Source organism: Balaenoptera ricei, chromosome 1, assembly GCF_028023285.1.
Source record: "Balaenoptera ricei isolate mBalRic1 chromosome 1, mBalRic1.hap2, whole genome shotgun sequence".
NCBI classification, from domain to species: Eukaryota; Metazoa; Chordata; class Mammalia; order Artiodactyla; family Balaenopteridae; genus Balaenoptera; species Balaenoptera ricei.
This window is the reverse complement of record NC_082639.1, coordinates 65763797-65980980: the sequence shown is the minus strand read 5'-3', so window position 1 is coordinate 65980980 and position 217184 is coordinate 65763797. Positions and strand designations below refer to the sequence as shown.

Below are 217184 nucleotides of genomic sequence, written 5' to 3'. Positions count from 1 at the left end.
GTCTCATTTGTTTATTTTTGCTTTTATTTTCATTACTCCAGGAGGAGGGTCAAAAAAGATCTTGCTGTGGTTTATGTCAGAGTGTTCTTCCTGTGTTTTCCTCTAAGAGTTTTATAGTGTCCAGTCTTACATTTAGGTCTTTAATCCATTTGGAGCTTATTTTTGTGTATGGTGTTAGGTAGTGTTCTAATTTCATTCTTTTACATGTAGCTGTCCAGTTTTCCCAGCACCACTTATTGAAGAGGCTGTCTTTCTCCATTGTATGTTCTCCCTCCTTTGTCATAAATTAGGTGACCATATATGCGTGGGTCTATCTCTGGACTTTCTATCCTGTACCATTGATCTATATTTCTGTTTTTGTGCCAGTACCATACTGTCTTGATTACTGTAGCTTTGTAGTATAGTTTGAAGTCTGAGAGCCTGTTCCTCCAGCTCCATTTTTCTTTCTCAAGATTACTTTGGCTATTCGGGGTCTTCTGTGTTTCCATATGGATTGTACATTTCTTGTTCTAATTCTGTGAAGAATGCCATTGGTAGTTTGATAGGGATTGCACTGAGGCTGCAGATTGCTTTGGGTAGTATAGTCATTTTCACAATATTGATTCTTCCAAGAGCATGGTATATTTCCCCATCTGTTTATGCCTTCTTTGATTTCTTTCATCAGTGTTTTATAGTTTTCTGAGTACAAGTCTTTCACCTCCTTAGGTAGGTTTATTCCTAGGTATTTTATTCTTTTTGTTGCGATGGTAAATGGGATTGTTTCCTTAATTTCTCTTTCTGATTTTTTGTTCCTAGTGTATAGGAATGCCAGAGATTTCTGTGCATTGATTTTGTATCCTGCAACCTCACCAAATTCATTGATTAGTTCTAGTAGTTTTCTGGTGGCATCTTTAGGATTTTCTATGTATAGTATCATGTCATCTGCAAATAGTGACAGTTTTACTTCTTCTTTTCCAATTTGTATTCCTTTTCTTTCTTTTTCTTCTATGATTGCCATGGCTAGGACTTCCAAAACTATGTTGAATAAGAGTGGCGAGAGTGGACATCCTTGTCTTTTTCCTGATCTTAGTGGAAATGCTTTCAGTTTTTCACCATTGAGTATGATGTTTGCTGTGGGTTTGTCATACATGGCCTTTATTATGTTGAGGTAGTTTCCCTCTATGCCCATTTTCTGGAGAGTTTTTATCATAAATGGGTGTTGAATTTTGTCAAAAGCTTTTTCTGCATCTATTGAGGTGATCATATGGGTTTTATTCCTTAATTTGTTGATATGGTGTATCACATTGACTGTGTACATTGAAGAATCCTTGCATCCCTGGAATAAATCCCACTTGATCATGGTGTATGATCCTTTTAATATGTTGTTGGATTCTGTTTGCTAGTATTTTGTTCAGGATTTTTGCACCTATGTTCATCAGTGATATTGGTCTATAATGTTCTTTTTTTGTGATACCTTTTTCTGGTTTTGGTATCAGGGTGACGGTGACTTCATATAAAGAATTTGGGAGTGTTCCTCCCTCTGCAATTTTTTTGAAGTTTGAGAAGGATCAGTGTTAGCTCTTCTCTAAATGTTTGATAGAATTCGCCTGTGAAGCCATCTGTTCCTGGACTTTTGTTTGTTGGAAGATTTTTAATTACAGTCTCAATTTCATTACTTGTGATAGGTCTGTTTATATTTTCTAATTCTTCCTGGTTCAGTCTTGGAAAATTGTAAACTTCCAAGAATTTGTCCATTTCTTCGTGGTTGCCCATTTTATTAGCATATAGTTGTTTTAGTAGTCTCTTATAATCCTTTGTATTTCTGTGGTGTTTTTTGTGATTTCTCCTTTTTCATTTCCAATTTTATTGATTTGTGTCCACTCCCTTCTTTTCTTGGTGAGTCTGGCTAAGGGTTTATCAATTTTGTTTATCTTCTCAAAGAACCAGTTTTAGTTTTATTGATCTTTGCTGTTGTTTTGTTTCTATTTCATTTATTTCTGTTCTGATCTTTATGATTACTTTCCTTCTACTGACTTTGGGTTTTCTTTGTTCTTTTTCTCTGGTTGCTTTAGGTGCAGGGTTAGATTGTTTATTTGAGATTTTCCTTGTTTCTTGAGGTGAGATTGAATTGCTATAAATTTCCCTCTTAGCACTGCTTTTGCTGCATCTCATAGGTTTTGGGGCGTCATGTTTTCGTTGTCATTTGTTTCTATGTTTTGTTATTTCTTCTTTGATTTCTTCAGTGATCGCTTGGTTACTTAGTAGAGCACCATTTAGCCTCCATGTACTTGTGTTTTTCTCAGTTTTTTTCCTGTAACTGATTTCCAATCTCATAGCGTTGTGGTCAGAAAAGATGCTTGATACGATTTCAATTTTCTTAAATTTCCTAGGCTTGATTTTGACCTAAGATGTGATCTATCCTGGAGAATATTCCATGTGCACTTGAGAAGAAAGTGTATTCTGCCACTTTCAGGTGGAATGTTCTATAAATATTAAATCTATCTGGCCTATGGTGTCATTTAAAGCTTGTGTTTCCTTATTTATTTTCTGTTTGGATGATCTGTCCATTGGTGTAAGTGGGGTGTTCAAGTCCCCTACTATTATTGTGTTACTGCCGATTTCCCCTTTCATGGTTGTTAATATTTGCCTTATGTATTGAGGTGCTCCTATGTTGGGTGGGTAAATATTTACAATTGTTATATCTTCTTCTTGGATTGATCCCTTGATCATTATGTAGTGTCCTTCCTTATCTCTTGTAACAGTCTTTATTTTAAAGTCTATTTTATCTGATACGAGTATTGCTACTCCAGCTTTCTTTTGATTTCCATTTGCATGGAATATCTTTTTCCACCCCTTCACTTTCAGTCTTTATGTGTCCCTAGGTCTGAAGTGGGTCTCTTGTAGACAGCATATATATGGGTCTTGTTTTTGTATCCATTCAGCGAGGCTGTGTCTTTTGCTTGGGGGCATTTAATCCATTTATATTCAAGGTTATTATCGACATGTATGTTCCTATCACCACTTTCTTAATTGTTCTGGGTTTGTTTTTGTGGGTCTTTTTCGTCTCCTGTGTTTCCCACCTAGAATAAGTTTCTTTAGCATTTGTTGTAAAGCTGCTTTGGTGGTGCTGAATTCTCTTAGCTTTTGCTTGTCTGAAAAGCTTTTGATTTCTCAGATCAAATGAGATCCTTGCTGGGTACAGTAACCTTGGTTGTAGGTTTTTCTCTTTCATTACTTTAAGTATATCCTGCCACTCCCTTCTGGACTGCAGAGTTTCTGCTGAAAAATCAGCTGATAACATTATGGGGATTCCTTTGTATGTTATTTTTTGTTTTTCCCTTACTGCTTTTAATATTTTTTCTTTGAATTTAATTTTTGTTAGTTTGATTAATATGTGTCGTGGATGTTTCTCCTAGGGTTTATCCTGTATGGGACTCTTTGGGCTCCCTGGACTTGGGTGACTATTTCCTTTCCCATGTTGGGGAAGTTTTATACTATAGTCTCTTCAAATATTTTCTCAGACCATTTCTTTTTCTCTTCTTCTTCTGGGACCCTATACTTTGAATGTTGGTGTTTAGTGTTGCCCAGAAGTCTCTGAGATTGCCTTCAATTCTTTTTTTTTTTTTAATAAATTTATTTATTTATTTATTTATTTATTTTTGGTTGTGTTGGGTCTTCGTTTCTGTGCGAGGGCTTTCTCTAGTCGCAGCGAGCGGGGGCCACTCTTCATCGCGGTGCGCGGGCCTCTCACTATCGCAGCCTCTCCTGTTGCGGAGCACAGGCTCCAGACGCGCAGGCTCAGTAGTTGTGGCTCACGGGCCCAGTTGCTCCGTGGCATGTGGGATCTTCCCAGACCAGGGCTCGAACCCGTGTCCCCTGCATTGGCAGGCGGATTCTCAACCACTGCACCACCAGGGAAGCCCTGCCTTCAATTCTTTTCATTCTTTTTTCTTTATTCTGTTTCTCGGCAGTTATTTCCACCATTTCATCTTTTAGCTCACTTATTCATTCTTCTGCCTCAGTTATTCTCTTATTGATTCCTTCTAGTGTATTTTTCATTTCAGTTATTTTGTTCATCTCTGTTTGTTTGTTCTTTAGTTCTTCTAGATCTTTGTTAAACATTTCTTGTATTGTCTCAATCCGTGCCTCCATTCTATTTCTGAGACTTTGGATCATCTTTACTATCATCACTCTGAATTCTTTTTCAGGTAGATTGCCTATTTCTTCTTCATTTATTTGGTCTTGTAGGATTTTACCTTGCTCCTTCATCTGTGACATATTTTTTTGTCACCCCCCCCCTTTTTTTTTATGAGTGGGACTGTGTTCCTCTCTTACTGGTTGTTTGGCCTGAGGCTTCCAACAGTGGAGCTTGTAGGCTATTGGGTAGAGCTGGGTCTTGGTGCTGAGATGAAGACCTCCAGGAGACTTCACTCCAATGAATATTCCCTGGGGTCTGAGGTTCTCTGTTAGTCCAGTGGTTTGGACTCGGAGCTCCCACTGCAGGAGCTTCGGCCGGACCCCCGGCCCGTGAATCTAGATTCTGCAAGCTGTGCAGGGCGGCAAAAAAAAAAAAAAAAAAATAGGAGAATAACAAAGTAAAGAAATAAAATTAGACTAGGAAACTAACAGATATGTTAGAAAGAATACACAAATAAAAATATAGATGAAACAACAACCAGAAGGTAAAACAGAACCACAGTAGTTAAACAGAGGAGGAGAAAAAAAAAAAAAAAAGGTGGAAAAGGCCTTGGCTGTGGAGGGCGGGGCCTAAGCAGGGGCGGGGTTTGGGAGGTGGGCACAGCCTATGCTTAGGACTAATGGTATTATCTTAATGAGGGATTTTCACTGGCTCTATTATGTTTCAATTTTTTACAACCTTTATATTTGGTATTCTTAAGAAATCAACAAAAATAGTTCAATTAAAAATGTGTTTTTTGAATTAGGGAAAAGAAGAAAAAGAAAGTAGAGGAAAACAAAAGAATTCTTAGTTTTTAGAAAGATGACACTATTTATTAGGTCTTCATGCTAAAAGAGAGTTTGGATTTTATAAAATACAATATTAGTGGAAGTATATTACAGTAAACCTAAAGTTATAACTTACCTTTACTAAAGAGACATCATTCATGTTATGTAAAGAAAAAAATGCAAAAGGAAAAAGAAAATACTTAAATACCTTTAAAATTGCTAATAAATACATCCAAGATTGTTAAATTTAACAGAAAGTTGGCTGAAGCCTTAACTACAAAATAATGATAAAACAATCTTAACATATTGCTGCTTTATTTTACTGAGACAAGGATGCCATAATAAGCTTGAAGTACTTTTTAAAAAATTAATTAATTAATTAATTTTTGGCTACATTGGGTCTTCGTTGCTGTGTGCGGGTTTTCTCTAGCTGCAGTGAGCAGGGGCTACTCTTCGTTGCGGTGCATGGCCTTCTCATTGCGGTGGCTTCCCGTTGCAGAGCATGGGCTCTAGGCACGTGGGCTTCAGTAGTTGTGGCACACAGGCTCAGTAGTTGTGGCTTGCGGGCTCTAGAGAGCAGGCTCAGTAGTTGTGGTGCATGGGCTTAGTTGCTCCGTGGCATGTGGGATCTTCCCGGACCAGGGCTCAAACCCATGTCCCCTGCATTGGGAGGCAGATTCTTAACCACTGTGCCACCAGGGAAGCCCCAGCTTGAAGTACTTTTAATGTCCCCATTGTATATATTCTGCCTAATATATAGAGGAATAATCTCTACATAACTTACAATTCTAAAACAAAGTTTCCAAATTTCATTTAATATTGTATGACGTCTTTTCTCTCTCAGAATTAATACAGTGCCTATTAGCAGGCTTCTTAACCTATCTAAGCCTTAGTTTCCTCAACTACAACATAGGGAAAATATTCTATGAAGATTAAGTGAGAACGTGCAGTCCTCATGCAGAACATGAGAACAATAGTACGTGAACTTTTTCACTGTATCATTATCTCTTTGTTATATGATGGCCTAAAAAGAATAATCAGTCTGATTATTAATACTATTTTGTCTAATGTATAGACTGTGCTTTTAGCGCTTGATAAACATACATACTAGCTTGAGTTGAATTCTTAGAAAGTTAAAAATATTATATCTTAGCTCTCCCATGTGCCATTTCTGTCCAATATGTCTTTCTCAAAGGTCACCAGTTACATATAATATCCCAAGTTTCTGACCTATGCTGATGACAGATCTCCATCTATTGTGATGTCATCCAGTACTTGATGGTAATATTTCACATGATATTTTCTTCTGGCTACAGTTTAAAGAGCACTTCCTGTTTGTAGGGTCAAGCCTACCACATTATCAAAATATGTAACTCAAGGATTACAGTATGACTTCCTGTGATTTTATTTCTATATCGTTGCCTTAAGTAGCAATGAGTAAATCTTCTAAATTATGTCGAAAGACTTCTTGTCCACGAAGCAATATATTCTGCAATCTCATTGATAAAATTGTTAAAAGACCATCCTTGCAGTTTTTGGGTCAGTGGGGATATCACTGTTATGAACCCAGGATTTACAGAACACTGGCAACAATTCTGAGGTACAGCGACTTGGATGGGTTTGACATACTACTCACAGATTATATTGCATTTGTCGAAAAATCAGGATACTGTTTTGAACTAAATTTTAATCTTGAATTTAGTGAAATATGTGTGAATACAATTCTGTACTGGGTTTTCGCCAGAAAAGGTAATCCTGACTTTGTGGAATTGCTCCTCAAGAGGACAAAAGACTATATTCAAGACAGAAGTTGTAACCTGGCACTGATATGGAGGTAATAATCTCATATGTTTTCAACATAAAAGGAGAAAATTTCTCTTTAGGAGGTTATACTACTTCTTTTTTTCTAAAATGTATATGCATAGTGACTACATATGGATAAAGAATCCTGACTTGATTGCTCATTCATTTGTTCATTCCTTCATTATTTATTCAATAAAACTTTACCTTTATGTAAAGTATTATGTACCAATAAATTACTAGTGGTTTGCTCTATAAAGCTTATATGTAAGTGTTCAAGGTAATGCAATGTTACACAACCTAGATTTCTGTAACTAGTCAAAGACATTGTTTTTTGTAATACTGTGATCTCTTCTTTTTGAGAATACTGAGAATGTTTACCTATAAACTGTCTAAATTGACTTTCAAAGTATAATTCAGGATATACACACATATTCACTTAATAATACTTGTTAAACATAATAATTCCCTATTTTTATGTTAAACATTATAAATTTGACTCCAAATTCTCCAGAATTGAACACAGCGAAAGCCAAATACCTGATTCAATCTGTTATAGAACCAAATTTTCACATTGTCTGAACATGTCAATCTAGCTAATGAATACTACTGAGGATCTTAGAATAAAATGTCCAATATGACCTCGTTGTAGTCTGTAATACAGATTTTAAAGTTACTTAGTTTGCACTAACTGCAATGTACTTTTTGGTTTTAGGTATTAGTTTGATTAGAACAGATGTGCATTTATCCATTCATTCAACAAAGTACTTATCACCTTACTATGCATGAGGCACTGTACTAGGCATGATGATAGAACCATGTATTCAGTGAAAAACGAGACAGATAAGATCAGTTTAAGATTAAACCAATTTAGATTCTGCCTGAAGCAGAGCTGTTTTCTTGATTGTGTATCACTGTGGTGAAGGAGAACCACTGGATTACTTTCCTTAATGATAACCCAAGTACAAAAACTGAGAGCTGAAGTCTTCAGTATCAAAAAATAAAACCCAAAATAGTACTTTTTGGTTGTTTTACGACCGTTATATTTGTAACTATAGCAGAGATCAGCAGCTTCTATCACTGAGTGTCACTAGCTGGGTTAAGTAGTGCCTATGTGTATCCCTGGCAGGCCCATGGGAAAGAAAAATGAAGTAAAACAAAGGAAGAGAGCATAAGTTAAAAAAAAGATTAATGAGGGGCAAGAAGGGAAAACTGAAAGGAAAGAAAGGAAAATGAAAGAAAAACACACAGTGGGACATGATAGAGTGCCATTAACAACTGTCTTAATAAACTGTTATAAGATTAACAGATTTTGACTTAGATGCATCCACAAGGTAAAACACATTACAGGCCAATTCTACGTACCACAATATCTTTAGGATCTTTCAGATTCACAGAATTTTAAATTCAGACGGAACCTAAGAATTCATTAGCAAACCTCCCCTAACCCCTCTTCCTGGGTAGCAACTCCCAGAGTGCATCTCTGGTTGGTGCTCATCTGGTCTCTGCTTGAATAACTCTAGTAGTAGTGAGTTAACTATTTCCTGAGGTAAACCATTCCTTTGCCAGGGACCCTTCTCTTTCCTAGCCACTCATTTTCCCTCAAAGATTTTACCCAGTCCCATGACTTTAAATATTATGATATGCCAATGACTCCCAAATCTTTATCTCCAGCCATGACCTCTCCTCTGAGCTCCAGACTCCTCCTATATGAGGCTGTCTGCTCAACATCTCCACAGAGCATCTCAAATTTAACAGAATCAAAACAGAATACTGATCTTACTCACACTCTACCTGCCAACTTGCTCCTTCCCCTGAATTCTGCCCTTGATTAATGGCCTCTGTTGCTCAGGCCAAAAATCTAGGATTTATGCTTGCTTCTTCTCTTTCTTTCACAACACATCGGCAAATCTTTTTGATTTTATCTCTAAAATATGTAACAATTAGTTATACTTTTCATCTCCTCTGTTTCTAACCTAGGTGAAGCCACCATCGCCTCTTGCTTAGACAACTCCAACAGACTCCTAAAAAGTCTTCCAGCTTCCACTCTTCCCTCTTACAATCCATTCTTGACTCAGAAGCCTGAGTGACCTCATAAAAATGTAAAATAGGTCATACCACCCATGCTTAAAATCAACCAAAGTTTTCCTACTACAGGTGAAATAAAATTCAAACCCAATACCCATTTTTTAAAACTCCCATATGATCTGTCCCCAAATCCAATCTCCTGAATTCTAATCTCATGTCATTCTCCCCCTTGAACACTATATTCCAACCACACATTGGTTGTCCACTGTCTACTCTTGCTAAAAGTGAGCTCCATGAAAGGAGGAACTTTGACTACTGCTTCAACATTGAATCCTCATGTCTAGAACTATGCAGATACATAGCAAGTGGTTAATGAAGATTGTGTTGGATGAAAAAGTGAATTTTTATACAGCTTTATTAGATTCTTCTTCCTCATAGTGCACTGAATTGTCTCCATTTCTCCAACTCTGCCCCCAGAGATATAGAGTACAAAGTCTACTCATTCTCTGTACTGTATGAAAACCTCTCAAATATTTGAACATAGCTATTATGTTCCCATAATGAATACCTTAAGTCTCCTATTATCTGTTGTTCTTTATTTCCATAGCAGCATCATTCTTTGGTCACCTCCCCCTGTATACACTCCAGTTTGATAATTTCCCTAATCCAATAATGAAGTGTCTAAATAGGTCCCTGGAGGAGAAGAAACAGAATTAATGAGAGAAAGGAACTTAAGTTTTTTCATTTTTGCAATAAACCTGCAAAAATAAATGCCACAGTATGGCAGACTGTAAGTGGATAAAGAGAGATGACATCATTCAGTTAAAATAACAATAATCATTTACTAAGCATTTTCTAAGTACCAGGCACTGTGTTATTTGCTGAGGATACAAAAACAAAGTAGAAACATTTCCTGACTTTGGAGAGCTCACAGACTAGTACGTAAGCAATAAAAAATTATAATTATACTGTAAGTTCAAAAATAGAAGCATATAGAGGTAGAAAGTACGGAGGACATCTTCAACACTATTGGGGAGGAGCAGGTATCTGAGAAGGCACTTTAGAAGAGGTGATGTCTTAAATTTATTTTTAAAATGTAGAAAGGAGTTTTCCCTGTCCTTCCCTTGAAGAAATGTAATCTAGGCAGAGAGAGGCTGACTAAAGCCAAGAGAGATACAAACATGTTGTATCCAGTGACTACAGGCAATTCAGCAATTGCTAGAGAGTGAGATGGAAATCAGGTAATAGTGACAGATAAGGCCTAAAAGAGAACACTTGAAGGACCTTTGTAGGCCATACTAAGGAATTTGAAATTTATACCACGGGTGATGCCCAATCAGTGAAGGTCTTTTCAGACTCGGAGTATGAAAATATTCATCAGCTCCCGTCTGAAGACTGGACTGTGGGAAGGGAGGGTGCAGCTAGAATTAGGGAGACTAGTTAGTAGACTGCTCAAACACTCCAGGTAAAATGGCAGCTCCAGAATTTCTGTAGAGGAAGGGTTGAGGGAAGCAATCTGATTGAAAAGAGGGAGGTGGTTAGAGGAGGTGCTTGAAACTGAATTTGCATAGCATGCCCAGTGTGCTAACTAAGATTACATGTGTACTTATAATAGTTTTGGGGGAAGAACTAATCTGCTCTACCACCATCTCCCCCAATCCCTAGGTAAATTATAATGAGGACTTAAACTAAAAACAATAGCAATAGGGAAAAGAAGAGATATTACTAAATAGAATAACCAGGCATTACAGTAGGTGATTAGAAGTAGAAAATGAAAGAGAAGAGTTAATCTTCAGATTTCTAAATTTTGAGACTTGTTGATGATTGTATTAGCTTCCTTTTGCTGCTGTAACAAAGCTGCCACAAACTTAGTGGCTTAAAATAATATAAATTTATTATTTTATAGTTCTGAAGGTCAGAAGTCCAAAATGAGGCTACAAGGGCTAAAATCAAGATGTCACAGGGTGGGTTCCTTCTGGAGGCTCTAAGGGAGAGCCTTAGAGGGCTCTAGCTAGATGCTCTAGCTGCCTTTGCCAGCTTCTAGAGCTGCCTACATTCCTTGGTTCATGGTCTCTTCCTCCATCTTCAAAGCCAACACTGTAGTCCTATCTCCTTCAATGGCTCTGCTTCTATCATTCTCTGACACCTCTTATAAGGACTCTTGTGATTATACTGGGCCCACCTGGATAATCTCGCACCTCAAGATCCTTATCCTAATTACATCTGCAAAATCCTTTTTGCCATATTGAGAGGCCATTTCAGTCTACCACAATGGTCATGCCACAAATCTATCAAAATTAATACAAGAGACTACAAAGTCAGTTTTGGACGCATGTGTTTGCATTGCCTAAGGGATATCCAGGTAAAGATGTGCAGTAGGTGGCTATTATGTAGTGTCATCCTTGATGTCTCTTTTATATTGCACATCTTAGTCTGTCAGGACATCTGTTGAGTCTACCTTTAAACAATATACAGAATTTGATCATCTCCACTGTTATCACCCAAGCTAAGTGATTTCTCTCCTTCTATCCCATAACAAATTCTCAATAAAGGTGAGATTGTGCTGCTATTTTTACTCAGAATCTCCAATGGTTCTTCCATTCCATTTAGGGTAAAAGATGAAGTTCTTAGAGTGATCTGCAAGGCTTTACACGATGTGACATCCCATTACCTCTGTCCTCATTTCCTACTATCCCTCACCCTTTTCACACTTTTAGCCACACAGGCTCCCTTACTCTTCCTTCACCACCCCAGGCACACTCTCCTGCCTTAGGGTTCTTAAATGTCCAAATGGCTAACTTCTTCATCTCCTTCTTCTTTATCCAATGTCACATTTCAGTAGAGCCCTCTCCTATCATCCTATTTAAAGTTGGAAAATGCCAAAAGTTCAGGACCAGACACTTTCATGAATATCAAACATTCAAAGAAGCCTTAATCCTTCTCAAACCATCCAAAAAATTGAAAAGGAAGGAATGCTCCCAAACTCATTCTATGAGGCCAGCATTAGCCTGATACCAAAAGCAGATAAAGGCACTTTGAAAAAAATAATTAAATAAAATAAAATTACAGGCCAATATCCCTGATGAACATAGATGCAAACATCCTATACAAAAGAATAACAAACTGAATTCAACAATACATTAAAAGGATATACACCATGATCAAGTAGAATTTATTCCAGGGATGTAAGAATGGTTCGATATGTGTAAATCAATCAACCTGATACACCACATTAACAAAACAAAGAATAACACCATATAATCATCTCAATAGAGGCAGAAAAAACATTTGACAAAATTCAACATCCATTTATGATATAAACTCTCAACAAAGTGGGTATAGAGGGAACATACCTCAACATAATGAAAGCTATATATGATAAACTCATTGTTAACATATTATTCAATGGTGAAAACCTGAAAGCTTTTCCTCTAAGATCAGGAACAAGAAAAGGATGCCCACTATCACCACTTTTATTCAACATAGTATTGGAAGTCCTAGCTACAGCAAATCAAACAAGAAAAAGAGACAAAATTGGAAAAATTGGAAAGAAAAAAGTAAAACCGTCACTACTTGCAGGTGACATGATACTATATAGAGAAAACCCTAAAGGGTCCACCAAAAATTTATTAGAACTAATAAACGAATTCAGTAAAGTTGCAGGATACAAAATCAATAAAGAAATCTATTGCATTTCTAAATGTTAGTAACTATCAGAAAGAGAAATTAAGAAAACAATCCCATTTATAATCGTATCAAAAGAATAAAACATCTCGCAATAAATTTAACCAAGGAGGTGAAAGACCTGTACTCTGAAAACTATAAGATATTGGGATTTCCCTGGTGGTGCAGTGGTTAAGAATCTGCCTGCCAATGCAGGGGACACGGGTTCGAGCCCTGGTTCGGGAAGATCCCACATGCTGCAGAGCAACTAAGCCTGTGCGCCACAACTACTGAGCCTGCGTTCTAGAGCCTGCGAGTCACAACTACTGAGCCTGCAAGCCACAACTACTGAAGCCCGAGCACCTAGAGCCCATGCTCCACAACAAGAGAAGCCACTGCAGTGAGAAGTCCGCACACTGCAATGAAGAGTAGCCCCCTCTCGCTGCAACTAGAGAAAGCCTGTGTGCAGCAACAAAGACCAAATGCAGCCAAAATAAATAAATAAATAAATAAATAAATAAATAAATAAACTTACCAAAAAAAACCCCTATAAGATATTGATGATAGAAATTGAAGATATTGATGAAAGAAATGGAAAGATATACCATGCTCATGGATTCAAAGAATTAACAGTTAAAATGTCCAAACTACCCAAAGCAATCTACAGATTCAGTGCAATCCCTATCAGAATAACAATGGTATTTTTCATGAAACTGAAACCAATAATCCTAAAATTTGTATGGAATCTTGAAAGACCATGAACAGCCAAAGCAATCTTGATAAAGAAGAACAAAGCTGGAGGTATCATGCTCCCTGATTTCAAACTATACTACAAAGCTATAGCCATCAAAAATGTATAGTACTGGCATAAAAACAGGCACATAGATCAATGGAACAGAATAGAGAGTCCAAAAATAAACCCATGCTTATATGGTTAATCAATCTACAACAAAGGAGGCAAGAATATACAACGGGGAAAAGACAACATCTTCAATAAATGGTGTTGGGAAAACTGGACAGCTACACACAAGAGAACCAACCTGGACCACTTTCTTACACCATATACAAAAATACACTCAAAATGGTTACAGACCTAAATATAAGACCTGAAACCATAAAACTTTTAGATGAAAACATAGGCAGTATGCAATTTTACATCAGTCTTAGTAATATTTTTTTGGATATGTATCCTCAGGCAAGGGCAACAAAAGCAAAAATAAACGAATGGGACTACATCAAACTAAAAAGCTTTTGGATAGCAAAGGAAACCATCAACAAAATGAAAAGGCAACCTACTGAGTGGGGAGAGTTACGTGCAAACAATATATCCAACCAGTGGTTAATATCTAAAACATATAAAGAACTCATACAACTCAATATTATAAAAATCAAATTTAAAGAGGTTCAGGGAACCTGAATAGGTATTTTTTTCCCAAGGAAGACATACAGATGGGCTATAGATATGTGAAAAGATGCTCGACATCACTAATCATCAGAGAATTGCAAATTAAAACCATAATGAGGGCTTCCCTGGTGGCGCAGAGATTGAGAATCCGCCTGCCAATGCAAGGGACATGGGTTTGAGCCCTGGTCCAGGAAGATCCCACATGCCATGGAGCAACTAAGCCCCTGCGCCACAACTACTGAGCCTGCGCTCTAGAGTCCACAAGTCACAACTACTGAGCATGTGTGCCACAACTACTGAAGCCCACATGCCTAGAGCCTGCGCTCCACAACAAGAGAATCCACCGCAATGAGAAGCCTGCGCACCACAACCAAGAGTAGCCCCCGCTCACCACAACTAGAGAAAGCCCGTGTACAGCAACAAAGACCCAACTCAGCCATAAATAAATAGATAAATAAATAAATAGATAAATAACTATATTTATAAAACCACAATGAGATATCACCTCCCCCCGTCAGAATGCCTATTACCAAAAAGACAACCAATAACTGTTAGTGAAGATGTAGAGAAAAGGGAACCCTTGTGCACTGTTGGTGGGAATGTAAATTGGTGCAGCCACTATGGAAAACAGTATGTAGTTTCCTCAAAAAAATTAAAAATAGAGTTACCATATGATCCAGCAATTCCACTTCTGGGTATTTATGTGAAGAAAATGAAAATACTAATTAAAAAAGATACATGCACCCCTACGTTCCTTGCAGCATTATTTACAATAGCCAAGATATGGAAGCAACCTAAGTGTCCATCAATAGATGAATGGATAAAGAAGTAGTGTCTGTGCATATATACATATATACATATATACATATATACAATGTATTATTACTCAGCCATACAAAAGAATAAAATCTTGCTATTTGTGACAACATGGACAGATTTAGAGGGCAGTATGCTAAGTGAAATAAGTCAGATAGAGAAAAACAAATACTGTATGATTTCACTTACATGTGGAATCTAAAAAACAAAACAAATGAACAAACAAAACAAAAAGGAAACCGACTCATAGATACAAACTGTTGGTTTCACGGCAGGGGTGGTATGGAATTGGGAAAAATAGGTGAAGGAGATTAAGAGGTACAAACTTCTAGTTATAAAATAAATAGGTAATGGGGATGTAATTTACAGCATAGGGAATATAGTCAATAATATTGTAATAACTTTGTACAGTGATAGATGATTAATTGTGGTGATCAATTCATATTGTGTATAAATATCAAACCACTATGTTATACACCTGAAACCAATATAATATTGCATGTCAACTGCATTTAAATTAAATAAATAAATAAAATAAAATTGAGAAATGCCCTCACTGCACCTTCCCAGAACTTCCATACTTCTTATCCTGCACTACTTTTTCTTTTTCCCACAATACTTATCAAACCTTCTAACATATTATAAAATTGGCTTGTTTGCTATGTTCATTCTGTTATGTATTGTCTGTTATCCCTCACTACTATATTAGCAAGAAAGTGGCATCTTTGTTTTGTTCACTCATATATCCCAAGTACCCAAAAGGGTGCCTGACATACAGTATGCATTCAGTAAGTATTTGTTGAATAAATTAATAGACAGTAGTTATCATGTTATGGTCATAGATGAAATTGCCTGAGAACAATTAATCAGATGAAAATTAGTCAAAAGGCCACATCTACTTTACTTAGATGTTGAGGGCAGAGGAAGAGGAATCAGTGAAAGAGGGTTGAGAATGAATAGTCAAAGAGGTAGATGCATAACTTGAAGAGAATGGTCCCACAGAGTCATGGGAAAACATCTCAAGAAAGTCAACTGTGTCAAATATCAAAGACAAAATGATTATGAAGAAAGGTCTATTAAATTGGCAGCTGGAAACCACAAGAGAAATGCTAGGAAAATTTTTAGAAATAATTATTATAGCTACAAAACGGAATCATTCCCTGCATGTCTATATGGAAATATTATGTCCCATTTCATAAGTGCATATATGACAGGTTTTCAGATACAGGGGGTTCAGTTCATTAACCTCACATTTAAAAATTGATTCTTGCTTTGCTTGCCTCATTCCATCCATATAAGTACTGTAATAATTAACTGTCAGGACAGATTAAGCAAATTTTGGTTTACAATAACATGGTCTTTAAACATGAGGATTAATTATATGTCATTTGGGTACAGACTAGACTTTTGAATCTCATTGTAAACCTATTTGAGTTTTAGTTATGTTTTCAACATTTTTGGTTCAAAATATCTTCTACAGTAATGTCAATCTTAATATCTTAAAATCAACTAATATCTCTACATCTTAACAAGGGCCACTTACAGTATTTTTTGTCCCCTAAGTCCCTTGAATTCCCATACTTATAAGTCTCTTAAGGCAAATATCTTCTTAAGAGTTAGCAAGATGAATAAATTAGATTGCTTTTGAAAATGTTAAATGATTGTGCTTCACTAAAATTCTGATTAGGCCCGAAAGCTACAGAGTAACTTTAAAATTAATAATATTTTTCAGGATAATGGTAAAAAAAAAAATCAATTAACATATATTTGAGTATGTACTATGGGCCAAGCATTGTTCTAGGCATTTAGGGATATAAAAGTGTATTAAACAGACAAAGAGTATTGCCCTGTAGAACTTAAAATTTTATAGTTTATCTTGCCCACCCATTGATTTTGAAGATAAGAAAATGAAAGATTAGAGACATTAAGCAAGTTGTCCAAAATGATAAGAGCTTAATGGAGCTAGGTACAAAGTGCCATAGAGTTTATTAGACAGGGTCTTATACGATGAGCAAGACTTGTTCCAGAATTGAAAATGGAAGGGAAGAACATACACAAATCAAAGAAATGTAAAAGAGTTGAATGCAGTGGTGGTTTGGGAAAGTGAATACCAACAATCAGGAGAGGGAATATAGAAGTAGTTTAGAAGTTCAATTTTGGATATGTGTTGGAAGTATTTGTGAAAAAGATGACATGTTCAGGACAATATTGATCTGGAGATGACTCTAGGAGAGAGTGTATATATATTTTATACAGAATTAGAAGGATATATATAGTGCCACTGGTAGAGTGATGACAAAAATCCCACTTCTTAATTTCTAAAACACTATTCTGCACTGCACCACACTATTTTTTTTTTTTAATCACAAAATCTTGGCATTTCAGAGCTCAGTGAAGCTTTGGAGATAAACTAGTTGGTCTAGTAATTTTCAAACTGTACTTTTTGGAGCTCCTGACAAGAGAATCACCATATGGGAGGTCTCTAGGACCCCAAATACACTTCAACCAGAGAACTTATCTAATACAAAAGATGTATTTTATATAGCTAGTTCTTGCATAACAATATTCCAGTGTTGGTTTATGTTTGTAAATGAAACATTCTTTCCAATCTTTTTATTGCCAAACACCTACTATGACCTTCAAGTCTTAGATCCAGAATAACCTACAGGCAATGACTAACCCAGGTAGAGTTAGGTGCCCCTCCTTGGTGCTTCTACAGTTCCCCAAGCATGTCTCTATTGTAGCAATTATCACCTTGTATTGTATTTATTGAATTACTTGTTTGTTTCCCTTACTAGACTATAATAAGCATCTTGAGATCAAGGACTACATCTTTCATCTTTGCATATCTAGTACTCAGTACACCCTGGACAAGCCAGTGTTAAATAAATTAGTTAATGAATGGATGAGCAAATGAATACATAAATGCATGAGGAAATGGAGACTCAAAGAAGCTGACTTACTAGTTAGGAGAACTAAAACCTAGAACCTAGAACCTTTAAATCTCTATTGTTTTTAGCACTATACCATGTTGCCTCCCATCTTATTTGAAATCTTAAAGTTCTTTTTGAATAATGCTTTTCTTGCTAGGCATAATTGTCCGAAACTAATATTTATAGTTTGTATGCTGTTCTGCAGAATATATTAGTATTTTATTAGACCAATCAAGAGAATTCCAGAGACAAGGACCATAAATAAAATTTCCCTTTCTTTAGTCCTAAAAGCCATGTCTACTTGGCCAAATCAAAGCTTGATAATTAATACAAAATTCCCTGTGGCTGATTCTACCATGTCCTATCTACATATAGTGATCAATTCAATAGCAAACTTAAATGTCTATTAAATGAAACAATTGCAAGAACTATACACAATTAGAAAAAAATAACATTTTCATTTCTGTCATAAGGGAGGAGAAATTTTCAAGTCCAGCCATCATATAGCACTCCAGGAAAAACAAGATTTCAGAGAACTCTCAAAACTCTACTGAAGAAGGCAAATTAAATTCTGTCCTTGAGGGACCTGATATGACCCTCATCATAATTTACATTTCTTCAACCTGAAAATATCAACTCTGATTTTATTAAAGTGAAAAAATAGAATTAAGGTAGTTGCACTTATTCCTTTTCAGTCTAATTTTCAAACTCAATTCAATCTCAAGCTTGATACATGATCAAGAACAACAGAAACAAAAGGGTCACAGAATTCTGTTCTATTAATAAAGCGAAATAAAAAAGTCTGTCCCTCTTTTCCATTTTAGATTTTCCAGAGCTATATCAGTTTTATAATATTAGTTCTAATCACTATGGATTTCTCAAATGAGAAACAGAATTGCTATTACTAAAACTAAACACTTTCCACACATTGTAAATCTTTTTGTTTGTTTGTTTTTACAAGTGTAAAGGGGATTTAAGTGTGTAGTACAGTTTTCTTATTTTTTGACCTTCAGGTTGGCCTAGATTCTGAGTGGAAAACTCTTTTTAAGACATACTATATATAAAGGAGAAGTTACATTAATGTTATTTAAGATATTTACTATTTAAGATAATACTATTATTTTCCCTTTACTGTTAAGACAAAGTTTTTACCACATTCCTTAATTCTATATTCAATGAGGTTTTTCTTGTTTGTCTGATTCACAGAACTTTCACACCAGTATACTGTCGAAGCCCATTAAGTGGCATCACACCTCTACTTTATGTAGCTCAGACGAGACAATCCAATATCTTAAAAATACTCCTGCAATATGGAATCGTAGAAAGAGAAAAAAACCCTATCAACATTGTGTTAACAATATTGCTCTACCCCTCAAGAGTGAGAATAATGGTTGATCATGAACTGGTAGACATCCAGGAAGATGCCAAAACATGTTTAGTGCTTTGTTCCAGAGTGTTTTCTGTCATTTCAACCAGGGAAATAGAGGTAAGCAAAATATTGTACTTTGGGTGTGGGTTCACATGTTGATCAATTTTAAGATAAAATTGTGAGGCAAGAATAAAGTTAATTTTTAATCTATCAATCCAGTGAATCACTGAGTATATGCTTATAAATTAAAAATAGGCAAAATTCTAATTATCTTGAATATTAGCTCTTTTATTTCATAATTTTATGTCTTCTAAATATGAAATAACTTTTTAAGTTAGTATAGCTTATTTTAGTAGTTATTAAGTAGATGTATATTATTATTACATTCTAATTACATAATAACCTGTTTATTAGGATTTCTATGTCTCTTAAAAACAGAACAGGGCTTCCCTGGTGGCTCAGTGGTTAAGAATCTGCCTGCCAATGCAGGGAACACAGGTTTGAGCCTGGGTCGGGGAAGATCCCATATGCCGCAGAGCAACTAAGCCTGTGCGCCACAACTACCGAGTCCGCGAGCCGCAACTACTGAGCCCACAAGCCTAGAGCCTGTGCTCCACAACAAGAGAAGCCACCGCGATAAGAAGCCCATGCACTGCAACGAAGAGTAGCCCCCACTCACCACAACTAGAGAAAGCCCGCGCACAGCAACAAAGACCCAACGCAGCCAAAAATAAATAAATTTAATAAATTTAAAAACAAAAAAAAACCCAGAACAAATTAAACTTTTAACAGACTTCTTTTCCAATAGAATATTGTAAAATGAAAGTTACATTTCTCCCCACTATAATCACATACCAAGAAACACATTTTCCTTTTCAAAATTCCTGAACAATTTTAAGCATGAAAATATAAAGGCTTTAAATATTTGCTCAATTGAAAATATCTATCCCTCAGAAATGTGAAGAGTTTCTCCTTGATAAGGTTTAAAAAAAAAATCAACCACATGAAGGGCATGTTTATCCTGTCAAAATGAACTGTAAGTTTCAGCATCAAATTGTATAGTGTCTATTAGTATCAAGAAATAAGTCTAAAATAGACAACTGATGGGAACATACTGTACAGCACAGGGAACTCTACTTTATACACTGTAGTGTCCTAAATGGAGGGGATATATGTATATGTATATGTATGACTGTTTCATTTTGCTGTGCAGTAGAAGCTAACACAACATTGTAAAGCAACTATACTCCAATAAAAATTAATTAAAAAAAAAGAAATAAGTCTGCATAATGTAAAGAAAGCTACCCCTATAAATTTAAACCAGTCAAAGTGCCAAGGAATCTAGCAGTTCCCCTTATCTTTAAAGGTGTGACTTCAGAAATAAACTCCTAAGAAATATAGTTCTGCTGGGTCTTCAATTTTTTTTTTTTTTTTTGGCTGTGTTGGGTCTTCGTTTCTGTGCGAGGGCTTTCTCTAGTTGCGGCAAGCGGGGGCCACTCTTCATCGCGGTGCGCAGGCCTCTCACTATCGCAGGCTCTCTTGTTGCGGAGCACAGGCTCCAGACACGCAGGCTCAGTAGTTGTGGCTCACGGGCCTAGTGGCTCCACGGCATGTGGGATCTTCCCAGACCAGGGCTCGAACCCGTGTCCCCTGCATTGGCAGGCAGATTCTCAACCGCTGCGCCACCAGGGAAGCCCGGGTCTTCAATTTTTTAGGCCTTAACAATGCATATCAATCAACCATGCCTGGGCCAACTGTAAGGAGAGCAAATTCGTCAAATTATTTTGGCAACCAATTTTTTTATTTTAAAAAAAATTTTATTTTATTTATCTATTTTTGTCTGCATTGGGTCTTCGTTGCCGCGCATGGGCTTTCTCTAGTTGTGGCGAGAGGGGGCTACTCTTGGTTGTGGTCCGTGGACTTCCCATTGCGGTGGCTTCTCTTGTTGCGGAGCATGGGCTCTAGGTGCTCGGGCTTCAGTAGTTGCGGCTCACAGGCTCAGTTGTTGTGACTCACAGGTTCTAGAGCGCAGGCTCAGTAGTTGTGGCACACGGGCTTAGTTGCTCTGCGGCAAGTGGGATCTTCCCGGACCAGGGCTCGAAACTGTGTCCCCTGCATTGGCAGGCAGATTCTTAACCACTGTGCCACGAGGGAAGCCCTGGCAACCAATTTTTGTTGCTGTTTTTTGTTGTTTTTGTTTTTATGGCTGCACCACACGGCATGTGGAATCTTAGTTTAGTTCGCTGACCAGGGATTGAACCCGCGCCACCTGTACTGGAAGTGTGGAGTCTTAACAACTGGACTGCCAGAGAAGTCCTTGGCAACTAATTTTTAAAACAAAAAAATAAAAAAATTTTTTTGCTTCTCTATATATACAATGGAATACTACTCAGCCATAAAAAGAAAAGAAATTGAGTTATTTGTAGTGAGGTGGATGGACTTAGAGACTGTCATATAGAGTGAAGTAAGTCAGAAAGAGAAAAACAAATACCATATGTTAACACATATATATGGAATCTAAAAAAAAAAAAAAAGGTTCTGAAGAACCTAGGGACAGGACAGGAATAAAGATGCAGACATAGAGAATGGACTTGAGGACACAAGGAGGGGGAAGGGTAAGCTGGGACGAAGTGAGAGAGTGGCATGGACATATATACACAACCAAATGTAAAATAGCTAGCTAGTGGGAAGCAGCTGCATAGCACAGGGAGATCAGCTTGGTGCTTTGTGTCCACCTAGAGGGGTGGGGATAGGGAGGGTGGGAGGGAGACACGAGAGGGAGGAGATGGGGGTATGTACGTATATGTATAGCTGATTCACTTTGTTATACAGCAGAAACAGACACACCATTGTAAAGCAATTATACTCCAATAAAAATGTTAAAATTTTTTTTGCTTCTTTAGTAATTTGCTTGTCCTTGTCCAGTGTTAGTCCTGCACAATTTTTATAGGACATATTGATTCTCAACCAGCTCCATGAATGCTATTGCTGAGGTACACTCATAATAGAAGAGTATTAGGATAGAATGAGTTGATCAAAATCACCTGAGTGGCAAAGAAGTTAAAGCTGGATTCCAATCAATTTCAGCTTAATAAGTGAAGTAGCATTGAGCAATAAGGTGAAAAATGGCATAAAAACCAGCTTAAAGAACTTTAAATAACCCTGCTTTTCATTTCCACATTTGCCAGTTTTATTGTAAATATACATTTAGATATCTTTACTTCTAGACCACAGTTCTGTGATTGCAGAGGCTATGTCTATTTTGCGTAGCCTAGCAATTATCCCAAGCACCAAGGTCAATGCTGAGTATATATGAGATATTCTTTAAATAATTGTTTACTGAACAATGAAAAATTATATATCATTTAAGTTAAAGTGTCATGTAGTCTGTAGAGGGTAGGTTCTTCTGGAGAAGTACCTCTATAATACAGCAATGTCTTTTACTTCTAAATCAGCCTAATAACATTTGGCTTCTAGAACCAAATCTTTAAAAGAGTAGCTTAACTAAAACATAAAAAGTTATCTTCATGTGTATGGGCCTCTTGTTAGGTCTTCTCATGATTCAGCAGTATATAGTTTTACTCTACAATGGTTGGAATCACCTGGTGGAACTTTCAGGATTTATGTTGTCTTTGCCCAACCCCCCATCAACTAAATCAGAAATTCTAGAGTAGAACCTCAGCATTAATATTTTCTAAAGTCTCCTAGATAATTCCAGTCAAACTGGTCAAATTGGCAACACTACTCTAGAAGAAGCTAATAAACCATAAGTGTATGATCTGTCTAAAATTAAAAACATACAGATTCACTGTTGTAAGAAATAATGTTTTGTGTCCTTAGACACATTAAACCTTATATATGATTGTGAGAATAAAATGGGAGTAAAAATTCTTGCCTCAAGTGAAAATGTTTTAGAAAAAACATTATAAGGGTTAAATAAATTTAAGATACATTTTGTGAATTCAAATAAAAAAATTAAAATGTTTATAATTTGAACTAATCCAATTATTAATATTACAAAATTAACTATTTCTCTTTTCTTTAGACGCAGCTAAGTTTAGGAAGACGTCCAATTATTTCAAATTGGTTGGACTACATTCCTTCAACAAGATACAAAGATCCATGTGAACTATTACATCTTTGCAGAATAACCATCAGGGCTCAACTATTGACCAACAATATGCTCCCAAATGGAATATTTTCACTTCTAATTCCTGTTCGTCTACAGAACTACCTGAATTTAGAAAGCTAATGCACGTCTTTCTGCATTCTTTAAGGACGCTCACTGTTGTATGGTTTAGAAGTTAATAAACTATTAACTTCACACAAATTTTTACTGCATTGAACATTACATTAGAAAATATATTTTCACATGACACCCTAAATGAATCACCTTTAAATTAACATATGGCTCTACCCATTAACTTTCTATAGTGTAACAAATTATATGCATTTTAAAAATATTTTAGATTTATGCTTTTATTCTGTTTTTAAAAGTTGTTTTTGGCCTTAGAGCATTCTTACTTGTGGAAAATCTGGTCATATTAATGTTCTGAACTCTGAAGCTCTTATTTTTAGTATGTCCTAAGTTAGGTAAATATTATTTTATATTTTATATCCATAATAACAAACGTTTACTGAGTTATTTTGAAAATAAAACACTGTGTTTGGTAGTAGGGAATAATTAATGAAATTAAGAGGTGATCCCTTCCTTGAGAGAAGAATTTATAATTCTGTAGCATCCATGGTCACAAATAATACAAGGTAAAGAATTAGTCAACCAAAGTGTTGGGAATAGGATGACAGAAATAGATTATATTTGGACATAATTAGCCTTAAGTTACAACTTGGAGCTTGGGTATTTTGGTATGTGATACCCCTAAATACTAGCCCAGCAGTATTTTTTTTTTCCAGCAGTATTTTTTTAATGAGATATAATTGTGTAAAACAAAATAAGTTTCAGGTATATAACAGAACGATTCAATAAATTTATATACTGTGAAATAATCACCACAATAAGTCTAGTTAACACCCATCATCACACATAGTTACAAGTTTTTTTTCTTGTGATGAGAACTCCAGATCTACTCTTACCGACTTTCAAATACATAATACAATTATTAACTATAGTCACCATGCTGTACATTACATGCTCAGGATTTATTTATAACTGAAAGTTTGTACCTTTTGATCACCTTCACCCATTTCATCTACCCCCAAATTATATGCATTTTAATACAAAAAAGAAACAATTTTGACCCAACATCACATCAAAATGAAACTATTATCAGTTAAATCTGCATATCCTTTGGTTACAAAGAAACTTGTTTTCTTAAAAAAATTAGAATGTATTCTACAACAATTTTTTAGCTCTTTGCTTTTTGAATATCTAGGGTATTAGACTGTTCTCTATATAACTATGTGGTCAAACTGTTGCAACACAAAGATGAGAACTGGAAGATAATTCTCCATGGGTTTCTCATGTTTCCACCTGTCTTATGAGCAGAGGAACTGTCTTACTCTTGACTATCTTTTTAAGGATGTTTGTATAGTGAGCAGCCTTAGAAGATAGAGATAGTGACTCCCTCTGAGCAGAGGGCAGTTTTGCTCAATATCTAATATAATAAAGGCAATGTCTTCCTCTGGGGAAGTGTTCAAGGAGGTTTGCTTGAAGCTCATTTTAAAAGCCTGGAGTTTCCCAAGCTTGGGATTCTTCAGCTATAACACCAATCCACTGTGTGCACATCTACCTGGACAACTACACATCTTAGAGGATGGGGGTACGTGGAACCAACACAAACAAGAAGCTCATGCTGCATGCTGTGTCACTAGTAATAAAGTTCTTTGTTTCTGACCCAGTCTTTTGTCTTCTGACAGAAAACAGTATGGTAAGCTAAACTGCTAGTTTGCAAGTAAGGTAAAAATCTTAGACACTTCACAGTCCTTGACAATGAGAATCTGTTCCCCACCTCATCACTGCATTTAGATCCATTTCAGTAGATTATGGTAGACAGTATCCATCCTCACTATCTGCAATCTGGGGACTATCAAAATTTTGACAATTCATAAGAAAAGGGTATCTATAGTAAGACAAAACAATTGTGTGATTTAAGTTTCTAAAGAACAGAATAGAAATAGCCAAGTAACAATATAACTAGATCACTTGCTCTTCCTCTCCTTCCACGTTCGTTCCCTTAACTGCATTACAGGGTTGGATTATAGAAATGCTTCCTTATTACACTTAAACTACATTTAAATATGATTGAGCATATTTTAAGCCCATAACTAAGTATATAGGAAGTTCAAACAACACACAATGTATTAATATTTGAATATTTTACCAGTAGCATATGATAATTATTTTAGTTGGAAATATGTGTTAACATGAAGAAAGTTAAAAAAAAAACAAAAACCTTAATCTAGCTTATAAAGAATAACTAGATTGCTGATCCAGATGAAGTGATTCTTCTGGGCAAATACTTAAGCAAATCTTTTTACATTTATTCCCTAATTTCCATCCACTCGAACAGAGCTTCATGAATTTTATCTAGTCATCACTTCTACTGAACATGGCTCATACCTATGCTAGAGAGTGGGCAACAAGCAGCACCTAAATTTCTGGAACTTCTTTCTTCTTTTTTTGGGGGGGGGGGGGCGCCATGTCACACGGTTTGTGGGATTTTAGTTCCCGGACCAGGGATCAAACCCGGGAACCTGGCAGTGAGAATGCCGAGTCCTAACCACTGGACCGTCAGGGAATTCTTTGAAACTTCCTTCTACTGGAATTCTTATTATTTCCATATTTCTCAACATGGTTGATGGCATCACCACCTAGAGTCATATTTAACTCTTCCCTTCTGTATTAATTTGCTAGGGCTGCCATAACAAAGTACAAAAATTAGGTGGCTAAAACAACAGTAATTTATTGTCTCACAGTTCTGGATCCCAGAAGTCTAAAACTGAGGTGTTAGCAGAACCACACACCCTCTGAAAACTGTAGGGGAATCCTTCCTAATTTCTGGTGGTTTTCCAGCAATCTTTGGCATTCTTTGGCTTGTAGATGTATCACTCCAATCCTCTATCTTCACATGGCATTCTCCCTGAGTCTCTGTGTCTTCACATGGCAATCTTCTTATAAGGACACCAGTCATATTGGATCAGGGGCCCACCCTCCTCCAGTATGACCTCATCTTAACTAATTATCAATACATTTGAAATGATCCTATTTCCAAATAAGGTCACATACTGAAGTACAGGGGGTTAGGACTTAACGAATCTTTTTCAAGGTGACACAATTCAATCCATAACACCTTCCCCTCACTAAAAAATCGGATAAGTCATGAATCGCTAAATCTGGTTAATCAACACTAAATCTCCTTAATATCTTTCAAATCAATGTCTTCTCTCCTCCACCAGCCACTCCACCCTCTCCATTTTCCTCCTTTACACACACACACACAAACCTGTTCCATTCTCACTGTTTCTACCCTTAATCATCAATTCTCTTCTGCACTACCGAGTTTCTTAAACTATCTCATCTCCTTGGTTTCAACCACACATCCCAAAACCATTTATGCTACCACCCAGATGATCTTTCTAAAATGGAAATCTTATCATGCTATTCCTCTACTACCACCACCACCATCCTCTTCCACTCTCTAGCAACAGACCTTAAAACTCTACAGTCATCTAAAGGAGAAACTGATAATAAAGCACTTCATCTTTTTGCCACTCTCTCATATGCACTCTATCCCCCAGCTAAACCAAACTGCTTACTGTTTCACATCTCTTTGCTTTTACATATGCTGATCCTTATCTAAAATGTTCTTCCCTTCCTGAACACTTGACATATTTTACTACCTTTTAAACTCCCTTGACGCACAAAGAACTGTAAACAGTTTTTGTGCTACTACCCTTCTTATGTTCCTATATTATCGTACTTATCACATGGTGTTCCAACGCTACTACATGCGTTTTTTTCTTAACTACACCTGAAAAGTCTACCTCAAGGTCAGACATCTTTTGTGCGCCTAGCACCTAGTACATTGTCTGTTCTATAATAAATATTATTGAATTATATTTTTGGTAGTTTTTTTACCAAACTCTGAAACTTTTGCTTGAAGGGAAAGATTTAAAAATGTGCTACCAGAGAGGTTAAACTAAAAAGCAGCTAAAAAATAATTTAGGAAAAAGAAAGATTTTTAAAAATCGCTGCTTGCTAAAGAATGATCAGAATAGCTTTAAAATATTTTAAATGCATTACTCACCACATATCTATTAGAATGGCTAAAAAAAAATTTTTAAACTGACAATACACCAAGTACTAAAGAACATGTGGGACAACTGGACCTCTCATACACGGCTGACAGGAATGTAAAATGGTATAAGCCCTCTGGAAAAGAGTCTGCAGGCTTCTCATGAAGTTAAATATACACTTACAATATGACAGGGCCATTCCACTCCTATTTAACCTAGATAAATTAAAACTTAACACTCACACAAAAATCTGTACACAAATGTTTGTAACAGCTTTATTCATAATCGCCAAAAACTAGAAACCTAAATGTCCTTCAGTGAGTGAATGGATAAACTGTGGTACATACAAACAATGGAATACCAGGCAGCAATAAAAAGGCACAACCAAATGGATAAATTCTAAAGTACATTATGCTCAGTAAAAGAAGCCAGTCTCAAAAGGTTACATGCTATATGACTGGTAAAAACAAAACTATAGGGAAGGAATGCTTAACCATACTCAGTGATTGCTGGGTTAAAGTTAGGAGTCAGGGAAGAATTTGGCTACAAAGGGACAGTACTAAGGGAATCATCTGGCGGTGACAGAACTGTTGTGCATCTTGAGTGTGGTAGTACCATGAATCCATAAATGTGCCAAAATTCATAAAATTGTAGACCAAAAAAGATTTAATTTTACTGTTATGCAAATTTAAAAATAAACAAATGTATTACTTCCTAGGCATGAGGATAAGCTGCTCTTTTCCTCTACTCCCCTATACCTTACCCCTAGACTTGAAGAAGATTACTTTACATGAGGAGAAAGGTGGAACAGACTAAAAGAATGACTTTGAGGTGGAAATTCAAGGAGTTTCCTAAAACATTATGGACATTTATCTTAAAAGACTGAATTATAAGATAATGATCTATAATTTTAGAGAAAGGCAAAGGCGAAGAGGTACTGAAGAGTAGAGCAAATAGACCTGAAAATTAAAGAATGGATTGTCTTCCTAGCATTCACCTCCATCCTATAGTACCATGACTTTATAATTATATCTGCATTTGATTTGCTTTTTCATATGTTTCGGCAACACACAAAATGATTGAAGAAAAAGTATTTAATTTTAAGAAGATATAAACCCATTTTTATTTCAGTATTCCAAATCTAAAATAAAAGGATTAATCAGTTGGCTGCAGTTTTTGCATCAAAAGCTGCAGAATGATGATGAAGAATTTCTTAAAAGTCTGGTGGAATTTAATATTGGGGTTAAATGTAAAGGGAAATTAATACATTTGAGTAAATGATATTCAGCATATTTAATACTTCACACCTGTCTCTGCTTGCCTGTTTTTCTTCCACAGCCTGCTCCCCTTCTCCCTGTTATTGCTTCCTCCCTTTTCTTCCCTGCCCTCCCAAACAATGTGCCATTCCCTTTTCCTCCTCAGTACCTTCTAGAAATTTGCCACAAACCTAAATTATCTGCTTTTAGGAATGACTGCATAAAATATAATTCATTTCAAAGGCTGTGAATTGAAATGTGACTAATGGTCAAATTCAAATACTGTGGTGCTCTATTTCTAAAACATGAGAATAGGAAATAGAAGTAGTCTAATAAGACATTTAGTATATATCTAACGTAATTAACACTAATTTACAATTATTTTTCAAAAAAATTATGTGTCATTCAAATTATAACTTTTTCAATATATCTGGCTACTAATGTGTACTTAGAATGCTGAATAAAGTCAAAAATATTAGTATTATATTTTATAAAATAAAATACGTATATATTAACAAAAAATAGGGCCCTAATCAGCCTGTGAACAATTTTTTGTAATAGTAATTCACAGTAATACAAGTAACTATGAATCTTGCAGCTTACTGAATGTATACCCTGAGTTCCAGATACTTAAGTTTCCAAGAGTAATTTCCCTATCTTAGGCCTTTGGGCTGAGATTATGTGAATAAGTCTTCTACTGAGCTGGAACTATAGAAATAAGGTGTTTGAGAAGACAACAGCTCTTTGCAGTTACTGAACAACTGATGGTCTTCCATTTTCTTTTGTCCATTTATAAAACCAGAATAACCTTTGGGTTAACTCTAAAAGGTGGTGTGAGCCACATGCCTGTGGAAACACAATTTATAAAATGCTCCCTTGTGAACCAACAATTAAGGCAAACATATCAATATTACCTTTCTGCTGCCTTGTTTACTCACCTAAAAAAGATGGTCAAAAATGAAAATTTGGAAAAGGGAAAAGAGAAGAAGTTGGTGAGTAGAAAATGGAACACCTGGCTATTTGGTAACTACTCCTTGCAGAAACACTCTCTGCGTTACAAAATATCTATTTGCTGAATTTCACCCTTTAGAACTATACTGAATGCCAAAAAGAATACTTTAAAATTCTCAGTATCATTCTAACAAACTTCAGAAGCATCCAGTGTTGGAATTTGGGGGTATTAATTAAGAAATCATTGAGTCATAATAAGAATGTAAAAGAAATATTGCTTCTGAATAACAGTGTAAAAGAAAACCTCGCCTAAGTTTTCAGACCTGCAAAGAAAGATTTTTTTTAGCTAAACTATTTATGATAACATTTTAAACCATAACTTGTCAATATAAATAAACTTAACATGAAGTTTCATAAATGAGAAAAAAGTGTCACGTTAGACTTTTTTCTAACATAAAAATCAGTTCTTTAAATAGTTCTCATTTTTTAAGTTATATAACAAATATTTTCTTATATAGAACATATAGATGATAATTCTGAGGTTAATATAATGTAATTTTCAATTAAAATACAAAATTTAGCAAATATTACTTTCTTTTGCTCTTGGGAAAAATGAATTCTAGGTTCCTCATATTAAGACATATTATTTCATTAGTATAAGATGTGAGTTGTTATTATTCTTCACTGTTTCCTGAAACTTGTTCAGCCCTGGGAAAATCTGCTTCATACTTCTTTTTGAGATTACTTAAATATGTTCGTAAACTGTCTGGATCCAATTGAGAGTTTCGAGCAGTTTGAATGAGCCTAGTAGCTAGATGGTACACAGCTCTCTGTCTTTCCATCTCAGGGGTACTCCTTTGGCTTTGCTGTTATTGAAAAAATATAGATAAAAATTAAAATATGAATAGTATGATTTTTATTTTGGCAATATCCTATCTCCTTTCATAGAAATAAGAACTCAATGGTTAACCAATCCCTTCGGATAAGTCAGCCCCATCCAACTAGCAAATCATGTACCAGAAGAAATAAATATTATTTTGGAGAATAAAATTTCTCATGAGTATTTACTACTTTATGACAGATCCTTAATCCTTGAAAACCACTTCACAATGAAAAAAAAAAAATCTGCTAAACGGACAAATATCTCAACACAACACCAAAGAGTAATAGAAAATCCACAGAGTTATGTTCTACAAACACTTTCTCATCAAAAAGGTATGGGAAAATAGCACTCTGCTCATTGCTATGCAGTTTTCATAATTTTAAATGTCACTTAGAGTACTACTCTGTATCTCCTACTTTAATTCCCCAGCAGATAAACTAGTGGACAGAATGGGCCATCAGTAAACTGCTTGTCCCTCAGAACAGTTCATATACAGGATTGCTAGAGCCTAAAAGAAAATACTGCCTGAGGGGTAAATTCCATTTTTAAAATAAGCAACATAAATTGCTAGTTGAAATTATGTCTTAATTATACTTACAAACTATACTTAAGGATACCCAAGAAATAATGTTTAAAATGGGAATCTTCTAATACTTTGGAAGACCTTTAGATATTCAGTCCTTGAATACTTCCCTTCAGGGTTGGGAGTATAGCTAGAAAATTCTTCATTCATTTCTTTGCCTGAGCTAGATAGAGGAAGCAGCATTTTCAATCTTAACTATTTATGTAAAGACTTAGTTTCCATTCACTAAGGGAAATACAATCCCTTCAACTCCTCAATAGCCAAGAATTCCAGATATTTCTCTACTTTCACTATAGGAAAAATGAATACAACTCCGTGAGGTAGAATAAGATTATCATATATTGATCCATCCATCTATTTGATACACTGATTGATCAACTATCAGTTTATTATTTAAATGACAGTTATTGAATATCTATTATTATCTATATTCCAGACCCTATAACTTGCATTCATGACTACGGGGGCATACAAAAATGTCATCCTGACATGATAATGAAAGTCAAAAAGCTCAGTCTTACAGTGAAACAGACATGTTTACAAGCAACTGATTAATCATGAAAAGTCCCATAAGAGGGATATAAAATGTTCAGAGGACAGAAAGTTCACTTCCAGCTTGTGTCAAGAAAAGCTTAAATAGGATGGAGTATTTGAAATGAATCTTGATGGATAGAAGAGCCTAGAAGGGAGGGCATTCCAGATGGAAGAAACAGAGAGAGCAAACACATTAAAAAGTATGGTACACAATCAGGTCAAAATGATGAAATGACAAGTAATTCAATGTGGCAGAAATGTACGTTATAGTTAAATTGAGTAATGTTATATAACACTGAGGTAGTAAACAAAGGGAGATCATAAAGCAGTAGTTAACAAACTTTAGTTTGCTTAAAAATCATCTGAAGACTGGTTAAAAACGTAAATCCTTGAGCCACAGGAGACCCTTGAAAATCTGGGATGGTACCCAGTATCCCAGGTGATTCTAATGTAGGTAATCCTCAGATTACATTTTAAGAAATAATCATAGAAGACTTTCAACATTAGGCTAAGGAGTTCAACTTTTATTTGGTAAGAAACAACTGAAAATTTCCGAGCAGGAAACAACATAAGAACTATGCATTAGAAGAAAATCTGGTAGAAGTATGTAGGATGGGTTGGAAAAGAGAGAGAACCTACTGCTTAGTCCTAATGAGAGGTAATTAAGAAGAAGGATTCATAGCTCTGATGGGTCACTGGGAGATCTGAAAGTGAAGAGATGAGAAGATTTTTCAAAAGATGATAAATTTAATTTTGAACCTACTGAAGAGTGAAAGCATAAATTAAGATTTCAAGAAGAAATATGAATAAAAATATATAGATTCAGAGTCAAAAAGAAATGAAAATGGAGGCTGAGGAAAGGTGAGATCACCAAGAGTATAGAATTTTAAACAAAGAAACAATGGTAAAATCTTAGGAATACTTCTATTAGGTAGGTGGAATAATATAAAGCACTAGTGAAGAAAGGAAAGAAGTGATAATCAAAGAGGTAGGAGAATGAGAACATCCAGGAGAGGACAATTCCACAGTAGTCAAGACAGGGAAGAATTATGAAAAGGGAAAGAAGGGTAGTGCCAAACGCCATAGAGGGAACAGGGAAGATGAGAAGTGAAAAAAAGGCCATACGATTTTATGAATAGTTAGTATTTAAGAGGAAACTTTCTGTAGAGTGATGACAAGATCCAGTTTGCAAGTGGAAAATGGAAGAAGCAAGTATAGATTACTCTTGCGAAACTGGCAGTCAAAGGAAGAGAAATATAGTTGAGAAGGTAAAAGAAAAAAAAGGATTTATTGCGAAAAACCTAACCATATTCATAGGAAAAAAAAAGCCACTGAAAAAAACACTAAGGATGCAAAGAGAAGAAAAGAAACTGATGAAGAAACTGATCTTAATCGAGATGGAAAGAAGGTAGAAAAGTTAACCTTAAAAAGGTTGAAAGGTAATCTCTTCCTCTGAGATAGGAAGGAAGAGAAATAGGTGAAAAACGAAATTCCAAAATAGAATTCTGAAGGAGGAAAAGGTTCAAGGACTCATCAGGATGACCTCAAGTCTCTCAAAAAGTATAGGAGGTAAATTTTTTTGTAGAGAGTAAGGTTATTGAGGGCTCAGGAAGAGTAGAAACATTTTGAAAGAGTTACTATAAGAAACCGCATAGATTAATGGGAGAGAAGAAAAAACTATTCAGTAAAATATTCAATCAAAGTTAGTATACACTAATTTGCAGTGGCTAAAATTAGCCTGAATATATTTTGAGCAGCATCAGGAAATCCAAAACCTAGAAGGCTACTGCAGAGGTTGCCCATAATTGGAATTTGGCAAGAGGAATTCTGAAGAACTAGGTAATGAGAGGTTCTTTAGAAGTGAAGCACTGCCAAAATTACTGGCGAAGGAATTCCAATGGAGTAGTTAGGCAAGTAAAGTCATAAAAGCAGTCTAGGAGGTCAAAAGACTGAGGAATGCAAAAGAAAAATTGAAGGCAGGTTAAGAAAGAGTGAAAGACACAGGAAACTGTTAATACTGAAGAAAATTTCATACTGCACATAGCTTAGTTTACTGAACACACTGGATTCTTAAAACAATATAAGGCAACCTGATGTAAAAAAATTAAAAAAGATTTCCAAATTTTCAGTTAACAGATGTGAATTCAGTGTTGGATCTACTGCTTCCTAGCAAATCACTTAAGCTCTATGAACCTCAGCTGTAAAAATGCACATAAAAATAATACCTTTATTATTTATCTTTTATTAGACCTAACTGCTTCATGAAGAGTTATGAGGCTTATATATGATAATGGATAGAAGAGCTCTGAAAACTATTTAAAAAGACATGAAAATGTTGTGCATAGTGATTTTTATTTTTAATGCTTACTTTATAGAGATTTCTTTTCTTATCATAAAGTCAGTGTAGCAACAAGTAGGAACTGAACTGTTTAACTTTTGTCTCCTATCTTATTAGTAGGTATGCTGGGAAAAGTTATAATAGATCAAACCAAAAAAGTTTTGAGAAGTAAAAAGGATTTTCTTTATCTAGGAATTAGGTTTTTGTTTTAAATATTTTAATTATTAATTATGTATATGTAGCCCCAAGGCCATAATAAAAATGTACACTAAAAGTATTTTCTTGAATTTGAAAAACAATTCTTATTGCTAAAGAGTTTCTTACCAAAATTTGTCTGGTTATTTGACTTGTGATTTCTTTGGCATCCATGACAATTGATGATGGGAGTGATGACACCTCTGCAGCTTTTAATCCTAAAATTATCAAGAATGGGGCTTCAATATTATTATTGCTGGTTTTGTTAAGTTTGTTTTAATCAGTATTAATCTTTTCTTCACAGATTTAAATTTCTTTTCTTAGGTATTTATGAACTACTTAATTCTCAAAATTAAGTTTCCCTAAGTTCTGGATGACAACTTACCAATTATGAGATTTAATTACTTGCTAAGACATGTAAGACAAATTAGAATATCAATTACCTCTGAAGATACCTCTGAGATAGCAGAAAACATGATAGGGAAAGGAAAAGAGGTAATAAAAAAATCAAATAGTAGTAATAACATTGAAATTCCAACTACAAATTCAGTTGGTTTATAGGTCAAAGGACATACGGGTTTTTCAGTGTAGAAGAAAGTGTAGTCAGAGATAAGCTTACAGCTGAATATTCATCTATCTAGCAGATCAACAAGGGAGGAATTTCTCCGAAGACATAATGGTAGGTGACTACTCTTCATGCAAATTCAAATACCAACTAGTATTCTCATGTTCCCAGATTTTTATTGTGTAAATGCCTTATAGGCTTTCTACTATGTGCTAATAGTTTATTTATTGCTTTAGAGGCAACAGAAGCAACACTAACATTTATTTAGAAGTTACTAATTGCTAGGCACTATGCTAGGCAGTTTGTATTTGACAATTCATTTAATCTTCACAAATCCACATATATCACCATTTAATAGATGAAAATGAGGCTTATAAAGATTAAACATCTGATACAAATTAAGTTATCCATTTGATTTTCCCATTTCAAATAGCAAAACAAAGATGCTATTTTTACCCTCACAAAGGTCACATTCATAGCTAAAATAATTTTTGGAACTTTATATGTAAAATTCAACTGAAAATTCCCTCAATCTGTTCAACTTTACATGTCACAAAATGATTTAGATAGAAAATATCTAACCAAGTTTATGAACACACATAATTTAGTAATACATTCCATTTTAAGACTTAAGATTTAGTTATCAAGTTCCCTGAATCTGAAGAAAACAGAAGGATGATGCTACTGAAAGAGTGTCTAATAAATACATAATTTTCAATTCATTATATAACTTGCACATATAAACTAATTACATTTTTCTAAGGATAGAAACTACTTCTGGGACTTTCATGTATTGTAATTCTACATAGTTACTGTTAATATGTTTTAAAATAAGCTTAATATATATAAAATGTGAGTTTGACATAGAAAATACAGTCTTAGATCATATAAGCACTCAAAAGAATGAGAAGGAAAGTTGCTTAGACTGACAGTCAAGTAAAGAGAAGAAAGTTTGTCTTATGGGAATATGTAGTGTTTCAGTGTATATATATAATTTCTATATGCAATACCATAATTTTTTTCTTCTGTAAATCCCTTAGAAAGTTTGTAGGTATATAAGATTGCTTCTTTATTTCTTGAGGTGTTCTTTACATGTTGAACTTCAAAATGCACGTTTTCTACATTAGGATATAGAACATCTATATGGCATAGTTCCAGGAAATGTGTAGCAAACAGTGTAAATGCCTAGAATAAACAACAATGAATATCAGTATTTTTAAATGAACTAGAAAATTTTATTTTAACTATTTAAACATAAATTTTTAGTTTAACCTTCTAAGTAGCTTAGCAGAAATGCAGAAATGAAACTGATGAACTTTGAGGCTAACATGGTCAATTCATCTTAAAATATTTTGAAATTTTATATTCAATGAAGAAAAAATATTTATTATGATTACACACACACGTATGTTACGTTATGGGAAAGAGAACAAATGCCAAAATCCTAAAAAAAAAAAAACCCTGAAGATAGTGAAAGGATGAAGTTTACCAGAAATAAAGCTATTAACTGAGGTAATCACTTATTAGAGAAGTAATCCACAAATGATATCATAACATTTCCCTCAACTTTTAAAAACCTTTACTTTAAAACTAGCTTCCTTCCATATAAGTAGTTTTGGGAAAGTGAAATCAATGGATTGTCTTAGGTATTTGAAATTGCAAAGGTTTTTGCTTTTATATTTGCATTGTGTTTGGGATAGGTACTTAAGGGGAAAAAAGGTTGAGGACACCGCTTAGTACAATGATTCTTAAACTTTAGTAATCCCCTGGGGAGCTTGTTAAAGATGCAAATTCTTAGTGCTTATCCCCCTCACATTCTCACAATCAGCAGTGTAATTTAGGGCCCCAGGAAACTGCATTTTCCCTAAGTACTTTAGGTGATTTTGATGAAGGTGGTTCAAGTGACTTTTGACCAGCACAGTGGCTTCCTGCCCAGAGTTACTGAAGCAGAAGGAGATATGACTCTAACTCGTTATGTTTTAAGATACAAGTGAGAAACTAAATAGGTGATTAGTGGAAATTTTAAATATTAAGACATTAAAAAGAAAATATCTGACTGGCAAATGGCTATCAACTATGGAAAGGGGGTCAGAGGAAGGAATGGTTTTGTATATGACAGAAAAGTAATAAATCTCAAAAACTACTAAACAAATCAAAATGTGGTATAAAACAAACCAAATTTATAAAGCAACAGGAAAATAATTAGAAACCCAGTAAACTATCAGTATTTAGAAGCTAGAGACCATCCATGTTCATAATAACAATAATGTCCTCAAATTTTATATATCAAATCAATCTATTCTAGTAACTCTGTAAACTCTATTTCGGGTTAATTCGATTTAACAAATAATTATTCAGGACCTTTATATTGCAAGGATTGTGCTAGACACTAATGATACTAGGTTAGAAATTAGGCTCCTTAAAAGTAAGTAGCAATAATTATATTTTTACTATCAAGCCAGCTGCTTCAGGATGGTGGGGAACATGATAAGACAAGTGAATTCCATGAACAGGGGCCCACTGCTGCATTGCATTTGTTATGAAGTGAGTTCCTTAATCAGAAGCAATTCTGCAATTCTGTGTGGAATACTGTGATGGTGGATAAAGCATTCTGTTAAGTTCATGGGTGGTAGTTTTTGCAGAAGCCACATATGCAGGGAAGGCAACTCTATCCACAGTAAGTATCTAGTCCAGTAAGAACAAGTTGCTGCCCTTTTCGTGATGGAAGTGGTCCAACATAATCAACCTGCCACCAGGCAGCTGGCTAATCATCTTGGGGAACGGTGCTGTATCAGAGGCTCAGTGTTGGTCACTGCTGCTGGCAGACTGGGCACTCAGGGATGGCTGTGGCCAGGTTGGCCATGGTGAGTGGAAATCTATGTTGCTGAGCCCATATATAACCTCCATCCATGCTACCATGGCCACTTTGTTCATGAGCCCCTTGGGTGACGGCAGGGGTGGCTGAGGAAAGAGGCCGACTGATATCCACAGAACAGGTCATCCTATCCACTTATTAAAATCCTCCTCTCCTGAGGCGACTCTTTGGTAAGTATTCACATGGGACACAAATATATTTACATTTTTTTTGCTTATTCAGAGAGATTTATCCACATCCCTCTTCCTCAAACATCCTTGTTACCAATTTTCCAAAAATGTTCCAAGTCTCAGCCAGACCACTGGCCACATCACACAACCGGCCATTTCTCCTCACAAGCAAAATAACAACCAGGTACAGTGCTTCAAGTTCTGCCCAATCAGACAATTTTCCTTCACCAATGTCCTTCAGGGACTAGAAAGGGACTACAGTGCTAGAGCTGTCCACTTTTGGGTGGCACCTGAATATCATACAAAACGATCTGTAAACAAGGTAAGTCTTCTCTTCCCGTCAACTCTCTACGAGGCCACAGGTACAAGGTGAAAGAAAGTAGTGTAGTAGGAGTGGGGACCATGAGTACTTGGGCCATGTCTTCATGTAACTTACTTGTGCCTTCAGGGACTTCTCAGGCCCAATCACGTATATACCCCTTCCATTTGATGATGGAGTGCTGCTGTGCGTGCCCAACGCTATGGCTGGTGGATCAGATAACACCCAGCTCATGATGGGCAGCTCAGGTAACATGGTAACTTGGTGGCCCATGGTTAATCATTGTGTCTCTACTAAGGCACAGTAGCAGGGTATGAGATGTTTCTCAAAAGGACAGTAGTTATCTACAGAGGATGGCAGGGCTTTGGGCTTTGCTCCAAAATCCTAATGCCCTGTGCTACAATTCACCTACAGAGGGCCTGCCAAAGGGGCCAAACAGCATCTCTTATCTGTCACTGATACTTCAAACTCTATTGGATCTGCTTGATCATATGGCTTAAGTAGCAGAGCAGCTTGCAAGGCTGAACCTGTTGCAGAGCCTTCTCCTGCTCTGAGCCCCATGCAAAACTAGCAGTATTCAGGTCACTTGGTAAATGGGCTGGAGTAACACATCCAAATGAGAAATAGGTTGCTTCTAAAATCCAAAGAGGCCAACAATGTATTTTGCCTCTTTTTAGCTGTAGGAGGGGCCAGGTGTAACAACTTATATTTCACCTTAGAAGGGATAACTCAACATGCCCCATGTCACTGGACTCCTGGAAATTTCACTGAGGTAGAAGGCCCCTATACTTTTTCCCTTTTTTACATTTTTAAAAAATTGAAGTTAGTTAATTTACAATAGTAAATAGTTAATTTACTATATTGTGTTAGTTTTAATTGTACAGCAAAGTGACTGAGTTATACACGTATGTATATTCTTTTCCAGATTGTTTTCTATTATAGGTTATTATAAGATATTGAGTATACTTCCCTGTGCTATGCAGGAGGTCCTTGTTGTTTACCTATTTTATATACAGTAGCATATATATGTTAATCCCAAACTCCTGATTTATGTCTCTCCCAACCCCTGCTATCCCTTTGGTAACCCTAAGTTTGTTTTCTGTCTGTGAGTCTATTTCTGTTTTGTAAATAAGTTCATTTGTATCATTTTTTTTTTAGATTCCACATATAAGTGATATCATATGATACTTGTCTTTCTCTGACTTACTTCACTGAATATGATAATCTCTAGGTCCATCCATGTTGCTGCAAATGGCATTATTTCATTCTTTTTTATGGTTGAGTAGTCCACTGTGTGTGTATATATATATATACCACATCTTCTCTATCCATTCACCTGTCTATGGACATTTAGGTTACTGCCATGCCTTGGCTATTGTATATAGTGCTGCTATGAATACTGGGGTGCATGTATCTTTTCAAATTATAGTTTTCTCTGGATATATGCCCAGGAGTGGGATTTGGTGGATCATACAGTAGCTCTATTTTTAGTTTTTTAAGGAACCTCCATACTGTTCTCCAGAGTGGCCACACCAATTTATATTCCCACCAACAGTGTAGGAGAGTTCCTTTTTCTCCACACCCTCTCTAGCATTTATTATTTGTAGACTTTTTAATGATGGCCATTCTGACTGGTGAGAGGTAATATCTCATTGTAGTTTTGATTTGCATTTTTCTAATAATTGGCAATACTGAGCATCTTTTCATGTGCCTGTTGGCCATCTATATGTCTTCTTTGGGGAAGTGTCTATTTAGATCTTCTGCCGTTTTTTGATTGCATTGTTTGTTTTTTTGATATTAAGCTGTATGAGCTATTTGTATATTTTGGAAATTAAGCCCTTGTATGTAGCGTCATTTGCAAATATTTTCTCCCATTCTGCAGATTGTCTTTTTGTTTTGTTTATAGTTTCCTTTGCTGTGCAAAAGTTTTTAAATTTAATTAGGTCCCATTTGTTTATTTTTGGTTTTATTTCTATTACTCTAGGAGACAGATCCAAAAAGATATTGCTGCAATTTATGTCAGAGAGTATTCTGCCTATATTTTCCTCTAGGAGTTTTATAGCCTTACATTTATGTCTTTAACCCATTTTGAGTTTATTTTTGTGTATGATGTTAGAGAATGGTCCAATTTCATTCTTTTACATGTAGCTGTCCAATTTTCCCAGTACCACTTATTGAAGAGACTGTCTTTTCTCCATTATATATTCTTGTCTCCTTTGTCATAGATTACTTGACCATAGGTGCGTGGGTTTATTTCTGGGCTTTCTATCCTGTTCCACTGATTGGTTTTTGTGCCAGTACCATACTGTTTTAATTACTGTAGCTTTGTAGTATAGTCCAAAGTCAGGGAGGTTGATTCCTCCAGCTTCGTTCTCCTTTCTCAAGATTGCTTTGGCTATTTGGGATCTTTTGTGTTTCCATACAAATTAAAAAATTCTTTGTTCTAGTTATGTAAAAAATGCTATTGGTAATTTGATAGGGATTGCACTGAATCTGTAGATTGCCTTGGAGTACAGTCATTTTAACAATATTGATTCATCCAATCCAAGAACAGGGTATATCTTTCCATCTGTTTGTGTTGTCTTCAATTTCTTTCATCATCTTCTAACAGTTTTCAGAGTACAGGTATTTAGGCCCCTGTACTCTTGTTGGATTTATCTCCCCTTTCTGACACACAGATGTCTTACCAATAAGTCTAGAGTAGTTGCTACTTTGTTCTTACTAGGTCCAATCAGCATAATGTTATCAATGTAATGGACCAGTGTGATATCCTGTCAAAAGGAAAGTAATCAAGATCCTTACAAACTAGATTATGACGGAGTTGGAGAGCTGATATACCCCTGAAGTTGGACAGTGAAGGGGTACTGCTGACCTTGCCAGCTGAAAGCAAACTGCTTCTGGTGATCTTTATTGACAGGTATGGAGAAAAATGCATTGGCTAGATCAATTAGCCACATACCAGGTAACACGGGATATGTTAATATGCTCAAGCAATGAAACCTCATCTGGTACAAATAGCTGCAATTGCAGTCACCACCTGGTTAAGGTTACAATTATTCATTGTCATTCTCCAAGGTCCATCTGTCCTCTGCACAGGCAAAATAGATGAGTTAAATGGGAATGTGATGGGAATCACCACCCCTGCAACTTTCAAGTCCTTGATGGTGGCACTAATGTCTCCAGTCTCTCTAGGAATGGGGTACTGCTTTGGGTTACTATTTTCCTACATAGAAACAGTTCTAGTGGCTTCCATTTGCTCTCTCCTACCATAATAGTCCTCACTCCACAGGTCAGGGAACCAATGTGGGGATTTTACCAGCTGCTGAATACACATATCCCAATTATACATTCCAGAACTGGGAAAATAATCACAAGATGGGTTGCATACCCATCGGGCTCACTGTAAGATAGATCTGAGCTATAACTCCATTAATCATCTGACTTCCATAAGCCCTACCCTGACTGGTAAACCACAGTGATGTTTTGGGTCTCTGTAATTAGAGTCAGTTCAGAGCCAGTGTCTAGTAGCCCTCAAAAAGCCTGATTATTTCCTCTTTCCCCAATGCACAGTTACAATGGTAAAAGGCTGTAGGTCCCTTTGGAGAAGGCTGGGAGAAAAATTAACAGAATACATTTTTGGAGTGTACCAGAGTCCCTCCTCCAGGGGACCTGGCTTCCCCTTCATTTAAGAACTTCTAGATCTGTAAACTGGCTCAGATCTAGAAATTGGCTGAGGGGCCCTGACTCTCTTTTTTATGGTTCAGGCTAGACTTTTGTTCACCTGACCTAAAACTTTTCCACTTATATAGATCACGTAAGAATTTAATAAGCTTCCTTTCTATTTCACTTCTAGGGACACCACAATCAACTAGTCAATGCCATATGACTGCCCAAGTCAAGACTATTCTGATTGCTGCTTGGACTCTGCTGTCTGTTTTGGTAACCACGCCTGTCTTGCCTTTGGTAGTAGAGTACCATCCGTTGGTACATCCTGCCACGGCAAGATCCAATTACTCCCACTGTATTTAGGTTTCCCAATTCAGTGACTGCAGTTTCCACTGTAAGATCTGGCCTACAGAGAAGAGTGATCACAGAGCTCTTTAAGGATGTTGGGGCTCTCCTCACAAATTTACTTCTCACAACCACAGTGAAAGGTATGTCTTCTGGACCCTTGCAGGGTAGGTGAGTAGGTCTTAAATGACAAATCCATAAAATTCCAATCTCCCTAAGCCTCTGAATCTTTTCCTTTACATTAAACCAAGGCAGATACAGCATTTGCAAGTCGCTCACTATGGGCTACCTTTTGGTTCATGCTTCAACTAATGAACCAAACATCCTGAGCTGCAACATGAAATTCAAGACCTCTGCTTAATGAGTACATATCAATAAATTTGACCTTATCCAACTTCATGTTCCTTCCATCATTATCCCACATCCTTAATATTCAGTTCCATACATGTTCCCCAGATTTCTATCTGTATTTATTAGAAAACTCAAGTAGTTCTTTTGAAGTGTAGTGTACCTCATCATGGGCCACACTTCATACCTCACCTTTACGGGCCTGCTGGGATCTGAATCTATTTATAGTTTAGAAGCAAAGAAGGATAGTAAGGGTGGATCCTGAGGAGAATTAGCATTGTCTTACATGGCAACTGCCTTAGGGGAAGTCATTACAGTTTCTTCAGACAAAGCAGACTTAACCCCCTCATATGGGCTGGAGATGCTACTCACACTGAGGGTAGAGAAGCCTCTTCCACTGGCAAAGAAGACGCATTAGAACTTAGAGGTTCAATGTCCCCAGCTTTATTAGAGTCTTCCCACATGTCTCCATTCCAACCTTCAGGATCCCATTCCTTCCCAATCAATGTTTTGACTTTAAAAATAGAATCGCTAGTAAGTGGCTGGGAGTTCAACTTGCATTGTAATTCAGCCAGTCAAAGAATGAGATTCTGGGTTTGATTCTCAGTAACCTCAGGCTATAGAAGATAAGAGTCTCCTTCAGGACACACATAGAAGCTTTCAGGTCATTTAGGCACGGATTTACTCAGGAATTTGAATTCCTGAACTCATCTTTTCTTTCCCCACTTTGTTCAGCAAATTAGAAGCAACCAGCCAATCTCATTATATTTGTTAGTTTGCCAAAAACGTTTGAAAGTATCATACACACGGTTACCCAGCTCCTTGCTTCTTATAAGTGGTTGATTAAAAATATCCAATGGTGTGCCTTTCCTGGTGACGCAGTAGTTAAGAATCCACCTGCCAATGCAGAGGACACGGGTTTGAGCCCTGGTCCAGGAAGATCCCACATGCCATGGAGCAACTAAGCCCGTGCACCACAACTACTGAGCCTGTGCTCTAGAGCCCGTGAGCCACAACTACCAAGCCTGTGTGCCACAACTACTGAAGCCCGCGCGCCTAGAGCCTGTGCTCCGCAACAAGAGAAGCCACCACAATAAGAAGCCCGCACACCACAGTGAAGAGTAGCCCCCACTTGCCGCAACTAGAGAAAGCCTGTGTGCAGCAACAAAGACCCAACGCAGCCAAAAATAAATAAATTAATAAATTAATTACTAAAAAAATTTAAAAAGAAGAATATCCAATGGTGATATTTTGCATATTTCTATTGCTAGATCACACTATGGACTACCAGTGCTTTCTTTACGACTGGAAATAGAGTCATTAGTATCTTTAAATCTAATTAGCTTAGAAAATCGATTCCAGAACTAACTCAAAACATTCATCCTTAAAATTTTGTTCCCCTAGAACCACTCTTGATATTAAAATCTGTATTAGTCAGGGTTCTCCAGAGAAACCAAATTAACAGGATATATTTGTGTGTGTGTGTACGTGGGTGTGTGTCTGTGTCTCTGTCTGCCTGTAGAGAGAAAGAGAAAGATTTATTATAAGGAATTGGCTCACATGATTATGGAGACTGACAAGTCCCCAAATCTGCAATCATCAAGCTGCAGACCCAGGAAAGCTAATGATGTAGTTTCCACTCCAAGTCTAAAGGCCTGAGAACCAGGAGGGTCAACGGTGTAGTTCTAGTCTAAATGTTAGCATACTCAAGACCCAGAAAGAGCTGATGTTTCAGTTCCAGACTAAAGGCAGGAAAGAACCGATGTTCAAGACTGAAGGTAGTCAGGCAGGAGTTTCCTCCTACTCCAAGGGGTCAATCTTTTCGTTCTATTCAGGTCTTCAACTGGGCCCCACTCAAAAGTGACTGGCTAAGGCTCACCCACATTAGAAAGGGAAATCTGCTTTACTCATTCTACCAATTCAAATTCTAATCTCATTCAGAAACACCCTCACAGATACACCCAGAAAATGTTTGACCAAATGTCTGGGTACTCCATAGACTAGTCAAGCTGACATATAAAATTAAGCATCACTATTAATAATTAGCTTTTAATCCCATTAAGTAATATATGCATCTTATTTATATGAGAAATTCTTATCGACTGAAATAGATTCAGAATTACAAAGACTAATGTTACCTAGTAACATTAGTTCTGATTCATCACATACCCTTCTTTAAGTATAAAATAAGATTTTTCTTAAAAAAGAACAAAAAAAGAAAAAAACATGAAAAATAAAAATACAAAAAAAAAGAAAAAAGAAAAAAACAAAAAAAGATTTTTTCCCATTCTATATATAATAAATCACTATGGACTCTAAGGTATAGAACCTCATCTTAGGGATATTTTAAGGTACTTTAAATATAGAAAAATATTTTTATTTAAGTTTTTTCATACCAGTGTATATTTTGAGTGATTATCTAAAAAGATATTTTACAAGTTACCTTAATAGTAGAGCAAAAATCATAGTTTGTTTAACAGAGTTGATTTATGAAAAAACATTTCCTTTAAAGAAATGAAATCTCAGGTAAGCAAATTTTCCATAAAGTGATTTCAGATACATAGTTTACTTCATGTTGTGACATCACAGTCAATGTTATTACACATAGAGTCAATTATTGAAATGTTTTCATGTTTTGCTATTTAATTTGATTAAATTAAAGCCAAGTGACTAGTTTTGACATTATTTTTATTTCTTGATTTCCTCCTTTCCTTTTGTACATCATGACTATCATATTAACTGTTCTTGCTTCCATCAGAAATGAAGAAAATATAAATGCTATGGTATGTTTTTGTTAACTAAAATTGTTTAATGAGCTATTTTGTAGGTGCCTGTAAAATCCAATTGTGATGAATTTATAAAGGATACATCAAAAAAGGACTCAACACATTATTTACAATAGCCAAGGTATGGAAGCAACCTAAGTGTTCATCAACAGATATATGGAGGGCTTCCCTGGTGGCGCAGTGGTTAAGAATCCACCTGCCAATGCAGGAGACACGGGTTCAAGCCCTGGTCTGAGAAGATCCCACATGCCGTGGAGCAACTAAGCTCGTGCACCACAACTACTAAGCCTGCACGCTAGAGCCTGGGGGCCACAACTACTGAAGCCCGTGCACCTAGAGCCTGTGCTCCCAACAAGAGAAGCCACCGCAATGAGAAGCCCATGCACCGCAACCAAGAGTAGCCCCCGCTCACTGCAAGCAGAGAAAAGCCCACGTGCAGCAACAAAGACCCAACGCAGCCAAAAACAAAATAAATAAAATAAATAAATTTATAAAAACAGATATATGGATAAAGAACATGTGGTATATATATATATATATACATATATATATATCACACACAGTGGAATACCACTCAGCCATTAATAAGAATGAAAATTTTTTTAATTGAAGTATAGTTGATTTACAATGTTTCAGATGTACAGCAAAAGAATATATATATATTCTTTTTCAGATTCTTTTCCATTATAGGTTATTGCAAGATATTAAATATAGTTCCCCACGCTACAGTAGGTCCTTGTTGTTTATCTATTTTGTATACAGTAGTATCTGTTAATCCCTAGTTTACCCCGCCCCACTTTTCCTTGGTAACCTTAAGTTTGTTTTCCATGTCTGAAAAAAGAATGAAATTTTGCTATGTGTAGCAACATGGATGGACTTGGAGGGCATTATGCTAAGTGAAATAAGTCAGACAGAGAAAGACAAATACTGTATGGTATCACTTATATGTAGAATCTAAAACTACAACACAAAGTGAATAAAACAAAAAGAAACAGACTCACAGATATAGAGACCAAACTAGTGGCTACCAGTGGGGAGAGGGAAGGAGGCAGAGGCAATATATGGGTAGGGGAAAAAAAAAAGGGTTATTATGGGATTATATGAAATTATCTGGGTGAAACTTTTGAAAATTGTAAGGTACTGTACAATTTTAAAAATCTTTCATTCAATAAAAGAAATTTTTAAAAAGAGCCCAAAATTAATGTACTTAAAATAAATAGAGAAGAATACCTTTAAGCTCAGCAGATATTCACAAACAGCGTAACAAATGCCAATACCTTCTTCTGTATTAGTACCTCTGCCAAGTTCATCAATTAATATGAGTGATTTGTCATTAGCATTATGTAGAATATATGCTATCTGAAAATATAATTTCAGTATTACTCATTGTGACCAAACAGCTGTCACTATTATAGGAAAAAATGAGGAAAAATCCAGTCTCATTATTAGTTCATTTGAAATACATTTTTACAGAGAAATCCTGCTGAGCAGAAACTAACACATTGCTTTTCTTTTTAAAAATCTCATTACTAGTAATTCCAATAGAATAAATGTATTAACGGAATACATTTTTGGAGTGTACGTAAACAGTCATATGCATATGTGTATGAGACAACAGGGTAAATAAACATTATCTAAAATATTGATGTTTCAGATACAGTGAAATAAACCAATGAATTAAATGTTTAAATAAAGCACAAAGATGGTCATTTTCTTCTCTACAAATGATTAATCAATTGTTGTCATAAAATGCTCGGAACTATCTCTCAAATTTATTTTAACATCTCTATAGCCAGTAAAAATGAAAAGAAAAATTTAGGGAAAAGCATCCAAGTCCATTGATTACCAATTAAAGAAACTTAAACCCATGCCCAATAAAGATGTATATCATGACACGATAGTAACCTTCATGGCCATTTTACCTTTCCATAGGACTAAGCTTCTTGAGAGCTAGGACCACTTAAAAATATACCTCAAGCACTTAGTCTATTGCTATATTCTCCCATAGATATTCAACACATACTAAATAATTAAATAAATGTCATATATTGTGGGCAAATAACTTTATTCTCCCACTATCTAAAGAAAAAAAGTTATCTGTATAGTGATCCAATAACTCCTACCTACTAAAGATAGCCCAAGAGCTATACTGAATTCTTTTAGCCCTTCAAGCTTACTTGACATTTGCTCAGATCAAAAATAGGTGATGATACGTACTTTGTTAGAGGAAGTGAAAATTCTACAAGAGCACAGAAGAGGATGATTTTTAAAAGCCTTTTAACACAGTGATCCTTTATTTTAAAATCAAGCCTATCAGGAACAATAGATACTATGCAAAATGTTCCTGAATAGGTCATTGTTTTCTGAAGTCTTTTATATATTCCACACAAAAACATGAATGTGCATTTTTATCATTCAATAATACTAGCTTTTTCTTTAAAGCTGTATTTTTCATTAAAACATTTGCTTCCATTTCCACATAAGACAGAAATTAGGAAGCTGTCTTTGACTGCCCTCTGGCTCTTGTAGAGGAGTATAAACACATCTGCATGCTTTAGTATAAGAATATTTTCTTATGTTATAATCGACCAGTAATAGGAGAATTCAATATGCTTTTAACAGAAGAAAAGTTGAGCTTGGGTACCTCTTTCATTTCCTTCATAAATGTTGATGAATTTGTTTCAATATCATCATCAGTACTTATTCTTGTAAAAATCTGTTCAGCAATTCTAAAGGAAGCATATTCTGCTGGAACATATGATCCTATAAAATATAAGGTCAAAGTAAACTGCGATGTTTTTATAAAACGTAAGTACTACTAATATTTTGCACTTTCCACCAACTCAGATTATTTACTAGCCTGTCTAAGAATTAATGTGGTGGAAAGATCACTTGGTATGGAAGTAGAAGATGTGGCCCCAGCACTGTCATTTACTGTACAACCTTGGACAGCACTTAATTCTTCCAGCTTCATCTTCCTCACATAAAAAATGGAAATACTTACCCTACCTATTGTACAAAGTTATTTGGAAGTTGAAAATAGATAATATATATTCAAGTACATTAGAAAGATTTGTTATAAACTCGATAAAAATTTTAAATAATATATTTAGATGGTAAAGAATACTCAAAATATGAAAATCTGAAGGAAATGGTTATGAAGCTCAAGTTGATAAAATTATAGAAAGATATATTAGGAAATATCTGTTATTAGAAGAGTACAGAAATACCCACAATTAGAATGAATGCAAAACATTTAATTTTTTTAATAAGGTAAATTTTCATCCACAAGACTGTTTCTGTCTGAGAAATTATCAGGCTAACTAATCTAAAATATTCATCTTTTGAAAACAAATCAATCTGATTAATGTACCTAACTCTATACAAAAGGCATTCTAAAACCATAGGAAGATAAAAATATACAAATAGTTGAATGGGAAAAGTATGAAGTATACAGAACTCTGTACAGACAAAATGGTGAAATAATGGGAGCGAAGAAACAAAGCCAGATTAGTCCAGGATTTAAAACAAAGGCAGGGCTTCCCTGGTGGCGCAGTGGTTGAGAATCTGCCTGCCAATGCAGGGGACGCGGGTTCGAGCCCTGGTCTGGGAAGATCCCACATGCCGCGGAGCAACTGGGCCCGTGAGCCACAATTACTGAGCCTGCGCGTCTGGAGCCTGTGCTCCGCAACAAGAGAAACTGCGATAATGAGAGGCCCGCGCACCACGGTGAAGAGTGGCCCCCACTTGCCACAACTAGAGAAAGCCCTCACACAGAAACGAGGACCCAACACAGCCAGAAATAAATAAATAAATAAATAATTAAAAAAATATTAAAACAAACAAACAAACAAAAAAACAAAGGCAAAGGTGAAGAATAGGATCTACCTCTGAATAATAAGGACTAACAGGAAGAGAAAGCAAAAGTCAGGATAATACTAATAAAAATAAAAGTAATAATAATAACAGTAGCAATTATAATGATCGCACGTCAGAAAGCAGATATCTTAAATACAGCTTTCTCATAGGACTGCCAAAAGGATTAAATGGGAAAATAAATACGAAAGTACCAAGTATAGAATATAGCGTATATGGTATATGTTAATATTTTCCCTTCTCTCTTATCTCCACCAAAAAGGCTCTCAACTTATCATCATATCCAAGAAACCTACTGGCTGGTATTTTGCTTCTAATCTGGCTCTCCTCTAACCGTACATTAACCAGAGTGAGCTATCTAAAACTCAAATCCAATTATGCCATTCTCCTGCTTAAATTTCAATAGCTCCCTATAGATTTCTGGATAAAGTTCTATCTCCTCCATTAAGTACCTAAGGCCCTTCACAATCTGACTCCTGCCCATCTCTCCAGCTTTAAGCCTGCCATTTCTCACAGCCACTCTTTGTTCTACAAAGCAAAAGAACCACTAAGCCTCTGGATTCCTTGTGGTTCCTTGGGAACATCATACTGTTTTTTGCTTCTGTGCTTTGGAACATTCTCTTACCTCTATCTGGAAAGTCTCCTTCTTTCTCATACTCTCCCCTTAAGTCCATAACATCTTATATATATTATCTCGCTTAATCTTTACAACAGTTCTTAGACGTAGGTACTATTATAATTTTTATTTACAGATAGAAAAACTAAGGAGGTTAAATAATTTGCCTAAGATCATACAGCCAGTAACTAGACAAGCTAGGTCTAGCTCCAAAGCCTATATTCTTAACTTCGGTGCCTTTCAAGTCCTAGTGTTTCCTTTATGATCAGATCATATATTATATATACTTTTAGGTATTTCAGAGGCTGAAGATGGACAGTGACAAGAGAAGTAGAGTAATAGTAATTTTCTTCAAATATTTGAGAGGCTATTCTCAGGAGATACTAGATGATTCTGAAATGCACAGAAGATAAGAATTAGGACTAATGAGTAGAAGTTATAGGAAGTCAAATTTCAATTCAGTATAATGAATGTTTTAAAAATTACAGCTATCCAACAATTAGATAGCCTGTTTTTTTAAAGGACAGAACTCCTTATAACAATTCAAACAGAAGTAAGATTATCATGTAACATATGAATCAGTATTCTTATAAGGGGAGGAAAGTTATCTAAGATGGCCTTTTAAACTATAAACTCAATAAAATATTTACTCTTTATTCATTCATTCGTTCATCTCTAATTTTCTTTCCCAGTAGTAAGGGTAAATTTGCACTGTATGATCAATATTGCTATTGCTGTATTTCTCTTACAATCCATTACACTAGACCAAGGTTTTTCAACCACATCTTGGGCTGGATAAATCTTTCTTGTGTATGTGTGTGGACTGGGGTGGGGGTGTGGGGTGGATGAAATGGAGAAGGTGGCTGTCCTGTGAATTGCAGGATATTTAGCAGCATCTCTGGATTTTATACTCCCCTCAGTTGTTACAATTAAAAATGTCTCCAGACATTGCCAAATTCCAGGGGGTGAGGGGAACCAAAATCATCCCCGGTTGAGAACCACTTCATTAGGACCAATCATCTCATCTCTGATTCATATAGTCCTCAAGGAACCCAGTTTTCAGAGATAAGTGGTGAGTATGCCTCTATGACAAGAAATATGTAACAATGTTGGGCCAGTGACAGCCATTTACATGTGTGTGTATACACACATGTGTGTAATATATCAGTTGCTGTGGCCAAGTTATTGGTACCCCTTAAATTAAGTAAGGGAAATGTTTCTGTGCCTAATGTTATAATTTTGGGAAAATCTTACATGGGTTATTAGAAGCAGCAGTTTATTCTACTTATTTCACTTTTCCTCCCAACAAACTTTTTGAATCTCAGATAATTATATGATTCAGTTTAGCAGTAGTTGATACAACATTAATAGCTATTGTAAGGAAATTTTTCTTTTGTTATATCCCACAAAATTTTCAGTACAATGTAATCCAAATTAGATGGAGCTTAATAAATACCAAATAGTAAAACTTACGGTATATATATATATATATATATATTAGACACTATTATACTTTTAGGTAAGAAAATCTACTCCAAACTATTCTTGGGTTAATCAAGCACCTAGATCTAAAATACTGGGCACAGGCGGAGTCAAGATGGTGGACTAGGAGGATGCAGAATTCGTGTCTCCGCACAACTAGGGCACCTACCAGGCACCAGTGGGGGACCACGGACACCTAAGGGGATGGGAGGAACCCCCAGCGACCAGGTAGGACGTGGGGCGTGTAGGGAGTGAAGGGGGAGGAGAAGTGGAGGTGGGATGGGACTGGCGCCCCTGAGGGGCGGCTGGGGGAGGGGAAGGGATCCCACACCTGAAGCGGGAAATTGGGGGACCACTGGGAGGGCAGAGGATCAAAAGGGAGCGTGGCCAGGTTTCCCCTGCCCACTTGGGCCCCCAGGAACCTGCTGAGATCCAAGGCCTGATCCTCTGCCCACCTAGGCCCCCTCCAGCCTGGCGGGTCCTGAGGGAGTGGGAGGGAGGGAAGGGGGAGCAAAAGTAAAGGCCGGACCTCCAAGACTGGCACCCCTGAGGGGTGGCTGGGGGAGGAGAGGAATTCCTACACCCAGTGGGACCCACCCACGGTTAGGGGTCCAGCAGGGACAGGGGAAACTCTGGGGGAGACGGTGGGGGGGGCATGCAGTGGAGGAAGGGAAAGTGGCCAGTGCTTTCCCTGTCCACTTAGGCACCGGGGAGCCTGTTGGGCTCCCAGGCCTAATCCTCTGCCCTCGGAGGCTCCCTCCTGACGTGCAGAGCCCAAGCCCCGCCCCTACACTCCCACCCAGGGCCCTACCTCTACACTCGGAGACCCCCTCCAATGCACTGGGCCTAAACCCCACCCACACACCCTCACTCAAGGTCCTACCTCCAAAGGAACCCCACACTCCAGAGGCCTTCCCTTCCACCTGCTGCCTCTCCCCTTCTGCACAGGTCCTAAGCAGAGGCTCCGCCTCACGCTTGAATGTCACCCTACCTAGGCCCCACCGCCAAGGCCTTTTCTGGCTGCATGGGTCCTGAGCCTAGGCCCTGGCCCATGCTCAAACGTCACCCTCCCACCCGCCTAGGTGCTGCCCTGCCCTAAACCCCACCCCTTCCTAAGATCTACCCCCCCAAACTCCACCCACAAAGCCAAGACTTTTTTTTTTTCCCCTCTTTTAGACTGGGGTTCTGTTTTACCTTGTTGATTCATTGTTGTTGATTCATTTATATTTTTATTTTTCCTAATAAATATTTTATTTTTCTAATTTTCTTTTATTCTTTATACTTTGTTATTGTTCTTTCCTTTTGGCTTGTTCCCCACCGCGGCCCTCCGTTTTTTTTTTTTTTTTTTTCTGCTGTCGTTTTATTTTACTTTGTTGCAGTTGTTTCAATTATATTTTTATTTTTCCTAATATATTTTTTATCTTTCTAACTTTATTTTGTTTATTATTCTTTGATATTGTACTGCTCCTTTTTTTTTTGTTTTTCTGCGCCATGCAGCTTGCGGAATCTTGGTTCCCAGGCTGGAGGTCAGGCCCGAGCTCCTGTGGTGGGAGCTCCAAGTCCAAATCACTGGACTAACAGAGAACCTCAGACCCCAGGGAATATCAATTGGAGTGAGGCCTCCTGTAGGTCCTCATCTCAGCACCAAGACCCAGCTCTATCCAACTGCCTGCAAAATCCAGTGCTGGATGCCTCAGGCCAAAAAACCAGTAAGACAGGAATACAGCACAACTCATCAAAAAAAAAATAATGAAATGACAAAAAAGTGTGTTACAGACGAAGGAGCAAAGTAAAAACCTAAAAGACCAAATAAATGAAGCCGAAATACGCAAACTACCTGAAAAAGAATCCAGAGTAATGATGGTAAAGATGATCCAAACTCTCGGAAACAGAATGGAGAAAATACAAGAACATTTAAAAAGGATCTGGAAGAACTAAAGAGCAAACAAACAGTGACGAAAAACACAATAACTGAAATTAAAAACACTCTAGAAGGAATCAATAGCAGAATAACTGAGGCAGAAGTACAGATAGGTGAGCTAGAAGATAAAACGGTGGAAATAATTGCCAGGGAGCAGAATAAAGAAAAAGAATGAGAAGAATTCAGGACAGGCTCAGAGGCCTCTGGGACAACATTAAACATGGGAACATTCAAATTACAGGGGTCCCAGAAGAAGAAGACAAAAAGAAAGGGTCTGAGAAAATATCTGAAGAGATTACAGTCGACAATTTCCTTAACATGGGAAAGGAAATAGCCACCCAAGTCCAGGAAGTGCAGAGAGTCCCATACAGGATAAACCCAAAGAGAAACACGCCAAGACACATATTAATCAAACTATCAAAAATTAAATATAAAGAAAAAAATATTAAAAGCAGCAAGGGAAAAGCAACAAATAATATACAAGGGATTCCCCATCAGGTTAACAGCTGATCTTTCAGCAGAAACTCTGCAAGCCAGAAGGGAATGGCAGGATGTATTTAAAGTGATGAAAGGGAAAAACCTACAACCAAGATTTCTCTACCCAGCAAGGATCTCATTCAGATTCAAAGGAGAAATTAAAACCTTTACAGACAAGGGATTTCCTTGGTGGTGCAATGGCTAAGAATCCGCCTGCCAATGCAGGGGACATGGGTTTGAGCCCTGGTCTGGGAAGATCCCACATGTCGTGGATCAACTAAGCCAGTGTGCTACAACTACTGAGCCTGAACTCTAGAGCCCATGAGCCACAACCACTGAACCCACGTGCCACAACTACTGAAGCCCACGTGCCTAGAGCTTGTGCTTCACAACAGGAGAAGCCGCCACAATAAGAAGCCACGCACCACAATGAAGAGTAGCCCCCGCTCACTATAACTAGAGAAAGCCTATGTGCAGCAATGAAGATCCAACACAGCCAAAAAAAAAAAAAAATCTTTAAAAAAAAAACCTCTATAGACAAGCAAAAGATAAGAGAATTCAGCACCACCAAACCAGCTTTACAACAAATGCTAAAGGAACTTCTCTTGGCAGGAAACACAAGAGAAGGAAAAGACCTACAAAAACAAAGCCAAAACAATTAAGAAAATGGTAATAGGAACATACATATCAATAATTACCTTAAATGTAAATGGATTAAATGCTCCAACCAAAAGATACAGATTGGCTGAATGGATACAAAAACAAGACCTGTATATATGTTCTCTACAAGAGACCCACTTCAGATCTAGGGACACATACAGACTGAAAGTGAGGGGATGGGAAAAAGATATTCCATGCAAATGGAAAACAAAAGAAAGCTGGAGTAGCAATTCTCATATCAGAAAAATAGACTTTAAAATAAAGACTATTACAAGAGACAAAGAAAGACACTACATAACGATCAAGGGATCAATCCAAGAAGGATATATAACAACTGTAGATATTAACCCACCCAACATAGGAGCACCTCAATACATAAGGCAAATGCTAACAGCTATAAAAGGGGAAATCAACAGTAACACAATAATAGTAGGTGACTTTAACACCCCACTTACACCAATCAACAGATCATCCAAACAGAAAATAAATAAGGAAACACAAGCTTTAAATGACACATTAAACAAGATGGACTTAACTGATATTTATAGGACATTCCATCCGAAATCAATAGAATACACTTTCTTCTCAAGTGCTCATGGAACATTCTCCAGGATAGACCATATCTTGGGTCACAAATCAAGCCTTGGTAAATTTAAGAAAATTGAAATCATATCAAGCATCTTTTCTGACCACAACACTATGAGACTAGATACCAATTATGGGGAAAAAATTTAAAAAAATACAAACACATGGAGGCTAAGCAATACGCTACTAAACAACCAAGAGATCACTGAAGAAATCAAAGAGGAAATCAAAAAATACCTGGAAACAAATGACAATGAAAACACGACGACCCAAAACCTATGGGATGCAGCAAAAGTGGTTCTAAGAGGGAAGTTTACAGCAATACAATCCTACCTCAAGAAACAAGAAAAATCTCAAATAAACAAGCTAAGCTTACACCTAAAGCAATTAGAGAAAGAAGAACAAAAAACCCCCAAAGTTAGCAGAAGGAAAGAAATCATAAAGATCATATCAGAAATAAATGAAAAAGAAATGAAGGAAACAATAGCAAAGATCAATAAAACTAAAAGCTGGTTCTTTGAGAAGATAACAAAAATTGATAAAGCATTAGCCAGACTCATCAGGAAAAAAAGGGAGAAGACAAATAAACAGAATTAGAAATGAAAAAGGAGAAGTAACAACTGAAACTGCAGAAATACAAAGGATCATGAGAGACTACTACAAGCAACTATATGTTAATAAATGGGACAACCTGGAAGAAATGGACAAATTCTTACAAAAGTACAACCTTTCAAGACTGAACCAGAAAGAAATAGAAAACATGAACAGACCAATCACAAGCACTGAAATTGAAACTGTGATTAAAAATCTTCCAACAAACAAAAGCCCAGGACCAGATGGCTTCACAGGAGAATTCTATCAAACATTTAGAGAAGAGCTAACACCTATCCTTCTCAAACTCTCCCAAAATATAGCAGAGGGAGGAACACTCCTAAACTCATTCTATGAGGCCACCATCACCCTGATGAAGATGTCACAAAGAGAGAAAACTACAGGCCAATATCACTGAGGAACACAGATGCAAAAATCCTCAACAAAATACTAGCAAACAGAATCCAACAGCACATTAAAAGGATCATACACCATGATCAAGTGGGGTTTATCCCAGGAATGCAAGGATTCTTCAATATATGCAAATCAATCAATGTGATACACCATATTAAGAAACTGAAGTATAAAAACCATATGATAATCTCAATAGATGCAGGAAAAGCTTTTGACAACATTCAGCACCCATTTACGATAAAAACTCTCCAGAAAGTGGGCATAGAGGGAACCTACCTCAACATAATAAAAGCCATATGACAAACCTACAGCCAACATCATTCTCAATGGTGAAAAACTGAAAGCATTTCCTCTAAGATCAGGAACAAGACAAGGTTGCCCACTCTCACCACTATTATTCAACATAGTTTTGGAAGTTTTAGCCATGGCAGTCAGAGAAGAAAAAAAATGAAATGAATCCAAGTAGGAAAAGAAGAAGTAAAACTGTCACTGTTTACAGATGACACGATACTATACATAGAAAATCCTAAAGATGCCACAAGAAAACTACTAGAGCTAATCAATGAATTTGGGAAACTAGCAGGATACAAAATTAATGCACAGAAATCTCTTGCATTCCTATACACTAACAACAAAAAATCAGAAAGAGAAATCAAGGAACACTCCCATTTACCATTGCAACAAAAACATAAAATACCTAGGAATAAACATACCTAAGGAGGCAAAAGACCTGTATGCAGAAAACTATAAGACACTGATGAAAGAAATCAAAGATGATACAAACAGATGGAAAGATATACCATGTTCTTGGATTGGAAGAATCAATATTGTGAAAGTGACTATATTACCCAAAGCAGCTACAGATTCAATGTAATCCCCATTAAATTACCAATGGTATTTTTCATAGAACTAGAACAAAAAATTTGACAATTTGTATGGAAACACAAAAGACCTCGAATAGCCAAAGCAATCTTGAGAAAGAAAAACGGAACTGGAGGAATCAGGCTCCCTGACTTCAGACTATACTACAAAGCTATAGTAATCAAGACAGTATGGTACTGGCACAAAAACAGAAATATAGATCAATGGAACAGGACAGAAAGCCCAGAGATAAACCCACGCACATATAGTCACCTTATCTTTGACAAAGGAGGCAAGAATATACAATGTAGAAAAGACAGCCTCTTCAATAAGTAGACCTGGGAAAAGTGGACAGCTACATGTAAAAGAATGAAATTAGAACACTCCTTAACACCATACACAAAAATAAACTTCAAATGGATTAAATATTTGCAAACGAAGCAACTGACAAAGGATTAATTTCCAGAATATACAAGCAGCTCATGCAGCTCAATATCAAAAAAATGAACAACCCAATCCAAAATGGGCAGAAGACCTAAACAGACATTTCTCCAAAGAAGATATACAGATTGCCAACAAACACATGAAAGGATGCTCAACATCACTAATCATTAGAGAAATGCAAATCAAAACTACAGTGAGGTATTACCTCACACCGGTCAGAATGGCCATCATCAAAAAATGTACAAACAATAAATGCTGGAGAGGGTGTGGAGAAAAGGGAACCCTCCTACACTGTTGGTGGGCATGTAAATTGATACAGCCACTATGGAGAACAGTAAGGAGCTTCCTTAAAAAACTTAAAATAGAACTACCAAATGACCCAGCAATCCCACTACTGGGCACATACCCTGAGAAAACCATAATTCAAAAAGAGTCATGTACCACAATGTTCATTGCAGCTCTATTTACAATAGCCAGGACATGGAAGCAACCTAAGTGTCCATCCACAGATGAATGGATAAAGAAGATGTGGCACATATATACAATGGAATATTACTCAGCCATAAAAAGAAACAAAATTGAGTTATTTGTAGTGAGGTGGATGGACCTAGAGTCTGTCATGCAGAGTGAAGTAATTCAGAAAGAGAAAAACAAATACCGTATGCTAACACACATATATGGAATCTAAAGGAAAAAAAATGGTTATGATGAACCTGGGGGCAGGACAGGAATAAAGATGCAGACGTAGAGAATGGACTTGAGGACACGGGGAGGGGGAAGGGTAAGCTGGGACAAAGTGAGAGAGTAGCACTGACATATACACACTAACAAATGTAAAATAGATTGCTAGTGGGAAGCAGCTGCATAGCACAGGGAGATCAGCTTGGTGCTTTGTGACCACCCAGAAGGGGGGATTGGGAGGGTGCGAGGGAGATGCAAGAGGGAGTGGATATGGAGATATACGTGTGCATATAGCTGATTCACTTTGTTATACAGCAGAAACTAACACAACATTGTAAAGCAATTATACTCCAATAAAGATGTTAAAAAAAATAAAAATAAAACACTGGGCAAGAAATGCTTTAAATGGGGAGCAGAATTGATAACTATAAAGTAAATCCACAACTTACCAATCTGGGCCATAATCTGACAAAGAGCAATCTGTTTCAAATATGTGGATTTCCCACTCATATTTGGTCCAGTTATGATAAAAAAATTACTCCCTTCTGTAATATAGGTATTGTTGGCAACAGGTTTTTCCACAGATATTTTTTCAAGAATGGGGTGCCATCCATGTTTGATTGCTAAAGTATCAGTAAACTCTGGCCGAACTAAAGAGAAAAATGTTTTTGAAAGATTAATATATTTATACTTAAAGATTCTGTGGTATGTACATACTGTTTATATTTTAGTGATTTTACCTGGCTCAATTTGGAACAATATCATTAAGATATTATTTTATCTCTAATTCTTCTAAATTATAATTGACACAGTCTAATCACATCACAACTTTTATTCATTTCCAGAAAAATCTAAGACTTAGCTCCCTGTCATTGTGCTGGGCTCCAAAAGAGTTCATAACTTTTTCAGATTTGCATAATTAAAACGAATCAACCAGCCTCTGATAACACTTTTAAAATAACAATTAATTTACAAGTGCTCTAAAATTGCACATTTACTTAATCCTTGCCTTAAGCATTATTTCAAATTTGGTTTTACTCTATTTTCAGACCTCATTTGGAAAGCTAAGTATGTCAAATAAAAACATAATTCTATGTCCAAAGTTATAGAAATTTTGTCTAAAAAGAAATCTCAGAGGGTAGAGAAAACAGACACAAAAGATTTTGTTAATTTATAACAAGAAACAATGATCAGGTCTCTATAGATAATTTCTGAGGTGGAGGGTGGGAGGACAAGTAAAAATTAAAATGCAACATGCTTCTAGATGAAACACATGGATAAACTTGAAAGCATTCATTATAAAAGTGAGGCTGATTAGAAAACAATTTTTTACTATTTTTAAATCATTTTTAACATCAAAAATTCACTATTTATAAGTTTTGAGTTTCAGAATGGTCCCTCTCAAAATGGAGCAACATCAAATATCTTAATAGTTAAGAAAACTATTAAAATAGCTGATCTCTAATGTAAGGTTTTAACCCCAAAAGAGACATAAAAGATTGAAAAGTTTTGGCCTATATAATACCAATTGAAAAATTTAACATTTCCATAAGAAATACAGAAATATCAAAGATGAAAAAAAATCTTTGTAAAATACCTTTTCCCATCATACAGTCTTTCTTATTTGGGGAAACTTTAAAGTTTCTTGCAGTTTTTTTTTTTCTTTCTGATTTCTCAATTTCTCAGTAAATACTTTTCTGACTTTTAAACGAAAATTTAAGGATATTTTCACTTCCTCTATCTTGAGTCTTAGTCTAGGACCATAAGCAAGACACTGTATTTCAGGTAACAAAAAAAAAAAAATGTAAACCATTCATAATTGTTATATAAAATTGCTTGAATGGAATACAAATTTCAGTACGCAACATATTTATCCCAAAGAAAATAACTTACCATAGTCAGAAAGAGTGCAGGCATGAGCAAATGACAGTAGCATATCCAGCATTGACACAGTGTCAGACAGTTTATGTAAGCAATGAATATGTTCATAAATCTCACTAAGCAGTTTGCACACTATCCTGAAAACACATGTTTGGTAAGACAAGTAGTGCCTTTTACAGAGGGACATACAATGCAATTGTAAAACAATATTAAATTCATTGTCTGAGGTAAAATAACATTCACATTTGAGTTGTACACTACAGGTAAAGTCTATTGTTCTATTGCCTCATTTTAGAGATGAGGAAATTGAAGCTTATACTCAAGGTCACAGTTACTGAGTAGCAAAGAATCCATCTTCTAGTGTGTTAACACCAAGTTTTTAAAATAACTGCTTTTATTAAATATTAATAAAATAAATTTTTATTAATAGAAATACTTTATATAGGTCAAAGCAAGCCCTCACTATACTTCAACAGATCCCATCTGCTAATAATTTTGTTCTTGCAATGTTAAATTCAACACAAAAGCTATTATGTATTTTCTCTCACCCATTCTCTCTCGCCCTCTCTCTCTCTTCTCACACACACACACACACACACACACACACACACACACACACATCCTAACAACATAATTATTTAAGCTTTTATGTGGCAGTTATCATATTGTGACATAATATAAAAGTTTTTCCCTTACATGGAGAAATATGTTCCCCAGCTTACTATATCTTATAATCTTTTTGGTTTATGCTCTGAAATTGTTTTGAAAGCCCAACATTTATCTTTATCATCTCAGCTTACCAACATCCTAGTTCTTATTTCTAGACACATTGCTACCGTTTCATGAACAGCAAAAGACTGGCATTATTGTGATATTGTTATGTCAGTACTAAGGCATGAAAATTTGAGGGCTTACATACTAAAGAAAAAGAATAAACCTAATGAAACTTATCTGGGCCCAAGATAAGCCCAGATGTGCCAAGTTCTACATCATGGTGGAATATATACTACAAAAGTATCAGTGGTACTACAGGTATTTCAAGCTCATGTCATTATGACATTTCTTAAAACTTTATAAAAAGAATGAATGAAGTACTGCTGAAATGTAGAAATTTGGTTGGGTATCAAACTTTTTCTATAACACAGTATAATGCGTTTGTTTGGTCTGGTTTCGTTTGGTTTTGTAATTAAGATTTGCCCTGAATGTTCTGTGAGGCTCAGTGATCCCAGTCACAATGACAGACTTTAAAGTTTTAAATGGTTTTCCAGAAAATGGTCTTTCCTTGCTAACATTTGTAACTACAATTTTCCACAACCAGACAAAAAGTCAATTAATGAAACTTATAGTACCTCAAATTAAACCAATTTAATTCAGTATTCAAAAATTTCAAGTGCTCTTACATGTAAGTCATGTGATAGATTTCTCTCAAAGACTCTTGGCATCTTTCATTCATTTTAATTAAATCTGCTGATGTAAAGCTGTAAGAATTTTTCACTTTAGAAATCTGCTAGGAGATTAAAAAACAAAGGTCAAGATACATATATACTCTTATGAAATAAAACATACAGATTTAAAACAATGTAAGTATAGGTACTTAGGTTAATCACTTTAATTTTTCAGGTAATAATCTCACAAAAAAAGTCCCAAATAATGTTTGTGAAAGAGAAAAGGAAAATCACTTCTAAAGTTAAAGCAGAATTTTTTAACCTGGTCCATCTGACATGACTATTTTTACAGGTCTTAAAGGAGCCATGTAGAAATGTTAAAACACTACATCTTATTACCAAGTAATAATATGCATGGTAGATAGTAATCCTCACTCCCTCTCTGATCCCTCCCTGTCTTAGCCCTTGACCCATATCCAAACCTCACTCAATCTCTAACCCATTACTAACTCTCAGCCCATTCTTTACTTCATCCATCCCTCATTACTTGGTAATACAATACATATTTTAAAGACCCGAAAGTTGAATGGTTTGTTTTTGTCAAAAGGTACTCCCTGGGGGCAGAGAAAACAAAGATTAGAGTGGGTTAGACTTTCCCAAACTGGTATATTGTGGAGGAGTTAACATGTATATAGAAAAAAATATCACCCTGGCCCAAAGGTTTGGCAATACTGGATTTTAAAAAATCAAGCAAATTTCTCTACTTTAGGACTTTTATTAAACCTTTAATAGGCAGATGTGCATTGAGAAGAGATAGTACAGTACTTTCCAAACTTCTTTGATCAAAACTTCCTTTTGGACTTTCTTTCTTCATTTTCCTTTTTTTACCCATACCAAGCTCCCAGAACTGTGGGAAACACTGTGTTTGGTATTTCTCTAAAAAAAAATCTTCTCATTCGCTTTTCGATTAGTAAAGCTATTAGGTGGGTGGGTAGGAGTAAGAGAAGCAATACACAAAACATTCAGAAATTCGTCATGTAATACTCAAGAAGTGCCTGAAAATATGTAAATGCAATTCTGTAAAATCAGAAACAATAATTTCCTAACCAAAACTCTAGAATGAACCTTAATAAACTCTGAAGGAAGCTGATCATTGGGTAGGGTTGTACAATCTGTAGTCATCTGAATGAAAAATCCTCGAACGGAGCTAAAACTTGTCCTTAAAGGAAGACTATATTTTTCTGCAAGCTGCGATATCATTCCTAGTGACCAGAAACAAGAAAAACAAAAACAAAGAAATTTTAGTGAGAAAAATTACTCTTCGTGTTTAAAAAAATCATATAACTTTTTCTTGTTATTTTATATGTAAGTGGGAAGGTCTTGTTACCTTTTTTTTTTTTTGAAGTATAGTTGTTTTACAACATTGCATTTGTTTCATGTGTGCAACATAGTGATCCAGTGGGATTTTTTGCACATTATATTCCATTATAGGTTATTACAAGATATTGAATATAATTCCCTGTGTTATATAGTAAATCCTTATCACTTATCTATTTTATGTATAGTAGTTTGTATCTGTTAATTCCATACTCCTAATTTGTCCCTCCCTCCCTCTCCCCTGTGGTAACCATGAGTTTGTTTCCTATGTCAGTGAGTCTGTTCCCGTTTTGTATATAGATTCATTTGTATTATTTTTAATTTTTTTCAACTTTGAAGGCAGGAAAGATTTTTTTAATGACATTTAATACAAGAGACCCATTGTCTACTCCTGGATATCTCTGTGTCTCCTAAGAGAAGACACTTGTGAGTCCAATTAAAACTCAGCTTAAGCCACTAACTTGTGGTCACAACTGTGTCATTCATCTGTGTTTGCCCCACCACGGTGTCGAGCCCACTGCTCTGTTCAGTGCTGGTAGGTGTTCTATCAATGTTTGCCAATTTAATAAATGACTGAATAAATGAAAAAGTGAATGAGAAAAACTTAAGAGCCTTAGCCAGGTTCTCCTTCTGATCATTTAGATGGTGCTTACTTCCAAATTAACTGAGAAGGACCTGGTGCTAGAATAAAAATAAACAGCTTACTAAAAAGTAAAAAAGTTTAAACAAGTTAAAAAAGTAAGAAGTAAAAAAATAGTTTTTTTTTTTAAAAAGGCCAATAAAAACAAAACCAAAAAATCAAATAAATGATAGAAGGTTCCACTTTTAGCTAGGATATTAAAAAGTCACAAAAAACCATCAGTGCCACTGTAACCATGAGAAAACAATAAATTTAGAAATTTTCTGTCATAAAAGTTATTGAAAGAGATCTGGACACAAGTCTAAATGAACGGAATTCCAGAGAGAGACAAGCCCTAGATCACTGGGCATGAGTAAGTGGAAGGCAGCTGCTGTTGGTAAAGAAACTGCTGGGATGAGGAGGAATGAGCCACGCTTCAACCAGCCAGGCCTGGCTGCTTGGCAGATTGGAAAACAGAGAGAGAGCCAGCTCTCGCTGTAACCCATTCTCCCTCCCGATATTTTTTTAAATTAATTTTTATTGTAGTACAGTTGCTTTACAATGTTGTGTAAGTTTCTACCGTACAGCAAAATGAATCAGCTATACATATACATATATCCCCTTTTTTGGATTTCCTTCCCATTTAGGTCACCACAGTGCATTAAGTAGAGTTCCCTGTGCTACACAGTATGTTCTCATTAATTATCTATTTTACATATAGTATCAATAGTGTATATGTGTCAATCCCAATCTCCCAATCATCCCACCACCCCCACTTTCCCTCTTGGTATCCATACGTTTGTTCTCCACATCAGGGTCTCAATTTCTGCTTTGCAAATAAAATCATCTATACCATTTTTCTAGATTCTACGTATATGCGTTAATATACGATATTTGTTTCTCTCTTTCTGACTTACTCCACTCTAGGTCCATCCACGTCTCCACAAATGACCCAATTTTGTTCCTTTTTATGGTTGAGTAATATTCCATTGTATATATGTACCACACCTTCTTTATCCATTCCTCTGTTGATGGACATTTCTGTTGCTTCCATGTCCTTGCTATTGTAGTGCTGCAGTGAACACTGGGGTGCATGTGTCTTTTTGAATTATTGTTTTCTCTGGGTATATGCCCTGTAGTGGGATTGCTGGGTCATATGGTAGCTCTATTTTTAGTTTTTTAAGGAACAGCCATACTGTTTTCCATAGTGGCTGTATCAATTTACATTCCCACCAACAGTGCAAGAGGGTTCCCTTTTCTCCACATCCTCTCCAGCATTTATTGTATATAGATTTTTTTGGTGATGGCCATTCTGACCCATGTGAGGTGATCTCATTGTAGGTTTGATTCACATTTCTCTAATAATTAGTGACACTGAGCATCTTTTCATGTGCCTCTTGGCCATCTGTATGTCTTCCTGGAGAAATGTGTTTAGGTCTTCTGCCCATTTTTTGTTTGGGTTGTTTGTTTCTTTGATATTGAGCTGCATGAGCTGCTTGTATATTTTGGAGATTAATCCTTTGTCAGTTACTTCATTTGCAAATATTTTCTCCCATTCTGAGGGTTGTCTTTTCGTCTTGTTTATGGTTTCCTTTGCTATGCAAAGGCTTTTAAGTTTCATTAGGTCCCATTTGTTTATTTTTGTTTTTATTTTCATTACTCTAGGAAGTGAGTCAAAAAAGATCTTGCTGTGATTTACGTCAAAGAGTGTTCTGCCTATGTTTTCCTGTAAGAGTTTTATAGTGTCTGGACTTACATTTAGGTCTTTAATCCATTTTGAGTTCAATGATTAACTCTTATCAATTCTTCCTTCAACCTCTGCATCTCTCTCTTCTCATATACACCCTAAATAATGCTTTGTTAACTTGTAATAACTTATAATAGTTCCTCTTTCCATTGCTCCACTCAAATTCACTCAACATATCTCCTTGATCAATTTCATCCCATAGAGCAAAAACATCTCAGTGCCTCTTCATTCTCCTTGGGAAAAATCTCCAATCTGGCCTTCGAAAACTAAATTCTGATCCCCAGTCTACATTTCTGACCTTATCTCTTAGTAGTTCTGTAAGGAAATGCCCTATACCATCCTAACAAATTTCCTCACTCATCCCTTAAGGTTTCCTCAGGCCATTGTGCTTCAGTTTGTACCACTGCCAGAGGGCAGAATTCCTTTTTAGGCTATTCTACTAAAAATATTCCCATCCGTTATGCCTCCACACTCAGTCACACTCTGACCCCTCTAACCTACTATTTTTTTCTTCATGTATCTTAAATCCATGTGAAATTATGTACTATATATGATTGATATACTTTATATATCAATATGGATATATATATATATATATATATATATATATATATATATACACACACACATATACACATACATATGTGTGTATGTTTCTTTATTATCTGTCTCTACTACTATTATAGCTCCATGAGGACAGAGACTTTGTTCTTATTCACTATGTATTCCCAGTACCTAGGACAGTGTCTATATTAACTAGGAGATTAGTAAATTCACAAAATGAATTACTGTACTAGCTGAAATGCTACCTCTTCTAGACAAAAATGATATCTCTTCCTCCAATGAAACCCTTTAGCACTGATAGCCAGTATTTTTCATGCAATTTATACTCAACATTGTACAAAGGTAAACTACTCTCCTAGCCTTCATGTAACCCTATATTTAAATTTGAAGGAACTCTAAATTTAAGTTTGTAGAAAAGAAGGGACACATTATAACACTTTGAGATCTTTTTTTTTTTAAAGGCTCCTTAAATGATAATATCTGTTAACATTATCTGTTATTTGTTTTAGTAACAAAAAATAAATTTAAAATATGCATCATTAATATAATCAGCAAAAAAGCACAACATGTCCTAAAAAAATTTGTTTTATTTCTAAAAAACAGAAAAAATATGTTCAAGTAATTAAATTACCTGCTATGTCATCTACAATCTCTGTATATGTTCTTCTGGCTATGTCAAGAAATTCATTTATGTTAGACCTCACTGCATAGCACTTCTGAGTCCTCATGTTCAGGCATCCTTTCATGTATCTTGCATCATCATTAATTACTGTTTTAATCTTGTCAAGTATGATTACAAACCTAAAAAAGAACATTATAGGCAATAAGTCAAACAGTTATGTTAATTGATAATTTGAATAACAGTTAATGATAGCAAATAACATATTTTCTTAAAATTACTGTTGAAAATTATCTTGCAAATAAATAAGCAATATATATAAAATTACATAAATTAGGACTGTGACTACATCAATTGTAAACTATTTCGTCAGTCATAACTACTCTCCTAAAATAACATGAGACCACCAAGAACAATTCTACAACTGCTAATAAACAGATCTCCCAAATTACACATACTAACTGTGTCTGTGAATATAAAATATATCCTTGAAGCACTTTATAAAAATTCTGGCTTCATGCTCACTGACTCAATAAACATTTACTTATACCATGTAGCAATCACTGTGTTAGGTGCAGGGATTCAAAGAAGGATTAACATATGGTCCTTGCCCTCAGCTGGTGCAAGGGAGATTAAGCATATTATGAGACAGTATAACAGGAACCTTTCAATTATCAGTGTCTAAGTGCAGTGATCATGCAGACCAGGAGTCTGGTAACACCTATTTTCCGAACCTTTTATTTTACAGTATTCTGTTCTGTATTTATCTGTAATAATTCGGTTTTATTAACCTCATTTTCTGATCTCACATAAGGTGTGAATCTTGAATCAATGAAATAACAGTTTTTAAGTATCACAAGTCTTTTTGTTCAAGAACCAAGGTGCCACTGCTAAAAGCAATACTAAAAGTAAACTGTAATTAGATCTTATTCAGTATTCATATAGACTATTTTTTGGTTACATTAAGTCCTTCATGATTTAACACAAAAGAATAATATATTTTTATATTTGCAAGTGTTTCCTTGGAGAATAGTTAAAAGAAAAAAAGAAATATTAAAATTTTGTATGATTTCAATTTTTAATGCTATTCTAATTGTCCATTAACACAAACCCTCAATGTGCTGTTACCCTATTTATTGGTATTTATAAAATGTAATATATAAATAAATTTTTAATGAACAGTTTAAAATTTCTGTTAACCAAAGCTCAAGTAATTGTTCTATAGAATACAATTAGAGTTCTTAAAATCAGTTATGATCAGGAAGAAAGAAATAATCTGCTGTTTTATTAACAGTTGAATGACAAAGACCTCTTATCTTCCAAGGAACCATAGTAAGCTCTTAATAAAGGTGTGTTACAGTTCTTCAGAGTAATCTATTAAAGAATAAAGAAAAAGATAGTTAAGGATAATAAATTATGACATTATTCAAACAAAGCATTTTAGACTTGTTTAGTACTTTACATTTTACCAAGTATTTTCTTGCTTCATCTTCTCATTTATATACTCATAACAGAAATTTTAGGTATGTAGGTGAAGACAGGTTGTATCTGGCCCATTTTTCAGATAAAGAGCACATGGCTAAACAGTGGCATCCACTGCTTTACTATTATGACTTTTATTTTTCTTGCCGCCCAACTAATATTAACATTAAACTACTTATTAATGTAGTTTAACTAGTTTAATTAACTACTTATTAATGCAGTTAAACAGTTATCATTGTACATTCAGAGTACTCTACATATAACTCCAAAATTTGGTTTAAATGTATTAATACATTAAACTAAAAAAGTGTTTTGTATATTTGTAAATAGAGCAACTTCTCCATTCTTATATGGCAAAAGTAGGGATTTTATTTTGCTTAATGGAAACTATGAATGATCACTATTCGAATAAACAGAAAAGAGAGAAAACATAGGTAACCTGACTTTTACCTCCTATTTTAGTTTTGTTATGAGGCAATGGCAATAACTTTTTTGCTTATTAATAGAAAAATAATATTTACATGCCAATAAAAACTAGAAATGCATAAGAGCATAAAGAAAAACATTTAAATCACTCATTATTCTACCACCTTTCCAAAGATAAATATTATAAGTATTATGATATATTTCCTGTCCCTTTTTCAAATCAAAAAATTTATATCATTACATGCTCCTTTTCTCCCCCATTTATTTAAAAGTAGATAAGAAAAATCACCATTCTGTAACCATCAGAGTTACTTCAGGTAAGAGTCATTAATAAATAACAAAATCAATGGGTGAAAGTTTGACAAGAAACAGTATATTTACACAGTCTCACGGTATCTCTCCACAGATTACTTATAACTTTATAGTGAAGTAATTAATCAAAGTTATTATCACCAAGAAGGGAAAGAAAAATGACATCATGTGCCTCCTGATGTAATACACTGAGAAAGATACAACATTGCTCATAGAGTATTATTGCCAAATATGTGCAAGCAGTATTTAATCATGAGGAAACAATCACACAAACTGAGGAATATCTTATTAAACAACTGACCCGGCGCCTGTGGCCGCTGGTTTCCCTGCACATTTGGCACCGCCAGGGCTCTTGTGATCCAAGCAGTCATACCACCTCTGCAACTGGTCCTCACAGGGGAAGACCAAGAGCTCCAAGGCAGCCTCAGGACCAGACTCCTGTGGGTGGACCACATGCAGAGGTGGGGATAAAACCAAAGCTGAACCCCAGGGACAGGGTGACTAAGGAAGAAGATCGAAAATCTTTCCATCAGCTATACAAGCTGCAGATCAAATACCCACTAGGAAGACCCTGTTTTTATAGAATATCTGAGTAGACAATGAGTGTTCCCACAAATGAAAACGGTCTAGCTCTGGCAGCTGTGGACTTTCGGGGCAAGCACATGCAGGAACTGGGCCAGATCAGAGTCTGAGTGGTCCCCACAGGGCACACAGCAGGTCCAGAGACCAGCCCAGAGGCAGAGGAGGGCCTCTTGGGGAGGCAGAGGTGAGCTGTGGCTCATGGCATGTAAGGACACTTACAGTGGAGACTCCAGGGAAACATAATTATTACTATTAATTTTATTACGTTTTGATTCATTCTGTTGTTGGCTCTAGCTTTATTTTCTTTCTGCTTGTTTGTTGTTTAGTTTTGTTTTTATTTAAATTCAGTCTTCTGGGATCTCCATAGTTTATAAAATATTTTTATTTTTTTATAAATTTCTATTTTTACTTTGCTTTTATGTTGTTCTGTGTTCTTTTCCCTTATTTTTTTCCTTCCTCTTTTTCTTTAATATATTTTTCTCTTTTTTCTTTTTTTCTTTTTTTTTATATTTCCATTTCTACTTTGCTTTTCTGTTGCCTGTGTTTTTTCCCTTTTTATTTTATTTTATTTTATTATTTTTAAATTATTTTTATCAGTTCTGTTTCCTTGCATTATTCGTTTGGCACACTGGTTTGGTTTGGTTTTTAGGTTATGTGTTTATGTTAGTTTTAATCCTAATTGTTTGATTTCATTTTTGAGTTCTTGTATTTCTCTGGTTGTTCTCTTGATTTTTGTTTTATTTGGCTCTGTTTTGCTTCTTACACGTGTCTGTGTGTTTCCTTGTTTCTGTTTTTGTTTTTACAATTTCTCCAGGGTTCTGTTTGCCTTCTTTTTCTTTCTTTAATATACTTTCTATTTTTAAAAATATATTTCTACTTCTACATTGTTTTTCTGTTGTTCTGTCTTTTTTCCCCTTTCTCTTTTTCTTTTTTTTTTATACCATTTTTGTCGGTTTGTTTTGTTTCTTTGCTTCATTCTTCAGTTAGAATTCTGCTTTGGTTTTGCTTTTTGGTTTTGGGTTTTTGTCAGCTTTCCTCTTAACTGATTTCATTCTTGGGTTCTTCTGTTTGTCTGGTTGTTCTCCTGCTATTTGATTTATTTGGTTCTGTTTTTGTTTCTTTTCTGTGTGTGTGGCATGTTTCCTTGCTTCTGTTTCCATTTGTTTGATTTTACTTTTTACCATTTGTCTGGGGTTTTGTTAGTCTTTTTTTTTTTTAATCCCCTTTATTGCCAGGACAAGCGACTTGCGGGGTCTTGGTTCCTCGACCAGAAGATGGGCCTGAGGCTCTGGAATGGCAGCACCGAATCCAGGATGCTGGACTACCAGATAATTCCTGGTCCCAGGGAAGATTAACTGCCAAGAGCTCTCACTGAGGCCTCTATCTGAATCCAAGACCCAGGTCCACCCAACTGCCAGCAGCTCCCAGCACTGGACACGTCATACCAAACAACAAACAAGACAGGAACACAAACCCACCCATCAGCACACAGACTACCTAAAGTCATACTAAGCTAACAAACACCCCAAAACAAATCACCTGACACAGCCCTGCTCATCAGAGGGAAAAGACTCAGCTCCACCCACCAGAATGCAAGCACCAGTCCCTCCCATCAGGATACCTACACAAGACACTGGACCAACACCACCACCAGGGGCAGAGAACAGAAGTAAGAGGAACTGTGATCCTGCAGCCTAGGGAAAAGAGACCTCAAATACTGTATATTAGACAAAATAAGAAGACAGAGAAATATCTTACCGGCAAAGGAGCAAGATTAAAACACACAAGACCAAATAAATGAAGAGGAAATAGGCAAACTAACTGAAAAAGAATTCAGAGTAATGATAGTAAAGATGATCCAAAATCTTGGAAATACAACACAGAAAATACAAGAAACGTTTAACAAGGACCTGGAAGAACTAAAGAGCAAACAAACATTAATGAACAACACAATAACTGAAATAAAAAACACTCTAGAAGGAATCAATAGCAGAATAACTGAGGCAGAAGAACGGATTAGAGAGCTGGAAGATAAAATGGTGGAAGTAAATGTCGCAGAGCAGAGTAAAGAAAAAAGAATGAAAAGAATGGAGGACAGTCTCCGAAACCTCTGGGACAACATTAAGCACACCAACATTCAAATTATAGGCGTCCCAGAAGAAGAAGAAGAAGAAAAAAATGGAGCTGAAAATATTTGAAAAGATTATAGTTGAAAAATTCCCCAACATGGGAAAGGAAATAGCCACCCAAGTCCAGGAAGCACAGAGAGTCCCATACAGGATAAACCCAAGGAGAAACATGCCAAGACACATATTAATCGAGCTAACAAAAATTAAACACAAAGAAAAAATATTAAAAGCAACAAGGGAAAAGCAACAAAAAGCATACAAGGGAATCCCCATAAGATTAACAGCTGATATTTCAGCAGAAACTGTACAGGCCAGAAGGGAGTGGGAAGATATATTTAAAGTGATGAAAGGGAAAAACCTACAACCAAGATTACTCTACCCAGCAAGGATCACATTCAGATTCGACAGAGAAATCAAAAGCTTTACAGACAAGCAAAAGCTAAGAGAATTCAGCACTACCCAACCAGCTTTACAACAAATGCTAAAGGAACTTCTCTAGGCAGGAAACACAAGAGGAGGAAACGACTTACAAAAACAAACCGAAAATAATTAAGATAATGTAATAGGAACATACATTTCAATAATTATCTTAAACGTAAATGGATTAAATGCCCAACCAAGGGACCCAGACTGGCTGAACGGATACAAAAACGAGACCCATATATATGCTGTCTACAAGAGACCACTTCAGAACAAGGGACACATACAGACTGAAAGTAAGGGGATGGAAAAAGATATTCCATGCAAATGGAAAACAAAAGAAAGCTGGAGTAGCAATAGTCATATCAGACAAAATAAAATTAAAATAAAGACTATTACAAGAGACAAGGAAGGACACTACATAATGATCAAGGGATCAATCCAAGAAGAAGATATAACAATTGTAAATATGTATGCACCCAACATAGGAGCACCTCGATACGTAAGGCAAACGCAAACAGCCATAAACGGGGAAATCAACAGTAACACAACAATAGTAGATGACTTTAACACCCCACTTACACCAAGCAACAGATCATCCAAACAGAAAATAAATAAGGAAACACAAGCTTTAATTGACACATTAAACAAGATGGACTTAATTGATATTTATAGGATATTCCATCCAAAAACAATAGAATACACTTTCTTCTCAAGTGCTCATGGAACATTCTCCAGGATAGACCATATCTTGGGTCACAAATCAAGCCTTGGTAAATTTAAGAAAACTGAAATCATATCAAGTATCTTTTCCAAGCACAACGCTATGAAACTAGATATCAATTACAGGAAAAAAAATCTGTAAAAAATATAAACACATGGAGGCTAAGCAATACGCTACTAAACAACCAAGAGATCACTGAAGAAATCAAAGAGGAAATCAAAAAATACATGGAAACAAATGACAATGAAAACACCATGACCCAAAACCTATGGGATGCAGCAAAAGCTGTTCTAAGAGGGAATTTTATAGCAACACAATCCTACCTTAAGAAACAAGAAAAATCTCAAACAAACAACCTAACCTTACACCTAAAGCAATTAGAGAAAGAGGAACAAAACAACTCAAAGTTAGCAGATGGAAAGAAATCATAAAGACCAGATAAGATATAAATAAAAAGAAATGAAGGAAACAATAGCAAAGATCAATAAAAGTAAAAGCTGGTTCTTTGAGAAGATAAACAAAATTGATAAACCATTAGCCAGACTCATCAGAAAAAAAAGGGAGAAGACTCAAATCAACAGAATTAGAAATGAAAAAGGACAAGCAACTACTGACACTGCAGAAATACAAAGGATCCTGAGAGAGTACTACAAGCAACTATATGCCAATAAAAGGGACAACCTGGAAGAAATGGACAAATTCTTACAAAAGTATGGTTATACTTTTTCAGGATTGAACCAGGAAGAAATAGAAAACATGAACAGACCAATCACAAGCACTGAAATTGAAACTGTGATTAACAATCTTCCAACAAGCAGAAGTCCAGGGCCAAATGGCTTCAAAGGTGAATTCTATCAAACATTTAGAGAAGAGATAACACCTATCCTTCTCAAACTCTCCCAAAATATAGCAGAGGGAGGAACACTCCTAAACTCATTCTATGAGGCCACCATCACCCTGATACGAAAACCAGACAAAGATATCACAAAGAGAGAAAACTACAGGCCAATATCACTGAGGAACACAGATGCAAAAATCCTCAACAAAATACTAGCAAACAGAATCCAACAGCACATTAAAAGGATCATACACCATGATCAAGTGGGGTTTATCCCAGGAATGCAAGGATTCTTCAATATATGCAAATCAATCAATGTGATACACCATATTAAGAAACTGAAGTATATAAACCATGATAATCTCAATAGATGCAGAAAAAGCTTCTGACAACATTCAACACCCATTTACAACAAAAACTCTCCAAAAAGTGGGCATAGAGGGAACCTACCTCAACATAATAAAAGCCATATGACAAACCTACAGCCAACATCATTCTCAATGGTGAAAAACTGAAAGCATTTCCTCTAAGATCAGGAACAAGACAAGGTTGCCCACTCTCACCACTATTATTCAACATAGTTTTGGAAGTTATAGCCACGGCAGTCAGAGAAGAAAAAGAAATGAAATGAATCCAAGTAGGAAAAGAAGAAGTGAAACTGTCACTGTTTACAGATGACATGATATTATACATAGAAAATCCTAAAGATGCCACCAGAAAACTACTAGAGCTAATCAATGAATTTGGGAAACTAGCAGGATACAAAATTAATGCACAGAAATCTCTTGCATTACTATACACTAACAACAAAAAATCAGAAAGAGAAATCAAGGAAACACTCCCATTTACCATTGCAACAAAAACATAAAATACCGAGGAATAAACTTACCTAAGGAGGCCAAAGACTTGTATATAGAAAACTATAAGACACTGATGAAAGAAATCAAAGACAATACAGACAGACGGAAAGATATACCATGTTCTTGGATTGGAAGAATCAACATTGTGAAAGTGACTATATTACCCAAAGCATCTACAGATTCAGTGCAATCCTTATCAAATTACCAATGGTATTTTTCACAGAACTAGAACAAAAAATTTGACAATTTGTATGGAAACACAAAAGACCTCGAAAAGCAACCTTGAGAAATAAAAATGGAACTGGAGGAATCAGGCTCCCTGACTTCAGATATACTACAAAGCTATAGTAATCAAGACAGTATGGTACTGGCACAAAACAGAAATATAGATCAATGGAACAGGACAGAAAGCCCAGAGATAAACCCACGCACATATAGTCACCTTATCTTTGACAAAGGAGGCAAGAATATACAATGTAGAAAAGACAGCCTCTTCAATAAGTGGAGCTAGGAAAAGTGGACAGCTACATGTAAAAGAATGAAATTAGAACACTCCATAACACCATACACAAAAATAAACTCAAAATGGATTAAAGACCTAAATGTAAGGCCAGATACTATAAAACTCTGAGAGGAAAACATAGGCAGAACACTCTATGACATAAATCACAGCAAGATCTTTTTTGACCCACCTCCTGGAATAATGGAAATAAAATCAAAAGTAAACAAATGGGACCTAATTAAAGTTCAAGCTTTTGCACAGCAAAGGAAACCATAACAAGATAAAAAGACAACCATCAGAATGGGAGAAAATATTTTCAAATGAAGCAACTGACAAAGGATTAATCTCCAAAATACACAAGCAGCTCTGTAGCTCAATATCAAAAAAACAAACAACCTAATCCAAAAATGAGCAGAAGACTAAATAGAAATTTCTCCAAAGAAGACATACAGATTGCCAAGAAACACATGAAAAGATGCTCAACATCACTAATCATTAGAGAAATGCAAACAACCACAATGAGGTATCTCCTCACACTGGTCACAATGGTCATCATCAAAAAATGTACCAACAATAAATGCTGGAGTGGGTGTGGAGAAAAGGGTTTCCTCCTACACTGTTGGTGGGAATGTAAATTGATACATCCACTATGGAGGACAATATGGAGGTTCCTTAGAAAAGTAAAAATAGAATTACCATATGACCCAGCAATCTCACTACTGGGCATATACCCTGAGAAAACCATAATTCAAAAAGATACATGTACCACAATGTTCACTGCAGCATTGTTTACAATTGCCAGGACATGGAAGCAAGCTAAATGTCCATCAACACATGAATGGATAAAGAAGATGTGGCACATACATACAACGGAGTATTACTCAGCCATAAAAAGGAGCGAAATTGAGTTATGTGTACTGAGGTGGATGGACCTAGAGTGTCATACAGAGTGAAGTAAGTTAGTAAGAAAAAAAGAAATATCGTATGCTAACACACATATATGGGATCTAAATAAACGGTACTGATGAAACTAGAGGCAGGGCAGGAATAAAGGTGCAGATGTAGAGAATGGACTTGAGGACAGAGAGGGGGAAGGGGAAGCTGGGACGAAGTGAGAGAGTAGCACTGACATATATTCATTACCAAATGTATAATGGATGGCTAGTGGGAAGCTGCTGCATAGCACAGGGAGATCAGCTTGATGCTTTGTGACCACCTCGAGGGGTGAGATAGGCAGAGTGGGAGGGAGGCGCAAGAGGGAGGGGATATGGGGAAATATGTATACTTGTAGCTGATACACTTTGTTGCACAACAGAAGCTAACACAACACTGGAAACCAATTATATTCCAATAAAGATATTAAAAAAAAAAACTGACCCTATACTCTTCAAGATGTCAGTATCACAAAAGGCAAAGAAAAGCTGAGAAACTTTTCACTTTAAAAAAGTGTAAAGAAACCATGACATTAAATACAATGCATGGTCCTTGACTGGATCATGTACCAGGAAAAAAAAAATACCATAAAAACAGTATTAGGACAACTGGAAAAATGTGAATATAGGCTATATATAATATACAGTTGATCCTTGAACAACACGGGTTTGAACTGTGAGGGTCCAGTTATGGGTGGATTTTTTTCAATAGTACAATAAATACCACAGTACTACATGATCTGCGGTTAGTTGAATCTGCAGATATGGAACTGCAGATACAGAGGAACTGCGGATGTGGAAGAACTGAATATTCAAAGGGCCAACAATAAGTTATATGCAGAATTTCCACTGCACGCAGGGTTGGTGTCCCTGACCCCCATGTTGTTCAAGGGTCAACTTAATAGTATTTTACCAATGTTAAATATCCTGAATTTTTAAATCATATTGTGGTTATGCAAGAGAACATCTTTGTTCTTAGGAGATATGCACTTTAGCATTTAGGTACTGCAACTTATTCTCAAATGGTTCAGTAAGGTAATAATAAGGACAATAATATGTGTGTGTGCTGTGTGTGGAAAGTGAGAGAATATGGGAATTCATTATACTATTCTCGCAACTTACCGTATGAAATTTTTTCAAAACAAAAAGTTTAAAAAAGCTGATGCTAAACATGTTTAAACAACATATACACATAAAAATTACCTTTAAAGGATCCACGAGTTCCAAGGTATGTTTTAGGTATATTAAATTTGTTATCTTTGATTCAGCTGCATTAACCTATTAAGATAAAAATCCAAATGTGGACACCATAAATATTTAACACATTAATGGGTTTTCCTCTTGAACATTCTACACTTACATTTCCCATACATTTTTATTTATCAACCTAGGCAGGATAACAGCCTAGACAATGGTTACAAATTACTGACCCATCATGATAAGCCTAATGCACTAGTCTCCTGTAAGTCTGACAGTGAGAAGAGTTCACCTCACTGTATCCAACTTTCATTTCTATATAAAACCCTTTGTGTCCAGCTTAACCTACAGTAGCAATAGGAGATACAATACTGACCAGCACTAAGAGACTAAGATTAATTTTAAATGGCAGAAAAGACACTGATAAATGGATGATACTTGAAAAACTGAATCCAAACCTCCCAGATAGTTATAGAACATGAATTTCCCTCATCGGTTCCTGTTTACGCAAGTAAAACAATTTTCATAATTCCAGCGGTCCAAATTATTTATAGTTTTTCAAAATAAAGCAACATCAACATTCTAAATTTTATAAATAAATTTTTAAAAAATCAAATCATACCATCTCCAAAGCCAAACAGTGGTACTAAACCTGGGGAAATGAGGAATGTTTGTGAATGGACTAATTTACCAATACTGACAAGGAGTTTTAGGATATTACAATTATGATATAATGTGCTTGATATAGAGCTGTTTTGTTATTTTTATTGAAATAGTTGATTTACAATGTTGTATTAGTGTCAAGTGTACAGCAAAGTGGTTCAGTTTTACATATATATAAATATATCAAGAATATATAAAGATTAAATAATATGTAATACATATTCTTTTTTTACATTCTCTTCCATTATAGGTTATTACAAGATATTGAGTACACTTCCGTGTGCTATATAGTAGGCCCTTGCTGGTTTTCTATTTTATATATAGTAATGTGTATATTTTAATCCCAAACTCCTAATTTATCCCTCCCCCTCTCCCACTTAGTAACCACAAGTTTGTTTTCTACGTTTGTGAGTCCATTTCTGTTTTGTAAATAAGTTCGTTGTGTCATTCTTTGGATTCCACATAAGCGATATCATATGGTATTTTTCTTTCTCTGTCTCGCTTACTTCACTTATCTTGATAATCTCTAGGTCCATCCATGTTGTTGCAAACGGCGTAATTTCATTCTTTTTTATGGCTATTATTCCATTGTGTGTGTGTGTGTGTCTGTGTGGGTATACATGACATCTTCTTTATCCATTCATCTGTCAATGGACACTTAGGTTGCTTCCATGCCTTGGCTACTGTTTTTTTTTTTTCTTTAATAAATTTATTTATTTATTTTTGGCTGCACTGGGTCTTCGTTGCTGCACGTGGTCTCTCCCTAGCTGCAGCGAGTAGGGGTTACTCTTTGTTGCGGTGCATGGGCTTCTCATTGTGGTGGCTTATCTTGTTGCAAAGCACGGGCTCTAGGTGCGCGGGCTTCAGTAGTTGTGGCTTGCAGGCTCTAGAGCGCAGGCTCAGTAGTTGTGGTGCACGGGCTTAGTTGCTCTGTGGCATGTGGGATCTTCCCGGACCAGGGCTCAAACCCATGTCCTCTGCACTGGCAGGCGGATTCTTAACCACTGCACCACCAGGGAAGTCCCTTGGTGCATGTATCTTTTTGAATTGTTTTTCTCCAGATATATGCCTAGTAGTAGGATTGCAGGATCATATGGTAGCTCTATTTTTAGTTTTTTAAGGAACCACCATACTGTTCTCCATAGTGGCTGTACCAATTTACATTCCCACCAACTGTGTAGGAGGGTTCCCTTTCCTCCACACCCTCTCCAGCATTTATTATTTATAGACTTTTTAATCATGGCCATTCTGACTGGTGTGAGGTGATACCTCACTGAAGTTTTCATTTCCATTTCTCTAGTAATTAGCAATGTTCATGTGCTTTTTGGCCATCTGTATGTCTTCTTAGAGAAAATGCCTTTTTAGATCTTCTGCCCATTTTTTAAAAAAATATTTATTTAGCCTCTGTTGGGTGTTAGTTGCGGCATGCAGGATATTTCGTTGCAGCATGCAGGTTCTTCATCGCAGTGCGCAGGCTTCTCTCTAGTTGTGGCATGCGGGCTCCAGAGCATGTGGGCTCTGTAGTTGTGGCACATGGGCTCCAGAGAGCATGGGCTCTGTAGTTGCGGCACATGGGCTCTCTAGTTGTGGCGTGCAAGCTTAGTTGCCCTGCAGCATGTGGGACCTTAGTTCCCTGACCAGGGATCGAACCGGCATCCCCTGCATTGAAAGGTGAATTCTTAACCACTGGACCACCAGGGAAGTCTCATTCTGCCCATTTTTTGATTGGGCTGTCTGTTTTTTGATATTGAGCTGTATGAGCTGTTTGTATATTTTGGAGATTAATCCCTTGTCAGTCGCATCATTTGCAAATATTTTTCTCCCATTCTGTAAGTTGTCTTTTTTCTTTTTTTATGGTTCCCTTTACTGCACAAAAACTTTTAAATTTAATTAGGTCCCATTTATTTATTTTTGGTTTTACTTCCATTACTCTAGGAGATGGATCCAAAAAGATACTGCTGTGATTTATGTCAAAGTGTGTTCTGCCTATGTTTTCCTCTAAGAGTTTTATAGTACCTGGTCTTACATTTAGGTCTTTAATCCATTTTGAGTTTATTTTCTGTATGGTGTTAGAGAATGTTCTAATTTCATTCTTTTACATGTAGGTGTCCAGTTTTCCCAGCACCACTTATTGAAGAGACTGTCTTTTGTGCATTACATATTCCTGCCTCCTCTGTCATAGATTAATTGACCATAAGTGCGTGGGTTTATCTCTGGGCTTTCTGTCCTGTTCCATTGATCTATATATCTCTGTTTTTGTACCAGTACCACACTGTTTTGATTACTGTAGCTTTGTAGTACAGTCCGAAGTCAGGGGACCTGATTCCTCCACCTCCACTTTTCTTTCTCAAGATTGCTTTGGCTATTCAGGGTTTTTTGTGTTTCCATACAAAATTTTAAAAATTTTGTTCTAGTTCTGTGAAAAATGCCATTGGTAATATGATAGGGATTGCACTGAATCTGTAGATTGCCTTGGGTAGTATAGTCATTTTGACAATACTGATTTTTCCAATCCAAGAACATGGATATCTTTCCATCTGTTTGTGTCATCTTCAGTTTCTTTCATCAGTGTCTCATAGTTTTTGGAGTATAGGTCCGTTGCCTCCTTAGAAAGGTTTATTCCTGGTATTTTATCCTTTCTGATGTGATGGTAAATAGGACTGTTTTCTTAATTTCTCTTTCTGAACTTTCATTGTTAGTGTATAGAAATGCAACAGATTTCTGTGTACTACTTCTGTATCCTACAACTTTAACAAATTCATTGATGAGCTCTAGTATCTTCAGGATTTACTATGTCTGCTATCATGTCATCTGCAAACAGTGAGAGTTTTACTTCTTCTTTTCCAATTTGGATTCCTTTTTTTCTCTGATTGCCATGGATAGGACTTCCAAAATGATGTTGAATAGAAGTGGCGAGAGTTGACATCCTTGTCTTGTTCCTGATCTTAGAGGAAATGCTTTCAGCTTTTCACCAATGAGTATGATGTTAGCTGTGGATTTGTCATATATGGCCTTTATAATATGTTGAGGTAGGTTCTCTCTATGCCCACTTTCTGGAGAGTTTTTATCATAAATGGATGTTGAATTTTATCAAAAGCTTTTTCTGCATCTATTGAGATGATCACATGGTTTTTATTCTTCATTTTGTTAATGTGGTGTCTCATACTGATTGATTTGTGGATATTGAAAAATCCTTGCATCCCTGGGATAAATCCCACTTGAATATGGTGTATGATCCTTTTAGTGTATTGTTGGATTTGGTTTGCTAGAAATTTGTTGAGGATTTTTGCATCTATGTTCATCAGTGATACTGACCTGTAATTTTTTCTTTATGGTATCGTTGTCTGGTTTTGATATCAGGGTGATGGTGGCTTTATAGAATGAGTTTGGAAGTGTTCCTTCCTCTGAAATTTTTTGGAATAGTTTCAGAAGGACAGGTGTTAACTCTTCTCTAAATGTTTGACAGAATTCCCCTGTGAAGCCATCTGGTCCTGGACTTTTGTTTGAGGGGAGTTTTTTAACCTCAGATTCAATTTCAGTACTTGTAACTGGTTTGTTCATGTTTTCTACTTCTTGCTGGTACAGTCTTGGAAGATTGTATCTTTCTAAAAATGTGTCCATTTCTTCTAGGTTGTCCATTTTATTGGCATATAATTGCTTGTAGTAATCTCTTATGGCCCTTTTTATTTCTGTGGTGTCAGTTGTAACTTCTTTTTCATTTCTAATTTTATTGATTTGAGCCCTCTCGCTTTTTTTCTTGATGAGTCTGGCTAAAGATTTATCAATTTTGTTTATCTTTTCAAAGAACCGGCTTTTAGTTTTGTTGATCTTTTCTGTTTTTTTAGTCTCTATTTCATTTATTTCTGCTCTGATCTTTATGATTTCTTTCCTTCCATTAACTTCGGGTTTTGTTTGTTCTTCTTTCTCTAGTTGCTTTAGGTGTAACATTAGGTTGTTTATTTGAGATTTTTCTTGTTTCCTGAGGTAAGCTTGTATTGCTATGAGCAATTTCTCTTTGAAGCCTCCTAACCTATATCCCCATTGCACAATACCCGGACTTTTCCAAGACTATATGGATCAATTTAGAAGAAATACTCAAATGAATGTTGTTAGCCCCAAAACAAGTTATCTCATGCTCTCTTATAATGAATCACTGAAACTAAATGGAAGATTAAAAATAAATAAAATTCACCAAACATAAGACAATTATCATCACTATTACCAAAGAAGAACATCTTCCAAAAATAGCCAAGATACTCTTGAAGAAGAACAGCATGGAAAGACTAATGAATATCAACTTATAATAGAGTAATTAAGAAACTGTGGTATCAGCACAAGGGCAGACAGAGAGACCAATGGTATAGAATAGAGTCTAGAAAGAAAATCATATATGGGCACTTGATTTATGACAAAGGTTGACTGTGGAGCAGTAGGCAAAGGAAAGTCTTCTCCATAAATGGTACCAATACGATCATGAATCTGTACAACAAAAAATTAAATATGGCCCCTTCTTCACACCACATACAAATATCAATTCCAGGTGGACTGTAGATCTAAACATAAAACAATAAAGCATCTGGAATATAACAAAGAAGAATACTCTCATTACCTTGGATATTCTAACCAAACTTCTATAAGTTCCATAATTGATGATTTGGCACACATTAATCACAGGTTCAAACTAATGGCCAAGTTGTTTACATCTCCCCCATGGTCTGGTTTTTGTGGGCACACAAAAATCACATTACAAATACTCCAACCACAAATCCCACCATATGTGTTTTGCTTCTTACCAAATAGGGGACGTTTTCACCTAACAAGTTCCTACTACTGCAGTAATTTAGGGTTTTGCAATATTTTTCCCCCAGTCCTCCACCTCCTGAGTAATCCTGGTACCTCCCCATGTGATTCTGCATGACGTACTTCTTTCTCTCAGGAATTGCAAGTAATAAGAATATCCTTTGGACTTCCCTGGTGGTGCAGTGGTTAAGAACCCGCCTGCCAACACAGAGGACATGGGTTCAAGCCCTGGTCCAGGAAGATTCCACATGCCGCGGAGCAACTAAGTCCATGTGCCACAACTACTGAGCCTGTGCTCCACAACAAGAGAAGCCACCGCAATGAGAAGCCCACGCACCACAACAAAGAGTAGCCCCCGCTCACCGCAACTAGAGAAAGCCCGCGCACAGCAACAAAGAGGCAATGCAGCCAAAAATAAATAAATAAATAAATTTAGATTAAAAAAAATATATATATATAGCCTTTAAATGGCATTAGCTGGGCTTCCGTGGTGGCGCAGTGGTTGAGAATCTGCCTGCCAATGCAGGGGACACGGGTTCGAGCCCTGGTCTGGGAAGATCCCACATGCCGCGGAGCAACTAGGCCCGTGAGCCACAGCTACTGAGCCTGCGTGTCTGGAGCTTGTGCTCCGCAACAAGAGAGGCCACGATAGTGAGAGGCCCGTGCACCGCAATGAAGAGTGGCCTCCACTTGCCGCGACTAGAGAAAGCCCTTGCACAGAAACAAAGACCCAACACAACCAAAAATAAATAAATAAATAAATAAATAAATAATAAAAATAAAGGAATTCCTTTAAAAACAAAATGGCATTAGCCTCTCCATGTCATCACTCAGTGATCTCCATAAATTAAAATCCCATGGGTACAATCAAGACACTGGGGTAGGTAAAGACTTCTTAAGCAGGATACCACAAACACTAACTATAAAGGAAAGAAATAAACTAGACTACATTTAAATTAAAGACTTCTAGTAAGTCAGACAGAGACAAATACCACATGATCTCACTTGTACATGGATCTAAAAACAAACAAAAACCAAACTCATAAATACAGGGAACAGATTGGTGGTTGCCAGAGTTAGGATGTGGGGGAGAGGCAAAATGGGAGAAGAAGGTCAAAAGGTACAAACTTCCAGCTATAAAATAAATAAGTCGTGGGGATGTAATATATGGCATGGTGACTATAGTTAATGACACTGTATTGCATATTTGAAAGTTACTAAGAGTGTAGGTCTTAAAGTCCTCATCATGAGAAAAAAATTTAGAACTATGCATGGGGATGGATGTTAACTAGACTTACTGTGGTGACTGTTTCATAATATATACAAAATAATGAATCATAAAAAAAGAATTTCTATTCATCAAAAGACACCACTGATGCAGGATAGGTTCTCCAAAATCCAATTTTTAGAAACCAAATAATTTATTTGAAAAGTAATTCCAGGAAGTATAGGCAAGAGAGTGGGGAAGTAAGAAGGCAAGGGAAGAACATCAATATAGGATGTAATGATGATCCGGTTACCAGTGTATGGTACCGTGGCTCAATCCTGCTGGAGACCTCTCAGAGATGGTGTAAAGTAAGCTTCAGAAACTACTTCCAGAGGTAAGGAAAATGGGGCATTTATTCACCAACTTCAGTTCAGTATTCGTCAAGACCTATCAGTGGGTCAGCAACTCCCTGATTACTCTCTAGTCTCTCCTGTGGCCAGAGAAAGTCCTCAGGCAGAAAGTTTCTGCTTGCTTGCAGTGAGAAGCCTTCCATACACGAAAGTGAATACCAAGGAGATGCGGGTGGCACACCAACAATGTCTACTCCACAATACTGAGCAAAAAAAGCCAATTACAAAGTGGGAGAAGATATTCGCAACACAGAAGCAATGAAGGGCTTATATAAACAGCTCTACAAATCAAAAAAGATGATAACTCAATAGAAAAATGGGCAAGACCTTCACAAAAGAAGATAGTCAAATGGTCAATATACATATGAAAGGGTGTTCAACCTCATTAACAGGAAAATGCAAATTAAAACCACAATGAAATACTACTATCTACCAACCACTATGGCTAGATTTTTAAACTGACAATATCAGGTTTTGGATAAGAGCAATGGGACTTCTCATACCCTCCTGATGGGACTGTAAATTAGTACAATCATTTTGAAAAACATTTTGGCAAACATCATGTTTGCCAAAAGTTCAACTAAAGTTGAAGATACACCTCAAGACTCAGAAGTTCTATTCCTATGTACCCAATAAAAATATGTTCAAAATTTTATTAAGAAGCAGGTATAAAATGATTAAGCAGTATTATTTCTAATTGCCAAAACCTGCCAACAACTCAGAAGTCCAACAACAGTGAACTGAATAATGGCATACTCATACAGTGGAATACTATATAGCAATGGAAATAAATAAGCTATAGCTACATGCAACATGACTAAATCTTACAAACACAATGTTGGATAGAAGAAGCCAGATATAAAAAATACACGCTGAATGATTCCTTATATTTAAAGTTTTTAAAAGAACAGGTAAAACTAAGTTATAAAGGAAAACAAAAAAGTAATTTATAATAAAAAGTGGTTTCTTTTTGGAGGGAGGTAGAGAATAATGAACAGGAAGGAACAGAAGGGGAGTTCTGAAGTACTGGCAATATCTGTTCCTTAACTGAGTGGTCATCACATGGGTGTTCACTGTTGTAATGCCTGAATACATTTCTGGCTGTAACAATTGGGTATAACAATTGGATTCTACTGGCATCTAGTGGGTAGAAGCTATGAATACTGCTAAACATTTTAGAACGCACAGAACAGTAAAAGAATTATCCATCCCAACATGTCAATAGTGCCAAGTTTGAGAAATCCTGCTGTGGAGGAGTTGTCTTACTATATTTACACAGGTACTCTCTTAACCTCTTATATCACTAGTGATTTCCTGTTTCTTCTTTCTCTGTCTCTCCTTCCAATCTCTTCCTACCTTAATGGCTTTGAAAAAGTAAACTGCAATGAATCTTACAGCTGCAAGGTACTAAGTGTTGCCCATACCACATGAGCAGAGAGGCAGACCCTTCCCTAGGTGAGTACTCCAGATGAGTATCCAGCCCTGAATGACACCTTAACTGCAGTTTGTAAGACCCTAAGCAGAGAACCAAGCTAAGATATGCATAGACTCCTAACTGACAGAAACTGTGAGATAATAAATATGTGTAGTTTTAAGCTGCTATAGTTGAGGTCATTTGTTATGCAGCAATAGAACACTAATACAGTCTCTTTACAGCTTGCTTCTTAAAGCCAAGAAGAGAAAGAGTTTCTTTGTGGAGAACTGGGAGACAATTCTCTACTGGCCTTTTGCATTTTTGCACATCTTATGAGCAAAGGCACTGACTGCCTTTGTTCTGGACAGACTTTTCCAGGATGTTTATATAGTGAATAGCCTTGAAAGATATAGTGTCTCCTTCTAGAGCAAAGGGCAGGTTTGCTTACAGTCTCAGAAGATAAAGATGGTGCCTCCCTGCATAATAGCAGGCAAATATGCTTACTGCCCATTATAAAAGATTCAGGTTCCCTAAGATCAGCAATTCTCTCTTGTAAAACTGTATGTGCAGGTATCACCTAGCCCTCTTCACATCGCCCTGTGGGAAATGGAGCTTAGGGAATCAGGGCAAGAAAATGTTGATACTCTGGATACTGCTATTGTGAGTATAAAGTCCTTTCTCTCTGATCTAGGAGTCTGTGTCTTCTGTCAGCATTTATGAAACTGTGGCAGGCTAACTTGTTAGCTTGCAAGTAGGGTAGAATATCAGATCCCTTACAGTTCCTGAAAATACTATGCTGTAATTGCTTTTTTTTAACCAAAATCTCAAAATGAATTATAAATTCCTTTGGATTAGAGATTTACTTCTTACTGTATCCCTAGCACTCATTACAATGCTTGGTAAAATAACTTGTTGAATTAATTAAAGAAGGAGCCATGTACTACATACTCTATATGGCAGTCTGAAATCAGTGGAAAAAAATTAAAAGTTATTCAAAACAAAGCAAAGAAACTTGGGTAAAAACTCGAAAAAAAATCTTTGATATCAAAGTTTTCAAATGTTGCAGGAAGTATTTTGGATGTTTATAATGGAAAATACAAACATTCTTAATGCAATACATTAAATTGTAAGGTTATAAATACTGCATAAAAAGAAAAGACATTTGGATTAATTAAAATAATAAATTTAAGTTTTATTCTCAATGAATACTTATGATCAGAAAATATGCATTTTCTAAAATCAATATTCTTAAAGAGAAAATATGAGAATTCATCTTAGGCAAACAATTCCATACTGGAAATTTTCAGAGAACGTTTAGTTCATTCAGAAGTTTAAGCCAATCATAAAATTCAGCCAAAAGAACATTTAGTTCATCCACAAGCTTAAGCAAATAATGCAATTTAACCAGCACAAGTCTGAACTAATTTAGTAAATATCATGTTTAATTAAGATATATATACATGCTTATATTAAACGAAGGAAAAGCCTCATTTAAAATATATCTCCAGATGGTTAAGGAAACAGCAACTGAGAAACAGTATAAGGAATACTGAAATTCATGAATTATGTATAAAGTCAATATATTGCTTAAGTTTCCTTAAAAGTTAGTATATCTCATCTGAAAAGTATTTTTTTTACTTTATTTTTTTCCTTTTTTTGAAATGTTTTATTGGAGTATAGTTGATTTACAATGTTGTGTTAGTTTCAGGTGTGGAAAGTACTTTTTAAAAAGCCTCCACAAACGACAGATGTGCTGGTTAAGGAAAAAATGTACAACTATGACTGATTCCCCCAAAACTAAAAAGGGTGGGAAGTAACACTGGCCCATAAAAACCTTATGGAGCTAGTTACAGATTGCCTTTTCTAGACTGGAAAAAAGGATTCCAGATTCTCAGTTTACAGAATTACCTTACACTTAGCCCACTGGGCTTTTCTAAAATCTGACAGTCAAACTGATTACAGAAGCTGGTTATTTAATCACAGATATTTCCCAGAGAGTTAGTTGGCTAAATTGATATTCCTTTCTTAATATAACCAGAAACAGTCTAATGCAAAAACATGTACAGCTGACCCTTGAACAACACAGGTTTGAACTGCATGGGTCCACTTAAATGCAGATTTTTTTCAATAAATACACATATGTACTGGAGATGTATTTTCTCTTCCTTATGATTTTCTTAATAACGTTTTCTTTTCTCTAGCTTACTTTATTGTACGAATACAGTATAAAAACATATAACATACAAAATATGTATTAATCAGCTGTTTATGTTATCAGTAAGGACTCCAGTCAACAGTAGGCTATCAATAGTTAAGTTTGGGGGAGGCCAAAAATTATATGAGGATTTTCAATTTGCAGGGGGTCAGCACCCCTAAACCTCATGTTGTTCAAGGGTCAATGGTATATTATTAATTCTTATAGCCAGCGAAACTAAACCATGAATATGTATGACTGTGTAATACTACACATTACACAAGGTGACAACAAAGAGACTGCTCTCGGGTATAATCTGATAATTAATTCTTTCCTATAATAAAATGTTACCTGAATCTAATGATGAGGAAACATCAGACAAACCCAAATTGAGAGAAAATACATACCCGTAATTTTCAAGTGTCAAGGTCATGATTGAAGACTAAATAGACACAAAAACTAAAGGCAATGCTTGATTCTTAACTGAATCCTTTTTCTACGAGGACATTATTGGCGAGACTTCCCTGGTGGTCTAGTGGTAAAGAATCCGCCTTACAATGCAGGGGACGCAGGTTCAATCCCTGGTCAGGGAACTAAGATCCCACATGCCGTGGGGCAACTAAGCCCGTGCGCGCCTCAACTAGAGAGCCTGCATGCTGCAAACTACAGAGCCCACACGCTCTGGAACCTGCGTGCCATAACTACAGAGCCCACGTGCCCTGGAGCCTGCACAACAAAACTAGAGAGAAGCCTGCATGCCGCAACAAAAGATCCCGCATGCCTCAACGAAGATCCCTCATGCCACAACTAAGACCCGATGCAGCCAAAAATAAATAAAATAAATACATCTTAAAAAAAAATAATAAAGGATATTATTGACAAAATTGGAAAAACCTGAATGGGGTGTGAGGATTTAATGTTATTAAATGGTATTATCATCGTTAATTTCCTTATTTTGAAGGTGTACTGTGGTTGAATAGGAGAATATCCTTGTTGTAAGAAATACTAACGTATTTGAGAGTGACAGAGCATCATGTCAGCAACTAACTCTTAAAATTTTCGGGAAAATAAGTTCTTTGTAATGTACTTGCAAATTTTCTGAAGATTTGAGATTTTATTTAATTTTTATTTTCACTTCCTAAAGATGCTGAAACCAAAAGGTCTTACATGCTTCCAGAGAATGGAGGGGGAACATATGTCAGTCATATCCAAAATTCAGGAGTCTCAATGGTTTCAACTTCTCAGTAGGAACATTATAAGCTACAAGACAGTGGGGAAATGCCTCCTAAATTCTGAAGGAAAATTACTTCCTGACGAATTCTATTTTCAGCAAAACTATCAATCAATCATGAGGAAATGATAAAACATTTCAGACATATAAAGTCTCACTCTTTCTCAAAAAGTTACTAAAAAATGTGCTCCATGAAAAGAAGAGAGTAAGTCAAAACAGAGGAAGACTTGGGATATAAATAACAAGAGATCCAGGACTTCCCTGATGGCCCAGTGGTTAAGAATCTGCCCTCCAATGCAGGGGACGTGAGTTGGATCCCTGGTCGGGGAACTAAGATCCCACATGCTGAGAGGCAACTAAGCCCACGCGCTGCAACTACTGACCATGTGGGCCACAACTAGAGAGAAGCCCATGTGCTGCAACAAGGAGCCTGCGCGCCACAGCGGAGGATCCTGCGTGCCACAACTAAGACCCAATGCAGCCAAAAATAAAATAAATAAACAAATATTAAAAAAAAAAGAGAGATCCAACACAGGAAAGACAAACAGTGATGTTGAAGAGAAATCTGGGGTCATAGCTGTATACTAGCGAAAGAGATGTAACCAATCCAGATTGGAAAAAGTTTGGAACCCGTGGGAGAGACATCTTCCAGAGGTTGAAACTGACTGAGTACCTGAAGTGAATGAATGAATACTGAGAGGATATTTAGAATACACTGAAAGGATATTTAGATAATTGGTGAAAACATCTATGCTTGAATTAGTGAAAGTACAAGGTAAACCACACAAAAAGTTATTAATTCTAGGGGAAAAATGTAAAAAGTTGTGCATGCTCAGTTCTGTGTAGCATGGATAGTCATAATCATTTTGATCTAACTAAAATTATGTTATAACCTTACTGGGTGAGGGGAAGTAGGGAAGTGTCCATGTTTATAGAAGGAAAAGGAAAGAAAGCTAAATAGTCTTCCTTCTGGAAGGGAATTAACATGTAATATCAAAGGATATATCAAGAAAATGAAAAGACAACCCAATAAATGGTAGAAAATATTTGTAAATCATATATACAATAAGGGACTTATATCCAGAATATATAAAGAACTCTTACAACTCAATAATAAAAATACAATCCAATCAAAAATTAGCAAAGGATATGAGTAAACATTTCTCCAAGGAAGATATACAAATGGCCAATAAGCACAAGAAAAGGTGCTCAACATCATTAGTCATATCAGCGAAATGCAAATAAAAACCACAAGAGACTACTTCATACCCACTAGGATGACTAGAATCAAAAAGTCAGATAATAACAAATGTTGACAAGGATGTGGAGAAATTGGGACCCTCATAGACTGCTGGTGGAAATGTAGAACGATAGTCACTTTGGAAAACAGTCTGGCAGTTCCTCAAACAATTAAACGTAGAGTTACCATATGACCCAGCAATTCCACTCTAGGTATAGATCCAAGATAAACAAAAACTTACATCCACACAAAAACTTGTATATAAATATTCATAGCAGCATTATTAATAATCAAAAGTGCAAACAACTCAAATGTTCATCAACTGATGAACAGATAAACAAAATGTGCTATATCTATACAATGGAATATTACTTATCAATAAAAAGAATCAAATATTGATGTATGCTACAATATGAATTAACCTGAAACATTATCCTAAGTGAAAAAAGCCAAACGTAAGAGACTACATATTGTGTGATTCTATTTATATGAAATGTCAAGAATAGGCAAATCTAAAGGAACAGATAGATTAGAAATGCCAAGAACTGGGGGGAAGAGGATTGGGAGGAATGGAAAGTGATTGCTAACGGGTACAGCGTTGTTTTTTGGGGTGATGAATACGTTCTAAAATTGACTATAGTGTTTGTTGTACAACTATGAATATACAAAACATGGTTAAATTGTATACTTCAAATGGGTGAAGTGTATGCTTTGTGAATTCTACCTTGATAAAGCTGTTATGTTTTAAAAAATAAACTGTGATATATGTAGAAATAAAATATATGACAATAGCTCAGTGGGAGGAATGGGGGGAATGGCAGCATACTACCATAAGGTTTTCTTTTTCAGGTTTATTGAGGTATAACTGACATATAAAATTATAAGATATTTAAAGTGTACATTGTGTTGATTTGATGTACATATACATTGCAAAAGGATCCCCCCATCTAGTTAATTAACACATCCATCACCTCACATATTTATCTTTCTTTTTGTATGTGAGAACATTTAAGATTTACTCTCTTGGCAAATTTCAATTATACAATAGTGTTATCAACTATAGTCACCATGTTTTACATTTGATCTGCAGATCTTATTCATCTTATAGTTGAAAGTTTGTACCCTTTTACCCACCTCTTCCTATTTCCCTGATCTGCAAGCCCTGGCAACAACTTTTCTACTCTCTCTTTCTGTGAGTTTGCTTTTTTTTTTTTTTTTTTTAGATTTCTCATACACGAAACCATGCAGTATTTATCTTTTTCTGTCTGGCTTATTTCACTTAGCATAATGCCCTCAATGCTACCCTTGTTGCCACAAACGGAAGTATTTCCTTCTTTCTCACGACTGCATAATATTCCAGTGTGTGTCTGTCTGTATCTTGGCTATTGTGAATAATGCTGCAATGAACATGGGAGTGCAGATATCTCTTCAGCATCCTGCTTCTATTTCATTTGGATATATACTTAGAAGTGGGATTGCTAGATCATATGGTAGTTCTATTTTTTTAATTTTTTGAGGAACTGCTATACGCTTTTCCATAAATTTAGCTGCACTAATTTACATTCCATCAATAATGCACAAGGGTTCCTTTTTCTCCACATCCTCACCAACACTTGCTATCTTATATCCTTTTGATGACAGGCATTCTAAAAAAGTGAGAGGTGATATCTCATTGTGGTTTTGATTTGCATTATCCTGATGATTAGTGATGCTGAACACCTTTTCACGCACCTGCTAGTCATTCATATGTCTTCTTTGGAAAAATATCTATTTGGTTCCTCTGACCATTTTTTTTTTTTTTTTTTTTTTTTTTTTTTTAAATTTTATTTATTTATTTATGGCTGCGTTGGGTCTTCGTTTCTGTGCGAGGGCTTTCTCCAGTTGCGGCGAGCGGGGGCCACTCTTCATCGCGGTGCGCGGGCCTCTCACTGTCGCGGCCTCTCCCGTTGCGGAGCACAGGCTCCAGACGCGCAGGCTCAGCAGTTGTGGCTCACGGGCCTAGTCGCTCCGTGGCATGTGGGATCTTCCCGGACCAGGGCTCGAACCCGTGTCCCCTGCATCGGCAGGCAGATTCTCAACCACTGCGCCACCAGGGAAGCCCCTCTGACCATTTTTTAATCAGATTGTTTGTTTTTTTGCTAATGAGTTATATGAGTTCTTTATATATTTTGAATATTAACTCCTTATCAGATATATGATTTGCAAATATTTTCTCCAATTCTGGAGTTACATTTTCATTTTATTGGTTATTTCTTTTGCTGTGCAGAAGTTTTTTAGTTGGATGTACTCCCAACTTGTGTTATTTTTGCTTTTGTTGCCACTACTCTATGGTTCTTATACCATATGTGAAGTGATGTAATATTATTTGAAGGTAGACTGAATTCAGCTAAAGATGTATTCTATAAACCTGAAAGCAACCATTACAATAACAAAACAATGAGTTCTATCCAATAAATCAACAGAGGAGTAAAATGGGATCATAAAAAATATTCAGTTAATCCAAAGGAAGGGAGAAGAAAAGGAGAAGAAAGCAAATAGAAAAAAGGTACCATGATGGCAGATTTAAATCAAAACATATCAATAATCTCATTAAGTATAAATGAAATAAACACCCTAATTAAAAGTAAGGTATTCTGGGAATTCCCTGGTGGTTCAGTGGTTAGGCCTCTGCACTTTCACTGCTGAGGGTGTAGGTTCAAATCCCTGGTCAGGGAACTAAGATCCCACAAGCTGCGTGGTCAAAAAAAATATAAAAAAAGAAGAAGAAGAAACAGGTAACCTGAATAGCATCATATCTATTAAATATTTAAGACGTTGAATTTAGAGTCAAAAACATTCCTACAAAGAAAATTCCAAGTTTTAATGGCTTCATTTGTGAATTCTACCAAACATTTAAGGAAGAAATAGTACCAGTTCTACACAAACACTATGAGAAAACTGAAGAGGAAGGAATGCTTCTAACCTCATTGTATGAAACCAACTAATTTTGTTCCAGACATCAGTTGGTCTAGGTTACCTCTCATTTGCATATATTGAATTTTAAGGTGTTTCAATTATTTAAGGAAACTTCCAATTATCTGCCTGCCCAACATCCAAAACTTTTCCATATAATGTTTTTATTGTAAATGAACCTTAAGAGTATTATCTCTACAATATGGAAAGGCTTCTTAAACATAGATAAGACTTCAATGGATTTGCAAAGTAATCAAATTTTAAATCAAATTTTACTGATGTACAAGACGTCTTTCCTTTTTAAGCACACGAGCAAAAATATACAGGTGATCCCTGAACAACATGGGTTTGAACGGTGCAGGTCCACTCATAGGTGGATTTTATTCAAAAAATACAGTATGACACAATCCAGTCGCAGAACCCTTGTATGCAGAGGGCTGACTGTAAAGTTACACACCTGCGTGGGTTTTCAACTGTATGGGGGGCGGGGAGGGGGCACTTCAACCCCTGCATTGTTCAACAGTCAACTGTACATGTATTTCATTAAAGTAAATATTTTTCAATTCACCTTAAATGGAAGAATGAAAACCATCTATTACTTTCTTTATAGAATGTGCCTATAGGCACTAAGTATTTACTTATTAATTATTTTTTTAATAGATCTTTATTGGAATATAATTGCTTCACAATACTATTAGTTTCTGTTGTACAATAACGTGAATCAGCCATATACATACATATATCCCCATATCCCCTCCCTTTTGAGCCTCCCTCCCACCCTCCCTATCCCACCTCTCTAAGTCATGGCAAAGCACCAAGCTGATCTCCCTGTGCTATGCTGCTGCTTCCCACTAGCTAACTATTTTACATTTGGTAGTGTATATATGTCGATGCTTCTCTCACTTTGTCCCAGCTTACCCTTGCCCACCATGTTCTCAAGTCCATTCTCTATGTCTACATCTTAATTCCTACCCTGCCACTAGGTTCATCAGTACCACTTTTTTTTTTTAGATTCCACATATATGTGTTAGCATACAGTATTTGTTTCTCTCCTTCTGACTTACTTCACTCTGTATGACAGACTCCAGGTCCATCCACCTCACTACAAATAACTCAATTTTGTTTCTTTTTATGGCTGAGTAATATTCCATTGTATATATGGCATTAAGTATTTAAATTTGTAAAATATCCAAAGACTTTGTTTCATTCTTAAAAGTTAAGCATATTTGAAAACTAATCAAACTTCACATAATGATCACCTTTTAAAGGACCTTTGGAACTAAAACAATTTTTCTCTAGTTTATTAAGCAAATTATTATAATCTAAGGTTTTTGAAAACTATATCCAAATTCTTTAAGTAAATATTTGATTAATGAAAATACACCAATTCCTCACCTAAGAAACTTTTAATTTTTAGTATATCATATATGATAATACATTGAGGAAAAAAGTTTCCTTTAAAAAGGCATAATACTCCAGATATTAATAATGAAGTACTTTTCCAAAAGATTTTCATATTTTCCAATTGTTACATCATATTAAGACAAGTTATATTACATAAGGTATAACAATATAACATAATTTATACATAAACATACCGTGTCTTGCTTTGGAATTTGGACTAAAACAGAAAGAAGCTGCTCTGTATCAAGAAATCTTGCTATAACTGAAACAAACAAACAGAAACTATGAGCAGTTAAACTTTATGTTACAGTTTTAAAATAGACACTATGTAAAATATTATCCTCAAGTAATAAAACAGAAGTTTTACCTGCAAATATTACTTGTTTGAATTATCTTCATCTATCTTACATTTACCAGGAGTAAAATAATAAATTCTAGTGGTCTTTTCCTAATTTTGATTACTCAGAACTTGTCTTCAAATTTTGCCACTGTTGATCACCCCTTCCTTCTTGAAACTCTACTTCTCTGACTTTTATATGTTGCTTATCATAATTTTCTTCCAACCTTTTTGACTTCTAAATTTTCTACATGATACTTAAAAGATCAGAGAAGATTAGTTTGAAAGCATAGTTCAACCACTAACCATATAACCTTTCAAAAGTTACATAACTTCTCTGAACTTTAGTTGTTCTCATATTTTAAATGTGGATAATAACATCTTCCTCCTAAGGTTGTAGTGAGGATTAAGTGCAATAATATGTGTAAAGTACCTTGCACATACCAGAGCTCAAAACTGTTATTTTATTCTTCTCAACTCATTTTCCAGCTTCAAGTACACTATAAAAGTATATGTATAGATAATTGGAATCTATCCCTTTTAAATGTCCCCAGGTGTTTTTTTCTTTACCTTAAACTATTGTAACTATTTCTTAATGACTCATGGTTATTATCATCATTGTTATGTGTGATCTCAAAAGTTTTTGTGTAAACTTATTGATACTTTCATGAAGTGGCCCCAAACTGTTATCCTTTAAAAAAAAGAACTAAATACAAAAATTTTATGTCACTTCTTTCTTGTTCAAACTTTTGATGTTCTTCAGTTTGCCTACCTCTAGAGCTGTGCTCCTTTCTAAATTACCACTTCTATGGTAATTATGTTAAAACTGTGGTTAAAAAATTAGAGTAAATAGGCTGAGTATACTATTATACTTGTTATACTATTATATTATACTACCGTGACATTTTACATGTGAGTCCACTAGTCAGACTCTCTTAAGCCCTCACATAGATGGGCCTTTCTCTTTTTCAGTCTCTTCTTTCTTCCTCTCCCCAAATCTACTGTAACAAACAAACAATGTTTCTAAAATAAGGATTTGACCATATATATTACTCTCTTGGTTTAGAATCATCACCGCCCTATTGATTTCAGGATAAAATCCAAATTTCTTAGCATTATATAAAGGCTCTTCATAAACCAGCCCCAATTCTCATTTCCTGCCATTCCCCAAGGCTTCAAGTCATAAATAACTACTGGCCATGCCTTAAATACAGCAAGTTCTTTTATAACAATGTAAGTATAACTGCAGAAGCTTATGTTAACTCTACCTTCCTCAACTTCCCAGAAAAACAAGTGTACCCTAGAAAGTAATGACTGCTCAAGATCACAGTCAGCAGCACCCATACCAGATCTTTATCCCAGCCACTGCATCCAAAAAACATTTTTGTTTACCGCTATGCACATCAACATACCTTGCCCAGGCATGTTCCCTTTGTCTTGAGTATCATTTCTAGAATTCTCCTGTTGTCAAAATCCTACTCATTCCCTTAAGACAGAGCTAAAATATTATCTCTGTGAATCCTGGATTCTATATTTATCCCAGCTCCTTCCTCTATGTTTCCACAAAATATTAAATTATTATTGTGTTTTTCACACTGTATCATATTTTTTTATTTAGAGTTCTGTGTCTCTAACATGAATGTAAGATCCCTGAGGACAAAAACTTATAACTTAATCTTCATGTTTTCATCCCTATTGTAGAATGCCTACAAGAAAGTACGTACTGTACTTTTTATGAGGTTCACATTCTCATATTTTAATAAACTATAAAAATTACCCTTGTTCTGTATTCCTGCTCCCCTATTTTATTACATGTTAAGATAAATTATAAACTGTCAAGATAAAGAAAACATAGAAATATTTAACATTTGTAGATGCCAATTTAAAACTTTCTGTAAAGTTTCAAATAAAATCCAAGTTTTTCATTAAAATCTCATCATATAGAACATTATAATCTTTGGAACAACAGAATACAATTTTCAACATGTTCAATAATAAATCAATAGCTTAACAAATATGAACACCCATTATGTCCTAGACTCATATGGGAATCATCCAACAAAACATTCACTTACAATACAGTAAGATAAGTGCCATAACAAGATACTATAGACAACATATAGAAAAGATACCTAATATAGACTTGGGGAGTCAGAGAGGCTTCTAGAAGAAGTGACATCTAAACTAGGATGGTAAATTATGAACTGAAGTTGGCTAAAGAGTAGTTTGGGAGAAGAGGTTGCAGAGAAGAAAGAGAAAAGATTCTAGACAAATATTACAGAGTGCAAAAGCCAGAACATGATATGCACAAAACAAGACACACAGATCAATGGAACAGAAATAAACCCATGCACATATGATCAATTAATCTATGACAAAGGAGGCAAGAACATACAATGGGGATAAGACAGTCTCTTCAATAAATGGTGCTGGGAAAACTGGACAGCTACATGCAAAAGAATGAAATTAGAATATTTTCTCACACCATATACAAAAATAAACGCAAAATAGATTAAACACCTAAATGTAAGACCTGACACCATAGAACTCCTAGAATATAACACAGACAGAACACTCTTTGACATGAATGGTCAATATTTTTTTGGATCTGTTTCCTAAGGCAAAGGAAATAAAAACAAAAATAAACAAATAAGACCTAATGAAACTTAAAAGCTTTTGCACAGCAAAGGAAACCACTGACAAAATGAAAAGACAGTCTACTGAATGGGAGAAAATATTTGCAAATGATATACCCGATAAGGGGTTAATATCCAAAATATATAAACAGCTCAAATAACTCAATATCAAAAAAACAAATAATCCAATTAAAAAATAGGCAGAAGACCTGAATAGACATTTTTCCAAAGAAGACATACAGGTGGCCAACAGGCACACGAAAAGATGCTCAACACTGCTAATCATCAGAGAAACGCAAATCAAAACCATAATGAGATATCACATGACACCTGTCAGAATGACTGTCATCCAAAAGACCACAAATAACAAATGTTGACAAGGTTGTCGAGAAGAGGGAACCTTCATACACTGATGGTGGGAATGTAAACTGGTGCAGTCACTGTGGAAAACAATATGGAGGTTTCTCAAAAAACTAAAAATAGAACTACCATATGACCCAGCAATTCTACTCCTTGGTACATATCTGAAAAAAACAAAAACACTAATTCGAAAAGATACATGCACCCCAATGTTCACAGCAGCATTACTGACAATTGCCAAGATATGGAAGCAACTTAAGTGTCCATCAACAGATGAGTGAATAAAGAAGATATGGTATATGTGTGTGTACATATATATGGAATACTACTCAGCCATAAAAAAAGGATGAAATTTTGCCATTTGCAAAAACATGGACGGGTCTTGGAGGGTATTATGCTTAGTGAAATAAGTCAGGCAGAGAAAGACAAACACTTATACATGGAATCTAAAAAATAAAACAAACAAAAGTATAGCAAAACAGAAACAGACTCACAGATACAGAGAACCAACTAGTGGTTAACAATGGGGAGAGGGTAGGGAGGAGGGGCAAGAGAGGGGTAGGGGATTAAGCGGTACAAATTACTATGTATAAAATAAGTAAGCTACAAGGATATATTATACAGCATAAGGAATATAGTCATTATTTTGTAATAACTTTAAATGGAGTATAATCTATACAAATTTTGAATCATTATGTTGTACAACTGACACTAATATTGTAAATCAACTATACACCAATGGAAATAAATTAAATTAAAAAAAATTTTAAAGCCAGAACATGAGACAGGATATGTTCAAGTAACTAAAAGAAGTTCAATTATACTAGAAGGCAGAATGAAAAGTGACGAGTAACAAGAGATGCTGTGGGAGTTGATAAAGAAATAGCCATCCAGAAGAGTTCGGATTTTATCCTAAAAGTAATGAGAAAAGAATGAAGGATTTTATGCAAGTGGATATGTGGTAGCCCCACAGAGATGTCCACATCTTAATCCCTGGAACCTTTGAACATGTTATCTGGTAAATGGGACTTTGAAGATGGGTTTAAGTTAAGCATCCTGAAATGGAGAGATTATTCTGGATTATTTGTTAGTCCCAAAGTAATCACAAGGGTCCTTATAAGAGGGAGGCAGGGGAATTCCCTGGCGGTCCAGTGGTTAGGGCTCTGTGCTCTCACAGTCTGGGGCCCAGGTTCTATCCCTGGTCAGGGAACTAAGATCCCACAGCCACGTGGCCAAAAAAGGAAAAAAAAAAAAAAAAGAGGGAGGTAGGAGGATCAGTCAAAGAGAGAAGATATAAGGACAAAAGCAGAGGTCAGAAAGTAGAGAAGAAACTATTCTGCTGGCTTTGAAGATGGAGGAAGGGCCATGAGCCAAGGAATGTAGATCGCCTCTAGAAACTGGAAAGGGCAAGGAAACAGTTTTGCCCCTAGAGCCTCCAGAAGAAACGGTGGACCTGCTAACACATTGATTTTAGCCCAGCAAAACTGATTTCTGACTTCCAGAACTGTAAGATAATAAATTCATGTTGGTTTAAGCCACTAAATTTGTGGTACTTTATTACATCAACAACAAGAAACTAATGAAGAGTAATATGCTCAGATTTATATTTTCAGAAGATCTCTCTGGCTCTCATATAGAGAAGAGACTGTAAAGAACAAGACTGGAGGAGGAAGCCAAACAGAAGGCTGCTGCAATAAATCAGACTATAGATAAATGGTACCCCAGGCTGGAGTGGCAGCACTGGGAATAGAAGCTAAACATGCAAGAGATACACAGAAAAGAGACTTTGCAGAATTTGATGATTAATTTCAAGGAAGGGAAGTGTCAAGAATGACTTCCAGGTATCTGGTTTGGTAAACAGCTTGGATGTAGAGCTATTCTCTGAAATCAGAAGGGATTGATTTAGAAGGGAAGATGGCACAGTTTGGACACATTAAATGTGAGGTGATTAAGGAACATCTAATAAGTGCTCAGTAGGCAATAAGATATATGGGGCTGAAGGTCTATAGAGATATCTGGGCATGAGATGTAAATTTGGAAGTTATGAATACGTGAATGATAATTATAAGACCAAGAAGGTGGGTAAATCATATAATAAGAATATACAGGGTAAAAAGACAACCTAGGACATACCTTTGAAGAGCCATAGCATTTAGGGAACGAGCAAAGGAAAACAAGCCTAAAAAGAAGACTCAGAAGTCATTCTCACTTCCATTTGAAAGAAAGGACTCTGGGGTTTTTACTCTGTTACCTGATCAATGACAGAGCTTTCTGAAGACATTCCAAGACAGTATACAGTCCTGTAGTCTATTTGGAAATAGTAAAGATAACAGTACAAGGGAGATACCACATTGGTTTTGACTGGATAGTCATAAACTCGTTAAAGAAATGAGTGACAGAGCTTAAAAAACAGGAAACTCCAAAGAAATAGGAAGAAAACAAGGAAACTGTACAATCACAGAAGCAAAGAAAGGCAGTAATTCAATAAGGAGAGATTTTTGGCAGCACCAAAGAAGTTGGATTTCAAATAGGAGAACTAGTATGTGTCCATTAAATTTAAAAACAATGAGACTATGGGTGAATGTTTTAGGCTGGGTGCTCCAGAAGCAGACGCTGAGATGAGGATTCATGTGCAAGTAATGTATTAAGAATTTGGTTCCACGAGAAACCAATAAAGAAGACAAGAAGGACAGGAAAGAGAAAAAAAGCCAAGCAAAAGTATAATTTCAGGCAAAGTCCTATGGAAGGTAACTTCAACCAATCCTGTAGAAGGCTTGTGGACTTTAAGTTACATTCATGGTTTTTGCCAAAACAGTGTGAGACAGCTGGGCTTTGATACTCCCACAACATTCAGTCATTTAAGGTCCGCAAGGCAGTTTTGGCACTCCGTGCCTGAGAGCAAAGCCCTCTAATAGCCTGAGGGCAGGCCTCTAAAGAGAGTCCAGGTACAGGCCATTAGAAGCAAAAGCACACATAGCAGGGAAAAGGGGCACACAGAAAGGTAAAAGAGACCCAAGAAGATCTGCACAGAGAACCAACAATATCTGCTATAGTGACCTTGACAAGAGCAGTCTCAGTGCAGGAGTGGGCACAGACACAAGACTGACTGATTAAGACGTAGTGATGAAGAGAAGACAGTATGGGCAGAAAATTTGTTTTTCAACAAGATGTTTAATGGAAGAAGAGAGATAAGGTGTTGCTGTGAACAAGGCTGACCAGTTAAAAACTGGCCTTTTTGTACCTTTCCCAAAGCCTCACAAAATACACAGGAATATATAGAAAAAAATGAATATACAAAACAACATTGGAAATGCAGAGTCACAGTCAGTATAATGTCAGAATTTTGAAGAAATTATACTAATTAAAAGGTATTTAGAATTGGACTTAGGAAAACCTAAAGGCTGTAAATGCCTTCTAGATTTTCAGGTACCACTTCCGTTTAGACCTCCAGAGCAACAGGAGGGGAGGTTGGGGAAGTGAGGTTATGGAAGACAGATCAAGTTGCTAGAAACCAGGAATTGGACTCGGATCAGTGCATATAAACTGCCCCTCCACCTACAGATTTAAGAAGAAAATTGCACTGCCATGCTAGTGAACAGATGCCAAGGGCAATTCTCTTACCTCATGTTATGAGTTGGATTGTATCCCCCAAAAAGAAACCTTGAAATCCTAAACCCCAGTATTTGAATGTGATATTACTTGGAAATTGGATCTTTGCTGATGTCATCAAGTTAAGATAAGGTCATTAGGATGAGCCTTAATCCAACAGGACTGGTATTTTTTTAAGAAGACAATGTATTTTGTTAAAAAATTTGTATTTGTAAAAGTAGATGATATTCATTTACCTGACTGAAGTCCAAAAAAGAGCTCCTCATCTTGAAGCAGTTCTTGAACACAATCTAACCTCATGTTAATGGTTTCAACATCAATTAGAGGTTCTAATATATTAGAACGAAGTCTTCTACTTCCTCCAGGAGTCTTAGTGTAATTTAGAACACCAAAGAGTGTGTGATTGTTCCTTTAAAAACACAAGTTAGGAAAATTTCATTAAGTATACAAAGGAAAATCCAATAAAACTATAATTTAACTTTTAAAATAATCCTATAATCTACGGTAGTGATTCTCAAACTTTAATATGCATACAAATCACATGAGGATTCTGATTCAGTAGGTCTGGGATGACGCTTGAGAATCTACGTTTCAAATACACTCTCAGGTATGCTGTCAGTCAGTGAAGCACACTTTGATTAACAAGGATCGACAGAATCTTCTTGCATTTAGTTAATGGCTTTTTTCATAGATCAGTTACAATACTCAGACTAATATAAAATATTCTAGTCCATGGCATTCCATCAATAATAGCAAGATATCAACAACACATCCTTAAGGGGAGAGAGAACTTTTACACAGATAAAATGAGTATTTAATATAAGCACTCTGTTTTAACTTAAGAAGTTAGAGAATTATAAGTAAAAGAGAAAGAAAGAAAATAATAGCAGGTACAGAAACTGTTAAAAACAAACAAACAAACAAACAGGACTGTACAGAGAATGACCAGGAGGGTTGATTTAGTTAGGTTGGTTGAGAAAGACCTGTATGTATATTCGGCAGTTGAGTTAAGAAGGCATCCATGCCAAGATGATGATGAGATGGGAATAATGATGACAATTGATGGTGAGTATAGCTAACATATACTGAACACAAAGTATGTGCCAGGCCTTATTCTAAGCACTTTACATATATTAACTTATTTAATTCTAACAACCATGGTATGAGATAGATGCTATTATTAACATTTTATAAGGGAAGAAACTGAAACACAAAGAAATTAAGTAACTTGCCCAAGGTTTCCAAATAAGTGAACAAGAAAAGAGTTACCGTTTAAAAGGGCAAAACAGAACAGCAATTTAAGCCGAGGTAGTCTTTCTGGCTCCAGAACCAGAAAGAAGACCAAAGTTGGTGGACCACTGCAAGTGAGGGAGATGAATGAAGAAGTTGAAAGAGACCAGAACACAGAAGTCCTTGTAGGCCACGGTAAAGAGTCTGAATTATATTCTAAATATAATAGGAGCTCTGGAAGATTTTAAGCAGGAAAGTTCCAAGATCTAATTTCTGGTTTAAAAGGATCACACTCTGGCCATTAGGTTGAGAATAGACTAATTGTAGGAGGGGAAGAAAGCAGAAAGACAAGTTAGGGGCTATTACACTATACAGTAGTCCAGGCTAAAATGAGGGAGGTATGGGTTAGGGTTGTAGCACCGGAAATGCTAAGAAGTGATCCAGAATATGTATGTACTCTAAAGGTTGAGTCAGGAGGATTTACTGACATATTGAATCTGGGTTAAGAGAGGAAAGGAAATAAAAATGACTCAAGTCATCAGACTGCCAAATTTTTGGTATATCAATTTAAACAAATTTTTAGGGAACTATTCAAATCAAGTCCTGGCTGGGAGTGGGGGTCATCATAGGTAAGTCACAGGCACAATTCTGAGAATTTGTCTTCTGCAGGAACAAAGAAGTGGGGAGCATACCTAAATCTGCCATTTGCTATAGAAATCAATGGGTGAAACAGTATGCTGAACAAGTAACAAATCCATAGAAGCATTAGAGCTATTCAGACAGTTCAGTAGATAGCATGCCCATCTTTTAACCTAATATTCTTTGGTTCAAGTCTGTGAAAAGACCTCAATTTCTCCTTTCAACTATAATATGAACTCTTGGAGGTCAAATATCCTATCATTTAATATATAGCAGGAACTCAAGCAATGTTTGACAATGATAATGGTAAACAATGATTAACTATGAAATGTGACAAAGTAAAACTGAGTACGAAACCCTCTGTAATAATTGCCAGCCTCAGTTATTGACTGTCTATGTTACCCCATGTCATTTTAATTTAGAAAGTCAATGACAGAGTACTTTATCCAGATATTATTTTATCCCTTTTTTCCTAGCAATAGAAAAAATATTATTTATTCACTAAGCTGAAAAGGAATAATTACAATTAATTATAAACTCCTTTAAAACGTTATAATTTTAGACCATCATTATTCAGTGGAACTACAAAGGTGTTGAGGTCACGACACTGACGATGACAAATAGTATACACAGTACTATTCTTACCTTTACTAAAAGTAGAACCAACAGTACCTAGATAGATCTAAACTGTTCTTGATGATTAAAGTAAATAATAAACAAGATTAGATATTATAGGTTTCTAAGTTTGTAACTGTAAATGATGTCTGGAGATTTCACATAATTAAAAGTGAAGCCAGGATAAGAGCACACAAAGTGACAGAAATACTTAAACACTATGGCTCTGAAATTGGCACTGAGCACCTTAAGGTTTCAATTGTATAAAGTACTCTTTATTCTATTCAGTACTCTTAATACTAAAATTTATGATTATTTTAAGTTTATCCCTTTCATTGATATCCGAAGTTACATTTAAGTACTGAAAGCTGAGATTTTACTCCAAGCTTACTTACTCCCAACTTGTACTTTACCAAAGTAAATAGCTTATGGTTTCTTTGCACATACCATATTGCTATATTGAAAATCATGCTTTCAAGACTTAGTTATTCACTGTCTTACTACCTTTTCTACTTCTTAATCTGGATAACTTCTTTTTAAAAAATTATTTATTTATTTATTTATTTATTTTTGGCTGCACTGGGTCTTCGTTGCTGCGCGTGGGCTTTTCTCTAGTTGCGGCGAGCGGGGGCTACTCTTCGTTGTGGTGCACGGGCTTCTCGTTGCAGTGGCTTCTCTTGTTGTGGAGCATGGGCTCTAGGAGCGTGGGCTTCAGTAGTTGTGGCTCATGGGCTCTAGAGCGCAGGCTCAGTAGTTGTGGCGCACGGGCTTAGTTGCTCCGCGGCACGTGGGATCTTCCCGGGCCAGCGCTCAAATCTGTGTCCCCTGCATTGGCAGGCAGATTCTTAACCACTGCGCCACCAGGGATGCCCATGGATAATTTCTATTTATACTTCAAAATTCATATCAGGAAAAAAAAAAAACCCCTCATGTCAGGTATTATCTTCTCTAGAAAGCCTTTTCTAATTACTCCCCTTTTACTCCTTAACTAAGCCCAGTTAACTTTCTTTCTCTGCTATGATCCCATCATTTTTTTATGCAAACTTTCATGTCACTATACAGTCGTCCCTCAGTACCTGTAGGGGATTGATTCTAAGACCTCTAGCGGATACCAAAATCCGAGGATGCTTAAGTCCCTTATATAAAGTGGCCTACTACAGTGGGCCCTCCATATCCACAGGTTCCATATCTGTGGATTCAACCAACTGTGGGTCCCTCGGCTACGGAGGGCCTGATGTACTTAGTACATGTTAATGATACTATGATACTATGCATCTCCTTCTTTAGACTGTAATTCCTCAAGGAGAAAAACCATTACTCACTAATTCTTTGTACCAAATTGAACCTATATTAAACTATATAGGTTTATGCCTACTATAAGCACCACCACAGGTTGATTACATTATCTTCTAATAACATTTTGATTCTAGTTTAGGTATCCCAACCACTATGAAATCTTATAAACACTGTGTGTTTGTGTGTGTGTGTGCACACACATGGGCAATCTCCCATTCTTGCTCTTATTCATGCTTACCATCAATATTCCTCTAACTAAAGCTAACAATAAACCAATAAAACCAGCAATCTAGTCATACACAAAGACCAAGTTGATTCAACTATTTTCACCTTCTCAAATGATTATGCAGCCCCTTGAATTTCCTGTATTTAATGCTTTTAAAACTTGTTATTTTAACTTTGTAGTATTCTGCACACAACTTTTTTTATTATGGTAAAACACAAAACACAAATTTTAGCATTTTAACCATATTAAGCACACAAGTCAATGTCATTAGGTACACTTGCAATATTGTGCAACTTACCATCATTCATTTCTCATCATCCCAAACAGAAACTCTGAATCCGTTAAACAATAACTCTACCATTCCCCACTTCCCCCAGCCCCTGGTAACCTGTCTACTTTCTGTCTCTATAAATTTGCCTATTCTAGGTACTTCATATAAATGTAACCATAAAATATTCTCCTTTTGTGTCTGGCATATTTCACTTAACATAATGTTTTCAAGGTTCATACAACTCGTGGCATGTATCAGAATTTCATTCCTTTTTAAGGCCGAATGATATTCCATTGTATGTATACACCTTATCTGTATACATCTTATTTTATCAGTCCCTCATTGATGGACATCTGGTTTGTTTCCACATTTTGGCTACTGTGAATAATGCTGCTACGAATATTTGTGTGCAAGTATCTGTTTGAGTCCCCATTCTCAATTCTTTTAGGTATATACCAAGAAGTAGAATGTCTGGATCATATGGTAATGCTATGTTTAACTTTCTGAGGAACCACCATGTGGTTTTCCAAAGTGACTGCACCATTGTACATTCCCACCATAAATGGATTAGGATTCTAATTTCTCCATATCCTCACCAACAATTATTTTCCATTTACTTAATAATAACCATCCTAATGGGTGTGAAATGGTAATTCTGGTTTTGATTTGCATTTCCCTAATGACTAGTGACGTTGAGCAACTTAAGTGCTTATTGAACCTCTGTATATCTTCTTTGGAGAAATGTCTGTTCAAGTCTTCTACCTAGTTTTGAAATGGGTTGTTACTTTTTTTTTCTTGTTTAGTACAAATATATTTTTAAAACCTGATTTTGGTGAAACATCTGAGCAGTTCACCAACAATGGTATAAGGATTAAAAATATGTTTATTCAGTATTTCTCCATCGAACAATTTAAAGAAATGTAAAATAACTATTCATAGAAAAATATGACATAATATACTGATTCATTTTCTAAGAAAAAAATGGATGATCTTACCTAGAGTCTTGATTATTAATTAGTAATTCAAGGTTTTGGGTTGATGATGAATCTATCATAGCTGTCTGTTCACTACCCTGGAAACAAATCTTCAGTGATTTTGGTGCATAAACTGAATTTTGAATAAATTCAACATATTTTAATAAAGCTGCAACAGCTGCAAGGCAGTAATACCTGTAAAGTGACCAAAGATACATCACTATAAATCTCTGGAATAAAAAAAAGTATTGCTATAAAAGAAAACATTTATTTCACTTTAATATTAGCAAAATTACAAATATTTGCATAGCATTGTTTAAAATCAAAGGGAAAAAGCACACCAACTGTTCCTGATTTTTGATAACTAGTTAAATTACCTCTAAAACATAAAAGTTGATAAAAAGAGACAATTTTCTAAAGTCTGAGACTTAAGGGATATTAGACTCCCAATAGGTCACATGTTAGAAGTCAACATTCAATGGTAATTTGTGTCAATTTTTGATGTACCATTCTAAGTACACGTTCAAATAATGTTGAAAAAGTCTGAGAGTTGTAAAGGTACAGTCTGGAGGTCCCAATGTATAGGAAAGCATGTTTTGATCTCGGTGAGAGTAGTCGTCATGATTAACTGAGTGAACAAGTGGTCCAACCTGGCTCAAAGTAAGTATCTGTTCAGCATGTTATAAGAAATATCCATTCCAAAAAAATCATTCCCCATCTCATTCTGAAGGAGTAAAGGTATGAAGTAACAGGAACACAGCTTTAACTGTGTTTCACTTCTGTACCGTCACATTTCTAGTTTGCTGTAGCTACTTGAGCTTTTCAATTCAAAGTAAAGTGAGCAGGAACCATTAAGGCAGTAGATTATGACTAATTTGGAGAAATTCCATAAAGTTTAGTTAGCAAGATATGCCTTGTATATAAATTTTAGTTAACTGTTTTACTATTTCCATAATTACTGAGTGTTTTATAAGCCAGGCACTTTTCTAGGTGGTAGGGAATATAGCAAAGAACAAAACACACAAAAGACCCTTCCGTCCTGGAATACACACCAGAGATTTACTACTTGCCCTAAATTTTAACTTACTTGGATTGAACCTCCATTAGGACAGTGTTGAATTCTGTTATGCATAATTGTTCAATGTACTCTAGTCCTTTTGTTTCATTGAAGTATTTCCTTTGGACAGTAGTGAAATTAACATTCTGAAAAGAATTTTTAATTTCAAAATAAATTTTAAGTTTCATGCACTTGCCCAAAACTGCTTTCTTAAATACATGCTCATACATGGGTAGATGACTTAAATATGGAATAAAGTTTATTTTTCATTATTTATTATTTTCTGGAGTTAAATAAGAAGTTTTCTTAGTTATTTACAAAAAGAATGATGGCCTGTCTTGCTAAGTGAATTATAGCAGTCTGTAGCTCTTATTAAGCCATATTTACATGAAATTTAAGTACAATAAAAAATAAACATGAGAGTCTCTGACTTCTACTAATTTTATTCTACAGCAACAACAGCAACAAAGGTTTTACATTCAGCCTCATATACACTATCGTAATTTAGAGAGGGTAAATCTTTGTAATACACTAGTTGAGGAAGCCAAAAATACCAGTTCCAGCTATCAAATCTATGAAATGCTATCTACATAAGGTGAATTTAATTTATAGAATAAAGAAAAGCAGATAATGGAACTTTTTTTAAAAGAGAAAAAAAAAAGCATGCAGCTGCAGAGTAAAAGGTCTGCCTGCTTTGAATAAAAGTAATAGGTAAGAAAGGTATTAATAATATAATAACAATGGACCGTGAAAGAGCTGCAAGGCTGAAAAAAAAAGTCATAAGCAGGTAGGGAATTTGTTATGTGCCAAGATTGTTTGAAGAGTTATCTCATTTAATCTTCCCAATAACCCTATGATGTAAGTCTTGTATCAATATTAAGTACAATTTTCCTCTAAGTCAAATTCTGAGAAGTCAAGTAACTTTTCTAATATACAATTGATATGTTCCAGAGCTGAGACTTGAATTTGGATTTCTTTGACTAAGAAGTCCATGTTCCTTACACTTCATATTGCTTCTTATTTAACTGAGGTCTTTTTATGGTAAGTGTGATGATAATGATAACAATAACATTGATTTTCCCCTCCGTTTATAATGCTTTTATACCAAATACTTCTATGGCTCTCTCTCTCACTCCTATCAGGACTTTGCCCAAATGTAACCTTATCAGTGAGACCATTTCTGATTACCTTATATAAAATATCAATTCTCTAGGAGGTAGATACTATTATTGTCCCTATTTTACTGACGAATAAAAACTGAAGCTCAGAGAGGTTAACTTAACTTGCACACAGTCATTTAGAATCAGGATTTGAAACCACAACAGTCTAGCTCCTCTATTCTTTTTTTTTTTTTTTAATTTATTTATTTATGTATTTATTTATTTTGGGCTGCGATGGGTCTTCGTTGCCGCCCATGGGCTTCCCCTAGTTGTGGCGAGCCGGGGCTACTCTTCGTTGTGGTGCGCCGGCTTCTCACTGCAGTGGCTTCTCTTATTGTGGAGCACGGGCAGTAGGCACGTGGGCTTCAGTAGTTGTGGCACGCGGGCTTCAGTAGTTGTGGCATGCGGGCTCAGCAGTTTCGGCGTGCAGGCTCTAGAGCACAGGTTCAGTAGTTGTGGCGCACGGGCTTAGCTGCTCCATGGCATGTGGGATGTTCCCGGACCAGGGCTCGAACCTGTGTCTCCTGCATTGGCAGGCGGATTCTTAACCACTGCGCCACCAGGGAAGTCCCTGGCTCCTTTATTTTTAAGCACTATGCTATATTGCCTTACATCTCAAGCGTAGTAAATGTAGGTTGTTTTCGCCTTTGGAGGATTCATCTATCCCACATTCTATGTTGTTCTGTCCATGTGGGACTGTCAATTACAGTACTCTGTGCCCCACAGCAAAAAGCAAATGCCCTGGGATTAATCAATCATAGTGCTTTTACCCCCATAAACAGTGATTAATCTAACATGTGGGAACATGAACAAAGCAGGAACAGTCAGGGTCCTTCTCTCGAATTCATATGTGGACACTGGAAGAAAGAAGTTATTTTTTACTCTCAGTTGGCTAAGCTGAGTTGACATTAGCCTGGAGCCATGAGCAATCATTTTATTAAACCTCACAGAGAGATGGCAGTGGAGATGAGACTAAGGATAGGATCTATCCAACCATTTGGCTTCCCAGTTACATAAGCCAACAAATTTCCTTTTTCACTTAAGCTACTTTAAGTTGAATTTCTGTTATTCACAACCAAAGGACTTAGAATGCTTAATCAATACAAAATAATGAAGGTATATGGAAAGGTATACATAAACAAGGGTGATGAAAAGAAGTCTAAGTCATGAATGAAAGAGATAAAGAGTCCTGTCTAATAGAGACAATAGGTTTACAATAGGAACCATTTCTGGCAATGAGTAAAAGACAGCTGAGCTACATTGGATCTCTAAGAGCACAAGAAATGTTATATGACTGTAGATGCTGAATATATTAAGAACTATAAAGAACTCATTGGACCATAATCTCAACTTGGTTTCAAATGTGTTAAAGATAAGTCTACAGACACAACGAAATATAATATTCTGAATATAATTTGCACTCCTCAAGAACTATTCTAACTGCAATGCTCTCTACTTGGTTCAGAACCACAGCCTCCATTCCACAAAGCAGGGAGATGTGCTAAAGGGAAGAGATAAACCACATGGTAGAAAGGCCCTTACTGAGAGGGAGAGCATTGGCTGGATAAGGTTCCAGAGCACTTCCCTATCACAGTCCCACAGATGGTGAGACAGTACGTGTTGCCAGGGGAAGCTGTAACAATTCTATAGTATAAATCAAATTCTCCAAAAGAAAAAGTACTTGCTGATAGTTGCTATCCCCTAGAAGAATAAGAACTTCACTTTCAACTAGTCTGGCAGCGCAATAACTACTTTCCAGGAAGCTATACCTAAGGAAATCCATGCTTTCTCTAAGTGTCTGCTTCCTGTATACTCTGGGAAACATCCTTATTACCTAAAAGATTTTTCCTTTTTTTCAAAGTATATCAAGGGTACCAAATCAAATAAGTGAATTCCTTGTCATTTTTATTGTATGTATTAATAGTCCCTAAGCTTAGGACTTGTACTTAGTGAGTACTTTAGGGTATATAAAGATACCCGAATTATTGTTCTTTAGGATGATATTATAAAATGGATTTTAAATAAGTAAGACAATCTTGAATGTTACTACTGAGAATAAAAATCACTTACCTTGAAATTTTCTGTGATGAGAGTAAACAACTTGGTTGAGTTCCCCACAACACAAGCAGTATTTGACATTATTATTTCCAAAGGTGATAAAATTTTGAGTTTAGTGATCACCTAAAATTGTTTGAATAAATAATTTCTTAAATGTAAGCTTGGGATTCTCTAAAACCAAAAAAGTTTCGTATTTTTCTGAGAGATAAAATTAAGGCAGAGACATACAAAGTCATAACTGTTCTAATTATATGTTTCAATTAAATATACTTCTAATGGTAATATGTCAAATATACATCCTATAAAATTATAAATACAAAATATTTTCATAAACATAGGCTATATTTTACTCACAATAGTTTGTATCAGCTCTAAGCCCCCAAATAATTTGAATGTATCAAATATGTATTCCTAAAAAAAAATTTTTTTTAATAAATTCATCTACTCGGTATTTTATTCATCTCCATGAAAAACATAAACATTCAATAGTGTAACTATGGTGATTCAATCAATATGGCCACACGGGTACAGCTTAGAAGTTGAAAAGTACAGAAACACAGATGAGAAACATCTGCTTTATGACTGATGCTTTTCACAGTCTAAGGTGCATTTCTTAGAACTATACTAGACACAGAAATACTTTATCAATATTCTGAACATTCCCGTTTTTTAAAAAAAACTTTTATCCTATTCTTTTTAAATTGCATTGAAATGTGAAATACCCAGATATGCAGTACTAATATCATTTAGGTTGTTAGGTATATTAAAAAATTACTTATTAGGTAGGGAAAGGAAGTCTACATACTGGGAACCATCAAGGGGAATTAGGGAAATTAAGAACAATAAAACATTAAAAATAACATAGTATTTAATATGTTTTAATAATAGTAATGGGGTCAAATAACTTTTTTGAATATAGATTAGGAGTAGACTACCTCTACCTGATAAGTCACACAAATTCCCATGACAACAGGCCAGTGGCCCAAGTTAATGATGAGTGATAGGAAGTGAAGGCAAGAAGTTGAGAGACTTAAATTATGACTGGTCTAAGACACCAGTTTCCCTTATCTCTGGAAAATAAAATTCAAATACAGTTCAGTGGAAACAACCCTTTGGAGATAGCATTATTACATATGCTATCTTTGGAATGAGTCCAAGATTTATTAATTTGAAGATATTAATTTCAGAAATTAATATTAATAGTAATTTGGAATATTTAAGTAACAGCAAAACATGTTATTTTAGAACAAAATAATATTAAAAAATTAAAATCAGATGTAAAACTTTATTTTAATTCAGAGTAACCTACATTGGTGCAATAATGAATAACCATTATTCTACCAAAAAGTAAGCCAATTAAGAAAGCACTGACTTGAAAATCTGCAAAGTGCCCTCTAGATGAACCATTTTCTAGGAGTATAAATATTTACCTTTGCATATGTTGTGTTGTCTGCAAACTGAGATAATATAATTTGTGGGCTTTTTAAATCAATACTTGCCATTCCTATTTCACCTCTGGCAAGTCCTCTCCCTTCTACAACAGCTACAATAACTGATGGAGAGTGTGCAGAAACTGCAGATGAGGATGTAGCTATTAAAAAAAAATTTTAAAGAAAATGTATAAACATTAACAATACTTTCTAGTTCTTTCTCATAAAATCTCAAAGCACCAAGTCTAGGACACAGCTATTACTATCCAAGAAAAAAAATCTCATTTTGCTCATCAAAATATATCTTTCCATATATCCAGACCAAATAAAAATGTTACTTCTCTATTTTGCCAAAACTTAACTTCACATTTAGAAATAATAAACTTATACATTGCCTTATTTTGCATTTTATTGGAATGAAGTCATAAAGAAACACTAAATTTGGGATCAGAAAACATATTATTTATCTTACCTTGTCATTTGAGAGCTATATGAAGTTGAGCAAATTATTTCATAATAAATAATCATATGTCACAAAATATAATGTTAATAGCTGCCCTACCTAACTCAAGAGGTAGCTGAAATGCTCAAATGGGATAATAATATATATCAATGTATTTTATAAAGTATAAAACATTATATGACTATAAACTCCACTTATGAGATATCTGTGTAATGTTGGATATTTTATTAATGTGCCAAGAATGTTCCAAGTTCTTTACTTGAATTAACTTTACTTCTCATGATTCTATCAACAGACATCATTATTTTCTCCATTTGCTTTTCAGGAGACTGAAGCATGAATGGAACTGGTAGAATTTGTATACCGGCAGCCTGGTTCCAGACCTGGTGCTCTTAACCACTACATATATTAGTGATTTTGAGATCTATGCCTGACAAACCATAAATATTCAGGTAAGTAGTTTAACCTTTCTAAATTTACCATTTCTTTATCTGTAAAGTGGAAATACCAAACCTTTTTAACAAAGTTGTTATATAAGAATTAAACATAATATAGAAGGGTTTTATAAAGTATATGAAATTATAAGGCATTATTCATGGATAAAAAAAGTCAGACTACTAAACATACCTAAAATTTTATTTTCAAAGTAAAATTGTCTTTTATCCCCTTTTCAACCTTTCAATATACCTTTTCTCCCCTCCTTACCCTCCCTAATCTAGAATCCTTTTTTCTTTTCTATTCTTCTGTTATAACACCTACAAAATTATTTTTACATTTATGCTTAGTCAGTAGTCAACTTAAGAGTTCATTTAAAAATCTATTGTGTCTAGATCTCAGAATCTTTTTCACCATTAAAGCCTTGTTATACATGGTGATTGAGTTTATATTAGATCTATAGAAGTCAATTTAAGTTCTGCAATCGAATATGACCTTTCCATTCTTAACTGGAAACTTAATAACAAGTTTCAGTACCTGGAAATTCAGTACACACAGAAGACATCTCCCTTAAACTTTAAAAGAACATTTATGCTGTTATCTCTCTGTTATAATACTAAAATAAGCATCATAGTACATAAAGCTTTTTTCTGGGTCTCTTATTATTTCCCTAAATTGGCTCCTTATAAGTCAAATTACTGGAAGAAGGAAAACCATCACTTTTAAAGGATCTCACATATATTGCCACATTTCTTTTCAGGATTGTACCAACTTTTAATTCCATCAGCAGTATATGAGAAAAACCAATCTTACTGAATCCTTACCGTTACTAACTTCTGCAATGTATTATTATTGTTGTTGCTATTATTATTATTAGCTAGTTTAATGGACTGGTGCTTTAAATGTGTATTTTTAAAAATTACTATCAAAATTGAACATCACTTAATATATCCATTTGTTTTCTATATTTTGAGATGTTTACATCCTTTTTGCACAATTTTTACTAGGTCTTAATGTTTTTCAATCTGTTTTTATGAGAATTTTGTAAATCAATGACGACAACTTATAGTTGCTACCAATCTTGCTTTTTTTGATATCACAAAGATTTCTATTTTTGTATAGAAAGTCTTTTCCTTTATAATTTCTTCCATTACTTTTCTGCTACGGAACTCCTCCTTCACTGAGACATTTGATATTCATTACTATTTTCTTCTAACTTTTTGAGTTGTTTAGTTCATTTTGATCTCTCATTTGGGCAGAACTTTGAGCAGTACATTTGGTTCTCCACCTTGTCTGGCTTGTCTGGAATGAAAGATAACCAGAAGTACAGATTTAGACTCATTCATAAGCAGTTGCTAATGGTTTAGCTGGATGGTCAGGGACTGGGAAGGAACAGAACTGGAAGACAGTGACAAGGAAAGCTGGGGAAGAGGTATGTGGATGGATCTCTTAGAACGGGCATAGACTTTGAAAATATTTGTCTCATGTGAATGCTCACCAAAGGGCATCCACTGTAAAGGAGACTCTTGATAATAGTGGACAAAATGATACACCCTATGATGTCAATTAGCCTCTTTTCCCAGCCACCACAGTGTTTCCTTAATAGACCCATGAACAAGTCGGCCATGGTGGCAAGAATGGAAACTATGCATCGGCTCAACAATGTGAACTTCCTCTTACAAAGGCTGACTTGGTTAACCCTACTGCTGAGTGCCTAACTGGCCAACAGCAGAGATCAACATAAATGCCCCATACAGTACCATTCCCCAGAGGGACAACATACCACCTGATGGTAGGTTGATTACACTGGATTTCTTCCATCAAGGAGGGGGCAGATATTTGGCCCCACTGGAATAAACACATATTCTAGATACAGATTTGCCTTCCTTGCCCACAGTGCCTCTGCCAGCATCATGATCTATGAACTTACAGAGTGCCTTATCCACCATCATGGCATTTCACACAGTATTGCATCTGATCAAGGAACTCACTTCACAGCAAAAGAAAAAAATGCATCAATGGACTCTGGCCCATTGAAACAACTGGTTTTACCACATATCCCATCACACAGAAATGCCTGGCTTAGCTGAAAGGCAGAATGACTTACTGAAGACTTAATGCCAATTAGGAGACAATACCCTAAAAGAATGGGGTGCTGTCTTACAGGATGCAGTTTATACTTTGAATCATAGATGCTGTATTCCTCATAACCACAATACACAGGTCCAAGAATCAAGGGGAGGAAATAGGAGTGGCTACTCTCACTTCACTATTATCCCTATCAACCCACCCAAAGAATTTTTGCTTCCCATTCTGGCAACTTTGAGCTCTGCTGGTTTGGAGATCTTAGTCTCCACAAGGTTATTGGTTCCACCAAGTGACACAACAATGATTCCACTGAATTGGAAGATGAGATTGCCATCTGTCCATTTTAGGCTCCTTATTTATGCTACTGAACCAATAGGCAAAAAAAAGGGGGGGCTATCTATGGATGGGGTGGCTGCTCCTAACTGCCAAGGGGGTATCATGTTGCTATACACAATGGAGGCAAAGTGGACTATATATGGAGCCCAGGGTTTCTCTAAGGCAGCGGTCCCCAACCTCTTTTGGCACCAGGGACTGGTTTCGTGGAAGACAATTTTTCCATGGATGGGGGAGGGGGTAGGTTCAGGCAGTAATGCCAGCGATGGGGGGGACGGTTCAGGCGGTAGTGCAAGCAATGGGGAGTGATGCGGAGCGGCAGATGAAGCTTCGCTCGCTCACCTGCCGCTCACCTCCTGCTGTGCGGCCCGGTTCCTAACAGGGCATGGACGGGTACTGGTCCACGGCCCGGGAGATGGGAACCCCTGCTCTAAGGCACCCCTCAGTATTTCCAACAGTAAATGTTAATGGAAAACTACAGCAACCAAAAAGAGGCAGAATGACCAAGGACTCAGACCCTTCAGGAATGAAGGTCTGGGTCATTCCACCCTTATTGCTGCAGGTAAGGGAAATATGGAATGGGTAGTGGAAGAAGGAAGCCATAGATATCAACTATAACCTCATGACCAATTACAGAAATATAAACTGCAGTAGCTTTGGATATTTTCTCTATGCTTTGTTATATGCATGTTTATTTGTATAAACTAACCATTTTTCTCTCTCTTTTCACTTTTAAAAAATTTATGCACAAGTTATTGGAGGTTAACTTTACAACTTAGTCTTTAAGTAACACAATATTCAGTGGGACCACGACTGAATTTGAGATCATTAATATGCAATGACTGTTGGGACTATGAATCTTCTCATTTTGGGAAAGAGTGAGAACCCCCTCACTTGCAAGTACAGATGTATACATACTGTTAGGTAGAAACACAGAGTTGTTTTGTTGCTGTAAAGGAATCCAAAAGTGTGTAGAATGACATATATGGACATTGAATAGCCAAAGGAGTTATGCCAGTTATCAATTTAGTGTTACTCGGCTCCAAATTCACACTTCAATGTAAGCTCTGCGACAGTGGACAGAATTGCTGTATTTCTCCTTTAGTGTGCATAATGTATACTCCAATAAAGATGTTTAAAAAAAAAAAAGTGTGCATAATGTTAAGTTTTCTCAATTGAGGGCACTGGAGGGACCTTGCATGATGAAGGGCTCTCCTGCAGCTTCCACTGGGTCAGCAGTGTAGGTATGAGGACATCTGGTGGTGATGTGCCCAGCTACATACCCAGAATGTGCTGTCCTTTGGCAATCACACAGCCGCAACATGGCATGGTAACAATCATCTTACAGCCCTCTCAACAGAGATATCCTGCATTCCAGGCCTCCTGCCCATACTAATTCCTTCGGCTCTTTCACTCTCTCCTCAGTCTGTCTCCCAAAGTCCTCTTGATGCCACCACCCTCCCAACAGGGAGATTGTGTGCTCCAGGCCTCCAACCCACACCAGAGCCCACTCCCATTGCACAGCCATGTTCTAGCCACCAGCTACAGTTCACCCACCCTGCCTGCTTCCTGTTTGTCTGGCCTGGCAAATCTGCAGTCACTACTGAAACTGCCATTCAGTATTCACCTTCTCCAAAGAGGTCAGTACCCCAGCGTTGGAAATGGGACCCAGAAGGGGGCCACTTCCAAGTAGGACCTCTTGGGAGTCCTATATCCTATAGTTACTCTTTTATGACAGTTTAATAATTCTTTATATTAAATCTTCCCTGTTTAAATTATTGTATGGTTCTACTTCAGATTGGATCTTCACTGCAACAGTCTCTGTCTTCATGGAGTTTATAGTCCAGCAAAGAAGATGGACAATTTAAAAAAGACAATCAACCTCATTTATAACCAGGAAAATGCAAATTCAGACTATAGTTAGGTAGTATTTTACAACTGCTAGACTGGTAAATATTAAGGAGTCTGACAGTACCAAATGCTGGATAGGATACAGATCAACAAGAACTGTCATATATTGCTAGTAAGAGTGTATGTTGGTAGAACCACTCATAAAAACAATTTGTCATTATTTTGTAAATGTATACATTCATATATCTTTGAACCAAGAGATGCTTACACATGTAGACCTATTTCGCCCATTTTCCCCTCAAGAAAACCTACATTTAGATAAATTCTAAAATTTAAGTATTAAAAAATCATTCAACAGTATTATCAGGATCAACTTTTAGATTTAAGCAAACGTACAGAAGGGCTTTCTCTTTCTTGTGCTTTTTTGGTCAAAATGATAAAATAATGTAGACCTGCATTTTTTAACAAACAATATCACAAACTATGTAGCCTTATTAACCCAGCCTCAAATTGTAGATATGGCTAAATTGATGTATTTATCGTTCAGTCTTCCATATTAGTTACAAATAACTTCATATTAACTTAACTACCCTAATATATAATTTAATATTAAGTTAATTTAAACTTTTAACTTTAAAAGTTTCTAAAGATCAATTCGACCAATATTCCACTCACTTTACCTGAATGTCCCATTTGCAGTGTCCAACTTTTATAACCTGGTCTCTGGGGATTTCCAGCAGATAATGGAGTTTTTAGTATTTGAGGATAATTACTATCTTGCGCAGAGGAAGAGCTTGTACCGGGAGTAAAATGTGATGCAAGTGTGTTTTCCGCATAAGATCTTTTGTTTGTAAAGTATGAACCTAAATTCAAAAAAAATTAAATATCAGTTCTTAAAGATTCCGAAATATGCCATGTTGTACTAATTCCTATAATCTCTATAAAACTTCATCTGATAATGATTTTTTAGTGTAACAAATTATGACAAGTTTAACAACATTACTGATAAATAATCTTGTACTAAAATATAATGAAAAGTGCTTGCTAATATGGCTTTTTCTTATACAAGTTGACTGAGACTTTTCTTGCTAAAATCACAAACTATCTTCTAATCTTCAAATACACCAGATATATTTACTTTGTATAGTAATTATAATACATCTTTTCCTTTGTTGACCTCTTCACTGAAACTCTCTCCTCCCAGGTAACTGGTGTAAAGAGAGTTTTAGGCTCACTTTGATTCAGTTCCTTGTTTAGTTAGTTACCTGTTGACATAAGACATTACCTATTTTATAGGGTTGTCATAAAATATGAAAGAATGTGCATAACAGCCTAGCATGTGTCTTGGCACATACGAGGTTTTTTGGTTTGTTTTTTAATTGAAGTATAGTTGATTTACAATGTTGTGGGCACACAGAAGTTCTTAAAAGTATATATTGGGTTTCTTTTCTCCTCTTCCCCTTGACTTCCATGACAACTCTCTATCTTGATTCTCCTTAAACCACTTCTTTTTAGTTTCCTTTGCCAGGTCCTTTTTCCCTCTGTCTGCCTCTTAACTGTTGGCTTCCCAAGGTTCCATATGTTTTCACTTTCTCTCACAAATCAAAATTATACATTTTCTCTGGGCATCTCATCTATTATTTTGGTTTCTATTAATATGTATTTCCGGGCAATTCTCAAACCTTCATATATAGCCCTAACTCTTCTCCAACACTATAAACCATGGGGTGGCAAACTCCCTGTGTAAAATTGGGACAAAAGAAAAATCTACCTTGCAGAATTATCGTTAGGATCAGAGATACAAAATGCCAAGTAAGAAGCTAGAACAGAGTAGTGCTCATTAATTAGTGGATATTATTACTGTTGAAAATAAATGGGTGAAAAAGCATCTCACGAAGGGGGGTTATATTGACAACGTAAACATGTATGTTGCCTTGGAGGAACTGCAAGTAGGTCAATTAGATTAGAAAGTAGGGTAATTATTAAGAAATGATAAGAGATAAGACTGCAAAGATTGAAAACAGATCCCAAATGGCCTTGGATGTCCTAATAAAGAGTATGATTTAAAAAAAAAAAAAAGAGTATGATTTTTTTAACTGCAAAAACAGAGTCACTGATTGAAGTGCCAAGGGACATAAGATTTTCATTTTCCGGGACCTCCCTGGTGGCTCAGTGGTTAAGGATCCGCCTGCCAAGGCAGGGGACACAGGTTCAAGCCCTGGTCTGGGAAGATCCCACATGCCACAGAGCAGTTAAGCCCGTGTGCCACAACTACTGAGCCTGCGCTCTAGAGCCCATGAGCCGCAACTACTGAGCCCACATACTACAACTACTGAAGCTTGCGCGCCTAGAGCCCATGTTCCACAAGAGAAGCCACCGCAAGGAGAAGCCCGCACACCTCAACGAAGAGTAGCCCCTGCTCGCCACAACTAGAGAAAAGCCGGTGCGCAGCAACCAAGACCCAACGCAGCCAAAAATTAATTAATTAATTAATTAATTTAAAAAAAGAGAATTAAAAAAAGATTTTCATTTTCCATATAACTCTAGTGACACTGTAAGTAAGCTTGAAAGAAAGAATACTTAGGAGTATGAGGCAATAATTCAGACATAAAATCATAAAGGCCTGTAATGGCACAGATAGAAAAGGACAATTATTTAAAAGATAAAGTTAGATAGAATTGAACTATTTGGATGTTATGAGTGAGGGAATACTCGAATTATTGGTCTCCTAGGTTTAAGATTTAGAAAACCCAATGACTGCGATAAGAGAAACAGGTCGAGGAGCTGCAGAGAGATGAATTAAATTAATCATATAGTGAGTCTGAGGATTTCCACTGGTTCCTCACCAGAAGCTTCAGAAGACAGTCTGAAATAGGAATCTGGAGCATAGATGAGATCTGGGCTGTGGTGATAGTCACATCCAGACAGAAGTGGCCTAGGAAAAAACCTCTAAGGACAAACCAATAATTTGGGAACTAACAAAGGTAAGCACAGTTCTCTGGAAGGCAGGAGAAAAACAGGGGAGAGTGGAATCAACAAAAGCAAATTAAGACGGTTTCAGAGAAGACCGGTCAAGAGCATTAAACACAGTGGAAAGGTCACACAAGATGAACTGAAAAGTGACCACTGAATTTGGCATTTGTTACCTTATCATTGACTTGCAATGTTGTCTGGAAAAACGGTGATGGTTTTGCCATGGAGAGTGACTGAATATAGAATAAACGAGTTGAACTCTCCTTGAAAGACATTTTTCATACTAAACATATTATTCACCTCAATTAGATAAAATGTTAAATCTAGTCTGTTTTCACGGCATCCTAGAAGGACTTGGAGAGTTAAGTTCAGGAGCCAAGAGGTTCACCACTTCTATCACCAAACTCGTGCACAAATTCAGGCATCTGTCATCAGGGGCGGAGAGCTGGGACATCACACCGGATGTTAATGCAACCCGCCTCAGAACCGAGCCACCCGCCATCACAGCCTTGTAATAAAACCAATTTGAAGAAGAGTCCAGCCCTTTAGTCACTCAGAAACACTAAATTCCCGGAGCATCCCATTCTCATCTTCCAAACAAACCCCAACTGATACTTCTCTGTGGTAACCACCAACCACAGCTCCCTGAGCCTCCGGGAATTCACACAACCGCTCCTTGCCTTGAGCTGGCCGCGCGCTGGGCGGGTGCCGAGGGAGGCTGCTGCTGTCGCTCCGGTCGGCCGCCGCTCCAGACGTGCCTGGAGGGGAGGACGAAGAGGCGGTCTGGGCTGAAGGGCATCTCTGAGGAGTCTCCTGGAGTCCAAAATTGTAGCGGGGACCCTGGGACCGAGCCTCTACCGAGGAGGGGGAAACCGCAGGGACAGAAGTTGAGGCTGGTGGGATCTCAGGCCTCAGCATGCTCATAAACCCTCTCAGAACACCCCTCGGCAGGGCCCAAGGGCAGAAGCTACGCCGGGAAAAGTGCGAGCATGGCGCGCAGGCGCACGAAGCTGCATGGCGCAGGCGCAGAGCCCCAGCGTGCCGCAACCGCCCACCTTCCCCCCCACCTCCACCCCATCCACACCGAGGGAATGTACTCCCAGGCTTTCCGGTCCCGTCACCTCCCACAGGTTTTGGTCGAGCTAAATGTAAGGTACAGACCTCCTCAGCTGAACGGAATTCAGGGCCCATCAATCCAACTTGGTAGACCCATTATTCGCACTGCACCCTATTTCCTTATCACAAGGTGTTCGGGGCTAACATTCCGCACATACCTCCAAATACACTGGTTTCTTTTTAATTACAGAAACTGTCTTATCACTGTGCACGCAGTGCCTGTGATAGTGGAAACAAATTTAATGCTCACACAGTAGTACAAACCATTTAACATTGGTTTCGTGGCTAAAGAGCCACTAACCCCTTACAGCTTAAATATTCACAGGGCTGTTATCACTGCAAGACTGCCCCTCACCCAGTAAGCATATGGCTGTGTGCACAGTATAGAAGGAACCAGGTTAAGAGGTATCTCTTGGACAGTTTCCTCTCTCAATTTCTAGTACTGGGTCTTCACACATAGGTATGAACTATTTAAAAGCAGACTACACAAACTCAAACTAGCTTTACAACAAATGACCTTTGGGAAATTTTGTGCCTGCTTACTTTTCTTGAATACACAGTAATAGCAACTTCGTAGAGATGCCAGGATTGAAAACAGAATACTCTGGATACTATTAGAAGAAATGCATTACTCAATTCATGCAATTGTTAAGTACATCAATAAATCAGGTATTCATAGAACAGTTCATCCACATGCAATGACTGCAGTCCTCAAAACTCCCAACTTCCAATGACAGCACTTAAATAAAATTATGTTCCATCCAATGACTTCCAAACCTTCAGAAACAAAATACTGGCAATGCAACTCAAACTCTTCAAATTAATAAACTGTCAAAAAACAATGCTAGATTTCAATCTCACATTGGTCAATGTGTTCAGAATCATCACTTTACACATGTAAGATGATTCTCTCTTACACAGGGTATTGCAAAGACGCTTGAGCAAATTTCAACTTCCATCAAGAAAAATGTTCATTAAAATACTTTATTTTCACTAAGAACATAAAACTCTTATAAGAGTTATAATCTCTTGTAAGAGATTAGCTGTGGTCTCATCTTTCTGAAAACACAGGTAACAAAAAAATACTGTGGCAACTATCAACTTGTGTTTCCTTACTCGGCAGGGAAAAAAGCCAACAATCCCCCTTGGCATTCCGACATAAAATATTAGAAAGTGAGAATATAGTCCAGATTGCAATCCTATTCCAAGGTGGTGAATTGTCATTTACTTAAATCACTTTGTAACCAGCTCAGTAACCACAAACATATGAAATATTCCCAAATTTCAGCCATTTATTTTTTTTCACCTTTTAATTCCTATGGGGTTCATCAATTCTTTATCAGTTAACATTCTCATTGACAAAGACCAATTTATATTAACTATAGTTATATATAACATATCAAGGGAGTACATGGGAAAATCATAACATAAGACTTCATCAGCTAAATAGAGTTCAACTCAGTTTGCTGTTATGGAGACAAACAAGATAAACACATTGAAGCATAAACAAAATATTACGCTCAGAATAACAGCATTCCAGAAGAAAACGGAAAGCTGAAGATACAATAAAGGTCTCTAATTTACAGTATGTATAATTATATAATTTATTAAAATCAACACAATTCATGTACAAAATATTAACATGGCAGCCATTACGTTTGTTAAGCACTTCAAATACTGAAATGTTAAAACAGTAAAACTACACTAAGCAACTTCTGCATCAAGGGATCTAATCTAGCTCACTAGTTCAGGCTGAACATTCACTCTCCGAAGTATTTCTTCAGGCATGCAAAAAACAGGGCTAACAGGTTTAATCTGTTCTTCTCCCAAAAGTGACAATCCAGCAATTCCAAATAGAGTATGAAAAGGATCTACCTATTAAAAAAATAAGAATTTATAGAGTATTACAAAATGAAAACTTCTAAAACCCTGCTTCTGAACAATGATTATACTGGAGCCTATTGTATTCCCTTTATTTGAACATACGCTTAAAGTTTTCTGAAATAATGATGGTTTCAAATTGTATTTTTAAACACAGAACCTGGTCCACACACTCATTTCTTGGCAATAAGTGACCAGAAATTTCTGTAAACTTGTTTTAGATCTTTCATATATTCTTAAATGACAATTATTTAAAAAGCATCCCTTCAAAGCAACACTTGGAAATACCATCCTTTCCCCCCACCCCCCTATTCCTAATTCTGGAAACTTAGAACCCTTAGAACACAAAGCAACACTGAAAATTTTAACTGTTAAATAAACAGTCACAAATATACTTGCCATATCTCCTGGCCTGTCCGCAAATCCTCCCGTTTCTTCATCTTGACATGCTAAAATGAAACTGCGCAGTTTCTCTCTGTCAATCCAATGAAGCCTTCCAATTATCTTTAGGGAAGCCAACACCCACCAAGAATAGCATACATCTGGTAACTAGGAGGAAAAAGCCACAAGTTGCCTCAATTGTACTTTCTGGTCCAAATATTGGGGGTGGGAAGGGAATCAAGGGATATACGGACAATGCAGTGTTTGAAACACTGAAATCCATAAATACAATTGCTTAGAATTAAAGATAATCACTGGAAAAGAGAAGACCAAACACTCCATTCCATAGAAAACCATGCTGAATGTTTCAGCTTCAGTACTCAGTGATAACCATCCATCTACCTTATTTTCTATTTGCAGTGAATACCTAAATAAGCCCCTTAATCCAAGAATCTGGTGGTAAGGCTCCTGAGATCTATGGTACTGTATGTTCCACTGCCCTAGGTAGAGCACTTTCAGTAAGTGCTGTCCAAGCAGGTACACAACCTGCTTCCAAAAAAAAAAAAAAAAAAAAAAAAAATCACCCCGGCTCCTCAAATCATGGTAACTTAAGAAATGCAGAAGTTCCCACCTTAGACTGAATTTCAACAAGATCCCTAGGTGATTCACAGGCACATTAAAAGCTGTCCTACATTTTAAGTGCAATCCTCACCCCCAACGATCTTCTACTTATTGAAAAGCTGCCCAGGTTTTTCATTGGATCTTAACTAGAAACCACTTGTGGTTATTTCCCTACCTATTAACTTATTCAGAAATACTGAGCAAGCAAAATTAAACAAAAATACAATGACCCAGATAAAAGCATCACCATGCTCTATCATATTTTAGGTCAGGGGCTCAGCAGGCTACAGCCATTGAGTCAAATCTAGACCACAAGAATAGCTTTTAGTATGTGTAAATGATTTTTAAATATAATAGTTTTGCGACAGGAAAATTATGAAATTTGTATGTGTAACAAGACCATAGGTCAAAGCTAAAAATATTTACTACCTGGTCGTTACAGACCCAATTCAGAGTGTGTGAGAGCTAAACAAAATTGGCTTTTTCTTTAAAAATTAACAAAGATTTTAAATAAAAATGTTGTAATCCAATTTTTTAAAAAAATCTTTCATTTGGCAAATCCATTGTCCTTTCCCACCCATAAGTGGGCATGGAGATTTCTGTACAAGATGCATGTGTTAATAGAAGCCTTTGACTCCCAGATATACATAACGCAAAGTAGTTAAGGTGAAAAGCTCATTATCAATTTACAAGAGTAATACTGAGATATACAAGACAAAAAAAGTCCTCACTCAAGGTTATAAAACTTAAAAAGTTCATCTTATGAAACGACAGATACCTTCTCTGGCCTTCCATTGAGTCCACCTGATGGAAGCTGTCGTTCACAAAGCCACCAACCAAGTAAATCAGAATTTACTCGATGCAACTGACTAGTAATAGCCAGGAATCCTGTGCAACAATAGATCTAAAATTACAGACATAAAGTACATGTGTAGAATAGTTTTTCAACAATAACATGGTGATAAAAACTACTTAAATTATTAAAGCTCCATTTTCTATCTAAAAATTTGCTGACAGTAAGAATTGCAAACAAGAACACAATTATTTGAACAAAACCAACCACACTACTAGGATGCAACTGCAATGCAAGACTACTGTCACAATTTCTTCATGGCTAAAAGCAAGCTTTATTTGACAACCATTTACATATACATATACAACATCCTCTGGCACAAGCAAACAGTTGTTGGGGATAGGTAGGGAATGTTTTCATCTGGTTAAAAACTAATTGAAAATCAAAATATATTTTTGGTAATTACAAAACTACTTATGTTTACCTGGGTCGGAGGATTTCACCAACAGGGGACTGTATACAAAGTAAACTACTGTAAAAATGCCTTCCTTAATCAGCAATTAATTCTTATGTAACATCCCACATTATATTACATTCAGTCAAATTAACTTGCTATTTTCCCAATTACACGGGTTATCCCTTCAAAACTGACCCTACGTTTTAATCTAGATTGATAAATTACCTGCCCAGCATGGGATTCAGAACCTGGCCTGCAACCAAATCCACCATCAAAGTTCATACATGATAAAACAAATTCGATTGCCTTTTCCACATTAATAGCATCCAGCTTCCCCTGTAAACAAAATATACGTATTAAATTCCAGAATAATCATGTAAGTTTAATCATTCCAATACAACATTTAAAACTTACCAATAGAGCCAAAGTTGCCACCGCACAAAAAGAGAATCTTGTATCGATTTCTCCTAAAAATAAAGGGATCAAACCAAAACATTACGTGTTATCAGAGGCTTCTGATCATATTATGTAGTAAAAGTTAATTAAAAACAACCTCTGCACAACTATCATGGTTAAATTTCCAAGACTTCAGGCTTAACATGTACTTCTAGTCACCAGGAGGAAAGCTAAATCTTTAAAAAGTGATCCATAATCACTTACTTTATTTCGAAGGAAACTAAGAACTAGAAAACTGCTTTGTCAAAAATACAAGCAAATAAATTGCTTTCAAAGCCCCAGAAAGGTAACAGAAAGAAAAAGACTAGTCAATTTCTTAGAATGATAATAAACTTACCCTATTATATAAAAGTAGATTTTCACATCCCATGAAGCAGCTGGTCTCTCCTGCCTGCACTGTATTCAGCCCTAAAGCAGAGATTATCTACATTTATCAAGTCAAATACTACTCCCTCCCTCCACTCAAATATTCAGTAAGTTTGTAAAGTTTTTTGAATATTTTCCCCTTGCCAGAAAGTTCTAAAAAAACTTTACAAAGCCACCAAATATTGGGGAAAAAAGTTTCACCTACCTTATCTTTTAGACTGGCCCCCTCTGTTCCAGTACTCCTGTATGCTGATATAACTAGCACAGTGCATGCTGGAACTTCCAGCAGACCATTAACTCCAGTTAGACCAGCTGCTTAGTGGGACCTGAAAAGATGAAAAACTTAAAAATCTCCTGATAAGTTATTAGCAAAGCCCCCAATTCGTTGAACTTTAAAATTTGCAACGAAGCTTATTACTACAATAAACACCAAAGCAGAACATTTTTGGATTGGCATTTTGGGTGCCATGGATTAAAGGGACATTACCCCAAATATCTCCAGCAAAAGAACCATCTTCTTTCTGTAGACTCTGAACATATTCCACAACTTTATTTACATCAATAACATTAATACTATCATAGAGAGTAAGAATCTGTAACAAAAACAAACCATGGTAAGTAAATACCTCTTCAACACTGGTAAGTTTGTTCTAACAATGTTCTTCCTCAACTACCTTTTAAGTTGTCAAGCAAGCATGTCCTTTTGTTTATGTACATTGTGAACTTTTCTCAAATGTGCACTTCTACTATGCAGTCAAATTATAGATGTTACCAACAAACACAAACCTTTAACCACAAAGCATTATTTTTCCATTTATAAATTGTTAACTTAGCGCTCTAAGACTCATATATACTAACTTACATAGACTTTAAACCCTTATTTGTGGATCTTCACTAATATCAAAATCAAATTTAACTCCAAGGAGGGAATTCCCTGATGGTCCAGTGGTTAGGACTTGGCGCTTTCACTGCCATGGGCCTGGGTTCAATCTCTGGTCAAGGAACTAGGATCCCGCAAGCCACAGTTCATCCAGAAATGTAAAAATAAGTAAAAATAAATAAATTTTAAACTCCACGGAAAACAGCAGAGTTGTGAAATGACAGAGTATAAACGGGGCACCACAGGCAGCTTGGTATTTCCAGATATTAGATGAACAGCAAGATGAGACTAGAAGGGAGGAAATGGCCAGGCCATGGAGAGAAGCAAATGCCATGCAGAAGTTTGATGAATACACGAAACAGATGAAGGAGGCTTCTACGCATGCGGTAAACAGGCTTCGAGCAGTTTACATAATCCATTATGCTATTTGCTGTTCTCTGAATAATGTTCCACGTGACAATCTTCAGAACATATTGTTTTCTATTATCAGACAAGACTTATGTAACGTAATCTATTGGGATAGGATAGGTCATGCTGTCTAATAAACAAAATAGATTTCAGTGGCTTAACTTCACAGGATTTTTCTTGCTCAAAACCAACCAACCTAACTCCACTGAGTGATTTTCAAATATTTACATATACTTAAGATAAACATAATTACCATCCAAGGTCTCAGTGTAATTTTATAATTTACATCAACTTTGGATTCAGCTAATACATGCCACCACATCATTGACCTTGTAGAACATATACTTCATTTGAAAAGATGAGTAACTTTTTAACATAGATACTGATTTTGTCACGTTCCTGATACCTAGTTTCAATTTCCCCACTCTCACGGAAGAGAATACATCACCAAGACTGCTGAATTTTTATTAATATTTACCTGGACAGCACTAAGAGTGTACAAAAGATGAGGATCATGTCCAATACTAGCACTTATTCCACCACACTCGTGTTGACAAGACTTAATAAATGTCAGAATTTCTTCTCTATTCATGCGATGTAGCTGTCCCATGAGATCCATAACAGTCAGACCCCAATAGATGCCACTCATTCTCAAATATTCAGACATACAGTATTCCTAAAATACAGAATTACTTTAATGCGTCAGTTTGAATTGATGCCAGGTTAAAGATACTGAACACATGAAGCCAAATAGTCATGGTGTTACATGGCCCTAACTCCATAGCTACAAGGTTATGGGAATTCATCAATACTAGATTATTTCCCAACATGGTAAATTTCAGCTCTTTGTATCCCACAGGAGAAAATATTCACTTCCAATTAAGTTGTTCATTTAATTTTTTCTAAGATTTTCCCACAGAGGAAAACTGGGAACACCATTCTTCAAGGTTAAACTTATTCAAGGTCTCAGCGTAATTCTAGAGCTTAAGTGTTATCTCACATCACCGTAAACTCAGGTAATACATGCCAACACATCATTGACCTTGAAAGCATTACCTCAACTACAAAAGTAAATCTATTCCATGCCTCAAAATTCTTACAAATCGGGGCAGGAAGGGAAATCTACTTTGTCTGCCAAGGCCACTAAATAAGTGTTGGTAAGGACCGTGGTTAATTCCACTGCCCCTCAACCACAGATACCAGTGCTTGGCACACAGAAGTTGGATACGATTTTTAAGAAACATGGGCCATACTAACCTGCTTATTCAGAATGGCCAACACCTTTAAAAATAAACTTTTCAACATAAAAGTATACATACGTAATCATCTTTCTTTGAGCCATAGGATGCTATATAATCTGCATGCTTCTCCACTAATAGGGTGTCGGGTGCATCTGACTTGATAATAACATCCTTCTGCGGTGTGCCCTTTCACACAAAAAGTGATTTCATGAATTTTTATCTTTTCACGTTTGACCCCAGAGCATATATTCCATACACATTTGAATTCTGATTGCATCTTGCCATATAAAAACTTTCAATTTTAAAAGTATCTGACTAAAAAAGAACTAAACCCCTCATAAAGATGCAGGCATTTTTCAGGTCTCAGTGTAATTCTAGAGCTAAAGCAGAAATAATCAACTTTAGATTCAGAATACATGCCAGCTCATCATCGACCCAAAAAATTACCTCCATCTTCATCTCTCTTTGCTTATCTTTCACTTAAAGAGTTAAGTAAAATAAACATACACTATCAAACCTTATGAATTTAAGACAACATATGGCTTACATGTGGCAAAAAGTTGAAGCATTAAAATAAAAATCTTGCTAACCCATAATTTGCAGTTAAGTTCTTTAATGAGATTTTATTAATCCTAGAAACTCAGGTTTCAAAGCACCTTCCAGGTACCCCAAAAGTTATTTATCAAGCAAGCAGTCCCTTTAGCCTAATCTTCTCCAGCTTTAAGCCCCCAGGTGATGAGGATGCTGCTCTAGTTCTTATTTTTTAAGTAGGTCATGATCACTACCAATAAGAACAAAGCAATTAATTTCCTTCACATCCCATTCATATTTACTAGGTCAAGCCCATACTATTAATAATTATAAAGATTCTGAACCATATATTCATGGCCAAATGGAAGGAAATATATATGTACATGTATATATATAGAAGGAAAAGAGAACTACCCGGCTTTTTTGAGAGATTAAGAAACCGGGTCGTTGACCCCTGAGGCCCGCCGGATAGGAGGAAGTCTGGCCGCATGTGCAGCCGCGAGATCTGCAGAAAACGCTAAGTAATACTTCACCCTGTCTCTGAGTCCTCAAAAAACCTTCCAAGGCCTATGTCTTAACTCAACCATTCTCTAATACTTAGAAAACAACCCACTGGGGCCTGAACTGCTTAAACATTAGCCTATGTAGTCTCCTCCCGACTCATCTACATAGCAACCCAATACACGTCCACACTCACCATGTCTGAGAGCGAAAAGAGAACTAGGCTCGTCGCTGGGCGGATTTAGGCAGCAAGCGCCTGCGCAGAGGCGTCCTTCAGGTCCCCCCCACCCCACCCCGCGCCCGACATAGCTGTCCACACTCCCGCCTGAAGGAAGGAGCAGTTCTGTGGCTGCCCTAGGACCCCACCGACTGCTCATAGCTGTCCTCGCTGCCTGCGCCGAAAGTCTCTGGCGCCAATTTTCTCGTCTCGTAAGGTCCGCGGTTTTGTCTACAAGGGTTTTAAGTAATGTGTAAATACCTGAATAACTTTTAAGAAATCGTTTATTCTTGAGACTCTTTGATCTTTGAAGATCTGCAATGGCTGGTAATTAATAGAGTTGCACGTAGTTAAGTGTTCAATAAATGTTTTTGAGTGAATGTTAATGAAGTGTTCACATTCCCCTCCTGTTTGCCTTGGCCATTACGGCCGACTCCCTCACCTACTCCCCCCACTTCTTTAGGAAGTACTAATATCTGAAATATTTGGAACTGAATTTTCAACGAAGAAACATCCATGTGCCTTTTATGAGCTTTCCACAGAAATCGGATTTACTAGGTGTGTTAACACAGATGTTTTCAATTGTGCTTTCTTTAGGACTGTCATACTTCAGCATTTTTGAGCACCCATTAGAAAATAATGGCACCACACATCCTTGCATTCAGTAACGACTTAGAGAAGGGTTCCTGACACAGTGACATATGTGGGTTATCAGTAATTGAGAGAATGTTGGATCTACTGTGATGATAGATTTCATTATTTCGCCCTGTAGTTCTGTTGATATTCGTATTTCTAGCTTGAGGCCACTTTATTAAATGCATATAAGTTTAGACTTATCTATTTCTGCTGAGTTGAGCCTTTTATCATTACGTGATGATTATGTCTAGCCCTAATAATTTTTATTTTAAAAAGTCTGCCTTGTTAAATAGTGTCAAAGAAAAATTAATCCGTTGCTCCAAGAAAGAAATGGAAATTTTTTTCCGAGCCAAATTTGAGGATTATAACCTGGGAAGACCATCTCAGAAAGCTTCTGAGGACTGTGCCGCGGGTTACAAGTGAAGGTACAGTTAGTTATATGTTTTTTGAGGCAAAGGGCTGTACATCAAATGACATATTATTGACAGTTTACATAATCCAGATCTCAGTGTCATCGTGGTAGGTCGTATGACCCCTTACAAGATCAGGAAGGAATGTTATCTTTTAAGGAGCTGTCTTGTGGATGCTGGGAGAATGTTGCTCTTTATGGTTGAGCAGGTATTCCTGCTGATGGGGGAGGTTTGGTGATGCATAATGCAGATACACAGTGCACAGTGGGGGCAGAGCGGAGGCCAAAGGACAGAGAAGAATATCTTTATGTTTAAAATTTTCTTGTCTTGCCTTAAAATATGAATTTTATTTCGCAATAGTAATGTAATTTCCCCAGCTTTCTTTTGCCTCGAAATGAGATGGGAGAGGAGTGTTGTAGAGTGAGAAAAACCAAGGCAGAGAGGGAGACGTCATGTCTCCTGGGAAAAGTAATACTCAAAATAAGAATAAGACAAGCATCCGATCCAAAATACAACATTCAGGTCGAGGCAATAACTGCTGAAGTAATGAAAAGTAAGCCTCTCTTCCTACTTTATGAATTCATTCATCAAATATGTATTGGATGCGTAGAATGTGCCAAATATTATTTCTTCTAGGTTTTGGGGGCACAATGGTGAGCAAAATGGAAATATGTATAGGGAGTATCTGTTCTAGCAATTCTTGGAATTACATTCAGCAATTCTATTTCTAGCTATTTATCCTACAAATATACTCCCTTGGCTATGAAGTGACATGTGCCAGAATATTCATAGCAGCAGTCTTTGTAATAGCAAAAAATAACAAATATTTTAACCATCAAAAGGTGAAATAAACTATGGTGTATTCATTAATGCAGCCATTAAAAAGAATGAGGAAACTCTGCAAACATTGTTGTGGAAAGATTTACAAAACATGTTAAGTGAAAACAAAAACAGAATGTACCAAACGATGTACTGATGTGCCATATGCTACTACTATCTGTGTGGGAAACAAAGGGAAAAAAATATATGGATATATTTGGGAATGCACAGAACCAAAGCAGTTACCTACTGGAGGAGAAATGGGTGGCTGTGGACAGGATTTAAGGAAAGCTTCTCACTGAGTACTCTGATACTTTTGAAACTTGGTATGTTTTACCTCTTCAAAAAATAAAAATATCTCCCCTCCAAAGAAAAGTAGCTATATATATATATATATATATATATAAAAGACAAGTTCATCTCTGCCTCTAGACCTCCGCTGTCCAATATAGCCACATGGAGCACTTGAAATGTGACCACTCTGATTTGAGATGTGTTGTAAGTATAAAATACACACCCCATTTCAAAGACTTAGTAAGAAAAATAGAAATATCTCATTAATAATTTTAAAGTATTGATTGCCGAAATATTTTGGATATATTGGGTTAAATAAAGTATTTTCTTAAACTTAATTTCATCTGTTACTTTTTACTTTTTTAATGTGACTATTAGAAAATCTTAAATTACACGTGTAGGTCACCTTATGTTTCCATTGGACAATGCTGCTCTAGTCTATGAGCTTTATGAGAGCTGTAGTGTCTGTTTTGTTCACCATTTCATGTGTTACACATATCATTTTGTAAATAAAAGGATTCCTCTTTACCTACAATTTTGTTCAAAGACCATATTGTGACTGACTACAACTATGAACATAGTTTCATTAGCATTCAATATCTAAACTGTTTCTACTCTGGTTTAACATCTTTATGTCATGGAATAGCATTTCAAGGGGACAACAGTATCATATTTTACCTAAGATGCCACTGACTATAAGACACATCACAATTGCAAAGACATCAAAGGTAGAAAAAAATAGCCAATGGCTATTAACATAAAACTTACCCAGATTTCTGAGATGTTAAATAAGAAAAAATATGCATTTTGGAATCAATGAAGCATAGTAACTGAGTGATTTTTTTAAATGAAGTATATCTTATTTACAATGTTTCAAATGTACAGCAAAGTGTTTCAGTTTTATATATATATTATTTTTCAGATTCTTTTCAATTATAGGTGATTACAAGATACTGACTATAGTTCCCTATGCTATACAGTAGGTCCTTTTTGTTTACCTATTTCATATATAGTAGTGTGTATCTGTTAATGCTGAACTCCTAATTTATCTCCACCCGCCTCTGCCCGCTATCCCTTTGGTAACCATAAGTTTGTTTTCTATGTCTAGTTCTGTTTTATAAATAAGTTCATTTGTATCATCTTTTTAGATTCCACATATAAGTGATATCATATGATATTTGTCTTTGACTCACTTCACTCAATCTGGCAATCTCTAGGTCTGTCCATGTTGCTGCAAATGGCATTATTTCATTCTTTTTTATGGCTGAGTAATATTCCATTGTGTACACACACACACACACACACACACACACACATATACATTTTCTTGATCCATTCATCTGTCAATAGACATTTAGGTTGCTTCCATGTCTTCACTATGAGTCATTTATTTCTGAAATAGCAAATGTAGAAGCATAGTATTGCATGCTCCATGCTGCATATTACACTTGTAAAATTATATTACCTTCTATATATTTTATGGCATCCCTGATTTTTTTTTATTCCTCCATTTTTGGATTCACTTCAAGCAAATGAAATCTTGTCTAAAGTCTTAGAATTGCAGGCCTTCTTAACTAAGTAGTTCCAATAATAAAAGGAACTCTGATAAGAAAGATGCAGGTATACAAGGACTAGAATTCTGGAGCGATTTAAGAGAAACTTTTTAAACTAAGTTGTAGATGAAAAACATTTTAAAATGTAAAATCCTGTCCAAGGGACTTCTCTGGTGGTCCAGTGGCTAAAACTCCGTGCTCCCAGTGCAGGAGACCTGGGTTCGATCCCTGATCAGGGAACTAGATCCCGTATGCCACACCTAAAAGATCCCACATGCGGCAACAAAGATCCCGCGTGCCACGTCTAAGACCCCCTGCAGCCAAATAAATAAATAAAATGTAAAATCCTGTCCTTTAATTATGAACTATAAAAAAGAGCTTGATGCTTAAAAAAAGAAAAGATACATTGAGACATCTAGGTTTTAAGATTTAAATTGGTTGCTAGAAATTGGTTTTAATATATTATTGGTTCCCTCCTTTTTTAATGAGTTAAATAAAATTTTTGACATGTATTCACTTTATATTTATATGCGTCATGATTTTACCATTTTGAAAATTATACATTTCCTTAGATACACAAGTACGCTCAACAGATAGAGCTAAGTAATGGCACCTCAAGATCTACCCAAGCCAAGGCAGGTCTTTTCTTGCCTCTCACAGCCACTCCACAGCCTTAACTTTTTTGGCCTCTATTTATGTAGGTTTTGCCCTCCTTATTGATTTTTTTTTTCACACCTCCTTACCGATTTTATTTATTTATTTTTTTATTTATGGCTGTGTTGGGTCTTCGTTTCTGTGCGAGGGCTTTCTCTAGTTGCGGCAAGTGGGGGCCGCTCTTCATCGCGGTGCGCGGGCCTCTCATTATCATGGCCTCTCATTGCGGAGCACGGGCTCCAGATGCGCAGGCTCAGCAATTGTGGTTCACGGGCCCAGTTGCTTCGCGGCATGTGGGATCTTCCCAGACCAGGGCTCGAACCCGTGTCCCCTGCATTGGCAGGCAGATTCTCAACCACTGCACCACCAGGGAAGCCCCCTCCTTACTGATTCTGTGTCTTGTTTTTGTTTCTGCTTCAGGCACAGTTCATAATTTAATCTCATTGGTGGCAATGATTGAGACTATGTTTTTATGACCCACTTGGTGATCTCTGTCTGCTATAGAAGTCTATTCTCTCATGGGTGAGAAATGACAGAGAATCTGGTTTATTCACTCTTGTCTATGTGTGAGAGCTCTAATCAGTTAAGAATTTAAAGCCCACTGGAAAGAAAAACAGCTTTGAGATCTGGACTGGTGAGTTTATTTTTGGCCTGTGACTGAAGTTGTTGTAGATCTGAAACTTTTAAGTTCTCAGTGTGTCTGTTTGTCTATAATTGAGGAAGGCTTTGACCTCTTATTGCACATCTATGAAACACTTTCCCACTTCTGAACAGTGTAAACTAATAAATCAGATTATGCCTCAGATTAAGGAACTCTGTTCTGATTAGTTTATAGAGATAAATAGGCACTTATATAAATGGGTTAGTCCCCAAATTAACAGAAAAATTGTAAAAATTAACTTCTAATACTTTGAATGAGCTAGACTTTAAAGGAAAACAATCATTCTGATAAAAACTACTAGCTCAAAAAACATTTTTAAAACTTCAAGTTCACATAGTAAGATGAATCTTTGGACAAATTAGAGAGGTTTGTAATTTGGGTTAAAGAAAAAAACAGCTATGTGTCTTTTTCTCTAATCAGTATAATATAAGTATAGTACTATATGTTTAAGTGCAGTTTATTTTTAAATGAAGAGACTAATTAGTCTGGATATCCTAAACTTTTTATAATGATTTATTGGTCAAATTAGCTAACTTAATACCTAAATGAAGTTTGAGATTTTTGAAAATGTAATTTTGGGTTCCACCATATTGAATCATAAGTCTAACAAAATTTGTTTATTCCAACAGTAATTATGTTTTGAATTATGTCAGATTATAGATAATTTCCATGATCTTTAGGAAATGTAAAACCTTCGACTGATATTGAATTAATTAATGAATAATCAAATATGCCTGGATTGTTTCTTGGATAGAATATTAAATCATTGATTATCGAACATAATTTTAAGCTTATATACTTTTGTTTCTTACTTTGATATGCTATGGAATAAGTTACATTTGGGTCAAGTTAATGAATATGTTTCTTTTTGCCACTTCAAGGTGTAAAGGGATATGCATAGCTGTATAAAGTTGTGTTAATGTTCATGAGGTTTGCTAAAATGTTCGTGTGTGAAAAACAGTTCTCAATGACCTGCTTCCCAGCTTTCTCTGAAGTAGAAGTTAGTTTCTACAATTAAGTCATAATAATAATGATTATTATATCACTAGAGTTGGACCAATAGTGATAGAGAAATACAACTATGTATGTGTTTTTATTTTTCAAGAGAAAATGAGTAGTTTCGTTCCAAGTATCAGCTTGTTCTAGAATATGAAAAAGCATTGTGAAGGACAAAACTTTAGGAAAGTGAATTTTATTTGCCTTGGTGTGTAATATCTGAATCTGAAAAAAACTGGAAGGTGCTAAAATTTTGGCAAAGTTCACTCAGTTTTATGGGGCTTGCTTACTTGGTTTACTGATTGACCCCTTCACCAAAGGTAAAAGGTTACTCTTTACCGTCTGCCTACATAGCAGAGATTTTGTCTTACAGAATAAATTTTCTGTGTTCTATGTGTTGAAATTTTAATACCCTTATTTTAAAAAAAAGGAACAAAGTTTCCTCATTTGAGAAACAAAGTTCCGTATAATCATGTTATATTTTTCTGTTTATTTTTATTTATTGTCCCTTTAATTAAATAGGTAAACAAGTGTTCTTTCTCAGGTACCTATAATCCTATCTTAAGTGATCAGATCATCTCTGACATCTCTTGATTTTGCCTTCTCGAGGTTAAATCTTGAATTTAGAAAAATAAAAATTTCAGGATATATTTTACATCTAAATGTATCTTTGAAATTTCCTGGAGGAGAGGGATTGGGAGGCTGGAAAATAAAAAATCTATTCTTTCACCTCATAAAAAGAAAGATATTAGAAATAATTGTTTATTTCATGTGCCCCATATTTCTTATTTACCAACACTATACTATGGGAGCTTTATAGAAAAATTTGGTAAATATTTCAGATCGACAGCCTTCCATAGCTTAAATTTGTATAGGTAAAATGTTATTAATATAAATATGTCCAAAATTGTATACTTTATGAGAAGGCCCTGGAGATATGTCAATTCTCTTTGTTTCCCTCAGGGGAAATAATGGTTAAATTCTTATGAAATAATTATGCACTATGCTGTAATAGAGATTTGAACTCACTTCCATTCTGATATTATTGGGTATCTATACAACTTTCAGTCTTGGTCATTACAATGGACTGAATGTTTCTGTCCCAGCACAAATTCATATGTTGAAATCCGAATCCCCAGTGTGATGGTATTAGTAAGTGGGGCCTTCAGGAGGTAATTAGGTCATAAGGGTACAGTCCTCATGAATGAGATTAGTGCCCTTATAAAAGGGACCCCAGAGAGCTCTCTCACCCTATTTCTGCCATGTTAGGATAAAAGAAGAAGTTTGCAACACAGAAAAGAGGGCAGGGATCTTGATCTTAGACTTCCTAGCCTCTAGAACCGTGAGAAATACATTGTTGTTTAAACCACTCAGTCTATGGTGTCAACTGAAAAAAAATGTACAACAGAAAAACTGCAAGTTGAGTTTATTCAGTATCTCACTGAGGACTATAGCCCAGGAGACAGACTCTCAAATAGCTCTGAGAAACTGTTCTGAAGAGGTGACGGTGGAGGTCAGTATACATGTGATTGTGGTGAAAGGGGTATGTGCAACCCAGCACACATCTCTGTAGAAGGTTACTGCTAGTCATGAAGAACAGATATCTTAGTTAATGGTTTTAGTGCTTTTCTAAGTATGGGAAGATGCAAGAATCCAGGTTCATAAAAAATTTCTCCTGAAAATACCTATTTTTCTGAAGGTCTGTTCTGTCAGTTTTCCCAGAGCATAGAATGCCTCATTCTGCCCTGAATTCCTTTCAGGCTGTGTTGAAGGTCAGTGACTGCAGGGGCTAATAGCTTAATTCTTAACAGAACTGGATGGCAAGTAACATTCTTTAGTTGGCAATGGTATTGTAGCAGCCTGAACTAAAACGGTTATCTACAGATAGTTTCTGTTTTACTCTGATGCTAGCTTGAGGGCTCTGCCTATAGGTCTACAGGCCAAAGTTTGTGCATTCAGGAAGGGACAGTCTCAGAGCCTCATGGGAAGAATCAGGTGCTTTGAACTGTCAATAGAGACATCAAAGAATGGTTTTGTGGGTACACATTTCCAAACTGACATAGCTTAGACAAATTTCACACCATACCAGTGGACTGAGTCAGGATTTCTAGAACTCTTTTGTCTAGAAGCAGACAGTTTTGTTTTTTTTTTTTTAATCAATTTTGGTTCATCTTTTTATTATTTTATTTATTTACTTTTAAAATTTATTTAAATTTATTTTCTTTTGGCTGCGTTGGGTCTTTGTTGCTGCGCGTGGGCTTTCTCTAGTTGCGGCCAGCGGGGGCTACTCTTCGTTGCAGTGCGCGGTCTTCTCACTGCGGTGGCTTCTCTTGTTGCGGAGCACAGGCTTTAGGCGCGCGGGCTTCAGTAGTTGTGGCACGTCGTTTCTAGAGCGCAGGCTCAGTAGTTGTGGTGCACAGGCTTAGTTGCTCCGTGGCATGTGGGATCTTCCCGGACCAGGGCTCGAACCTGTGTCCCCTGCATTGGCAGGCGGATTCTTAACCACTAGAAGCAGACAGCTTCTTGAAAGTAGTTTACTGATCCAAGATCTAACAGAGCAATTACAGAGAACTGAAAGGACCAATGAGGGAAATTTAATCATGGTTATGATTACTTTTTGGAATATTGTTTATGCAGTTGTTATGTTCTATTTTTATGGATATGTAAGACAGCCCTTTTTAATTCTTAGGCTATCTCTAGTCTTCAAATTTAGTAGATTCTGCTTTTGTAAACTGGAATTTTAAAATGGTATCTGATTCTCACTGTGTGCCCAGAATTTAGAAACATTTACTGTCTCCTTACATTTCATGGCAATATCAAAAGGAATCTTTACTCCTGTTTACCAGGATATAATTGAACAAATTGATTGTGTAACCAAAGCCATACCTGGAGTGTCATAATTGAGACCAATTCACATTTACTCATGTATGACAAACCCATTATTAAAAAACAAGTTGACTTTATATGTAGAGTCAATGTCTACAAAGCTGCCACAGTAAAACTGGAATGGTACCTGGCTTACGAGGTTCCAGTCTTACAGATGGTAAGGAAGGTCCCTTCTCTAGTAAATTTTAGCAATGCTGAGGAATTTACCTAAAGTGTTAGGTACTACTGGAGAAATCTGGTAGAGAGTTTCTTGAGCTTGGTTCCAGAGGCTTTTAGAAGTCCAATTTCAGTGTCCTTATGAAAACTTTCATACAGAGGTTAATCCTGCAGCTTTAGTAATTGTTCAGTATTGTACATCTCTGGATTTGCAAAGTAAATCTGAGGAGGCCTACATAGTTAACGACCTTACTGTACAAAGGTAATCAGGCCAAACCTAATGAAACCTGTCTTTTTGTATCAAGAGTAATCTTGGCAGATTATTTATGCTCACATGAAAAGAGACTGTCAAAACACATTGTCAAAGACTTGGAAATGTATAAAAGAAATTATTGAGTGTCCTTTTAGTGGACTGCTAGGTATTATCTCATGGATCCTCTGAAGAGGTATATTACCTGTGATTGTCTATTGGCTGGCTAAACTGTTTTACAACTCTGTTAAAAGTTAAATTGTAGAAAATGGAGAGTAATGAAAATGAGCCATGAACTACAAGTGGTTTCTCCTGTATAGAAAAGATGACCCCCGGGACTTCCCAGGCTGTCCAGTGGTTAAGACTCTGTGCTCCCAATGCAGAGGGCACGGGTTCGGTCCCTGGTCAGGGAAATAAGATCCTGCATGCCACGCAGTGTGGCCTAAAAAAAAAAAGAGAAGATGACCCCCTCTTTAGGTTTTTTGCCCTACCAGTTTTACACCTATTAGCAAATTCTTTTAAGCGTTTCTAACTGCCGATATGTCTGTTCTTCAAATTCTCCCTTCTACTAGTTTTAACATCTTGTTAGTTCTCTCATTCATTCGTTAAATGAAACCTTTTAAAAAAAAAAAAACCTGTTGCCTATAGAGTTCAGTCTTTAATCTCCAAAGAACTTTTGTATTATCTGGTTACAGGGTATATATTCAAATCAATGGATGTCATTCTAGAAGCCAATGTAAACAGCCTTTTTTTTAATTCAGAGGAGTCTTGGAATAAACTCTTCTCCCTATATGCAAATTGATGACTCTGGTAGATTCCTTAAACATTCAATAAATTTGCCATAAACATACCAGATCTTTTATAAAATTATGTCTTTTCCAGGAACCATCAAGTCACAGATGTAGGCAACTAACAATCATGTTTGTAGTCTGACTCTACCTATCCTCCTGGCTGTAATGGCCCTTGCCAGTCAGCTTTTATAAGTGGCGGGAAATCTAATATATAAGTATTAGGTCTTATTCTATCGTGGGATCAAAGAAGCAGAGGAAGAAGCTAGGCTATAGAGCAAGAAAGAATGAAACATGACAGGGAAAGTAGAGTTGAGAGAGAAATGTACTATTTCATGGGTTCTTAAAGACTATTTGGGTTCTAGATCCTTCCTAAAACTGACTCCGTTCCAGCCTTCAGATCCATGAGGCACTTCAGTATACTTAAAATACATTTGTCCATATTTTGCTTAAGTAGCTTAAGTTCATTTGTGTTACTTGTGACTAAAAGCTCTTAATTAATAGTTATATAATTGCTTAATACTTATCAAGAGTACTTTAATATTCTCATTATGTGGCTTTGGAATACAGTTACATGTCTAGCAGCTTTATATTTACAATATGTAGGTGAATTTTTGAACTTGTGTAAATTCAAATTTGCACTTGGAATGTATATATTCCATTTAACTTGTAATTTCTATGTAATATCCAATTTATTTAGAAATCTCCTACCAATCTTGAGCTGTGCCATTAAAACACAGTTTCATAATTGAGCATGAAAAAGCCATTTAAACTTTCTTGGTAAAAGATTAGATTTTTATTTTCATAATTTAGTGAGGTGTAAGAGGAAATGGATTTTGTTTTTGTCCCCAGTCCCTGGGTGAGCCTGTAAGTGAAAGTGGGGTCTGGCTGCTCGCTGCTCAAAAGCTAATAAAGAGGCAAGGTTGGTGGAAAAGGAAGTTTGCTTTATTTTGGATGCTGGCAACGGGGGGCGGGGGCAGGGGAGGAAGGGCAGATGCCTGTCCAAAGGCTAACTCCCCCCAAGCCTGACAGTCAGGAGGCAAGACCTTTTATACAGAGGGAGGGGGCTACATGCAGAAATGGCATAGTCAGCTCTGACAGTCATCTTGAAATTGGTCATGTGGTGGTCTGACCAGTGTCATCTTGATTGTTTTAAGTACAGTTAATCTTCAGTTCCAGGGTCAGTTTGTTCCCATTTCCTTGAGGCCAGTTCTCAGAATTGTAGCAGCTTATGTCATGGCTATAGTTTGGTCATCATGTAGTTAACTTCTTCCACCTGGTGGGGTTCGCAGTCTCTATAAGACAGCTCACAGGATACGGCTCAGAATATTATCTGTAGCCCTTGAAGAGGAGCTAAAGGTCCTTGACTTTGCTTACTGACTAAACTATTATTTTGTCCTGTTTGACTTTTCTTTGCTTCTGTATTTTCTCACTTCTCTGATTAAACTTATTCTTTGGCTAAAGTTTTTCCACAGACAAAAGGCAGGTAAAGGACATGGGGTTGGGGGGCAAGGACCATAGATAGGGTCCTGCTCCGTTTCAAGCTCATCAAGTCCTTGGAATTTCCTGAGCAACAGGAGTATCTTTTATTATTTAAAAAAAAAAAATTTTAGGGACTTCCCTGGTGGCGCAGTGGTTAAGAATCCACCTGCCAATGCAGGGGACACAGGTTCAAGCCCTGGTCCGGGAAGATCCCACATGCCGTGGAGCAGCTAAGCCCGTGCACCACAACTACTGAGCCTGCGCTCTAGAGCCTGCAAGCCACAACTACTGAGCCCACGCACCACAACTGCTGAAGCCCACGCACCTAGAAGCCTGTGCTCCACAACAAGAGAAGACACTACAATAAGAAGCCGGAGCACCACAGCGAAGAGTAGCCCCCGCTTGCCACAACGAGAGAAAGCCCGCGTGCAGCAACAAAGACCCAATGCAGCCAAAAAATAAATGAATAAATAAATAATAAAATAAAATAAATTTTAAAAATTTTATTTACTTATTTGGCTGCACCAGGTCTTAGTTGAGGCACACAGGATCTTCATTGCAGCATGCGGGATCTTTAGTTGCAGCGTGTGGGATTTTTTTTTGTGGCATGTGGGATCTAGTTCCTTGACCAGGAATCGAACCCAGGCCGGCACTGGGAGCGTGGAGTCTTAACTGCTGGACAACCAGGGAAGTCCCTCTTTTATTAATCATAATGAGCCCCTTTCAAAAGATCATAGTAGAGTTTGTGCTAATGAGGTGACTTAGGGTGGAGCCCCTAAAGAGGTTCAGGATGGGGCCAATCACCAGAAAGACCAACTAATTAGAGGGTAGTGTTGTGGTCTAAACTGCCCCCCCACCCCCGCCCCAAATTCATGTGTTGAAGCCCTAACCATTCCCATGTGACCATGTTTGAAGCTAGGGACTTAAGAGAAGTAACTGAATTAAATGATGTCATAAGGGTATGGCTCTAATCTAATAAAACTGGTGTCCTTGTAAGAAGAAGAGACACCAGAGCTCACTCTCTCCCTATGCATGTGCACAGACAAGAGGCCATGTGAGAACACAGTGAGAATGTAGCTGTCTACGAGGCAGGATGAGAGGCCTCACCAGAAACCAACCCAGATGGTACCTTGATCTTGGACTTCTAGCCTCCAGAACTATGAGAAAATAAGTTTCTGTTGTTTAAGCCACTCAGTTTGTGGCATTTTGTTATGGCAACCTTAGCTGACTAATGCAGGTGGGAACTTCAACCCCACCTTGACATCTGGGGAGGAGAGGGAGGCTGTAAATTCTCTACAGAAACTTGAACGATGAGATTCAGGAGTTTCCAAATTAGTGAACACACTGAGGTACTGGGAGGGTGGTACATTGGGAGAAGTTATGAAAGCTCAGTGTCTCTCCTTATACCTTGCCCTTTGCATCTCCTCCTTTGTAATAAACCGTAAATGTGTTTTACCTGAGTTCTGTGAGCCATTCTAGCAAATTATCAAACCCAAGGGCAAGGTCACGGGAATACCCGAATTTGTATCCAACGTGGTCAGAAGTGTGGGTAGCCTGGGGATCCAGGACTTATAGTGGTGTTTCTGAAGTGAGATACCACTTCAGACGGAGCGGGCGGAGCCCTTACACCTGTGGAGTGTGACGCTAACTATTCTGAGTTACTGTCAGAATAGAATTGAACTACGGATTCCCAATTGGTATCAGAAATGGAAAATCATAAGTGATGTCAGAAACACCATTTAGTATAATGTATTTTAGCAGTATTTGATGTTTAGAATTGCAAAGAAATAGTAAATTCACATTTGGTTCTTTCATTATTTCATACTGATATTTTCTGAAGTATCTAATAATGCAATCTAATGAACAAATGGACAGGTAACTATGCAGTTCTAAATCAAAACATGAATATTTTTCCCATCACAGTAAATAAATCAAGTACACACTATTGCATGAAGTAGTAAGACGTCTTGAAAAGAATACAGATACACAAATTGAACAGATACACAACACTGAACAATTTTAGTTAAGTTTATTTTTAGAATGTATATGCACGGAATGAGACTGTACAGTAGACCAAAGGTTAACCAGAGACCAATAGAGTCATATAAAAATAATTTAAGGGAAATTTTATTGACTTATTTTAAATAAGGCAAGTGAAATGTGGGCTCGGAATTAAACAAGATTTTCAAGTAACTTCTGGTCATTGTATAAAGGGAGAATATGAACATCGAATTTTTGGTTATTACTGTACAAAATGGAAAACAAATGCTTTCCAAATTGCAGTAAAATTAACTCCTCTAATACAAATACCACTAAGTCTACAAAGTCACTGGCAAGTTATTTAAATCCTAGAATATTTTCTCAATGTAAATTTTGGAAAATTCTGAATACTTTTATAAACCCTCCTTCCTGTCATTGGAAAAACATTGAAATTCCAAGAAACTTCTGTTACTTTAATTACAAGAGGTCAAAACAACAAGCCAAATGTATCTTTCTAGGTTAATGTGATTCAGGTACAGTGGAACTAAAGGACAACACATAATTTTAATAAAACCAAATCTATTATAGAAAAGGCAAGTCATAAAGCTAAACAAAAATAGAAAACTACTATTAGAATCAGTTGCATAGGTTTAGTATAAGAGTACTTATTTTAAAATTTTTACTGGAAAAAACCTTAAAGCCCGCCCCTTCTCTTTCCTGGAGTTTAAGTAGTAGATCATGTTCTAATTACTCAACAATTACTAACATGGTGATCTGGTTAATTTTTATACCTGCCAATGTGTTCACGGGCTATAATAATCCTTTGAATTTGTGCTGTACCTTCATAAATCTGCAAAAAAAAAAAAAAAAAAATACATGTAGGTCAAATATCTTCCATATGTAAACACCCAGTATTTCGGACAGTACTCTAAGCTCCACTGCAATACCAAACTTAATCAAACCATATATAGGGTCTGTAGTCTACAGTGATTCTGAAACTTGATTTTCTGAAACCCATGAAAATACATAAATTCTCTAAAGATTAGTTTAAATTATTATAAAAACTCATTTACCAAAATTTTGGAGGACAGTCTTAAAACATCAAAGAAAAGGATATTAACATTTCAAAAAGTGTTTGGGAAATCTAAAGTTTAATGTTGCTAAAATATTTAACCAACTCTTTTGAACTGTTTTTAGCCAGTTGTTGCCTTCAGTCATTTTCTGTTCTTACTCTTAAAACTGATTTTTATCTCTTGTTGCCTAAGGAACACAGTTGCTAAAGAAAAAGATGCTGGAAGGATTTGTTTTTGTTCATTTAGGTAGCCCTAGTAGCCAGCCCTCACTTCCAGTTTAAACTTCTAACCATTTATTAGTTCAGATGGCAGAGAACAGTTAAAACGTAATAATTACAAGCTCCAGGGAAGGAGAGTATTACCAGATAAACCCATAACTTTGGATAAGGCACAAATTCTGGTTCTCAGTTTTTTCAAGTCTAAATTGAGGGGCTGCACTGTCTAAATTTCTTTCTCTAACATTCTATGATTCTACCTCTGGATTTCAAATGACTGGATTTGTCAAATAATTTGCTGGGGGTTGAGGAAAGCAAGGGAAGAGATATTGAGAATCATGGCTTATAATTACTTAAACTACATGTGGACATGAGCATTTATATCTTATTCACTAAATTACTCCTGTCTCTAAGTTTTTCTAACCATCAATTTAATTTATAAGACGGAGTCATCTATATCACTTTCTCCTCATGTTGTTTTTTTATCTCCCAAATCTGACTTCAAGAGTTGTCAGGTAAGACTCAAAATAAAATAATTTAATTAATTTAAATGATACACATACTTTTAGGAGAGCAAAGAGTGGGTTACAATTAGCTACGATGTTAAGAATCAAAGAAGGCTGATCCAGACATCCTGTACATGTCTGCACCATTTACTTTGTTAGCCTGTTCTCTCTCAAGGAATACACTTCAATGTAACATTCTTCCTTGTGTTAATTAGTTCCAAAAATTTAGGCTCACAGCCATTTATTATAATGATTTATTATTACCTGTGACATAAAAATCTATAAACAATCAGAAATCTACTATGTCATTTATGAATATTATGTTCCTTAAAAATCAATAAAAATCATTTTAAATATTACCTGATAGATCTTGGCATCCCTCATTAGTTTTTCTACAGGATATTCTGTATTATATCCATTGCCTCCGAAAATCTGAACAGCATCAGTAGCTACCTGATTTGCAATATCTCCAGCCCATGCCTTTGCAATAGAGGCAAAATAGGTATTTCGGCGACCAGAATCAACCTCCCAAGCTGCTCTCTGGTAACTTAATCTAGCTAGTTCAACTTTCATTGCCATGTCAGCCAGCAAAAATGATATTCCTTGGTGCTAGAATTAAACAGAAAAAAGTTTAAGGATATTTATTGACTAAAAGTTTTTTCCCTGGAACTTTTTTTTTTTAACTTTTAAAACTAATTTTAGACTTAAAAAGTTACACTCTGCTTCCTCCAGTGGTAACATATTACAAAACCATAGTATAATAAACATTGGTAAAATATTATCAGCTAAACTATATACTTTATTCAAATTTGGCCTAGTTTTCCTCCAATGTCTTTTTCTGTTGAAAGATTCCATCCAGGATTCCAACTGAATTAAATTGCTATTTCTTCCTAGTCTTTCCTTCTCTTTCATGACCATGGTGCACTTTTGAATAATACTGATTGGTTATTTTTTTGTAGAATGTCCCTCAATTTGGGTTTGCCTGATGTTTTCTCAGGAGTGGAATGAGGTTATAATTTTTGACAAAAATACCACAAAAATTATATGGATCCTTCAGAGTATCTCCTGGGACTTTTTAAAGAAAATTGCCATAGATAGTGAACAATAATGTAGCACTGTATCAGGTGCTGATGGGAAAGTGACAAAGACAAAAGATGTTTGTTATACTCTATAGGTTCATAATTAAATAGGAGACTTAGACAAATACTTTCAAGAGGAGACAGTAAGTTTTCTATGAGTTATATGGCCAAGATATGTTATAAGACGGAAATATGTTCACCATACCTTGATATGTGAAAATTTCAAATATGTAGTATGCTTACAGCTTTGGAAAAATATATTCATGACCCCAAAAGAGCAGAACACACATTCTGTTAAAGAGCACATGGAACATTCTGCAGGATAGATAACATGTTAGGCCACAAAAAAAGTCTCATAAATGTAACAGGGTTGAAATCATGTCAAACATCTTTTTTGACCACAATGGTAGAGACTATAAATCAACTACAAAAACAAAAAAAATCCTGCAAAAAACACAAACATGTGGAATCTAAACAACATGCTACTAAAAAACCCAATGGTTCACTGAAGAAATCAAAGAGGAAATTAAAAAATACCTGGAGACAAATGAAAATGGAAACACAATGTTCTAAAATCTATGGGACATAACACAGGCAGTTCTAAGAAGTTTATAGCAATACAGGCCTTCCTCAAGAAACAAGAAAAATCTCAAATAGACAATTAACCTTACACATAAAGGAACTAGAAAAAGAAAAATAAGTCCAAAGTTAATAGAACAAAGGAAATAATACAGCTCAGAGTGGAAATAAATGAAATCAAGACAAAAAAATACAAAAGAGATCAACGAAACTAAGAGCTGATTCTTTGAAAAGAAACAAAATTGATAAATCTTTAGCCAGACTCATCAAAAACAGAGAGGACCCAAACAAATAAAATCAGAAACAAAAGAGGACAAGATGCATCCAACATCACAGACACACAAAATACCATGAGAGATTACTACAAAAATTACATGCCAACAAATTAGACAACCTAGAAGAAACGGGTAAATTCATTTAGACATATAACCTAAGAAGACTAAATAAGGAAGAAATAGAAATTTGAACAGACCAATTACTAGTAATGAAATTGAATCAGTAATGAAAAACTCCCAAGAAACGAAAGTCCAGGACCAGACAGCTTCACAGGTGAATTCTACCAGACATTTAACAAAGACTTAACACCTATCCTTCTCAAAGTATTCCAAAAAATTGAGAAGCTCCCAAACTCACTCTACAAAGACAGCATTACTCTGATACCAAAACCAAATCACTACCAAAAAAAAAAAAGTAAAAATTACAGGCCAATATCCCAGATGAATATAGATGCTAAAATCCTCAACAAATAATAGCAAACCAAATTCATTAATATCTTAAAAAGATCATACACCATGAGATCAAGAGGGATTTATCCCAGGGATGCAAGGATGGTTCAATATCCGCAACTCAGTCAACGTGATACACCACATTAACGAAATGAAGGATAAAAAAACTATAAACATTTCAATAGATGCAGAAAAAGCTTTTGACAAAATTCAACACCCATTTATGATAAAAACACTCAACCAAGTGTGTGTAGAGGGAACACACCTCAACATAATTAAGGACATAAATGACAAAAACCACAGCTAACATCATACTCAATGGCAAAAAGCTGAAAGTATTTCCTCTAAGATCAGGAACAAGACAAAGATGCCCATTCCCACCACTTTTATTCGACATAGAATTGGAAGTCCTAGCCACAACAATCAGACAAGAAAAACAGGTAAAAAGCATCCACACTAGAAAGGAAGAAGTAAAACTGTCACTGTTTGCAGATGATGATATAGAAAACCCTAAAGACTCCACAAAAAAACTATTAGAATGCTGTAGCATTTTTATTCACTAATAATGATCTGTCAGAAAGAGAAAAGAAAACGATTCCATTTACAATTGCATCAAAAAGAATACCTAGGAATAAAAGTAATCAAGGAGGTAAAAGACCTGTACTCTGAAAACTGTGAGACATTGATTAAAGAAATAGAAGATGATACAAATAGAAAGAGAGTCCATGCTAATGGATTGGAAGAATTAATATTGTTAAAATATCCATACTATCCAAAGCAATCTACAGATTCATAGCAATATGAATATCAAAATACCAACAGAATTTTTCACAGAACTAGAACAAATAATCCTATAATTTGTATGGAACCAAAAAGACCCTGAATAACCAAAGCAATCTTGAGAAAGAACAAAGCTGGAGTTATCATGCTTCCTGATTTCAAATTATACTACAAAGCTATAGAAATCAAAACAGGATGATACTGGCACAAAAACAGACACAGAGATCAATGGAACAGAATAGAAAGCCCAGAAATAAATGCACACTTACATGATCAATTAATCTTCAACAAAGAAGGTAAGAATATACAATGGGGAAAAGACAGCCAATTTAAAAAATGGTCAGCTACATGCAAAAACAAAACTGGACCATTTCTTTACACCATATACAAAAATAAACTCAAAATGGATTAAAGAATTAAAAGTAAGACCAGAAACCATAGAACTCCTAGAAGAAAACAGAGGCAGTATGCTTTTTTACATTGGTCTTATCAATATTTTTTGGATCTGTCTCCTCAGGCAAAGGCAACAAAAACAAAAATAAACAAATGGGAGTAGATAAAAGTAAAAACTAAAAAGCTTTTGCACAGTGAAGGAAATCATCAACAGAATGAAAAAGCAACCTACTGAATGGGAGAAGATATTTGCAAATGATATATTTGATAAGAGTTAATATCCAAATTACATTAAAAAATGCAACTTATCAAAAAAAGAAATCCAATAAAAAATGGGCAGAGGACCTGATTATTTTTCCAAAAACACAAAGATGGCCAATAAACACATGAAAAGATGCTCAAAGTCACTAATCATCAGGAAAATGCAAATCAAAACCACAATGAAATATTGCCTCACACCTGTCAGAAAGGCTGTTATCAAAAAGACAACCAATAACAAGTGTTGGTGACAATGTGGAGAAAATGAAACCCTCGTGTACTGCTGGTGGGAATGTAAATTGGTGCAGCCACTATGGAAAACAGTATATAGGTTCCTCAAAAAATTAAAAATAGTACTATCATATGATCCAGCAATTCCACTTCTGGGTTTACCTGAAGAAAACAAAAACACTAATTCAAAAAGATATATGCACTCCCATGTTATATAAATAAATAAGTCATAGGGATGTTATATACAGCATAAGGAATATAGTCAATACTACAGTAATTCAGTATGTTGAAAGATGGTTACTAGACTTATAGTGGTGATCATTTCTTAATGTGTTTGGCTGTCAAATCACTATGTTGTACACCTGAAACCAATATAATATTGTATGTCAACTATACATCAATTTAAAAAAAACACAAACACATGCACTATATATATATATATATATTTTTTTTTTTTTTTGGAAAAAGGGAATATAGAGCAAAATGAAAAAATTCACAGTAATTTTCTCTGGACAACGGGATTATGAATAAGTTTTTTTACTTATATTGTATCACATAAATTATTCTACAATGGACATGGAATGGAACATACACTTTAATATACATTAAAAGAAGTCCTAAAGGCATTCAAAAACAAGAATACTAAGATTATTAGAAAGGTGCTTCGTGTAGTATGCAACACCAAAATGGGTTTTGAAGACCATTAGGTTATTAAAAAAAACCCCACACATTCTATGACTGTGTACAAACTAACAGGAACTAGAGGTCACAAAAAATAAAAAACTGAGGTGTTCAATTTCATATATTTACTCTATTTAGTACTTTAGAACGTGGCAAGTTGCTTGAGACAGGTGTGGTAATTAAGTCTTAGAGGAGGCAATATTAACCAATGTGAATAATTCCTATGTAGGATAAGGAAAGTAATATCTTCCCTTATTACTATCTTCCTGAATTGTGTCCATTCTTCTAAGTCAATGATTCTTTCAGTTTCTGTTTTTGGTTTCATTTTTGAATAGGTAATACAACCACCAGTTCAAAGTTCAAATTTTATTCTTACTTGTATCATCCCTGCCCTTCCCCACCCCATTTAATTCCCCCTCCTGGAGGTAATCAGGTTAAGTCTGTTTTTCATTCTCTCAGAGATATTATATACACATGTAAGCAAATACATCTATTGTCTATCCCTCATTTTTTTCCCAGCCCCCCCCATTGTCTCTCCCTTTTTTATACATATGGTAGCCTACCATGTTGATGGGTTTTCATTTTGCTTTTCTTACTTATCAATAAATCTAAGCACTCTATATATCAATACATAGAGAACTTCTTTATTCCTTTTTACAGCTGCAGGGTATTCCACTGTATGGATGATCAAAATTTTGGCTGTTTCTAGTATTAGGCTGTTTCCACACAATGCTGAAATAAACAACCTATAAATATGTCATGTGGCACATAATGGGAGTATATCTGAAAGATAAATATTATATGAAATATAGCTGTAGGATAACCATTGCAATGTGGGCCCAAAGGTAGGTACTTTAGATATATATTGCCAAAATGTGGTTCATAAAAGTTACACCAATTTATATTCCCATTGGCATTATGCAGAATCACTCATTTCACTACAGCCTCGGCAACCTGGTATAACATGCCCATGCTTCTCTTGAAAGATTTTGATTTAAAAATCTAGTTAACCCAGTTAACTGGGTTCTAGTTAAACCCAGTTAATGTTTTTAATTAATACTCCCAGAGTCTCATTCAGTTGCATTTCAGCCCGTGCTTTCAGAAACTCTGTTCTAAATCCAGCTCAGATTCCCTGTAATGCATCTAGCCCAGACAGCCTCTCTCCTTTTGGTTCTGTAACCCTGTCTGTAGCATTCATTTTGGGACTTAATGTTATATTGCTCTATATTATTTCTTAATATTTGTTTTCTGATATGTATCTTATCTCCAAAGTCAAAGGCTCCTGAGAGCAGAGGCTATATCAAACTTCTTTTATATCTCTGGAAATAGCACATGTAGAGTGTGAAAAGAGGACAGACTCTTTAATAAGTGACTACTTGGGTTCAAACCTTTTTTTTCTTTTTTTCTTTTTTTCAACATCTTTACTGGAATATAATTGCCTCACAATGGTGTGTTAGTTTCTGCTTTATAAGAAAGAGAATTAGCTATACATATACATATGTCCCCATATCTCCTCATTCTTGTATCTCCCTCCTCCCTCACCACCCCTCTAGGTGGTCACAAAGCACCAAGCTGATCTCCCTGTGCTATGCAGCTGCTTCCCACGAGCTATCTATTTTACATTTGGTAGTATATATTAGTCCATGCCACTCTCTCACTTCCTCCCAGCTTACCCTTCCTCCCACCCCGTGTCCTCAAGTCCATTCTCTACACCTGCGTCTTTATTCCTGACCTGCCCCTAGGTTCTTCAGAACCTTTTTTTTTAAGATTCCATATATATGTGTTAGCATACAGTATTTGTTTTTCTCTTTCTGACTTACTTCACTCTGTATGACAGATTCTAGGTTCATCCACCTCACTACAAATAACTCAATTTCGTTTCTTTTTATGGCTGAGTAATATTCCATTGTATATATGTGCCACATCTTCTTTATCCATTCGTCTTGTCGATGGACACTTAGGTTGCTTCCATGTCCTGGCTATTGTACATAAAGCTGCAATGAACATTGTGGTACATGACTCTTTTTGAATTATGGTTTTCTCAGGGTATATGCCCAGTAGTGGCATTGCTGGGTTGTATGGTAGTTGTATTTTTAGTTTTTTTTTTTTTTAGTTTTTTTAAAAATTTATATATTTACTTATTTATTTTTGGCTGTGTTGGGTCTTCGTTTCTGTGTGAGGGCTATCTTTGGTTGTGGCGAGCGGGGGCCGCTCTTCATCGCGGTCACGGGCCTCTCACTGTCGCGGCCTCTCTTGTTGTGGAGCACAGGCTCCAGACGCGCAGGCTCAGTAGTTGTGGCTCACGGGCCCAGCTGCTCCGCGGCATGTGGGATCTTCCCAGACCAGGGCTCGAACCCGTGTCCCCTGCATTGGCAGGCAGATTCTCAACCACTGCGCCACCAGGGAAGCCCCTATTTTTAGTTTTTTAAGGAACCTCCATATTATTCTCCATAGTGGCTGTATCAATTTACATTCCCACCAACAGTGCAAGAGGGTTCCCTTTTCTCCAAACCCTCTCCAGCATTTATTGTTTGTAGATTTTTTGATGATGGCCATTCTGACCGGTGTGAGGTGATACCTCATTGTAGTTTTGATTTGCATTTCTCTAATGATTAGTGATGTTGAGCATCCTTCCATGTGTTTGTTGGCAATCTGTATATTTTCTTTGGAGAAATGTCTATTTAGGTCTTCTGCCCATTTATGGATTGGGTTGTTTACTTTTTTGATATTGAGCTGCATGAGCTGCTTGTATATTTTGGAGATTAATTCTTTGTCAGTTGCTTCATTTGCAAATATTTTCTCCCATTCTGAGGGTTGTCTTTTCATCTTGTTTATGGTTTCCTTTGCTGTGCAAACGCATTTAAGTTCCATTAGGTCCCATTTGTGTATTTTTGTTTTTATTTCCATTTCTCTAGGAGGTGGGTCTAAAAGGATCTTGCTGTGATTTATGTCACAGAGTGTTCTGCCTATGTTTTCCTCTAAGAGTTTTATAGTGTCTGGATTTACATTTAGATCTTTAATCCATTTTGAGTTTATTTTTGTGTATGGTGTTAGGGTGTGTTCTAATTTCATTCTTTTACATGTAGCTGTCCAGTTTTCGCAGCACCACGTATTGAAGAGGCTGTCTTTTCTCCATTGTCTATTCTTGCCTCCTTGGTCAAAGATAATGTGACCATATGTGCGTGGGTTTATCTCTGGGCATTCTATCCTGTTCCACTGATCTATATTTCCATTTTTGTGCCAGTACCATAGTGTCTTGATTACTGTTGCCTTGTAGTATAGGCTGAAGTCAGGGAGCCTGATTCGTCCAGCTTCGCTTTTCTTTCTCAAGATTGCGTTGGCTATTCGGGGTCTTTTGTGTTTCCATACAAATGGTGAAATTTTTTGTTCTAGTTCTGTGAAGAATGCCATTGGTAGTTTGATAGGGATTGCACTGAATCTGTAGATTGCTTTGGGTAGTAGAGTCATTTTCACAATGTTGATTCTTCCAATCCAAGAACATGGTATATCTCTCCATCTATTTGTATCATCTCAAATTTCTTTCATCAGTGTCTTATAGTTTTCTGTATACAGGTCTTTTGTCTCCTTAGGTAGGTTTATTCCTAGGTATGTTATTCTTTTTGTTGCAATGGTAAATGGGAGTGTTTCCTTAATTTCTCTTTCAGATTTTGCATCATTAGTGTATAGGAATTCAAGAGATTTCGTGCATTAATTTTGTATCCTGCTACTTTACCAAATTCATTGATTAGCTCTAGGAGTTTTCTGGTAGCATCTTCAGGATTCTCTATGTATAGTATCATGTCATCTGCAAACAGTGACAGCTTTACTTTTTCTTTTTGGATTTGGATTCCTTTCATTTCTTTTTCTTCTCTGATTGCTGTGGCTAAAACTTCCAAAACTATGTTGAATAATAGCAGTGAGAGTCGGCAACCTTGTCTTGTTCCTGATCTTAGTGGAAATGGTTTCAGTTTTTCACCATTGAGAACGATGTTGACGGTGGGTTTGTCATATATAGCCTTTATTATGTTGAGGTAAGTTCCCTCTATGCCTACTTTCTGGAGGGTTTTTAACATAAATGGGTGTTGAATTTTGTCAAAAGCTTTTTCTGCATCTATTGAGAGGATCATATGGTTTTTATCCTTCAGTCAGTTAATATGGTATATCACATTGATTGATTTGCATATATTAAAGAATCCTTGCATTCCTGGGATAAACCACACTTGATCATGCTGTATGATCCTTTTAATTTGCTGTTGGATTCTGTTTGCTAGTATTTTGTTGAGGATTTTTGCACCTATGTTCATGGGTGATATTGGCCATTAGTTTTCTTTCTTTGTGACATCTTTGTCTGGTTTTGGTATCAGCGTGATGATGGCCTTGTAGAATGAGTTTGGGAGTGTTCCTCCCTCTGCTATATTTTGGAAGAGTTTGAGAAGGATAGGTGTTAGCTCTTCTCTAAATGTTTGACACAACTTGCCTGTGAATCCATCTGGCCCTGGGCTTTGGTTGTTGGAAGGTTTTTAATCACAGTTTCAATTTTAGTGCTTGTGACTGGTCTGTTTATATTTTCTATTTCTTCCTGGTTCAGTCTCGGAAGGTTGTGCTTTTCTAAGAATGTGTCCATTTCTTCCAGGTTGTCCATTTTATTGGCATACAGTTGCTTGTAGTAATCTCCCATGATCCTTTGTATTTCTGCAGTGTTGTTACTTCTCCTTTCTCATTTCTAATTCTACTGAGTCTTCCCCCTTATTTTCTTCATGAGTCTGGCTAATGGCTTATCAATTTTGTTTATCTTCACCAAGAACCAGCTTTTAGTTTTATTGATCTTTGCTATTGTTTCCTTCATTTGTTTTTCATTTATTTCTGATCTGATCTTTATGATATCTTTCCTTCTGCTAACTTTGGGGGTTTTTTGTTCTTCTTTCTCTAATTGTTTTAGGTGTAAGGTTACGCTGTTTGAGATGTTTCTTGTTTCTTGAGGTAGGAGTGTATTGCTACAAATTTCCCTCTTAGAACTGCTTTTGCTGCTTCCCATAGGTTTTGGTTCGTCATGTTTTCATTGTCATTTGTTTCTAGGTATTTTTTGATTTCCTCTTTGATTTCTTCAGTGATTTCTTGGTTATTAGGTAGTGTATTGTTTAGCCTCCATGTATTTGTATTTTTTACAATTTTCTCTCATGATTGATATCTAGTCTCATAGCGTTGTGGTAGGAAAAGATACCTGATATGATTTCAATTTTCTTAAATTTACCAAGGCTTGATTTGTCACCCAAGATATGATCTATCCTGGAGAATGTTCCATGAGCATGTGAGAAGAAAGTGTATACTGTTGTTTTTGGATGGAATGTCTTATAAATATCAATTAAGTCCATCTTGTTAAATGTATCATTTAAAGCTTGTGTTTTCTTATTTACTTTCATTTTGGATGATCTGTCCATTGGTGAAAGTGGCGTGTTCAAGTCCCCTACTATTACTGTGTTACTGTCAATTTCCCCTTTTATGGCTGTTAGCATTTGCCTTATGTACTGAGATGCTTCTATGTTGGGTGCATAAATATTTACAATTGTTATACCTTCTTCTTGGATTGATCCCTTGATCATTATGTAGTGTCTTTGTCTCTTGTAATAGTCTTCATTTTAAAGTCTATTTTGTCTGATATGAGAATTGCTACTCCAGCTTTCTTTTGATTTCCATTTGCATGGAATATCTTTTTCCATCCCCTCACTTTCAGTCCATATGTATCCCTAGGTCTGAAGTGGGTCTCTTGTAGACAGCATATATATGGGTCTTGTTTTTGTATCCATTCAGCCAGTCTATTTATTTTGGTTGGAGCATTTAATCCATTTACATTTAAGGTAATTATAGATATGTATGTTCCTTTTACCATATTCTTAATTGTGTTGGGTTTGTTATTGTAGGTCTTTTCCTTATATTGTGTCTCCTGCCTAGAGAAGTTCCTTTAGCATTTGTTGTAAAGCTGGTTTGGTGGTGCTGAATTTTCTTAGCTTTTGTTTGTGTATAAAGGTTTTAATTTCTTGTCAAATCTGAATGAGATCCTCGCTGGGTAGAGTAATCTTGGTTGTAGGGTTTTCCCTTTCATCACTTTAAATATGTCCTGCCACTCCCTTCTGGCTTGCAGAGTTTCTGCTGAAAGATCAGCTGTTAACCTTATGGGGATTCCCTTGTATTTTATTTGTTGCTTTTCCCTTGCTGCTTTTAATATTTTTTCTTTGTATTTGATTTTTTTTTTTTTGTATTTGATCGCTTGATTAATATGTGTCTTGGTGTGTTTCTCCTTGGATTTTCCTGTATGGGACTCTCTGCGCTTCCTGGACTTGATTAACTATTTCCTTTCCCATATTAGGGAAGTTTTCAACTATAATCTCTTCAAATATTTTCTCAATCCCGTTCTTTTTCTCTTCTTCTTCTGGGACCCCTATAATTCGAATGCTGGTGCACTTAATGTTGTCCCAGAGGTCTCTGAGACTGTCCTCAATTCTTTTCATTCTTTTTTCTTTATTCTGCTCTGCAGTAGTTATTTCCACTATTTTATCTTCCAGGTCACTTATCTGTTTTTCTGCCTCAGTTATTGTGCTATTGATTCCTTCTAGAGAATTTTTAGTTTCATTTATTGTGTTGTTCATCGTTTGTTTGCTCTTTAGTTCTTCTAGGTCCTTGTTAAACGTTTTATTTTCTCCATTCTATTTCCAAGATTTTGGATCATCTCTACTATCATTACTCTGAATTCTTTTGCAGGTAGACTGCCTATTTCCTCTTCATTTGTTTGGTCTGGTGGGTTTTTACCTTGCTCCTTCATCTGCTGTGTGTTTCTCTGTCTTCTCATTTTGCTTAATTTACTGTTTGGGGTCTCCTTTTCCCAGGCTGCTGGTTCATAGTTCCTGTTGTTTGTGGTGTCTGCCCCCAGTGGCTAAGTCTGGTTCAGTGGGTTGTGTAGGCTTCCTGGTGGAGGGGACTGGTGCCTGTGTTCTGGAAGATGAGGCTGGACCTTGTCTTTCTGGTGGGCAGGACCGCATCTGGTAGTGCGTTTTGGGGTGTCTGTGACCTTATGATTTTAGGCAGCCTCTTTGCTAATGGGTGGGGTTGTGTTCCTGTCTTGTTAGTTGTTTGGCATAGGGTGTCCAGCACTGCAGCTTGCTGGTCATTGAGTGGAGCTGGGTCTTAGCATTGAGACAGACATCTCTGTGAGAGCTTTTGCCATTTAATATTACATGGAGCTGAGAGGTCTCTGGTGGACCAATGTCCTGATCTCGGCTCTCCCACCTCAGAGGCACAGGCCTGACACCTGGCCAGAGCACCAAGACCCTGTCAGCCACATGGCTCAGAAGAAAAGGAGAAAAAAAGAAAGAAAAAATAAAATAAAATAAAACAAAATAAAGTTATTAAAATAAAAAACTAAAAAATTAAAAATAAAATTAAAAAGTAATTTAAAAAAAAGAAAGAGAGCAACCAAACCAAAAAAACAAATCCACTAATGATAACAAGCGCTAAAAACTATACTTAAAAAAAAAAAAAAAAATACGGAGCGACAGAACCCTAGGACAAATGGTAAAAGCAAAGCCATACAGACAAAATCACACACAGAAGCATACACATACACACTCACAAAAAGAGAAAAAGTAAAAAAATATATATCATTGCTCCCAAAGTCTACCGCCTCAATTTGGGATGATTCATTGTCTATTCAGGTATTCCACAGATGCAGGGTACATCAAGTTGATTGTTGAGGTTTAATCCGCTGCTCCAGAGGCTGCTGGGAGAGATTTCCCTTTCTCTTTTTTGTTCACACAGCTCCTGGGGTTCAGCTTTGGATTTGGCCCCGCCTCTGTGTGTAGGTCACCTGAGAGCATCTGTTCTTCGCTCAGACAGGAGGGGGTTAAGGTAGCAGCTGATTAGGGGGGCTCTGGCTCACTCAGGCTCGGGGGAGGGAGGCGTACGGAATGAGGGGCGAGCCTGCATCGGCAGAGGCCGGCATGACATTGCAACAGCATGAGGCGTGCCGTGTGTTCTCCCGGGGAAGTTGTCCCTGGATCACGAGACCCTGGCAGTGGCTGGCTGCACAGGCTCCCGGGAGGGGAGGTGTGGATAGTAACCTGTGCTTGCACACAGGGTTCTTGGTGGCTGCAGCAGCAGCCTTAGCGTTTCATGCCCATCTTGGTGTCTGCACTGATAGCCACGGCTCGCGCCCGTCTCTGGAGCTCGTTTAGGCAGTGCTCTGAATCCCCTTTCCTCGCGCACCCCGAAACAATGGTCTCTTGCCTCTTAGGCAGGTCCAGACTTTTTCCCAGACTCCCTCCCGGCTAGCTGTGGCGCACTAGCCCCCTTCAGGCTGTGTTCATGCTGCCAACCCCAGTCCTCTCCCTGGGATCTGACCTCCAAAGCCAGAGCCTCAGCTCCCAGCCCACACCCATCCCGGCGGGTGAGCAGACAAGCCTCTCAGGCTGGTGGGTGCTGGTTGGCACCGATCCTCTGTGCGGGAATCTCTCTGCTTTGTCCTCTGCACTCCTGTTGCTGTGCTCTCCTCCATGGCTCCAAAGCTTCCCCCACCACCACCCCCGTCTCCGCTAGTGATGGGGCTTCCTAGTGTATGGAAACCTTTCCTCCTTCACAGCTCCCTCCCAGAGGTGCAGGTCCCGTCCCTATTCTTTTGTCTCTGTTTTTTCTTTTTTCTTTTGCCCCACCCAGGTATGTGGGGGGTTTCTTGCCTTTTGGGAAGTCTGAGATCTTCTGCAAGCGTTCAGGAGGTGTTCTGTAGGAGCTGTTCCACATGTAGATGTATTTCTGATGTATTTGTGGGGAGGAAGGCAATCTCCACGTCTCACTCCTCCACCATCTTGAAGGTCCTCCCTGGATTCAAATCTTGATTTCATCATTTACTGATGTTCTTACATACAATAAATGAGACTACCGGTACTTACTCTATAGTATTGTGTGGATTAAATGAATTAATACATGTAGAGCACTTAGTATAGTGCCTAGAACAAAGAAAGCAGCTATTTATTAATATTTTAATATAGTAGTAGTTCAATTACTACTATTTGTTGAGAAGTTCACACTGCAAAACATATCATAAGTGCTAGAAGTATAAAGGTTTCCAAAACAGAAATTTACTACTTGTATGGATATTACATTCTAGTGAGGCAGTAAAGAAAGACAATAAACAAACACATACATGGTATAATGTTGGGCAGTGCTAAGAGCTACGAAGAAAAAAAGTGGGAATACTATATAGAATGTTGGAGGTGTTATTTTACACAGGGTAATCAAGGGTACATTCTTTAGTGAAATGAATGAGCAAGTGGATATCTAGGGGGAAGAGTAAAGTTAAAAACAACAACAAAAGGTCACTGTGGCTGACAGAAGACCATTTTAAGGACTCTGGATTTTAATCTGAGTGTGATGAGAAGATATGAAAGAATTTTGAGCATAAAATGGTTAAGTAACAGGGAGATATATTTCTTTCTGAGTATATCTTATTTCAGTCTTAAGTCCCAAATAACATTTCCCCTCAGCCATTTTCCCCTCAAGAAAAGTTATTGCTAACTAGCAATAATAATCAATAAAAATGGGAGTTATTCTCAACAGATTTTTTCACAGCATCCCAAACCACTCCAACTTCACCTGGATGGAGGGTTTTGACTAGACAAAGGAGGAGTAGGCAGTTATTGCCATTAAGAGATTCTACCATCCAGTAATTTGTTATCAATGTTCCTAGTTTTACTCATTAGTTTAAAAAAAGTACGATTATCTGTTTTTGGCAGCTTTCTTTAGCCACATCAAGTTAAGCACTGTGAGGATAAGTAGTGACATAGGGTTCTCTTAAAGAGAGAAGTGATAATAACAACAATAATAAACATGGTAGTGAATAGGAGAGCTGTGATTAGAGTACTACACTCTATAATGTCTCTTAAAACAAAACCAAAAAAAATCTAGTGTTTCTTTTTGGAAATAACAGACCAAAGTTATATATAAATCAGCCCTTTAGTATTACCTTTGTTTAGCCTAGAAAAGTAGTAAGCAAAAACAAAGACTTTTCTACACTTAACAGTAAGAGCCATGAGGAAAAAATATCAACTTCAGAGTCTGTAAGAAGTGAAACATAAAAGATTCCATATTGAGTTGAAAATAGCCAGAAGAGTTATCATCAGATACTTGGTGGGGAGGACCTGGAAATTATGTTATCTGTTTACAATTAAACTAAACTAATATTTAGTAATAAATATACATTCCACTAATCTGTATACATATAGTTCTGGCAACATAAATGAGCTAATGTAGAGTCTCTTTTTGGCCACAAACACAAAGAAATACTTGATTTAAAAACAGCTCTTAGAATGCTGAAACCTCTGGACTACCTGATAAAAGTACAAAAACCAATCCCCTGGATGCTTCCACAATTCACTGAAGGAAAATAATACCTGCTGCAGGTAAACTTACAAGCAAAATTTAAGAGAGGAAATAACTGGTCATGACAGAGAGAGCACATACAACAGACCAAAAAAACATCACCCTAATAACTTGAGATAACAGAAAAAAAATCAGAAAGTGACTATAACTTAAGTATTATATAATTAAGGAGATAAAAGGAGAATGAGAAACTATGTTAAAAAACCAGGCTACCATAAAAGGGTGGAGATGAAAAAGAACCAAACATAAATTCTAGAAATGAAAAAAGTCATTAAATGGATTAAGTAGCAGATTAGACAAAGGGTAAAAAAAACTGAAAAGCAAATCTGAGAAAATTATCTAGAATACAGCAAAGATAAATCACGAAATTGAGGTTAAGAGATACAGAGCAGTACTAATCCAAGTTTGATCTGTGGAGCACTGCCAGTCCACAGATTGTTACTGGACTAGTTTGTGATACAGAAAGTGAGAGTAAGCATTTGCAATAATTTGGTATTACTGTGACATTGTTATATTTTACAAGAATAATGGTTCACAATTGATTGGAAATTAAAAACAATCTTTCAGCACAGATAGTTTGAGAACCACTGACAAACAGAGGTAGAAATAGGGAGTGTTCACTGTACAACCCATAGTTAACAGAAGGAGTTACAGGAGAGAATATAGACAATGGGGGAGCATCAACACTTGAAAAGATAACAGTAAAAATTTCCTGGGAATTCCCTGATGGTCCAGTGGTTAGGACTCTGAGCTTTCACTGCCCCAAGGGCCCAGGTTCAATCCCTGGTTGGGGAACTAAGATCCTGTAGGCCATGTGGTACAGCCAAAACAAAATAATAATAAAAAAATAATAAATAGTACTAAAATTATTTGATACTCAAGAAGACATGAGAAGTAATATGAATTAAGAGCATGAAATGGAATCCTGGACCTATGACTTCTAAATTGTGTGTCCATGGACAAATTATTTATTCTCTCTGAGTTGCAGTTTCCTGATCTTTAATGGAAATTATAGTACTACCAAAACAAGAGTGTAATGGGGGAAATACATAATATATTTAAAATGTGTAGCACAGTGTCAGGTACACCACAGGCACTCAAATATTAGCTGTTCTTTTTCTTCTTAATTAACAGAATCCCCAAAGTGGACAATAGCTAGTAGCAGAGTCTAAAGAAAATCTATTCTTAAAACCCACCCTGGGGACTTCCCTGGTAGCACAGTGGTTAAGACTCCATGCTCCCAATACAGGGGGCCTGGGTTGGATCCCTGGTCTGGGATCCCACATGCATGCCACAACTAAGAGTCCGCATGCCACAACTAAGGAGCCCACCTGCTGCAACTAAGGAGCCCACCTGCCACAATGAAGACCCAGCACAACCAAATAAATAAATAAATAAATATTTTAAATAAATAAATAAATAAATTAATTAATTAAAACCCACCCTGACAGTTCACATTATCTTCTTGCTACCAAAGCAGAACTAAATTATTTTGTACTTAAAAGATAATTTTCAAATATTTAGATGAAAATGAATGTCTTTACATTTGAACAAAGCAAGTACAGTATTAAAATTACCTCTACAAGCAGCTTTCCAAAAGTTTTCCTCTCCAGGGCATACTTGGTAGCTTCATCCAAAGCTCTTTGTGCTAGTCCCACAGCACCAGCTGCTACCTAGTATTTTAACATTTTACAAAACAAAAGTGTCTTTAAAACACACGTATAATGGCTATTTGCCTAAAGTCTAAGTTAAGGATTATACAAAGAGAAGCTGACCTATACCTTAAGGCAATAAAGGGTGGGGGAGATAACAAGCATTTAAATTTATATTATTTATGAATTAAAGGTTAATGGAAGGCATTTGTAAGGCACAGGATCATAGCCTAGAGACAAGTCATTCTTTCTGTTTAACAAGGGAAAGCTTCTCAGGGGGAATACTCCTAATGAGTGAGGGAAGAGGAATAAGTACACATCAGCAGGAATGATTAAGTGTGAAATGCTTCTTTGTAAATCGAACAACTATACTAATTTTGTATTTACTAAAATAACTTCTGTAACAGCAAGAGTGTTGAAGAATTCTAAAACAAACAAAAAACAATATCCCTCCATCCTTATAAAAGAAGCAGATATTAAAAAAGAAATACAGACCAAGAACACAGTGTTAAAATAAAACTACTCAATGTAATAAATGAAAAATCCTATAAAGGTTATTAAGTCATATTACTTACTAGAGGTCTGGTTTTATCAAAAGCTCCCATTGCAATTTTGAAACCAGCTCCCTCACCAATTAAAACATTTTCCTTAGGTACTCTCACATCTTCAAAGACAATTCCTCTTGTATCTGAACATCGCTGGCCCATATTTAATTCCTAATAAGGAAAACAATACATATTAAGGAACATTTTTTGAGCTAGCATGTATTCTTGCCTTAACCACTGTTTTATGACTTTTCTGCAATTGTCTTAAACAGAGGTGGACAAACTATGGCCTGCAATGCCCGTTTTGTAAAGATAGCTTTATTGGACTACAGTTGTTACTGAGTCCAAGCTCGCTCTGCTCGCCGCATGACAGGCCAATGAATTGGAGACGAGGTGTTGGTGGGAATGTAAATTGGTGCAGCCACTACAGAAAACAGTATGGAGGTTCCTCAAAAAACAAAAAACAGGGTTACCATATGATCCAGCAATTCCACTCCTGGGCATATACCCAGACAAAACTATAATTCGAAAAGATACATGTACCCCTATGTAAATAGCAGCACTATTCACAATAGCCAAGACATGGAAACAACCTAAATGTCCATTGACAGATGAATGGATAAAGATGTGTGTGTGTGTGTGTGTGTGTGTATTTTATACACACACACACACACACACGAATATTACTCAGCCATAAAAAAGAATGAAATAATGCCATTTTCAGTAACATGGATGGACCTAGAGATTATCATTCTAAGTGAAGTAAGTCAGAAACAGAAAGGCAAATACAATATGATATCACTTATATGTGGAATCTAAAATATATGACAAATGAACATATCTATGAAACAGAAACAGATTCACAGACATAGAGAACAAACTTGTGGTTGCCAAGGAGGGGGTGGAGGTGGGCGAGGGAAGGATTGGGAGTTTGGGATTACCAGATGCAAACTCATATATATGTATATGATGGATAAACAACAAGGTCCTACTGTATAGCACAGGGAACTATATTCAATATCCTGTGATAAAACATAATGGAAAAGAATATGAAAAAGAATATATATATGTATAACTGAATCACCTTTCTGTACAGCAGAAATTAACACATTATAAATCAACTACACTTCAATAAAATATATATATATGAAAAAAGAAATTGCCAAGGTAGCTATATCCCCTCAACATTTCATTTAAAAAATTTTCAAACCAACAGAAGAATTGCAAGAGTAGTAAAATGAATACCTCATCTTTACCTAGATTTGCCAATTTTGGCACATTTCCTTTATTTCTGTGTTTTGTGGGTGTGTATAACTATTAGCATTATTTGCTGAATTATTTGAGAGGAAGTTGCAGATATTGTGACCCATCTTAACAATTTAATCTCATTTTTAATAAGCAGTGTGAGAAGCAGGGGCAATGGGAACATAGAGCTGTAAACAAATTCTTTAATTTACTTGATTTAATATTAATAATCTGCTTCCAGGCTTGAAAAAATAGTGACAGTAATATATAGTTTGACTGAGAAAAAAACAACATCTCTTTGTCTTTATAAATTGATAAACTCTAATACGTTAGACCCTCACTCAGACATAATGAGAAAACACTGTTTACGAAAACAGTTTTACTGTATCCTGTTTCCCAGACTCATCCCAAACACCAGAACATTTAAAACCAAAACGCTTCCTGGACTCATCTCAAGCCATATAATTTCTAAAACACAAAACATTTTGAAAAACATCGGATTTCACAAATTTGTAAAATTCTGATAATTTCAAAAATGACTTAAGGAGATTTAAATATATACAATATAACTATCTATCTCTCTCACTAGAAAATTAGATCCTCAAGGGCAGGATCTAATTTTTTCTGTTTTGATCCATACAGCATCCTCAATACCTTGAATAATGCCTAGCATACAGTATGAACTCAATAATAAATATTTATTGAATTAGAGATTTGTTTGAAAGTGAGAAAATGGGAAAAAGGAAAGTGAGACTAGACATATCAAGATAAAATCAGAAGTCGGTTTACTATGTAATAAAATATAATCTGTCAGGACCTTTATGTTTTCTAGAGATGGCCATAAATTTGGCCCTGAGTTTTCTAGCAACCATCCCTAAAAAGGAAACATGAATAAAACATAAATAAAAACAAACCAATTGCTTGGAAGAAGCACAACCATTCTTAGTACTTCTATTTTGTTATACACAATAATCTCATTATAGTTTTATTTGTAAAGTGCAGTCTATCTTTAATATCTATCTTAAAAGAAAGTATAGAATAATACAGTGTAGGAAACTGCACTGGGCAAGTTTCTAGGACACGTTAGCACTGATCTCAACTCTGTCTCTTAAGTATGTAACCTTGAGTAAATCATTTCACTTGGATTTCAGATTCAGTGTTCAGCAAACAGACCATAAAAAATGTGCAGGGTATCTTCCACTTTTAACATTCTACAGCCTAAAAGGGAAAGTACTCCTCTTACATACATTAGCAACATGCTTCCATTTTAAAGAGGCTTTGGTTCAAAAGAGAGATTCTCATGGCTTTTAATAAAACATACAAATACATATGACTGGTTTAGAAGTTTGCATAACTTGGTCAACTCAAAGTAGCCTTTCCAGTTCAGGTTATGCCACCCTTAGTCTAATATCTGACAAGATAATCTGAATCTTTACCCATTTGGAAGAAAATTCATGTAACTCTTTTTTTTTTTTTAATAAATTTATTTATTTTATTTATTTATTTTTGGCTGCGTTGGGTCTTTGTTGCTGTGCGCGGGCTTTCTCTAGTTGTGGCGAGCGGGGGCTACTCCGTTGCAGTGCGCGGGCTTCTCATTGCGGTGGCTTCTCTTGTTGCGGAGCACGGGCTCTAGGCACGTGTGCTTCAGTAGTTGTGGCACATGGGCTCAGTAGTTGTGGCTTACGGGCTCTAGAGCGCAGGCTCAGTAGTTGTGGCGCACGGGCTTAGTTGCTCCACGGCATGTGGGATCTTCCCGGACCAGGGCTCGAACCCGTGTCCCCTGCATTGGCAGGCAGATTCTTAACCACTGCGCCACCAGGGAAGCCCCATGTAACTCTTAATTAACTTCCATAATCCCTCCTTTGCCTTAGATATAGACATCATTTAGTCATTAATAGGTTTTCTTTTTTACAAATTCACTTTGAAAAAAAAGTTTTACATTTGTAAAACTGCATCTCCTCTTCCTTTTCTCAGAGTTATAATCTTAAATCATGCTTCCTAGCTCTCACTAGGACTACTTTAATGACTTCATTTCTTTCCTTCTTGATTTACTAAATTTTAAACTTTTCTCTTTAATCTACTTTAAATGCTACTGCTAAATTATATCCACGCATTCAGATTACCATGCTTTTGTTTCTTTTTTTTTTTAATATATTATTTTTTATTTTGGGCTGTGTTGGGTCTTCGTTGCTGCACGCAGACTTTCTCTAGTTGCAGCGAGCGGGGGCTACTCTTCGTTGTGGTGCATAGGCTTCTCATTGCAGTGGCTTCTCTTGTTGCGCAGCATGGGCTCTAGGCGCACCGGCTTAAGTAGGTGCAGCACGTGGGCTCAGTAGTTGCGGCACGTGGGCCCTAGAGCACGTGGGCTCAGTAGTTCTGGCGCATGGGCTCTAGAGCGCAGACTCAGTAGTTGTGGCACACGGGCTTAGTTGCTCCGCGGCACGTGGGATCTTCGTGGACCAGGGATTGAACCCATGTCTCCTGCATTGGCAGGTGGATTCTTAAGCACTGCATCACCAGGGAAGTCCCCCATATTACTATCGTTTTCAAATATGTTAAATTACCTTTTCCTGTTCAAATAAAATTTTTCTTGCCTTCCCACATTCAAGGCTCTTTGCCATTTCTACACTTTCTCAGGAACAGATTTTTCTCTTAGTGTTGTATGAACTTGGGTAATCAACTTATGTCACATTGTTTTAATCCATAAAATGGGCATAATGTCACTTATCCTACACGAAAGGTTGCTGTGAGCAAAGAAAAAGAATGGGAAAGTGTTTTGAAATATCTAAAACTCTATTATTGGGCAGGCCATACAAATGATAGTTTGATTTCTGCTTCATTATCCCTCACAGCTGTTATTGGCATTCTCCATAGACTGGCACCAAGAATGGCTACTCTTTCAAATAATTACTTGACATGACTATTCTCAACTTAAAAATCTTTAGCAAGGACTATTTCATCCAATAATATCAAAAGCAGATTTACTTTTATTGCAACTTAATACAACCAAAATGTTTTCAATAAAGGAAACTGAAATTAGTAATTTTGAAATTTATAGTTAAAATAATATTGGAGGCCTTAATCACTGATAAATACACACTTTACCTTTCTTCCAACCTGTACTCCTGGGGTGTCTGCTTCCACAATAAATCCAGTAAAGGCTTTACTAGCAGGAGCCTTAGGATCCAGATCAGAACGAGCCAATAAAAAATACCTAATACACATACACATACATGATGATAGATAATGGTATCAGCAGATAACATATGGTGACTCCCATCTCAGTTAATCCTCCCCAAAATCCCAATTATTATTACCCCCATTTTATAGATGAAGAAATGAAGAATAAGAGAGGTTTAAAAGCTCACCCAGGTCACATACTTACAACATGGCAGAGCTAGTATTTCACCCCACATTTACTTCTTAACTAATATGGTATCTAACTTTTTATTTTGTAGTTTGATTGACAAGTAAAAATTCCTTGTATCAAGATAACGTAAAATAAAGTATGTGTGTGTTGGAACTGTCACTTTTCCTTTCCCAAAACTAGTTTAAGTATTTAAGGGACAAGTTATCTGGAAAAGATGGGTAAATGGGGCTGCCTGTGAAAAGAAATGAGATAGTGACCCCTATGTTCTGACTACTGTCCTCTTCATGCAGCAAAATCAGAGTTTCTGTTACAGCTGAATTATTATGAATATCTCCTGGGTTTTCTCTCCAGAAGAATTCTTCCCAGGAAGATTTAAAAATAAAACATGAGGAAAAAAGGCAAAACATCCAAATATCCATGTAACCTATGTTCTAAATAGCCTGGTAAAGGAGAATTTTTTTTAAATTTCTTAAACAACTATTTTATTTTCTATGCTTAAAACTAACAAACTATCATCTACTCTACAGTTTTACTTAATAGTTTAAAAAATAGTAAAAATTGTTTTCTAGTTTCATATATTACCTACTTTGTCTTACTACATGATGCGCTGTACTTAATTCTTAAAATTGTGAAAGCTTCTACTTGCATTGCTGGATTTCCCTCAACCTGTTACATTTTAACCGTTTCTTCACTTTTTTATTACTTGCTGATATTATGATAACTTACTTAAAGATAATGATATAGCACTCCATAATACTGGACACTCATAAAGTGATTGATATATTTAAAATAAACAGTAAACTCACTCTCAGGAATAATGCTTTTCTTGCCAAAAAATAGCACCGAAGAGCACACATATATACTGAATCAGAATTTTTGCAGACAAGGAAAGATAGCCCATTTTTAGTTCATTATACCAATCACCAGAAGGTCCTTCTTCTGTAAGTTTCTATTTATATACTTGTAGTGATGAGTAAATACATTTTTCCCATGACCACTTAACACACACTAGATAGAACTGTTGTTGAAATTCTTGTCTTTATGTTGAGCTATACTCTACATTTTTCTCACTTTCACATTTATTCTAAACTGACTTTCTGAAGCAAACATACAAGCCTACTCTTCCATGTATGAGACATTATTTAAAAATTTTTTAAATTCTTCCTATACAACCAAATCTAATTCCTTTACTCTTCATAGGACATGTTTGCTGTGCTCACCCTAATGAAGGACATTTACTTGCTTCTGAATTTATTTCATTTTGTCAATGCATGTCTTAAAAAGTGTTGCCCAGAACTGTTACCATTTTTTTCCTGCTTGTTTGATGTTATACTTCTATTACTTCAGCAAGAAATTACACTCGCTTCTTAAAGGCAGATACATCACACTGTTGATTCCTATAGAACCTTTCTTCATCTTTTTTCCACAAATAATGCTATTAAATGTTTTCCTTCAACATTTTATAGTAATACAAGGGATTTTATGACCCTTTGTTGAAATTCATGTCATTACTTTTGGACCTATATATTTGGACCTGTTAGATTTTATTAAAGTAAAATTCTGTCCTCTCTAAACTTATTGCTCAGAAGCAGAGAAATGTGCTATACCAGTGGCTTTCCTTTTTCCTCAGAGTCTTAGGGGAATGGTTCCAAGGAGGTCCTGGTACGGGCTAGGGAGAGTGGGGATAGTAAGCCAAGTAGAGGGAACTCTAGCTTTCCTAATCAGATTCAACCAGAGCAGGTGTTATTGTTTTATTTTATTTTACAAATTAAACTTCTGATACAATTTGAAGAAATAGTTCAGGACTTAAGACTAGTTTGTGAAAATCACTGAACTATTTATAATCCTTTATGGACCCTCCAGTTCCATGAATAAAACTTGTCTTAATTGTGGTGGTTTAATAAAAAAGGAAGGAGAGAGGGGGAAATTCTGAATATAAAGCATTTAAGAATCAATATAGAGAGGTTTTAAATAACATACCAATTAGCTTTTCCTCCATTGGTTATCCACATCTTCTGACCATTAATAATATACTCATCTCCTTTTTTTTCTGCTTTGGTCTTTATAGCAGCTACATCAGAGCCTGCTCCAGGTTCTGTTACACAGTAGGCCTTGAATATACGGAAACAAGAGAAAATAATTACCTGTTAATTATTAAATTATGAACATTTAGAACCCGGAGGGTATTTTATTTTTTAAGTCAGTATATTAAATACTTTAAAATACTTAACAATAAAATGTTCTTACAGAATCAAACTGCTCAAATGTAAAAACATTTAATATGTAATTTAAAACTAGATGTAGGATACCAATAAACCATATCAAAAATTACAGTGTTAGGTATCTTCAACCAAGTTAAGTAAATTTCACACAAACTCATTCATCCAAACATTTATTTAGTAGTATCTACCATTTACCAGGTTATGAAGGAGGAGATGGAAAAGCCAGAGATGAAAGACATCCTATCTTCAAGATTTTTACAATGTAGCAGTGGAGATGAATATTATATTGTAATTATATATCTAAATATTAAAGTCACACACAATGGGCTTAAGATACTATCTTAGCTTTAGGGTGTCAGAAAGCTTCCCAGAGGTGATGCTTAAATTAAGTCTCAAAAAGGAAAAGGAATTCTTAGGGGGTAAGGAAAAGGGGGAATGTGTATTCCAGGAAGAAGTAATACATATGGAATGATACCAAGATAAGAAGCAGGGTTACCCAGTGTTTGTGATACAAAAGTACCGGATTCTGTAACATCTATACTCTGTGCATGTAAGGGAATGGTAGAAATTAGTCTGGAAAGAAAGGAAGGGAACAGATGACAAAGAACACTTTATATTACACTAAGAAGTTGAAATTTTATCTGGTGGAAAAAGGGGAGCCTCTTAAGGCTCTTCAACAGATGTGTGACAAGATGTAAGCAGAATGGATAAAGGGAGTGGTGGAAGGCAAGCAATGGGTAGCTGAAGTTCATTCAAGTTTACTGAGTGACAGGTACTGGGAATACAAGGCCTAGACACAAGTTCCTTACCCTTAAGGTACTTATAGTCCAAAGAGAGAAACCTTAACAGTTAATTTTAATTCCAAGTATTAAGGGTACATAGGGACATTAGAAATGACTACTTAGACCTGTAGGGGGTGGGAGGTGATGAGTGGTAAGGAAGATGAAGAATAATAAGTAATACTCGTTGAAGGAGGTAAGTCTTGAAGGACAAATAAGTGAAGCAAGCAGGATCTAGGCATGGAAGAATGAAACAGCAGTTGTACAAGGCAAAGTACTAGCAGTTCAGTACTGGAATGTAAACTATGAAACTGAAAGCCATGAAAAGAGGCTAAAAAGGCAGGCAGGGACCTGGTCCTGGAGGCTGAGGTGTATGCCATGCTAAGGAGAGCAGACTTTCATGCATTCAACAAAAGTTTATCAAACACTTGCTATTGTGCCACAAAACCTGGGCTTCAGGGAAATCCAGAGCAGCCTAGTGTGCAAAAGTGAGGAATATATATGCATTTTTCTGAGGATGTCAGATTCTAAAACGGGTACACAAACTAAAAAAATATATATTAGATACCACTGCTATTGATGAAATGGAAACACAATGTTTTTGTAAATGCAGGAAAGTGATAGATTTACATTTTAGATAGTTTATTATTACAGAAGTATAAAGGACAGATTTAAGGGAAGATAATAATAACTTTTTACTATCTTCCAGGTGCTGTTCTAAGTACTTGACTCATTTAAACCTCACAATAATCCTTATGACACAGGTGCTAGGTATCTACATTTTATAAATAAGGAAACTGAGACAGTGAGGTTAAGTAATTTTCCCAAGTTCACAGATCTAGTAAGTGGCATAAATACCTACATAAGACTGGAGTTAGGGACACAAATTATGCAAGAAAGAAAGCTTAAACTAAGAAGCAAGATAAGGCAAGAAAATACGATGAAGTTTAGAATTGTGGTGTGAAATCCACAGGACACAATGACTAAACAGGATGTTGGGGAGCTAAAGAGGATGTTATGATGACTCAATTTTTTAGTTCAGGAAGCTTCCAATTAGGGATAATCTTGAAGAGAAGCAGTACTATAGAGTGGGAAGAAAATAATTTGGTTTGGGACACATTTTGCTTAAGATATTCGAGTCTAGCTAGGAAGAAATGTCTAATAGATAAGTTCATATAGGAGGGTAAAGGTCAGGGGAGAGATAAGGGCTGGAACTGGAGACTTAATAGACTACTCAGTGAATATACCAAAACTTAACACGAGATGGGGAGACTGATTTGACAATTTAAGTCAAGAGTAAGCTTTATGTAAATCAACAGTGCTAATGCTATAAGCTATATTTACAAAAGAATAGTATCTACCTCTTCCTATCTTTGTGTTCCTTACACAATTCTTGGATGACACCTTTGGTCCAGAAGACCTTAATTAAGAAGAAAATACAGATTTATGGGAAAGAGACCTGGAAAATCTCAAAGAGACGCATCTTTATTGCAACCCTCTGGATCTGTGAGAGAGAACAGGGCCCAGAAGGATCAGCTCTGGACTTGCTCCAACTCGAGGCTTTCAGCAACTCCCTTCTCTTCAAGCTCCCCACTGAGCCCAACATTTTAATCTTTCAGTCTTTCTCCCTCCTTCATCGTCCTCTGTTTATTCACCTTTTCCATTCCCTTGTCTCATTTTCTCATTCTTTCTGATTGCCCTGCTCTCTCACACTCACATCCCCTCGCAGATCACCTTTCTGTCGGAGACTATACCGATGGCCTATTTCCAAGAGCAGCAGGTTTGAATCAGCTCTAGTTTAAAATGAAGGTGGGGGGTGGGGGCAAGGCCAGGAGGGGATATTAAAAAAAAAAAAAGCATCTAAAATAAGAGTGATGGAACCATGCTCCTCTGTACTCATCAGACCATCCTAGAGTACTATATTTAGCTCTATAATAATATTTTTGAGTCAGTGATTACTAAGAAGGCGGTGGGACTTTACTGTGTTGTATGAAGAAAAGATGAAAAAATTGAGGCTAATTTGCTTAGAAAAGGTAAGATCCACATGACAGCCCTATTAAAATACCTGAAGGGCTATAGAGCCAAGGGAGAGAATTTGAATTGATAGGAGAAAACTAGTGTGAAATTATTCAAACTTATTGAACACCTATTATGGTATCAGGTGGTGAAATTATAAAAGGAAATGACACAATCCTTTCCCTCAGGAGCATGCAATCTAGAAGAGCTTTCTAACAGTCAGGGACACTCCCAAATGGAGCTGCTTCAGGAAGTTGAGACTCCTAGACATGAAAACATGAGCTAGATGGCCTTTTCACAGGTGTGCTATAGAGGAGATTCAGGTGTCATGTAGGTTAACTGCATTACTCTTCTACCTAGATGCTCAAAGATGTTTTCAGCATCACAACAAAAAAAGTATTATACAAATGAACTGTCCAGAAAAGATAACTCTTTACCAAAATTTTATTTTAAGTAACTTTGGGAATCCTTTTCCTCTGAAATATGCTATTAGACATTCCTCTGTTTTATAATAAGGCATAGTTTTTATTTTTTTAAACTTTTTCATAAATTTATTTTATTTTTACTTATTTTTGGCTGTGTTGGGTCTTTGTTGCTGCACGCGGGCTTTCTCTAGTTGCCGCGAGCGGGGGCTACTCTTCACTGCAGTGCGCGGGCTTCTCATTGCGGTGGCTTCTCTTGTTGCGGAGCACAGGCTCTAGGCACGAGGGCTTCAGTAGTTGTGGCTTGCAGGCTCAGTAGTTGTGGCACATGGGCTTAATTGTTCCACAGCATGTGGGATCTTCCCGGACCACGGCTCAAACTCCTGTCCCCTGCGTTGGCAGGTGGATTCTTAACCAATGTGCCACCAGTGAAGCCCAGGGCATAGTTTTTAGAACTTATGAAGTGTATGAGTTTGTGTGTTTCTATGCAAAATGGCTGGTTCTTCAGAGTTGTTCTTGTCTTATTTGTTTCCTAGTAAGTAAAATTAATTTTATAATGCTCTTTCAGCAGAAGCCACTTTTGTTTCCAGTGCAACTTGTTCTCTTAAGTCAAGCAAATTAGTAAAATTCTTTTATGCATAATTATTTATTTATGAAGAATTTATTATTTACTTAATTTGCAAAATTCTATGAATTCTATAATTCTATGAATAATACATTTTGGGTAAGGATCTAAGGGTCTACCAGATTGTTAACTTATGAGCAGGAACTCAGTTCTGGTGGGGTTTTTTTTGATTTATTTTTTTGGGGGGGCACGCTGCGTTGGGTCTTCATTGCTGTGCACGGGCTTCCTCCAGTTGCAGTGAGCGGGGGCTACTCTTTGTTGCGGTGTGCAGGCTTCTCATTGCGGTGGCTTCTCTTTCTTGCAGAGCACAGGCCCTAGGCACATGGGCTGCAGTAGCTGTGGCACGCGGGCTCAGCAGTTGTGGCACACAGGCTTAGCTGCTCTGCGGCATGCGGGATCTTCCCGGACCAGGGCTCAAACCCGTGTCCCCTGCATTGGCAGGCAGATTCTTAACCACCGTGCTACCAGGGAAGTCCCAGGAGCCCAGTTTTATTCACTGTTTTATTCCAAGTCCACCTGGTACACAGTATTCAAATATTTAAAAGAATGAGTAGAACATTATACTTTTCTTTATTAGTGATGATACCACCACCTTATCTTTGTATAGTTTACTAAACAATTTTGTATTCATTCTCTACTAATTTTTTCTTTTTTGCCTTACACTCTAAAGTGACTGGAGGTAGTTCATATAATGCATGTTTTTTAAAAAATCAGGAATGAAGTGAAAATAAAGATAAACCGGAAAGAATAATATACTACAATACATGCTTCGAGGTTCAAATAATTACTAATGGAGGACTATAAAATTGGCTCTGTGCTTCCTACTTACCAAAACAATAAAAATACTATACTGTAGTTACAAGTGTAAACTGCCCATAAGCTGAAGTCTGGCATATAGCAGGGAATTCAGATATTGAGTAGATGAATGGATGAATGAATGGCAGTTAAAGAAAAACAAAGTATCCCCTGGCCATTAGGTATGAAAGAAATTTCTCTACTATATTTTTGCAAAAGGGACACTATGTGAAGATATTCTTATAAAAACATAAGCATTTTGTTTTATCTTTACTATATCCTTTTTAGATGTTATACAACCAAAATAGGTGTGTATAACAATACAGAAGAAAATACAGGAGAGACTTTGAGGCTAAGTAACTATATAAGATCATATTGCTATTATATGGCTTGAAGCCAGGTCTTGGGACCCCAAGTTCAGTGTTCAGTTACATTTCAGCTACTTCTCAGTTCTACTGGAAACGCATGGTTTTATGACAAGAGTTTTCTTTACCATTGTTACGCTTTTTCGGACACTTCTGAGTTCTTAGACCATGTTTGGACAAGTAAGTTTACTGAATGTCTTGCCCATAACAAGCTTGTCCTAGTAGTCTAATACTTGTTTCTGGTTGTCTAATACTGCATATATTTTAGGTATATACTTTTTAAAAGATTTAATCCAATCTTTGAAAAAGAAATATGGTTTCTAACTTATTATTGATATTTTAATACTATATGTGTAATATATATGCAATAATACAATTAGTTTTGATTTTTAGAAAATGTTTTTGCACTAAGTGGTATTAAAAAATAATTATAGTATCACCCTGATTTATTTCTGTACTCACTTTCCTCAGCAAGAGTATAACTGATCACATGATCTGGTAACAGATTAAGTCTTACGAGCATGCATTAACACTGTAACTGTAAATTAAATCCAAAAACTTATCATCTTTTTCTGTATCAATTTTTACCATGACATTATTATTATTATTATTATTTATTTATTTATTTTTATTGGCTGTGTCAGGTCTTAGTTGTGGTATGTGGGATCTTCGTTCAGGCATGCGGGATCTTTCATTGTGGCACACGGGCTTCTCTCTTGTGGCGTGAAGGTTTTCTCTTCTCTAGTTGTGGGGCACAGGCCCCAGGACGTCTGGGCTCTGTCGTTGAGGCACGTGGGTTCCAGAGCACACGGGCTCTGTAGTTTGCAGAATGCAGGCTCTCTAGTTGAGGCACACGAGCTCAGTAGTTATGTCGCACGGGCTCAGTTGCCCTGCGGCACGTGGGATCTTAGTTCCCTGACCAGGGATCGAACCCACGTCCCCTGCATTGTAAGGTGGATTCTTTACCACTGGACCACCAGGGAAGTCCCCTACCATGACATTATTTTTTTTTTTCATAAATTATTTTATCTATTTATTTATTTTTGGCTGCGTTGGGTCTTCGCTGCTACGTGCGGGCTTTTCTCTAGTTGCGTCAAGGAGGGGCTACTTTTCGTTGCGGTGCATGGGCTTCTCATCGTGGTGGCTTCTCTTGCTGTGGAGCACGGGCTCTAGGCACATGGGCTTCAGTAGTTGTGGTGCACGGGCCCAGTAGTTGGCTCGTGGGCTCTAGAGCGCAGGTTCAGTAGTTGTGGTGCACGGGCTTAGTTGTACCGCAGCATGTGGAATCTTCCCGGACCAGGGCTAGAACCCATGTCCCCTGCATTGGCAGGTGGATTCCTAACCACTGCGCCACCAGGGAAGTCCAACATTATTTTTAAAAGCAAAAATCTAAGGAATTTAAATATTCAACAATAGGGAATAGTGAAATAATTTATACTACATCAATTAAATAGCATATTATGTAGTCATAAATATCACAGTATTTAAAAAGAAGTAGAGCATAAGAAAATGCTCGTTATGTTAAAAAGGATGTAAAACTGCATATATAATATGACCTTAATAGTGAAAAATACATCTATATGTATTAAAAATCTAATAGAGTATACAGTAAGACAGTTATACCATTTAACTTCATATCTGAGGGATTACAGATGTTTTTGTTCTTCTTCATACCTTTCTAAATCTTCTATACTATTTTTACAATCCGAAAGTTTTTTAAATATTAATTCTAAAAAGTTTAAATAAAACACATTATATGTAGTATAATTTTATAAATATTATTGAGAGTTAACTGACTCTCAGTAGAAATTAATCAATATTTTTCATTAATATACCTATTGACTATTTTCATTTTCACCCTTGGCTTCATATTTTGAGTACATCAATTGCACTAGATACATATTTGAGTAATATTATGTACTAGAAGGGGGAAAATATACAGTAAACCTTTATTAATTCAGAAGTTAGAATAATTTAGGCACTAGAGTGAATGCATTTTTACATATACTTAAGATATTAATAACAAAACTGCCAAAGAAATGTTTAAAATACTTGAACTGGGGGTCTGGGCAAGATGGCGGAAGAGTAAGACCCGGAGATCACCTTCCTTCCCACAGATACATTAGAAATATATCTACACGTGGAACTGCTCCTACAGAACACCCACTGAACGCTGGCAAAAGACGTCAGACCTCCCAAAAGGTAAGAAACTCCCCACGTACTTGGGTAGGACAAAAGAAAAAAGAAATAACAGAGACAAAAGAATAGGGACGGGACCTGCACCAGTGGGAGTGAGCTGTGAAGGAGGAAAGGTTTCCACACACTAGGAAGCCTGTTCGCGGGCGGAGACTGCAGGTGGCAGAGGGGGGAAGCTTCGGAGCCACGGAGGAGAGCATAGCAACAGGGGTGCGGAGGGCAAAGCGGAGAGATTCCTGCACAGAGGATCAGTGCCGAGCAGCACTCACCAGCCCGAGAGGCTTGTCTGCTCACCCGCTGGGGTGGGCGGGGGCTGGGAGCTGAGGCTCGGGCTTTGGTCGGTCGGATCCCAGGGAGAGGACTGGGGTTGGCGGCGTGAACACAGCCTGAAGGGGTTAGCGCACCACAGCTAGCCGGGAGGGAGTCCGGGAAAAAGTCTGCAGCTGCCGAACAGGCAAGAGACTTTTTCTTGCCTCTGTTTCGCGGTGTGCAAGGAGAGGGGATTCAGAGCGCCGCCTAAACAAGCTCCAGAAGCAGGCGCGAGCCGTGGCTATCAGCGCGGACCCCAGAGATGGGCATGAGATGCTAAGGCTGCTGCTGCCGCCACCAAGAAGCCTGTGTGCGAGCACAGGTCACTCTCCACACCGCCCCTCCCGGGAGCCTGAGCAGCCAGCCACTGCCAGGGTCACGTGATCCAGGGACAACTTCCCCGGGAGAACGCACGGCGCGCCTCAGGCTGGTGCAACGTCATGCTGGCCTCTGCCGCCGCAGGCTCGCCCCGCGTCCGTACCCCTCCCTCCCCCCGGCCTGAGTGAGCCAGAGCCCCCAAGCAGCTGCTCCTTTAACCCCGTCCTGTCTGGGCGGGGAACAGACGCCCTCAGGCGACCTGCATGCAGAGGCAGGTCCAAATCCAAAGCTGAACCCCAGGAGCTGTGCGAACAAAGAAGAGAAAGGGAAATCTCTCCCAGCAGCCTCAGAAGCAGCGGAGTAAAACTCCACAAACAACTTGATGTACCTGCATCTGTTGAATACCTGAATAGACAACGAATCATCCCAAATTCAGGAGGTGGACTTTGGGAGCAGGATATATTAATTTCTCCCCTTTTCCTTTGTTTGTGAGTGTATATGTGTATGCTTCTGGGTGAGATTTTGTCTGTATAGCTTTGCTTTCACCATTTGTCCTAGGGTTCGGTCTGTCCGTTTCCTTTTTTTTTTTTTTTAACTAAAAAAATTTTTTTTTCTTGATAAATTTTTTCATAATAATTTTTTCCTTATTTTTTATTTTAAAAAATTAAAATAATTTTTTTCTTAATAATTTTTTTCTTATTTTTTTATTGTAAAAAATTTAAAATTTTTTGTTCTTAATAAATTTTTTCTTAATTTTTTTCTTACTTTTTATTATAAAAAATTAATAAATTTATTTTTAAAAATTAAAAAAAAATTTTTCTTAATAAATTTTTTCTTAATAATTTTTTTCTTATTTTTTATTATAATAGCTTTATTTTATTTTATTTTATCCTCTTTCTTTCTTTCTATTTTTTCTCCCTTTTAACCTGAGCCATGTGGATGAAAGGCTCTTGGTGCTCCAGCCAGGCATCAGGGCTGTGCCTCTGAGGTGGGAGAGCCAACTTCAGGACACTGGTCCACAAGAGACCTCCCAGCTCCACGTAATACCAAATGGCGAAAATCTCTCAGAGATCTCCATCTCAACATCAAGACCCAGCTTCACTCAACGACCAGCAAGCTACACTACAGTGCTGGACACCCTATGCCAAACAACTATCAAGACAGGAACACAGCCCCATCCATTAGCAGAGAGCCTGCCTAAAATCACAATAAGGCCACAGACACCCCAAATCACACCACCAGACGTGGATGTGCCCACCAGAAAGACAAGATCCAGCCTCATCCACCAGAACACAGGCACTAGTCCCCTCCACCAGGAAGCCTACACAACACACTGAAACAACCTTAGCCACTGGGGACAGATACCAAAAACAATGGGAACTACGAACCTGCAGCCTGTGAAAAGGAGACCCCAAACACAGTAAGATAAGCAAAATGAGAAGACAGAAAAACACACAGGAGATGAAGGAGCAGGGTCAAAACACACCAGACCTAACAAATGAAGGGGAAATAGGTAGTCTACCTGAAAAAGAATTCAGAGTAATGATAGTAAAGATGATCCAAAATCTTGGAAATAGAATAGACAAAATGCAAGAAACATTTAACAAGGACGTAGAAGAACTAAAGAGGAACCAAGCAACGATGAACAACACAATAAATGAAATTAAAAATACTCTAGATGGGATCAATAGCAGAATAACTGAGGCAGAACAATGGGTAAGTGACCTGGAAGATAAAATAGTGGAAATAACTACTGCAGAGCAGAATAAAGAAAAAAGAATGAAAAGAACTGAGGACAGTCTCAGAGACCTCTGGGACAACATTAAACGCACCAACATTCGAATTATAGAGGTCCCAGAAGAAGAAGAGAAAAAGAAAGGGACTGAGAAAATATTTGAAGAGATTATAGTTGAAAACTTCCCTAATATGGGAAAGGAAATAGTTAATCAAGTCCTGGAAGCACAGAGAGTCTCATACAGGATAAATCCAAGGAGAAACACACCAAGACACATATTAATCAACCCATCAAAAATTAAATATAAAGAAAACATATTAAAAGCAGCAAGGGAAAAACAACAAATAACACACAAGGGAATCCCCATAAGGTTAAGAGCTGATCTTTCAGCAGAAACTCTGCAAGCCAGAAGGGAGTGGCAGGATATACTTAAAGTGATGAAGGAGAAAAACCTACAACCAAGATTACTCTACCCAGCAAGGATCTCATTCAGATTCGATGGAGAAATTAAAACCTTTACAGACAAGCAAAAGCTGAGAGAGTTCAGCACCACCAAACCAGCTTTATAATAAATGCTAAAGGAACTTCTCTATGCAAGAAACACAAGAGAAGGAAAACACCTACAATAACAAACCCAAAACATTTAAGAAAATGGGAATAGGAACATACATATCGATAATTACCTTAAATGTAAATGGATTAAATGCTCCCACCAAAAGACACAGACTGGCTGAATGGATACAAAAACAAGACCCGTATATATGCTGTCTACAAGAGACCCACTTCAGACCTAGGGACACATACAGACTAAAATACTTGAACTACTTTTAAAGACTCTGATATTTTAGAAATACCTAGTTATAAACAGTAAGATAATTACAAATATTCATATCAGTGTATAAGTTAGGTTCTCCAAAGCATCTCTATGCTACAATTTTTTAGCCTATTTCTAATATTATATACATTATAAGAAAAGAATCTGGATGTTTCACACAATTCTTAGACAATATTGAGAATTAGCCTACTAAGTAACTCTCACCTGTTGAAACAAATTGACAACTAAGTAGGAAATACATATAAATGTCTTCATTAGTTTACCTGAAATTTAGGTACCTGAAATAAATAAAAAACATTTATTTTCAAATACTACTTTGTACTCTTTCAGACCAATTCTCACAGTTAGCTCAAAATGATAACAACTTACTATATTTTGGTATCATAATCACACCTAGACTGAAATCTGTTTGACTAATAGCCAAAAGAAAGAAAAATCCTATGTAAAGTCACTTTCAGAATAGAACTGCAGCATGCATGTGTGTAAAATGTATAAGAATATCTTTCATAAAAAAATCCAATTTAGGGACTTCCCTGGCAGTCCAGTGGTTAAGACTCTGCGCTTCCACTGCAAGGGGCACAGATTTGATCCCCGGTTGGGGAACTAAGATCCTGCATGCTGCACGGCATGGCCAAAATAAATTCCAATTTAAAAATCTGTTGAGTAGTTCTCAGAAAATTAAATAAAATCTATAAATATCCTCCTGAAGTCACTCAGTCATTCAACAAACAAACTTATCTTTTCAGTCATATTAATTTCTTATTAGTTCAAGAAACTACTAGTTCAAACACCTACTGTCATGTATTCCATCTGAACTTCCTGACACAACCGCTCAGTTCTAGAGCTCCGGAGTGCTCCATTAAGTAGCTATTATTCTCCTGGAAATAAGCTAGAGGATTGTTGTGGTACTTTTCTGGCATCCCAGAAACATTAATAATTAGGTATCTTTCTTCTGGAAATAAGCAAGAGGATTATTTTATGACACTTTCTGGCATCCCAGAAACATCATTGTACCTAAATATGTTGCTTTTGCCTTAATGTGCTGTAGCCCAGTGTATACGTACAGACTGAAAAGGAAAAAGAGCACACTTATTCACTTCTTTAAATGTGAAATAAAGCAGCAGCTACACATACTCACACACATCATTGGCTCCTCAGTCAGTCTCCCCAAATATTTCTTTTGTTGTTGATCATTTCCAGCAATAATAACAGGCATTTGCTATCAACCAAAGAAAAGTGATATTAAAAAAGCAAGATATTTTAAAATTAGGTATGTAAATTGAAATACTTAATTCAAAACATGAGAACTATTTTCCCCCAAGGGTAAGTCCAAAGAATTGGCCTTTATTCTACCTCTAAGTTAGAGAGCTAAAACCACGAGGATATAAATCTATTAATCCAAGTATTTTCATAAAACAAAGTTATATAGGACTTGTTGGTAACATAATATATAAAAATCTACTGTAGTAAGATGCACAAGTAGAGAATTAAATTTACGGACTTCCCTGGTGGCACAGTGGTTAAGAATCCGCCTGCCAATGCAGGGGACACGGGTTTGAGCCCTGGTCCAGGAAGATCTGACATGCCGCGGAGCAACTAAGCCCGTGTGCCACAACTACTGACTCTGTGCTCTAGAGCCCGCGAGTCACAACTACTGAGCCCGTGCACCACAACTACTGAAGCCCACGCGCCTAGAGCCCGTGCTCTGCAACAAGAGAAGCCACACAATGAGAAGCCCACGCACTGCAACGAAGAGTAGCCCCCACTCGCCGCAACTAGAGAAAGCCTGCATGCAGCAACGAAGACCCAATGCAGCCAAAAATAAACAAACAAACAAAAAAGAATTAAATTTACAATAAATGACACGGTATATATGATCAGGTGTCCTAAGAATTACTCATTAAATTTCAGCATTGCCAGCAGTGGCAGCAAGCCATCCCAATCCTTCTCCTGAATGCCCTTACCTAAGAATTGCCACTGAAGCCACAGCCAAAGTGTACAGTTTCCCCACAGAGACAGCTAGGACTCTGAGTACTAAAGACAACAGCCAGAATGATCAACTCATGGAAAAGAACTCCAGGCTTCACTGCAGAACCTTGTGTTCCTTTTTAAAGAAAACTGTGTTCCACCAGCTAACCTAACTTAGCAGTACTATTTCATTAACAACAGCTCAGTTAAGCAATTCATTTTCTAGGTAACTTACCCCCAGAGAATTTCCTTCAATAGCAGTCTGAACCCCTGTACATCCATAAGCCATTTCTTCAGTAATTAGACAGCTATCAAAAGTTCCAAGTCCAAGACCTCCTACAGTATCAAAATGTTTTAAGAGCCCATTATAACATATAGCACACCTCAACAGAAATAAGGGTGAACTATTTAAATTACTTCCAATATAACCTAATTGATTTTAACAGCAAATTTACAAATACAGTATCTATAACACTAGAAACTAAAAGTTTTCTGGCTAGTACAGTAACAAAGTATACTTCTCTAAAATAAGTTTTAAAATTTCAAAAAATTCTCTTACTATTTGTAATCTGGACCTGTCTTCCTGTTTCAGCTTGATTTTGTAAAAACTTGATTCAACTCTGCTAAAATTTTAACCTTTTGACTGACGAAAGGAGTGAAAGGAAAGTCTCAATAAAATGTAAAATCAAAGGTAGAATTAAAATGCAACAAATCAACTAACTGTAGAGAGAGAAGTTACCAAGGATTAGGATCAAGTTAACATCGGAATCAGTTATAAAGAAGGAAGAATGCCTCTAAGTGTTGAGTACAAGGCTTCTAAAAGCTGACAAATACTGAAGTCTGAACAGGGGCACAAAGGTAGAAACCCATTTAATGGCAACAAATATCTGAAAGAATGACTGAATAGAATTTCAAAATTCTTCTTGTACATAGGCATTCTAGGATTAAAAATGTAAAGAAAGCTTACCACAACTTTCTGGAATGTGTGTATTCAATAAACCAAGTTCCCAGGCTCTTTTAATTAGTGGGACAGGATACTGAAAGAAAAAAATAATAATAAAGATAAAAGCCAGTTATATTTAAAATCTGTTTATATTTAAAATCTTGTAAAATATGTCAAAGATTTTTCTCTCCTTAAAATGCATAAACCTACCTCGCCAGTCTTATCATATTCCGCAGCAACTGGGATTATTTCCTCCCTGGCAAATTTACGAGCAGTAGCTTGAAATTCTTTCTGCTGTTCAGTGAACGCTAAGGGAAAGTTATTTAGAAAACATTAAAATAGGACAATGAGTTGAGGGAAATGAAGTAAGTATGTGGAAATTTATATTTATAATGGAGACTTTAAACCTTGATAACAAGAAAGTCAGACTACAGTGTGCCTTCAGACTAATCAAGATTTCACTGTGCTATATGAATAAATCTATATCAATACTCATGCCAAAAAGGTAGGTAAGATTTCTAGCTTTTACAAATGAGTAACAGATATAAACTTGAGTTTTCCTCTTCCAAGTGTTAAGATAAAAACAATTTTTCTTACTTATTATTAGTTCCAAAGCAGACTCATCAAACGTTGACTAACACTGAAATAAAACTAATACATATGACAATGCCCTGATCTCAAGAATCAATCTAATTAGGGAGGTAAGACATGACCAGTGACCATAAACCAATAAAACTTGTTCCAAAATATCATATAATACTAATATCATAATTTCAATTTTACTCCTCCTTTAGACTCAGATAATTTAAGTTTATAAATTAGCACAAAGCAACTGGCAAAAGTGGTGGGAAAGCTTCTCAAATTAATGAAGTGAATACGGAGACTGGACCGAGGACAGAAGGCAATTACCACCATACTTTTTAAAATCCATACTATCGAAGGATAGGTAAAATTTTTAAAAGATATAGGGTATTTCAGGCAAGAAGAATGAGAAAAAAGGCAGAAAGGCAAGAATGAGCAAGAATGTTTAGGAGTATAGTAATCATTTCTATAGGGATGTATGAAATAAAATGTAAAAGACATTAGAAATTCGGTGTTGAATCTCTCATTGTATAAATAAGGAAACAAAAGCCCAGACTAAGGAAACGATAGCCCCAGAGTCTTACAATGAATTAGCAATAAAACTATACTTAGCGTTTCAGTCTAGTGTTCTCTACATCACAACTTCACTTCTAAAATTGGGGCCAATTCGTATCAAAATTGTGAGTGGGTAAAGGGGAGGGAAGGCAAGGATCTATTACGTATTATTTGGGAACCTACTTTGATCCAGTTACTATGTGCTAGGACTTCACATATGTCATATAATTTAATCTTCAAATAAATCCTGTGTTGTAGATATTATCCCCAGTTTATAGCTAAACAACCAGGTGCAACTGGTCATAGGTGTTATCCTTATTCCTTTTCTTGAGCTCCACAATCTCCCTCCTAAACACTTATATCTATCTCATCTTCTGTCAGTCGGCAAACCACCATAGATTTCTCCTGCTAGTCTCTTATTATTGAGTATGAATCTGTACATGACAAACTGAAACTAAAGAGCAACCATACCAAACCTATGCTAACATCTCAATAAGAAAATAAGATCCAGTGTCCCAAACTGCTATCCTCATGCTGTTTCAAAATTTTCACTTAATTCTGTTAAAAAAAAAAAAAACTTTATAAAGATGCTAACAATCTTAAAAAATAAAATAAAAACCAAAAATGATAACCCTAGGGAGTTTTGAGTTTGTTATTTCTACCTGGGTGTGAGTTAATTATCTCAGCTGCCTTTTAACTATTTTCTGAGACCAAGTGAACTGAGAAAATGGGTTTTTAACTAGAGGAAAGGTAATAATTTTGAAGCAAGAAGCACTATAGGGGGCAAAGGATGCTGAAGAAAGGGATTATTTTTCAAATTTTTTGCCTGGGTGGGGTCTTCATTTTAGAGAGAAAGGGGAAGCAAAATCTTATTCCTTTTCCCTCCGACACCACATGGCTCCCTGATCCCAAAACTAAGAACCACATCTACTAGCACCAAACTGCACTTCAGATATATTATGGACAAAACAGGCTCAGCTTATTAGCAGGCACCTAGCACTTTGTATCTAATAAGTGTTTAAGAAGTATTTGTTGCATTCATTTCTAAGTTGAAGACTAGTCATATGTAGCAGTGAATTTGTTATTTATTTGGGGATATATACTTAAGAAAAATGGCAGAAATACATATGTATGCTGCTAATACAGATTTATGTATAGGGTATTATGCTGGAGAAGAAAACAAGATCAGGAAGAATGGGTATGACTAACTGAACAATCTGTGGATGGTGATTGGTTCTATTCACTGACAGACATTACTGAGTTTGTTTACAAACATATTCCAGATAAATACATATAAAAAGCTGCATACATACAACAAACAAAAGTTTAAAATAAAAACACAGAACATATACCAAAACTAAATCCTGATCCAGGTTCACGGTGTTGGACAGCTTTCGTATGTTGTGATCTCCAGTCAAAGCGAGAAAGACTTCTCAGTACCTGCAAAGACCAATTTTATTACAATAAATTTGATAAATTAAACATGAGTCAAATAGAATACTGACAAGTGAGTAGAACAGCTTCTTTGACCATATTCAAGAACACAGTTTAAGTCATTACTTAAATGCCCTCAACCATAATTTGACTTCTGTATTAAGCCAATTATCAGATATTGAACACCTATCATAAAGGAAATTCTTTTTTAAAAAAATGCAATGTGGAGAGATTGGCTCAAGATGGTGGAGTAGAAGGATGTGCACTCACTCCCTCTTGCGAGAGCACCGGAATCACAACTAACTGCTGAACAATCATCAACAGAAAGACACTGGAACTCACCAAAAAAGATACCCCACTACCAAAGACAAAGGAGAAGCCGCAATAAGATGGGAGGAGGGGTGCAAGCACAATAAAATCAAATCCCATAACCACTGGGTGGGTGACTCACAAATTGGAGAACAATTATACCACAGAAGTCCACCCACTGGAGTGAAGGTTTTGAGCCCCAGGTCAGGCTTCTCAACCTGGGGGTCCAGCAACAAGCAGAGGAATTCCCAGAGAATCAGACTTTGAAGGCTAGCGGGATTTTATTGCAGGATTTCAATAGGACTGGGTGAAACAGAGACTCCACTCTTGGAGGGCACAAAGTAGTGTGCACATCAGGACCCAGGGAAGGAGCAGTGATCCCACAGGAGACTGAACCAGACCTACCTGCTAGTGTTGGAGGGTCTCCTGCAGACGTGGGGGGTGGCTGTGGCTCAGCACAGGGACAAGGACACTGGCAGCAGTTCTGGGAAGTACTCCTTGGTGTGAGCCGTCCTGGAGTTGCCATTAGCCCCACCAAAGAGCCAGGTAGGTGCCAGTGCTGAGTCGCCTCAGGCCAAACAACCAACAGGGAGGGAACTCAGCCACACCCATCAGCAGACAAGTGGAATAAAGTTTTACTGAGCTCTGCCCATCAGAGCAACAACCAGCTCTACCCACCACCAGTCCCTCCCATCAGAAAGCTGGCATAAGCCTCTTAGATAGCCTCATCCACCAGAGGGCAGACAGCAAAAGCAAGAAGAACTACAATTCTGTAGCCTGTGGAACGAAAACCACATTCACAGAAAGACAAAATGCAAAGGCATAAGACTATGTACCAGATGGAAGAACAAGCCAAAACCCCAAAAAAACAACTAAATGAAGTGGAGATAGGCAACCTTCCAGAAAAAGAATTCAGAATAATGATAGTGAAAATGATCCAGGACCTCGGAAAAAGAATGGCGGCAAAGATCAAGAAGATGCAAGAAATATTTAACAAACACCTAGAAGAATTAAAGAACAAACACCTAGAAGAATTAAAGAACAAACAGAGATGAACAATACAATAACTGAAATGAAAAATACACTAGAAGGAATCAATAGCAGAATAACTGAGGCAGAAGAATGGATAAGTGACCTAGAAGACAGAATGGTGGAATTCACTGCAGCAGAAAGAATTTAAAAAAAGAATGAGAAGAAATGAAGACAGCCTAAGAGACCTCTGGGAAAACATTAAACGCAACAACATTCACATTATAGGGGTCCCAGAAGAAGAGAGAGAAAGGACCCGAGAAAATATTTGAAGAGATTATAGTCGAAAACTTCCCTAACATGGGACAGGAAATAGCCACCCAAGTCCAGGAAGCCACCCGAGTCCAGGAAATAGCCACCTAAGTCCAGGAAGCATCCAAGTCCCAGGCAGGATAAACCCAAGCAGAAACACGCCGAGACACACAGTAATCAAACTGACAAAAATTAAAGACAAAGAAAAATTATTGAAAGGAACAAGGGAAAAACGACAAACAATATACAAAGGAACTCCCATAAGCTTAACAGCTGATTTCTTAGCAGAAACTCTACAAGCCAAAAGGGAGTGGCACGATATATTTAAAGTGATGAAAGGGAAGCACCTATAACCAAGATTACTCTACCTAGCAAGGATCTCATTCAGATTCAACGGTGAAATCAAAAGCTTTACAGACAAGCAAAAGCTAAGAGAATTCAGCACCACCAAACCAGCTCTACAACAAATGCTAAAGGAACTTCTCTAAGTGGAAAACACAGAAAAGAAAAGGTCCTACAAAAACAAACACAAAACAATTAAGAAAATGGCAATAGGAACATACATTTCGATAATCACCTTAAATGTGAATGGATTTAATGCTCCAACCAAAAGACACAGGCTCGTTGAATGGATACAAAAACAAGGCCCATGTATATGCTGTCTGCAAGAGGCCCACTTCAGAACTAGGGAGGCATACAGACTGAAAGTGAGGGGATGGAGAAAGATATTCCATGCAAATGGGAATCAAAAGAAAGCTGGAGTAGCAACACTCGTATCAGATAAAATGGACTTTAAAATAAAGAATGTTACAAGAGACAAGGAAGGACACTACATAATGATCAAGGGATCAATCCAAGACGAAGATATAACAATTATAAATATATATGGACCCAACATAGGAGCACGTCAATACATAAAGCAAATGCTAACAGCTATAAAAGAGGAAATCGACAGTAACACAATAATAGTGGGGACTTCAACACCTCACTTACACCAATGGACAGATCATCCAGAAAATTAATAAGGAAACACAGACTTAAAAGACACAATAGATCAGATAAATTTAATTGATATTTATAGGACCATCTGAAAACAGCAGATTACACTTTCTTCTCAAGTGCACATGGAACACTCTCCAGGACAGATCACAACTTGGGTCACAAATTAAGCCCCGGTAAATTTAAGAAAACTGAAATCATATCAAGCATCTTTTCCGACCACAACGCTATGAGATTAGAAATAAATTACATGGGAAAAAAAAGTAAAAAACACAAACACATGGAGGCTAAACAATACATTACTAAATAACCAAGAGATCACTGAAGAAATCAAAGAGGAAATCAAAAAATACCTAGAGACAAATGACAATGAACACAGGACGAACCAAAACCTATGGGATGCAGCAAAAGCAGTTCTAAGAGGGAAGTTTATAGCAATGCAATCCTACCTCAAGAAACAAGAAAAATTTCAAATAAACAATCTAACTTTACACCTAAAGAAACTAGAGAAAGAAGAACAAACAAAACCCAAAGTTAGTAGAAGGAAAGAAATCATAAAGATCAGAGCAGAAACAAATGAAATAGAAACAAAGAAAACAATAGCAAAGATCAATAAAACGAAAAGCTGGCTCTTTGAGAAGACAAACAAAATTGATAAACCTTTAGCCAGACTCATCAAGAAAAAGAGCGAGAGGACTCAAATCAATAAAATTAGAAATGAAAAAGGAGAAGTTACAACAGACACTGCAGTAATACAAAGCATCCTAAGAGACTACTGCAAGCAACTCTATGCCAATAAAATGGACAACCTGGAAGAAATGGACAAATTCTTAGAAAGGTATACCCTTCCAAGATTGAACCAGGAAGAAACAGAAAATATGAACAGATCAATCACAAGTAATGAAATTGAAACTGTGATTAAAAATCTTCCAACAAACAAACATCCAGGACCAGATGGTTTCACAGACGAATTCTAGCAAACATTTAGAGACGAGCTAACAACCATCCCTCTCAAACACTTCCAAAAAACTGCAGAGGAAGGAACACTCCCAAACTCATTCTACGAGGCCACCATCACCCTGATACCAAAACCAGACAAAGATACTACAGAAAAAGAAAATTGCAGACCAATATCACTGATGAATATAGATGCAAAAATCCTCAACAAAATACTAGCAAACAGAATCCAAGAACACATTAAAAGAGTCATACACCATGATCAAGTGGGATTTATCCCAGGGATGCAAAGATTCTTCAATATACACAAATCAATCAATGTGATACACCATATTAACAAACTGAAGAATAAAAACCATATGATCATCTCCATAGATGCAGAAAAAGCTTTTGACAAAATTCAACACCCATTTATGACAAAAACTCTCCAGAAAGTGGGCACAGAGGGAAACTACCTCAACATAATAAAGGCCATATATGACAAACCCACAGCAAACATCATTCTCAATGGTGAAAAACTGAAAGCATTTCCTCAAAGATCAGGAAAAAGACAAAAGACAAAGATATCCACTCTCTCCACTCTTATTCAACATAGTTTTGGAAGTCCTAGCCACAGCAAGCAGAGAAGAAAAAGAAATAAAAGGAATACAAATCAAAAAAGAAGAAGTAAAACTGTCACTGTTTGCAGATGACATGATACTATAAATAGATAATCCTTAAAATGCCACCAGAAAACTACTAGAGCTAATCAATGAATTCAGTAAATTTGCAGGATACAAAATTAATGCACAGAAATCTCTTGCATTCCTATATACTAACAACAAAAGATCAGAAAGAGAAATTAAGGAAAGAATCCCATTAACCACTGCAACAAAAAGAATAAAATACCTAAGAATAAACCTACCTAAGGAGGTAAAAGACCTGTACTCGGAAAACTATAAGACACTGATGAAAGAAATCAAAGATGATGCAAACAGATGGAGAGGTATACCGTGTTCTTAGACTGGAAGAATCAATATTGTGAAAATAACTCTACTACCCAAAGCAATCTACAGATTCAATGCAATCCCTATCAAATTACCAATGGCATTTTTTACAGAACTAGAACAAAAATCTTAAAATTTGTATGGAGACACAAAAGACCCCGAATAGCCTAAGTAATCTTGAGGGAAAAAAAACGGAGCTGGAGGAATCAGACTCCCTGACTTCAGACTATACTACAAAGCTCCAGTAATCAAGACAATATGGTACTGGCACAAAAACAGAAATATAGGTCAATGGAACAGGACAGAAAGCCCAGAGATAAACCCACACAAATATGGTCAACTAATCTATGACAAAGGAGGCAAGGATATACAATGGAGAAAAGACAGTCTCTTCAGTAAGTGGTGCTGGGAAAACTGGACAGCTACATGTAGAAGAATGAAATTAGAATGCTCCCTAACACCCTACAGAAAAATAAATTCAAAATGGATTAAAGACCTAAATGTAAGACTGGACACTATAAAACTCTTAGAGGAAAACACAGGAAGAACACTCTGACATAAATCACAGCAAGATCTTTTTTGACCCTCCTCCTAGAGTAATGGAAATAAAAACGAAAATAAACAAATGGGACCTAATGGAACTTAAAAGCTTTTGCACAGCAAAGGAAACCATAAACAAGACGAAAAGACAACCCTCAGAATGGGAGAAAATATTTGCAAATGAATCAACAGGCAAAGGATTAATCTGCAAAATATATAAACAGCTCATGCAGCTCAATATTAAAAAAACAAACAACCCAATCCAAATATGGGCAGAAGACCTAAATAGACATTTCTCCAAAGAAGACATACACATGGCCAAGAGGCACATGAAAAGCTGCTCAATATCACTAATTATTAGAGAAATGCAAATCAAAACTACAATGAGGTATCACCTCACACCCGTTAGAATGGCACAGCCGTTAGAATGGGAATCATTAGAAAATCTACAAAAAACAAATGCTGGAGAGGGTGTGGAGAAAAGAGAACCCTCTTGCACTCCTGGGGGAATGCAAATTGATACAGCCACTATGGAGAGCAGTATGGAGGTTCCTTAAAAAAACTAAAAATAGAATTACCATATGACCCAGCAATCCCACTGCTGGGCACACAGCCAGAGAAAACAATAATTCAAAAAGATACATGCACCCCAATGTTCACTGCAGCACTATTTACAATAGCCAGGTCATGGAAGCAACCTAAATGCCCACTGACAGACGAATGGATAAAGATGTGGTACATATATACAATGGAATATTACTCGGCCATAAAAAGGAACGAAATTGGGTCATTTGTAGAGACATGGATGGACCTAGACACTGTCATACAGAGTGAAGTAAGTCAGAAAGAGAAAAACAAATATCGTATATTAACACATGTATGTAGAACCTAGAAAAATGGTACAGATGAACCTGTTTGCAAGGCAGAAAGAGACACAGATGTAGAGAACAAACGTATGGACACCAAGGCGGGAACGTTGTGGGGGGTGGGTGGGATGAATTGGGAGATTGGGATTGACATGTATACACTAATATGTATGAAATAGATAACTAATAAGAACCTGCTGTATAAAAAATAAATAAATAAAATTAAATTTTAAAAAAATGCAATGCAACTAAAACTGATCAGTAGTATTTGCACTACTAACATGGAGTGTTTCCAAGACAAATACCAATCAGGAGTAGTGGTAGACTTAGAACCACTATTCGAGAAATCTCACCTACAAGTTCTAGAACATTTGTGATTGGGGAGTTGGAATGGGGGGGGGGGTGGGACAACAATAGGATGGTACCATACATTAGGATGGTACCATACATTCAAGAGTTGCCTAGTCCATCAACTTTGATACCCTGTCTCTGGTGAGCCTCCGAGGAATGCCTCTGGGAATCTTCCCCTTGGAGGATCCCATTTTCTAAGATACCTCACTTTATTTAACAAAACAAATTAGCCTAAAACAATTTTCTATATTTTCTGCTGTTGTCTGTAAGTATTCTTAGAATATTCTAAGCCAAGGGTAAGCACACTATGGTACCCACCAGTTTTGTAAATAAAATTCTGTTGGAACACAGCCATACCATATTGTCTATTGCTGCTTTCACAGCAGAGTTGTGAAACCATATGGTCCACAAAGCCAAAAATATTTACTGTCTCTTTACAAAACAGTTTGTCAACCCTATTTTAAACCATTAATATACTACTTGTCTTAATACCTGAAATATATGCATATTTCTTCAAAAAGATATATAAAAAATATAAGCAGATATTATTCCTTTGCAATCCATTTTTATACTCACAACAGTTCAATGTACACAAAAAGTAACCACTTGCATTTATTAAAGTTATCAAACTGGAAATCATACTGGAACTCCTAAGTAAATGTTTAAGGACAGCCAAAATTACACAATTTACACTTCAAGAAATTTGATGGAACTAAATTCTAGTAAGCTAGACATTGAAAGAAAAGAGAAACTCAACAGTATACTAAAAGATCAAGAACTGAACTTGCTTATGTTTTTCAAAATCTGTGTAAAGAAAGTGTCCACTTTGTAGATGACAACTTAAACTTGTAAACAGAATTATCTACATTTAAAGTGACAATGAAGACTGTCAAATATCTTAATTTTTTATTTATTTATTTATTTATTTATTTATTTATGGCTGTGTTGGGTCTTCGTTTCTGTGCGAGGGCTTTCTCTAGTTGTGGCAAGCGGGGGCCACTCTTCATCGCGGTGCACGGGCCTCTCACTATCGCGGCCTCTCTTGTTGTGGAGCACAGGCTCCAGACGCACAGGCTCAGTAATTGTGGCTCACGGGCCCAGCTGCTCTGCGGCATGTGGGATCTTCCCAGACCAGGGCTCGAACCCGTGTCCCCTGCATTGGCAGGCAGATTCTCAACCACTGCGCCACCAGGGAAGCCCAAAATATCTTAATTTAAATAACCCTTTCAAAGTGATAACATACTTTATAGTACAATTTTGAAAAAATAGAGTACAAAAATTCACATCTCCTTTGCAATTTTCATTGATTTTTTTTTTTGGAAGTAAAACATGGTTTCTCTGATACTCATTGTCCAGTCATCATAGACCAAACCTATTCTTCTTTAGTCACATTCAACGTATGAATGCACTGAATCTTTCGGTCAACCCTAAGATTAAGGAACTATTTTTATTCTTATTTTGCATATGAAGAAACTGAGGCTCAGAAAGGTCAAGTAAAATTGGCCAAGGTCACTCTACTTACTATTAGGAACCAGGATTATTATTCTAACATTTACTATCATGAACTCATGCCATCAACCACCTTGCTATACTGCTCTTTCAATTTAAGTATCCTAATTGGTTATTAGATTCCATAAAGGAAAAAAAAAAAAAAAACCCCACAAAAATAAGACCAAAAACCTTGACTCTTCTAAATGTGTGTTTAGACAGCACTGCACAAAATTAGACCTCACAATACAGGTAAAATGGTCTGCTGAGAGGCTTTAAATAGGGAATTATTAGTATATCTAAAATAATTTACAAAAAGTTTACATATGATTTTTCAGGAAAACATGTTATGTAAAACAAAGTACAAAGGTAGCTACAGCCAGGGAACAATGCCCAAAGCCCTGTTAATTAACTTTTCAAACCTGGAAATAAGGCTAATCTTATTGGGTAATTGCTGAGATGATTAAAATAAGATAATATCTTGGAAGCCTAATGCTATATAAATATTGGTTACTACTTTGAGCTCTCTGCTCAGAACACTGGAATTCCAAACCTCCAAAAGGCAGCAACTTTAATCAAGCATTAACTCTGCAATAACAGCACAGATATAATAAAAGACTTTTGCATATTTCTTAGGAATTAGAGTCTTAGTTTTATGGGAGTGTCAAAGAAGAGATACAGGGGTAAAAGTTTTCTGGATCAGGTTTTTCTATTTCCTTTTTTTGAGAGATCGAGAAATAAATCCCTCTTTTTTTCTGGTGTCAGTTTAAAATCATTTTTTAAATCCCCCAATCTCTGCCTTCAGAGTCCATTAACCTGCATAACAATGACAAATATTGGGCAAAAATCCATTAGAATTACTCTAAATTCTAAATCTGCTACTATTTTGGTACAGGGCATAACGTTCTTAATTATAAATGACATTTAAATGGTAGTCTTGTGTGACTATATAAATAATAAAGTTAGCAAAATATATTTAGTGACTGAGACAATTTAAAATCTGTGAGACAACACTAGAATATACAAACAAGCTTCAAAGAAAATTCTGCCGTATGATTTACTTTCCTCTTTTTTTTAAGTACACAACGTGGAAGCGTCTCCCTCCATATTACGAAACCAAAAGCATATTAAACTTATTAAGTATCCTAATGAGCAGCTGCTCCATTTTCCTCTTCCCCGTGACTTCGCAGGCTGCACTTTGTAGTACAAGGGTCCCCAACCCCCGGGTCCGCAGGATACCGGGCCGCAGCCTGTTAGGAACCAGGACGCACAACAGGAGGTACGTGGTGGGCTAGCGAGCGAATCTTCACCTGGGCTCTGCATCGCTCGCATTACCGCCTGAACCATCCCCCCCCATCACTCGCATTACTGCGTGAACCACCTCCCCACCCCCATGGAAAAAATTTGTCTTCCATGAAACCGGTCCCTTGTGCGAAAAAAAGCCAGTAGAGAGTTTTCCCCAAGACATACTAGTTTAGCAAAAACTAGTTAGTTAGTTCAGGGCTGTAATTCTGAGGCACCGGCCAATTCAGAGATGGGTTTACTTCGAGATAGGATGGGATTCCTCCGGAAAACCTTTGGAAGGTTCTCGGGCCAGAGAAAGAAAAGCGATATTCTGAAAAGTGGACGCCGCCTATATCGGGGGCAGTTGCTGAAGGGACAGAGGAAAGTGAAAACGCAGGAAGCATTCTGTCCCACAACGAGAGGAGGGGGTGGGCGTGAAAGTCAGGGTCCGGAATCCAGGCTATTGCCAGAGGTGGGGTAAGGAGGGCTAAGGCGCCCCGAAGCGGACTCCTTTCTTATCACCGCTTCCCACACACGCCCCCGCCACACCTATTTCCGGTCCAGGTCCCCCTCGCCAAACACCACAACCTCCATTTCCCACCCGCGCCGAGCCCTGCTCTTCCTCTCACCCCGCAGCTTCGCCTAAACAGCGCAGCCATGTCGACTCTCCGTCCGGCTACTCAGTCTCTAACCAACCAGCTTATGCCAAGACCACTGACGCGCAGGACGCTGGACCCGTCTTGCCCCGCCCATGTTCTGGCACCGACCACCCTCCAGGGTGTGGGCGGGGCCCAGGGGGCGGGGCCTCCAAAGTACGGCACTGGAAGTGAAATGAAAGGCGGAAGTGGGGCTTCTTGTGCGGTTGGCGGAATGCTCCCTCGCTAGGTGACCTCGCCTGCGCCTTCCGTGCCATCTTGGCGGCCTTGGTGCCTGAAGAGTCGCGAGGGGTGGTCCCTGAAAAGGCTTCGCTTCCCGCTGGTCCTTTGAGTTTAGACGATGCGCCCTCTTGGGGGGAAGCTGAGGCGGACAGCGGTGCAGAGAAGAAACCGGGAGGGCGGCAATGGCGTGGGAGGCGGGGACTGGGCGGGCTGCTGGGCCCAAGCGGGGAACTGGCGGGGCACCGGGCTGGCGGAGAATCTGGGTGAGAGGGCGCGGTGAGGGGCGTGGCGAAAAGACGTCGTCCTGGCTTTCGACCTTGATTTTAACCCGGAGAAACCTATCAAACCCAAATCATTTCTGCCTTGACGATTCAAAGTATGCTTTACTCTCAAACGCTGGACGCAAAGCTAAACGATGTTCTGTGCTGAAGAAAGTTTAAACAAAGGGAATTTAATCTACGAAGTAAATTTGATCTACCGGCATATTCCCAAGGCTACTTATTACTGTACACGTGTGTAGAAATAAGGGTGCAAGGTGAGCCTATCTAAAGCTTCTGCCTCAGCGAATGAATGTTGGAAGTGAATGTCTGCCTGAAGAATTATATTTAAAGTCACCCTTCCCAGTTAGACCCTGAGTTCTGAGATAACTGTGGTGTTTCAAAGACGGGGGATTTGTAAAGCTGTCAAGGTTTGGTGGCTCTTTGTGAAAGCTAGTAAAAGCCCAGTGCAAGTCGGGAGTATAAATGTTTCCCGTAATTCCCAGGACTTTTCATTTTTATTGTACCATCCTAATTTAGGCCCTCAGCACTCACCCCTAAATCTTGTTACTAACTTAACTTTTCTTGCCTAGTAGAGGCTGACCATAATCTAATTCTAAGTCAATTGTTTACCTTCTATATCCTGTTATTGTACTCCCTTACAAGAACCTTCCACTTTGTCTTCTGGAAATTTATGATGTATTTATTGCAGACTGAGTACAAGACAGAACGTTAATTAAGAGCTAAATTAAAAGTACCAGGGAAATTCGGTAAAGGGAGAACGCAGTTTGTCCTGGAATCAGCAAGGAAGCTCTCGAAGAGGTAGGTAAAACACAAAATGGACTGTTAAAGATGGGTAGGATTTGACTTCTTTTTTCCAATTTCTTATTGTGAGCATTTTAAACACGGAAAAGATGAACAAAAAATACAAAATCACACATATGCCCATCACTAAATTTTAAAATTGTTATTATATGTCACGTTTTATTTATATGTTTGTATGTACATATATGTGTGTGTGTGTGTTTGTGTTTGCTGTTTTTTTTTGTTTTTGTGAGAACCATAAGCTGTAGACATTAAGGCACTTCACCTCTGAATATTTTTGCTATATATCTCCTATGAGGACATTGCCCTACATAACCACAAAACGTTTATCACGTGGGAGAAAATTAATGGTTATTCTCTAAGTTAATATCCAGTTAATATTTAGATTTCCCTGGTTGTCTGCAAAATGACTTTTGTATGCTGTTTGTTTTTGAACTAAGATCATATCAGTGATTGCCTATTGCAGTTAGGTTTCAACTTTCTTTGATTTCTTTTAACCGAAAACTTGTAATCCAGTAATTTTGATTTTTTCCGTAAGAAAACAAGCCAGTTGTCTTGAAGAATGGCCTAATTCTGAGTTGTCTGCTTGTATTTATTTTTGCTTCTAGATCTTGTATTTCCTATAAACTGCTAGTTATGAGAGGCTCGAGTAGTTAAGATTAAACACATCTGGCAAGGATACTTCTTGTCATACTGTGTAATTCATGTTGTATCACATTAGGAGGTGTTTAATGTCAGGTTTGTCCCATTATTTGTGATGGTAAGTTTGATTGTTTGATTAAGGTGCCGACCAATTAAGGTCATCTCTTTCCATGGTAAAGGTATATTTTTCCCTTTGTAATTAAGAAGCAATCTATAGGGTGATGTTATTGAACCCAAGTTCATGTGCCCAAGACACAGTGAGGCCAAACAAACTAAAACATCATCATAGTTTGGAACAGAGAAAGGTTCATTGCAGGGCTGAGCAAGGAAAATGGGTGGCTCGTGCTCAAAAGGCCTGAACTCCCCAGTGGTTTTTGGGGAAGAGTTTTTATAGGCAAAGTTTGAGGGGAGGTCTGCACTATGTGTGATCTTCCTCTGATTGGTTGGTGGTGAGGTAACGGTGGTGTTCCAGGAATCTCAATCATCAGCCTTTTGGTTTCAGCCAGTCTGGGGTCCATGTGCTTGTGCTAAGCCTGAGATTACCATCTTCCACCTGGGCGAGGGCACTTAGTTCCCCTAGAAGAATTCAGAGTTTGTATCAGATTGCTAGGTATATCCCTTGAGCAGGAACCAGGACCCTGCTCCATCTCTGCAGTGTTTCTTGACTGCCTTTCTTTTGTTTCTGCATTCTCTCACTCTTCTAATTAATAACTGTTTGAATCTGCCCTTTGGAATTCAGGGAAGGGCTAGGAGCTGAAACCTTTTTCTTACAAAGAGGAAATGGGGGACATGGAAAGGCATGGAAAGAGTCCTGCTCAGTTTCAGTGATATGTGGCATTATGCTAAACAATCTTTCTACTAAATTTTGCCCCTTGGTAGACATGGAATTGAAACAGGAGGGAAGGGGCAGAGCACAACCTTTAAAAGAATGACATAGCCCAAGGACATGACATAAACTGATTAGAACCAAATAGGTCCAAGATGGCAGACTAGTCAACTTCCACTAGACCTTGAGCCTCAGTATAACACATCAGCTCATTGTAACACATCAGCAAGCTAAATTACACACCCACAGGCACCATGAGAGTTCCAAGGCCAACTATAAAAGTCAAAAAGTGGGCAGTGGCCCAGTTCCTGGAAATCCCCACCCCTTCCCCAAAATAGCTGGAATACTCCTCCCACTCATTAGCCTATGAAACTACCCACCCCTATAAAAACAGACAACCCCATACCCTGAGGACCACTCTCGCCTTCTGAGATGGCCCACACTCTGTCTGTGGAGTGTGGTTCTCTCTAGATAAATCCACTTCTTAGTTATTGCTTTGTCTGTCACTGAATTCCTCTCTGTGATGAGACATCAAGAACCTGAGCTTCATTAAGTCCTGAGACCAGGTGTGTGATCTCAATTAAAAGACTGTGGGTTCAAGTCCCAATCTGGGTTTTGGCTGGGTTTAAGTCCTGGCACATGGGTTCAAGTTCCATTCTGGGTTTTGGCTGGGTTCGAGTCCCAGCACGTGGGTTCAAGTCCCAATCTGGGTTGCATGGTTCCAGAAACAGCTCTTAATAAATACCTTTATATTAATTGGGCACTGTTCCACAAACCTTTTACTACATTTTTAGGTACAACATTTCAAATATCTCTCCCCAATGTTCCTTTGTTCCCTGCCATCTCCCCCTAACTCATGGGAATATGACATAAATGACAAGCCACTCTTTAGGTTAGTGGTTCTTAACCTGGGGCCCTTGAATAAGCTGAAGGTAGACCAGAGATTCCTTTGGAGTTGAGGGGAAAATTTTTATATTCCTTCATACATTTCTGAGGAAAAGATACACAGTAAGAAAGTAAGAGTATATAAGTTCAGGTGCTGATAATTTGGTAGATGTGATGGAGGGAATAGTTGGAGATTTTCTGCTGATTGTTTCTATTTCCCAATGAAATGGGAAGTAAGATTATCAACAGAGAGTGAGGAAATATTGGAAATTTGAGGAAAGAATGAAAAATTATTTTGTAAGTATGTTACCCCAAAACTGGGTTCGCCTTTTGGTGGGTGTTGAGCCAAAAGACACAACCAAGCCAAAGCTCAGGAGAAGGAAGGATTTATTACCTGCAGCAAGTAGGGGAACACCAGGGATCTTTCCCAAAGCAGTGTCTCCCCAAACAGCAAAATTGGGGAATTTTTAAGCTAAGAGTACATGCATATACATGAAGGGGATTGGGTGGTCGACAGAGTCCAAGCTTTCGTTGGTTAAAGTCACAGGAGTGAGAAAAGGTCAACATCATCATCCCTTAGGTTCCAGTTGATCTGTTGTTGAGCTCTTCAGGCTAATCTTTACCACTGAAACAGAACTCGGAGTCTTTACAACTGATATATTGTCTTTGCTATGGTTACTTCTCTTGCCCAATAAGTCATTTGCTTCTGCATTCTTTTGTTCCCTTAAGATCATTAATTACTGAGATCTGTTCAAGGATAAGTATTGTAATCAGGCTTAGGTCACAAAATGGCTTAGGCCAAAAATGGCTTCTCTTATGTCAAGAAAGCCATGCCTGGTTCTCTTTCTCCAGGGATCCCCTACTCTATCTCTTACAAGTATAGACTATTTTCTTTCTTTCTTTCTTTTTTAATATTTGTTTATTTGTCCTTAGTTGCGGCAGGCAGTCTCCTTAGTTGTGGCATGTGGACTCTTAGTTGTGACATGCATGTGGGATCTAGTTCCCTGACCAGGGATCAAACCTAGGCCCCCTGTGTTGGGAGCGTGGAGTCTTAACCACTGCGCCACCAGGGAAGTCCCTAGACTATTTTCTTTTTTCTCAAACTTCCTGGGAGTGAGATTGTGAAGGTATGAGGGACCCTGCAGAAGTACTAGTTCCAATGCATTGGCATATCTAGTGAGTTTGAAAAATTAATGGAACTAGAATATTGGAAAGAATGAGCCAAAAAGAAAGTAGTAGTCAGGTGGAAGAATGCAAGAAAATAAAGACAAGCTCTAGGGCATCATCATGGGAATAAGCAGTTGAAGCAGACTGGAGAACAATATTATTGTGGGGAAGGAAGTCAAAGACTGAGAGGCCAGGTTAATGGAAGGATCATTTCTGTGGATATTGACGTTACTAAGAATCATGACCATAGTTTGAGATAAAGTGACTTTGAGTCAAGTTCAAAACTCTTGATAGCATCCATATTTTTCTCTCAGTTAAATAGGGGGAAAAATGATGATAGAATTGTAGTTATAAGCTGATAAGTTTGGTACAAAACAACAGCATTAACCTTTTTGGGACCTGATTTTTTTTCTTCCATTCCTTTTTCAAATAGTACTCTAGTTCTGTCTTCTCTAGCATTAGTAATAGAGCCAGGAATACTACATTACATTATTATGAAAAATGATTCATAGAAAATGAATTTATGAAACCTAAATTTACACCTCAAGGAGCTGGAAAAAGAACAAATGAAGCCCAAAATCAGTAGAAGGAAGGAAATAACAAAAATGAGTGGAAAAATAAGTGAAATGAAGACTAAAAAGACAACAGAAGAGGTCAGTAAAACTCAGAACTGGTTCTCTGAAAAGATAAACAAGATTGGCAAATCTTTAGCTAGACTTACCAAGAAAAAAACAGGACTCAACTAAATAAAATCATAAATGAAAGAACCATAAACAAGACGAAAAGACAGCCCTCAGAATGGGAGAAAATATTTGCAAATGAAGCAACTGACAACGTATTAATCTCCAAAATGTACAAGCAGCTCATGCAGCTCAAAATCAAAAAAAAAAAACAACCCAATTCAAAAATGGGCAGAAGACCTAAATAGACATTTCTCCAAAGAAGATATACAGATTGCCAACAAACACATGAAAAGATGCTCAACATCACTAATCATTAGAGAAATGCAAATCAAGACTACAATGAGATATCAGCTCACACCAGTCAGAATGGCCATCATCAAAAAATCTACAAACAATAAATGCTGGAGAGGGTGTGGAGAAAAGGGAACCCTCCTACACTGTTGGTGGGCATGTAAATTGATACAGCCACTATGGAGAACAGTATGGGGGTTCCTTATAAAACTAAAAATAGAACTACTAAATGACCCAGGAATCCCACTACTGGGCATATACCCTGAGAAAACCCTAATTCTAAAAGAGTCATGCACCACAATGTTCATTGCAGCTCTATTTACAATAGCCAGGACATGGAAGCAACCTCGGTATCCATCAACAGATGAATGGATAAAGAAGATGTGGCACATATATACAATGGAATATTACTCAGCCATAAAGAGAAACGAAATTGAGTTATTTGTAGTGAGGTGGATGGACCTAGAGTCTGTCATACAGAGTGAAGTAAGTCAGAAAGAGAAAAGCAAATACCGTATGCTAACACATATATATGGAATCTAAAAAAAAAAAAGGTTCTGAAGAACCTAGGGGCAGGACAGGAATAAAGATGCAGACGTAGAGAATGGACTTGAGGACATGGGGGGGGGGAAGGGGAAGCTGGGACAAAGTGAGAGAGTGGCATTGACGTATATACACTACCAAATGTAAAATAGATAGCTAGTGGGAAGCAGCCACATAGCACAGGGAGATCAGCTCCGTGCTTTGTGACCACCTAGAAGGGTAGATACAGAGGGTGGGAGGGAGACACAAGAGGGAGGGAATATGGGGATATATGTATACATATAGCTGATTCACTTTGTTATACATCGAAAGCTAACACAACACTGTAAAGCAATTATACTCCCATAAAGATGTTAAAAAAAATAAGACCACACTATATGCTGCCTAAAAGAGGCTCACTTCAGCTTTAAGGACACATGTACATTGAAAGTGAAGGGATGGAATAAGATATTCTATGCAAATGGAAACCAAAAGAAAGCAGGGATAGCCATACTTATATCAGACAAAATAATTTTAAACCAAAGACTGTAATGAGACAAATAAGGTCATTATATAATGATAAAGTGGTCAATTCATCAAGAGGATATATCATTTGTAAATATTTATGCGTACGACATAGGAGCACCCAAAAATATAAAGCAAATAAAACTTCTGAATCGAGAAATAGACAGCAATATAATAATAGCTGGATAATTCAATACTCCACTTTCAACAATGGATAGATCATCCAGGCAGAAAATCAATAAGAAAGCATTCAACTTAAACTACATGTTAGATCAGATGGAATTAACAGACTTAATAGACTTTTACAGAACGTCGTATACAACAGCAAGAATATACATTCTTCTCAGGTGCACATGGAACATTCTCCAGGGTTGATCACAAACTGGGCCACAAAAGTTTTGATAAATTTAAGAAGATTAAAATATCAAGCATCTTTTCCAACTATTACAATGGTATAAAACTAGAAATTAATCACAAGAAGAAAACTGGAAAATTCACAAATATGTGGATATTAAATAACATGCTACTGAACAACCAATGGGTCAAAGAAGAAATTAAAAGGGAAAAAAATACCTGGATATAAATGACAATGGAAACACAACATACCAAAACTTATGGAATGCAACATAAGCAGTTGTAAGAGGGAAGTTCAGAGCAATAAATACCTACATTAAGAAAAAATGAAGATCTCAAATAACCTGTCTTTACACCTCAAGGGAAAGAAAATGAAAAACCTAAGCCTGAAGTCAGAAAAGGGAAGAAAAAAACCAAGACCAGAGTGAAAATAAATGAAATATATACTAAAAAGACAATTTTAAAAACTGAGAGAGAGGACTCAAATAAAATTATAAATGAAAGAAGAGGAGACATTACAACTGATACCACAGAAATTCATGGGATCATAAGAAATAACTGTGAACAATTATATGCCAATAATTTGGACAACCTAGAAGACATGGATATATTTCTAGAAACATGCAACCTGCCAAGACTGAATCATGAAGACATAGAAAATCTGAACAGACCATTTACTTGTAAGGAGACTGCATCAGTATCAAAAGCCTCCTAACAAAATTCCAGGACCACATGGCTTCACTGGTGAATTCTAAAAAACATTTAAAAGAGAATTAGTACCTATTTTTCTCAAACTCTCCCAAAAGATAAAGAGGAGGGGACACTTCCATGATCATTTTACAAATCCAGCATTACCTTGATACCAAAACCAGGCAAGGAGTCTACAAGAAGAGAAAATTACAGGCCAATATCCCTGATTAACATAGGTGCAAAAATCCTCAACAAAATATTAGCAAACTGAATTCAACAGTATGCTAAAAGGCTCATGCACTGTGATCAAGCAGGATTTATCCGTGATATGTATGAATGGTTCACCATCTGTAAATCAATCAATGTAATATGCCACATAGCAAAATGAAAGATAAAAATCATGTGATTATTTCAATAGGTGCAGAAAATGCATTTGACTAAATTCGACATCCTTTCATGATAAAATCTCTCAACAAACTGTGTATAAAGGGAATGTACCTCATCATAAAGGCCTTGTTTACCTTTCTAAAATGAAAATCTGATTATATCTCATTTTAACACATTCCCTGGCTTATTATTTATAGGATAAAGTTAAAACTTCATTGCATAATAGAAAAGAACTTTTACTTCCTTGCCCCGTGCAATTTCTCCACCTCATTTCCCTCATATTTCTCTGCTATGCTATGCTTTTTCTCATGAACTGATCCCTTGGTACATAATACTCTGCCTCTTGGATCTCCATCTGATTTTTATTTGTCCTATGAGAGGCAGCTCAAATGTCACCTTTGGTGAAATTCCTGAAGCTATCTGTCAAATCAAGTAATTTCTCTTGTGTGTTCTTTGTAAAAACCTCTTTTATAATATAATGTTAATAAAGGGTTAGGCCCTACATGGCCCAGTCTCTACAGAGTTGTATACACATAGCATAAAAATAAAAGTATTAAATAAAAAGAATTGTAATCTTTTACTGTCTCTCCAGGAAAACTATAGACATTCAATTTATAATCCATGGTTGTGGTCTATTAAATCCCTTTATCTTTGTTCTATTTTTTTAAATTATTTTATTTATTTATTTATTTATGGCTATGTTGGGTCTTTGTTTCTGTGCTAGGGCTTTCTCTAGTTGCGGTGAGCAGGGGCCACTCTTCATCACGGTGCTCGGGCCTCTCACTGTCGCGGCCTCTCTTGTTGCGGAGCACAGGCTCCAGACGCGCAGGCTCAGTAATTGTGGCTCACGGGCCCAGTTGCTCCGCGGCATGTGGGATCTTCCCAGGCCAGGGCTCGAACCCGCGTCCCCTGCATTGGCAGGTGGACTCTCAACCACTGCGCCACCAGGGAAGCCCTATCTTTGTTCTATTGATTTATTATCTTCCATTCCAAAACCACAACCAAATCTCTCTCTATCCCTTCCTTTATTCTTCATTTCTTATTGAGGAGAAAACCCACAACAGCAGCTCTTGCTTTTCTCACTTTTTCATCTTCTTTCCTCTCCTCTTTTCGACACTACCTTCCTCTCTTCCATTCCCTTTCTTCCCCTACCCTTCTCTCTCTCTCTCTCTTTTTTTTTCTTTGTGGCTTCACTGAGATATAATTCGTACACGCTAAAATTCACTTTTAAAGTGCACAGTGTAATGGTTTTCTAGTATACTCACAGGATTATGTGACGGTCACAACCACCTAAGGTTAGAGCATTTCAACATCCCCGAAAGAAACCCCATGCCCATTAGCAGTCATTCCACATTCCCACCTTCTCCCATTTACTTTCTCATTCCAAAGATTTCCCTAATCTAGAGATTTCATATAAATGGAATCAGGGGATATGTGGTCTTTTGTGACTGGTTTCTTTCACTTAGCATCATGTTTTCAAGGTTTATCCACGTTGCATGTGTCAGTACTTCATTGCTCTTTATGGCTGAATAATATTCCATTGTGTGGATGTATATCACATTTTACTTATACATTCATCAGTTGATGGACATTTGGGTTGTTTCCACTCTTTTGGCTATTAGGAATAATGCTGCTATGAACATTTATGTACACATGTATGTACACATGTGGCTGTATGTGTTTATTTCTCTTGGGTGTATACCTAGGAGTGGAATTGTTGGATCATATGGTAACTCTATGTTTGGCATCTGATGAGCTGTCAAACTGTTGTCCAAAGAAGCTGCATCATTTTACATTCCCACCAACAACATATGAAGGTTCCAATTTCTTTATATCATCCTCAACATTTATTATCTGTCCTTTTGATTACAGCCATTCTAGGGGATGTGAAATGGTATTTCACTGTGGTTTTGATTTGCATCTCCCTGGTGACTAAGGTTATCCAGCACCTGTTCATGTGCTTACTGATCATTTGTATATCTTCTTTGGAGAAATGGCAACTCAAATCCTTTGCTCAGTTTAAAATTTGATTATCTTTTTATTATTGATTTGAAAGAATTTCTTTATATATAAGTCCAACGTTAGATATATTATTTACAAATATTTTCTCCCATTCTGTGGGCTATTTTTTCTCTTTTTTGATGGGTGTCTTTTGAATAAAAATGTTTTTAATTTTAGTGAAGTCCAACTTATCTGTTTGTCACTTGTGTTTTTGTTATATCTAAGAAGGTTTTGCCTAACCCAAGGTCATTAAAGTTTAATGTTTTCTTCTAAGAGTTTTATAGCTTCACTTCTTACATTTAGGTCTATGACCCATTTTGAGTTAATTTTTGTGTGCAGTGTGAAATAGGAGTCCAACTTCATTCTTTTGCATGTGGATTTCCAGTTGTAACTGTCTCATATTGCATATCTAATCTAAAGCCAAGGAAAAGTGTTTGCAATTTTTAAACATTTGAATCTATGGTATTTGATATTGTTTGAAAGGTCTTGCATTCTGGAAACAATTGTTTGATGGCTTAATTGAAGATCTTTTACTTTTTGTGAAATTTCATTTTCATTTTTAGTCTTTTTCTCAAAACTTTCTAATTTCCATGACTAACATAATTATTCTTTTATCATCTCTCCACATAAATTTTATTTGTGTATGAGCAAAAATCCAAGCTCATTTATGACCAGCCAAAGTTACAAGCTCAGATCCTGTTATAAATCGTTAAAAACATATTTGTTGGACAATTGATTCTGATTCTAAGTGGTTGATTTCATAGATTTTTTTTTTGAGAGGAAATTTTTTTCCAAATTCTTTATGTAATTACTGAAATTATGCCCTAAAATGGTCTACTTTATTATTTATAGATTTTATTACACAAAGAACAGCTTTAAAATTTTTCTCTGCTGCAACAAATTTCAATTGCCAGTTATGGTGATATTTGCAATATACCTTCTTCCAGTCTGTTTTTTCTTTATGATTCCAGTAATATTACTAGTTTCTTTATCTCTGTTTGATTCTACATTGTATTATGCCTTCATACAAAATTTAAAATGTGTCCATTCTTATGTTTTTAAATTATAAAGTAACTTAATTACAGTATAATTTTAAAATTGTAAGTATTTCAATTTATTTACCAATTATAATTTATTTAGGTATCACTATAACTTGTGCTGTCTGCATAATATAATCAGATAGACACATTATGATATTATGTTGGCACCTAGAAAAAACTTATTGAACCAAATCAATCCATTGATACTGACTAAATGGGTAGTCTATATATATTATATATATATTATATATATATATATATATATATATATATATATATATATATATATATCATAAATATGGAGAGAAGGAGAGAGACTGATTCACTCTAAGGAATTGTATAAGGAATTGGCTCATTTGATTATGGAGGCTGTTAAGTACCAAGATCTGCAGTTTGCAAGCTGGAGACCCAGGAGAGCTGATGGTATAGTTCCAGTCCGAGTGGAAAGCCCTGAGAACTAGGTGAGTTGATGGTGTAAATTCCAGTCTAAGTCTGAGGCCAATGTCCCAGCTTAAACAGTCAGGTAGAAGGAATTTTATTCAACCTTTTTGATCTAGTCAGGTCTTTAGTGGGTTGGATAAAGCCCACATTCAGGAGGGCAATCTATTTTACTTAATTTACCAATTCAAATGTTAATCTCATCTAGAAACACCCTCACAGACACAACCAGAATAATGTTTCACCAAATGTTTGATCCATGGCCCAGTCAAGTTGATACATAAAATTAACCATCACAATTGGTGATATATTTATATATGAAACCGAGCAGAACCCTATGGGGTTCCTGGGCACAAGAACTTTTCTGTGTCCCCTTCCCTGAGTTCCAAAGGGCAGGTTCACACAGTTACTAGTCAGGTAAGGGAGGGGATGTGGAAACAAGGGAGGAACAGTCAAGAAGCAATAGTGTGGCCTTGGGGCAGGGTCCTGGTTCCTCCTCAAGAATTATACATAATATCTTTGAGCTCTTCTGCAGAACTAAAACCCCCACCAAATGGAAGGTGATCCAGAAAGGTTACAGTTCAATAACCTCAAGAACCACAGATCATGGGACCACCTGACACCAGAAGATCTCTAGATTGAAGGAATGCAGGCCCTGCACACACACTGATCCTTATCAGCAACCCACCCCTGGACTATAAGACTCCTCACAGGGTTCCCTGGGTTAGGACATACAGTTTTGAGGGCATTAGCCCTCTGTGGCCCCCTTTGCCTGGCAAAGCAATAAAGCTGTTCTTCTATACTTCACCCAAAACTCTGTCTTTGAGATTTAATTCAGTGTTGGGGTACAGAAGCCAGATTCGGCATCATGTATAATACTAGAAATTATACATGTGCTTGGTCCACACACTATCATACAACAATAACATCGTACACAATGTAGCAAAAACTGGATTTTGGATTTTGCAGAATCCAAACCCCCTTGAGCACTCAACCACCAGACTAACTAGTGCCTAAAAAAAGATGATGCTGACCTTGGCTCACCCTCATGACTTCAGTTAACTAGAGCCTGCCAACATTTGCCCCAATTCGATGCTGAATTCTCCTTTGCTTAAGCCCCTTTACATGCCCCCTTAGCTTAAAACTTCCCCAATTTTGCTGTTCCTGGAGACACGGCTTTGGGAAATATCCCTGATGTTCTCCTTACTTGTTGCAAGTGATGCTGACAACTCGGGCAGTGTGCACCAGTGCCGAATTGAATCTCAGAGGCAGAGTTTTGGGTGAAGTAGAAAAAGAATAGCTTTATTGCTTTGCCAGGCAAAGCGGGACACAGCAGGCTCATGCCTCTCAAAACTGTGTGTCCCAACCAGGGAGGATTTGGTGAGGGGTTTTATAGCAATGGTTCAAGGGCAGAGTTCCTGATAAGGATCAGGGTGTGTGCAGGGCCTGCACTCCTTTAATCTGGCCTCTTTGGTGGAATCCGTCTTGGCTGAGAGATACATGCACACACACGGGAGCATCCTGAGATATACCAAATATGGACTCTGAACCAGTCAAATCAAAATGATTGGCCAAAGGAAACCTGGAAGAAATGCCACATATAAGTGATTTAAACTACTATGAGGGCGCGACTCTCCGAGTTCACCTGTGTGTCTAGCCACACATAGTCTACTCTTTTTCCAGCCACACATACTCTACTCTTTTTCCTCCTAATAAACACTTTACTTGTTTCACTACTTTCCATCTTTGTGGGAATTCTTTTCTGCAAAGCCAAAGGGCCAGAGCCTTGTCACTGACCACTGGTCTAGTGGCTAGGATTTGGTGCTCTCACTGCCATGACCCAACCTCAATCTCTAGCTGGGAACCAAAATCCTGCTTCAAGCCACTGCAGGCCAAGGCCACCCTAGATCAGAACCAGGACCCTGCCCCAAGGCTGCACTATTGTTTCTTTTTTTCTTCTTAATTTTTAAAAAATTAATTTATTTGTTTTTTTATTTTTGGCTACGTTGGGTCTTCGTTGCTGCGCGCAGGCTTTCTCTAGTTGTGGCGAGCAGTGACTTCTCTTGTTGCGGAGCACAAGCTCTAGGCTCGCATGCTCAGTAGTTGTGGCACGCAGGCTCAGTAGCTGTGGCTTATGGGCTCTAGAGTGCAGGCTCAATAGTTGTGGCGCATGGGCTTAGTTGCTCCACGGCACGTGGGATCTTCCCAGACCAGGGCTCAAACCCGTGTCCCCTGCATTGGCAGGTGGATTCTTAACCACTGTGCCACCAGGGAAGCCTGCACTATTGTTTCTTGACTGCTCCTCCCTTGTCTTTGTATCCCCTTCCTTCCCCAATTAGCAACTGTTCGAATCTGCCCTTTGGAACTCAAGGAAGGTCATGGAGGCTGGGGTCTATTCCCTACAAACAAGAAATGGGGGACACACAGAAAGACTTCTGTGCCCAGGAGCCCCACAGGGTCCTGCTAGGTTTCACAAGTAATAAATCCTTCTCCTGATCTTTGGCTTGGTTGTGTCTTTGGCTCAACACCCACCAAGAGGCAAACCCAGTTTTCCCGTGACACGACCAATTGTGCCTCTCTCTACTGCTTAAATAAGCCTTGTGTTTACTGCTCTTGTGCTTTTGTTCACCTTTTCTTGTGTGGTAATTCTTTTTGCCTGGAGTATCCACCTATTTCCTATTTTTGCCTTATGGAAATTTTATTTTCTTAGGGAGGAAGAAATTTTCCTCTATGCTTTTAGATTCTTCTGACTAGTCTAAGAACCAAATTCACATGAGGCAGATTAACAGGAGAAAATCAAACGAAGCTTAATAACATGTATACATGAGGACTTCCCTGGTGGCACAGTGGTTAAGAATCTGCCTGCCAATGCAGGGAACACAGGTTTGAGCCCTGGTCTGGGAAGATCCCACATGCCACAGAGCAACTAAGCCTGTGCACCACAACTACTGAGCCTGTGCTCTAGAGCCCATGTGCCACAACTCCTGAGCCCATGTGCCACAACTACTGAAGCCCGCATGCCTAGAGCCCGTGCTCCACAACAAGAGAAGCCACCGCAATGAGAAGCTTGTGCACTGCAACGAAGAGTAGCCCCCTCTCGCTGCAACTATAGAAAGCCCGCGTGCAGCAATGAAGACCCAACTCAGCCAAAAATAAATAAATTAATTAAAAAAAAAAAAGTATACATGAGAGAGACCCAGAAAACTAATGCACTCTCCAAAATGGCTGATGTCCTCACCTTAAATACCATCCTCAGCACAAGACAAAAGAGGATGCTGAGTGAGGGGAGAGTAAGTTATGGGAGATTACCAGGGAAAGCACAGTAAACAAGGATGATTGTGATGCAGAGTTACAGCCTTGCCTTCTCCATTGATACAAGTTTCTAGAGATTTGGTCATCCTCCTCTTACAGGTACTGAGAGGGAGATACCCTTACAAATGGAGATTTCCTTTACAAATGTAAGCGTTTCTTACAAAAAGGCAACTCCTACTTGGTTTTCAGGTTCCTTCCCCTGTCTGCTGTTACTCAGAAAATAACCAGCTTAAAACAATTAATATGCCAAAGAGACATGTTTTAGGGTGGCAAATTCTGCTCCCCTACAGTCTCTTTCAGGAAATATTATTGCTGTAGCCCACATTGATCTCTTCTACTCATAAATCATCAAAGCATTTGTTACCAAACCAAACTTCGGTCTGCTCGCCTGCCAATCAGAAAAACCAACTTACTGACACTGGGTTGTGGTGAAGGAAAGTACGGCGTTTATTGAAGGGCCCAGCAAGGAGTACAATACAACTCATGCTCAGAAGTCTTGAACTCCCAGATGGTTGGTTGGTGATGAGATAACAAGGTGGTCTTCCAGGAATCTTGTGCTCAGCCTGAAGTTACCAACTTCCACCTGTGTGGGGCCTTAGTTCCTATAGAAGAACTCAAAGATACATTGTTGTGTATCTCCCTTGAGGAGTAACTAGGACTCTGCTTTCCTGCTGCACTATCATTTCTTGGCTGCTTTTTCTTTGTTTCTGCATCCCCTCCCTTCCCTGACTGGTAATTATTTGAATCTGCCTTTTGGAATTCAGGAAAGGTCTAGGAGGTTGAAGACTTTTTCTACAAATAAGAAACAGGGGACAAGGAAGGGCTTTTGTACCCAGGAAGGCTCTGGAGGGCCCTGCTTGCTTTCACATTTGTTAACTTTTAATTTCTACTACATTTACTTTGCATATAGTTATTTATATATACATATTTCTTACTTTCTTATCTAGATTTTAAATTCCTTAGTGTCAAAGATATTAATAATAGAAACAAGAACTATATCAGCAAAGTAAAGCAAGCCATTTATTATATGATTACAATGCCTCAGGCACAGTGTAAGTCATTTTACCCACTCCATTTCATTTAATACTTACAACCAACCTAGGAAAGGAGGTAATATCTGAATTCTAGATCAGGACATAGGGCTTAGAAGCTAAGTAATGTGTTCAAGACCATATTTCTAATGAATCAGAATTCAAACCCAGGTCTGTCAAATGCTCTTACGTGTCTGCTTATATTACTTTATGAACAAAACTGTCGACTGAAAAAAAAAAGCACAACCTAACATTGAGAATTATGTTTTATTCAGGGCATTACTGAGGATTATAGCCTGGAAACAGCCTCACAGCTCTGAGGAACTGTTTCGAAGAGGTAAAGAAAGAGCCAGGATATACAGGAGTTTTTGCACAAAAACAAAAAACAAAAAAAAAAACAACAGGTAGTTGAATATCAAAAGATTACTGCTAATTACAGAAAAAAACAAAACAAAACCCAGACATCTCAAGTTAATGACTTTTGTGCTTTTCTATGTATGGGAAGATGAAAGAGTCTGGGCTTATTGAAATTATTCCTTTGATATGCACGTTAACTTTCTAGGACCAATATGGTGTTTTTCCATCCTGAATCTCCTCAGGGCACACCAGGAGAGCTGCAGTGCCTGACAGCTTTATGACTGCAACATTCTTTGGTTACTGAAATGGCAGGTGACATTCTTTGTGCACATTACTTTGGGAAACCTTTACAAATAGTATTATCTAACATTTATGGATTATTTACAGTGTGTCAGAGCTTAACGTGTTTTCCATGAATACAATATTTAATTCTTGCAACAGTCTTATGAAGAAGGAGCTGTAATCACCATCATTTTGTGTATGTGTACAGAAAGTTAAGTCTCAACTGGCAGAGCTAGAATTTGAACTCAAGTAGTCTGAGTCCAAATGATCTCGAGTGGCCTTGGCCTGCAGCAGCTTGAAGCAGGATTTCGGTTCCTGGCCAGAGATTGAGGTTGGGTCATGGCAGTGAGAGCACCAAATCCTAACCACCAGACCAGTGGTCAGTGACAAGGCCCTGGCCCTTCGGCTTTGCAGAAAAGAATTCCCACAAAGACGGAAAGTAGTGAAACAAGTGAAGTGTTTATTAGGAGAAAAAAAAAGAGTAGAGTATGTGTGGCTAGACACACAGGGGAACTCAGAGAGAGAGTCGTGCCCGCATGGTAGTTTAAATCACTTATATGTGGCATTTCTTCCAGGTTTCCTTTGGCCAATCATTTTGATTTGCCTGGTTCAGAGTCTGTGTTTGGTATATCTCAGGATCCTCCTGTGTGTGCACGTGCATCTCTCAGCCAAGATGGATTCCACTGAAGAGGGCTAAGGGTAGTTGGCATCACTTACTATGGGGTGGCGCCCCCTCCCTTTTTGACCTCCAAGGAGCTGTTAGTCGGGAAGGTCTCCTTGACTTTGAGAATGACTAATATGTGGTCTCTTATCTTCTATCTGGGCAGGACCCAGCCTCCTCTCTCAATTGTCCTGCTATTCTTGTCTTGGACTATTGGTCCACAGGGAACGAGTCTCCAGTTGCTTACTCTGAGGGGGGGCTCATCTACCTCCTGCCTCACAAAGCCTGTATTCTTAATAATCATACTATTTATACATTGCATTTAACAAACATTTGCTGAGTGATTACTATGTGCCAAGCACAGTGCTAGGGATTTAAAGATAGAGAAGTGTGTGTGTCTTTTTTAGGAACTTAGTGTACTAGAATAAACAAATAAGAAACTTTTGTCTTTGGCACGAAAGTTATTAAACACAACTACCGCCACTACAAAACAATAAGAATAATGAGAACTTGTTTTTTTCCAGGTATTGTTCTAAGTATTTTGCTGGCATTAATTCACTTAGCCTCACAGCAATCTTGCAAGGTCATTCTTCTTCTTCTTATTTATTTATTTATTTAATTAATTTTTGGCTGCATTGAGTCTTCATTGCTGCGTGTGGGCTTTCTCTAGTTGTGGTGAGCGGGGGCTACTCCTTGTTGCGGTGCACAGGCTTCTCATTGCAGTGGCTTCTCTTGTTGTGGAGCACGGGCTCTAGGCACGAGGGCTTCAGTAGTTGTGGCTCGTGGGCTCTAGAGCTCACGCTCAGTAGTTGTGGCGCACTGGCTTAGTTGCTCCATGACATGTGGGATCTTCCTGGACCAGGAGTCGAACCCCTGTCCCCTGCACTGGCAGGTGGATTCTTAACCACTGTGCCACCAGGGATGTTCTCTTCTCATTTTTTTAGATCAGGAAACTGGGACCAGAGATGTTAGGATGTTAAATCCAAGCAATGAAGTGGAAGAACTGACTTATGAACACAGGCAATCTGGCTCCAGAACTGAAGTGACTAAATGAATATACCCTATGAGTGATAGAATTTCAATTTTTCTGGAGTATAAACAAGTGGTATTATATATAGTAGAATTAAAAACTGGCTTTAGACAATTTCAGGAACTTAGAGAAATGACGGTCAGTCTGAAATGAGATTCAAGAAGGTGCAGTTACTAGAATGGTCAGCAGAGGGTGAAGGGAGGCAGCTTCTGTAATGTACTGTTACATTACAACAGGGTACACTGTGCAGAACTGGGACTCTCTGAAGTCCCTCTTGCTCTAACATTCTCTGATGATACTTGTCTGAATTTCATTAGATCAGTGCAATGTAAAACACAAGCAAAAAAAGGAGTGGTCTCTTCTCAAATATATGTAGGGAAGATGATATTTATCTGATTTAACATGGTATTTATTTGAATATTTGTTAAATGTTAGTTAAGACCTTCTCTAAAGAAATAAGTGTCAGATGATCCATATCCTTGAGGAGCTCAGGGTCTCACTGAAGAAGTAAGATAAACAAAAATTTGAATGGTGATATCAAACGTCATATTAACAAAGTTTTAGAGGAGTTCAGAGACAAGGAGAAATTAATGGGACTGAAATGGAACTGAACTATTTCATGGAAAAAGTAGTCTTGTTCCTGTACTGAAAGGTGATTAGTATGTGCATAGGTAGAAAGGAGGAAGGGGGAAATTTTTAAATTCCTTAAAATTAAATTCAATCTCTCAAGCATTTATGAGCTGTCTTCAGTGAGCAAGACACCGTTCCTAGGCACTGCAGAGAAAGTAAGAATGGGTGATACAGTCTCTGCCTGAAGGAAATCACGAATACCCCATCAGTAATAACGTAAGTCAGGATAATGTAGACAAATAACAGGCTGTGGTAGACAAATAACAAGATGCTCTATTGGAGGCCCCTAAAGTTGACAACAAAATGATATATGCCTCTCATTTTAAAGATAGGTACCAGACCATTCATGTAGAACATTCTAAGTGTATGGTCCTAAACTAGTTCTGCCAGTTTTAGCTGTTTACTCACCTCCAGCCTACGTACAAAGCTGAGGTTGTATAACAGGGAAGAACAAAATCTGACTCCATGTTGGATCTGTTACTTTTACTTTAAACTTTGCTCTCTGTTGCTTTTTGTTACTATAATCACTAAAGCAATGTTGTCTATAGCTATTGGCATACATAATGGCCTCCCTGGGGAACCCTGCCCCTCTGCCTAAATGTTATACTAAAGTGCCTTTGTTCAGCTCACAGGGAAACATTCTGACCCTGCCCACCTGTGAATGGCTGCAAGAAAGAAGAAATTAACACATCCCCTCCCTGAGGCTGGCCAAACCAGGAGATGTTTTGCAAGACTTATGGCCTTTGTACTTTACCTCCTCACCTCCTCCCCCTCTCTGCCCTATAAAAGAAACTAGCATCCAGACCCCTATAAGATGGTACTCTAGGATGCTAGTCTGACATCTTCTTGGATACCTGGCTTCCCCAATAAAGTCACTATTCCTTGCCTCAACACCTCGTCTCCTGATTTATTGGCCTGTTGTGGCGCAAGCAGAGAGAGCTTGGACTCGGTAACAGTTGAAGAGAAAGAGATTTCTTTGGAGAGGAGGTGACAGAGTACTTTGCATTTCACTCACCTTACTACTCTCTTCTGAAGGGGAAGGAGAAGAATGTGTTCCTCTAAGGTAGAAATCCCCTAAATAGACACAAATGGAAACTTCTAGGCACTGCAGAGCTTGCTCAGAGAAGAGGAGTTTGCCCAGCACTGGTACAGCAAGAATTTCAGAGCCTGGAGAATATGGCTGTCTGCACAGCAGAGTATTGCCTTCTGTTGGTGTTCTAAGTTGTTTCTGGGTGTTAATGGTGCTGGTATGAAGTCCATATCCTTCGCTGACCTGGAAAATTGGCAGGCTGCCACTTCCGATGAACTTTGGATGGGCTTCTGTGGAATGTACTTAAAGCATGGCGAGCTGTATCCACTGACCTCTTCTTATTTTATTTTTATCAACGGCAGTGTATTTACTGCTTTGGGAGTAAACAGAAGTAAAAGAAACCTTTAATAACAAAAAAGAAAGAAACCTTGAATAGAGGTCAAGCTGTCTTTTCACCTGTCCTTGAACTTGGACCTGACAAACTGCCCAGTATGATTGCTGCTGCTGCTGCTGCCACTACTACTACTATTAAAAGGTACAGAATATGATAGTACCTCCTCTTCTCAAGTCAAGGAGAGGTTTCTCCTGGGCGCTACTTGGAGAGCTTTATGCATGTCTCTAGGAACATGAGGGTCTTACCAATGACTATTCTAAAAGTGAGATGCTGTGGCTGGAACTGCCCCATCTGGTTGCTGAACACACATGTGGCTACTTTGAGACTGGGCTGTCCTTCCTCCCATGCCAGGGTAAAGGTGGAAATAATCTTAACCAGGCGTGCTGCCTGAGGAGCAGATACAGAGGCGGATCCCAGAAATCCAGGAGCCAGACAGAAAAAAGGCAGACCAGCCAACCATGGTATTCATGAGGAACCCACAGAGGTACCCCATAGAGTCAGCAATTGAGTACTGCCACCTAGAGGGCCCTGCCGGTGGATTACAACTGTACCTGCCACAAAAACTGTACCCCACTTGCCCAATACCTACCCTCCTACGCTCCAGATGTTAGAAACAGTGACTAGCAAATTGGGGAGATGGAGCCAGGAAAGAAGATAAGCTAATTTTGGCCCCCTACTCCACATAGGTTAGAGGATAGAAGGAATTTAAATTAGAATGGGTTTGGAGTTTGAAATTACATTCAATAGAGCTATTTCTGTGCTCTCTAATTTTTTCGTTCTAAAATAGTGTTGTATGGTTCTCAGAATGAAAAAGAGAGAAGAAAGCCTGCGTAATCTATGGGACATCACTAAATGTACAAATATTAGAATAATTGAAGTTCCAGTTGGAGAAGAGGGGAGAAAGGGGCAGAAAGTCTATTTAAAGAAAAAAATAGCTGACAATTTCCCAAGCCTGGGGAGAGACTTAGACATACAAGTTCACAAAACGAATAGATTACTCCATTATCTCAATGCAAAAAGACCTTCTCCAAGGCATGTTATGAAACTGTCAAAAATCAAAGACAAGTAGAATCCTAAAAGCAGCAAGAGAAAAAATTATTGTAACCTCCAAAGGAACCCGCATTAGGCTATCAGTGAATTTCTCAGCAGAAAGCCTATAGGCCAGGAGAAAGTGGAGTGATATATTCAAAGTTTTAAAAGAAAAAAAATGGCAGCCAAGAATACTTTATCCAGCAAAGATATCCTTCAGACATGAAAGAGAAAAATAACTTTTCTTTTTTTTTTTAAGTCAAGTTTTTGTTTTTTTTTTTGTTAAATTTATTTATTTATGGCTGTGTTGGGTGTTTGTTTCTGTGCGAGGGCTTTCTCTAGTGTGGCAAGCAGGGGCCACTCTTCATTGCGGTGCGCGGGCCTCTCACTATTGCGGCCTTTCTTGTTGCAGAGCACAGGCTCCAGACACGCAGGCTCAGTAGTTGTGGCTCACGGGCTTAGTTGCTCCACGGCATGTGGGATCTTCCCAGACCAGGGCTCGAACCCGTGTCCCCTGCATTGGCAGGCAGATTCTCAACCACTGCGCCACCAGGGAAGCCCGAAAAATAACTTTTCCAGACAAAAAAATGCTGAGAGAATTTATTATCGTTAGACCTGCCTTGCAAGAAATGCTTAAAGGAGTTCTTCATCAGAAATGAAAAGATTTTAATTAGTAACATGAAAACATACAAAATACATAGCATACTGGTGGATAAGTATATAGTCAGATTTAGAAGACTAATTCTGTAATATGAGGGTGTGTTAACCATTTAACTATGGTATAAATGTTAAACAAAAGTATTAAAAATAACTATAACCACTGTAGCTTAACAAATACACAATATAAAAAGAGGTAAATTGTGACATCAAAATCATAAAAGGGGGGAAGTAAAAGAGT

At 36.9% G+C, this 217184-nt stretch overlaps 4 protein-coding genes, 1 long non-coding RNA gene and 3 other non-coding genes across 9 annotated transcripts; 2 read left to right on the top strand and 6 right to left on the bottom strand.

The window, feature by feature from the left end:
• The first annotated feature begins 6377 nt into the window (after window positions 1-6377).
• On the top strand, window positions 6378-23210 carry ASB17 (ankyrin repeat and SOCS box containing 17). The gene is made up of 3 exons (XM_059924603.1): window positions 6378-6778; window positions 18796-19075; window positions 23004-23210. Exons 1-3 carry the CDS (start codon window positions 6378-6380, stop codon window positions 23208-23210), a joined length of 888 nt encoding a protein of 295 aa, XP_059780586.1.
• A 6844-nt stretch (window positions 23211-30054) lies between these two features.
• Window positions 30055-117673, bottom strand: MSH4 (mutS homolog 4). Of its 2 annotated transcripts, XM_059924592.1 has the most exons (18): window positions 117496-117673; window positions 111646-111806; window positions 110228-110338; window positions 107028-107143; window positions 105962-106135; window positions 100926-101098; window positions 93942-94009; window positions 76239-76313; window positions 67138-67202; window positions 65841-66010; window positions 62028-62164; window positions 60918-61021; window positions 59530-59654; window positions 58086-58286; window positions 47673-47791; window positions 35530-35704; window positions 34084-34172; window positions 30055-30287 (listed from the first exon to the last, which is right to left on the bottom strand). In XM_059924592.1, the coding sequence occupies exons 1-18, from the start codon at window positions 117506-117508 to the stop codon at window positions 30096-30098; spliced, it is 2268 nt and encodes a 755-aa protein (XP_059780575.1). In that variant the 5' UTR covers window positions 117509-117673; the 3' UTR covers window positions 30055-30095. The 2 variants fall into 2 exon arrangements, with proteins under 2 accessions (XP_059780575.1, XP_059780565.1); XM_059924582.1 differs by lacking the exon at window positions 76239-76313 and having other exon boundaries at window positions 117496-117604.
• Window positions 117674-122176: 4503 nt separating this feature from the next.
• Window positions 122177-128841, bottom strand: RABGGTB (Rab geranylgeranyltransferase subunit beta). Its single transcript, XM_059915341.1, is given in 11 exon segments — window positions 122177-122775; window positions 123185-123277; window positions 123279-123310; window positions 123313-123334; window positions 124566-124691; window positions 125263-125373; window positions 125452-125504; window positions 126347-126452; window positions 127626-127823; window positions 128467-128574; window positions 128836-128841. Coding segments are annotated over 11 exon segments (966 nt in total). The 3' UTR covers window positions 122177-122664.
• On the bottom strand, window positions 127406-127477 carry LOC132354833 (small nucleolar RNA SNORD45). The gene has a single exon (XR_009499425.1). It is a non-coding gene; the product is annotated as a small nucleolar RNA SNORD45 (small nucleolar RNA).
• On the bottom strand, window positions 128108-128190 carry LOC132354842 (small nucleolar RNA SNORD45). The gene has a single exon (XR_009499430.1). It is a non-coding gene; the product is annotated as a small nucleolar RNA SNORD45 (small nucleolar RNA).
• On the bottom strand, window positions 128746-128824 carry LOC132354837 (small nucleolar RNA SNORD45). The gene has a single exon (XR_009499428.1). It is a non-coding gene; the product is annotated as a small nucleolar RNA SNORD45 (small nucleolar RNA).
• Window positions 128842-143232: 14391 nt separating the features above from the next.
• Window positions 143233-194899, bottom strand: ACADM (acyl-CoA dehydrogenase medium chain). The gene is made up of 12 exons (XM_059924569.1): window positions 194749-194899; window positions 184977-185064; window positions 182698-182795; window positions 182512-182581; window positions 181780-181880; window positions 180715-180795; window positions 168940-169070; window positions 166695-166803; window positions 162375-162515; window positions 161725-161820; window positions 145357-145605; window positions 143233-144052 (listed from the first exon to the last, which is right to left on the bottom strand). The coding sequence occupies exons 1-12, from the start codon at window positions 194776-194778 to the stop codon at window positions 143981-143983; spliced, it is 1266 nt and encodes a 421-aa protein (XP_059780552.1). The 5' UTR covers window positions 194779-194899; the 3' UTR covers window positions 143233-143980.
• Window positions 194900-195311: 412 nt separating this feature from the next.
• On the top strand, window positions 195312-214724 carry LOC132350322 (uncharacterized). Its single transcript, XR_009497892.1, has 3 exons — window positions 195312-195532; window positions 195967-196076; window positions 214459-214724. It is a non-coding gene; the product is annotated as an uncharacterized LOC132350322 (long non-coding RNA).
• Window positions 214725-217184: the final 2460 nt, after the last annotated feature.

Excerpts from the sequence above, each read along its gene's own strand:
- ACADM (XM_059924569.1), bottom strand. The coding sequence starts at position 194,778 with ATGGCTGCGCTGTTTAGGCGAAGCTGCGGG. Across the intron at positions 185,065-194,748 it reads TGTTTAGGCGAAGCTGCGGG|GTACTGAGAAGTCTTTCTCG; the intron begins GTGAGAGGAAGA and ends TGGTCTTTGCAG. Across the intron at positions 182,582-182,697 it reads AATATGATAAGACTGGCGAG|TATCCTGTCCCACTAATTAA; the intron begins GTAGGTTTATGC and ends TTTTTCTTTCAG.
- MSH4 (XM_059924592.1), bottom strand. Across the intron at positions 110,339-111,645 it reads ACAACACAACATATGCAAAG|GTGATCACTAAACTCAAAAT; the intron begins GTAAATATTTAT and ends AAACAATTTTAG. Across the intron at positions 30,288-34,083 it reads AAATAACCAGACAAATTTTG|CAAAGCCAAAGGAGTACCCC; the intron begins GTAAGAAACTCT and ends TTTCAATAACAG.
- ASB17 (XM_059924603.1), top strand. The coding sequence starts at position 6,378 with ATGAGTAAATCTTCTAAATTATGTCGAAAGACTTCTTGTCCACGAAGC. Across the intron at positions 6,779-18,795 it reads AACCTGGCACTGATATGGAG|AACTTTCACACCAGTATACT; the intron begins GTAATAATCTCA and ends TCTGATTCACAG. Across the intron at positions 19,076-23,003 it reads TTTCAACCAGGGAAATAGAG|ACGCAGCTAAGTTTAGGAAG; the intron begins GTAAGCAAAATA and ends TCTTTTCTTTAG.